This window comes from Erythrolamprus reginae, chromosome 11 (assembly GCF_031021105.1).
Source record: "Erythrolamprus reginae isolate rEryReg1 chromosome 11, rEryReg1.hap1, whole genome shotgun sequence".
Classification (NCBI taxonomy): domain Eukaryota; kingdom Metazoa; phylum Chordata; class Lepidosauria; order Squamata; family Dipsadidae; genus Erythrolamprus; species Erythrolamprus reginae.
This window is the reverse complement of record NC_091960.1, coordinates 1,321,902-1,580,075: the sequence shown is the minus strand read 5'-3', so window position 1 is coordinate 1,580,075 and position 258,174 is coordinate 1,321,902. Positions and strand designations below refer to the sequence as shown.

Here is a 258,174-nt window from a genome sequence, read left to right as displayed (position 1 = left end):
GGGCGTCAGGTGAATCGGGGTCGGGGGGTGGGTGTGTGTGTCTCCCGTTGCTGGACCGAGGGGCCGTTGGGAGAAAGCCCCCAACCCAGCAGGGAGAGGCAACTGGAGATGGTTGCGGCGAGGGAGGCAGGGAAGAAGGAAAGGAAGAGAAGGGGGGAAGGAATGAAAAGAGGGAGGGAAGAAGGAAAGGAAGGGAGGGAGAGAAGGAAGAGCAAGAGAAGAAGGAAAGGAAGGAAGGAAAGAAGGGAGGGAGGGGAGAATGAAGGAAAGGAAGGAAGGAAGATAGGAAGGAAGGAAGGAAGGAAGGAAGGAAGGAAGGAAGGAAGGAAGGAAGGAAGGAAGGAAGGAAGGAAGGGAGCTCCACCGGCTGAATGTCTGCCTGTCCCAAAGAGTGGAAAGCACAGTGCCAGGATGCCCCACCCCCCCACCAGGGATCTAGCGCAACTCAGCCGGCATCCTTGCGCCCCCTGCTGTTTATTTTATCACTTATTTATTTGTTAGATTTGTGTGCCGTCCCTTTCCGAGGACTCCGAGCGGCTCACAACAACAATAAACACAATAAAATACAAATCCAATATAAACTACTTCTTATAAAAACGAACAAATCTGGAAACAATCCTACCAATCTCATATGAGGAGTCAGAAAGGTCCGGGGAGAAATCAACCCCCCCATGCTTGGTGGTATAGATGGGTCTTGAGCAATTTGCGAAAGGCGAGGAGGGTGGGAGCAATTCAAATCTCCAGAGGGAGTTGATTCAAGAGGGCCGGGGCCACCACAGAGAAGGCTCTTCCCCTGGGTCCCGCAAGATGACACTGTTTAGCCGACGGGACCCGGAGAAGGCCGACTCTGTGGGACCTAATCAGCCGCTGGGATTCGTTCTTGCAGGACCAGCGCGAGGTTTTACCTGCGGCTCCGTGCGCGATTTTGTTTCCTTCACAGGTGAAGCAGCAAAATCACACTGGTCGCGCAAGACCTTACGAGCTGTAGCGGCAAGCACAATCTACACTTCCGGCTCGTAGCCCCCCGCTGAAGTAGGGATAATTTTCAGGTGTTCTTCTGGTTGGCGGAGGCTGCTTTCTTTGCCCAGAAACGATGCTGGGCAGTGCGAGGGGAATCGGTGGTTGCAATTCCCAAACCGGTGGTTTTTAGTGCTGTCGTAACTGGGAGCAGTTGCTAAGCGAACGGTCGTACGTCGAGGACAACCTGCAATGACAGCTTTTATGATTTTTATTTCCTAAAGGTGCAAAGATCGTTTGGAGGGTGGGATTCTGCCGGGGGTGGGGTCCCGTGGGCCAGCTAGGAGCGCATCAAATCCCGACCACAGCCGGTTGCTGCCTCGCCATCTTTCCCCCCTCTGGCTGGTTTGCAAATTGGATTTGGCTCATTAAAAAAAATAAAAATCCATAATACATTTTCGGCAATTTTCACATTTCCAGATCATCTCGAGTTGCGGTAATTATTTTAACGATAATAGAAGGTTATTTAGCCATGCCACCACAGCAAGAAAAGTGGAGGAAGCCGGTTATTATTATTATTATTATTATTATTATTATTATTATTATTATTATTATTATTATTATTTTGCAGATGCTTGATGTATTACTGACAAATTTTGTTTGGATGAAAAAACAAGAGCAAAGAGGTGGAAAGAAAGGATAAAACATTTATTAGAATAAACCCAAGACAAGAAAATTCATGTGGTTTTAATCTTCCAGGCAGCTGGATCTCGATGACGATGAGGTCTAGAAGCTTGCTTTGTTTCAGTTAAAACCAGGCTGTTCCACTTTTTTACACGATGCACCTTATTCAATATATGTGTTGGAGGGAAATAAAAAAAATCAGCGAACGTTAGAGAGAGGCAGATTAGAAAGGAATAAGACGTAACTCAGAAATTCAATGTTTCAATGTTTAAATATAAGTATATATAGAAACACAGAAGACTGAGGGCAGAAAAAGACCTCATGGTCCATCTAGTCTGCCCTTATACTATTTTCTTTATTTTATCTTAGGATGGATATATGTTTATCCCAGGCATGTTTAAATTCAGTCACTGTGGATTTACCAACCACGTCTGCTGGAAGTTTGTTCCAAGAATCTACTACTCTTTCAGTCAAATAATATTTTCTCATGTTGCTTCTGATCTTTCCCCCAACTGACCTCAGATTGTGCCCCCTTTTTGTAGGTGAGGTCTCCAGAACTGAACACTTAAACTGCATAAGACTTTTGTAAATAGAAAAACCTTTATTAGTTAATCCAGTGGGGAGCATCTGAGTTTTGCGGGACTCGGCTCTGAGATGGTACAGTCCCGTTTTTCAAGGTTGTCGTAACCTCAAATGGCTATTCAATGAGTGGTTGTAAGCCAAGGATTACAAGGGCAATGCCACCCTTTCTTATTAAACTACACACACACACACACACACACACACACACACAGACAGACATCCCGTGTGGAAGTATTTCGGGGAGGGGGCTTCTTACCCAGGGCCTCCCTGGCTCACAGGACAATGCAGAAGAGCCGTTTCTCTCGGAAGGGGTTCTCGGCCGAGGAGACGGGTGTGACCAGGGGGTCTTCCTTGGCGTGGGCTTCGCAGTAGGCCATGAGGTCAGCTGCTGCCTTGGACACCTGGCCCGGAGGAGGAGGACAACGGAGAAAGCACGGAAGACAGACTTTAGATAGACTACTGCATCACATTACTTGTGGTGCAGCCCTGGGCATCTGCTCAGTGAGCATTCGATATTTGGGCCCTCCTCCCTTGACTCCCAAAACTTGACCTTGACTGCATTATTTAAGGTGCAGCCCTGGGTATCTGTTCAGTGAGCATTTGATATTTGGGGCCCCCTCCCTTTGCTCCCGAAGCCTTGAGCTAGACTACTGCATCACATTACTTCAGGAGCAGCCCTGGGCATCTGTTCCATGAGGACCTGGTGTTTGGGCCCCACTTCCTGGTCTCCAAAGGACCACGCCCCCCCCCCAATCTTACCTTCATGCGATCAATGTTGACCTCGAGTTTCAGCTGTTCTACCGTCTTGCGCGCCTCCGCAATCTTGGCCATGTTGTTGGACATGCCGCTCTACACACACGCGTGGGGGAGGGGGTGCACACCTTCGCCCAGTAGGGTGGCACACACAGTTGTGTGTTCACAGCAAACGGGGAAGCACAGCGTTCCTTTCTCAAATGAGAATATATTCATACAAAACAGGGGTGGATGGATGGATGGAGGGATAGAGGGATAGATAGGTGGATGGATGGAAGGAAGGAAGGAAGAATGGGGAGATGGAGGATAGATCGATGGAAGGAAGGAAGGAAGGAAGGAAGGAGGAATGGGGAGATGGAGGGAGAAATCGATTGATTGATTGATTGATTGATGGAGGGAGGGAGAGAAGGATAGATAGATGGATGGATGAATGAATGGATGGAAGGAAGGAAGGAAGGAAGGAGGAATGGGGAGATGGAGGGAGAGATTGATTGATTGATGGAGGGAGGGAGGGAGGGAGGGAGAGAAGGATAGATAGATGGATGGATGGAAGGAAGGAGGAATGGAGAGATAGATGGATAGATCGATTGATCATTCGATGGATGGATGGATGGATGGATGGATGGATGGAAGGAGAGAGGGAGGGAGGGATAGATAGATAAAATAAAATAATAAAATAAAATAATAAAATAAAACAAAGTCACCCAAGCAACTAGACCTACCCACTTTCTGCAACTGTTCCTCATAGATTTTCCTTTCTAATCCACTCTTTACCTTGGTTGCTCTTCCCTGCTCGCTTCCTGGAGAGCAATTAACCAACGCTGGTTTTTCCTGGGTCCAGCCCCCTTTCTTGCCAGAATTAAAGAGAAAATGAGACTGGGGCTGGGGGGGGGGGGCAGCAAAAGAGATGAAGGGGCCGAGCGACAGTGGGAGACTCCACGTCTGCCCTCCTTTCCAAAGGAAAAGGGCACCAGACCCCCAGCCGGGCAGAGCAACCATTTGCAGGGGTGCAAAATGCCATTAATTATCTCCCTCCTTACGACCCCCCCACCGGCCCCCACCTCCTGCTCCTGGGTCTGCTTATCCAGGTTCAAAGCCATCATCTAATTGCACAGCCCTCCTGCGCGGGAGATGGGAGGAGGCTGCTGGGAAGGAAAGCTTAGGACACAGCAAGAGGTTTTGGGGCCGGGGAGGGTTGGGGGGAATCTGCCAGGGAAGCAGAGGGGGGGTGTCTTCAAATGCAGCCCCTCCCTTCCCAAGGCTCCCATTCCCATAAGAAGTGAGGCCTTAATGCAGCTTTCTAAAGCCTTTGTAAGTAGGACCAGGCTTGGACTATTGCATCCAATTTTGGCCGCCATAATTGAGACTCTGGAAAGGGGGCAGAGAAGAGCAAGGGAGATGATTAGGGGAGGGGGAGTTTAAAACCAGAGTCTGGAAGGAGTTGGGCAGCTTAGACGTGTGAATGACAAAGGAACAAACAAAAAGAACAGTTGCTGGAATGGAATCAGTTTAGTTTCATGAAAAGAAGGACTAAGGGGGACATGATTTAGGATATTATTGTTTTAGAAACATAGAAACATAGAAGACTGTTGGCAGAAAAAGACCTTGTGGTCCATCTCGTCTGCCCTTCTACTATTTCCTGCGTTTTATCTTAGGATGGATCTGTGTTTATCCCAGGCAGGTTTACATTCAGTTCCTATGGATTCTTCCTTCCTTTCCCTTCCCCTTCCTTCCTTCCTTCCTTCCTTCCTTCCTTCCTTCCTTCCTTCCTTCCTTCCTCATTCATAGAAACCTAGAAGATTGATGGCAGAAAAAGACCACCTGGTCCATCTAGTCTGCCCTTATACTGTACTATTTCCTGTATTTGATTCTAGGATGAATCTATGTTGATCCCAAGTATGTTTAAATTCCGTTCCTGTGGATTGAACAACCACGTCTGCTGGGAATTTGTTCCAAGCATCTACTCCTCTTTCCGTAAAATAATATTTTCTCACTTTGCTTCTGATCTTTCCCCCAACTAACTTCAGATTGTGCCCCCTTGTTCTTGGGTTCACTTTCCTATTAAAAACACTTCCCCCCTGAACCTTATTTAACCCTTTTAACATATTTAAATGTTTCGATCGTGTCCCCCCTTTCCCTTCTGTCCTCCAGACTAGACAGATGGAGTTCATGAAGTCTTTCCTGGTTGGTTTTATGCTTAGGACCTTTTTGTAGCCCGTCTTTGGACCTGTTCAATCAATAACCCCAAGTTTGGAATGCAGAATACTCCTGGCAGTTTGCTCTGCTGTTTTACTCGGGATTCTGGGAAGAAATACAACTGGGCAGGGCTTCCTTGAAGGGTGGCAAAACCGGCTTGCCATGCTAGGTGTCCAATGCCAATTGCCAAGAAAACTCTGAGCATACGCAGAGGGCTTCTTACTGCATCTTCTGCTTTCCTGCTGCCCTGCCAGCTGGGACCCAATCCAGCTCATCTTGACACCTGATGCCAGGGGAGAAAACAGCTCCCTTATCTCTGCTTTGCACAGATAAATATCGGGAAGAGAGCAAGTGATCCCTGGAGATTCCCTCCGTGTTTGAATCGCACAAAGAAAAGGATCTCAAGAGCGGAGCAAAGTGGCCTTATAGATCACACACCCTACAACTTAGCTTACAACGGTTGGCACAAGCAAGAGACATTTAATTAGGGCTCGAGATGACTAAAATATTTAAAAGTGAGCTGTTTTAAAATAAAGCAGCTAAATGTTTAATCCTAGTATTCATTATTGCAATGTTTTAAGCTTTTATTCTTTCATTTTTTTCTAAGCAGTCTAGAGTAGTTTTTAAGTGAGAAGGGGCAGCATATACTTTTCATAATAAATAAAATTACGATGCAAAAGGACAAACGAAATGCAGTGATCCAAAATGGGTGCATTTATCTTACTTCTTTCCCCCCTTCTTGGGTATGTGTAGAAGCAAAAATATAAGGGAAACCCAAATCGGTTTTTCAACAGGGACCTAGTTAAATGTTCAAATATGTTTTCCCCAAAAGACTATAATTGTATTCATATCGTATTCAGAGACTACCCAGCAGCCCTGGACGGTGATAAACAAAAGTCAACAAAGCCTGCTGGTTTTAGAAGTTTTAAATTAAATTAATTTTTAATTACAGGGGAAAAGCATCTGGTACTTTACAGTTATTATGTCCACATTTCCTGTGGGATGCTAAAGGACTGCCAATATAATATTTCATGCAGCACCATGAAATTTTAGTGCCTCCTAAACTGCTAATATTCTGAATATTCCATCTTAGCTTTAGCTTAGATAACTTTCTCCTTTAAAATAAGGAGGGAAAAAGGGACTTTCTGATCTTCGAAACCTTTGTGAGGATACAACTCAAGTGAAACACTAAAAAGTTTGCAATGAAGCAAGAAAACCAATTTGCTCTGCAGCAGCCCGAAATCAAAAACCAGGTAGCATTTTTTTAAAAATTAATTAATAATCTTTCATTCAAAGCCATCTTTGGACTTAAAGAATTTTGAAAATCCGATCGGACTTGACTAAAGACATATCGCACCTTATGTAATATAAGGCTGTTTACTTTTGATCTCGTACTGTGTTTTAGATGAAATTAAGTGAAGAACCTTTCGTGAAAACTGGTTTTCAGCAGCTGTTATTTCTTCAAACTTAGAAAGACCTGGATGAATAGCTAATACCTCTATCCCAAAAGAAAACTAGAGGTCCACTTTTCTTTGATGTATTTTTGCTCAGTTTCTCATTTTATCATTCTCCTAATTGGTATTTTAAGGTGGGATGTCAAAAACTGAATAAAGAAACTCTTGGAACAAACTTCCAGCAGACGTGGTAGATAAATCCACAGTAACTGAATTGAAACCTGCCTGGGATAAACATATCTCCATCCTAAGATAAAATACAGGAAATAGTATAAGGGCAGACTAGATGGACCATGAGGTCTTTTTCTGCCGTCAATCTTCTGTGTTTCTATATTTCTTTAAGAAAAAGCATCAGTTTTTATGCCTCTGGATCAAATCTGGTAGCCAGAAAAGATGCTGACAGATCGTTCTGGATTTTTGATCCTAACACCTGTCTATCAAAACACAGGTCCTAGAAGCAATTCAGATCTTGGCTTTGCTCAAAAGAAGTGTGAGTCCCCAAATCCCATCCCTCCCACCCCAAATCCTTGGTGGTGCAGTGGTTAGAGTGCAGTGCTGCAGGCTACTTCTGCTGCCAGCAGTTTGGCAGATCGAATCTCAGTAGGCTCCAGGTGGACTCAGCCTTCCGTCCTTCCAAGGTGGGACAAATGAGGACCCAGATTGTAGGGGGCAAGAGGCTGATTCTCTGTAAACCTCTTAGAGAGGGCTGGAAAGCACAGTGAAGTTTAAATGCTAATGCTAAATCTTGCGTGTGTGTTTGTGCATGTGTGTTTGGTTAATTCCCCATGTCTCCAGAATCTTGGGGTACCAAAAGCCCACTCCCCTCCACGCCCACACTGCCCAAGTGGGAGACTCTCTTCTTTCTCCATTTCCCCCCTCTGGGCTCAAAGAATAAGAAAGAGATCCGTGCAGCGTTCCTACCTGTTGCAGCTTCAGGGAGTGACTGGCTTGGTCTCTGGGTGGTGGGAGCAGCTGGTGGAAGGTCCCCGCTGGGCTTTTGCAGACAAAGAAGAGAAGAAAGGGACCTGCTGCTGCCCCCCCCCCCACCAGGGAGAAGCTGTTTCATATGCAAAGGGGAGGATGGGCCGGAGGATCTAAGGTTGGAGGCTTGGTGGATGGAGGCATTTGGAGATTTGTTTCTCAAGCTTAGCAACTTGAAGACGGGTGGACTTCAACTCCCAGAATTCCCCAGCCATCACGTTAAGGAGCTGGGTGGACTATTATGAAAAAGCTGGTTTTTTGGAACAATTAGTTGGGTGGACTTCAACTCCCAGAATTCTCCAGCCATCATGTTAATGAGCATATAAGTATATAATGAGCCGCCCCGAGTCTATGGAGAGGGGCGACATACATATCCAATAAATAAATAAATAAATAGGATAGGTGGACTTCAACTCCCAGAATTCCCCAGCCATCATGTTAAGGAGCTTATAAGATGGGTGGACTATTATAAGAAAGCTGGTTTTTTGGAACAATTATTTCAATAGATTTGTAAGACCAAAATAAGATGTGAATTTGATGACCAGCGATTAATGCATAGGTTATTGTAATGTTTTAATATTGGATGGGGAAATGGTATATTTTAAGAGGTTTTTCAATACATAAGACATTATATGTTTCTATAGTCCTCTTGTGAAAAAAAAGAGATATAAGAGCCTCCACTGAATGATTACAAAGAAAAAAGAAAAAAAAGTATAATAAAAAATTATATAATTGTATAATTTAAAAAATGTATGATAAGCAAGATTTTGTGTCGGGAACTATGTATTATTTTATATTTTATGTTGGAGAATTTTTTTAAAAAAAATATGTTAAAAAAAACCAACCAAAAGGCAGAGGATAAAAATCAGCTTGACAAGTTGAAATATCACAGATTGACAAGATTGTTTAGAATAAAATTCTGGAGAATTTTGTAAAGTTCTGCCAGCAGCAATGTTCGATCTTAGCATCATTTATGGGGGGAAAGCAACCTTGGTGCAGTGCTGATGTCGGCCACACGAGGGCAGAGCAGGCAAGAAAATCCACCCCGTGGAAGGTCTTTACTTAATTGTATTAACAAATATTCCTGGAAAATTCTTTCCAGCCGCTGAAATTCGATTCCGCTACCAAATTTGGAGATCAGGCAACTTGCTAGACCTGAGTGAGCAAAAGGGAATGTCTGAGCTCATGTAATAAGTGGCTTGCCTGCTTCTTATCACCTGGTAATGCAGGAGTTCTCAACTTTGGTGACTTAAAACAGTGTTTCCCAACCTTGGCAACTTGAAGATATCTGGACTTCAACTCCCAGAATTCCACAGCCAGCAAATGCTGGCTGTGGAATTCTGGGAGTTGAAGTCCAGATATCTTCAAGTTGCCAAGGTTGGGAAACACTGACTTAAAAGATCTGTGGACTACAACTCCCAGAATTCCCCAGGCAGTTCTGTCCATGTTCAGTAGTGTGCTGGCTGGGGAATTCTGGGAGTTGTAGTCCACACATTTTAAAGTTGCTAAAATTAACAAACACGGTGGCAATGCAAGAGTTGGGCTTCCATTGGACATTGAATAATATTTCTGCATTTAAGTCAGGGTTTTTTTGGGTTAGATCCTGGGACGCTGCAACCGCCATGCAGCCAAGTCAGTTTCCGAGGGTCTCCATGTTGACCACGTGACCCCAGGAAGACCCCTGATTGAAGCCAGACGAGGCTCGGTGGTTCCTTTGACCTGATGTCATGCGCCTGCCTGTGTAGCCCCCCTCCCCTCCCTCTCCTTCTGCCAGTTGCGATAAGGGGGCTGCAGGGGGGCTAAAATTAACCTGGGGGGGAGGAGGAAATTCTTGAGGCAGCATCTGGAAGAGATCAGAGTGTTGCCAGACGGCCGGAGGTGGAAGGAGGCCGACGAATTCAGGCAGGCACGAAGGGGAGGCCCAGACCCAGCCAGGGAGAGAACTGAGGTTCGGGGCAGTCTACCTGCAGAACGGGGCCAGAGAGGGAGCTCGAATCCTTCCCGGCTATGGAGCCTGGGGTCTCAGAGGGGCCAGCGGGCAAATCTTCACCTCCTTGTCCATCCATTCTGCTGAGAGGGGCTTGGAGTGTTCCCAGAGCTGGTCCTTTTGGGTGCATTCGTTCTGGATGTATATTTACTTGTATGTTTATGTTAGATATGAGTCTCTATGAAGAAAAAACACCAGATAGATGAGGCAAGGAGGGAGGGGAGACAGACAGAGAGAGAGAGAGAGAGAGAAAGAAAGAAAGAAAGAAAGAAAGAGAGGGGGAGAGAGGGAAAGGGAGAAAGAGGAAGGAAGAAAGAAGAAAGAAAGGATGGAAGGAAGGAAGAAAAAGAGAAAGAAAAAGATAGAGAAAGAAAGGGGAAGAGAGAGAGAAAGAAAGTAAGTAAGTAAGTAAGTAAGTGGTGGGGTACAAATGTTTGTCTGGTGGTGGGCACAATCACTGAGCACTTGTTATATGTTGTGTGTGTTTTTTTATATTATAAAAATCAATAAAAATATTAAGAAAGAAAGAAAGAAAGAAAGGGTGACGGAGAGAGAGAGGAAAGAAGGAAGGAAGGAAAAAGAACGAAAAGAAAGGAGAGAGAGGGGATAGAACAGTGTTTCTCAACCTTGGTCACTTTCCAATGCTTGGACTTCAATTCCCAGGGTTCCCCAGAGAGTGGGCTGAGGAATTCTGGGAGTTGAAGTCCACCCATCTTCAAGTTCATTGGCATGTTGGCTGCCCCATCTCAAAAAAAACCTGCGTCGCACAGAGATTTTAAAAAAAATTGATTCTGCCCTTAGAACCACAGGGGGGGGGGGGGAACCCCTTTGGCTTTACCCAGGAGAGAGGCACTCTGCGCATGCTCCAGGTATCCAGCCCATTCCTTCCCAGGTTGGATCATTCAAAAGCACCCACAGCCTCTTCTTTGCCAACCCTTTTACATCATCGGCTGGGTGGCCGTGCCCAGAAGCCCCCTCCGACTGCAGAAGCCCCCTTTTGCTGGAGAATGGGTCCCATGACCCCTTTGGCCCACAGAGTGAATCATGTGGACTAGAACCTTAGCCTTTCTTGCTTTAAGCAGGTTGAATCCAAGTGGCGGGGTGGGGGGGGAAATTAACCTCCCCCCCCTTTTCCCTTCTCCCCATCTTCTCCTCCCCATCTCCACTCATCCTCAGCTGACTTCAGCATCTCCAGACGATGAGGTGGGTTGGTGCCGTCGCCATGGCAACCCTGCCACAAGCATCCGCATCCTTCTGTCTGGTGGGTGAGGAAGACAAGCAGGCAGGCAGGGGAGGCTTGGGGGGGGGTTAGGATCCGTCCTTTCTGGCTGCCCCCCCCCTCCCTGCCCAAAGCTCGGCTCCTCCAATGCCTTTACTCAGGGCGGAGTGACCCCCGAGGTGGCGTTTTGCACGATGTGGGCAATTTGGCTGGCATATTTTATTTATTTATTTTGTCCAATACACAATAATGTACAATGAAGGTTATAGAAGATATAGTAGGGAAGATATATGGGATATAGGAGAGACTATAGGACAGGGGTCGGAAGGCACTCTAGTGCACTTATGCACGCCCCTTACTGACCTCTTAGGAATCTGGAGAGGTCAACCGTAGATAATCTAAGGGTAAAGTGTTGGGGGTTTGGGGATGACACTATGGAGTCCGGTAATGAGTTCCACACTTCAACAACTCGATTACTAAAGTCGTATTTTTTACAGTCAAGTTTGGAGCGGTTAATATTAAGCTTGAATCTGTTGTGCGCTCTTGTGTTGTTGTGGTTGAAGCTGAAGTAGTCTTTGACAGGCAGGACATTGCCGCATATGATCTATGCGGTGACACCCCATCACACACACCCTCACACAACCCCCTTTCCTGGTGCATTCAAGAGGGGTCCAAACAATCCTGTTCTGTCTGGCAAAAACACCCACCCACACGCCCACTTTGTTAAACTTTTGGGGGTTTTTTGCAAAGGAAAAAGAGGGTTTTATGGCTTTGGCTGCAGGCGGAGTGGCTAATATTAAGCAACTGCCAGTTTGGGAGAAGCCCCCTTTGGCCCTGGAGTAAGACAGGAGAAGAGGAGGAGGAGGAGAAGGGGGTGGTTTGCCTCCCATCTGGAAAAGATTACGAGAGGCCTGTCTGTCCCCATGCCAGGTTCAACTCCGCTAGCAGCGGAGAGCCAAATAAGAACGGCCGAGAAAATTTCCTGCCCCTTTCCTTGGGAATGAGATGGTTGGAATACTGTGTCCAGTTCTGGAGACCTCACCTACAAAAAGATATTGACAAAATTGAACGGGTCCAAAGACGGGCTACAAGAATGGTGGAAGGTCTTAAGCATAAAACGTATCAGGAAAGACTTCATGGACTCAATCTGTAGAGTCTGGAGGACAGAAGGAAAAGGGGGAACATGATCGAAACATTTAAATATATTAAAGGGTTAAATAAGGTCCAGGAGGGAAGTGTTTTTAATAGGAAAGTGAACACAAGAACAAGGAGGCACAATCTGAAGTTAGTTGGGGGAAAGATCAAAGGCAACATGAGAAAGTATTATTTTACTGAAAGAGTAGTAGATCCTTGGAACAAACTTCCAGCAGACGTGGTTGGTAAATCCACAGTAACTGAATTTAAACATGCCTGGGATAAACATATATCCATTGTAAGATAAAATACAGGAAATAGTATAAGGGCAGACTAGATGGACCATGTGGTCTTTTTCTACCGTCAGTCTTCTATGTTTCTATGTTTATAATAATATCTTATAAGGTTTTGATGATTAAGTATGGGTAATTAATATTTAAGATGAAATAACATTTCTATTTTAAGAGCATTTAATATACAATGAGGATAAAGAAAAATTTAAGAGGTAAATAATGATGTAGGGCATTTGAAAATGACCCCTTTGGCCTAAATGGAATAAAATTTAATAGATAAGGAGAAAGCAAATAGATGAGATGTAAATAGCAAATAGTGTTGTAAGTTTGCATAATGATATTGAAAAGTCTATAATGAAAGTTTTCCAGGTGATAAAAGTAAAGGAGGCAGCATATTGTTGGATGATAAATACCAAATATAAATGTAAATTCACTGTATTGTATTGAAGATTGAAGGTATATGATATTGCACTGTTTAAAAGTGGAGAAAAAATAGAAAACGTTTACCACCACCACCCTAAAAAAAAGAACTGCCGATAAAATTTCCTGCCCCTCGAGCTCCAATTTCGGTCGGGCTGGGTTTCCCCCCGAAGGGCTTGGCTGGATGCGGGTTCGTGAAAGAAGCCCTGCCCCCCCCACCTCAGTTGGTACCAGTTCTGACCCATCGGGAACCCCAAAATCCCCCCAGAAGAGGTTCTTTGCGGTCCCTCTTGTCGGAGTTGCTGATGGGACTTTTGGGGGGTCTTCTTCTCCTTGGTTTACGGGGGGAAGGATGGAGGAGGGGATAAAAGAAAAGAGCATCAAAGGGAGGAGGAAGAGGAGGAGGAGAAACAGAATAGCAGAATTGGAACCCTGGAGGTCATCTAGTCCAACCCCTGGTCCTAAGAGCTTTGGTGGTGCAGTGGTTAGAGTGCAGTCCTGCCAGCTACTTCTGCCGATCAGTTTGGAAGATCAAATCTCATTAGGCTCCAAGTGGACTCAGCCATCCATCCGTCCAAGGTCTAAATGCTATGGCTACTGTCCTTCCTTCCTTCCTTCCTTCCTTCCTTCCTTCCTTCCTTCCTTCCTTCCTTCCTTCCTTCCCAGGTGGGTCAAATGAGGATTCAAATTGTTGGGCAACAGTCTGATTCTGTAAACTGATTAGAGAGGGCTGGAGAAGAACTAGGAAGCAGTATATAAGTCTAAGGGCTATTGCTATTATCCTTCCTTCCTTCCTTCCTTCCTTCCTTCCCTTGTCTCCTTCTCTCTCTCTCTCTTTATAGCAATAGCACTTAGACTTATATGCCGCTTCCTAGTGCTTTCACCGCCCTCTCTAAGCGGTTGACAGAATCAGCCTCTTGCCCCCAACAATCTGGGTCCCCATTTGACCCCCTTGGAAGGACGGAAGGCTGAGTCCACCTGGAGCCTGGTGAGATTCGATCTGCCAAACGGCTGGCAGCCAGTGATCCCCAGAAGTCACTTGCAGTGCACTGCACTCTAACCACTGCACCACCGAGGCCCTGAGATAAGACATCCCATCCAAGCCCACCCTTAAAATAACTGCAGCAGAACGGGGACCACTCCCAGGGAAGAGGGTGGGGGGAAGAGAGGCGGCCCAGCCAGCCAGGTCCCCCTCCCACCAAATTGGGGAGGGGGGAGCTGAGGGGAGGGGGAAGTGCCCCTCATTCCTGGGGAAAACATTTGGAAAGCCTGGCTGGCTGGCTGGCTTTTCAGACAGGAGGGCAACATCTGGTTCTCATAAGGGCCTCTAAGCCGGCCAGGCTGCTGGAGCTGGAGCAGTGTGTGTGTGTTTGTGTGTGTAGGGGGAGAGGGGAAGGGCTACAAAGGGGGGTGGGGGGGTGGAGAGATGGACCCCAGATAACAGGATGGAAAGTGGATCTGAGCCACGGTGCACAGCTGGGAGCTGAGCAGTGGTGAGTGTGAGTTTGTGTGTGTGTGTATTTGCAACAAGGAGACCCAAAGAAATCGGGGTTGGTTTTGCTTCCAGAGAGGGTCCACCCAGTAATGGGCTGCTGCCTTCATTGGGGGGGACGACACACACGCAGTGGGGATAGTAAGCTTCTACACTATTTATTGACCACTTAATAGATTTTTTTAAAATTGTCCTTCCTTCTCTAGGACTTTAGTATGATTCTTAATCCTTTTCAAAATAGGAAATAATTAAATAGTATGGGGTTTTTTACCCATAAGTGCTTCAATCGTTTTAATCGTTATCTAGAACTGAACTTTGATAGCAAGGAAAGAAAATTGAGCTACTTGCCTAATCTGTTATCATACTATTGTGGCTTCAGTACAAAGCCTGGACCCAGCTCTGTGTCACATCCCTGCTGGCTGAAACCAACCAAGAGGAACACGGGTCCAACAAACAGGTGGCGGAACTCACATCTCCAATGGCCTTGTCCACTGCATCGGGTATAATTGATTGCCCATCAGTGTTGCTTCCTAAGTGGACAGTTGGATTTCACAGTTTGATTTACTTACAAGGCAGAGGCTCCGGGTTCAAATCCCAAAAAGGGTGTGACTACCTGTTGAAGGCAAATAAGCCTGAAATAGATCTATAGTAGTCTCCCTCCCTTTTCAATATCAGCAAAAATACGTTATACTGTATATATATGTATGTATGTGTGTGTGATATATATATATATATATATATATATATATATATATATATATATATATATATCACATGTTTTTGCTGAATTTTTATTAATTAATTAATTTTTTAAATTAAGGGAGAATAGGATAGCACTATTTTGGCCTTGTTCTGGCCTCATCAGCTAGCCATACCCTTACTGGGATTTGATCCTTGCGCTTCTGCCTTGTAAGGCAGAGAATTTACCTCTAGGCCACCAGATCTGATCCCTTCAGCTATATATTTATATAATTATAGAATAATATATTATTATATATTATTAAATAATACATAATTTTTTGCAATTTTTGCAAAATTGTTTTGGCTGAAGATGCAGCTGGGCTTGGCTGGACCGTCGTATCCCTGCAGATTTCCCTGGACAGATAAAAGATGGAGGTGGAATTTCCAACTTTGGTTCTCTTTGTTCTTTGCCTGTAAACCTCAGCCGGGATTTGCTCAAGGGGCCCCGTGAAGATTTTGGCCTGCTGCAAGTTTATGGGCTAAGACAGGAAGTTCAAGTCTTTCTAGCTTGAAGTGGAGATCAATCACCGGAGACCTTGGGGGGGTCCGAGGTGCCCCCTTTTAGCCCAAACATTTGGCAGGTCAGCCTGGAGGTGAAAGATACTTCCGGGGAGGGCTGGACGGCAAGACAGGCCTTCTGCAAGCAGGGATTGGGGTTTGTTTTTTCATGTCGCTTTTAAAGAGTTGCTTTCTGAAATGTTCCTTTTGGGACCCAGGTTCCTGAGCCAAAAGTTTATTCAAAGTAGCTTTTCAACAAAAACACACCCAAACAAAACCATAGATTTTTATTTACACAATGAGAAGGAAGATTCTGTATACAAGATCGGCAAGGGGGGTGACTCAATTTTCAGGGTTTTAAAACAAAAACCGTGGGCTGGTAGAAGAAAGAAGAAAGGAAGAGGAAGAAAGGAGGAGGAGGAGGCAGGTGGGAGGGAGGGAAGGAAGGAAGGAAGGAGAAAGCAAGAAAAAGAAAGGAGGAGGTAGGGGAAGAGGCAGGCAGGAAGGAAAAGAATGAAGGCATGAAGGCTTGAAGGAAGAAAGGAAGGAGGAGGAGAGAGAATGGGAAAGAAAGAAAGAGAGAGAGGAAGGAAGGAAGGAAGGAGAAAGCAAGAAAAAGAAAGAATGGAGGACGTGGTAGTGGAAGAGAGAGGAACGAAAAGAATGAAGGCATGAAGGTGTAAAGGAAGGAGGAGGAGAGAGAATGGGAAAGAAAGGAAGGAAGAAAGAGAGAAAGAGAAAGGAAGGAAGGGAAGAGGCAGGCATGATGGCCTAAAGGAAGGAAAAAGGAGGAGAGAGAATGGGAAGGAAAGGAAGAGAAAGAAACAAAGGGAAGGAAGGGAGGAAGGAAGGAAGGAAAGGAGGAAAAAGAAAGCTATAATAAATACCTCTCCTTTTAGAATGGATGGAGTTAGCAAGAAGGGCAGACAGGAAGCGCCAGTCTCAGCAGTTTCCGCGTGGACGGCGGAGAGAAAAACGGACCGATCTCTCTCTCTCTCTCTCTCCCAGCCTCGTCGCCATTTTTTCCAGTGTTTTTCCTTCCAGCCCAGATGTAAAGCAGAGCCGCCTCTGGTGTGGCCCCTGGCCGGAGGCTCTCAGTTGAAAGGGAAGATGGGACACACTCCAGGGGAACCTTCTGCCCCTCGCAGAAGCCTGGCAGGACGTGGCCGGAAGCCCCCTCACACAGTCGTCATGACTTTGAGCGAACCGGATCGGAACCGCATAATCTTCTTCTTCAGCGCGTGGGAGGCCTTGATCTTGACGAAGACTTTGGGCTGCCCGCTGGCTGCCTTCCCCGGGCCGGAGGCCGACACCAGCTGTGGGGAGAGCTGCTGCGGCCACACCAGACCCCCGCTCTCGTCCGTATCGCTGGAGGCGCCACTGCTGTACGGCGGGGGTGAGTCCCTGTCGCTCAGGCTGGACTCGCTGTCTCCGCCGATCAGGCCTTCTTCCAGGCGGCACACGGGCGCTCTCCTGGCTGGCTCGCCGGAGCACTCGGAATCGCTGCCCGGATAGGTGTACCCTGCAGGGCCTGGCCCCTGTTGGCCCTGGGGCGGCTCCATGGTGCTGCCGGGAGACAACTCCTCTTGCGAGATCTCGGCCGTTGAGCTCCACTTGCGGTAGCCACTGCCCACGTTCCCCTGCAACTGACGCTGTCGGGATGCTTTCTGCGCCAACTCCTCCCGGTCGACGGTCCCGTACTTCAGCCGGGACCTGTTCAGGAGGCTGTTCTCCGACTGGGACCTGGCCGCCTTCTTGGATTTGGGGGAACTTTTCCTCCCACCACCCTTTCTCCCGGCCCCCTCGCTACCCTCATCTGTGAAGCGGCACTTTTTGGCGGGAGCCGTCATGCGTGGCCGTTCCCTCACCAGCAGAGGGACGCGCTCGGGCGACAGTTCCACCGAGCGGCCTTTGGTCAGCGGTGGGGGCTTCTTCCTGCCTGCCCGGTGAGCCTGCTGGGCCCAGGGGGGCTGCTGACCGGGGATGTACTGGGCTTTGACCATCAGGCAGCCTCCTTCCTCCGACTCATAGGAGGCCGGCTCCTGGCCACTTCCTCGCGAGGACCCGTCCTCCCTATCCAACTGAGGGGATGAGGGGTAGACAGTGTCGTAGTGGTCTACGGAGGGGCTCCTCCCTTGGGCCAAGGCCTGCAGCTTGGGGGGCTTCCGGAAACCGGACGGAGGCGGGTGAAAGTCCTCCGCCACTATCTTGGCAGCCAAAGTCCTCTCGGCTGCCGCGTCCCACGAAGACCAGACACGGGTGCTAGCGACGGCAGTGCTCCCCTCATGGCTGCTGGGCGAAGGAGTGCTGCTGCCCCTCTCCACCGCCGGAGGGTGCCTGCGCTCCGCCAGCAGCTCGGAGGGCCGCTTGCAGAGGCTGCTCTGGCGCGCCACGCCGCTCTTGGCCAGCGGTTCTGAGCTGAGGCTCGTCCGGGGCTTGCTGCCTCTGACCAGTTGGCTGCGGCGGCAGAGGAGGCGCGAGATGTAGCTCTCCACCCGCTGGCCCTGCGAAGCCGCCTCGGTGTAGAGCTGGAAGTCGCTCCCGTAGGCCTCCAAGTTGCCGTCGGCATCCTCCGGGTAGGACAAGGCCCGGGAAGCTGCCGAGGAGAAGGCGGGGTCCTCGTACAGGGGGCTCTGGAAGAAGGGGTTCTGCAGGGCCACTGCATGCAGGGGGCTGGGGTACAGGAAAGGGTCCGGGCTGAAGCAGGTGGGCAGCGCCTCGGACGGCTGCTCTGGAGATGAGGCATAGGGGGCTGAGAGGGAGCGGGGCATGGAGCTCCGTTGGGCCCTCTCCTTGCTGTTGTTGGCGACGTCCCCTGCGGAAGGCAAGAGAGAGGGATGAGAGAGAACGCTGAGTATATTTCCTTCTCCTCCTCCATCATGAAACATCTGCAAGGACCTCCCCCCAGCTCAGAGACCCCCAGGGACCCCACAGTCCTTCTCTTCCTCTTCCTCCCCACTTCAATCCCACTGCACTGATGACGTATCCACTTCAGGTAATGAAACGTCGGCAAGAAAACGACCCAGCTCCGAGATCTCCAAGGACCCCCTTGATCCAACCCTGATGTACAAATACAGTGGTACCTCTACCTAAGAACATCTCTACTTAAGAACTTTTCTAGATAAGAACCGGGTCTTCAAGATTTTTTTTATAAGAGTTATATGAAAGTATTGTATGATAGTTTATTTAGAGAAGCAGTTTGCTAAGAAGAAAAGTAAAATATATTTTTACAAGAAGGCCTGCTGCTGGGTTTCATTGAAGACTTCAATTAAGTATAGTAGTTAACTGTGGCTACTTGGTGGCTCAACTTCCGTGGGCGCAAAACTCTACTCTGCCCAACAACGTCCGGTGGTTCTACCTTCTCCCACCCAGGATTAGTTGGGTACCGATCAACACACGCCGTCTTCCGCTTACCTACCTACAGATTTGGGGCGCTCGTTGGAATAACCGAGGCGGGATTCTGGATGGCCAATCCTGGAATAAGACCCGGATGCCGATGGGATGCTGGACGTGGAATCTTCAAACCCGGAAGCTGGAGAATCGGAGGCTACCGCCGACTGCTGACCCTCGTGGAAACCTGGTGAAGAAGCGACATTATATGCTGTGAGCCGCCCCAAGGCTTCGGAGAGGGGTGGCATACAAATCTAATAATAAAATAATAATAATAATAATAATAATAATAATAATAATAATAATAATAATAATAATTATTATCATCATCATCATCATCAATAATAATGTCGTCTGTCGGGACCCAGGGGAAGAGCCTTCTCTGTGGCGGCCCCGACCCTCTGGAACTAGCTCCCCACGGAGATCAGAATTGCCCCCACCCTCCTTGCCTTTCGTAAGCTCCTTAAAATCCACCTTTGCCGTCAGGCTTGGGGGAACTGAACTACCCTTTTCCCTATAGGCCTATACAATTAATGCATGGTATGTTTGTGTGTATGTTTGGTTTTAAATAAGGGTTTCTAATTATTTTAAACATTAGATGTGTTATATGCTGTTTACTACTGTTGTTAGCCGCCCCGAGTCTACGGAGAGGGGTGGCATACAAATGTCATAAATAAATAGATAGATAGATAGATAGATAGATAGATAGATAGATAGATAGATAGATAGATAGATGATAGATAGATAGATAGATAGATAGATAGATAGATAGATAGATAGATAGATAAATCCCACTGCTGACACCAGCCATACCCTGTTTCCCCGAAACTAAGACGTAGGAGAGGTTTCGTTTCCCAGCATTCCCGAACGGCACATATATAACATATATTTGAAGAAAGAATCATTGTTGTACATGGAAATAATGGTACGGTAGTGGTAAGAAATTCTTGATAGGATTCACGGTTTGTCTGGTTATGCTGGTTTGGGACGACAACTACTGTACAGTATATAATAAATGTTCTTTTTTTGTTGTTTATCGATAAATTTTAAATTTTATTATTAGATTTGTAATGCATTGTGTTATTGTTGTGTTGTGAGCCTTCAGAGAGGGGCGGCATACAAATCTAATAAATAAATGACCGCAAATAAATAAATAAAATGTGAATTCTTCTTCATTGAGGAAAAAAAAAAAGACGTCCCCTGAAAATAAGACGTAGCACATCTTTGGGTGCAAAGATTAATATAAGACGCTGTCTTATTTTCGGGGAAACAGGGTAGGGGGGAAGCAGCAAGGGGGAAGGACCCAGACAGCAACCCGAGTCCGGCCACATGAAATGAGGGACCAGAGATTGGGAGGGGGCCAGGCTTTCTTTCTTCTCCCCGTACCTGAACTGGGCCAGCTGTCGGTCTCCACCGTCTCCCCGCACGTCTTCTCGTTGCCGTAAAGTCGCAATAATCCCAGCTGTTGTTCCATTTCCCACAACAGCTCAGGAAGGGCATCCTTGAAAAAAAGGGGACAGGGGAAAATCATCAGTTGGTCTCTTAGGAAAAGCGGATATCACTGCCTCTCGGTTTGCAGTAGAGAGAGAAGTTTCTAAATACAGTAGTACCCCTAGATACGAGTTTAATTCGTTCCAGAACGGAGCTCGTATGTCGAACAACTCGTATCTGGAACAAATGGCTTTGTTTTTCCCCTCCGAGATAACCAGAAGCAAGGATTCCTGCGCCACCTAGTGGACGCTCGGCTCGTATCCCGAATTTGAGCTCGGGTCTGGAACAGAAATTTCTCTCCCCTCGTGGCTCGTAACTTGGAATACTCGCATGTGGAGCAGCTCGTATCTAGAGGTACCTGTAGTAGTGTCATAGTAGGTAGTACTGGGTATATATTGAGTAGGTATCATGCCCTGGCTCAAGCAGGAGATCCTATACCATTTCAGCCAAGTGGCTGTCCAGTCATAGCTAATAATTATTAATTTAATAATAATAATAATAATAATAATAATAATAATAATAATAATAATAATAATAATAATAATAATAGCATTAGTATATGCTCAATGTTACTATTACCGGAATAGATACAGTATATACTCAATGATTGAGTGTATACAATATATGATAAAGTAGTAATACTCAGTGTAGGATTAGTACAGGGAGTAGGTATCACCTCGCTGTGCTCCCTACTCGGCGTACTAATCACTAATCACAAATCAGGGAAATCAACACAACCAACTAGCCCAGAAGTCTGGAAGACGGGTGGACCCACAATCACTTCCTTCCCCATCGCTCTCTACTCCAGGACACACAACTCCTCTCAGTAGGCTCAGCACGAGACCTCTAGCAGCAGCAACTCCTAGGCCCTTTGGGAGATGCCAAAAAGTTTATGAGGCCAAAAAGTCAAGTGTTTCCATTTTTTATCCTCCCCCTGTATTTATTTATTTATTCATTCATTCATTCATTCATTCATTCATTCATTCATTCATTTATTTACTTATTTATTTATTTATTTATTTTGTCCAATACACAATGAGGGTTTCAGTGGGTATACATCTATATACACATAGTAAAATACATGATGAAGGTTATAGAGGAGATACAGTACTCATAGTAAAATATATCTATGAAAGAACAGAAAAGAAGATAAAGTAATAGAACATATCAATGAAAGAATAGAAGAAGAGATATAGGAATAGAAGAAAGGTATAGGAGATATAGGAGAGCAATAGGACAGGGGACGGAAGGCACTCTAGTGCACTTGTACTCGCCCCTTACTGACCTCTTAGGAATGTATGTTTCTTTTACAGTCAAATATTCATTTAAATAAATTCCGTTCTTACTTAACTTTAAATTTGTATTATCGAGTTCAGGCTTCATAAGAGAGACCAGCATCGGCTTTAGAAAAAACGTGGACGTTTGCTGGTGGCCTCATTATGGTGCGAAGGAGGGAGATGGGTTTTTCAACCTCGGACCCTTTAAGAGGGGTGGGCTTCAGTTCCCCAAAGCTGGCTGGGGAATTATGGGACTTGGAGTCCTCCCACCTTCAGGGGACAAGGTTGGCTGGGGAATTATGGGACTTGGAATCCTCCTACCTTCAGGGGACAAGGTTGGCTGGGGAATTCCGGGACTCGGAGTCCTCCCACCTTCAGGGGACAAGGTTGGCTGGGGAATTCTGGGCCTTGGAGTCCTCCCACCTTCAGGGGACAAGGTTGGCTGGGGAATTATGGGACTTGGAGTCCTCCTACCTTCAGGGGACAAGGTTGGCTGGGGAATTCTGGGACTCGGAGTCCTCCCATCTTTCAAGGGGAGAAATACCGACGCAAGGCAAATCAAGGAGGAAGCAGAGCAGAGAAGAATGTGCAGCATCCCAGTCTGTGGTCTTGGGTTCAGCAGATTCTTTTAAGGTCTGCTGGCGAATTCCCGTCTGTTCCTCCCTATCAGCTGCTATGCCCAGCAGGAGTTTTGCTTCCAAATTGTCTGGATGAGGTCATGGAAGAAAACTTCTCCCAGCTCAGCTTTTATCCCTCGCTGCTTGTTTTGTCTCAACCCAACCGATGGATTTCCACGCATGGAAAATGTATTTTTCTCTGATTGTTGTGAGCCCTGGCCACAGAATTCTCTTGACGCACCACAACATCTTTAACTAAGCTATGCCGGCATAGACAGTTGAAGTCTACAAGTCTTAAAAAGTCTTGAAGAATGTAATAAATAAAATCTAGACTTTACCATTTGGGGGTTGGTGGGCAATATAGCCTGCGTGATAAATCATTGAAATATGTATGGAATTAATTTGTTAATGGAAAAAAGCATGTACTAAATTATATACCTGAGACAAATTATAATCTGGTGTAACATAGAAATATACAAACATAGAAGATTGACGGCAGAAAAAGACCTCCTGGTCCATCTAGTCTGCCCTTATACTACTTCCCGTATTTTATCTTAGGATGGATCTGTGTTTATCCCAGGCAGGTTTACATTCAGTGACTGTGGCTTGACCCACCACGTCTGCTGGAAGTTTGTTCCAAGGATCTACTATTATTTCCATCAAATAATATTTTCTCCCGTTGCTTCTGATCTTTCCCCCAACTCACCTCAGATTGTGTCCCCTTGTTCTTGTGTTCACTTTCCTATTAAAAACACTTCCCTCCTGAACCTTATTTAACCCTTTAACGTGTTTAAATGTTTCGATCATAATATAAATATAGTGACTTTAATGCTAATATAACGCTAATATCTGTATATACTACTATTAATTTCTTTGATTTTCCTCTCTACTTGCTATTGTGTTTTCCTTTGTCAAAAGTGGAAAATTAATAAAAAATATTTAAAAAGAAAGAAAAAGTGAAATATCCAAGGTTGGACACCCTTATTCTATACCATCCCGGACAAAAGGCTGTCTAATTTCTTTTCAAAACCCTCCAGCGTTGGAAGCCCTCACAACTTCTGGTGGCAAGCTGTTCCACTGACTAATTGTTCTCACTGTCAGAAAACTCTTCCTTAGTTCTAGGTGGCTTCTCTCCTCGATTAATTTCCATCCATTGCTTCTTGTTCTACTTTTAGGGGCTTTGGATAATATACTGCTAAAAAAAAATAAAGGGAACACTCAAATAACATATCCTAGATCTGAATGATTGAAATATTCCATTTGCACAACAACTTGTGAAATTGATTGTCAATCAGTGCTGCTTCCTAAGTGGACAGTTTGATTTCACAGAAGTTTGATTTACTTGGAGTTATATTCTGTTCTCTTTATTTTTTTTTGAGCAGTATAGCTTGACTCCCTCTTCTCTGGGGCAGCCCTCAAATATTAGAACACTACCATCATATCACCGGCTGGTCCTTCTTTCCATTAAAATTAGATGTTCCCAATTTCTGCAACCGTTCTTCGTATATTTTGGTCTCATCATCTTTGTTGCTCTGCCAAAATTCCAGATTTTGCATTTCCAGTTTGATTGCACCACGTGACTAAGGAGGAAGAGACTCTCCAATCATCACCCCCACCTGTCAAAATTTACATCTAACCTACTTTTTTACCTGGTGCAATTGAGCTGTTTGCAATGACCGAATCTGGAAGAAATCCCTTATAAGGAAAGAGAAAGGGGATCTTCCAAGCTTTTAAAAAAACCATCTGCCCTGGGGTGGGGGTGGTCTTGATTCCAGACTCCAAAGAAGAGATATCTCCCTCTTATCTCCCTTTCCTCCCCCTGGGTGTCTCGGTGTGTGTCCAAGAAAGCTACTACCATCATGGATGGATTGCATTCAGTTGACTCATGAGATTCTCCATGTCTTATAGAATAGAATAGAATAGAATAGAATAGAATTTTATTGGCCAAGTGTGATTGGGCACACAAGGAATATGCTCTCAGTGTCCATAAAAGAAAAAGAGACATTTGTCAAAAATCATGAGGTACAACACTTAATGATTATAGGGGTCAAATAAGCAATGAAGAAACAATCAATATTAATAAAAATCTTAGGATACAAGCAACAAGTGACAGTCATACAGTCCTAAGTGGGAGGAAAAACATAGAAACCTAGAAGACTGACGGCAGAAAAAGACCTCATGATCCATCTAGTCTGCCCTTATACTATTTTCTGTATTTTATCTTAGGATGGATCTATGTTTATCCCATTCAGTTACTGTGGATTTACCAACCAGGTCTGCTGGAAGTTTGTTGCAAGCATCGACTACTCTTTCAGTCAAATAATATTTTATCACGTTGCTTTTGATCTTTCCCCCAACTAACTTCAGATTGTGTCCCTTTGTTCTTGTGTTCACTTTCCTATTAAAAACACTTCCCTCCTGAAACTTATTTAACCCTTTAATATATTTAAATGTTTCGATCATGTCCCCCCTTTTCCTTCTGTCCTCCAGACTCTACAGATGGAGTCCATGAAGTCTTTCCTGATACGTTTTATGCTTAAGACTTTCCACCGTTCTTGTAGTCCGTCTTTGGACCCGTTCAATTTTGTCAATATCTTTTTGTAGGTGAGGTCTCCAGAACTGGACACAGTATTATTCCAAATGTGGTCTCACCAGAACTCTATTTAGTGGGATCATAATCTCCCTCTTCCTGCTTGTTATACCTCTAGCTAGGATGATAGGAATGATGAGAAAAACTAGTAGAAATAGAAGTGCAGATTTAGTAAAAAGTCTGACAGTGGCTTCTTTGCTCTAGACATTTTATTTTCAAGGAAAAACACCCCTTTCCTGCCCAGCCTATTGTTGGTGTGTTTTCACCACAGGGTAGTCAATTTCATCATCCCAGCTCGTCAATTTCATCATTTTTTGAGAGGCTTTTCCAGAGAGCTTTGATTCTCCTTCCCATCTTTTTCCCTAAGCGTTTCCCACAACTTAACGGTGATGAAACTCAAATTATAAAACCCAACGTACTTGGAATTGCAGCATAAAACCCATAAAGTCAGAGTAACCAGATTGTTTCTCTTCTAAGTGGGGGAGAAGGAGCAGAAGCAACATCAGGAAGCTATTAGGAGAGATAAGGTTTCCTTGGAAGGAAAGAGCGGAGTCAAGGCGGAGGTAGAAGTAGAATTATACAGTATTTGCAACGTTCATTTCGAGCTGCTGCAATTGCATTTATTTTTAAAGGGGAATTGAAAATTCCAAGGAATTCCATCCCAGATGGGGAATTCTGGGAGTTGACATCCACAAGTCTTAAAAGTTGCCAAAGCTGGACACCCCACGTGATCCAATGCATCATTTCTGGGGGTTTCGGCCTTTAAACAAACCCCCTTTTTTCCTCACTTGCTTATCTTGAGAGTTTTTATCAAAGTTTAAATCACCTTTTTTTTTAAATCAAAAGCTGGCACAGTGACTTGTGGTCTGCAGGAAGCTATATTGGCATGGGAGGATACAAAGGGAGTGAGCTCCATGTATCAACTACTACTCGGTGATTAAAGTCATATTTCCTGCAGTCGAGTTTAGAGCGGTTCACTTTGAGTTTGAATCTGTTGGGTGCTCGTGTGTTGTTGTGGTGGAAGCTGAAGTAGTCATTGACAGGAAGGATGTTGTCGCACATGATTTTATGGGCTATGCTGAGGTCATGTCAAAGGGAATGTAGTTCTTGTTCTGTCGGGCTCTCTGGTAGACTCCTCCCAAAAATTCACAGGTACAAATTTCAGACACACACACACGTTTGAAAATTCAAAACAATGTTCTTTATAATGAAAATTCCCTTAAACCAAGCCCTCTTTTGGTATAGCCAAGAGCACTGGTCTCCAAACAAACTGGTAATTGGTACAAGTCCCTTATCAGTTCTGAGATACTTAGCTTGCAGCTGTGAGGCAATTCACAGTCCTTCTTCTTTCACAAAGTGAAACACACTTTGCTCTGGTTTAGTTTCAAAGCGGGGAAAAATTAGCACACAAAAGGTCCAAGTAAAGCAGTCACGAAACACAATGATCAGATAATCCTCCACAATGGCCAAACCCACAGGCTGCTCTTTATAGCAGCCTCACTAATGACCACAGCCCCACCCAACCACAGGTGGCCTCATTTTCTTTGATAATAATCTCTCAGTTGTTGCTGCCGATGCATCGCTCTCCGCATGCGTGGCTGTATCATTAACTCTTGTTCTGAATCCAAGGAGGAGCTAGATAATTGATCTCCTTCTGAGCTCTCTGCCCCACTCTCCTCCTCCCTGTCACTCATGTCTTCTTGGTCAGAGGAGCCTTCATCAGCAGATTCCACTGGGGGCAAAACAGGCCTGCAGCATGTGGATGTCTCCCCCACATCCACAGTCCTTGGGGCAGGAGCTGGGCCAGAGCTAACCACAACAAGTTCTAAGCCCAGGATTTCAAGTCTGATTGCGTAAGGTGATTCTGTTGTGACTAGGGGAGTGGACGGCTCTTCTCGTAAAGTATCTCTGGACGCTTTCTAATGTATTTATGTCCAAAATGCCATGTGGGTTCCAGACAGATGAGCTGCATTCAAGGATTGGTCTGGCAAAAGTTTTGTATGCTCTGGTTAGTAGTGTGATATTACCGGAGTAGAAGCTACATAGGGTTACGTTAACAACTCTTGCAGCCTTTTTGGCGATGTTGTTGCAGTGAGTAACTTTGGTACTTTTGGATTTTGCGTTTTGGATTTTGCTAATTAACCAAAGAGGCATTTGGCCCACCCTGATTGCAAGGAAGACCCTTCCTCTGCTCCCTTTGCAAAGGTTTTTGGGGTGGGGGTGTGGAGCCCACAAAACCTTCTCCAGCTATTTCCTAGAGGGGGTGGAGGGAGAATGAAGCTCAAACAGTTCCGGCTGCCTAAGCTGAAATCCATCCACGTTATTTTATTTTTTTAAATAAAAGCTCAAAGCTTTTGCAAATATTTCTTTCATCGGAACGCATTCCTTGGATGATCCCCTGGATTGCAAAACCAGAGCCTGGAAAAACATAGCTGAGATGATTGCAGGAAGAAAATATGAAAGCTGTTCCCCCCCCCTCCCCCCCCCCCCCGATGAAAAAGCACGCACAGTTTGCTATGCTATCTGGACCGGGAGTCACTGCTCACAGTCACTCCTGTCCTCATCACCTCGAGGCTCGACTACTGTAGCGCTCTCTACATGGGGCGACCTTTGAAAAGTGTTCGGAAACTTCAGATCGTGCAGAATGCAGCTGCGAGAGCAATCATGGGCTTTCCCAAATATACCCATGTTACTCCAACACTCCGCAGTCTGCATTGGCTGCCGATCAGTTTCCGGTCACAATTCAAAGTGTTGGTTATGACCTATAAAGCCCTTCATGGCACCGGACCAGAATATCTCAGGGACCGCCTTCTGCCGCACGAATCCCAGCGACCGGTTAGGTCCCACAGAGTCGGCCTTCTCCGGGTCCCGTCGACTAAACAATGTTGTCTGGCGGGACCCAGGGGAAGAGCCTTCTCTGTGGTGGCCCCGACCCTCTGGAACCAGCTCCCCCCTGAGATTAGGATTGCCCCCACCCTCCTTGCCTTTCGTAAACTCCTCAAAACCCACCTCTGCCGTCAGGCCTGGGGGAACTAAAACATCTCCCCCTTGCCCATGTTGTTTTGCCGTTTGATTGATTGTGTGCTTGTTTTTTATATATATTGGGGTTGTTTTATGAATTTCTTAACTTAAAATTGTAATTGGATTGGTGGGCATTGGATTTGTCACTATGTACTGTTTTTTGCTATTGTTGTGAGCCGCCCCGAGTCTGCGGAGAGGGGCGGCATATAAATCCAATAAATCTAATCTAACTCCACTCCTGCCTCCGAACTGCGCTTGACTACAAAGCCCATGGTTGCCAGCCGGCACAGACCCACTGTAATCCAGCACACCTGCAGGGCCTCAAGTGAGGAAGGGGGCTTCGGTTTGGCAAGAGCTGCTCAGATTTCAAAGCCACTTTGGTGTACCTGCGGTTTGGTTTTATTACAGGGTAGGGTTAATAAATGCTAATTAAATAGCCTCTTGCAAGCAGCAACATAAAATGCTCCCCGTGCGTTCAGGGTTGGTTCCCTTCATTTTCACAACAGGGATATGGGGGGGAGGGGCAAATAAGCATGGCTGCCGGGGGAATTCTGGGAGTTGAAGTCCACCACTCTTAAAAGTTGCCAAGATCGTTGGCACGGATGTCAGGACAGAGGGGTGTCCATGCATATGTTTTGGGAGTGCTTGGGAGTGCAGAAATTCTGAAAAGGGGCGCGAGACATAGAGCCTTCTCTGTGGCGGCCCCGATCCTGTGGAACCAACTCCCCCTGCAGATTAGGCTTGGCCCCAGCCTCCTTGCCTTTCGAAAACTTCTTAAAACCCACCTCTGCTGTCAGGCATGGGGAAATTGATTCCCCTGGGCCGTTTCGACTTTATGTATGGTCTGTATGAGATGTATGACTGTTTTTATATTAAGGGTTTTAAATTGTTTTAACTATTAGATTTATACTGTTGTTGTGAGCTGCTCTGAGTCTCCGGAGAGGGGCGGCATACAAATCTAATTAATAATAATAATAATAATAATAATAATAATAATAATAATAATAATCCTGTCTGCTGAAGGAGGTGAGCAGTAGCAACATAACAAAGGAGAAATAGGTTAGAAGGGACTTTACAGGTCTTCTAGTCGAGTGTTTCCCAACCTTGGCAAATTGAATAACGTGAATAACAACAACAAAAACATAGAAGATTGACGGCAGAAAAAGACCTCCTGGTCCATCTAGTCTGCCCTTATATTATTTCCTGTATTTTATCTTAGGATGGATATCCAGAGAAGGGCGGCATAGAAATCCAATTAATAATAAATAAATATGTTTATCCCAGACATGTTTCAATTCAGTTCCTGTGGATTGACCAACCAGGTCTGCTGGAAGTTTGTTCCAAGCATCTACTCCTCTTTCAGTCATATAATATTTTCTCACGTTGCTTCCAACTAACGGGTATATTCCAAGTGTGGCCTTCCCAAGGCATCATAAAGTGGTATTAACCCTTCGCGTGATGTTGATTCCATCCCTCTGTCAATGCAGCCTAGAACTGTGTTGGCTTTTTTGGCAGCTGCTGCACACGGCTGGCTCCTATTTAAGTGGTTGTCCATTTAACTGAAGCCCATCGCAGGGGTCCCAGGTTGGGGGAGGCAAGCTTTGTCCAATCTCATTTTACAGAGTCGTAAATTCCCTTGGAAGACCCATCAAAGCTTCCCCATTGTTCTTCTGGGTCAACCTTATCTTATCTTCTGTGCCCTGAGTATATTTAGAAAACCTTTCCCAGCCCTCGGCTTAAAGCTGCTCCCACCACCTCCTCCTTTGCATCTTGTGCTTAATTATGGGGGGGTTTTTGCATTTTCCTTCTTTTGTTCCTCCTCATCTTGTTCCCCCGCTGGAAGCTACCACTGATTAGATTTAGGGAAGATTAAGTTAAATTAAGTTAGGGAATAAGGTGGGTTTCCTTCCCCCCAAATGGTATCACCCAAGAACAGGCTTCTCTGCTGAAGGAGGTGAGCAGTAGCAACAGAACGAAGGAGAAATAGGTCAGAAGGGACTTCAGAGGTCTTTCCCAACCTTGGAAACTGGAAGATATTTGGACTTCAACTCCCAGAATTCCCCAGGGTTGTTCTAGTCCAACCCTCTGCTCAAGCAGGAGGCTCTAGAAACATAGAAACATAGATTGACGGCAGAAAAAGACCTCCTGGTCCATCTAGTCTGACCTGATACTATTTCCTGTATTTTATCTTAGGATGGATGGATGTTTACCCCAGGCAGGTTTAATATTCAGTTACTGTGGATTTACCAACCACGTCTGCTGGAAGTTTGTTCCAAGCATCTACTATTCTTTCGGTCAAATAATATTTTCTCACGTTGCTTCTGATCTTTCCCCCAACTCACCTCAGATTGTGGCTCCTTGTTCTTGGGTTCACTTTCCTATTAAAAACACTTCCCTCCTGGACCTTATTTAACCCTTTAACATATTTAAATGTTTCGATCCTGCCCCCCTTTTCCTTCTGTCCTCCAGACTCTACAGATTGAGTCCATGAAGTCTTTCCTGATAGGTTTTATGCTTAAGACCTTCCACCATTTTTGTAGCCCGTCTTTGGACCCGTTCAATTTTATCAATAATATAAAATATACTCTCTATGTGCCAAGGGTGTCCAACCTTGCCCACTTTAAGACTTGTGGACTTCAACTCCCAGAATTCCCCAGCCAGCTGCAAGAACCCCCCCCCCCCAATATCCTGGTTTTAATCCTGAGCTGCAAATATTCTCTTTTATCGACCCTTTTCCCGTTTCAACTGAGAGGCTGGTCTTGGAAGCTATAATGCAGGAAACTGAAATAATCTTCCCCCTCGTTCCAATCTGGCACCGGGTCTCTCTTTTTTTTTTCCTTGCTAATTTTCCTGGAAATGATAATCAATCCACAAGGAATTTTTCAGAATAGAAGTTGGGGATGGGAGATATTTTTTTGGCTGGGTTCCCCATGCGCAAAGTCTAAATTCAAAACAATTTATAAGCACACATGTTCAAGGTTGGACTTAAAAACATTTCAACCTCCTGAAATTTATGGAGAGAGAGAGAGAGAAAAAAGACACAGAGAGATGATAGAGAGAAAGATACAGAGAGAGAGAGAGACGAAAGAAAAGGGAAAGGAGAGGAGAAGCGACAAAAAAGAAGAGAAAAGATAAGAAAAAAGGAGAGGAGAAGACAATAGGAGAGAGAAAAGGGAGAAGAGAGGAGAGGACTTGGAAGGATAGAAAAATAGATGGGTAGATAGATAGATAGATAGATAGATAGATAGAGATAGATAGATAGATAGATAGATAGATAGATAGATGACAGATAGATAGATAGATAGATAGATAGATAGATAGATAGATAGATAGATAGATAGATAGAAAGATAGATAGATAGATAGATAGATAATGATAGATGGAGAAAGCTATAGAGCTAGATGAGAGCCAGATGATAGCTAGCTAGAGCAGTGTTTCCCAACCTTGGCAACTTGGAGATATTTGGACTTCAACTCCCAGAATCCCCCAGCCAGCGAATGCTGGCTGGGGAATTCTGGGAGTTGAAGTCCAAATATCTCCAAGTTGCCAAGGTTGGGAAACACTGAGCTAGAGGATAGATAAATAGAGAGAGCGAGGAAAAGAGAGTTCAGGTGGGGTTGTGGAGATAACTGACCATTTCTCCATGAGGAAGGCATTTGGCAACCCTGGACCAGCCCTCTTCCTCCCCAACCATCGTAAATTCCAAGATAAGCATTCAGACAGGAGCGGGATGGGAGGGGGCCGGAGATAGAGGGGTGGGGTGTGTGTGGAGACCAACTTTCCCTCTGCAAACCCTCCAGGCTGAAAGAGCCTACAGGGGGGATTTGGGAAAAGAGCCTGGGAAGAGCTGGTTTCTCTCCCCCCCACACCCACCATCTGTTCCTGGGAATTCTTACCCCCCCCCCTCCAATGTGCTCTTCCACGAAAGTCCTCGACTTGCAACCACAAGGGGGGGGGTGTTCCCAGAATGGTGCAACTCGCTTAACGACCGCCCTGCTTTAGCAACGGAAATTCTGATCCCCGGTTGAGGTGGTGGGTCAAGGACTGCCTGCCATCGTGGTCACCCCGTTGGAAGTTTCTGAAGCCCCCTCCCCTCAGCCGCCATCTCCTCTTGGTCTCCTTCCAGCTGCAGTTTTCCAGTGGGGGGGGGAGCATAGCCAGCTTTATTGCTCCTCATCTGACCTTCGCTCTCATTACCTGCCCTGCCCTAAATTGTCCACGGCCCTTCCTCCCCCCAGGCCTGTTTGTCTGTCCTGGGTCCCCTCCCCACCCAGGGCCCTTTAGCCCCCCACCACCACATACCTGCCATTTTTCCAGGGTTCTCCAAAGCCCTCCCCTCCTCCCTCCACTCTAGCACAAGGTTTTAGGGTTGTTGACGATATTCCTGGTGCCTGGTTGACCTAACACACACACAAACACAAAGCCGAGGTGGGGGCCATTCCACAGGCCCTCTAAACCCAGCATGTTGAAAGGAACGGAGGACAATCTTCCAGAGAAGGCTTCAGTTGACCCAGCAAACGTCAACTCTTGGTTCAGGATTCTTCCCCTGGGAAGACAAAGGACTTTAAAAGGTGGCATCTTTTAAGAACCGCCACTGGGGAAGATGGGAGTTGTAGTCCAAGGGTTGGCTACTGCAGAGGACTCCCTGACCCATCTCTCTGAAGCAACAGTGCAAAAATGACCACGTGGCAAATGAAGATCAGCCAGGCTTTAGAAAAACTGGCCACGGCCATTGAGTCATTGGGAGAGGGAGATGAGAGAGGGAAGGAGGCAGGAACAAAGGAAAGAAGGAAGAGATGGGAAAGGAAAGAAGGAAGGAAAGAAGGAATGGAGGGAGGAAAGGAGAAAGGAACAAAGGAAGGAAGGAAGAGATGGGAAGGAAAGAAGGACAAAGAAGGAAGGAACGTAGGAACATAGGAAGGGAGGAAGGAAGGAGATGAAGGAAGGAAGGAAGGAAGGAGATGAAGGAAGGGAGGAAGGAAGGAAGGGAGGGAGGGAGGAGAAAAGTCAGTACAAAAGAGATTATTTTCTTCTGAAATTGGGGAAGGAGAAGAATACAGGGGAGTGGGAGAGGGGTGTCGGTACCACTATCAACTCCCCAAATTCTCATCCCCAGCACTGGAGGTGGCAAAGGGCTGGTCCCAAGCAGTGTTCATCAACCGTGGCCACTTAAGGACGGGTGGACTTCAATCCCCAGAATTCCCCAATCTGAGAATTCAAAGTCCAGTCCGTCCATCTTCAAGTGGCTGGGACAGGCACACTGCTCCTGGGACTGGCCAATGGATCCCAACTCCGAGCGCCATTTGGCTCAGAGGCCTCCAACCTTGGCCACTTTAAGACTTAGGGACTTCAACTCCCATAATTCCTCAGTCAGCCATGCTGCAGGTTGGGGAATTCTGGGAGTTGAAGTCCCTAAGTCTTAAAGTGGCCAAGGTTGGGGGCCTCTGGTTAGGTGACTCTACTTAACCTTTTTCTTTGTAAGGAACTCAAAGCGAAGTCTTTAGGTGACCGGTTCCCTGGAGGAGCCCTGTTTAGACTACAAATCCCATCACCTTCAGAGAGAGAGGATGACAAAGATGGTAACACCACACATTGCAATTGATTCTGTATGCATGTGTGCTTGTTTGGATAGTTCCTTGGGTTTATTTATCACATGCACAACAGCAGGTGGAATTGATTGTCAATCAGTTTTTCTTCCCAAGTGGACAGTTGGATTTCACAAAAGTTTGATTGACTTGGAGTTATATTGTGTTGTTTAAGGGTTCCCTTTATTTTTTTTTATTGAGCGGTGTATATAGGCTATATGTGTACATACATATTACACACAGGCACACAAAAATATACATTACCTACTCTATATACTATATGTGTATGTACACAAACACGCACGCACAGCTCTTCTAAAATTATACACATTCAACCTCATTTACTGCGACAGGAAGAACAAACCCAGAGCTCAGAAGGGAAAAAAAGAAAAAAAAATTAAAATTTTTCTACGGTTCTGTGTACCTGACCCTACCTGTAGTAGCCCATCACTGGGTCTCTCCATCCTGCCATATGGATGTTTACCCACTTGAAAGTATTAAAATGTACTAAGATGTAAATATTTAAAAACAATATATATATATATATTTTAAAAAATGGAAAAACATACCCAGAGCCCAGAAGGGAAAAAAAAATAAATAAAATTCTACCGCTTCTGTGTAGCTGACCGTACGCGTAGGAGCCCATCAATGAGTCCAAACCAGGAGATGGCAAATTCAAAGTGGCAGGAATTTAGGCCTCTCTCAAAGACGGAATTATATGCCAGGAAGTAACTGCCAGTCCTGGCGCGTAACACCATTCAGTAGGCTGAGAATACAAGCTTTCATTGTACCCAGACGTAGAATTGCGAGCTCAATACTGCAAGATCTGTTCACAAACCACCATCTGGAACGTTACAGGCTGATTCACCTGTTAACCCAGCAGTGGCCAAGTACCCCTCCGGCAGCAACGGTCACTGCATGCCAATCACACGAAGTGTGCCCGGATGGCCCCTCCACTTCGACCAGCCGGCCACTCAAGAGAATCGTAGAGTTGGAATGAAGGGAACCAAGAGGTCATGTAGTCCAGCCCACTTCAAATGGCAGAATTCGGGATATCATCCCCTGTGTTTGAAAATCTCCAGGGAAGAAGCAAACTCCCCTCCCTGGGTGCCCTCCCCTAATGTTTAATCTCATTTTCCCAAACCTTGGGTTTCGTGTCATGAGTTCTAATCCTGCCTTCTGGAGCGAGCAGGAAGAAATTTGAAGGTTCTACAAGGCAAAACCGCCCTTCAAGGATTTGATGGTAGCTCTCTTGTCTTCTTTACCAGCTAAATATTTCTGAGTCTCCCCCGCCCCCATTTTTTAAGACAGGGGTCTCCAACTTTGGCAGTGTTAAGCTTGGTGGACTTCAATTCCCAGAATTCCCCAGCCAGGAAAGCTTAAAGGCCTAAAGTTTTGTTGGCTGGGGAATTCTGGGAACTGGAGTCCACCAGGTTTAAAATTCTGCTGGCTGAAGAATTCTGGGAGTTGAAGTCCGCCAGGCTTAAAGTTGCCAAGGTCGGAGACTCCCGCTCTACGATGGCGTTTCTCAATCTTAACCCCTGAAAGACGCGTAGACTTCAACTCCCAGAATCCCCCGGGCAGCGTAAGCCATGAGAAGCTCCCCTCCCCGATAAAAACTTTCCAGTTCCAACCGGTAGGAACCCCTGAACCAGACCAGAAGAGGGAGGCACCGACTCCGAGAGGGTTCAGCAAAAGGATCTACTGGATCCTTCTCTGGATGAACTTCAAGGACGTCCCCACTCCCAATGCCATATAGAGTCCAGCCTCGTTTTAATCCGGAGTCGGCTCGATCCGGGAATCGCTTCCTTCTTGAACGAGCCGCATTCCCGGCGAAGGCAAACGGGATCCGGCGGACGGTGATTCTAGGCAGCCCGAGGGGATTTCACCTTCCCTGTCCCGCGGGGACGCAGCTCGGAGTACTAAGCCCGCCTGGGAAGCATGGGAGGTGGAGTCCTGAAAATCCTCGGGGTCCCTTCCCCTTGGCTAAGCCGGCATGGGGAACATGGGAGGTGTAATCCTGAAAATCCGGGAGGACCCTGCCTGGAGGATGAGGAGGGGGCTTGGGGTGCAGCAGCAGCGGCCCGCCGGCCCAGAAACGCCCCCCTCCCAAATAAACGGTCCCAGCTTTAGCCGCCGCAGCGGCGGATGGATCGGCAAACCGGGGGGGGGCTTGCGAGCGAGCGGAGGGGGCTTCTACTGAGCCCAGCCAAGCGTGGCAGGCGGGCGGCGCAGCTGGCCACTTCCACGAAGCCCCCCCTCCCCTTAGGGCCGGGGAAGGGGGGGAGGCAAGAGGGGGGCCACCAGCACCGCTCTTGCATCCTCCCCCTCCCCTCGGGCGGCCGCGCATGCTCCGGCTCCATCCCGGCCGCCCCCAGACCCATGAATCCCACTGCAGAGAAAGGAGCCCGGGTTCGCCCGCCTTCACCCGCTCCACCGCCGGGCAGGCAGCAGTCTCCCCCACCCGCCCCAAAGGGGGGTTTCCCAGGCCCCTTCCCCCCGGGCCAGGCGGAGGACCCCTCCCCTGCCAGGCAAGCCCCAGACGCCCCCCCCAAGGCAGAAAAGGGGGGCTGCGACGGCGCCCTCCCCTGGCCCTTCCTGCCCCCCACGCCCCCTGACCACGGCCCCAATCCGGGGCGCCCCCTCCCCTCCCACGGGACCCCGTCCCCTGCGAAGCAAGCCCCAGATGCCCCCCACAAGGCGCCTCCCCGTGGCCTTTCCTGCCGCCCCCTCCTCCCTCCCTCCTCCCGGGCCGAGAGTCCCAATCCGGGGCGCCCCTCCCCTCCGACGGGACAGTCAAGGGACCCCCTCCCCTGCGAAGCAAGCCCCAGATCCCCCCCCCAAGACGGCCCCCTCCCCTGGCCCCTCCTGCCCTCCCCTCCCCCTGACCGGGGTCCCAATCCGGGGCGCCCCCTCCCCTCCCACGGGACCCCCTCCCCTGCCAGCCCCAGACCCTCCCCCCCAAAGCCCCTCCCCCCCGCCCCCCCGCCCCGCTCACCAGCTGCTGCTCCTGCGCGGAAGGCTCGGCGGCGGCTGCGGGCTCGGCGGTGCCGGCGGCGGGCTGGGCGGCGAGGCGGAGCGCGTGCCGGACTCGCCTCTCCTGGCGCTCCCGCAGCAAGTGCAGCTCGCACAGTCCGGCCACGGTGCCCTCGAGCCAGGCGCGCAGCCGGCCCCGCTCCGGACTGGCCGGGAAGGAGAAGGCGCGGATCATGGTGCCGCCGGCCAGGCAGCTGCAGCCCCCGGGCGGCGCCTGCTGCGACTCGGGCGCTTCGCTGGCTGCGGCGGCGGCTTCTCCTCTTGCAGCTCCGGGAGCTGTCACCGCCTCATTTGCATGCCTCCGCTCATTGGCTCCGGCTCGGGGAGGCTCGGGCTCTCATTGGCCCTCCCCGGGCTCGGCGCCGCGCCTCCCATTCAAACAATTGGGCCCTCGCTCAATCCCGCCACGCCATTGGCTCCCCTCCGCTCGGCTTTATTTACAAAAGCATCCCCCCACTCGCCCCCCGCCCCATTGGCTCAACTGGGAAGCCTCAATTCGCACGGCGCCCAACCATTGGAACTCAGCCCTTTGGGACCCGCCCTCGCAGGGAGCTAATTGGGCGACGGGGGAAATAGATCTGCATACTAGGGACACACCCGCCTGGGCCCGACATCTGCATAACTCGCCCCTCCCCGATTTGCATAATCGAGCTCTTCGATTCAAACTATTGGTTCCCTCCCCTCCCTGCCTTCTGCAAGCCACGCCCCGCGATTCCTCTATTGGTCCACTCGGCTCAATTGATTTGTAATGACCACGCCCATTTATGGGAGCCACCGAGGCCCCGGACGTGAAATCATTTTAAACCATGAATTAAAATGATCAAATCATATACCGATAGTCATCGATCCCCTGCTCGCTCTCTGATCTCCGGTTCCCGACACGCTTTGAATCTCCTGCGAGATCATTTGCCAGCTCCGCCCTCTGCTGGCCCAACCCCTCCAGCTTCTCATTGATAAAAATCTGGCCCCGCCCATCGAAGGGAAACAGTGTCTGACGCCCATCTAAGAAGGCCGACTCCTTTTTTTCTGAATGGATGAATGAAGCTTCGGGGATCCCCCGCCCCGCCCCCTGCCTCCCCTACAGGTCCCCGGAGTTTCTTTTGTCCCAAAGTGCGCCGGTAGTGACTTTTCTCAAGCGGGCAGCGCCTCCTCCGCTTGCCCCCAGAGGCCCGGGGGGGCTGGAGGGTTTGGGGGCCTGGGGACCCCGAAAGCTTTGGGGGGGGGGCGCCATCCCCGGTAACTGGTGCTGCCTCCTCCTCGTTACCGCCTTGCTGGAAAGGGATCCTAAAGGAATGGGTCGCAGGAGGGGGGCTTGATCTCCAAGGGGGGTGGAAGAGGGGCTCCTGGTGGGCTTCAGCAAGCCTGGGAAATATCCCTCTGCAGTTCAACAGACTTTCCTTCCTTCCTTCCTTCCTTCCATTCCTCCCTCCCTTTCCTTTCTTCCATTCCTCCCTCCCTCCTTTTCCTTCCTTCCTCCCATTCCTCCCTCCCTCCCTTCCTTTCCATTCCTTCTCCCTCCCTCCCTCACTTTTTTCCTTCCTTCCATTCCTCCCTCCCTCCCTCCCTTTTTTTCTTTTGAATGGAGAAAGGACCGGAGGGGGCCAGGTTGGGGGAGGTAGGTTGGCTGACTTGGGGATACAAACATCCCCCATGCAGGACTCTGGAATACCTGCTCCAAAAAACCGGGGCCAAGACCAAACCTTTGAGATTCACCGGACAAGACGATGCTCCCCATTCTGTAGCTTCCTTTTGGTGAAAAAATGAAGTTTAGGGAAGGAGGGAGGGAGGGAGGGAGGGAGAAATAGAAAAAGGAAGAAGAGAAAGAAAGGAAGGTGGAAGGAGGGAAGGAAGGACAGGAAGAAGAGAGGGAAAGGGAAGGAAGGAAGGGAAATAAATGTCCTTCCCCCAACCAACACACACACACACACTGCTGCTCGTACGTTACCCTGGCTGAAGATTTGAAACTGGGAGCTTTCCATAAAATTTGGAGCAACATTTTTGATAGGAGCCCTTTTAAAGATTCCTGAGCATCCTTTTTTCTTTTGGTGTGTGTGTGTGGGGGGGGGGGAATGCTTCTAACTGCCCAGACTCCTCCGACTCCTCCCGAAGCCCTTCTGGGGTTTGGGACTACACCTCCCATCAGCCTACCTAGCTTGGGCACTGGTTTGGGGGTGAAAGATGAGGCCCAGGAACACCTTGGAAACCCCGTTCTTGGTGGTGGAAGGGATTTGCTTTTAAGAGATCCTCCTCCACAAAGTGATCCACCCGGCTTGATTTCTGACCCAGGATCCCCCGTTGCAAAAGGGGACAACTCCCCCTTGGATGCTCCTGGCAGGGAAGGAAGCCAGAGCGGCGGCTGTTCTCTCAGCTCCCAGGGACCCGCCATGCGCTGCACGATGCTCCAGCGGCCAGGAGGAAGGGGCTGGCAGAAGTGACAGTGACGAGGACGGGTAGCAACAGTGGTTTATAAATGGTGGGGATAATAATAGTGTGAGGAGGTAGCCATGGTGATGGAGAAGCGGGTAGCCATGGCAATGGCAGAGGGGGGGGAGGGGAGGATCCTTTTGCTAAGGACAGGGAGACATTGCAATGTTGGCCTTGGGGTTGGGGGGGGGGGGGTTGGAGGAAGGAAATAGGAAGAAGGAGCCTCTTTGAAGCTGCTGGCAAGCCGTGGGGGGAAGCTCTCCTCTCGCCGTCCCGCTGGGCTGCCCACGTGCCAAGGAGCATCGGGCGGCGGGGTAGGGGCATGTGGGGGGCCATTTGGAGATGGTCCCCCTGCAAAGCTGGTCCCCAAAGGCTTGGTCACTCAAGGCACAGGCACTTCCACAGCAGGAAACTCAAAATAAATCCCCACAGTGCCTTTCCTGCCCCTCCAGAGGGGCAGTAGTAGAGGGGTAGTAGTAGTAGCAGTAGAGGAGTAGGGGTAGTCCTCGCTTGGCATGCGTGTCAATTCCCTATCTAGAACCCATGACAATTCTAATCTGAAGCCCATGTCAATTCCACACCAGGAACTCGTCAATTCCTCCCCTGGCATGCAGGTCAATTCCCCATCTACCACCTGGAACTGTTGTCAAGTCCACATCTGGAACACTTGTCAGTTGCTCATCTACAACCCTTGTCAATTCCACACCTGGAATGTGTGTCAATTCCACACCAGGAAGACATTTAAGTTCCCCATCTACAACTCTTGTCAATTCCACACCTGGATTGTGTGTCAATTTTATATCCGGAATACATGTCAGTTCCTCATCTACAGCCCTTGTCAATTCCACACCTGGAATATGTGTCAATTCCACACCCAGAATACATGTCAGTTCCCACCTACAACCCTTGTCAATGCCACATCTGGAAAGATGCCCAACCTGGAGCCTGATAGCAGCTGGCTTGTTAGCAGAGCCGAGTGTCCCTCTCTGAGAAGGAATGCGCTGCCTTGCTAAAACCCGCCACCGCCGCATCTGTTGCAGGCCTGCAGATTGTCTAAGCGTGTGCAGAGCGAGAGGGGGCTGTGCGCCAAGGCATGTGAGGCAAAGTCGTGTTCTGGAAAAAGTGATTGGAAGGAGGGGGGGGACTGTTTATTGTCTGCGTTCCATTGTTGCTATAGCTGCAGCCCGCATGGAAAGTCCTCCTGCGCAGCTCCACTTCAAAGCAACCTCCTCGCCAGGCATGGAACGAATTCCAGGCGGCCTGTGCAGAGCGCGACCGACCGCGGGAAATCTCGCCAGGGATCATCAGATCCTCTAAGGCCCTGCGGCTCAACTTTAAGAGGGAGGGGTGGACTTCCACTCCCAGAATTCCCCAGCCAAGTTAATGCTCCGTCCTTTGCACAGCTGGAGAATCTAGGAACCCTCTCAATTTCTATCAGTCTTTGAAAACAATATTATTACAGTAGCCCCTCGATTTTCACGGGTTCGAACTTTGCGAAATGGCTATACCACGGTTTTTCAAAAATATTAATGAAAAAATACTTCGCTCTTTTTTCCCTATACCACGGGTTTTCCCGCCCGATGACGTCATACGTCATTGCCAAACTTTCGTCCGCCTTTAATAAATATTTTTTAAAATAAACTTTAATAAATAAACATGGTGAGTAATAATCTGAATGGTTGCTAAGGGAATGGGAAATTGCAGTTTAGGGGTTGAAAGTGTGAAGGGAAGGCTTGGGATACTGTCCATAGCCAAAAATAGTGTATTTACTTCCGCATCTCTACTTCGCGGAAAGTCGACTTTCGCGGGCGGTCTCGGAACGCATCCCCCGCGGAAATCGAGGGAACACTGTATTACTTTTGGGGAGAGTGTATGTGTAAGTCTACAGTTGTGGTGTTATCTTAAATCTAGTGCTCGTGTGATTTTATAAGGCTGAGACATTCGCATAGCTGGGGAATTCTGGGAGTTGAAGTCCACCCTCTTACAGTTCATTTGCATACTCGCTCAGGAATTCTGGGAGTTGAGGTCCACCCATAATTGTCTCCCTGTGGTTTCCCCAGTCGCACGCATGATTTGCTTTTACATTGATTCCTATGGGAAAAATTGCTTCTTCTTATAAACTTTTCTACTTAAGAACCTGGTCATGGAATGAATTAAGTTCTTAAGTAGAGGCACCACTGTATAATAATAGAAAGATAAATCAATAAGCAGGAATCCGATGGGCGTTTCTCCCAGTGCAACAGATAAAAACAGAAATTCTCCTGACTTCTGCAGTCAAATCTCCACGCAATTCAAAGACACCTTTTCAAAGCTAGGATTTAAATGTAATTTTTATATACAGCGCAACGTTCAGGTTATTTAAAAAAACAAAACAAAACATTTCAGGATATAAACAATTGTCCAGGGGAAGCTGCCTCTTCCATGCAAGCCCAATTCTCGCAAAGTGGCCACATCAGAGCCTGTCCTGCGATAAAAATGGACTGTTTCCCCTTGACCGATGAATGGTGGTTTATTCCACAAGCTCTAATGAGCGAAACAGAGATTTGCTGTGGTGTGTGAACCCAGTTAAGTGCCCGGGGGAATCAGTGAGCTACAGAAAGTTAAGGGCTAAATTTAATAGCAGGGAGTAGAGATGGACCGTTAACCTAACAAATGCCAATAATGAGGAGCTGAAATCTTCAAAAATCTCACCTGGGTTTGCGTTCTGCAAACCACCTCCGACCCACAAGTTTCTCCTCCCCACCTCAGATCCAGAGCCTTGAAAACGTCTTCCGTACTTCCAACTACTTGAGACTGACCCTTCCCACCAGCCTGGCTGGGGGACAGCAATATTTCTATAGCTGACCACCACGGAAAGCATTAAATTAGATAGAGAATTCCTGTTCGGTCCAAAAATTACTGAATCCTTCAACAACGGATGTGCAGAATAAAGCTCTGAATTTTTCAAAGAGAAATACTACTTATTTTTTTAAGGGAGGGGGAACCATGTAGCAATTTCCCCCCCTCCCTCTCTGGGGTTTCCTCTTCTCCCCTTCTGGCGCATGGATTTTGGCCAGCCCGCATGGTTTGGCGGCAACTACTCTGTCCTGGAAGAGAAAGTGGCTTTGTCCGAGCTCACAAGGAGCCAGTCTTTGGCGGTGATGGCTGTTTCAAACGGCCGACTTCGGACAGCCCCTTGGGAGGCGGAAAGGAAAGAGCCAAGATTTGGAAGGATGAGAGGGGCGAGGCGGTTTTTGTTGCCCAAAAGTTGCGTCCTACTTGAAGGAGTTTTTGGGTCGCTTGACAGCAACGTCACCTCTCCGCTAACTCATGAAAAGCAGCGTTTTTCCACGCTTCCACACTTGAAGCGGGAAGGACGGACTTCTGCCGGCTGGGGGATTCTGGGAGTTGAAGTCTTCTTCACTCAGGGCTGGTATTCATTTATGTTCCATACCGGTTTGCAATTGTGAGCATGTGTGCACACTTGCGTGCTCACTTGATCGATTTAATGTGATTTAATTTGATTTATTTTTATTTGATTTGATTTCATCTAATTTGATTTAATTTAATTTCATCTAATTTGATTTAATTTGATTTCATCTAATTTGTTTTGATTTGATTTGATTTCATCTAATTTGATTTAATTTGATTTGATTTCATCTAATTTGATTTAATTTGATTTATTTTTATTTGATTTCATCTAATTTGATTTAATTTAATTTCATCTAATTTAATTTAATTTCATCTAATTTGATTTAATTTCATCTGATTAGATTTAATTTAATTTGATTTCATCTAATTTGATTTAATTTGATTTATATGCCACCCAACTCCTGAGGGACACTTCGCTTGCACACTCCCATGTATGCGCCGCCCAGTGCTCCACGTATGTGCCTTCTCTCATGCGCTGCTTGAAAACATGCCTAAATAACATGCCACAGTGCCGGGGCAGCAAGTAGCTATAACCGGTTCGCCCAAATCGCCAGAATCCCCCGTCCGAGCCCACTTCAAGGGAGCAACCTTGAGAAATCACCGATTCAGAGATCGAAGAGACGAACTGTCACTCAGATTTATTAAAGCCCCAGCACAACAGGCAAACCGGAAGTTCAGAAAATACACTTCCTGTTTGCCCATTGTGCTATTTTTTGCACTCAGGAAACTTCCCTGAACCCTCCAGAGTGCAAACAAACCGCACAACGGCAAACAGGAAGTGCGTTTTTCCGAACTTCCGGTTTGTTCGTTAGGGGATGTTTTTTGCCTCTGGAGCTTCAGGGAAACTTCCCTGATGCGTCCAGAGGACAAAAACGGCCTTTCCTAAGGCCAAAAAAACAGCTGGCCAGTGTGTGCATGCGCGCTGGAGCTGAAACATGGCAAAATCTCGTGCACCCTCTGATATGGCTCAGTGTGCCACCTGTGGCCATAGGTTCATGGCTCTAGAGCAGGGTTTCCCAACCTTGGCCACTTGAGGATATCTGGACTTCAACTCCCAGAATTCCCCAGCCAGCAAATGCTGGCTGGGGAATTCTGGGAATTGAAGTCCAAATATCTTCAAGTGGCCAAGGTTGGGAAACACTCCTCTAGAGCCTGGGGAGGGTGGAAAACGGGTCTACTGGGCCCAGCAGAAGTTGGGAACTGGGCCATTTCCAGCCTCCAGAGAGAGGGGGGGTCGTTTTCACCCTCCCCAGAGACTGAAGCCTCACTGAACCAATGCAACCTCACAAAGAAAGTCACAAACACATACCTGTCGAAAAAAGGGAACAACAAATGCAGGGCTCTCTCTCTCCCAGCCTTCATGGTAACTCTACCCACTCTACATGACTACCTTGAGCATGTGGCCGTTGTTCTGGGTCTTAGTAGTTGTGGCCTCGGAGCAGCCAAAGATCTCCCGATAGCCTCCGTTTCTTTTGTTGTCGTTGTTGTTTTCCAACTTCCGCAAATGAGATGATTGAGGAGGTGCCGAGTGCGAATTCAAGAGAAGGGGCCGGGGGCTGCCCCAGTCAAGGTCCTCTCCAGTTTGGAGGTCCTTCTCCGTCCTGCCTTCAGAGGATGCTGACCCGGTCGGCCAGGCCTTGCATCTCCATCTCCTGCTCCTTGGCCTCCTCTTCCTCCTCCTCCTCTTCCTCCTGCAGCCGACGGACGCGCAGGTGCTCGGGGTACTGCAGGCTGTGCTCGGACGCAAAGTGCTCCCAGCGGGCATCGTCGCTCTCGTGCGTTATGTAGCGCTCGCCCATCCGGCTCTCCAGCTCGCGGAGGTCCAGCCAGGTCTGGTAATCCTGAACAGGAGGTGGGGGGAGGAGGGGGGACCACAAGGCAGGTTTGCGGTGTTTGCAGGCGGAGTAGGGACCAGCTGGTGACCACCCCAAAGAACCAAGAATGACCCAGCTAGCTAGCTGTCATTTATCATCCGTCTATTCATCTAATCTGCCTTTCTCTACATCTATCTCTCTCTCTATCTCTCTCTTTCTCTCTCTCTCTCTCTATCTATCTATCCATCCATTCATCCATCCATCCATCTCTTATATTATGTCTGTCTATCTATTCATCCATCTGTCTGTCCATCCATCCATCTTATAACATTACCTATCTATCTATCTATCTATCTATCTATCTATCTATCTATCTATCTATCTATCTAATATATCTCTAAGTATTATCTCTATCTTTATATCTATTATCTATCACTCCATCCATCTATCTCATAACATTATCTATTTATGCATCCATCCATCCATCTCTTATATTATGTCTGTCTATCTATCTATTCATCCGTCTGGCTGGCTGTCCATCCATCCATCTTATAACATTATCTATCTATCTATCTATCTATCTATCTATCTATCTATCTATCTATCTATCTATCTATCTATCTATCTATCATCTATCTAATACTGTATATCTCTAAGTATCATCTCTATCTTTATATCTATTATCTATCACTCCATCCCTCCATCCTTCCTTCTATCTATCTATCCACACTGACCATATTCCTGTCCACACTGAGAGGGAAAGCCACAAAGATTGTGAAAGCAAAGTCTCACTCCTTCCCGGCACTGATGGTGTTCCCTAGTTGGGTCATGAAACGTCAACAAGGAAACCGCCAAGCCCGGAGACCTCCGAGGTCCCCTTGGTTCAAGGCTCTTACAGCCCAAATGTACAGAGGCTTCTGGAGTGGGGCAGACTGACCCAGAGTGAACCACTTGTTCGGGAGCGATTCAACACAGCCCCTCCCTCTTCCACCTACCTGTAGCCAAGTGTGGCTGAGGGACTTATCCACACTGTAACGTTTCCTCATCTTCACCTGCAGCAGGTTGTTGATCAGGTCGATGGCTAAGGGCGGTGGGGCAAGAGGAGAAGCAAGCCTTAAAACCAGGACTCACACATTCCGCTGTCCAACTCAATCCGAGTGATGCTAGGTGGGGATGGACGCATGGATAGATAGGAGGAAGAGAAAGGGAGGGAGGGAGGGAGGGAAGAAAGAGGGAGAGAGAAGGGAGGGAGGGAGGAATGGAAAGGAAGGAAGGAAAGAAAGAAAGGAGAGAGAGGGAAGGAAGGAAAGAAAGAAAGAAGGAAGAGAGAGAGAAGGAAGGAAGGAATAGAGAAAAGGAAGGAATAGTAGGGAGGATGGAAGAGAGAAGGAACAGAGAAAATGTAGAAAATTATAGAGAGAAGGAAGGAAGAAAAGAAAGAGGAAGGAAAGAAAGGGAGGGAGGGAGGGAGGGAGAGAAGGAAGGAAGGAAGGACTGAAAGAGGCTAAATGGAGGGAGGGAGGAATAGGGAAAAGGAAGGAATAGAGAGAAGGTAGAAATAAAAGGAAGGATGGAAAGATGCCCAAGGAAGGGAGGCAGGGAGGAAGGAAGATGCGATGCCGGCTGGGGAATCCTGGGAGTTGAAGCCCCCCCCCCCCTTCCCTGCAGGGGGACCGGATCTACCTCCGATGGAGATCTGCCGCCAGGGCTGGTGCGGGTACATGAAGTCGGCGTTCTGGATCTGGTCGTGGATGTCCTCGTCCTCGTTGAAGGGGAAGGTCCCGCTCAGGCTGACGTAGAGGATGACCCCCACCGACCACATGTCCAGCGAGCGGTTGTAGCCCTGGTTGAGCAGCACCTCGGGGGCCAGGTAGGCGGGCGTGCCCACCACCGAGCGCCGGAAGGACTTCTCCCCGATGATGCGGGCGAAGCCGAAGTCGCACAGCTTCACCTGTGGAGGCCAGATGGGGGGGGTGTTTGAGCCCACGGTCCCACCTCGACTTCCGACTGTCCGTTTAATGAGCGTCCAAACTTACGACGGCATTAAAATAGGGTTCTTTTTCACATCTACGACCTCTGCCCACCCCCCGGTGATCCAAATTCAGATGGCTTGGCCCCTGACTCGTATTTATGATGGGTCGCAGAGTCCCAGGTTCAAGTCCATGGGGGAAACCAACATAGAAACATAGAAGTCTGATGGCAGAAAAAGACCTCCTGGTCCATCTAGTCTGCCCTTATACTATTTCCTGTATTTTATCTTAGGATAGATATATGTTTATCCCAGGCATGTTTACATTCAGTCACTGTGGATTTACCAACCACGTCTGCTGGGAGTTTGTTCCAAGGATCTACTATTCTTTCAGTCAAATAATATTTTCTCACATGGCTCCCCCAACAAACCTCAGATTGTGCCCCCTGGTTCTTGTGTTCACTTTCCTATTAAAAACACTTCCCTCCTGAACCTTATTCAACCCTTTAACATATTTAAATGTTTCAATCATGTCCCCCCTTTCCCTTCTGTCCTCCAGACTCTACAGATTGAGTCAATGAAGTCTTTCCTGATACGTTTTATGCTTAAGACCTTCCACCATTTTTGTAGCCCGTCTTTGGACCTGTTCAATTTTATCCATATCTTTTTGTAGGTGAGGTCTCCAGAACTGGACACAGTATTATTCAAAATGTGGTCTCACCAGCGCTCTATACAATGGGATCACAATCTTGTGATACCTCTAGCTATGCAGCCAAGCATTCTACTTGCTTTCCCTACCGCCTGACCGCACTGTTCCCCCATTTGGAGACTGTCGGAAATCACGACCCCTCAATCCTTCTCTTCTGAAGGGCTACCTGTAACTCAAGATGAACTTTCACTCCTGGGCCTCGTCTTTCACACCAAACATGAAACGCACGGTGTGGCCCTGAGATTTTGGGGTACTAATTTCCACCGACCGCATCCCCTCCCCTTCCTTTCCGCTCCCAAGAGCCAAAACCCACCTGGTTCTCCTCTGCCAACGGCAAGCACAAGAACAGGTGTGAAAGGAAAAACATGGTTATTTTTCTTTTCTTTTTAAACCAAGAGCCAGGCATTCATACTACATGCATTCACTTACACGTAAGTAGGTTCTGCTGTGCGAATGGGAATGAGTGGTTTTAAATGTTATTAGGGTTTTTAAAGACATTCTAGCTATATTAATTGGATTTTTAGATATGTATAGTGTACTGTATATTGTTTTGATCTGTTGTGAGCTGCCTTGAGTCCCTGGAGAGGGGCAGCATATCAATCCAATTTGTTATTATTATTATTATTATTATTATTATTATTATTATTATTATTATTGTCATTGTCATTATCATTATCATTATTACCATTATTATCATTATTATTATTATCATTATTACATACTGGATGCAGTGCCAAAGGATCTCAGTGGACATTTGAGAACCATCGGAATTGACAAAAGCTCCACCTGTCAATTGCAAAAGGCCGCTTTACTGGGATCGGCACACATAATTCGCCGCTAGATCATGCAGTCCTAGGTGCTTGGGAAGCGTCCGACTGGGGATGTAATACGAAATCCAGCATAGTATCATGGCATCAGACCAGAATATCTCCGAGACCGCCTTCTGCCACACGAATCCCAGTGACTGATTAGGTCCCACAGAGTTGGCCTTCTCTGGATCCCATCAACTAAACAATGTCGGTTGGCGGGCCCCGGGGAAGAGCCTTCTCTGTGGCGGCCCCGACTCTCTGGAACCAGCTCCCCCCAGAGATTAGAACTGCCCCTACCCTCCTTGCCTTTCGCAAACTCCTTAAAACCCACCTTTGTCGTCAGCCATGGGGGAACTGAGATATCTCCCCCGGGCCTATACAATTTATGTATGGTATGTTTGTGTGTATGTCTGTTTAATAATGGTTTTTTTTTAATATTTTAAATTGTAAATTATTAGATTTGTTATGAACTGTTTTTATTGTGTTGTGAGCCGCCCCGAGTCTACGGAAAGGGGCGGCATACAAATCTAATAACTAACTAACTAACTAACTAACTAACTAACTAACTAACTAACTAACTAACTAACCAACCAACCAACCAACCAACCAACCAACCAACCAACCAAATAAATAGTGATCTCCTTTGCTGGGTTGTGTTGACAACAACAACAACAATAATAACAACAGCAACAACAAGAACAACAATAATAATAATAATAATAATAATTATTATTATTATTATTATTATTATTATTATTATTATTATTATTATTATTATTATTATTCAGTCTTTCAACCAGGCTGCGTTCATGGCAGCCCTTGCATGGATTCTCAGGGGGGAAGAATTCACAGTTCACTTGGGGTCTTGGGAGAATGGTGGTTAACTGCCCCACAAACCCACTTCGGATTTTGGGGTGTGAAACGGAAGCTGGCCTGCTTCGTCCGGGGAGCCCAGGAGGAGCCCGGGTGCAAGAGAGGCTTTACCTGCGGAAAGGGCTCGGCCGATGCCAGGAGAACGTTCTCAGGCTTCAGGTCGCAGTGGACGATGTTCTTGAAATGAAGATGTCGGAGGGCAACCAGGACCTGAACAGACACGAAACATCCAAAGGAAACAACTTGACCATCAAGGGACTTTTAGTGTCAACAGGAGAGAATCTTGGTGACCCAGGATTGAAGTGTGGCATCCTTGGGGCACTTTTCATGCAACGTTTCATGACCAAACTAGGTTACATCATCAATTCTGGAAGGGAATGGTGTTTGTGGAGTGGAGAAAAGGGTGGAGGAGGAGGAGGAGGAAGAGGAGGAGGAGGAAGAGGAGGAGGAAGAGGAGGAGGAAGAGGAGGAGGAAGAGGAGGGTCCTTGCTGCTCTCTAAACTTGATGGATTTCTTCAGACGTCTCATTGCCCAACTAGGCAACGTCTTCAGTGTTAGAGGTCCCTCTCCTTCACTCTGCAGACCCCATCCCCTCCTAGCACTGACGATGTTACTTAGGGGAATGGGATTAAAGGATCGGAAGCGAAGAACAGAAGTTACATTTGACGTGTGGACAACTTAGGAAAAGGGGACCAAGAAAGCCCTGTCTGTCTTCCGAGAGGGCTGGAGTCCTTCCGAGGATGCTAGAAGAGACAACCTGAGAGCCCCCAGGGGGATTTCTCCTCTTGGCTTTAAGGAACCTATAAATCCCCTGGGAACAAATCTCTAATCAGAGCACTAGTTTGCAGATCAAGGCAGAAGCATTATTTTTAGTTAGGACTCTGGCGCCACCTAGTGACAGGTCCCTGTGTTACATTCTTCAAAGTATATTTATTAAGAAAATTTCTAAGTTAAGTACAGTACCAGTAAGTACAGGGAGGGAGGAAAGGAAGGAAAAGGGAAAGAAATAAGGAAAAATAATGAAAGAAAGGAGGAAGAAAAGAGGAAGGAATGAAGGAAGGGAGAGAAGGAAGGGAGGGAGGGAGGGAAGGAGGGAAGGAAGGAAGGGAGGAGAAAGAGAGGAAGAAAGGAAGGAAAAGGGAGGGAGGAAAGAAGGAAGGAGAAAGAGAGGAAGGAAGAGAAAGAGGAAAGGAGGGTGGGAGGGAGGGAGGGATGGATGGAGGAAGGAAGGGAGGAAGGAAGGAGAAAGAGAGAGGAAGAAAGGAGAAAGGAAGGAAAAGGGAGGGAGGAAAGAAGGAAGGAGAAAGAGAGGAAGGAAGAGAAAGAGGAAAGGAGGGCGGGAGGGAGGGACGCAGGAAGGAAGGAAGGAAGGAAAGAGAAAGAGATTTGGGAAAGCATTTCTACCTGGGTGATCAGGAACTTGGTCAGCCTCTCTGGCAGCCGGCCTTTCTCCGAGGACAGGATCATCTCCAACATATCTCCATGCAATTTCTCCATCACCACAAAGACTTTCTCAGGGGTCTCAAACATGCATTCCAGATTCACAATCCCAGGGTGCCTCAAACTCTACGAGAGGGTCAAAGTGAAAAAAACAGGAGGCTTAAACCTAAATGAAAAGCAAGGGACCACCGACAGGGGCCTTGCAAGGTTGGGTGAACGCGCTCACCTGTAGGATGGCCACCTCGTTCCGCAACTGGCTCTCCTGCTTTGTGGGGAAACGAAGCTTGTCAATGACCTTCACAGCCACGTCCCTACCTGTTTTCCGGTGCTTCCCTGGCAGGAGAAGAAGGGGAGAGTTCTTAGCCAGCAGTTATGAAGTCAGTAGGTCCACACCCACCTCCAGACCACCTCCGAGTCTCCCCAGAGATGTGTGAATCCTTGGCGGGGAAGAGTTGGTTTACCTCCGTAGACCACGCCAAACTGACCGGAGCCCAGGACCTCATCCGGGAATATCTGGTAGACGGTGGCGATGTCCTGCAATTGGGCAAAGAAGTCAGCTCTGGAGGTCACCTGCCACAGGTGATCAGATCCAGAGGGCAGGAGAATGGTGGCTTGTCGGCCGCTTACCACGTTCTCCTGGATTTGGCTGTTGGACACCGAGATCCTCAGAGATGCTTGTCCTAGAGGAGACAGGAGGGAAACCTCTTTAACTGGTGCCCAGGGCCGCCTGGTGCACCAGTTGTGGCCCTATTTGGACAGGGAGTCTTTGCTCACGGTCACTCATGCCCTTATCACCTTGAGGTTCGACTACTGTAACGCTCTCTACATGGGGCTACCTTTGAAGAGCGTTCGGAAACTGCAAATCGTGTAGAACGCAGCCGTAAGAGCGGTCATGGGCCTCCCTAAACATGCCCATGGTTCTCCAACCCTCCGCGGACTGCATTGGCTGCCAATTGGTTTCCGGACACAATTCAAAAGTGTTGGTGATGACCTATAAAGCCATACATGGCATCGGACCAGATTACTTATGGGACTGCCTTCTGCTGCACGAATCCCAGCGGCCGATTAGGTCCCACAGAGTTGGCCTTCTCCAGGGGAAGAGCCTTCTCTGTGGCGGCCCCCGGACCTCTGGAATCAACTCCCTCCAGAGATTCGCACTGCCCCCACCCTCCTCGCCCTTAAGACCATGCCCCCTTCTTCTCTGACCATTAAATGTTATGTACGGATGTGATTGAGTAGACTGACTGTTTTTTTAGCATAATGGGATTTTAATTTACTGTTTTAACTATTAGATTTGTTTTCATATTGTTTTGTATTGTATGTTGCGAGCCGCTCCGGGTCCTTGGAGAGGGGCGCCATATGTCTAAATAATAATAATAATAATAATAATAATAATAATAATAATAATAATAATAATAATAATAATAATTCGGGGCGGCTCACAACAATCACAAACAATCTATAAATCCAACGTTTAAAACACAATTTAAAAACCCGTGTAATAAAATAATCACGCAACCCAATCAAACCATAAACCAAGTAGTCAGGGGAGGTGTCAATTCCACCCTATGATCCGGGCTCCTGCGGTACTTACGGTGGGGGGGCTCTCCCTGGGCCGCCAGCACCCCCTGCAGGACGACGGGCATGAGGGCTTGGCGGAGGGCCGTCTCCCAGGCCTTGGCGTGCTCCAGGCCGTCCCCGCCATGCTGGGAGTTGCCGGGGGCGCCGTTCTCGCCCACGTAGTAAGTGGCGTTGGCGGTAATGATTTCGAAACAGTGAGGGTGGGCGCCGGACGGCACGAGGGAGAAATCCTGAGCCGCCTCCACGGTCAAAATCTCGGACAACGGGATCTCCTGGAAGGAGTGGGGGGGAAACGACAATAAATCCGCTCTTCTCCCCAGATAGGTCCTTGTTTTACGACCGTTGGCTTAGCAACTGTTACAGCAGACCCCCTCCCCAAAAGTCCCTGGTGGTCAAGGGGTCCATATTTAGCCCATTTGTTTGCCTGGAGACCCCCCCACCCCCCCGAGGAGGCAGGCTCACCTTGTAGTAGCGGTTGCTGTTGTTGTTCTGGAACAGGGTGAGGCACTTGCTGTCCAGCCGCCAGTAATGACGTTTCCGCTGCAGAAAAGGGGGATAAACAGAAAATTGTTTGGGGATTGGAGGGAAAGCAGAGGAAGGGGCTTCTCTCACAATGAACCCCCCCTTCTTTGCTCAGCCTGCTAATGCACTTGGAGATGGGTGGACTTCAGCTCCCAGAATTCCCCATCTATTTCAATTGAGCAAGGGGCGGGGTCTTTCCCAAGGTGGCCCCTTTAAGACTTGATGGGTTCCCAGAATCCCCAGCAGCCCCAGGAGAAGGGGTCGGCCCCTCCCTCCCGCTCACCAAGGTGTCCTTGTTGCTGAAGTGCACCATCCATCCTTCCTTCAGGGCCGTGCTCGACTTCCGTGTCGTCTGGCGGACTGACTGTACCACCCGCATCAAGGGGATGTACCCCATGGAGCTGGGGGGGGGGAGAGAAGGCAGAGAGAGGGGGCACAGGTCAGCGTGGTTGGGGGGTGGGGTCATGCACAGTCAAATCAGTCATTAACTCTCAATACACTAACAATACTACAAGCTTACAAATACATAAACTATTATTGAGCACACAGTTCTTACTACAGCAGTCACAGTGAATCAGCAACACCAAACAGAGAAATATCAGAAGTAACAGAGAGAGAATCACTCTTCTAGCTCCCTCTTGTGGCAATTCTGCAACACTACCTCTTAAAGCCATAGTGCGTCAATCCATACAAGCATTCATTGTTAGTTTGTTTATATTATTATTATTATTATTTATTAGATTTGTATGCCGCCATGGGGAGTGGGTTCACTGGAAGACCTGGAAAAAAATCAGAACTATCTACGTCGGGTACGAAACTGAGAGAAGAGGAGGATTTGTAATACAGGGACCAGTCCTCGACTTACGACCAGAATTTGAGAACCGAGAGGATGGCGCGCCTGGGGTCTCCTGCCTCACCTTTGGGACTTCTGGAGGCTCTCCACATCTTCGTCCATGCGCAGCTCGTTCTCCGAATGGGATCCTGGGATGATCCCGGAATCGTCGGACTCGTCCATGAGCGAGTTCTTATCCGCCTCGCTGAGATCACTCGATTCTTCCATCGGCACATCTGGGGGTGGGGGAGAGGAGGAGGAGGAGAGGAATCCAGTGAGGCGACTCCAGAGCTGATCCCAGGCGCAGTCAGGTTTCTAGTCCTCAAGGCTCAGGAATAACCGGTGATTGCCAGAGATTGGATCACCCTGATGCGTTGCGATCCGTGAGTATCTTGAAAACGGTCAAACGAGGGACCAAAAAAAGGCAGTCCTCACCTTAACGACCGCGATGGGACCAGGATTTCCAGCAAAGTGGTTAAGAACATCATGCACAACTTTATGATGTTCTTGCCACCGTTGTTAAGCGAATCGCTCAGTTAGAAACAGTACTGGGAGGTCAGCTTTGCAACATCCCTCCTGCCCCCCACAGAATAAAATTCCACCCATCCAACCCCATCTTGTCCCACCTGCAACCCAGGATGTCTTTGGAACTTACCGCCACCGTTAAAGGATGCCTCTCCCAGGCAGTCGTTGGGCACCCGGGTCGCACAACGCTTGTGGCAGTTGAATTTGCAATCTGGAGGAGAGTTTGAGGAGAGGGAGGAGAGAAAGAGAGAGAGGGGAAGCCATTTTCCTCCCCCCAAAATGTCACTTTCTCCCCCTTTGTCCCTGAAAATGGGCTGGCTCAAGGGATGCAATGTCATCGGCTGCCAGCAGGGAGAGACCAGGAACAAAACGGGCCCTAGCTGCAGAAAGCCAGCCTCGCCCCCGTCAGGCTGCAAATCTCTGGTAGCAGGGAGTTCCCCAGGCCTGCCCCCTTCCTCACCTTTGCACTGAAGGCCCTGGCGGAAGAGGCCCTTGAGGAGTTTCTTGCAGAACTGGCAGACGGTGGGGCGGGTGTAGGAGTGGATGAGGAAGGTGTGGGGCACCTTCACCTTGGAGAGGAAGAGCTTGTCCAGCTCTATGGGGCGGCCGATGTAGGTGCAGGAGGTCAGCCGGCGGGGGAAGATCTCCGTGGAGCTCCGGCTCTGGACGGGAGACCAAGCGGAAGGAGAGAGGGAGGGTCAGTGGAGGGGGAGGAGACCGATGGAAAGGAGGGAGGGAAGGAAGAAGGAAAAAAGGAGGGAAGAAGAGAGGGAGGGAAGAAGAGAGGGAGGGAGGGAGGGAGGAAGGAAAAGACAGATGGACAAAAGGAAGGAAGGAAGGAGGGAGGGAGGGAAGAAGGAAAAAAGGAATGGAAGAAAGAAAGGAAGGAAAGGAGAGAGGGAGGAAGGAAGGAAGGAAAAGAGGGTGGAAGGAGGGAAGATAGTGAGGGAGGGAGGAAAAGACAGATAGATGGAAGGAAGGAAGGAAAGAAGGGAGGGAATGAAAAAGGAAAAAGGGGAGGAAAGAAGAGAGGGAAGGAGAGATGGAGAGATGGAGGGAGGGAGGAAAAGAGGGATGGAAGGAAGGAAGGAAGGAAGGAGAGTTGCTCTGGAGTGCCTTAGAAATCACTGAATCATATAAGCGACACCCTAATGAAGGAGAATTCATGCTCCGCCTCAGGCACATCATGTTTCTAGTCCTCAAGGCAGAGCTGAAGCAAAGCTGCCTCAGGTCCTGGCATGGGTTGGGTGGGGGACTTAAGGGGGGGTGGAGGCAGGGCTGACTCACCAGTTCGTCCGAGGCGCAGGGCAAGGACTCCGTGATGGACAGCCGCAAGGACTGGGAGCTGACCAGCGAGGTGGACGAGAGGCGGCGTTTCCGGGCGCTGCTGCAATTGTTGGGGATGTTGAAGGCGCAACGTTTGTGGTAGTTCAGGCCACAGCCTGCGGGGGGCGGAAGAGGCCAATGGGCCCGGAAAGTAATTAAAATCTTTCCCTAAATAATCACTTTAAATACTTTGGCAGTAAAGTTATACAGTGTTTATATAAAAATATTGGAATAGAAAACCTTCAACATGCACAACATCCACCATCCCGCTCACCCTCAATTTCTACGGCCTATCAATGACATATTTTAAATATCCTATGTGAATATATAACAATCTTTTATATTTGCATGCTTGTTAACTTGTTTACTTTTGTTTGAGTATTATATTTTGCTAGCTTCAAATAACCTTGACTTCCATTCATTCATTTCCTATTGTGCATCAATTTAACAACGGTTCATTTATTCCTTTCACACTGTGAGCTGAAAGTCTTGTAAAGGTTACGTGTATCCACCCTTTTTCTTCCGGGACTGCGTGGGAAAGTTTACACAAGTTTAATTAGTAGGCCAGCTAGGGAATCCTGGGACTTGGAGTCCACACCCAGCTTAAAAACATGATGCCGTTTGATGTCTCTCTCTCAGCCTCAGATGGTCCAAACTCTGGTCCTCTCCAGATGTTTCTGGACATTTTTCCCCCCACATGTAAAATGAAAATAAAGACTTTTACGAGGAAGAGATTGCGCGTTCTTGCTGCTAGACTTTATTTCCTCCAAGGCAAATAAGAGATCTAGGCTACGGAGAGGGGCGGCGGCATACAATTATTATTATTATTATTATTATTATTATTATTATTATTATTATTATTAATAATAATAATAATAATAATGCAGTGGCCATCATAAAAAGGGGAGGGGTGAAATCTCTAACAATCCCTTTTTTAAATTATTATTATTTTTAATTTATTTATTTATTTTAAATATAAATTTTATATACAGTGTTCCCTCGATTTCCACGGGGGACGCGTTCCGAGACTCCCCACGAAAGTCGAATTTCCGCGAAGTAGAAATGCGGAAGTAAATACACCATTTTTGGCTATGGACAGTATCAAAAGCCTTCCCTTAACACTTTAAACCCCTAAATTACCATTTCCCATTCCCTTAACAACCATTTACTCACCATTATTACTAGTACTCACCATTGAACAAGACACTTAGTGATCCTGATATTTATAAACATAATTATTTATTAACAATAATTATTTTTTTTGTTATTTATTTGCAAAAATTATTAGTTTGGCGATGACGTATGACGTCATTGGGTGGGGAAAACCGTGGTGCAGAAAAAAACCCCACGAAGTATTTTTTAATTAATATTTTTTGAAAAACCGTGGTATAGGCTATTCGTGAAGTTCGAACCCGCAAAAATCGAGGGAACACTGTATGTACAATAGTACATAAATCAATACCACTACACTTAAAAGAAAAGGAAAAACAAAACAAACATAGAACAAAGAAAAAACAAAGAGTGTTTGGAGGTATTTGCAGCATCTCCTAGAGAAAAACCAGTTCCCTATTGTAGCTTTCCCGTCACCCTTTCCCCAAATAAACCCCGTTCTACCAGCCGGTCCCAAGTGCGAATCTAGCATTCTTGGAGGGAGGGAGAGTTTTCTTACCGTCGCATTTCAGGCCTTGGCGGACCAAACCGAACAGCATCTCTCCGCAGTGGTCGCAGAATGCCGGGGCCCGGTAGGAGTGGACGTTGAGAGCGTGCGGACGGATCTGGAAGTCTTCAAATGTAGCTGAGGCTGCAGAAAGAAAGAGAGAAAGAAAGGGAGCGAGTGAGAAACTGAGGGGAGGAAGGAATAGCCATAGAATTGTCCTTTCCTTCACTTCATCATTTTCTCCTTCCTCTTTCCTTTTCCTTTCTTTTTTTCCTTTTCCTTTCTTCCCTTCCCTTTCCTTCACTCTCCATCCTTTCCTCTTTCCTTTTTCCTTCCTTTCTTTTTTTCCTTTTCCTTTCTTTTCCTTTTCCCTTTCCTTTCTTCCCTTCCCTTTCCTTCACTCTCCATCCTCTCCTCTTTCCTTTTTCCTTTTCCTTTCTTTTTTTCCTTTTCCTTTCTTTTCCTTTTTCCTTTTCCTTTCTTTTTTCCTTTCCTTCCCTTCCCTTTCCTTCCCTCTCCATCCTTTCCTCTTTCCTTTCCTTTCCTTTCTTTTTTCCCTTTCCCTTTCTTCCCTTCCCTTTCCTTCACTCTCCATCCTTTCCTCTTTCCTTTTTCCTTCCTTTTCTTTTTGCCTTTCCTTTCTCTCCCCTCCCCTTCTTTCCCTTCTTCCTCCTCCTCCTTTTGGTGAGCTCAGCGAACCTCTTCATTTCCTGATCTCCAAATTTCAAACCAAACTTTTAAAGAGGGTTTTTACCTAGCAGAAGACAAGGTAAGTAAGTAACTGCCTTATTTTATCGCTAAAACAGATTATTTTTTTTTAAATGTACTCCAAATTAAAATTCATCAAGTTTAGCTGCTGATGTATTTACCTGATTGCTAAACTTACTTTTATATTAGAGAACCTGAGAAAGTTGAGGAGGAGGAGAAAGGAGAAGATAAGGACCACAATCCCCTGACCTTGGAGAATTTTATTTGGAGACGTCTCATGACCCAACTAAGTACCATCATCAGGGCTGGAAGGAAATGGACTTTGTGAGAGGGGGAGGAAGAGCAGGACGGTGGGGTCCTTGGTGCTCCCTGAGCTTGGGGATTTTATTGGGAGACGTTTCATGACCCAACTAGGGAACCCCATCCGTCCACTGCCTGCCCTAAGCGAGGCCCATTACCTGAGAGGACCACCTCCACCAGATCCCCCTCCTGAATGTCGGAGGCTGCTCGGACCAGCTGCAGAATGTTGGCTGTTGAAGGGTCATGTTTGAACAGCAGGATTTTGTCGTAGAGGCCATAAAATCCACACTCGGGAAACTGCAAGACAGAAAGAGCAGCACGGGTCAGAGACACAACGCTGGGTTAGCAAAAACCTCAGAAGGGAAGGATGGAGGAGTCGTGATTTCTGACCGTCTCCAAATGGGGGAACCGTGCGGTCGAAGGCTTGGCTGCATAGCTAGAGGGAGAGTGTGATCCCGCTGTATAGAGCGTTGGTGAGACCCCATTTGGAATAATACTGTGTCCAGTTCTGGGGACCTCACCTACACAAAGAGATGGATCAAACTGAACGGGTCCAAAAACGGGCTGCAGAAATGGCAGAAGGTCTTAAGCATAAAACTTCTCAGGAAAGACTTAGAAACATAGAAACCTAGAAGACTGACGGCAGAAAAAGACCTCCTGGTCCATCTAGTCTGCCCTGATACTATTTCCTGTATTTTATCTCAGGATGGATCTGTGTTTATCCCAGGCATCTTTACATTCAGTGACTGTGGATTTACTAACCACGTCTGCTGGAAGTTTGCTCCAAGCATCTACTCCTCTTTTGGTCAAATAATATTTTCTCATGCTGCTTTTGATCTTTCCCCCAACTAACCTCAGATTGTGTCCCCTTGTTCTTCATGAACTCCTTCTCTCTTTCTCTCTCCTCTCTCTTGTTCTCTCGCCTTCTCTCTTTCCTCTCTCCTTCTCTCTCTCTCTCTCTCTCCCCCCTTCCTTCTCTATTTCTTTCTCTCTCTCCTTCTCTCTCTCTCTCTCTCACTCGGGGCACCCAACCTCTGCAGAAACCGAAAGGCAGGGGGCCCATTGTGGCGCTGCCAAATTGGCACCCGTTTTACGAGATGGGGGCAAGGCAGGCAGGGGAGGCCGAGAGGTGAATTTGAACGTGAGGCAGGCAGGCAGCAGGCAGGTGGAGGCCCAGGGCTGCACAGGAAGCAGGCGTGTTCCAGGCAGGTAGGCAGGCGGGCGGGGCAGCCAAGCGAGGCTCCTGGCACCAAGGGCGGTTATGCAAATCTCCTCTGCTGTGATTTCTGCAGGGCTGGTCCGGTTCATTTCCCCCATTCCTCTGCAGCACAGATTGGCTTGGCTTTGGCTTCTCCTTCCTCCCTTCCTTCCTTCTTTTCTTTCTTTCTTTCTTCTTTTTCCTTCCTTCCTTTTCTTTTTTCTTCCTTTCTTTCATTCTTTCTTGCTTCTTTTTCCTTCCTTCCTCTTTTATTTCTTCTTTCTTTCTTTCATTCTTTCTTGCTTCCTTTTCCTTCCTTTCCTTCCTTCCTTTTCCTTCCTTCCTCTTTTCTTTCTTTCTTTCTTTCATTCTTTCTTCTTTTTCCTTCCTTCCTTTTCTTTTTTCTTCCTTTCTTTCATTCTTTCTTGCTTCTTTTTCCTTCCTTCCTTTCCTTTTTTTCTTTCTTTCTTTCATTCTTTTTTGCTTCTTTTTCCTTCCTTCCTTTCTTTTTTTCTTCCTTTCTTTCATTCTTTCTTGCTTCTTTTTCCTTCCTTCCTTTTCCTTCCTTCCTCTTTTATTTCTTCTTTCTTTCTTTCATTCTTTCTTGCTTCCTTTTCCTTCCTTTCTTTTCCTTCCTTCCTCTTTTCTTTTTTCCTTCTTTCTTTCTTGCTTGCTTACTTCTTTTTCCTTCCTTTTTTCTGTTCTTTATCTTCCTTCCTCTTTTCTTCCTTTTTTTCTTGCTTTCATTCTTGCTTCTTTTTCTTTCTTTTCTTTTCCTTCCTCTTTTCTTTTTCCTTTGTTTCATTCTTACTTGCTTCTTTTTCCTTCCTTCCCTTTCTTTCCCTTCCTTTTCTCTTCTCTTTCTTTTCCTTCCTTCCCCTTTTCTTTCTTTTTTTCTTTCTTTCATTCTTGCTTCTTTTTCCTTCCTTTCCTTCCTTAGATGTTTCTACCTTTCTTTTTTCTATTTCCATCTGTTCTTTTTCTTTCTATAATTTGTTTGTCTGACTTAAAACATTGCCCAATACAATATTAATGTAAACGTGCATGAAACAGAGGTTAAAAGATTATGTACTGTCTTTTTTAACGTTTATATAATTAATAAATTTATTCTTAAAGAATTTTTTTTTTAATTGTAAATATTATTGATTACATATGTTTAGGTGTCGGTATAAGTCGTGTTTTGTGTTTGTTTTTCTTTTCATGTTTTTTGTTTCTACTGTAAATACTTAATAAGGATTATTAAAAAATAAATAAATAAACAAATAAATAAATAAATAAACAAAATCATTCGCTGTAATGTCCTTCCGGTCAACGACTACTTCAGCTTCAACCGCAATAACACAAGAGCATGCAACAGCTTCAAACTCAATGTTAATCGCTCCAAACTTGACTGTAAAAAATATGACTTTAACAATCGAGTCGTCGAAGCGTGGAACTCATTACCGGACTCAATAGTGTCAACCCCCAACCCCCAACATTTCTCCCTCAGACTCTCCACGATTGACCTCTCCAGGTTCCTAAGAGGCCAGTAAGGGGCGTACATAAGTGCACTGATGTGCCTTTCGTCCCCTGTCCAATTGTCTTTCCTTTCCATTTTATCATATATATTCTTCCCTTCCCACCTACTTCTCTTCCTCTTCACTTCCTATCTTTTATATACCACTTAATGTCTATTCCCTTTCATATGTATTGTATATTGGACAAAGAATAAATAAATAAATAAATAAATAATAATTAAAAAAAGAAAAACAACTTATAAAAGCCGAGAATAAATTTAAGGGCTGATAAAAGCAGGCTGAGTTTAAGAAAAGGTGGGGGGCAATGCCAGTGACTCACCCAGATGGCATTGCAAGGAGGGAGCAGACTGGAAAAACACCCTTGGCACAAATGCCAGTCTTTTTTTAGGTGGGGGGGGGCGAACTATTCCACCCGACTGTGGATTGCATCAGGGACTGCCTCCCCCCCCCCTCTTCCTACAGGACTTTCCTATCCGGTTCAGGGTTTCCAAAGGCCAACAGCTGGAAACCAGATGTGCAGCCAGGAAAACACACCAAGAGCCCAGCCGTGGGTTGGTTCTCTGCCTTTAGGATCGGGCATTTCCAAGGTAGGCTGCCTCTGAAGGTGGAGGATCGACGGCATGAAACAAGGACTTTTGCAAAGCAGCTGGGCAGAGCTTGGGTTTTTCTTTCAGGACCTTTTTCTCACATTTGGTCATTTTCTTTAAGGTTTTTAGGCTCACGCTTCAGCAGTTTACCCTTCTTTTTTTCTAGATCAATTAAGTGTATTTACTATAATTTGTTCTTATTTAATTACCCAGTTATCACTTACGCCTAGACTAAATTTTATGCCTGATAAAGAAAGAAAAGAAAGGGAAAAAAAGAAAAAGGGAAAAGAGCAAGGAAAGAAAGGAAAAGAAAGAAGGACGATCGGTCAAATATTTTCGTTGGCTCGTGTATTTAAGCGAACTGTTTCTCAGTGTATTTATGCGATTAGTGAATTCTTATCTATCTATCTATCTATCTATCTAACATCTACCTACCTACCTACCTACGTATCTATCATCCATCTATCTATCTATCTATCTATCTATCTATCTATCTATCATCTATCTATCTATCTATCTACCTACCTACCTACCTACCTACCTACCTATCATCCATCTATCTATCTATCTATCTATCTATCTATCTATCTATCTATCTATCTATCTATCTATCTATCTATCTAACATCTATCTATCTATCTATCTATCTATCTATCTAACATCTATCTATCTATCTATCTATCTATCTAACATCTATCTATCTATCTATCTATCTATCTATCTATCTACCTACCTACCTACCTACCTATCATCCATCTATCTATCTATCTATCTATCTATCTATCTATCTATCTATCTATCTAACATCTATCTATCTATCTATCTATCTATCTAACATCTATCTATCTATCTATCTATCTATCTAACATCTATTTATCTATCTATCTATCTATCTATCTATCTATCTAACATCTATCTATCTATCTATCTATCTATCTAACATCTATCTATCTATCTATCTATCTATCTATCTATCTATCTATCTATCTATCTATCTATCTATCTATCTTTATTGTTGTAGTTGAAAAGGACCATGCAGGTCATCAAGTCCAACCCCCTACCTAATTTGCTAGTAGTGTACATAGTTATTGTGCAAGAAAATACATTATTTGTCATGTGATTTTACAACATATTTCAATGTTTCGGTCATGTCCCCGTCCCCCCACCGGGAGTCCAAAAAGGCCCTGTCCCTCCTCCAGCCTTCCTCCTGACCACATCGGATAGAGAGAGGGCGGTTTCCATCCGGGAGTCGCCCCCAAAGATTATCGCTCTCCAAAGCGGGACGACCGTTTCCCTTTCCTGCCGCCGAGCGAGCAGGGCCCAGCTGCCGTTTCCGCTGCTTTCAAAAGCCGCGCTCAGCCCCATCGCCCAAGCCCCACATCACTTATGCTGTGACTGGAGATGTGACACACCAGTGTCTTTCTAACCGTGCCTCTCTCTCTCGCCTGCCCCACCCGGGCTCTGAGTTCAAGTTCAGCACCCACCAGGGAGGCCCTCTGCGCTGGCTTCTTCTACCTTGTGAGCCGCCCTGAGTCTTCGGAGAGGGGCGGCATACAAATCTAATAAATTATTATTATTATTATTATTATTATTATTATTATTATTATTACTATTATTATTATTATTACTATTATTACTATTACTATTACTATTACTATTATTATTATTATTATTATTATTATTATTGTTATTATTATTACCTGCCTTAACAATACAGAAACCTCTGACAAGAGCGGAGCGGTAGGCGCTCCTACTGATTTAAAACAAAATAAAATAAAAAATATTTTTAAAACCCCATACGGACCGTCCTCTCCCCCCCCCCAGGTTCCAAAGAAGACCCCCCCCAATTGAATGCAAAGGGCCCCCTGCAAAATGCAAACTTCAGAGCCCAGCAAGCGCAATTCTGCATGCAGTCGCCGCAACGTGGCAGCGCGAAAGTTTCTTTTTTAAAGTCGGCGTCACACCTCTCCGTTCTCTAACCCCCACCTCCCCCTGTTTCTATTTTGGGGGATTTCCCGGCCCCCGGTTCGATACTCCCCTGTGGCTTCCTGAAGTCTACGCTCTCTCCTGCTTGTCATTCAAGAAGCGCTGCCATATTTGTATTTAAGATTATTGCTAGCCACCCTGAGTCCTTTTTTGCAGTGAGCAGCATATAAATACAAATCATAAATAAATTTGTATATGTCCTGTTGATACCATAGAAACACAGAAGATTGACAGCAGAAAAAGACCTCCTGGTCCATCTAGTCTGCCCTTATATTATTTCCGGTATTTTATCTTGGGAGGGATATATGTTTATCCCAGGCATGTTTAAATTTAAATACTGCGGATTTATCAGACATGTCTGCTGGAAGTTTGTTCCAAGCATCTACTCCTCTTTCATTAAAATAACATTTTCTCACGTTGCTTCTGATCTTTCCCCAACTAACCTCAGATGGTGCCCCCATCCTTCCTATTAAAAACACTTCCCTCCTGAACCTTATTTCACCCTTATTGAACACCCTAAAAACTAATGTTTTTTTCAAACTTGGCAACTGGAGTTGAAGGCCGACGCTTTTCCAGTTTGCAAAACCAGAGGTTAAAAACTATTGTTTCCAAATGAACTGGGGTACATACACCCCTCTGTTTAAAAACTGGAGGTTTCTAAGGAGAGACTGGGCAGTTATGGGTCTGCAATGGTCAGGGGTCCCCAAATTTGGCTGGCTGGAGAACCCTGGGAGTTGAAGTCCACAAACTCTTAAAAGTTGCCAAATTTGAAAAGCCCTAATCTAGGGTCTCCTGCTTGAGCAGGGGCTGGGCTAGAAGACCTCGAAGGTCCCTTCCAACTTTTTTTTAATTATTCTGCATGTGAAATCCAACCACAACTGTGGGGGTGGAGGAACAATTTATCCAGCATGACAAACTTTAAGCCCCCTCCTCTTCTTTTTTTTTTTTTTTTTTTGGCAAAAAAGAAGCGTTTCCACATTTTTTTTGGAGGATATTTGATATCGAGAGTCGATAGTTAAGACACCAGGCTAAGGAAGAGGAAGGTTACGAGTTCTAGTCCTGCCTTAGGTGTGAACGTCAGCTGGGGGGGGCTTCGGGCCAATTCCCCAGGAGAAAAGTGAGTTCAAGTCTCATTTCAACCCTGACAAAGCTGGCAAAGTTTGCAAAACCAGAGGTTAAAAACTATTGGGCCAGTCTCTTTCTCTCTTAGCCCAACCCACCTCGCAGGGTGGTTGTTGGGGAAAACAGGAAGAGGAAGCTGCAAAGGATATGTCCCCCCTCTCAAATTATTTGCAATAAGAAGGATAAAGCTTTCCCTCCCTCTTTTATATATATATAAGTGTGTACTTCGACTTATAACTCATATACTCAAATCTATATGTCAGTGTTTCCCAACCTTGGCAACTTGAAGATATCTGGACTTCAACTCCCAGAATTCCCCAGCCAGCATTTGCTGGCTGGGGAATTCTGGGAGTTGAAGTCCAGATATCTTCAAGTTACCAAGGTTGGGAAACACTGACATATGTATATACTCAAATTCATATACATTTGTATCAATATTTGCACAGTCCTTTTGCTTTATGTATCCCCTATTTATCTTCAGTAAAGATTATACAGTATTTTCTTTCTAAAAAATTAAAAAATAAATATATTTCTGCAGAGGGTTGGGAAAGTCCAGAAGCAAGAACGGATCTACCAGGGTTCTTTGTTCCACTCTGACGCTTCCTAATTTCGGATGTATTTTGTATTTCCCTCCAAGCAAGCGGCTGACCCAGAGACCTTTGGCATTCCTGGCCCTTTGATCTTTGCCCCACACCTGCCCGAAGAGCTGAGCTGGGCTCGCAAGGACCCAGAACCGGTTTTCCAGCTTAAGGGCTCCCTTCTTCCGCTGACCAAGAAGCCCCTCGGTCAAAAGTCTTGCCTGGGCAACTCCAGGAGGGCAGGTTGCGTGGGAGGTTGTAACACACCTGTCCCAAAGGTGCTTCCACTGCAACAACCCCCCCCCCCCATCAAGAAGGCAACTCGGACTTTCCTTGGCTTTGGAAAAGTTCCCGGCGAACTGAAACGTTTTCTAAGGGGGGGGGGGGGGGAACAGCCAAACCCACCAAGAAAGTCCAATGGGAGAAGCACAAACATCACCTGTGAAGGCTCCTCGGACTCACCTGTGCAACCATAACACCTGGCCGGCCAAAGGGCAGTGGTGGCCCTCCCCACCACCGCCCCGGACAGCTCATCAGCCTCTTGCAAGTGCTCTTAAGCCAAGCAGGAAGGACTAAAGAAGGGGGAAAGAAGTCACGGAGCCACCCTGCACGAGACCCTGCGGGAGGGCGGGGCTTCCCAACTCCTAGTGGTTGCGGCCTCGAACCCCTTCCCGCAGGCCCGGGTTTCTCCAGATAGCAGCGGCTCCTTCAGCCCTCTAGTGACCGCGGAGTCAAAGCGAGGGTGGCTTCTGCCTTGCTCTCCTGGTGGTCCCTTTTCCCCTTTGCCCGGGCTGGGGAGGCTGCTCTTTCTCCCCCCTTCCTCGCCTCCCCTTACCCTTAAGGACGGCCCCTGGAATTAATTAATTAATCAATCAGTCTGAATGAAGGCGAGTGCAGCCCCTGTGGTCCGGCTCACCTTCTGGTCGACGATGGAGCAGGCCAGCTGCTTGACGTGGGCGAGGTCGCAGGCGGCGGGGAGCAGGACGTACTCGCGGGTCAGCCCGATCTGCAGCTGGAAGGAGACCCCGGGCGGGGCGGCGGCAACGGAGGAGGAGCAGGCAGGCAGGGCCGGCTGGATGGGCTCGGGGGCGCCCGCGGGCGGGAGTGGGGCGGCGGGGAAGGAGGCCATGCGCTCTCCGGTTCTCTTCCTGCCCCTCGGGCGTCTCGGCTGCCCCCGCGGGACCCAGCAGCAGCGCCCGCCCCGCCGGACAAACTTTCCTCGCTCCTCCGCCTGCCCCCCCTTCTCTTCTCCCCCGAGGAGGAAGTGAGCGGAGTGACAGGCGGGGCGGCCAATGGGCGGCCCCGGGGAGGAAGTCACGGAGCCCGCCCCCTTCGCTCCGGAGTGGAGCCGGAACGAGCCCGGGGCCCGACGGGTGCGTGCGTGTGTGCGGAGCGGGTTGGCATCGCACCGGCCGGGCTGCAAGGAGAGGCTGTTCCCGCCCCTCGGCCAAAAGACTCCTTGGGTTATGTTGAGTTGCGTTGTGTTGAGTAGAGTTGTGTTGAGTAGAGTTGTGTTGCATTGCATCGAGTGTTTCCAGGTGTGAAGAACCTGCTTGCAAGACAGGTTCGCAACGGGGCGATGCTCCGCTCAGGGGCGCTTCAAGCAGGTTTATGGCTGGGGACCAAAAGACGGCTTGTGTTGTGTTGAGTTGTGTTGTGTTGCATGTTTCCAAAACAAGCTCCATCCGGCTCATAGAAACTCGCAATGCCTCGACGGCGCCTCCCACGTACCAGCAGGATGGGCTCGGGCGCTCTGCACATGCTCACCGGCACCGCCTTGGGTGCTCTGCACATGCCGGCACCAGCTCCACATCCTGGACATGGAGCCGATGCCGGGGAGCATGTGCAGAGTGCCGGAGCCCATCCTGCTTGGTGCGCGGCAGGCATTGCAAGTTGCGCATTCTACGAGCGGGATGGAGCTCGTTTTGGAACTACACAACACAACACAAGCCGTCTTTGGGTCCCCAGCCATAAGCCCCCCTTGATGCGCCCTCGAGCGGAACATCGCCCCATTGTGAGCCTGTCTCGCAAGCAGCTTCTTCACCCCTTCTTCGGCTTTTGGGAAAGGTTGGCATAGGGGGGGGGCACAATAGCCTCGGGTGCCCCCCCACCGTGACTGTGCCCCCTCCCCAGTTCATGGCTCCTTTTTAAAAGAGGGAGGGGGCATTTGGTCCCGGCCAGACCCGGGAAGTCCCCAAGTCCACCTCCTGCCAGTTGGCCAAGAGAGCTCATTCGGCAGGGAAGAAATTGGGGAGGGGGCACGTTTGAAGGCCAAGAGTCCCCCTCCCCCATCTCACCTGGATGCATTGGACCCCATCTCCCATAACCCTGTTAGCCAAGGGCCATGGGATCTGTAGTACCAATCCATCTGTGTATTAATAGGGGAAGGGAAATCACTCAAAGACGAATCAAGGGGCTGTTTAAATTGAATGGGTTGGTTGGTTGGTTGATTGATTGATGGGTCCCTGGAGCTTGCTGAGATGCTTGTAGAAGAAATCCCGGGATTCCTTGGAGCCTTATTTAAAGATTCAATAAATCCCTTTCAGAGGCAGGCAAGTCCTCCCACCCAGAGTCCCTAAGAGGGTGTGAGAAGAAACCTCTCTTCCTGGAATGGGAGCCTTGAGTCATCCGGGCAGGTGTAGGAATCCAGGTGTGGCCTTTGAAGTGGCAGGGAGACCCAGCTTCCCCTTCTCACAAAATCCCTCGGGAGACTTGGGAGACCCACAGGAGGTGGAAGATGAGAATCGAAGGGCTGGGCTGTGGAGGGGATTCTGGGAGTTAGAGTCCATCCCACTTTCTTTTCAGTTTGTGACAATTTCTGTTAAAAATAATAATTTGGTCCTAAACTTGACTCAGTTTGGCTTAGTTAGGGCACAGGTAAGAAACCAGGTGCGGGTGAGTTGTAGTTCTGCATTAGGCGTGAAAGTTGGCTGGGGGACCAGGCAAAATCACCAGGAGACGGGGAGTTCTAGTCCCACCTTCGCGATGAAAGCTGGCTGAATGACTTTGGGCCAATCACCAGGCGTTGATGAGTTCTAGTCCCACCTTCATGAAAAATGTCTGGATGACTTTCGGCCAATCACCAGGCGTTGATGAGTTCTAGTCCCACCTTCATGAAAAATGTCTGAATGACTTTCGGCCAATCACCAGGCGTTGATGAGTTCTAGTCCCACCTTCATGAAAGATGGCTGGATGATTTTGGGCCAATCACCAGGAGGCTGGGAATTCTAGTCCCATCCTAGGCATGAAAGCTGGCTAGGTGACTTTCGGCCAATCACCAGGCACTGATGAGTTCTAGTCCCACTTTAGGCATAAAAGATGGCTGGATAACTGGTCCATCCACCAGGCGGTTGGGAACTCTAGTCCTGCCTAGGCACAAAAACTAGTTGGATGACCTTGGGCCCAACTCCCCCCCAGGGTTGTGAGGAAAACAGGAGGAGGAAAATGTATGGGAGATGTTCGCTGCCTGGAGTTATTTGTAAAAAAAAAAAAGTGTCAAAGCGAGCCTGCAGGGCCCCCTCCGGGGCTGCCCCCCTCTCCCTTCCCCAGGCTGCAGCCGCCAGATATCCGAGTGTTGTTCCTGGAAGCGAAGGCGGGGCGGCTTGGCTCCGTCTTCCTGTCTGCCTTTGCAGAAACATCCTGCTTGGAAAGGCAGCGTGGTTCCCACAGCCTGGAATGCCGGCCTGCGTGCCAGCCCTGGGTGTGAAGCAGCAGAGCCTTCCCCGGAGCCCCCACCTTTTTTTCAAGCCACGGAAAAAAGCATTCGATCCATAAAACCAGATTCCCTAACTCAGGGCTAGGCAAAGTTGGCTCTTCTAGGACTTGTGGACTCCAGCTCCCAGAATTCCCGAGCCAATCATGCTAGACCCTTAGATCACGTTTAAGGCGTCGTAGTTCTAAGCATCCTAGACCCAGGATTGTAAGTCCAGTTTCGTAGGGTATTCAGTATTGTTTACTGGTTTTTGATTGTTGGTCCAGTTTTAATAGAAACATAGAAGACTGACGGCAGAAAAAGACCTCCTGGTCCATCTAGTCTGCCCTTATACTATTTCCTGTATTTTATCTTACAATGGATATATGTTTATCCCAGGCATGTTTAAATTCAGTTCCTGTAGATTTACCGACCACGTCTGCTGGAAGTTTGTTCCAAGGATCTACGACTCTTTCAGTCAAATAATATTTTCTCATGTTGCCCTTGATCTTTCCCCCAACTAACCTCAGATTGTGTCCCCTTGTTCTTGTGTTCACTTTCCTATTAAAAACACTTCCCTCCTGAACCTTATTTAACCCTTTGACATATTTAAATGTTTCGATCATGTCCCCCCTTTTCCTTCTGTCCTCCAGACTATACAGATTGAGTTCATTGAGTCTTTCCTGATACGTTTGATGCTTAAGACCTTCCACCATTCTTGTAGCCCGTCTTTGGACCCCTTCAATTTTGTCAATATCTTTTTGTAGGTGAGGTCTCCAGAACTGAACACAGTACTCCAAATGGGGTCTCACCAGCGCTCTATATAAGGGGATCACAAACTCCCTCTTCCTGCTTGTTATACCTCTAGCTATGCAGCCAACATCCTACTTGCCTTTCCTACCGCCCGACCACACTGCTCCCCCATTTTGAGACTGTCAGAAATCACTGCTTCTCCGGGTGTCACTGATTGGTGACACAAGGAGCGGTCTGAGGTTGTGTCTTTCCTTTTTAAGCTTTCCTCGTCGTCTTTACCTAGTTGGTTAATGAAATAAATGCTAGAAGACCACCTATCTTGGAGAACACACCACAGTGGTTGTCCTCCCTCCTCCTCTTTCGCAAACACCGCTGCCCGGGTGCGCCCCTGCGTGTCCGCGCGCAATTTCGCTCCCTGCCCAGGTGCAGCCACCCGGCCTGGCTCAATAAGGCGACGGAGCAAGCTGGACCCCTTTTACCTCGAGCTGCTCTCGCGGTGCCACCCTGCGGGCAATGCTCCCTGCGTGACCCAGCCGGGAAAACCTTTCTGAACCAGGCGCAGTTGCCGGGGAGGCCGGGCACGCATCGTTTGCTAAAGTCAAAGCTGACAGGCGCTCCGGAAAAAATCCGTGCCCAGGGCAGGCGGGGCAGTTGGCAGTTGTCAGGGCATGCCCGAGTCACGCCAGCAAGCCAAGTTGGCTCAGGGGACGCCCCCTCCTGCTTCCCAGGGCCTGGGTTTCAGCAAAGGGCGAGGTCTGGACGGGAAATCCCACATATATATACACTGCTCATATATATATATACACACACACACACACACACACACTGCTCAAAAAATAAATAAAGGGAACACTTAAAACATCAGAATATAACTCCAGGTAAATCAAACCTCTGTGGAATCAAACTGTCCACTTAGGAAGCGACACTGATTGACAATCATTAAGTGTTGTACCACATGATTCTTGGCAAATGTCTCTTTTTCTTTTATGTACGCTGAGAGCATCTGCACCAAGACAAATTCCTTGTGTGTCCAATCAGACTTGGCCAATAAAATTCTATTCTATTCTATTTCACATGTTGTCAGCACATTTAACTTTATACAGAACAAAGTATTCAATGGGAATATTTCATTCATTCAGATCTAGGATGGGTTCTTGGAGGGCCCCCTTTGCAACCCTGGCCCCTTTACAAGCCATGGACTTCAACTCCCAGAATTCCTCAGCCAGCCAAGCCAGAAATCCATAGCTCTGCGACCCCACGGGTCCATTTTTCTACTTTTGGGAGCTCTGGATTAGTTAAAAGGTGTGTTCTTGTTCATGAGGACCAGTGGCTTAATTCGGAGCAGGGTTTCTCCAACTGGATTGCTTGAACAGGTGCGTGAATTCCCCAGTTCGCTAGAAACGAGGAGATGGCGAGTTCTAGTCCCACCCTGGTCATGAAAACCATCTGGGTGACTTTGGGCCTATCGCTCTTTCGGCCCTGTCCACCATGCAGGGTTGTCGTGAGGTAAAGAGGAGGAAGGTGTGTTGGGTATGTTCACTGCCTTGAGTTCATTTATGTAAAGGTGGGATCAAAAATAAATGAAATATTGATTTTATCATGCCACCTGGGACTCCCCTTCGTAGCATTTATCCTGAATGCCACCTCCTCTTCCATCGGATCATTTTTAAAGGAAGAAAAATAGCACAGGGGTTGTGGGGAGGGGGTGCCTACTCTGCCCCCCTCCCCAGGAAGGAAAAAGCAGCAAAGGAGCCCCCTTTGTAGTCAAATGTGGGGGGAGACAGAGAAATCCAACCCTTGAAAAGACAACCAGAAAGGGCGTTGCAAATGTCCACTCTCATTGCAAAACAATCATCCGTGGTTCTTTTTTTTATTTATTACTTTTATTATTAATATTATTATTACCGAGGGAGGTTTTCCTCTCTTTTTTTTGTCCCACATACAGTTGAGTTTTTAGGATTAAAACAAGGCCCCAAATTATAAAGACAAAACAGTTCAAATAAATATAGGAGAAAGCTAAATTGGCGGGTGTGTGTGTGTGTGTTGTTTTTTATAAAAGCAGGCGTGCTGGGTCCGATGAGCCCCACGGAGAAGAGGCGGAGGGAGGAAAAGGGGGAGTGGCCAGTAGTGAGTCTTGGGGAGGGGGGATTTGGGGGGGCGCATGACACACGGCTGCTTCTCCCCTATGAAACCGGCCTTCCTCTGCCCCCCCACCCCCCTAAACGGCTCGAGTTCAAATTCGACGCTTTCTCTTTTTTTAAAAAAAACCCGACCGTGGTGGTGCGTAGAAACTATCACACAGTGATAACGAGATTGTGGTTATTTCCGGGTTCAGCATCAGCCCTTCAGAGTGCCCGGGGTGGGTGTGTTTGTGTGTATTTGTGTGTCCCTTCCCCCCCCACCCCAAACCTTGTTTGCTTCGACTGTACAGAATATACAAAAACGAACCAGGAAGACCCAAAGACCCACCCCGAAGAAGAGAAAAGTTGGAAAAAAGTAAAACCCAAACCGTTTCCCTCCCGCGCGCACACAAAAAAAATTACTCCCACCTGCAGGGAAAGGGGGGGCTTGCAAACAGTTTGGGGGGGCATTTGAAGGGAGGGGGGAGTTTATGAGGTTAAGACGCAGGCGAGTTGGGAAATCAAAGCCCACAGGTGTGCATTCGTTTTTTTAAAAGGGGGTCTGATCTCCTGGTGGTGCTCGCTCCTTTGGCTTTGACCCCTGGCTGCGCTTCTGCCCTCACCCTGCGCGGCAGCTTTGCAGAACCACTTGCGTCTCCTACCACAGGAGGCCCAGGCCAGGTTGGGTTGGCCAAACCAGAGCAACGGAGAAGCCCAGATGTGACGAAGATGGAGGGGATGGGGTGAACCATTTGCAACAGCTGCACCCCCCCAGGACAACGGATGGCCTGACCTGCAGTGCAGAGCCCCCAAAAGGTGGGGAAGTGGCTCCAAGCTGGACTCAGGCCTGGCTCTCCAATCAGTGGGGTTTCCCCCCCAATCTTAGCAACTGGAAAAGCTACGGACTTCAATTCCCAGAATTCCCTGGCTTTTGCAACTTCCAGAACTCCCCAACTGGTTATGTTTGGACTCCCAGCTTGCGAATTCTGGGAGTTGGAGTCCACACTTCTTAAAAGTTGCCCAAATTGACAAATGCTGTGGGTTGATTGCTTCCAGCTGTCGACAGGTAACATCTGGTGGCTCCCCCACCTTCTGCAAGCACGCAGCCCACCCACTCACTCCCCCCCCCACCACCAGGAACCCCTTCCTCTTAGATCCAGCTGTTTTTACAATCCCCTCCCCTTTCCACTCAGGCGAGTAACCCCACAACATTCTTCCCCCAAACTTTTCACCATCCTCATCACCCTATTCATCACATTCGCGGGCCCCTTTCTCCTGCCCCCAAAGTCCCCTCTGCCAGCAAGGAGGGAACAAACCAGCATGATAAGTCTCCAGCAGGGTGGACCAGCATGATTGGCCAGCTTTGTTCCTTCAACCCCCCCCCCCCCCATCCCCTTCTCTTATCTGTCCCCCTATGTGGCTGTTTTAAGACCTCTGGACTCCAACTCCTAGAATCCTTTAGGAAATGCTGGGAGTTGAAGTCACCCAAATCTTAAAAGTGACCATGTCTGCAGATAACGGCAAAATTAGAGGAGACCCTCACCCAGAATCTCCTGCCTCTTCCAGGATACCTGCCTGAGAAAATTGGGTGGGGAGGCAGGGGGTTTGACGAGAACGAGAGCCCGTATTCTCCTCCAAATATCGGTGCTGCTGAGTGAGGCACGCTGGGCTTGCAATTCGAAGAGGCTGAAGAGGTGAAAGAGAGACAGAGCGAGGTGGGGGGGGAGGGTGTTATCTCGTGGCTCAGAAGGAGCAAAGGTTGGTTGGCACTTGGTTTCCTCCGGATCTGGAGCCCCGTAGCCCACGCTATGGGGCAGGAGGGCGAGTCAACATTCCTGATGTTGGAGTTGGGCACCCAGTGCGTTTTTGCCCATCTTCGGGAAAGAGTGTGCGCGGCGTCAAAGCGTCCAAAACATTTGGAAAAACCCCAACAAAATGTCCTCAGGCCACCGAGCCGAGAAGAGGGGGTAGGTGGGAGAGATTTCAACGCCTCTTCCCCAAGGAGGCCGAGGTTTTGGGGGTCCAGGCACCTCTCCCCAAGCTACTCCAGCAGCTGAGTCCGGGGGATCCCTTCCTCTTCCAATGGCCGTTGCAGGTGGGGGGTAGGGGTAATTTGGGGTGTTTTGTCCTTTTTAAAAACCACTCCCTGAGCTGGGAAATAAAAAACACAAGGGCGGCCTTGAAATGAGCGGAGAAACGTTTTCAGTGCTGGTGAAGACGGGTGAGCGGTGAGGGTGAGGAAGAAGGGATCGTGGCCGGCCCCTCGGGCTGTCCAGCAGGCATCGGTCCCGAGCTCAGGTGAGGGGCGTGCTGGGTTAGCACCACTGCCGGGCCAGAGGAAGGAGGAAGAGGAAGAAGAGGCGGGAATTCCTGGGAAGAGGAGAAAGAGGCTGGTGAAGACGATGGGAGGCAGAGGAGGAGGAGGAAGAGGCCCTAACAGCATAAGGTGAATACAGTGATCCCCCGATCATTGCGAGGGTTCTGTTCCAGGACCCCCCGCAATGAGAGGGTTTTCGCGAAGTAGCGCTGCGGAAGTAAAAACACCATCTGCGCATGTGCAGATGGTGTTTTTACTTCCACCGCAGCAGCGAGGAGCCGAAGATTGGGGTATCCCCGCCGCCCACGCAAACTCCTCGCTGCTGCCGCGCCCGCCGCTCGCCCGCCCTGAAAGGGAAAGCCCCCCCAGGCCGGCTCCGATCCCCCCAGGCCGGCTCCGATCGTTTTAAAACAGGCGCGCCGCTTCTCCGCTGACTCCTGGCGAACTTCCCCGCTTTAGGAGTCAGCGGAGAAGCGGCGCGCCTGTTTTAAAACGATCGGAGCCGGCCTGGGGGGGCTTTCCAGCAACCCCCGAGCCCGGGTTGGGGGCTCGGGGGTTGCTGGAAAGCCCCCCCAGGCCGGCTCCGATCGTTTTAAAACAGGCGCGCCGCTTCTCCGCTGACTCCTGGCGAACTTCCCGGGCGAAGGGCGGGCGAGCGGCGAACGAACGGCGGGTGGCCGGGCGAAGGGCGGGCGAGCGGGTGCTGGGGGGGCTTCGCCCTCCCGCCAGCAAGAGGGGGAAGACCCAGGGAAGCCGCCCAGCAGCTGATCTGCCCGGCGCCATCTACGCATGCGTGCCCATAGAAAAAAGTGCACGCATGCGCAGATGGTGTTTTGACTTCCAGGTTGAAAAATCGCAAATTAGCCTGTTCGCAATGGTCGGGAACGCAATAACCGGGGGATCACTGTACAGGCAGTCCTCGACTTATGGCAGCTTCTTGAGTTTCAACACCGTACGAATGCCAGCGACTGGTCAGGTCCCACAGAGTCGGCCTTCTCCAGGTCCCGTCAGCCAGACAATGTCGCTTGGAGGGGCCCAGGGGAAGAGCCTTCTCTGGGGGGGGCCCCGCCCTCTGGAATCAGCTCCCCCCAGAGATTCGCACTGCCCCCACCCTCCTCACCTTCTGTAAGAGTATTAAGACTCACTTATGTCGCCAGGTTTGGGGCAATTAGGTCTCAGATATATGTTGTATGATTGAACCAGTAGGATTGTTTTAAAACATTGGATTTTTTAGATTGTAATTTTAAACTTAATTAGATTTGCCATCATACTGTGTTGTTATATTATATGCTGTGAGCCGCCCCGAGTCCTCGGAGAAGAGCGGCATACAAATCTAAGAAATGAATAAATACACGGGGAAAAGGGACCTGGGACTGGTTTTCAAAACTTTTAAGACTGTGGCAACATCTCCGTGGCCAAGCGATCAAAACTAGCCACGTAGTTCGCATTTGTGACGGTGGCAGCATCCCAGGATTGTGGGATTCCCCCCGTGGCGACTTTCCCACAAGCAAATTCAAAGGGGGAGGCCGGATTCACTTAATGTTACCGACAGCGATGGCGGGGATTCACGTAGCCCCAAGTGGCAAGGGAAGTCGTAAAACGGAGCAAAAACCCACTGAAACCACGGCCTCTCTTAGCGACAGAAATTTGGGGATCGATTGTCCTCATAATTGAGTCGGGAAGGGACCCTGGAGGTCTTCTAGTCCAGGGGTAGGCAAAGTCAGCTCTTCTATGACTTGTGGACTCCAACTCCCAGAATTCCTGAGCCAATCATACCAGCTCAGGAATCCTGGGAGTTGAAGTCCACAGGCCATAGAAGAGCCGACTTTGCCTCCCCTTGTTCTAGTTCAACCACGCATGCTGACCGGGCGTTACCTGCCTCTCTCCGGAGCTGGGCTTACCTGCGGACCTGCCTCCCCTTCAGATGAAGACCTTGGCCAGGGCGTCGGCTCCCGCGCTAGCGATCAGGGCCTTGCTGGGGTGGAAGGCCACGTCGTGGATGGCTTCCTCGTGCTTCTTGCGGTGAGCCGTGATCTCCTGCGTGCAGGTCTTGTTATCCAGGTTCCACAGCCGCAGCGAGCAGTCGTGGCCTGCGGGAAGGAGAGGCGGCTGGGAGGCTTCCGCGATCACACCCGCAGGGCAGGCACGCACACCCCCACACAAGGCAAGTGTCTCCCCCCTCCCAGGGGCCAGGCTGGGCCTTTGAAGGCCACGCAGCATCTGCTCAAGGGAGAACTCAGCCGGGGGCTGTCAGCACTTGAACCCCAGACTCGGCACTATGTCCAGTGCGGGGACGGGCAATTAATTTGCCCACTGTAGAAACTGGGATTGCGGAGAAGGGCCGAACCCCCAAAACTGTGAAGATGCGCAGGCATGTACATATGCATGCATGTGGAGGTAGTCCTCAACTTACAACCGTCTGCTTAGTGGTCATTCAGAGTTTCAAGGGCACTTGAGAAAAGGCACTTAGGACCATTTCCCACACTCGGGGCCTTTGCAGCTAAACTGTAGTTGAGCAGGAGACGAAGGGACGGGAGGTACCTACTTCCCGACATCAGGAAGACTCCCTTGGGATCCACAGCTAGGCAGGTAACCGCGTCCAGGTGGGCCACCATAGAGTGCACGGCTTTCCCTGGGCAAGAGAGGGAGAGGAAAGAGGGTCAGGGCAGAGCGGATCCTGCCAGCTTTCTTTGCCAGCCCTGAAAAGGGGGTCGCTGCCTGTTTTTATGAAGGGGAATATATCTGTAGCTTGACATTCAGTCCATTCCTTATTAGCACTGATGATGTTGCCTAGTTGGTTAATGAAATGTCTATGAGAAAACAACCAGGTTCAGAGAGCACAAAGCAATTCTTCTTCTTCTTCTTCTTCCTCTTCTTCCTCCTCCTCCTCCTCCTCCTCCCCCAAAACCTCTCCTCCCTTCTAGCACTGATGCTGTTCCCTACCTGGGCCATTAAACGTCTGCAAGAGAGCCCCCCAGCTCAGAGAGTCCCAAGGGCCCCTTAAAGGAATCGAAGGCCACTCACCTGTCCGATTGTCTAGGAAACGGATCCCTCGGTCATCGTGGGCCGTGATGGTGACAGGCTGGGTGGGGTGACTCACCACTTGGTTGATCTGACTGGCGCCTGTCCAAAGGCAAGAGAAGGGCACGCGCTCTAGTTCAAGGGGGCTTGTCGGACCCGGGTTGTTGGGGCTAAAAAATGCTGATTCTGTAAACCACTGAAGAGCGGCCACCGTGAAGGGATATTGCTGTTGCAGAACTAAGGACACTTTCTATCATTTCAAACTTAACCCGCCCACCTAAAATTCACACCAAAACCCACACCGCCCTCCCTTCCCGAAAGCCCCTCCCTTGAGAAACAGGTCTCTCCCTCTTCATCCATCCCCCCCCCCAAAACTCACCGCTGACCGGTCTGCCCTCGAAGGTCAGGATGGGGCAGGCAGCCTCCGCGTCGTAGAGCACAGCCCTGCCCGTCTGGAAGGCTGCCACCACCCGCGTGGCATCGGTGCTGGAGAAGGCGACGGAGGTGGGGGTGCCGTTTTCTGCAGAAGGGAACCCGCGGGGCCACGGGGGAAGGTCAGCGCTCCGATCCAATGAATTTTTTTAAAAAACCCTCCATTCTGTGTTATTCTGATTATCCCCAGCCTGACTCACCTGTGTCCGCGTTGTAGGTGCAAAGACAGGAGCCGCTGCAGGGGTCCCATATCCTGACGGTGCCGTCTGCTGAGCAGGAGGCCAAGCGGTTCCTGGCGAGACTGAAGGCCAGGCTCCAGACCGCATCCGTGTGGCCCTCCAGGACAGTATGGAGCACGCTCGGGTCTAGGCCGCAAAGAGATCACAAACATCGGATTTGCATTGAATCGACTTCTATGCCGCCCAATCCTGAAACGTCTCGGAAATGAAGCTGCTTTCGGTCAAACTGCGTGTGGGGATATGGGCGACATTCCTCATCTCTGAGAAGTACGCTTTGGATATAGTATGATAAACAGTCCGTTATTGTATATTGTATATCCTTTGCCTTTTTTCTTTTTTCTCTCTTATATGTTTGTATTGTCACTTGTCACTTGAAGCTCTGAGCACACGGCCAGGGCACCAGCTTAATTCTGAACCCACAGGTGGCGCATCGTTTCTCCCGCCCAACCGGCGTTTGTGGAGGAAATGAGACCGCAACGCCTCTCTCGTCTCCGGTTCTAAACACGGAGGAAGCCCCACGGTTCCTGTCTCTGAACAATAAAACCCGACTCTCCATCCATCCCAGCACTTCCTTTTGGGACTCCACTTGGCAAGCAAGGAGAGGGGAGGAGGAGGAGGAGGCAGCTGCTGAGCCAGGGGAGGCTCCCTACCCACCGTAGCCGTCGTAAGGGTCCATGCCGAGATCAGGGATCTTCCAACAGCGGATCCTGGCGTCTGACCCACCGCTGTAGCAGGATTCGCTGTTGCAACCCATGGCCACCGAGAGCACCGGGCCCCTAAGGAGGAAACCCGAGAGAAGGGCTGAGAAGGATTTAGAAGAGGCAAGGAGGAGGAACCGTACGCTCCATCGACCATTATGAGGAAACTCCAGGTATCTCAGGAAGAGGTTATGACCTATAAAGCCCTTCATGGCATCGGACCAGAATACCTCCGGGACCGCCTTCTGCCGCACGGATCCCAGCGACCGGTTAGGTCCCACAGAGTCGGCCTTCTCCGGGTCCCGTCGACTAAACAATGTTGTTCGGCGGGACCCAGGAGAAGAGCCTTCTCTGTGGCGGCCCTGACCCTCTGGAACCAGCTCCCCCTGGAGATCAGAACTGCCCCCACCCTCCTTGCCTTTCGTAAAATTCTTAAGACCCATCTCTGCCGTCAGGCATGGGGGAACTGAGACATCTCCCCCGGGCCTATACAGTTTATACATGGAATGTTTGTGTGTGTGTTTGCTTTTAATAATGGGGGTTTTAGTGTTTTTTAAATTATTAGATTTGTTTTTTTACATTGTCTTTGTTATTGTTGTGAGCCGCCCCGAGTCTACGGAGAGGGGCGGCATACAAATCAATCAATCAATCAAATAAATAAATATGGTTTTGGTAGTCCTTCTGCAAGCCAAGTGCAGGATTGCCTACTAAGGTTCTCGGGGCTGCCCCCTCCTTTGTGAGGCAGGGCAAATCGTCCGAGTGGGGCAGCTCCTGGGGGTCAGAAAATATTTTTATTTATTTATTAGATTTATAGTCCACCCTTCTCCTCACGGACTCAGGGCCACTTATAAGGGTAAAAATAGAGTAACAATAAATACAAATAAAACATCAGGAATATATAAAACCCACTGTAAAAAAACATCAATCATCCCTCTTTCATACTCAGGGATGGATCAAAACTGTCACTCATGGTCCCTAGGCCTGCCGACACAGATGGGTCTTTAACACCTTTTGAAAGGCCAGGAGGGTGGGGGCAACGCGGATCTCCGAGGGGAGCTGGTTCCACAGAACAGGGGCCGCAACAGAGAAGGCTCTCCCCCGTGGACAACCTTTCTTGCCACAATTGTTAAACAAATCACTGCAGTTCTTAACTGAGTTACACAGCTGTTAAGTGAATCTGGCTCCCTTCCCCATTTGTTTGGCTTCTCAGGTCGTAAAAGGGGGGGCTCCCATGAAACCGGGACAATGCTACCGTCATAAACACGAGTCACGCAACCACAAGGAGGCGGCCACAGTGTGGAAAACGGTCCAAAGCCACTTTTCCCAGAGTCCTTGTAACTCTGAGTGGACACTGCTGTAAGTCGAGGATGCCTGGGCTTTCGCGCAAGGGGAGGGGTGAGGAGCCAAGGGCATGGACTGCCTGGTGTCCCAAAAAGCCCCCCCCCCGGTTCACTGCGCGCTCGTCCACCCACCTGTGTCCTCGGAAGGCGTAGACAGGTTCCACGTCCAGCGCGGCGTTCCTGTAGCCGGAAGAGAAGGGACAGGAGCAAAAAACATCAGAGGGGTCACCTCGTTCTTGCCTCTTTTTATTTTTTCATCCTTGTGGGGTTCCTGAAGCTCCAAGGGGCATCTGAACCCCACGGTCATCTAGCCCACAGCAGGCGAGGGAGGCCCCCCTCCTCAAATTCATGGTCTTCCAGGAGTCTGGCCTTTGGAACTGGCCAGGGAGGGGACGGGACTAAAAGGGCCCTGCAACCCTGGGGGTGGATTGGTGGGCTGAAGGTCTTTTCTCTGTCTTTGAACTCTGCAATTTTTTAAAACTTTGTTTAAATCTGGTTTTTTAATTAAATTTTGATTTTGACTATAGCTTTGACATGATGTGACGGATTTATTTGTAAAATTCCCTGAGGCGGTGTGGTGGGTAGTACAGAAATTAGATAGATTAGATTAGATTAGATTAATAGATAGATAGATAGATAGATAGATAGATAGATAGATAGATAGATAGATAGATAGATAGATGTGCTCCCAATAAGGGGACTCAGGCAGACTCAGATAGACAGAAAGACAGGATAGAGATGGACAGATAGATCTATAGATAGAGGAAGGAAGGAAGGAAGGAAGGAAGGAAGGAAGGAAGGAAGGAAGGAAGGAAGGAAGGAAGGAAGGAAGGAAGGAAGGGGCTTTCCTTGGGGCTCACTTTTTGGCAGCCACCGTCTTCTGAAGGTTCCACAGCTTGAGAGTGCCGTCCTCCGAGGCGGTGACCAAAGCAGACTCCCGGTGGTGGAAGACCAGGGCTCGAATGCCATCGTAGTGACTCCGCAGGGTGAATTTGGGGTTCCACGTCTTCTTAAAGGCGTCTTTGCTGTCGGAGAGCTGAGGAAAGCAGGAGAGAGAAGACTCAGCGCCCGGGGGCCGCTCCCTCCTGCCCTGCAGAGCCCTCTCTCTTGGCCCACCCAGGAGCCCAGTAGGAGCAAGAGGACAAGAGACCAGCGGCTGGCAAGGACCATGTGCTGCGTCTCCAAGGCTACTCACATCGCAGCTCAGCTCGTTGTCGTTGGTGACAGTCAGGTCTGCGAGGTCCCCCAAACTGACCTCCCCCCCTCCGATGGTGTCCATGATGAAGACATCCGAGGAGAAGCCCAGCGACCCTGAATTGGGGAGGGGAAAGGAAACAGCTGGAGTGTGGCAGAGCGGAGGGAGGGAGGGAGGGAGGGGTGCTGTGGACAGGGCGACAGAAAAGGTAAACTGGACACCGGAAAAGTGGGGAGCCTTTACCTTCGTGGGACCGGGGCTGAGGGGTCATGGCTGGTGGTATGGAAGGCTTAGAAGAGAGTCCGTCAACGTCACGGAGGTCAGCCAGCATTCCCTGAAGCTTCACCCTGCGGGGGCCTGGGAAGCATGGGGGGAGGGAGGGAGGGGAAACTGAGTCAGCCTCAATGGTTGCTAATCAGGAGCACTTTTGGAATTCAGGGAGCATGAAGGTGTCACCAAAGACCAGTGATGGTGAACCTTTTTTTCCTCGGGTGCCAAAAGAACGCATGCGTGTGCTATCGCGCATGAGCAAGTGCCCACACTCATAATTCAATGCCTGGGGAGGGCGAAAACAGTTTCCCCCACCCCCTGGAAGCCCTCTGGAAGCTGGAAAAGTCCTGTTTCCCAACTTCTGACATGGTAACAGTCACTGAATGTAAACATGCCTGGGATAAACATATATCCATCCTAAGATAAAACACAGGAAATAGTATAAGGGCAGACTAGATGGACCATGAGGTCTTCTTCTGCCGTCAGTCTTCTATGTTTCTCACTTTCTCTCTCTCTCTCTCTCTCTTTCTTTATTTCTCTCTTTCTTTCTCTCTTGCAATAGCATTATTTATATAACACTTCATGGTGTTTTCACAGCCTCCTCTAAGCGGTTTACAGAATCAGACTCGGCCCCAACAATCTGGGTCCTCATTTGACCCACTTCGGAAGGACAGAAAGCTGAGTCAACCTGGAGCTGGTGGTGAGATTTGAACCGAACTACAACTAGCAGTCAACTGAAGGAGCCTGCAGGGCTGCACTCTGACCACTGGGCCACCCTGGATCTACTTCCTGAGACCGCCTGTCAACTCCACCAAGAACTCACCCATCTCGTTGCCGTCTCCCGCACGCCGCGTGTCCCCGGATCCTTCCCCGTTTTCACCAGAGCCCAAGTAGTCAAACTCGCTCAGGGCGTCCTCCGAATCTTCATCGTCATCTTCGTCCTCCACTTCTGGCATCAGGGGCTTGTTGGCCAGCTGCCGAGAAAAACACGGCCGGCAGAATTTTGGTTAGCCTGGTTCCCTAATCCGCCTATAGAGGATTCCGCCCTTTCAGCTGTAGAAAAGCCGTTTTCTCGTTTGTGGTCTGGCGCACGATAAAACCAAAAAAGGCCGTAAAATATTCCTTGCACCCCCTAATCAAACTGAAGGGAAAATTACCCCCCCAATAAGACCCTGGCAATTTTCAGGATAGCCCTGTTGTGAAGCTACAAAATGCTTCTTGAGTGAGTGAGGGCACCAGGCTGATATTTGACTTTTTCAACTTGAAAAACAAAAGGGAATAAATTAAAACATCGCACACGCAAAGCAAAAGACCAGGCCAATTGTACCCACGTGGCGATTGCTGTCCCATGCTTTAAAGCAGGCAGGGGAAGGCCCCAGGCTTGGCACCTTTATGACTGGTGGACTTCGATTCCCAGAATTCCCCAGCCGGTCATAAAGTCGCCAAGCTCGGACACTTCCTGATTTAAGGGGAAAACCCCGATTAATAAACCAAACTAGGAATGGGCAAAACTTTCACGTCACAAAACACCTGTTGCGAGTTCCACATTTCCTGCTCGGGATGCTTTGGAAATTTTACTGCAAGAATAGGTGGAACCCAGTTTCCATCTCTTTAAAAGTGACAAGGTTCCAGTCCTCAGCAGAAACTGGGTCCCGGCTCGGTCTGCTGCCTGCCGCCCGGTGCCCGCTGCGCCCCAAGCCCTTCAGCCAGGAGCGAAGGAGACACCTTTACGCGCTGCTTCTTGTGCTGCCGCTGCGTCTCCAGCGACAGGCCCTCCATGTCCTCCTCTTCGTCGCTGTCGTCATCCTCGCAGCCCCTCAAAAAGGGGATTTTCTCCAGGACGGGGTTGACGATCCGCTCCTTCACTTCCTTGCCTGCGTTCCTGCCGGAAGACAAGAGAAGCTTTTGTAGCTCAGGGCTGGGCGGAGGGGGCCCGGGGGCTGCTGAGGTTGGGGGCTCTCTGGCAGAGGCTTCAGGACCCCACTGGGCCACATCGTCAGTCCTAGAAGGGAGGGAGGTTTGGAGGTGGGGGGGCCGCGGAGGAGGATGACAACAACAACTGTGGAATCCTGGGTGCTTTCTGAGCTTGGTGGGTTTTCTTGCGGGCATCGCACTACCCAATGAGGGGGACGCCATCAGTGCTAGAAAGGAAGGAGGTTTGTGGGGAAGAGGAGGAGGAGGAAGCAAAGGAGGAGGAGAAAGGAAGAAACTAAGAAAGGAGGAGGAGAAAGAAGGGAAGAGAAGGGGAAAAATGGAGAAAGGAGGAGGAGGAAGGAGAAGAAAAGGAGAAAGAAAAGGAGAGGCAAAGGGGAAGGAAAAGGAAGAAATGGAGAAAGGAGGAAGAAGAAGAGAAGGAAGAAATGGAGAAAGGAGGAAGAAGAAGAGAAGGAAGAAATGGAGAAAGGAGGAAGAAGAAGAGAAGGAAGAAATGGAAAAAGGAGGAAGAAGAAGAGAAGGAAGAAATGGAGAAAGGAGGAAGAAGAAGAGAAGGAAGAAATGGAGAAAGGAGGTCCTTGCTGTTCTCTGAGCCTGATGGTTTTCTTGCAGACATCTCATGACCCAACTAGCTAACCCCATCAATGCTACTGCTAGCACCTCAACATCAACATCAAACAGGAGCTAGGAAGAAAAAAATGCCAGGGCCTGGTTTCACGGTTCCAGGAAACCTAACAAGGGCCGAGGTGGTGGACACCCACAAACCAAGACTCCCAGCGAGGTCACTCTCTCCAGGTCGGACATCCCCTCCCCCAAAGTCCATCCTGACCGCCACTCACCTTTTGATCTGCTCCTCAATCTGCTTGACGAGAAGCGATTCTCCTCCGTTGAGGCTGGTGGCCGCCAGGGCTGGTCCGGTGCTCAGGCCGCTGGCTTCGGCCGCCCCGTTCAGCTCCATGGAGCAGCGGCCCAGCAGAGAGCGGACTCGCTTGGAGCGCATGTCCAGGATGGTGTCCGTGTAGCCCACCTCCTCCAAATACCTGCGAGAGAGACCCCGGGGGTCCAAGGGAGAGAAGGCCTTTAGTCCAGTGGCGGCCTCGAGGCGAAAAATCACCCAGGCAGTCTTGGCCTTGTGACCAACAGCCCCACCCCAGTCCCTCAGAAAACCATACAAATAATAATAATAATAATAATAATAATAATAATAATAATAATAATAATAATAATAATAATACTCACTGACGGAGGAGCTGGCGTCCTTCTTTCCAGATGAAGGGGCTATTCTCCAGGGAAAGGGTCTCAGCTGGCCCATTGGACACTAAGGGTAAAAGAGAGCCCCATCAGCAAGTCCCTCCGCTCTGCCCCCCCCCCCCAACAGCAGCCCGGAGCCAGGCCCCGCTACCTGGTTCAGAGGCCTCCGGTTTCTTTTCTCCCTGGTTGAGTTCAGTGCCGAATTTCAACTTGTGGTATTTTGACCTGGAATTAACAAGGAGAGCGGAGGAAAGGGAGTGGGGTTTCAGCAGTGACTTCTCACTGGGTCCCTCAAAGTAGGGAATGCCTTGAACCCAAAGGGATGACATCAGAGAGAGGCGGTTTGACAGGGAAGGTGCTGGCACAGAAACCGGGAGTTCTAGTCCTGCCTTAGGAAGGAAAGCCAGCTGCGTAGCTTTTGGCCCATCACCAGGAGATGGTGAGTTCTAGTCCCAATTTAGGCTTGAAAACTGAATGGGTGACCTTGGGCCAGTCAGTCCCTCTCTCTCAGCCCACCCCATCCCACAGGCTTGTTGTTGTGAAGTGGATATGGTCACCGCCTTAAGTTACTTATCAAATAATAAATATTAATATTGCTTCTTCATTGCTTATTTGACCCCTATGACAATCATTAAGTGTTGTACCACATGATTCTTGACAAATGTATATTTTATTTTATGTACACTGAGAGCATCTGCACCAAGACAAATTCCTCGTGTGTCCAATCACACTTGGCCAATAAAAATTCTATTCTATTCTATAAAGGCAGCATAAGCTTTTAATAAATAAACACATACACACACACATACACATACATAGGTACTGTGAGGACATTCAAAGAGACAACCCCTCACAGTATCTTCCCCCACTCCCCAAATTCAGCCGTTGACTTCCAGCTTAGTAAATTAAGGCAGGGGTCTCCAAACACTTCTGGACTTCAACTCCCAGAATTCCCCTGTGCTGGCTGGGGAATTCTGGGAGTGGAAGTCCACAAATCTTAAAGTCGCCAAATTTGGAGATGGCTGAACGGATGTGTATCCACCCCCTGCCTCTGACTCTCCAGGTGGGACCCTCAGGAGGGCAGGTGACACCTGCAGGGTGTCTCACCTTTCTTGCTTCAAAGCATACTCCAGCATCTTGATTCTCCGCACCAGGTCCGCCTTCAGGTTCTCCTGGCCCTTCCGCTCGCCCTGCAGGAAAGCCACCTGGGCCTAAAAGAGGCAGAAACCCCACGTTAAGGGCAGGCCACTCGGACCAGCTGTGCACACATCCCACATCATGCAAAAAGAGTGTACGAGGAGGAGCATAAACCCCCAGCAGCGCATCCAGTTCTGGTCACAACCACATAAAGTTGCTGAGACTCTAGGACAGTGTTTCCCAACCTTGGCAACTTGGAGATATTTGGACTTCAACTCCCAGAATTCCCCAGAGAGCAAATGCTGGCTGGGGAATTCTGGGAGTTGAAGTCCAGATATCTTCAAGTTGCCAAGGTTGGGAAACACTGCTGTAGAAAATGTGCAGAGGAGAGCAACCAAGAGGATAGAAGTTCTGGGGGCTAGAATAAGGGGGACACGATGGCTGTCTTCTAATGCTAGAGAGGCTGTCCCAGAGAAGAGGGGATTGTCCTGTTCTCCAACGGAGAACAGTGGGTGAAAGCTTGAGATCCAACGATGGAGACATTTTCTGACAGTGAGTAAAATTAATCCACAGAATAGCTTGCCTCCTGGTGCTCCATTGCTGGTTTTCAAACATAGACCGGACAACCATTTGACTGAGATGGAATAAGGTCCCCTGCCTTGACCAGGGGGGTTGGACTAGACGTCCTCTTAGGTCCCTTCCAGCCCTGGGATTCTACGTTTAGTGTAGTGCAAGAGAAACACTTCTGATCTTGGCATTCGCCTGCTTTTCCTGCTCAGGTCGTCCTTCTTATTAGCGTAACCATCCAGGTGTTACAAGAACATTAACATCTGGCTTGAAATCAAAAAGAATTGTGACCCGAAGCAGGAGGAAAATTTGTGCATCAGGTCTTGAGGGTTTCAGGGATGCTGGAAAGTTAAGACCCATAAGTAGAAAATGGCCAAGAAAAAGTGGCATTTTTAGAAAGAAAAACTGAAATTGCAGCTAGTAAGCGGCAGTAAAAATAAATAATAAAAATTCAGACTTTCCTCTCTTGAGTAACCTCTGCAATTACTTTGCATATTTTACCTTTTTATACAGTTTTTCATTTCTACTTTGACGTTCTGTATCTTTCTAATGAAGGTTTTTATACAGACAGTTCTCAGACCTCACCTACAAAAAGATATTGACAAAATTGAACGGGTCCAAAGAGGGGCTACAAGAATGGTGGAAGGTCTTAAGCATAAAACCTATCAGGAAAGACTCAATGAACTCAATCTGTAGAGTCTGGAGGACAGAAGGAAAAGGGGGGACATGGTCGAAACATTTAAATATGTTAAAGGGTTAAATAAGGTCCAGGGGGGAAGCGAACGCAAGAACAAGGGGACACAATCTGAGGTGAGTTGGGGGAAAGATCAGAAGCCACGTGAGAAAATATTATTTGACTGAAAGAGTAGTAGATGCTTGGAACAAACTTCCAGCAGACGTGGTTGGTAAATCCACAGGAACTGAATTGAAACATGCCTGGGATAAACATATATCCATTGTAAGATAAAATACAGGAAATAGTATAAGGGCAGACTAGATGGACCAGGAGGTCTTTTTCTGCCGTCAGTCTTCTATGTTTCTATGTTTCTCGACTTACGACTAAAACTGAGCACCAAATTTACGTTACTGAGTGACACATTTGTTAAGTGAATCCCTGCAGTTGTTAAGTCAGTAGCACAGTTGTTAAGTGATTCGTTGACTTTGCCTGTCGGAAGGTCGTAAAAGGGGACGATGTGACCCCAGGACGCTGCAGCTGTCATAAATATGGACCAGCTGACAAGCACCTGAATTTTGAGTGACAGTTGGGATAGAACCTCAATGACTGAGAATCTCCATCGATATCAGTACCCCAAGGACCTCCATCTGGAGCTTTCTACTTTGGGCTGACCAAGGGATGTCTCAAAAGTTTCGTGACTGGAGATTGTGAGGATCTGGACGGGGAGGAATGGACTCTAACAGGACCGAGAGATTTTAACCGATTCAGTTCTACAGAGGAATCACCTGCACCTCTATAACTGTCTGGTTTGGTTCTGCAACCCAACAGGACCGACACAGACTTCAGAGGAGAATCAGAACTGCAGAAGAAACAATGGCTGCCAACCTGCCTTCCGTTGAGGACCTGTAGACGGCACGAGTCAAAAAGAGGGGGTGAAAATACTTATTGACCCCTTGCATCCCTGGACACAAACTGTTTCAACTCCTACCCTCAAAACATCGCTACAGAGCACTGCACACCAAGACAACTAGACACAAAGACAGTTTTTCCCCGAATGCCATCACTCTGCTAAACAAATAATCCCCTCAACACTGTCAAACTATTCACTAAGGATGCATTACTAGTTTTTTCTCATCACTCCTGTCCCCCATCTTCTCCCACTTATTATTATTATTTTATTATTATTTATTAGATTTGTATGCTGCCCCTCTCCGTAGACTCGGGGCGGCTCACAACAATAACAAAGACAATGTAAGAACAAATCTAATAATTTAAAAAACACTAAAAACCCCATTATTAAAAGCAAACACACAAACATACCATACTTATGGCTGTATGACTGCAACTTGTTGCTTGAATCCTTACTATTTATATTAATATTGTTTCCTCATTGCTTATTTGACCCCCTATGACAATCATTAAGTGTTGTACCTCATGATTCTTGACAAATGTGTATTTTCTTTTATGCACAATGAGAGCATCTGCACCAAAGGCAAATTCCTTGTGTGTCCAATCACACTTGGCCAATAAAAAATCCTATTCTATTCTATTTAAGTCTCCCAAATCTGGAGATCTTTCCTCATCGGTTCTGGATGGAGTGGCAATACTTCAGACGGAAAAGGACAAACCACTGGCGGGGTCTTTTGTGAGTTGTATTTATAATAAACAACCAAATGAAGGCCTTGTGCGACCCATGAGAAGCATTAGGCCAAAGGTTTGTTTCCAATGGTGACCCTGGCATCTGGAGCCAAACCCCTCACTGAACGAGGCCATCGGAACGCCCCCTCAGTGCCAGTGCAAACAGGCTTTGTGGGTTAATGATTACAGGCTACACTGAACATGTAATTGAAAGTTTAATCAGCCTCCCCAGAACTGCTGCAGCGAATGAACTTTGGGGCAGGACCCAAAGCATCAGAAAGGGGGACAGGCGGTGTGCTATTTGCCAGAGTCAGGGTGGCTTGAAGAGGGGACTGTGGTGGGTTTGTTTCAGGGCCGACATGGACAGACGCCTCCGCCTCCTTACAGCTCTGACAGAGTTTGTGTGAGGTGGGCGTTTTTAAAAAATGGTTTCACACAGACCAGTCAAACTTGCTGGACGAGGAACGGCGCCAGAGATCCCAGCTTCCTAAACCCCGATGGTTGAGTTCACACCACCAACCAAGACATACAGGTAGCCCTCAACCGATCCCAGAATTTCTGCTCCGAAGCAAAACAGTTGTTCCGTGAGTTTCGCTCCATTTTATGCCCTTTCCTGCCGCAGTGCTAAGTGGATCACCACAGTTGTTAAGTTAGGGTCAGTTAGTCACACGATTGTTAAGTGAGCCCGGCTTCTTTCCCATCGACTTTGCTTGTCAGAAGTTCACAAAGGGGATCACGTGACCTCAGGGCATCGCAACTGTCATAAGTACGAGTCAGTTGGCAAGCATCTCAGTTTTGACCACAAGAGATGCTGCAGTGGCCGTACATGTGAAAAATGGTCCCAAGTTACTTTTTTAATTTTAACTTTAAACCATCAACAGACCAAGAGTTGTAAATCAAGGACTCCACCTGTAGTCAAAAGCCTTTGAAAGGCCCTAGAATGACTGCCAGTGATTTTGCACTTCAATCAGGATAGAGTCTGGAAGGGACCTTGGAGGTCTTCTAGTCTGACCCTCGGCTCAAGCAGGAGACACTGTACCATTTAAGAACATAAGAAGAGCCCTGCTGAATTAGGCCAAAGCCCATCGAGTCCAGCATTCTGTGTCCCACAGTGGTCCACCAATTGTCTATGGGGATCCTGGGCAGAAAGAGAAGGCAAGACCCTCCCTTTCCCTTGACCCCCAACAAATGGGACCCAGGGGAACCCTGCCTGCCTCAACCAACATAGAGGCGGCACTTGGACATCCGTTTCAATAACCTATCTATCTATCATCTATCCATCCATACACACATACATACATACATACATACACCATCTATCCATCTCTATCTGTCGTCTGTCTTTCTGTTGGTCTGTCTGTCTGTCTCTCCATCTATATCTGTCTGTCTATCTATCATAAGAACATAAGAAGAGCCCTGCTGAATCAGGCCAAAGCCCCTCGAGTCCAGCATTCTGTGTCCCACAGTGGCCCACAATTGTCCATGGGAATCTTGAGCAGAAAGAGCAGGCCAAACACTCCCTTTCCCTCGACCTCCAACAAGTGGTATTTCAGACAAGTGGCTGTCCAGTTACTTGTTCAAACCCCCCAGGGATGAAGCGCGCATGATTTCTGGTGGCAAGCAGTTCCACTGGTTCACTGTCCTCCCTGTTAGGAAGTGTCTCCTTAATTCCAGGCTGCTTCTTTCCTTGATTAGTTTCCAACTGTCGCTTCTCATCCGATTGTGAAGGTTTTCTCTAAGCGAGACCAATCCTTCCTTCCTTGCTCTCAAGTGTGCATGTGCCAAACTTATCTCCAGTCAATCACATCCACTCCTATATTTGTACACGCTCCGAGATATGGAAGCATCACACGCCTTCTATATTCTCCACCGTCACTATGGCAGCCGGGGGACTGTTGCTTCCCAACCAGTTTGGGGTGACAAAGAGGAGCTTTCCTCCCTACCTCGCACAGATGCTCCTTTCTTTTAATACCCCCCTGATCTGCTACTGAGTAGGTGGCTGCAACGTTTGCCTATGCACCCCACTCCATCACCAGCTGGGGGGGCTAAATATGGGGGATTTCACTGCCATTCCAGCACCAGATTCCAAGGCACCGATGATATTTTCTTATTCTTTTACAGACCCGATATAGAAAATAATGAGACGGTGCAAGTAGCAGTCGCAGAGCATCCCACGCCTGGGCTCCACACAGCTTCAAATAGTTTTATCCTTCACAGATATTAGCAATCCTTCCTCCTCCCTCTCTTTATGGCCTAAATATCAGGCAACCAGAGATTGAACTGTGACCACAATGGAGGCTTAAAACAGCATGTCCTCTTTTTTGGCCACAGCGCAGAAGTTGTGTGCAAAGTGCCTTTTTGTGGGATGTTGTTTGACTCCTAATCTTGCCTTTCCTGTATGGCAACCTTCACAGGATCCCAGGGCTGGAAGGGGCCTCAGAGGTCTTCCAGTCCAACCCCCTTGTCCCAGGACAGCCATTGTTCTTTATTCCATCCTGGGCAAATGGTGAGCCAATCTTTTATGGAAACAGCAATAGCCACCCCACAGCGCTTGAGAGCACACTCTGGGTAGTTTTCAAGATGATCATTATTTGCATATTGCCCCCAACCATCCGGGTCCTCAGTTTACCGACCAGGGAAGAAGGACGAAAAAACCCCTATTCCCCAGACGCAATCCAACCTAGATCAAGGAAGCTGAACTGGATGCTGTTCTTACTTGCAATCAATATTACTTTTCTGGCCCTAGCGAAACTTAATTGCAATCCAAGCCTTCCTTAACCCCTTTCCGAGGGCGGCTTTTTTTTTTAATAATGAACAAACAAAACAAAACATACAGACAAACTTTTTGATATATATATATATATATATATAAAACACAACCTGAATTAGCTTAATACTTTACAATTCTGCTTCCATTAATTCATTCTTTTTCTTAAACGTTAGTTCAATTCTTTTTTCTTTTCCATCCAGCTATATAATTTCCCCCAAACTGTATAGAAGTTGGAGAGCAGATCAAGCGTCTCACTTCTGCCCACCTCTTGCCCCTCTGCATCCCGAACTCACAGCACCAACCCCCCTGCCCAATTTGAGGGGTTCCTATCCCCCCAATTTTCTTCTCCTCCCAATTTTCAACCCCGCTTTCTACAGAGGGAGATTCAGGAATGGATGCCCCCCCCCACAGCTGCAAAGACACTTGGAGGGGGTTCAGAGGTGCTGAGCTTGAGGGTCCCGGAGCCCCCAGCAGCCACCTGGAGGGTGAAGTTTCTCCAGTTCCAAAGGGGGGGCGGGCTCCAAAGAGGGCCCAATTGGGGGTGGGGACTACAATTCCCAGCAGCCCCCAAGAAGGCCATGGGCCAAAGGGCGCCTCTGGGAGACACTCCCCCCCTTTGCAGGCTTAGGGTGGGGGGAGGGGCTGAAAGGCCTTATTATGGGATGGAGCGCCCCCCTCCCCCCCAGCAAGGAAGATGGCGGCGGGCAGGGTCATCTCCCCCCCACATGCCCCCCCCACCTGGAGCTCGGCCCGCTCGGCCTCCCAGCGGCTCTTCTCGGCCTCGAAGCGCGCCCACTCGTGCTGGATGAAGTGCAGGATGCCCGGCAGGCTCAGCTCGCCGCTGCCAGGGGTGGAAGCTGAGGCGGCAACGGCGGCGGCCCCGGTCGGCGGCGGCAGCAGCGGCGGCGGCGCCTGGTCTCCTCCCGCGGCCTGAAGCGCCTGAGGCGGCGGCGGGGCCCGCTCGGCCTCCATGGGCGACGCCAGCAGCGGCGGGGGCGGCGGCGGCGGGGGGGGCTGCTGCCACATCGCGGGCCCGGCCGGCGCGGCTAGCAAGACGACGAGGACGGAGCCGACGGGGACGGACGGGAGCGCGCGCGCGGCTGAGGGACGGGGGCGCGCGCGCGCCGGCAGGGCCGCACTTCCGGCCCGAAAAGGGAGCCGCGCCGGAAGTGAGCCTGAGGCGCGCGGCGGGGGAGAGTCACGGAAAAGGAGGGGCGGGACCCGCGGCTACTATGGCGACCGGAGCCGAGCGCCGTCTCCGGGGCAACGCCGTCCGTCCGCCCGCGGCTAGGTGGCGCTGCTGCGAGTGAAGGCTCCGGGCCGCGCAAAGCATCACGGGAGAGGCCCAGGCTGACGGTTGGGAGCGGGGGGGGGGGCGAAAATAGAAGCCCGTCCTCACGGTGCCTGGACACGCGTGTCCTCCACAAGCGGGTTTTCTGAATCGGGAGGCGTTATGGTGGTGTCGGGGGATGCGTAAGTGCCACGCGTGGAGGCAGCCGGGGGACCCCCCCTCCTCCGTGTGGGGAGGGGCGTGGCGTGGGCAGCGCATGCGTAGTCCCGGCAACGGAGGGCCGAGCGCTGAGGGGAAAGGGGCCTCTGAGCATACACAGAGCGCGCTCACCTGGGATTTCTCCGCCTTCTTTGGCCCCCTGGAGGGTTTCAGAGTCAGGAAGAGGTGAATAAAGGGGCTCAAGGCAGTCAACGCCTCTTATTTAGATTATTATGTATTAAAATACATCTTATATTTTTTAATTACAGTATTCTATATTAAAATAGTTTTTTTTTTAATCTCCACATAGGTAGAGGGGGTCAGATATACCTAATACAGGGCTATAGGTAGCCCTTACAACCGTCTGTTTAGCAACGGTAGCCAAGCAACCATGACCCTGACTTGTGACCGTTTTTTATTAATATTATTATTTATTAGATTTGTATGCCGCCCCTCTCTGTAGACTCAATTTTGATCCAATTTTGGCCCCTTTGGACAATTGGCCCGAATTTAGGACGTTTGCCCTGACCCTGCATCCCGTGCCCTGGGTTTGCGACCTTCCCGAAGGGACAGGTTTCACTTAATGACTGTGCCACAAAAAAAGGTCATAAACTGCTGCCTTGCTTAGCAGCAGAAATGCTGGCCTCGCTTGTGGCCGTAGGGCAAGGACTGCCTCTACCCCTTCCTCCCCCTCCCCCTGTTTCCCATGCAACAACAACCCTGTGAGGTGGGCTGGGCGGAGGGAGAGAGAGAGGAGGGATCGACCCAAAGTCTCCCGCCTTTCATGGCTAAGGCAGAACTAGAACTCAAAATCCCCTGGTGATTGGCCCATCTATTATTATTATTATTATTATTATTATTATTTATTAAATCTAGTCTGCCCTTACACTATTTCCTTGGCTCGGGTTGCTCCGAGTCTTCGGAGAGGGACGCCATACAAATCTAAATAATAATAATAATAATAATAGTCCCCCAGCCTAAGGCAGAACTAGAACTCCTTGTCTCTTGAAAATGGAGTTGTCTTTTTTCTTCTGGGTATAAAACTTGGGGCAAGCATATAAAAACCTCCAGGCGGACTACAATCTAAATCCCTTTTTTATGAAATCTAACATTTATCTTTCTGTTTCTTCCCTCCGCCTACTAGTGGAAGTAACATTGGATGGACGAGTGTGGAGTTGCAGGACCCTTTGCGGGCCACAGGCTGGGACCCCTCGACCCCCGACCCCCTGACCTTCCAAGATGCGGGTCACCTTCTGCCAGGGCATCTTGGCTGCCGCCATCGCCATTAACCTTCTGATCCTCTACTACATCTCCCGGCTCCAGCAGCATGTCCTACAGCGGCACCGGGGCCACGCCCAGCCCAGCTACCCTCAGCACCTGGGGCCCCTCCGCCCCGGCGTCACCCTCCTCCTCCGGGACTTTGAGGACTTCGAGAACTACGTCTCCAGCGTGGTGCAGTCTTTCCTGAAGCAGGACCCGGAGCTGCCCATCCTGGTGGTAGCCGACGCCTTGCCCTACCCTCCCTTGATTCTTCCCAAGGTGCCCAACGTCCAGATGGTCCTCCTCAAGCCTTCCCTGGCTCAGCCGGCCTTCGTATCCAGGCCGGAGACTTACGTTAGGACTGAGTACGTGGCCTTGGTCCCCGATGGGGTGAGAGTCGAGTCCGCCTCCCAGCTGGAGGAGATGGTGGAGGAGCTCAGGAGGAGCCGTGGGAAAGCCGAGATGGTGGCCGCTGCGGTGCACTCCCCACTGCCCGTCCGGTGCCTCAACCTGAAGGTCAACCTCAAGGAATGGACTGCGGAGTACAGCAAGACGCCGCCTACCTCCAAGCTCTGCACCGCCTTGAAGGGGAAAGCGGTGGTGCTCCTTCGGACCAGGAGCCTCTTCAACCTCTCCATGCCGCTGGCCAAACCTTTGCTGACCTCCCTCTTCATCCAGACCGCTCTGCGAGGGTGGGCCATCCACCTCCTGGACCGGCCCTTCTCTCTCTTCCACTTGCCGCTGCTCACCTCCTCCCACAACCAGTGGAAAGCCGATAACCTGGCCAAGTCCAGTCAGGTTAGATGGGCTACAAAAAGGGTGGAAGGTCTCAAGCATAAAACGTATCAGGAAAAACTTCATGGACTCCATCTGTCTAGTCTGGAGGACAGGAGGGAAAGGGGGGACATGATCGAAACATTTAAATATGTTCAAGGGTTAAATAAAGTTTGGGAGGGAAGTGTTTTTATTAGGAAAGTGAACACAAGGACAAGGGGGCACAATCTGAGGTCAGTTGGGGGAAAGATCAGAAGCAACATGAGAAAATATTATTTTAATGAAAGAGTTGTAGATGCTTGGAACAAACTTCCAGCAGAGGTGGTTGGTCAATCCACAGGAACTGAATTGAAACATGCCTGGGATCAATATAGATCCATCCTAAGGTAAAATACAGGAAATAGTACAAGAGCAGACTAGATGGACCAGGAGGTCTTTTTCTGCCGTCCATCTTCTATGTCTATGTTTCTATGAATGGGAAAGGAAAGAGAAGGAAAGAAGGAAGGAATGAGGAAGGAAGGAAGGAAGGGAAAGAAAGAAGGAAGGAAGAATCCACAGTCGCTGAATTTAAACATGCCTGGGATAAACATAGATCCATCCTAAGATCAAATACAGGAAATAGTGTAAGGGCAGATGAGATGGACCAGGGGGTCTTTTTCTGCCGTCCATCTTCTGTGTTTCTGTGTTTCTAGGTGCAGCTCTTCCGGGATTTCGGCATCAAGCAGGTGATCCTGGAAGACGGCAAGCAGCAGTGGTTTGGGTGCGGCAAGGAGACGCCTCGGTGTTTCGGCACCATCCACGACGACACGCCGGAATACCTCTACCTGGACCGCTGGACTCCGCCCTGCTGCCTGAAGGCCCTGAGGGAAACCGCCAAATACGTCATCAGCGTCTTGGAGGCCTCTGGGGTCCGGTACTGGCTGGAGGGGGGCACTCTCCTCGGGGCGGCCCGCCACCAGGACCTCATCCCTTGGGATTACGACGTGGACCTTGGGATCTACCTGGAAGATGCCCCCAACTGCGAACTGCTCAGGAGCGCCGAGTCGGGCTCCATCGTGGACGAGAAGGGCTTCGTCTGGGAGAAGGCCATCGAGGGAGACTTCTACCGGGTGCAGTTCAGCGAGCACAACCACTTGCACGTGGACCTCTGGCCCTTCTACCCCAAGAACGGCGTGATGACCAAGGACACCTGGATGGACCATCGGCAGGACGTGGAGTTTCCCGAGCAGTTCTTAAAGCCCTTGGTGCCCATCGAGTTTGCCGGCTTCATGGCTCTGGTGCCCAACAACCACCGCCAATTCCTGGAGCTCAAGTTTGGGGAAGGGGTGATTGAAAACCCAGAGTACCCAAACCCAGAGGTCAAGAGCATGAAGTCAAGGAGATAAGGGGGTGCCCAAGACGGGCCGGGCTGCAAAGGGAGAGACCGTGGGCGTCTCCCCAAACTGGAAATCTTTCCTTTGATATGAATTGGGGATCTGAGTCATTGCCACATATAAAGGTTGGGGGGGGGATGAGGGGGCTGGTTCATCTACGTTGGGTTTCTCGGCACCTCTTCGGAGGTCAGGGCAGTGGCTGGAGGACCCTTGGTCCAGCATTTTCCCTCCCCAAACCCGTCACTTGAGGTTTACACACCAGGTGTTCCTAGTCTGGGATAGTCATAGTTTGGTCTTCTTATCTTCAGCAGCTGGTGTCCAGGGGGGAAACTGCCTCTGCACTTGAAGAAAAGAGAGGACAGCTGTCTTTTAAAATAGGAGTGGTGGGCTGAGGCAGAGCAGAGGAGGGGAGGCCGTTCAATTTTGGCATCGGGAACAACAGGCGTAGGCGACCACTGTCACAAAAGGGCCTCAAAGAGCAAAGGTGATAGTTGGACTGAAAAAAACCTTAATAGACAGAGACACTAACACGCACCCACTCACACCCGTTTCCAGAACAGGGAGAAACTCCCCGAGATGAAGTCATCACGGCCCACTCGCCACGGGACAATGTCACGTTCAATGATTTAAATGAATAAACGTTTTAATTTTTGTCCTTCACGTTTCCTTCTCATCTGTTTTTCGTAGCTGCCTTCTACCCACATACCAGGCAGAAGAACCATCCGGCCATCGTTTCATCTTATCTGGCTGTTGTGACTTTCTGGTGGTTTGGGTTTTTCCAAGGGGGGGGGGGGAGAGAAGGCTTCCTCTCCATCCACGATCTTAGAGGCAGAGATTTATCCCAGCACCTAAATAAAAATTAAAATCAAACTCCTGGACTTCCCAAAAAAATAATCTTAAGAATCTGGAAGCATCTTATTTTCATTTTCCCGAAAGATGTGAGCTTTTGAGTTTCCCCAGCTCTTTATCTTCAATTGTGGTGCTGGAGCCCCCTTGAATTTGGCAGCTCGAGTACTGACGCATTTTATTGTTAAGGTTTTGTGCCCAGCTCCTTATCTGGGCCGCCAGGGTAGCCTGAAACTTTGCAACCAGGGTAGAGGTCTGGTACAGTTCTGGCCACTGCACCTCAAGAAGGATGTAATGGAACTGGAAAAGGTGCAAAAAAGGGGCAACAGGAATGACCAAGGGAATGGAGCCCCTCCCTTATGAAACCAGGTTGCAAGGCCTTGATCTCTGCAGCCTTGAAAGACGGCGTTTAAAGGGTGACTTGATCGAAGGGAATAAAATCATGCATGGGATAGAAAAGGTGGATGGAGAAAAAATATTTTCTCTAGCCCTCAATACTAGGACGAGGGGGCCCTGCCTAAAGCTCACAGGTGAGAAAGTGAGGACAAACAAAGGGAAATATTTCTTTGAGTCCTTGGTTGGTGGAATTTCCTTCCAGAAGAGGTCCTGACAGCTTCAAGGCAGGATTAGACAGATTCAGGGATGCCGAGTGTATCATAGGTGGTTATTGTAACGGATGTCCAAGTGCCGCCTCTATGTTGGTTGAGACAGGCAGGATCCCCTTGGGTCCCATTTGTTGGGGGTCAAGGGAAAGGGAGGGTCTTGCTTTCTCTTTCTGCCCAGGATCCACCATGGACTGTGGGACACAGAATGCTGGACTTAGTGGGCTTTGGCCCGATTCAGCAGGGCTCTTCTTAGGCTCTTATGTAGGGGTCTTAACTGAAAATGAGCCCCAGGGAAATCAAACGAGGCGCTGGTGGAAATGCAGTTTACTTCCTGACTCCCTCTTTTAAGTTTACTCAACACACTGGGCAGGAAAAAATACGGTTGCTGTCCCTACACAACCTCTCCCGTCGCCTGTCCTGCCCGCTGTGATGCCACGTTCCTGCCAGCAGAGGTCAGCAGCTGCCGCTGAAAAAGAGCCAATGTGGAGTCCGAAACTAGCCATGGCGTTTGTCCAGGTTTAATTCCAATTTATAGCCCCGAAGGATCATTTTTGAATTCTTGCAAGGAAATCCTACCCTGGAAGGAGTCACGCAATGCCAGGAATGTCACGGACCTCTGTTTTGATCCTGCCCCGTTAAGTCTCTGGCAGGAAAAGGCCCATTTTTTGCTTAATTTTGGAAACGGGGAAGAGGCAGGATATGAATTTAGCTGCTTTATTAATAGCTGGCAAAAAGAAAGATGCCCGATTGGGCAGGAAGGAGTAAATTGATGTTGTGGAATGCAGCTGCTTTTTTCAAAACTCTCTTTTATGAATTTTATCATTTTAATATTTATTATTTTTTGTATTTATCATTTTTATATAAGACCTGGCTCTTCCAGCAGGCCTGCGGTCATTGATCAGATGGCACGCTATCGGGGTCTGACCAGGAAAGATACGCCTGGTTTCCAACAGTTTTAATTGATAAGCGCTATTTAAAATAGTTCTCTATTGTTTTTTTATGGGGTTTATCTTGTATTTTATATGTGTTTGGTTGTAAGACTCCCAGAGTCCTTTGGTATTTATAGATAGATGATAGATGATAGATAGAGATGATAGATAGAGATGATAGATAGATGATAGATAGATATAGATGATAGATAGATAAATGATAGATAGATAGATAGATGATAAATAGAAAAAAGGAAAAATGTTTTTATATTCTTTTTTTTAAAAGAAAAATATCTTTATTGAAGACAAATGGGGGGATACATAAAAGGTTTGTGTTTTTATGGCCTTAGAGTTTTTAGAGTATTGATTATTTATTTATTTGTTTGTTTGTTTATTTGATTTTTATGCCGTCCTTCTTAGACTCAGGGCGGCTTACAACATGTTAGCAATAGCACTTTTAATTGGATTCAGGATGTTATAACAATATATATTAATAATCAATTTTATATGTTGCCAGCTGCCCCGAGTCCTTGGAGGGGGACGGCATAAAAGTCCAATAAATAAATAGATACGATATAGACAGGCAGATAGACAGACAGATGGCTTGGAGACATGACAACGGTGCCCAGGGGCCTTTGCCAAATGAAGGCACTCCTCCTCCTCCTCCTCCTCGCCCCGATCGATTTCCTGAGAAAAATAAACACTGGCACAGGGCTGCACCCACATCCCCTACCTGCTGTCAGGACTCCAGGTTCCTACCTTGCCACCTTGGTGCCCCTCCCCTACAAGCGTCAGGAGGGGCAAGCTAAGACAAGGATTGTTTTCCCTGTACCTCAAAGCTTTTGCATTTTGTTGTCACGAAACAGGCAGGCAACCTGCCAGTTTCTCCGCCTTCCTGCCCTTCGGCTGAAACCTCAGCTGCTGGGGAAGGAAGGTAGGCAGGTAAGGAGCTGCAGCAGAGCCCCCAGCAATATGGGGAAATGGCTTGGTTTTGCACCAGAAAGATCTCTAAGAGTTGCCTGTCTTGAATCCCAAATGCCAGACATGAAAAACATACGTACGCACATGAAAAACACACAGCCCAAGCAGGTAGTCATGATGAAGGAGCAATGGAGGGATTTGGCTCTTGGGAATTCCACTCTGGACAAGTGGACAGGGCTTCAGATGGCTCCAAAGTTGCTCCTCCCAAGCAGACCACAATAAAAGTCTTTGATGGCTTATAAGCTAATTTACTCAAGTTTGGTTTGAGACCGTTGCATACTTCATATCGTCTTTTGGAAATTGCTTAACCGTTTTTCAGATACTTGGAACTTTCACAAGGCAAGTTTAATTGTTGGGATTAGGGGTCTCCAACCATGGCAACTTTAAGCCAGGACTTCAATTCCCAGAATCCCCCAGCCAGGCTTAAAGTTGGCTAGGGAATTCTGGGAGTTGAACTCCGCCAGGCTTAATGTTGCCAAGGTTGGAGACTCCTGGTCCAGATGGTTTTTTTCAATCCCTAACAAAAGGAATTTTTAGGACAAACATTAAGGACTTAAGAATATAACGTTGGCTTATCTGGACAAGTTTAAAATAGATATATTATCTCCAGCAACGTTTTCTGGACTTTTCCTGGCATCAAGATGGGCTTTTATGGATTTGCTTATAGATAAAAGGAGAGATTTGTGAAGAAGAGATCGTTTGTTTATTTTAAGAGGTGATATTAAGTTTCTAAAAGTGTTTATACTCATTGTAATGAAGGGAAAAGTCATTCCTTTATGTGTTTTTCCTCTATATTTTTTATTTTGTTTTGTCCACTATTTTTTTCTGTTCCTTCTTTTCAATTGGCATGAGTTCTTATGTTTTCAACCAAAATGTTCAATAATGTTCAAAATAAAAAGAGGAAAACTCAACAACTCTCCAGAATTTGGGACAGAACTGGTAGGAACCACAGACAACCAGTTTGAAAAGAGAGATTCTACAGAAACCTCCGAAAAGCGCTGGCGAGGGTGATTCTGCAGGCAACACACAATAGCTACTGTCTTGTTAAAATATCTGAGCATGAATGGGCAGAGTCCTGTGATAGCAAACCCCCTGCTCACACCCTCAGCCTGGCCTCCCTCTTTTGCAAAAAATAAAAAAATAAAGAGAAAAAGACACAACGCTTGCAAAAATCCCAAATACAACTTTTATTGTGCGGTGTGAGGCTGGCAACCCTCTTCAAAGCAATTGTTTCGGTCAAGCCCAGCCGAGTGCCGTGTGCAAATGCATTATTCGTTGGCCAGAAAAAAACCAGTTTGACCAGTCCCTGCTCCGTTGCACATGGAGTGTCCATCCACCTGGGGTGGGTGCAAAAAAAAACCTACATTGCCCCAGGTTGTCTAGGTACAAAACAAGGACTTTTGTTTTACACACTAACACTGAATTAAGTCATAGATCGCGGGCTCACAAAACAGGACGCAAATCCTCCTGTTTTTCTCCAAAATTCTCCCCACTGAAGGTCCGACATAGCAGGGCCTCTTCTGCGCATCCCCAAACTAGACTCATCGCCCCAAAGTTTCAGAGAACTTGTCATGCCCAATGCCCCTTGCCAAGGCCTGGCCGAGTGTCCATTTGCTTTTGGGGTACCCTTCCAAATTGCACCACCCAGAGACTGCTGTCATACATACAGGGGGTGGACAAAAAAATGGAAACACATTCAATAGACACGCACAGAACCCCGTTTCCACAAAAACTGTTCGAAGGGAGCTTCAGAAATCTGGATTCCATGGAAGAGCTGCAAGATGTTTCCATTTTTTTGTCCATGCAAAAGATCGACTCCAATTATTTATTTACATGGATTTCTACATTGCCTAGCTCTTGAGGTTCTAGGCCAGGGGGTCCCCAAACTTGGCAACTTTTAAGACTTGTGGACTTCAACTCCCAGAATTCTCCAGCCAGAGACCTCCGCTCTAGGCCTTTTATACTCTGTGGGTGCCAGGCAATGCCCGTTTTCCTCTGCAATTACACTACAAATAATCCTCAACTTACAGCTTTTCATTGAATGACTGTACTGGGGGTTGGCAATCTGCGGCTCTGGAGCTACATGCAGCTCTTTGGGCCCTCTGCTGGCTTCACTGACACGAACGGGATGGGGGTGGGGCCCGGGAGGACAGAAAGGGCTTTAAAACATGCACAACTGTGTGATTGGGTGTGTGTGTGTTGACCCCCTGGCCACTGTGGCGGAACCGGGAAGTTACCAGCAGGGAGACCCTGCTCAAGTGAGTGAAGAGGGGCAGAGAAACGAGAGAGGAGCTGGAGGGACAGAATGAAAGAGACGGGAACAAAGGAGAGAAGGAAGAGAGAGAGGAAAAAGAAAGAGGGAGAGGAAAAGGGGGGAAATGAGAGGAAAAGGGATAAAGAGATATGGGGAAAATGATGGAAGGAGAGAACGAGAGGAAAAAGAGAAACGGAGGGGAAGATGGAGAGAAACGAGAGAGCTGGAGGGAGAAAATGAGAGGAAAATAAATGAAAGGAAAGAAAGAAAGAAAGAAAGAAAGGGAAAAAGAGAGAAACAGATACAAGAGAGAAAGATCCATTTCCAAAAGAAAAAGAAAGGGAACTGCAAAACCTGGGTAGGTGTGGCTGGGAGAGTGTCATGTGACTTGATGGGAGTGATGTCAAGTTAGCCACGCCCACCCAGGTTTTGTGACTCCCTGTTTTCTTTTATGCAATGGGTCCAAATGGCTGTTTAAGAGTATTTAAGGCTGCAGACCCCTGGACTATTTATTTATTTGTTGCATTTATATTCAAAGGTTACCATGGCACGGAAAAAGCCCCCGACATAAGCATTTTTCACACTTATGACCGTTGCAGCATGATCAAAGCCCAAGACGTTTGACAACCGGTTGCGGTGTCCTGGGGTTGCGTAATCTTTTGCGACTTTCTGACAAGCGCAGTCATTGGGAAAGACAGATTCGCTTACCAACCGGGTTGACTGACATATTTATTTGTGGCAGGAAAGGGCGTAAAACATGGGGGTTGGGGGGACTCATTTCATCGCTGTCTCACTTAGTGACGGAAATCTGGGGCTCCATTGTGCTAAGTCAAGAGCTTCCTGTGTAAGGGATACACTGCCCCACAAACACAACTACTGGAGAAAGAGTGAACTCCCATTCTATGGAATTTTAAATTTTTCCTGTTATTTCATCCCTTTTCCTATCTTGCTACGTCTACATATGTAAAAGTTGGCCACAAAACCTAAGCAGACCGGAGTGTGAGGCTGCCAGCCAACCCCCTAACAGCAAAGCTTAAAGTCTTTCAACCTGTTTTGGCACAAAAAGCGAAACAAAACCCTGGAATATAAATTTACGAAGAACCACAGGAATCTTTGGGTGCTCAGAACCTCTTTCCTTTCCCGTGTTCTTGCTGTGAAACCAAACACGATCAGTCCCTTCTTTCGGAAATAAATTACGTGGCAAATCAGCCCTTCCCATCCTAAAACAAAAGGACAATCATTTAACAGAAATAAAAAGGCCGAGGGGAAGACGGTTAAAGCAGAATTGGCCACGTCGAAAGGCAGTGGAAAGTCCATCCGTAGGTCCCAGTGTCAGCATATGGAGTGTGAACAAGGCGGAAATAAGAGATAGCCATTTAAAAATATCTTCCCCTACAGTTTCTGCATTTACTCCTTGCAAACAATATTCAAGTTTTTTGGATTTGGAAAAAAAATAAAAAAACATCAACGGAGTTAAAGATTTAGTTCATTTCTCGTCCTTCTGGCCAGAGAACATCGTGTAAAGAATGGAAGGAAAACAGAGGGGGGGGGGGGGGGGGGATGGATATATGATAAGACTGAAGACTCTTTTCTGCCGGCTTGGTCCAAAATATAAAAATCAATGCAGAGAAAATTGCACATGAAAAACGACAAAAGGAGGATCGAGCGATCTGGATAGGTGGATTCGTTCCCTGAATTTTTCCCCCTTTTCTTTTTTAACTGAGTGTCATCCAAAAGAAACTTCTGGATCGGCCCAGTGGACGTTCTCTTGCTGCTGAATTTCAAAAACCGTCACCAGAACTACGGAGAAAAAAAATGGGGATAAATGGAGGGATGATCCCAGTGTTTGTTGGCAGTGAAATTTCCAAACGTACAAACTGCGTGAAGTTTGCAGAAGGAGCAACGGTGGGAAGAAAGGGGGGGGGGGGGAGGGCTGTGTTTCTAACAAATTCCCGGTAGAAAAACTCTCCATCATTCAATCTCCTGTCACTTTGGAAATTCTGATCTTGAAGACGGAGCAAAATTATGTCTTTTTAAAAGTTCTTTTTTGGAAAAAAAAAATGTTCCAAGTTCCTTTTTTTGGATAAAAGTTTTAAAGGTCTTTTTCTTTTTGGATTAAAAAAAAAAAGGAGTTATCTCCTCCTAAATTGTCTTGGACTCTGACGAGTCCATCGATCACATGACGGATTCTTTTTCGCAAGGTTTGTCACCGTCCAAATGGGCCGGGCCGTTCTGCTTAATGAGCGGGGACCCCTCCTCTATCAACTCTGCCTTGCTGGCCTCCACGGCCACGGTCTTCACCTCCAACAGGTCATCGGCGATCCCCACCTGGTCTATTTTCTTCTCCGAGTAGACCTGGAGGAGCCCGGCACCGAAGGCATCGCCCTCCACGTTCAGGACAGTGCAGGTTCGGTCTCTGCGAAAGGAGGAGGAGGAAAAAGGGTGTGAGAATGCAGGCAAAATACAGGGAGCCCCCCCGGGGGGGGGGAGCATTTTGAAATTCCCTGACATTTCCCTGTAACTTTATTATTATTATTATTATTATTATTATTATTATTATTATTATTATTATTTATTGGATTTGTATGCCGCCCCTCTCTGCAGACTCGGGCGGCTAACAACAGTGGTAAAACAACACGAACAATCCAATTAATAAAAACAACTAAAAAACGCTTATTCTAAAAAACCAAACATACACACAAACATACCATGCATAACTTGTAGTAGCCTAAGGGGAAAGGATAACTTAACTCCCCCATGCCTGGCGACAAAGGTGGGTCTTAAGTAATTTGCGAAAGACAAGGAGGGTGGCGGCCGTTCTAATCTCTGGGGGGAGTTGGTTCCAGAGGGCCGGGGCCGCCACAGAGAAGGCTCTTCCCCTGGGGCCCGCCAAGCGACATTGTTTGGTCGACGGGACCCGGAGAAGGCCAACTCTGTGGGACCTTATCGGCCGCTGGGATTCGTGCGGCAGGAGGCGGTTCCGGATGTATTCTGGCCCAATGCCATCTAGGGCTTTAAAGGTCATTACCAACACTTTGAATTGTGACCGGAAACCGATTTACTAAGTCTGCACTTCTATTTCTACTATATTTTTCTCATCATTCCTATCACCCTTTTCCTCCCACTTAGGACTGTATGACTGTCACTTGTTGCTTGTATCCTAAGATTTTTATTAATATTGATTGTTTCTTCATTGCTTATTTGACCCCTATGACAACCATTAAGTGTTGTACCTCCTGATTCTTGACAAATGTCTCTTTTTCTTTTATGTCCACTGAGAGCATCTGCACCACAGACATATCTCTTGTGTGTCCAATCACACTTGGCCAATAAAGAATTCTATTCTATTCTTAAAAAAAAACACTTGTGATCTAGTTAAGGCACGGTCATAGACGACATTATACCAAATGGCTAATACCGTGAAATATCGGTAGCAGAGGAAGCAAGTGGTGGCCACAGTTATGCTCATTTTTGCTCGACTCTGCCAGGCAGCGCGGTCCAGTTTTTTAAAAAAAATAATTTTTCCCTGACTTTTAAACATTTTAATGCAGTTTGCTTTTCCCCAGAGTTGTTCCGTTTTTTTCACGAATTCCCTGATATTTCCTGAACCGCCGATTTCCCTGATTTCCAGGTTTGCTGGAGCCCCTGTACTTACACCAGCCAATCCACCGCCAGGATGAGTGAGATGTCTTTGGTGGGCAGGCTGATGGCCTCCAGGATGATGGCGAGGGTGAGGACCCCTCCCGCAGGGATCCCAGCTGCTCCCACGCTGGATGCGGTCGCCGTGATGCTGTGATCGAAACCAAGAAGGGGAAGAGAAGCTGGTTTAGAGCAGTGTTTCCCAACCTTGGCAACTTAGAAACATAGAAACCTAGAAGACGAGCTCAGAAAGCGCCAAGGACCCCTCCGTCCAACACATAGAAACCTAGAAGATTGATGGCAGAAAAAGACCTCATGGTCCATCTAGTCTGCCCTTCTACTATTTCCTGTATTTTATCTTAGGATGGATCTATGTTTATCCCAGGCATGTTTAAATGCAGTTCCTGTGGATTTACCAACCACGTCTGCTGGAAGTTTGTTCCAAGCATCTACGACTCTTTCAGTGAAATAATATTTTCTCACGTTGCTTTTGATCTTTTGAACTTGAAGATATCTGGACTTCAACTCCCAGAATTATTTGTAATAAGAAGAATAAAGGTCCCCCCCCCTCTTTCATATATATAAGTGTGTACTTTGACTTATAAATCATATACTCAAATATATATGTCAGTGTTTCCCAACCTTGGCAACTGGAAGATATCTGGACTTCAACTTGCTGGCTGGGGAATTCTGGGAGTTGAAGTCCAAATATCTTCCAGTTGCCAAGGTTGGGAAACACTGGGTTAGAGACCCTGGCTGTACCAAAGCCTTTGGCTGGTGTTTACCACCCCTACCGACCCCCTAACCTCACACCTTCTTCTTCCAAGAGAAGAAGATACACTGCTCAAAAAAATAAAGGGAACACTTAAACAACACAATATAACTCCAAGTAAATCAAACTTCTGTGAAATCAAACTGTCCACTTTGGAAGCAAGACTGATGGACAATCAATTTCACCTGCTCTTGTGCACAGTCAACTTTGTGCAGAAAAAGGTATTTAAGGAGAATATTTCATTCATTCAGATCTAGGATGGGTTCTTTGACTGTTCCCTTTATTTATTTTTTTGAGCAGTATAATATAAACTTTTAGCTGTACAATTTGGGATGGACACCCTTGGAATAGTGTGGGAGCGGGGACTTTTTGCCGGCATTCCTAATAAAGGAAAGGCCCAGGTTCGCCTGGTGCACCAGCTACAGCCCTATCTGGACCGGGAGTCACTGCTCACAGTCACTCATGCCCTCATCACCTCGAGGCTCGACTACTGTAACGCTCTCTACATGGGGCTACCTTTGAAAAGTGTTCGGAAACTCCAGATCGTGCAGAATGCAGCTGTGAGAGCAATCATGGGCTTTCCCAAATATGCCCACGTTACACCAACACTCCGCAGTCTGCATTGGTTGCCGATCAGTTTCCGGTCACAATTCAAAGTGTTGGTTATGACCTATAAAGCCCTTCATGGCATCGGACCAGAGTATCTCCGGGACCGCCTTCTGCTGCACGAATCCCAGCGACCGGTCAGGTCCCACAGAGTTGGCCTTCTCCGGGTCCCGTCGACTGAACAATGTCATTTGGCGGGACCCAGGGGAAGAGCCTTCTCTGTGGCGGCCCCGGCCCTCTGGAACCAACTCCCCCCAGAGATCAGAATTGCCCCCACCCTCCTTGCCTTTCGTAAACTTCTCAAAACCCACCTCTGCCGTCAGGCATGGGGGAATTGAAATATCTTCCCCAGGCCTATATAATTTATGTTTGGTGTGTTGTGTGCATGTTTTTTTTTAAATTATGGGTTTTTAACTTCGTATTATTAGATTTGTATTGTACATTGTTTCTATCACTGCTGTGAGCCACCCCGAGTCTGCGGAGAGGGGCGGCATACAAATTTAATAAATAAATAAATAATCTTTTTGAGTTCAGGTCCGAGAGTTTGCCATTTGGGGAGGTGGGCTTAGCACCAGGTGTGGAAGACATTGGCAGCAGCCTTTGCAAGAGGCTGGAAGAGCCCGTTCTGCAGGAGCAGAAAAATAAATAATGTTTAATTTTAACTGGGCGGCCACCTTTTGTCTAGTTGGGACATTTTTCCCCCCACCAAGTTTTAGCCTTTGAGGCTCCAACCTTGAATGTCTCCAGATCTGGCCTGTTTTCAGTATCTCTCATTAAAGACTTTTGTTCCAAGAACTTATTTTATCTTGGGGGGGGGGGGGGGGGGGGCAGGCGAAACGTGTCTTCCTCCCCATCCCCACGTGTCCTGAAGTGACCTCTACGCATGAATTTCTCCTTTGTTTCTGGGGCATCCTCATGACTCCGTTCCCGCAGGCAAAATTACAGCCTGTGAAAAATTTTAATATCAGACTCATCTCGTGGAACCTCGCCCGGGTTCTGTGGAAGGGCGGCTCCAACCTCCCCAATCATTTATAGAGTGGTTTTATTATATTTTATTACATTTATATCATTTATATTTATATTTAAACTAAACAATGCTGCTTGGCGGGACCCAGGGGAAGAGCCTTTTCTGTGGCGGCCCCGGCCCTCTGGAACCAACTCCCCCCCAGAGATTAGAATTGCCCCCATCCTCCTTGCCTTTCGTAAGCTACTTAAAATCCACCTCTGCCGCCAGGCATGGGGGAACTGAGATCCTCTTTCCCCCTAGGCCTTTACAATTTTATGCATGGTATGTATGTATGTATGTTTGGTTTTTATATTAATGGGTTTTTAATCGTTTTTAGTATTGGATGATTATTGTACGCTGTCTTATTATTGCTGTTAGCCACCCCGGTGGCATACAAATCAAATCAAATCAAATCAAATCAAATCAAATCAAATCAAATAAATAAATAAATTTTATTAAATTTATAGATGGCCCATTTGATTGTCTACGGTTCTACAGTCTCTTCTTGTTAAATTTTCAAGAATATTGTAAGGTTGGGAGATGTCACAAGACATGGACAATTTTAAACAGGAGCAGAGGGACACCAGGGCTTGTTTCTTGCTAGTAATCTGTTAGTAAGACAGTTGGGTTTGCAATATATAAACCAGCTAACATTGAATGTTTGTATGTATTGAAGTACTATAGCTTTAAGGGGCAGTGTTGCAAATGGCCATCAGAGGGAGCCAGAAAGCATGATTCGGTCTCTCTTCTTTCTGCTGATTCACTGTGGCTGATGTAGTAAGTTCTGTGTATTCGATGATAGTTTGATGTATTTGTAAGCTGTAATCTATGCCTGATATGTAGGACAAAGTCAGGCTTGTAATAGCCACCCTGAGTCTAAGGAGAAGGGCGGCATAAAAATCGAATAAATAAATAAATAAATAAATATTATTACTGTATTGAAAGATACTGACTGACTTGAATGTGTATGACTGGACTGTTTAACTTGACTGTGGTATTTCTAAAGTGAACACTAATTGAACTTTAATGTATCTGTTTTGCAAGATTACTCATGTCTCCTGGATAAACCCACATTTTCCTCTGCGCATGTCCTTGAAACCTCAAGGGTTCTGTGTACTCCTTAACATTTCTGCAAGCTTATAACCATGGTTTGTTTCTAACCATGTTGATTGAATCATCCCTGATTGGGTTCGAGTCATGAATAAAGATTTTTTGTGACGGGTTAAAGCAGTGATTCTTATTCTGGGCAGCTTTAAGATGGCTGGGGAATTCTGGGAGTTGAAGTCCACATATCTTAAATCTGCCGTGGTCAAGAAACACTGTTCTGGACCAATTTTGACATCTCATCTTGGATGAACATGGTCAAGAAGGCAGCAAGATCTTACAAAAACAAACTCTCGAAACATTTAAATATGTTAAAGGGTTAAATAAGGTCCAGGAGGGAAGAGTTTTTAATAGGAAAGTGAACCCAAGAACAAGGGGACACAATCTGAAGTTAGTTGGGGGAAAGATCAAAGGCAATGTGAGAAAATATTATTTGACAGAAAGAGTAGCAGATCCTTGGAACAAACTTCCAGCAGATGTGGTTGATAAATTCAGAGTGACTGAATTGAAACCTGCCTGGGATAAACACAGATCCACCCTAAGATAAAATACAGGAAATAGTATAAGGGCAGACTAGATGGACCATGAGGTCTTTTTCTGCCGTCAGACTTCTATGTTTCTATGTAGTTTTAACATTAATTGGAATTAAAATGGGGGGGGGGGGGCACTGATACGTCCGTCGTACCATTCACGCTCTTCCTCTTTTTTGATCGTTTTGAACCGAAAGCAGCTGAGGGCGTCTCCCTCCCAGGCTTCAAGCCAGGCAGATCTAGCCAGGAGCCTCGATACTCACAGGATGGTGATGACCTGGATGAAGTTGAGCGGGACGTTGTTGAGCTGGGCGATGAAGACGGCAGCCACGCACTGGAAGAGGGCGGCCCCGTCCATGTTGACGGTGGCCCCGATGGGCAGGATGAAGCGGCTGATGTGCTTGGAGACGCCGTTGTTCTCCTCGACGCACTTCATCATCAGGGGCAACGTGGCCGAGCTGTGGGGGGGAGAGGATGCCACAGAGATGGGATGGGCCACCAAAGGCCTCCGGAGACGTTCCGTGGGGGGTCTGAAGGGGCCCCTCCCCGTAATCTGCTCACTGAGCCACCCAACCCACCCCTGGGATTCCCTGCATCCATCCAGGAGAGCGGATCCTGTGCTCTTCTCCTACTTTAACCTGGGCACCACCTGGGTCCTTCTTTCCTTTCCTCTTCCTTCTTTCCTTTTTTCCTTTCCCCTTCTTTCCTCTCCTCTCCTTTTCCTTTCCTTTCTTCCTTTCGTCTTCTTTCCTCTCCCTTTCCTCTTTTCCTTCCTCTCCTTAACTTTCTTTTCTTTCCTCATCTTTCCTTTTCTTTTCCTCTTCTTTCCTCTCCTTCTTTCCTTTCCTCCCCTTTTCATTTCCTCTCCTTTTCTTATCTTTCCTTTCCTCTCCTTTCCTTCTTTCCTTTCCTCTCCTCCCCTTTTCATTTCCTCTCCTTCTTTCCTTTCCTTTTCTCTCCTTTTCTTTCCTCTCCTTCTTTCCTTTTCCTTTCCTCTTCTTTCCTCTCCTTCTTTCCTTTCCTCTCCTCCCCTTTTCATTTCCTCTCCTTCTTTCCTTTCCTTTTCTCTCCTTTTCTTTCCTCTCCTTTCCTTTTCCTTTCCTCTCCTCCCCTTTTCATTTCCTCTCCTTCTTTCCTTTTCCTTTCCTTCTTTCCTTATCTTTCCTTTCCTCTTCTTTCCTCTCCTCTCCTTTCTTCTTCCTGGACTGGATTAATTGCTCTCGGCCGTATCTGGCCCAGGGGCCAAGATTTCTCCATGGACCACCCACATTTTCTTGTGGACCACCCGCATCCATCTCCTCCATCCCTCCCACCCACCTCCTGCCCTTCCGCATACCTGGAGGAGGTCCCGAAGGCGGTGGCCAAGGGGGTGAAGATGCCCCACAGGAAGCGGTAGGGGTTCCGGCGGGTGCAGAGGAAGTAGATGCCCGGCAGAACCAGCAGCCCGTGGATGGCGTGGCCCACCAGGCAGCAGCAGATGTATTTGCCCAGGCTGGTGAAGAGAAGCACCACGTCGTCCATCTCCACAATCTTGCCGGCCACCAGAAACATGATACCCAAGGGGGCATACCTGGCAAGGAGAAGAGCCGGTCAGCCCAGCTAGAGACAGGGGGTCCAGGGGGAAAGCAGTTTGAAATTCCAGGACATTTCCCTGTAACTTGCGATCTAGTTAAGGCCGTGGTCATAGATGACGTCATACCAAACGGCCAAGCCCTGGAGAAATATCGGTGGCTGAGGAAGCAAGTTCTTGCCACAGTTGTGCTCATTTTTGCTTGACTCCGCCAGGCAGCACAATCCGTTCTTTTTTTAACATAATTTTCCCCTGACTTTTAAACATTTTAAGTTTGTTTTTCCCCCTGGTTTACTCCGTTTTTTCACAAATTCCTTGATAATTTCCTGATATTTCCCAAACCGCTGATTTCCCTGATAATTCCCCGATTTTCCTGTTTTCTGGGTTTGCTGGACACCCTGAGTCAACCAGCACTGGAATTACAGTGGTCCCTCGATTTTCACGGGTTCGAACTTGGCGAAACGGCTATACCACAGTTTTTCAAAAATATTAATTAAAAAATACTTTGCGGGTTTTTTCCCTATACCACGGTTTTTCCCACCCAATGACGTCATAGGTCATCGCCAAACTTTCGTCTGCCTTTAATAAATATTTTTTTTAATAAACTTTAATAAATAAACATGGTGAGTAATAATCTAAATGGTTGCTAAGGGAATGGGAAATTGCAATTTAGGGGTTGAAAGTGTTAAGGGAAGGCTTGTGATACTGTCTATAACCAAAAATAGTATATTTACTTCCGCATCTGTACTTTGCGGAAATTCGACTTTCGTGGGTGGTCTCGGAACGCATCCCCTGCAAAAAGCAAGGGAACACTGTACCTGGATTCGAACAGGAAAAGATCCCAAACCAAGAATCCAGGGCCTCGAAAGGAGGCTTTGACGGACACTTTCTGTGGCCTTGGAAGAAGGACCGTACGAGCAGCATCCTTACCACATAATCCAAGAGACCAGGATCATGGTGGCTTCATTGAAGGAGTTGAAGAACTTGATCAGGTTCTCCCCTTCGGGCCCGAGCTTCCTCAGGGCGATCCCGAAGACGATGGCGAAGACCACCAGGCCGAGGATGTTCATGCCTTCCACCTCCTCGCCCACCGGCGTCTGGTTGCGGGAGAGAGAGAGAGAAAACCATCAGCACAGCTCGAAGATCAGACGGGGTGGGGAACAATGACCTATGACCCTAGGCCAATTATTGCGTTGTACATCATGATTCTTGACAAATGTCTCTTTTCTTTATTATTATTTGGAGCACTCTGTACAGTTCTAGTCCTCAAGAAGGATATAATGGAATTGGAAAAGGTGCAAAAAAGGGCAAAAGGAATGATCATGGAAATGGAGCCCCTCCCTTGTGAAACCAGGTTGCAAGGCCTCGGTCTCTGCAGCCTTGAAAGAGGGCGTTGAAGGGGGGACTTGATTGAAGGGTATAAAAATCATGCATGGGATAGAAAAGGTGGATAGAGAGAAATTATTTTCTCTATCGCACAATACTAGGACGAGGTGTTTCTCACAGGTGAGAAAGTGAGGACAAACAAAGGGAAATATTTCTTCACCCCCCAGAAGTGGGTCCTTGGTTGGTGGAATTCCCTTCCAGAAGAGGTCGTGACAGCTGTCAGCCTGGAGAGCTTCAAGACAGGATTAGACAGATTCATGGATGCCGAGTGTATCAATGGTTATTGAAACGGATGTCCATGTGCCGCCTCTATGTTGGTTGAGGCAGGCAGGGGTTTTTGGGTCCTATTTGTTGGGGGTCCAGGGAAAGGGAGGGTCTTGCCTTCTCTTTCTGCTCAAGATCCCCATGGACAATTGGTGGGCCACTGTGGGACACAGAATGCTGGACTCGATGGGCTTTGGCCTGATTCAGCATGGCTCTGCTTAGCTTCTTATGTTCTTTTATGTACACTGAGAGTTTATGCACCAAAGACAATTTCCTTGTGTGTCCAGTCACTTGGCCAAGTCTATTCTATTACTCTAGTCTATTACTCTAATCTACTACTCTATTAATCTACTCTACTATTCTACTCTACTCTATTCTGATTCTTGACAAATATCTCTGAACCTGCTCGTGCAACCCAATTCAAAATCGTGAGAAAATATTATTTGACTGAAAGAGGAGTAGATGCTTGGAACAAACCCCCCAGCAGACGTGGTTGGTCAATCCACAGTCACTGAATTTAAACACGCCTGGGATAAACATAGATCCATCCTAAAATAAAATATAGGAAATAGTAGAAAGGCAGACGAGATGGACCAGGAGGTCTTTTTCTGCCGTCCATCTTCGATGTTTCTAGGTTTCTATGTCATGGAAGAGCCCACTTTGCCTACCCCCGCCTTAAGCGACATATGATTCTTATTTATTTCATGTTTTACCTTCAAGACTGTCTCGTTCATGGATTGGGTTTCATTCACCATTGCTTCCGTGTCGTTCTTCTTTTCTATGTAACCGGTTGAGTACTAAGAAGGAAAAATACAATATATTTTTTCTTGGTTTTGCTGTTTTCTCCAGGAAACAGGATTTGAGAGACACAGCCCAGTAACTATATTATGAACGGGGAGATTTTTCCTGGGGAACCACATGCCCTCACAAGACCCAATATGCCCCAGGGCTGGAGGCCCAAATCACACAATATCTGGATTAAAAAAATAAAAATAAAGAAGCCACTCCTTTGAGCAAAGTTGTGTTTGTTGATTCAGGCGTGGAGTTTACAGGAACAAAAGCTTTCCCCCAACTAATCTCATTTTGCCACTCTACATGGGCTTCCAGGATGGAAGGAGGAAGAAAAAGAGATAGATCATTTGCGTTTTCTGCCTTTCACAAAAAAGCAAAATTAGATTTCTCGCTCAAAAAACCACGTGTTTGCGTCACCAATAAATGAGAAGTTAACGCCAGGACAAAACAGTTAATAAACTCAGCAAAAAGTCCATCCGGGGTCCAAAAATTGGCCTTTTAATTTAACAGAGCTATTAAAAATTAAGCTAAACTTGATTCTCTGACCTGTGTACCAAAAAAACAAAGGATTAAGTTGCCAGATGTTTGAAACGGTTAGGCAAGACGAGAGGTCTTGAGCAAGAGTTTTTGAGAGGGTGGGGGGAATGAAATAGCTCACCCACCCACCCACCCTCCGTCAAAGAAGAAACTCTGCGCTTTTTCCTGTCTTGAATTCTAGACAGGATGAGCGACAGATAAATCAGGTAGGTAGGTAGGTAGATAGATATGATAGATAGATAGATATGATTGATAGATAGAAGATGAGACAGACAGACAGACAGACGAAGGAAGGATGATAAAAAGATAGGAAGGAAGGAAAGTAAAGGATCGATGCATGAATAAATGAGAGAATGAGTGAATGAATGGGTGGAGGGATGATAGATAGATAGGAGAGACACAGATGGGCGATTCTCCCTCCAAACAGCAGGGCTGGGAAATCCTCATCTCTGGATGCATTTTGAATTTAAATTTAATTTTTAACTCTTATTTTTCATTGTGACTTTTTAAAAAACTGTATAGCTGTTGTTATGACTATTCGTCTACCGCCAAGCTGCTCCATCAGGGAAATGAGTGACCTCTAAATATGGAAAGCAAATTCTTGATGGCTGAAATCAGTTTGTTCCTCACCCTCCCACTCTTTCTGCAGAAGAGGGTTTGGGGAACCTCTGGCTCATACTACCAGACAACCCTCTTCTTCAGAAAAGGCCGAGGGTTCAGGAAGTCACCCAGGGTCACAGAGGCAGCCTGCGATGCTGCTGTAAGATGTGGTGACACAGCCCCCAATTTTAATCCCTTTCCAAAGAACGTCTGAACGGGATCGGCTCAAATAACAGGATATTTCTTGTTGTCCATCCCAGCCCCAGAATATCAAGGCAGCTGCTGCCCGAGATCTTCCGCCCCAGAGCCCTCTTCTCTTCTCTCCTCTTTCACACGACCCTGGGCTGCCAGGTAATTTTATTATTTTTAATTTATTCAGTTACAGGTTACGTGTCTCCAATCTCACCCAAGGGACTTTGCTGGGCAGTTTACAACATCACCATATAAAACCATAGCAATATCTAAATAAAACTCCAAATTCAGTTCCTCCAAGTTGCAGGGAGGGAGGGAGGAAAGAAGGGGGGGAGGAAAGGAAGAAAAGAGGGAGAGAGAAAGAGAGAGAAAGAAAAATAATGATAGAAAGATAGGAAGGAAGGAAGGAAGGAGACAGACAGAGAGAGGAGAGAAAGAAAAAGAAAGAAAGAAAAATAATGATAGATAGGAAGGAAGAAAAGAGGGAGAGAGAAAGAGAGAGAAAGAAAAATAATGATAGAAAGATAGGAAGGAAGGAAAGGAGAGAGAAAGAGAGAGAGAAAGAAAAAGAAAGGGGGAGAAATAATGATAGATAGGAATGAAGGAAAAGAGAGAGAAAGAGAGAGGAGAGAGAAAGAAAAAGAAAGAAAGAAAGAAAGAAAGAAAGGGGGAGAAATAATGATAGAAAGATATGAATGAAGGAAAGAAGGAAGGAAGAAAGAAAGGAAGAGAGAGAAATAATGGATAGAAAGAAAGAGGAAGGAAGGAAGGAAGGAAGGAAGGAAGGAAGGAAGGAAGGAAGGAAGGAAGGAAGGAAGGAAGGAAGGAAAGACTCACCGATCGGAATGCAGCAGTGACCAAGTTGGAAGGGAAGATGTTCCTGGATAAGAGAAGAGATAAGCAGACATCTGTGAGAATGTGCCATTCTTAATTTACATGCTGCTCAGTTTGTGATATGGACAGGATATATACATTCAATACACACAAACACATAGACCTGCCCTTATGGCTGGGGAATTCTGGGAGTTGAAGTCCACACTGCTTAAAAGCTGCCAATGTTAAGAAACCCCATTGCATAAGAGACGTTGAGATTCTCCCCAGTTGGATCAGAGCCACAAAGAACTCAAATCCAACCCAAGAAATTCAGAACTATCGTGTAACCTGGTTAACAAATGAAACCTAAGCCAAGTGCCCAGTCAGAGGACCAAGGACCCCATGACTCAACCCTGAGCTGCAAAGACTCCCTCCTATTGAGGGTCCAGAGAGTGGGGTGCCCATGCCACCCCCTCCCTCTGGCTCCTGATGTCCCAGAGGTCAACAACCACCCCCACCCCCACCGCTTTTAGCCCCCATAGCTCGCAGCTGCTCCCCCTCCACGGTTGGCCTTGTGCAACCGTAGTTTTTCCTGCCTCCCCACCTGTCGTCCCCTTGTCCATTTCGGGTGAGCGCGTCAACCCAGGAGCCGACATGCTAGCTGGCCGTCCAGTCCCAGGAGCATAGCTTCACCAAGAATAGACCGCTGGGCTGGGATCAGGTGTCACAGAGTTAAACGCTGCGGGTCAAGATTGGATTGCTGCCCAATCGCATCATGTCATGCTCACGTCCCTTTTGCCTCCTCTCCTTCGTCCAGTTCTGGACGTGACGCCACCGGGGAGAGACAACCTAAGATCAAACCCTCATTGCCCCAAAGCTGAAAATAACCAGCTGGCTGCTCTCTTTCCAAAAGGAACACGGTGTACCACCAAAGGAGGTTCTGGAGAACATTGGATTAGAACACGGCTCTCCCAACTTGGCGTCTTTAAGACGTGTAGATTCCCAAACTCCCAGAATCCCGTGGCCGGCTGGGGAATTTTGGGAGTTGCAGTCCATGAGTCTTAAAGGCGCAAAGTTTGGAGACACCGTCACAGGACATAGAATCATAGGGTTGGAAACGTTGTTGAAGGCCCTCTAGTCCAAACGTCTGTTGGAGGAGGGCTACACCTGTGATGGAGAACCTATGGCACGGGTGCTACAGATGGCACATGGAGCTATATCCAGGGTGTCCGAGGGGGGGGGGAATATTTTGAAATTCCCTGATATTTCCCTGACCTTTCCCTGTAACTTGCAATCGCGGTCGTAGATACCAAACGGCTAAGCCGTGGAGAAATATCGGTAGGGGGACACGATTGAAACATTTAAATATGTGAAAGGGTTAAATAAGGTTCAGGAGGGAAGTGTTTTCAATAGGAAAGTGAACACCAAAACAAGGGGGCACAATCTGAAGTTAGTTGGAGGAAAGAACAAAAGCAACATGAGAAAATATTATTTTACGGAAAGAGTAGTAGACGATTGGAACAAACTTCCAGCAGACATGGTTGGTAAATCCAGTCACTGAATTTAAACATGCCTGGGATAAACATATATCCATCCTAAGATAAAATACAGGAAATAGTAGAAGGGCAGACTAATTGGACCATGAGGTCTTTTTCTGCTGTCAATCTTCTATATTTCTATGTTTCTGTTTAGGAAGAGAGAGAAAGAGAGACTCAGAGGAAGGCTGCAAAGAAGGAAGGAAGGAAGGAAGGAAGGAAGAGGAAAGAAAAGAGAGGGAGGAGAGAGAAACAAGGAAGGAAATAGTAGAAGGGCAGATTAGATGGACCAGGAGGCCTTTTTCTGCCGTCAATCTTCTAGGTTTCTATGTGTTGGACGGAGGGGTCCTTGGCGCTTTCTGAGCTCGACTTCTTTCTTGCAGACATTTTATCACCCAACTAGATAATATCATCAGTGCTATACGGTAGTGAGGTTTGCACTTCTAGCATCGGGGATATTTAGTTGGTTCATGAAACCTCTGCAACAAACCAACCAGGTGCCGAGAGCACCAAGGGCCCCGTAGTTATCGTCATCCTCTTCCTCCATTCTGCAAACCTCCTTCTCCTTCTAGTGCTGATGATGTTACCCAGTTGGGCCATGAAACGTCTTGGGAGCAAGCCCCCACCCCCGACTGGGCTAATGAAGACCCCTCATCCGTACACGGGCTGCCCACCTACACACCGGCTTCGACAAGAGGGTTGACTATGGAGTGCATAGCTTGGATCTGGGGGTCGTGCTGACCTCCAGCCATGGGGCGCTTGCCTCCTCCCCAAACCTGTAAAATTCCCGGACTATGTAAAGCCATCACGAAGGCCAGTCCTTTGCCGGAATTGCTGGCCATTCACTTTTATGTTTAGCTCTTCCGGATGTGCCTGTGTGTGTGTAAACAACACTTTAGCTTATATCCTGGTCTGCAAGGATTTAAAGTCTATTTACCGTCTTACCAAGAGGGCAAGTTGGATGCTGGTAACTTGTAAACCAAGAATCATCTCAGTCCCCCCTCTCCCTTCTGTCCTCCAGACTCCACAGATGGAGTCCAGGAAGCCTTTCCTGATAAGTTTGATGCTTAAGACCTCCCACCATTTTTATAGCCCCTCTTTGGACCCGTTCAATTTGACCCGTCTCTTTTTGTAGGTGGGGTCTCCAGAGGCGAATGGTGGCTGGGGAATTCTGGGAGTTGAAGTCCAGATATCTTCAAGTTGCCAAAGTTGGGAAACACTGGTTTCCACTAAAAACCATTTGTCCACAGCACTAGAGGAATCTACATAGAGGGGACATAGGACCAACATGCACGACTGAAACTATGCTCCTGATGCACCCACATGTGACATTGCCGTGGCAATACAGAAAGGTAGAGCGTGTGTTGTTGTGATGGTGCAACGTATATTTCATCAATTTAGCCTGAAACTTTTACATTTTTAATTTTAATTTGAAGGTCTCTGTAAACTTCCTTTCGCCGGAAAAAGCATCACAACTCACATTCATTCTGCAAACAACAAAAACACTGCCAAGTGCTTTGGAGAGAGCCAATTCCATAAAAAGGTCTTTGGTTTTCGTTATGCTTAAAACCAGCACTGCAAAAAAATAATCATTAAAAATTGGGGTAGAACCAATATCTCCAGGACCGCCTTCTGCCGCATGAATCCCAGTGACCAGTTAGGTCCCACAGAGTGGGTCTTCTCCGGGTCCCGTCGACTAAACAATGTCAGTTGGCGGGACCCAGGGGAAGAGCCTTCTCTGTGGCGGCCCCAACCCTTTGGAACCAACTCCCCCTCAGATATCAGAGTTGCCCCCACCCTCCTAGCCTTTTGTAAGCTCCTTAAAATCCACCTCTGTCGTCAGGCATGGGGGAATTGAGACTTTCCCTCCCCCTAGGCTTATAAAATGTATGCATGGTATGCTAGTATGTATGATTGGTTTCTAAATTGGGGTTTTTTAAATTAACTTAAATATTAGATTATGTTGTATTATTATTGCTGTTAGCCGCCCCGAGTCTGCGGAGAGGGGCGGCATACAAATCTGATTAATAAATAAATAATAAATAAATAAAACCCAATAAAAAAAGGAACGACTCCCTTAAACAAACCCAAAGTTCTTCTCTCAAAAACTGCAAAAATCTTTTTTTTTTTAAAAACAAACAATTCAAGCGTGAACATCTTTCTTCCCTTCCTTAAGTTTTTGTCCCCTCCCCATCAATAAACACTATCTGCCTTTCTCCCAAAGCTCCCCAGCTGACTCAATGCAATCCATGGCCCTTTACTGAAAAAAATGTGTGGAAATCTGAAACTATTTGCTTTTCAGCCGTGAAATAACCCTCATCATAAACGAGATCTTTTTTTAAGGCAGGTTTTCGGGAAGAAGCGGTAAAGGTCTTTTCCCCACCGGCAAAAGAAACTCAACAACAGGGAAATGTTGCATCAGATTTGGCTGGTGACACAACCCCTTGCAACGCCCACCGGCAAAAAAAACCCGGTCACAAACAGGAAAAAAAGAATCTATTGCATGTGAAAGATTCCATTGAAGGAATCAATCGTCCCTTTAGCTAAATCTTCTCGTCGCTCACTATTTTTAAAAAGCTGTTTCCTCTCTCTGCAGCAAAGTCATCACGGGAGATTTATAAATCACATTTTCCATCATGCTAAACTTGGAAATTCTGCGTTCTGTCTGGGTCTCGTGGTCTTGCGTTGTCTAAAGCAGTGTTTTTCAACAAGACATGGTCAGGTGTGCCGCGAAGCTCAGAGAGAGAAAGAAAGGAAGAGAGAGAGAGAGAGAAAGCAAGAGAAAGAGAACAAGAAAAAGACAGCAAGAGAGAGAGAGAAAGAGGGAGGGAAGGAGAGAGAGAGAAAGACATAGAGGGAGGGAGGGAGGGAGGGAGGGAGAGAGAGAGAGAGAAGGACAGAAAAAAAGAGAGAAAGGAAGAGAAAGAAAGAGGGATGGAAAGAGAAAAAGAAAGAGGAAGGGAGAGAAAGAGGGAGAGAGAAATAGAGCGAAAGGGAGGAAGAGAGAGATAATTTTTTTGTCCAAACTTTTTTTAGCCGCTGCTCCCCTCACTCAATGTGCCCCAGGGTTTTCGTAAATGTAAAAAATGTGCCGCAGCTCAAAAAAGGTTGAAAATCACTGGTCTAAAGGGAAGGGGACCGAGTAGGTGGGAGTATGTAGAATTCCTTCTCCTGGACTTAAAAAGAAAAAAGAAAATATTTGCAATGACCAGAGTTGAGTCAGTTAAAAAAGAAGAAGAGATAATTCTTAAGGACGGAAGGCTGGTCAGTTCAAGCCATATTATATCACTGCCATTATATCACAGTACAAAAGCATTATTATTGAAGGTATTATTTAAACAGGGGGGGAGGGGAACCTGAATTGCAAAAGCTAGACGTGTGCAAATAATTTCCACTTCGAACTCTGGATTATTAAGGCAGAGAAGCGAAATCTCAACGCCCTGAACTCTAAAAAGGATGACGTTTTCCCCCCACCAAGGTTTAGCCTCGCTGGCATTTTGCAAACTAAGGTGTGTGGACTTCAACAGCTGCCTTCACTTTTATTCGTCAGAAGCTCTGGAGAAAATTGGAAAAAGGGTCTTCTAAATCATTCTCCCAGAATCCTCAGGTGGCTAGGGAATTCTGGGAATTCGTATCTTTCCATCCCAAGGGCAAAGCTGTTCCAGACACACCTGGTGGATGATCCAAGCGAGAGGCGATTTGCAAACCGTGTGGTTTTGGGGAAAATTGCTGATTGTTAAATGGGTTTTTACAGCAATTTTCCAAGACGCTTGAAGGGAAGATTGGAGTCCGGGAAAAGCTGCAAGTCCTGGTATCTCTCACAACAAACACCAGGGTTTAAAATTTTGCTGGGAGATGTGTAAGTCCTCACCCACACCTGGTAGGTGTATTTTTTTTTCTGCCTGGAGGGATTGCCAAGCGTCTCGTTGGCACCGGCTGCTTGGCTACCTTTGTTGACAACACGGAATCCAGAAAAATGTTTCTTGAAATTCTCCGCTTGAAGATGGGTGGACTTCTACCAGTTTTTTTCTCATCATTCCTATCACCCATCTCCTCCCACTTATGGCTGTAACTTGTTGCTTGTATCCTCAAAATATTTATTAATATTATTTCCTGATTGCTCACTTGACCCCCACGACAATCATTAATTGGTGGACCTCATGATTCTTGACAAATCTATATTTTCTTTAATGTACTTTGAGAGCATATGCACCAAAGACAAATTCCTTGTATATCCAATCACACTTGGCCAGTAAAGAATTCTGTCCTGTTCTATTCTTTCTTTTATTATTCATTTATTATTCTATTCCATTTTATTCTAGTCCCAGAATTCCTCACCCATCTTCAAAGAGCAACTTCAAGAAACTCTGGCTTAAAAAAACTCAAATGCAAAAAAGCAAACTCCATTATGCGGAATCTTCCCGTACCATTAAGATGGCCCTGGGGAAAAATATATGAAATGTTCAAACATCTGTCTAGTCTCATTTTATTGTTTTATAATTCTTAACCATCCCTCTCGGTCAGGCAGGCAATAAAAAATCAGCTTGAAGATCAGCCTCATTTAAGATTGAGAAGCATACAAACTATTAAAAAATAACCACAATTCAAAAGGCAAAACATTTATGGAAAGGTCTGGTCGTCCCTTTCTTGGAAACCCACCAGGACTGAGCCGGAGAAATACACAACCAGTGGGATAACTTTGAAATAAACCAAGATTCAAGGTCAGTCTATCTGCTCTCAGGGTTTTTGTAACCAGTGAGATATGCAAGCAGCTGTTACAACAGAGCTTCCCAAACTTGGGGAGAATTACTGGAAATTTGGTAAAAAGTGGGTTTTTTCTTCTTCTTCTTCTTTAAGCAATAATTGCTCTATTGCAACAGGAATGCTGGAAATTTAACAGAAAATGGATTTAACCCTCCAGGGCAGGAGGAAACCAGGACAAGCTGGCTTAGAGCCACAGTTGGTCAGAAGACGCCCCCCGGCTCTGTGCCTGCCCACCCCTCCCTCAAAAGGATCTTTCAAGGCAACAGATGGAGGGGGGGGGAGGACAGGGCAGGCTCGAGGCTGCAAGACGGGATCCCACAAGCGATCCACTGGCTTCCCTCTTACGTCTCTCTCCCACCCCAAATATCTCGTCAGAAGCCACGTCGATTACGAAAAAGCCTGTTGGGGCGGGGCCTTCGGGGAACATTCTGTACCATGCCTGGATGTGAGTAAGGGGGGGGGGGCAACAGACTACGATCAGTGACCTTTTAAGGAGAACCCAGGATGCCCCGGGAAACCAAGTTCTCCAGGAAACCAGGATCTCAGGGTCTCTTTCTAATTTTGCATCCTGGAAAATGTCAACATTTCAATGACAGGAGCGGGTGGAGCTGATGGGGAGGGGGGAGAAAAGGGAGGGAGGGGTGGGACCAAGCACCAGCCCTCTGGGGATAGCCCCCCTCCCTGCTAGCCAAAGGGCTCTGCCCTTTGTGGTTAGTTAGTGGACCGGGACTCCATCTCCGACTAACAGAATCCAGCCTGATGATGCAACTCTCTCCTGGGTCCAGATGGGGAGGGCTGGGTGCCTGATGTTTTTCTTCTGCAGAAAAGGGACTGAGAACGAGCCACGGAGCCCGGATACAGATACAACAGGGGAAGTCCCACAGCTCCGTTACGTGGCTCACTTCAAACGTGGCCTCTCGATTCGGACTTTTTGGCCATACGTTGCAGGAGGGATCACTAGCTGAGCTCCCAAGGCAAAGTGCCCTCTGCACTGGACCTGGGTTTTATTTTCACACAAAGGCTCATTCACACATGCACACCATCATCTGCACCAGTGAAGTCCAGATATCTTCAACTTGCCAAGGTTGGGAAACACTGATCGACACAACCACTTTGGGGGTCAGAGGGAGAATCGGCTACCGGAGAACTTGGCCACAACACAGAAGGACGCGAGGAGGACTCCCTTAACATTGGGGGAGCCATCTTTCCTCTCTCCCCCAACCCAGATGTTTGCAACTCCTCAATATCTGGGAAGCCTCAACGATGTCCGTCCATGCAGGCTGTCAATCATCCAGGTCGTGGTCCTAAGGTTCTTCTCCAAAAGGCAACTGGACTTTCTTTCATGGGTTTTTTTTTAAAAACATGTCGTTTCTTTTCACGAACTAAAGATGCTTCTTGGATGAGAAGCAAAATGTTCACCATCGTGCACTTACCTTTTGGAAAACCACCCCTGAAGGTGATGATGGTGTCTAGGGGGGGATCTAAAACAGCGGGTCTCCAGCCATGGCAACTTTAAGAGCCTTGGTACTGATGGCTGACCACGCGCTGCCAGCAGTTTGGCAGATTGAAACTCCATATACTCAAGGTTGACTCAGCCTTCTGTCCTTCTGAGGTGGGTCAAATGAGGACCCAGATGGTTGGGGGCAAAAGGCTGGCTCTCTAAACCAGGGTTTCCCAACCTGAAGATATTTGGACTTCAACTCCAAGACTTCTGGGAGTTGAAGTCCAGATATCTTCAAGTTGCCAAGGTTGGGAAACACTGCTCTAAACCGCTTAGAGGGGGCTGGAAAGCACTGGGAAGCGGTGTACAAGTCTAAATGCTATTTAAGCCTAGTGGACTTCAATTCCCAGAATCCCTCAGCTCGGTGGGTTTCAATTGCCAAAATCCCCTAAGCCAGTAAAGCCTGGTGGGCTCCAACTCCCAGCATCCCCCAACCAGCAAAGTGGACTTCAACTCCCAGAGTTCCCCAGCTGGCAAAAGACTTTGATTCCCAGAATGCCCTAGCGGATTTCAACTCCCAGCATTCTCGAGGCAGCAGAACTTGAAGCCTGGTGGACTTCAATTCCCAGGGTTCCCCAGCCCGCTTTGAAGTCCGCCAGGCTCCATGTTTTGCAGGGTGGGGAATGCTGGGAGTTGAAGTCCGGCAGGCTTCGAATGACCCCCCTGTGCGGCGCGCTCACCTGACCAGGTCGAGGAAGGAGTCGACCACCTGCTTCGCCTGCAGCCCCTGGGCGGCGCCGTACTTGTCCAGGCTGGGGTTGGCGGCGCCGGCGCCGGGCTGGATGGCGAAGGCGAGGGCGACGCCGAGGGCCGAGGCCAGCAGCGTGGTCAGCAGGAAGAAGAGCATGGCCCACCCGCCCAGGCGGCCCAGCACGGCCGGGTCGAGGCTGGCCGCGCCGCCCACCAGGCTGCAGACCACCAGCGGCAGGATGATCATCTTCAGCAGCCGCAGCAGCAGCTCCCCCGGGAAGGAGAAGAGCTGCACCTCGGCCGCGGTCAGCCCCCTCGGACGCCGCACCGCCAGCCCCAGCGCCACCCCGGCCACCACGCCGGCCACCGTCAGGAGCACCAGCAGGTTGGCCCGCAGGCAGCCCCGCGCCCGCACGCAGCGCCCGCCCGGCTTCCTCGCCGCCCCCGGGATGTCCCCGTTGGAAGCGCTCTTGGTGGCCGTCATCGCTCCGGCAAAAGAAGACGCACAGAAGCTCGGCTGGGGCGCACGTGGGCTCGCGCGGCTGGCGAGTAGCTCCGTCCCGTCTAAGCGGCGCGGCGTTCTGCTAGTCCCGCACGCCCCTGCGCCCCCTTTTATAACCTCCGCAGCCGGCGGGGAAGGGGGAGGAGTGCGTCGGAGGTCTGGGATTGGCTGAGCCCGCAGTCAAACGGGGGGTGGGAGGAAGGCGGGACCCCGGGGAGGGAAAAGAAGCGGGAAGGGGAGGGGGCGTGGTCAGGAGGGGGGGCGGTTGCGTCAGCCTGGAGCACGTTGCGGCTGCGGGCTGAGGTAAATTTTGTACATAGGGGGAGGAGGGGTGTAGGTGTGAGGCAACAGCTGGGGCCTCCAGGTGTGCTGGGCAACAGGTCCCATCAGCCCCATCCGGAGGGAACCCACCCAGCCCTAAGCAGGGGTGGGAACAGCTGCGGCCGCCCACATCTGGAGTCTCCCACAGGGTGTGGACTACAACCTCCATCCCCTGCCAGGACACTCCAGTCTTCCAGTGAGGGAGACTACAACATCCCTCATTCCGTGCCGGGGCATCCACAGGTGATGCAATATCACTCCGGTCCTCCAGAGGTGTGGACTACAACATCCCTTATCCCCTGCCAGGACATTTATAGGACAGGGCACCAACTGGGGACTCCAGTGTTCCAGTGAGGGGGACTACAACCTCCCTTATCCCGTGCCAGGACACTTAACGCATGGAGGATACCACCTGCAGATTCCAGAGGTATAGACTACAACCTCCCTCGTCCCCTGCCAGGACGTTTGGAGGGCACCAACTGATGACTCCAGTCTTCCAGTTTGGGAGACTACAACATCCCTCATCCCCTGCCAGAGTTCCCCATTCCCTACTTTCTTCCTAGACCAAATACATTGAAAGGAGCCAGCCCAGTGCAAAGGCATTTTTTGCCAGAGGTGTGGACTACAACATCCCTTATCCACTGCCAGGACACTTAACACCTAGAGGATACCACCTGCACACTCCAGGGGGAAGTATAGACTACAACACCCCTCGTTCCCTGCCAGGGCACCAACATCTGGAGACGCTGCTCCTCCACAGCTGTGGACTCTGGCATTCCAGCCAGATGTTATATTTCAAGGTCTGCAGAAGTCCAACAGGTAGAGTCCCTTCTTCCTGGTGGACTTCTGCTTTATTTTCCTCAATGTCTGCAGAGATAGGATGGCAAAGACCCTTAGCCTGGCACCATCCACACCTCTTAATATTGCCAAGATTGGGAAATCCTGTTTTGCATTTTGTTTTCGTCACCTGCGGATTCTCAGGTTCAGCATCGCTAGTCCCAAAGCCTCCAAAAACCTCATAGATTTCAGAGATCTGTTGCAATAAATGGGCATTAAACTGTCAGAATCCCGAGGGAATCGGGGATTTAAAATGAAAACACGGTTGGATGAGTCGTACCCACCTGTCCTTAACCAGGCATTATCTGTAGACTGTATTCTAAAGTAGACAATGGGCAGATTAGAAGAAACCGTTTTTATACGCTGCAGGGATATAAAAGATTACTCAGCGTGAGCAACTTCGGAAAAATGGAAAGAGTCATCACCCACTATTTGCACAGCCATGTGTGTCAAAGATAAACTGTCAGCAGTCTACATGTAGGACAATAAAATAACATAATAAAATTTGGACCAATCGTGATCGAGTTGTAGATCTGTTATCATATTAAACCCTATAACATTTTAACAGAAATCCGCCACCAATAAAAGCTCCCTGGATCGGTTGCCTCTGCTGTAACTCAGAGGTTACAATAACTCTGTGGGAGGGGAGAATTAAACCACACAACATCTCAGACATCAACACTCTCGAAAAGGTCCAAAGATATTTCACCAGAAGAGCCCTTCACTCCTCCACTCGAAACAGAATATCCTACGAAAATAGACTATCTATCCTGGGTCTTGAAAGCTTAGAACTGCGGCGCCTAAAACAAGATTTAAGTATTGCCCACAAGATCATATGCTGCAACGTCCTTCCAGTCAACGACTACTTCAGCTTCAACCGCAACAACACAAGAGCACACAACAGATTCAAACTTAATATTAACCACTCCAAACTTGACTGTAAAAAATATGATTTCAACAATCGAGTTGTCGAAGCGTGGAACTCATTACCAGACTCAATAGTGTCAACTCCCAACCCCCAACACTTCTCCCTTAGACTCTCCACGATTGACCTCTCCAGGTTCCTAAGAGGCCAGTAAGGGGCGTACATAAGTGCACTGATGTGCCTATCGTCCCCTGTCCAATTGTCTTTCCTTATCTCATATGTCATATGTATTCTCTCCTTATCTATATCTATATATCTATATCTATATATATTCTCTCCTTATCTCTTATATCATATATATTCTCTCCCTCCCATCTACTTCTTTTTACTTTCTATCGTTATATATATTACTTAATGTCTATTCTCTTCCATATGTATTGTATATTGGACAAAGAATAAATAAATAAATAAAAACAAATGAGGAAGTATTTGCATACAGGTAGTCCAGGTGAGGCCAAAATCTCCGATGCTAAACAAGACCACCACTGTGAATTTTACAAGCATTTTTGCCACAGTTGTTAAGTGAATCATTTCTGGAGTTAGTCTCACCGTTGTTAAGTGAACCTGGCTTCTTTCAAATGGTCAGTAAGCGAACTGTGGTACGTCGAAGGCTTAGCTGCGCTCCGTAAGATCTGCTAAGATTTCCTAACTTATTTTTCTTTCTTCTTTGTTCTCATGAAACCAAACCAAATAATGAAGCCACAACGGACACTTTTCTCGTCTGTTTACAAGTATTTTGTCTGTATGAAAACCATGTGCTGGGTTACATAAGGGACTCCTTTATGTAACCAGTAATTTTAGACCCCCGGATCCTTGAGTTATGTCCCTTTGCGTAAGTGGAGGGGAAAATATTGCACGGCTGTTAACATTCTGCTCTCCCCCCCCCCCCGGTTTTCTGGATTTGCTTTCTTCTCACGGATTTCATCCTGGTCCAGAAGAGCCATTGACGTCCTCAAAAAACCGCTCATTTGCCTCTGCTAGAAGCAAACAGATGTGGTAGAAACCAGGGATCTCCAACTTTGCTGACTTTAAGGCTTGTGCACCTCTGTTTCCAGAATTCCAGAAATCTGAACTCTGGGAATCGAAGTCCACAGACCTTAAAAGTCGCCAAGGTCAGAGACCCCTGTGCTAGACTTTAACTCTGATCCTGCAGGACCACGACTGCCGTGGCAATGTCCCTGCCGATGGGGAACGATGGGTTTTGTCATCCAAGCCATCTGTGTTTCACTGATCTTGCAACTAAGGCTTGGGAACCTCTGTTTTACCAGAGTTGCAACGAGTCTTCAGAGAGGGGCGGCATACAAATCTAATAAATAAATAAAATAAATCCCAAAATCACCCGTCTGCAACTTTGCAAACTTCCCAGCTGGCCTGCAACAAATAAAGTCGACAGGGGAAGTTGGATTCGCTTCACGACCCTGCGATTCAGTTAACAATGGCAGTGATTCACTTAGCAACCGTGGCAAAAAAAAGGGGTAATAAAAATCAGACGCGACTCGCTTAGCGAACACCACGGAACCCCCCCCCCCTTGTGGTCATAAGTCAACGACCGCCTGCTTTCACCCGTCCGGGTTGTTTACTTTAAAAGAAGTTCCTGGGATCTGGCCAAGCTGGCAGACTCCCGGCGCTCACCCAACACTTTGACCGGCTGACCCCTGAGTGTTCCTCTGGGGGGGTCGGGTCAGGAAGGCTGTGAACCTGGTGGCTCCTCACCAGGGAGGATGAGTCGGCAACCATGTGCCTCGCAAAGCCAGCGATGCACAAATAAAAGAATTCTTCTCTTCTTCTTCCCCGCCTGGGTCCCATGATTCTCTCTTTTTTTCCCTTAAAGGTTTGGTCTCCAGCTGGATCCCGTCCATCCAGAGGAGTTCATGGAGGCCGGCAGCTGGGCAGTCAGTCAGAGGCCATTGGATCGAACTTTGGGATTTGCTGGCCCAGATTCAGAGGTGGGTCTCAGCAGGTTCTGACCACTTCTGGAGAACTGAAATTTTGAGTGGTTCAGGGAACCGGTAAATACCCTCTCTGACCGCCCCCATCTATTCTCTGCCTCCCGAGTCAGCTGATCAGATGCAGCCACAAAGCATTGTTTTGAGAGGTTCGATGTTGTAATCATAGGTTTATAGGCACTGAAATTTGGAATGGAATATTGCTGAAGAGTGATATTTTAGCCTAATTGAGTGCTGAATAAAACCTTAATTCTTCCTCTATGAAGGGGCAGCAAAGTCCAGGCTGAGTAAGCAAGCTGCAGAATCCATGACCATGTTGGGAAATAATTAACTTGATATACAGCATGAAGAAAACCTATAGCTAACTTCCATATAAGGAAATATATGCCTTACTCTCATTCCTTTGCTAATCACCAGTAAACACACAATCCAGGAAAAGGCAAAGAATGCAGCTTCCATTAATTATCTATAGGGAAGTCATGAGAAGATTGCCTTATACAGCGCATGAGTGAATGGTAGTTGGGGGATGGCTTAATGTATGTGGCGTTCGCGAATTGGTTATTCTGTACCACATGTCAGGAAAAGTGAAACACAATAAAAGGAACGATCCTGATTTAACAGAGATCGTCTCATCGAGAAAACTTTCTCTCTGTCGCCTCATTCTGATGTGGCAATTATGGCATGCTGTGCCTCCCTAGAGGTCGACCCACTGAAGGAGGGCTGCATGCCTTCAGTTCAAGGTCATCCTATGCCCACCCACCTGGGCGGAAGGAAGGAAGGAGAGGAAAGGAGGGATGGGGAAGGAAGGAAGGAAAAAAGAGGAAGGAAGGGAGGAAAAGAGGAAGGAAGGGAGGAAAAGAGGAAGGAAGGAAGGAGAGAGGAAAGGAGGGATGGAGAAGGAAGGAAGGAAAAAAGAGGAAGGAAGGGAGGAAAAGAGGAAGGAAGGGAGGAGAGAGGAAAGAAGGGAGGGAGGAAGGGAGGAAAGATAGCAGACTAACAGGAGAACAGTGTTGGGAGGGACCTATGTAAGCTGGAGACCCTATAACCATTCCAGACAAGTGACTGTCCAGTCTCTTCTTGAACATCTCCAGTGATGGAGCATCTACAACTTCTGGTGGCAAGCTGTTCCACTGGTTCATTGTCTTCTCTGTTAGGAAATTCCTCCTTCGTTCCAGGCTGCATTTCTCCTTGATGAGTTTCCACCCGTTGCTTCCCGTCCTGCCCTTCAGGGGCTTTGGAGACGAGGTGGAACCCCTTCCTCTTTGGGGCAGCCCCTCTGATATCACGCCCCCCCCATCCCCAGGCCTTCTTTTCGTTAAACTAGACCCCCCCCAATTCCTCTGCGATCTGTCTTCGCACCCTAAGTCTATTTCTGCCCCCCCCCCCCTGTTACAGTTGTAAGTTGAGTTCCACCTGGTGAAGCCGTTTCCCAGGTCGGGTGGGAAAACGGCAGAGGCCAAAGGAGGAGAGGAAACGGGGTAATCTCTCTGGGAGATCTCCTAGATCCTGCCCAGGTGGGGGAAAGGCCCAGGATTCTCCAGAGGGCCCCCCCACCGCAGTCTCCCAGTTACGCAAGGGCCGGTAATTGCTGGCTTTGCCTTCGCTTGGGGGACAATTTTTTTTCTCCCTCCACAAGCCGGGGCAGGAATTCCTTTGTAATTTTTTCATCACTGCAGGAATGTGGCCGGCCTTACCAATGCCCCCACCCCCCTGTGGCCCTCCGGCTACTCTTGAGCGCTTTTGTTTTATGGGGGGGGGCAAAGAGGAGGCGGAAATTTTGATCCCAGGCAGATCGGGACCCGTTCTTTCCCTGGCATCCGCCCGTCCGTGCCCCCCCCAGACGGGCCATTTGCAAGGGCGGCAGAGGCGTGCCCACCCCCTGGGGAAGATCAGGGCAGGGAGGGGTTCGGGCCTGCCTGGACTCAGGCCTTCAAAGAGCCCAGGCTGCCCATGTGCTGGAACCTCCTGGGCTGCTGACAGCAAGGAGCAAACCTGAGATTTTTTTTAAAAAAAGCACCAAACACCAATAATTTGTTTATTTTTATTTATTTATTTATTTTGTCCAATACACAATGAAGGTTATAGAGGATATAGTAGGGAAGAAATACGAGATATAGGAGAGACTATAGGACAGGGGACAGAAGGCACTGTGGAAGGAATGGTGAGTTCTGCAGCATATAGAAGTGTAACCCCTGAGCATGTGCAAAATGAGCCTGTATTAGTGGTGGCAGTAGCTAATAGTAGTAGTAGCTGCTACTACTGGTAAGGTAAGACCTTTGAGGGTACGGTAAGAATCTCCATAAATTTTGTGATTGCAAAAATAGATAGGCAGATGGACATGGAAAGAATATTCATCCCCCCCTCTCTCTTTCACCCACTACTTCGATTATCTGTCTGCCTCTCTGTCTTGTTCTCAATTTCTTCTTCTTCTTCTTCTTCTTCTTCTTCTTCTTCTTCTTCTTCTTCTTCTTCTTCTTCTCCTCCTCCTCCTCCTCCTCCTCCTCCTCCTCCTCCTCCTTCCCTTCTTCCTGTCCTCCTTCCCCTCCTCTCAACCAACCGCAATGTTCTTTCCATCTTTTACAACCATACAACCAAAAGCAATAAATAGAAACATAGAAACATAGAAGACTGACGGCAGAAAAGACCTCCTGGTCCATCTAGTCTGCCCTTATACTATTTCCTGTATTTTATCTTAGGATAGATCTATGTTTATCTCAGGCATGTTTACATTCAGTTACTGTGGATTTATCTACCACGTCTGCTGGAAGTTTGTTCCAAGGATCTACTACTCTGTCAGTAAAATAAATAAACTCAGGAGAGCAATACTGCTGGGGACATTCTTCTTTTAAAAAACATGTCTATGGTGGATGGAGCACCACTCGGAAATGCCCTTCTCTGCCCTTTTGCAGCAGCCCCAGAAGAGAAAAGGCACCGGGAGAAGCTGCCTTTGCTCTTCTCACCCTCCCAAAACCAACCAAGAGGACCAAGAACCTTCAGTTCCCTCCTAAGGTCAAAACTCACCTGGGCGCCTTTCTCACCCGAGGAGGGCATCGCTAAAGGTCAGCTCTTGGCAGAGAACAGGCTGTGCCACATCATCCTTTCATCATCCCACCGGCTCCTTCGCTTGCAGAAAAGGTCTTTGCTACCTGAGCTTGCCCTCCAGCTGCCCTCCCCCCCCTCCGCTGGGAACAGGTTGATTGTTCCAGAGAGCATCAGGTTTGCAGGGTCCGTCCGGCTGGTTGGTCAAGCGGTGTACCAGCCTCCAGGTGCTCCGGACAGCTTGTCCCGCGGTGATCGCTTGGTGACCCACCAGTTCGTGCCAGCATGAATTGTTTGGAGTTACAACTGTGTCAGTTCAGTTCGGATAAGTCGTTCTTGCTGATTGGTGGGAAGTTTTGGGAGATGCCGAATTTCACCATCTTGTTCTTTTGTCATTTCGTTACCCAATTTGTTAGGTTTTTTTTAAAAAAAATTAAATTCACTAAAAGCAAAGAAAAAAGGCACACATTTCCAAAGGAAGGAGAGGAAAACTGAAAAAAAACAGAGGAAGGGAAACACTATTCCAAAGGAATGTTTTACAGATGAAAAGAAGAGAATTTTGGTGGCTCCGAGCTTGGTGGTTTTCTTCCAGACGTTTCAAGACCCAACTAGGGAACATCATCAGTGCTGGAAGGAAATGAAGGCTGCTTTTTAGGTCAAACTCTTGTATATAAAATAGAATAGAATAGAATTTTTATTGGCCAAATGTGATTGGACACACAAGGAATTTGTCTTGGTGCATATGCTGTCAGCGTACGTAAAATAAAATATACATTTGTCAAGAATCATGTGGTACGACACTTAATGATTGTCATAGGGGTCAAATAAGCAATGAAGAAGCAATATTAATAAAAATCTTAGGATATAAGCAACAAGTTACAGTCATACAGTCAACATGGGAGGAAATGGGTGATAGGAATGATGAGAAAAACTAGTAGAATAGAAGTGCAGATTTAGTAGAAAGTCTGACAGCGTTGAGGGAATTATTTGTTTAGTAGAGTGATGGCGTTCGGAAAAAAACTGTTCTTGTGTCTAGTTGTCTTGGTGTGCAGTGCTCTGTAGCAACGTTTTGAAGGTAGGAGTTGAAACAATTTGTGTCCAGGATGTGAGGGGTCAGTAAATATTTTTCCTGCCCTCTTTTGGACTCGTGCAGTGTACAGGTCCTCAATGGAGGGCAGATTGGCAGCTATTGTTTTTTCTGCAGTTCTGATTCTCCTCTGAAGTCTGTGTTGGTCCTGTTGGGTTGCAGAACCAAACCAGACAATGATGGAGGTGCAGATGACAGACTCAATGATTCCTCTGTAGAACTGAATCAGCAGCTCCTTGGGCAGTTTGAGCTTCCTGAGCTGGCGCAGAAAGAACATTCTTTGTTGTGCTTTTTTGATGATGTTTTTGATGTTAGGTGACCATTCTAGGTCTTGAGATATGATAGAACCTAGAAACAGATAGTAAACTCCACACTCACTAGTACTGATGATATTCCCTAGTTGGGTCATGAAACGTCTGCAAGGAAACCACCAATATTTTTCAGAGTATAAGACACGCCTTTTTCCTCCCTAAAAGGGGCTGATAAATTGGGTGGGTCTATAGCTCCCCCCCCCAGCCCTAACTCCTAACGATCTTCCCAGCTCTTATCTTGCAGGCTCTTTCATTGTTTCTCTCTGCCAAGAATGTTTTCCAAGCCCTAATTCTGTGCAGGGTTTTTTCATTGCTCTGACTTGCTCCAAATGTTTCTTTCCAGGTGCTCACGATGTTCCCAGTTCTTACCAGCTCTTTCATTGTGACTCTCTCCGAATAAGGTTTCTTTAAAGTCCTAACTAGGGGATAAAATAATGTGCTGAAGCTGACCAGACTAAGGACGCTGGCCAGACGAATTCCTGGCAAGCAGATTCTTTTCCCTATTTTCCTCCCCCCAAAACTAAGGTGCGTCTTATACTCTGAAAAATATGGCACATACAGACATAAATCCTTACACTGAAGCCCTGGCTCATTGCAATCATATGTGCTTTTTAATTTTTATTAATATCGAATTACTTTATTTTTTAATTGGCATTAACCAATTCTGCAAACTATTGGATAAATAAAGAATAAAGAATTCTATTCTATTCTATAAACGGAGAGGGCTTGGTTCTGTTCTCATGTTTTTGTCATTTTGTGTTTTGTGCCGTATTGTGAGCTGTTTGGGGTCAGTTCCCACTTCGCCCGCCCTCCTTTCTCAGGCTTGCAAACCTCCCTTTCTAACGCCCAGCCCTGAAGCTGCTATAGGTGGTGTTGTTTTAACCAGACACACCCTGCAAAGCTCAACTTTTGCTCCGGCTTGCAATATGTTTACGATGATAAACATCCCAATAAAAGTGTATTGCACACATTCCATTTCATGGTTGTTTTCCTACATGCGACATGCCCAACCATGGCATACCCAGAATTCTGGAAGTTGAAGTCCACAGGCCTTACAAAGTGGCCAAGATTCAACACCATCGCTAAAGGACAGGGGTGTCAAACCAGATTGCCGCATTGAGTGCCACATCACGGTTGTGTTTGACCTCGGAGAGGGGGGGGCAGAGTGGACCTGGCCGGCTCGATGCTTCTCATGCTGGCCCGAGCGCACTAGCAGAGGCACTGCGGTCCACTATTTCCAGCGTGGCCACATGGGCCAAATTTAAGCACCCCACTGGCCCAATCTTGTTGTGAGTTTGACACCTGCTAAAACTATAGAATCACATTGCACGAAACAGAGGCAACTCGCACAACTCTTCCCCCCCCCCACGCCACCCAGGAGGGGCAAAGGAGATGGGCACATTTTATTTATTTATTTATTTATCATTCATTTATTCATGCATTACTTCATTTAATCTATCATCTATCTATCCATCCATCATCTATCTATCCATCCATCCATCCATCCATCTATCTATCTATCTATCTATCTATCTATCCATCTATCCGCCTTCTGCCGCACAAATCCCAGCGACTGATAAGGTCCCACACAGTTGGCCTTCTCCGGGGGGTCCTGTTGACTAAACAGTGTCGTTTGATGGGTCCCAGGGGAAGAGCCTTCTCTGTGGCGGCCCCGACCCTCTGGAACCAGCTCCCCCCTGAGATTAGAACTGCCCCCACCCTCCTTGCCTTTCATAAACTCCTTAAAACCCACCTCTGTCGTCAGGCATGGGGGAACTGAGATAACTTCCCCAGGCCTATATTGTTTATGTATGGTATGCTGTGTGCATGTTTTTTTTTAAAAAAATTATGGGTTTTTAGTTTTAATTATTAGATTTGTATTTTACATTGTTTTTTCTATTACTGTTGTGAGCCGCCCCGAGTCTGCGTAGAGAGGCGGTATACAAATTTAATAAATAAATAAATCTATCTATCTATCTATCTAGCTATCTATCTATCTATCTATCTATCTATCTATCTATCTATCTATCTATCTTAACTTTAATTAATTGAATTTCGATATACTGTACATTGTCTTTTTATATGTGGTAAGCTGCCCCGAGTCCTCATATATATAAATCCAATAAAACTAAACTCCCAAGCAAAAGGAAAAGTCTTGCCACCACTGCCCTTAGGGACTCAGGGTGCAGGAGACTTTAGCTTCCATGCACAGATCAGCTGCCAATCTTCCCTTTCAAGGAGCGAAAGCTTTATTCAATTCCAACCCTGGCTCTTAGCCTTAGCAAGCCGGTTGTGACTGATGGTTAGGGGAGTCCCAGAAATTCCTCTTTCCCTTTTTGTCAGGATTGCCCAGGTGCAGCTGTGGGCTTCCCTTCTCGCCTCCTCTGAGGCTGCTGCTGTTATTTTCTTCTGTGGTTGCATCAGCCAGCGCAGGAAGTGAGAGAGGAGCTGCTCACTCGGAACCACAACACGCTCCTCCTCGCTTGCATCAGCATCCTGCAGGAATCGTGGCTCCACAGCAGGAGGCAGAATTGCAGGGCTGGAAGGGGGCTCCCAGAGGTCTTCTAGTCCAGCCCCCTGCTCAAAGCAGGCCACCCTCTTACAGCATTCCAGTCCCTTATTGGAAACCTCCAGGGATGGAGAACCCGCATTATCCTTAATTCTAAAATAACAGAGTTGGAAACAGGGGTGGGTTTGTTCCAGTATAAAATTGGTTCGCGACCCACTGTTGACGTCACGATGTCATCACGGAACTGGATCGGTCAGTGCCAGTCCTTGGCAGTGCCAGCTTTAATAATAATAATAATAATAATAATAATAATAATAATAATAATAATAAATTCCTTCTGAGCATGTGCAAAAGCCATGTTCCGGCACTGGGCATGTGGTCACCATCTTTTTTATGGCTGTTTTTCCCTCCCTGGATTTTTTGTTACCGTGTGTGTACGCACACTCACGAGGGAGGCAGCGAACTGGTTACAAAGTAGGTTGGAAACCCACCCCTGGTGGGAAGGGACCTCAGAGATCTACTAGTCCAACCCCCTGCTCAAGCAGGAAGCCCTTTGCCCAAGGTGGTGAACCTATGGCACGTGGCGTCATATCTGAAGGCACATGAGGCATGGCCTAAGTCAGCTTAGCACATTTTTGGCCTTCTGGAGGGCAGGGATAGGCCGTTTTCGCCCTCCCCAGGCTTCAAGAAAGCCATCGGAGCCTGGGGATGGCAAAAACGGGCCCAATGGGCCAACCAGAAGTTTGCTGCAGTAGGCCCGTTGGGCTTGTTTTGGGCTATCTGCAGCCTCTGGAGGCTTTCTTGAAGCCCGCGAAGGGTGAAAAACCTCCCAAAGGGCCAACGGTTTCAGTGAGGCCTGCATGCATTCGCGAGGGACAGTGCAGGGGAGTTTGTGCACGCATGCATGGGGTGAAGGCATTGCATTATGGGTGTGGGCACGCGCACGCCTGCTATTGCACACACGCATGCCCCTTTGGCACCGGAGCTAAAAACGGTTCGCCATCCTTTCCCTGTGCCAGGTCAGACAAATGGTTGTCCAATCTCTTTTGGGAAAACCTCCAGGCTCCACCCATCGCCTTCGGGTGCCCCGGGTACCATCAGGGGGTTTGCAGAGCCTGGTGGCCGACCACACCGATCGGTTCCCTGCAACTGTGCAGGCGTACACAAAACCAGAGCTTCGTGATCCAGAGCCCAGGGCGTCTGGCCGTTTGTTTTCCTGCTGGGCGAGTTGTGTAAAACAGGTGCAGGCAAATATGCAACCCCAGGCAGTTGTGGGTTGACAAAAGCCACAGTTTTGCAGGCTGGGTGATTTCAAATAGCGTTTCCATTCCTAGCACCGGGCAGTTAGGAAAGGCTTGTCCCGTGTCTTGGCGGATGCAGCCGAGATCCTGGCCTGTTGTCCAACTCCCACGTCATCGACACGGTTGCTTTGCTAAAACAAAAAAAGGCTGTGTCTGTTTTCAGGTAGAACCGGCTGATCAACAAACATTGCCACCTGGAAGCGGACCTTGGCAAGAATCCAGGATTAAAGGGGGCAGCAGAGGTCCCTTCCTTGTTAGGGGCATCCTTGGGGGACCTTCCCTAGACATAGAAACATAGAAGTCTGACGGCAGAAAAAGACCTCCTGGTCCGTCTAGTCTGCCCTTATACTATTTTCTGTATTTTATCTTAGGGTGGATCTATGTTTATTCCAGGCACGTTTCAATTCAGTTACTGTGGATTTATCTACCACATCTGCTGGAAGTTTGTTCCAAGGATCTACTACTCTTTCAGTAAAATAATATTTTCTCATGTTGCCTTTGATCTTTCCCCTTGTGTCCCCTTGTTCTTGTGTTCACTTTCCTATTAAAAACACTTCCCTCCTGGACCTTATTTAACCCTTTAACATATTTAAATATTTCGATCATGTCCCCCCTTTACATGCTGGATTTCGTATCACAATATCATACGTTGAGCACTTCCCAAGCATCCAGGACTGAGTGATATATTTTTGTATGATGCACAGTGGCCTTTTGCAACTGACATCATGATTTTGCCAATGTTTATTGTTTTCAAATGCCGGCTGAGGTCTTTTGGCACAGCACCCAGTGTGCCGATGACCACTGGGACCACCTGTACTGGTTTATGCCAGAGTTGTAGTTCAATTTTAAGATCCTGATATTGGCTAAGTTTTTCTTGTTGTTTGTCATCAATTTGGCTGTCACTTCGCATGGCGACATTATTATTATTATTATCTCTGTATGGCTCCAACTGGCAGTGCCACAGGGAAGGGCCTTCTCGGTGGTAGCTCCAGCTCTCAGGAACCAGCTGCTCCTGGAGATCTGTACCCTCCCCACTCTACTGGCTTTCCGCAAAGCTGTAAAGACCTGGCTCATCCGTTGACCAAATGAGATACCATCTAGAAGATCCGGCCATGAGAGATATCTATGGTCTTTACTAGGGTTTTGTAATTAGTTTTCAAACTGTTCTTTTAAATATTGTTTTTATTTGTTGTAACCTGCACAAAGCCCTTGAAGAGTTGAGCAGCATATAAATTAGATTAATAAATGAATAAATATGATCCTTTTGTCTGTATCTGATCTATCCCCTACCGTTTCCCCCAAAATAAGACCTGCCTTGATAATTAGTCAAATCGGGCTTTTGAGTGCTGATCATTTTATCTTTACCGTTCTGCGTTAGCTATCATCTATCTCCGTCACCAGCTTTCCCTCTGCTTCTGCCTATCATCATCTATTTATCAATGATTGATCTTTTTGCGTCATCCATCTGTATTCTCTCCCCCTCTCTTTTTAGATTTTAAAATTGCCCATCTCCTTCAGAGAGAATAAAAATGCTGCATATGTTTATCAAGCTATGCAGGACAGCCCTGAGTGGTTCTTTAAGCTGCACATTTCCTCCTGCTGACCAGTGAAAGACGGCCTAAGGCTTTCGTCCAGCTACCTCTTCCTAAGAAGGGAGTTTCCTGGGACTTCCCCTTCTCTCAAGATCATTTCCCCAATTGGTGGCCCTGCAGAATGTTTGGCCAGCTGCCTTGAGAAGGGCATGGCTCAATCTCAGTGAGTTTTAAGATGCATGGACTTCAGTTCCCAGAATTCCCCAGGCAGGAGACGCTGAGTTCTAGTCCAGTGGTTCTCAACCTGGGGGTCGGACCCCTTTGGGGGACGAACGACCATTTCACAGGGGTTGCCTAAGACCCCTGGGGGAAGATAAATTTCCTTCTTATTCTGGCGCCTTGGAACATATTTTTATAATCCAACCAATCAGGCGTTTACAGTGGGGGTGTCCCTCTGACCTTCCTGCCAATCAGCTTCAAGCTCTGTTGGGAGAATTGGCGCTAGACTTGTGGTTGGGGGTCACCACAACACAAGGGACTGTATTAAGGGGATGCGGCATTAGAAAGGTTGAGAACCATTGTTCTAGTCCAGTGATGGCAACCTATGGCACCGGTACCACAGGTGGCACGCGAAGCCATGTCTGCTGGCACATGAGCCGTTGCCCTAGCTCAATTCCAACATCTATGTATGCGCCAGCCAGCTGATTTTTGTCTTGCTCTGGGAGGGTGTTTCTGGCTTCCAGAGAGCCTTGTGGGGGGGTATTTTTACCCTCCCCCATCTCCAAGGAAGCCATTGGAGCCTGGAAAGGGTGAGCCCACCAGAAGTTGGAAAACAGGCCATTTCCGGCCTCCATATGGCCTCTGGGGGGCAGAGGAAGCTGATTTTGACCCCTCTAGGCATTGGATTATGGGTGTGGGCACTTGTGCACGCATGCTCTTTCCGCACCCGAGGAAGAAAAGGTTCGCCATCACAGTTCTAGTCCCACCTTAGCCACTGAAATCCAGGTGGGTGACTCTGGGCCAACCCCCCCCCCCTCTCAGTGTAACCCACCTTGCAAAGTTGTTGTAAGGCAAACAGGAGGAGGAAAGAACGTTATGCAAATCTTGCTGCCTTGTGTTAAACTCAAAACAAACAAACAAAATTACTTACCAAGTAATAATGTCAGGATAAAAATCAAATTAAAAAAATATAATAGAACGCACCAAACCAAGGGAAAGTGCAGCTCTGCTCGGCCCTGTCGTTTATATATTGAAAAAAAAATTTGGAATGGTTATTGTTTCTAAAGTAAATGCTTAACATGAGTTAAATGGAAAATTATAGGCTGTTTTGACACTAGGTGAGCAGCTAAAAGCCAAACGTCAGGGTAGAGGAAATACGAAGATAAAAATAGAGCCTCGGCTAGCAAAAGAAATAGGTTATGGTTGAACTGGCGAGGTGACACAGGTGCGGGAAGCAGGTACCATATAAGGCAGAGGTCTTTGATAGGATGCTGTGTCAAAGCGGGGAGCAAACTTGTGTAAAGGGATAAAACGCTTTGCAAACCCGTGAATCAATTCTTTCCTCCTTCCATGTTATTGTCTCGAGGAGTTCCGTCTGCAAACTTGTACTCTTTCCTAAAAGCCCTGAACCTAGCCTAGACCATCTTGGCTTGCTCCAATCGTGGGGATTGGATAGGAAGGCATAAACCAGGTTAAAGTCTGCGGAGAGGGGCGGCATACAAATCCAATTAATAATAATAATAATAATAATAATAATAATAATAATAATATACCTCCAGCTGTGAGAAATCCCACCTGTAGGCTAGGCAAAGGATCAAAAGGCGCCCCCTGGTGGCTGACAATCCACCTGCGCAAACTTTGGTGGCCGGTCGCCAGGTACAAGCACAAAGCTGGCCAATAGCCAGAGGTCACCTTAGGTTTGGCCCCCTTCCTTACTGCCGCAGAGGTATCATCATGGAAGGCAATTGTCTTCCCGGAGACGCATTTTACAGCCCGATGAAATCTCCTGATGGAAAAGGAGGCCAAAGGCAGGTCGTTCCGATCTCAGGACAGTTTTACAATTGCTGGGTTTGTATGCAGAGACGGGACACACCTGTCTGGTTTGTGGCACACATTACATGAGGTTACGATGAACAATGCAAGAGGCGCAGGTCCCTCCTGATGTGGCACACAGAGGCTCCTGCTACTGAGGGAGGTTAATTTTTTTTAGGAATTTCAAACGAATTTTATTTATTGGCTCTAGGAAAAGAGCAGGGTCTTGCCAGGAGAAAGTCAAATTGCTTGGAAGATGTCTGCAGGATACACCTAACCCTGGTTAACTGATCAGGATTTGGCCCATCTAATTTCCTTTGGTTTTTTTAAATATATATGTTTTATTTTCACCTTTCATAATATTTTCTGAGATTGTAGGGTCGCATGAGAGGAAGGTGGGTGGCAAATAAATTTAATCTTTTTATTGAACTCTTAAGCCAGAGGCCCCCAAAGTTGGCAGCTTTTAAGACTTGTGGACTTCAACTCCCAGAATTCTCCAGCCACCAGTGTAGATGGCTGGAGAATTCTGGGAGTTGACGTCCACAAGTTTTAAAAGCTGCCAATTTTAGGGACCTCTGGCTTAAGCTAAGAAACCAGCTGGGTCCGTGTAAGAGACTTCTAGTATTTGAAATAATGAGTCTCTCTAGAGTGGGTAGCATACAAATATAATAAATCTAATTAATAAATAAAGACTTGCAGCGCAGGTATTAGATTTTGGCAGTGTTTTTCTCTCCATGCTTCTTTCAACTTAGTTTCTGACCATTTCATTACCAGACTAGGTAACACCATCAGATACCAGACTTATAGTACCTTAAAGCAGGGATGAATCACCTCGTCATCTTTTATGTCTTGCGTCCCAAAGGGGTTTGTTCTTTTTTTGATAGGCAAGTAGACTTTAGTTTCCCTTGAAGATGTTTCCCTTCTGATCCAAGAAGCTTCTTCAGAACCTGCCAACCAGCCTACCTGATGCTGATTGGGCAATTCTGAGAGCTGAAGTCCACATAGAATTCTTCATTGGCCAAGTGTGTCAAGAATCAGGAGGCAGGACACTTAATGATTGTCATAGGGGGCGTGACAATCCTCAAGCATACTATTGGGAGAATTCTGGGAGCTGAAGTCCATGGAGCTTAAATGAACATTTTGTTCATTTATTTCCAAATGTAAAATAATGCACTTGGGGAAGAGGAATCATCAATCTGAGTATTGTATTGGCAGTTCTGTGTTAGCAAAAACTTCAGAAGAGAAGGATTTAGGGGTAGTGATTTCTGACAGTCTCCAAATGGGTGAACAGTGTGGTTGGGCAGTAGGAAAAGCAAGTCTTCGGAGAGGGGCGGCATACAAATCTAAGTAATAAATAAATAAATAAATAAAGTAGGATGCTTGGCTGCACAGCTAGAGGTATAACAAGCAGGAAGAGGGAGATTGTGATCCCCTTATATAGAGCGCTGGTGAGACCACATTTGGAATACAACTGTGTTCAGTTCTGGAGACCTCACCTACAAAAAGATATTGACAAAACTGAACGGGTCCAAAGACGGGCGACAAGAATGGTGGAAGATCTTAAGCATAAAACGTATCAGGAAAGACTTCATGGACTCAATCTGTAGAGTCTGGAGGACAGAAGGAAAAGGGGGGACATGATCGAAACATTTAAATATGTTAAAGGGTTAAATAAGGTTCACGAGGGAAGTGTTTTTAATAGGAAAGTGAACACAAGAACAAGGGGACACAATCTGAGGCTAGTTGGGGGAAAGATCAAAAACAACATGATAAAATATTATTTTACTGAAAGAGTAGTAGATCCTTGGAACAAACTTCCAGCAGACATGGTTGGTAAATCCACAGTCACTGAATATAAACCTGCCTGGGATAAACATATACCCATCCTAAGATAAAATACAGGAAATAGTATAAGGGCAGACTAGATGGACCATGAGGTCTTTTTCTGCCGTCAGACTTCTATGTTTCTATGTTTCTATGGCGAGGAAATCTGGTTTATTTTTCTCCTTTTGTGGTTTGCACGGAGTGGCAGACTGCCAAATTTTACAGAAAGGGTTCATAAATTTTAGGAAGGGGTCAACTCGCTGCTCCCTTTTGTCTAGCAGCTCTTGTTCTGGCACCTACAAAACTACCAAAAAAAACCCCATAATTAATTGGATCTGTTTGATTAATGGAGGTGGGGGCTGCATTGTTCTTCCTGAAACGGGGCAGGGTTTAAATGAGCGACGTCTCTCTTTTCAGTGTTGAGATGGATGGTTTATTTCAAGACATCACGTTACTGGCAGTTGAACCTCTCAAATCCACTTATTACAGGTGCCTGTATTCCACACACACACTCACATACACACAGACATGGTCCCTCTTTTGCAGATGCAGCACAACACGTTGACATGGATGGCCAGATGGGGAGGGGGCAGTAGACCAGCAACGGGGAGAGTGGCGAGCAGGGGAGATCAACAGGCGGGGACTGGGTAGGTGGGCACGGCAGGAGGGTAGGAGTTCTCTCCAAATTCCCCCCCAACCACCCACTCTGAGCCAGCCCTAAGTTGCCAGCTCTCCCTCTTCCCCATGCACCCCACTTTCCCGGCAGAAGAGACGCCCCAAGGGAGCCCCTCCACCCAAACGCTTCTTCCCTGCCAGCCCTGCAGCCCTGGGCTACGGGGCGAGCAAGTCTGTGATTCGGGGTGCTGGAAAGACAGAGAGGAGGGGCTGGCAGGAAGCGGCAGGTTCAGAAGAAGAAGAAGAGGACCCCATTGAGGTGGTGGATGGTCACACACACACGCCCGAATCATTCCAACGACTGCAGCATCAGGAGCTGCTTCAACACCTTGGTCTGGCTGGTTTCCCGGATCTCCCCAGCGAGGAACATCTCGTCCACCACCGTGTAGACCTGCAAAGGAGCAGAGGAGGGGATGCTGAAATGGGGAGGGGGCAAGAGCCCACCGAGGATGGCGGCCAGCTACAGAGAGGCCTACCCACTCGCTCCAGTAGAGCAGCCCTGGGTGGCAAGATAATAATAATAATAATAATAATAATAATAATAATAATAATAATAATAATAATAATTTATTAGATTTGTATGCCGCCCCTCTCCGAAAATGAGCGGCAGATAAACACATTTGATGAATAACAGGTCTATTTCTGTTGGTACTCTGTACATAACTAGTTGGGTTTGGCAATATACAAAATAAACCAACAATGTATGCTTGCATGTATTGGATCACTATTGCTTTAAGAGCTAGTGTTACGGATGGCCACAAGAGGGAGCCAGAGGCATAGTTCTCTCTGTTATTTCTGTATTGTCTCAGTGGCTGCTGTAATAAGAACTGTGTATTCAAATTATGGTTTATGTATTTTGCAAGCTGAACAAGTAAGGCTTTTAGACTTGTATATCTATTGATTGCTTTATCTGTGTATGACTAGGGCTGTTCTTGACTAAGGTATTCGCCAAAGTAAATAACACTGTATACACTTAATGTATCTGAATTGTATTACAGGTACTGAAACATTACTCATATCTCTGGGCTATCGGCTGCGTATCTGCTAGGCCTCCACATTTCCTCTGTGTATGTGTATCTTTGATTACTCGGAGATCACTCTGCACACTCTTTAACAAATCCACATCCTGTTTACTGAAAAACTTTCAGCTACTGGGGAGTCCAGAAGAGTCTTTTCTGTTGTGGCCCTCCAGAATCCCACGCTAAGCAAGACAGTAGTTAGGATTTTACCCCGTTTGCTTCCCACCATTGTTAAGTGAATCACTGCAGGGGTTAGGCCAGTAACTAGGTTGTTAAGTGATTCCAGGCTTTCCTGTTGACTTTGCTTGATAAAAGGTCACAAAGGGGGGTCACGTGACCCCAGGACACACCACCGTCATAAACACAGGTCACTTTTCATCATTCTCTGTTCAGTCTGTAGCTATGAATAAACGATGCATTAATGTTTATACTGGGCTTTTAAACTGGATTTTTATTATTGTATTTCTTATTGTTATGTGCCACCCTGAGTCTGTTTGGAGAAGGGCAGCCTATAAATCCAATCCAAATAAACAAAGAACAGGGGGTCCAGGTGGAAAGCTTTTTGAAATTCCCTGACATTTCTCTGTGACTTGCGATCTAGTTAAGGCAGAGGTCGTAGAGGACGTCATACCAAACGGTTAAGCCGTGGAGAAATAGCGGTGGGTGAGGAAGCAAGTTGTTGCCACAGTTATGCTCATTTTTGCTTGACTCTGCCAGGCAGCGTGACCTGTTTTGCTTTTTTAAACATGATTTTCCCCTGACTTTTAAACATTTTAATACAGTTTCCCCCCCTGATTTATTCTGTTTTTTTCACGAATTCCCTGATAATGCCCTGATATTTCCCGAAACGCCGATTTCCTGGGCAATTCCCTGATTTCCCTGAAACAAACAAAGCTCCCACCTTGTAGAAGTTGAAGACCAGGTCGAGCTCGCAGACGTTGTGAAAATACTCGTTCAAAACCTAAGGAGAGAGAAGAGGGTGGGGGTTGAATGGGGGGGGTCTCAGCTCTGCACAAAAGACGGGGAGGAAGCGGTATGAAACCCCGGTGGCCAAGAACACCGTGCTGTGCACATTCTTGGCAGGGGGAGAGGCGTCAGGTACCTATCCAGCCCCTTTTATTAACTTACCTTAGGGACTGCCTTCTGCCCCACGAATCCCAGCGGCCAGTTAGGTCCCACAGAGTGGGTCTTCTCCGGGTCCCGTCAACTAAACAATGCCACTTGGCAGGACCCAGGGGAAGAGCCTTCTCTGTGGCGGCCCCGGCCCTCTGGAACCAACTCCCCCCAGAGATTAGAATTGCCCCCACCCTCCTTGCCTTTCGCAAGCTACTTAAAACCCACCTCTGCCGCCAGGCATGGGGGAATTAAGACTTCTTCTCCCCCTAGGCCGTTACAATTGTATGCATGGTATGTTTGTATGTATGTTTGGTTTTGTATATTAAGGGGTTTTAATTCGCTTTTAGTATTGGATTATTATTGTATATTGTTTATGATTGTTGTTAGCCGCCCCGAGTTTTCGGAGAGGGGCGGCATATAAATCCAATAAAACTTGAAACTTGGAACTTAGCCTTTTGTGCCGTGATCAATGGGAAAGTCAATGCTCAGGGAGATAAATCTATCTCGGCATCTATTGTTGGCCTACTAGCGCAGCACCACTGGGAGCGTCCTGACATTCGGCATTCTCGCATGGAATGGGAGCAGCTCCGTAGGGGATAAAAAAGCTCTACAGAGAATCACCAGGCTCCAGCTACCTGCGCTGGACGATATCTTTGCATCTCGCTGTTTTAGGAAGGGGCACAACATTTCCAGAGACTTTTCTCACCCTGCTTACAACCTTTTCGGACTGATGTCTTCTGGCAAAAGATACATGACAATTAAGAACATAAGAAGAGCCGGGCTGAATCAGGCCAAAGCCCATCGAGTCCAGCATTCTGTGTCCCACAGTGCCCCCCCCCCCCCCAATTTTGTCCATGGGGATCTTGAGCAGAAGAAAAGTTTGTAAGAAGAAGCAATTTTTCCCATAGGAATCAATGTAAAAGCAAATAAGGCGTGCGATTGGGGAAACCACAGGGAGGGTGGAGGCCCTGTTTCCTCCCAGGAGATTCCTAGAGAGGCCCCACGCAGGCTTCTCCCTGCCTTTTCCGGCCTGTTTCCTCCCAGGAGATTCCTAGAGAGGCCCCACACAGGCTTCTTCCTGCCTTTTCCGGCCTGTTTCCTCCCAGGAGATTCCTAGAGAGGCCCCACACAGGCTTCTTCCTGCCTTTTCCAGTTACAGTTTCAGAGGTTCGGGTTTGTAAGTGGAAAATGGTTCTTGAGAAGAGGCAAAAAAAATGTTGAATGCCCGGTTCTTATCTAGAAACATTTGTGAGTAGAGGCCTTCTTATGTAGAGGTACCACTGCATTTATTTATTATTTAGAAAGAGAAGATGGGGAGGAGAAAAAGGTTTGGGTCACAAGTACTGGAATAACCTCTGCAGAGCCTCAGCACTTCTATGCTGCTTCACTGGGCTTTCCAGCCCTCTCTAAGCTGGTTGCAAAGTCATCACATTGCCCCCAACACTCTGGGTCCTCATTTTACCGACCTCAGGAGGAGGGGAGGCTGAGTCAACCATGAGAAGGTCAGAATCGAACTGCTGGCAGTCGGCAGAATTCACCTGCAACCCTTCATGCTGACCCATGGGCCACCCTGGCTGCCACATTATTACTAGGCTCGACGTGAGGGGGAGGGACGGCCCTGCTTTGCAACTGGACAGGCCCACACTCACCTCCACAAAGTTGTGAATGGCCTCCAGGTAAGCTAAATTGTTGTCGTTCACATCCACGCAAATGCAGAAGTACAACCCCGCGTAACGTCGGTAGATGATCTTGAAGTTTCGGAACTGGAGAAAGAAACCAAACCGTCCATCAGGGGAGAGAGAAAAAAGACTGTTAAAAGCAGGACAATGCTGGTCAAGGATGGCGGAAGGCTGGCCTTATCTATTCTCACATCTTTATGCTTTGGTCAAACGGTTCACATGCAAGCATGGGTTTCACCAGCCTTAAGGGACGCCTATCCTTCTGCCCGATGGCTCTTATTGACCGTATATTTCATATTTCAGTGAAAAAAGAAGCACAGGGGCAAATTTCAACGTATAGAATATAAAACTCTTAACAGGAAGATTAAAAATTTGTGTCTAGGTTGTAAATATATCTATTTTTTACTTCATTTATCGCAGCCGTTAGTTCCACTCTGGCCACTAGTATGAATGAAGGATGACTGATGGTTTTATATTGGGTTTTATTTATTTTTCTCAATGTTTTAATTGTATTTCTACTATTTTTCTTATTGTCTACATTTTATTCTGTAAGCTGCCCTGAGTCCATGAGGAGAAAGGCAGCCTATAAATAAAAATAAATAAATAAATAGATAGATAGATAGATAGATAGATAGATAGATAGATAGATAGATAAGCAAAATAAATGTCCATTGTAGTCATGGTTTTTGACAGTTTGTCACTAATTTTTATTTATTGACTTACTTATTTTGTTAGATTTATATAGCTCCCTTTCCCTTGCAGACAATATGTGTTGGGGACTTGGATTGTTGACCCCCACACTTATAAAAATTTGGGGATGGTATTTTCTCACAATGGAGGTCATAGTGTCTGCAAGTGTCAGCTGGCTTCAGAAGGGTTGACGAGGGTCTTCTAAAGCAGGGGCCTCCAACCTTGGCAACTCTAAAGACTTATGGACTTCAACTCCCAGAATCCCTCAGCCGGCTATGCCAGCTGGGCGACTGTGGGAGATGGTGAGTTCTAGTTCCATCCTAAGCATTTATTTATTTTGTTTATTTAATTAGATTTGTATGCCCAATCCTGAAGGACTCGGCATGAAAGCTAGCTGGGTGACCTTGGGCTAATCATTCTTTCTCAGCCCAGCCCACCTCACAGGATCGTTGTGGTGGGGAAAACAGAAGGAGGAAGGAAGGAAGGGTGATGATGTCTATATTCATTGCAAGGCAGGAGGAAACCCTCAAATCAATCGGGCCAGGAAGGTGCTACCTCCACAAAATTGGTGTGCTTGGCGTCCCGTACGGTAACCACCGCGTGCACTTCCTCAATCAGCTTTTGCTTCTCGTCATCGTCAAACTGCATGTACCACTTGGCCAGACGGGTTTTGCCGGCCCGGTTCTGAATCAGGATAAAGCGGATCTGTAAAACAGGACCAATAAAGTCCAGAATCCAAACATCATTCAGCTGCAATCAGGGAGGCACGCAGAAATTTATGAGAAATGGATCGACTCACAATAGAGTTACGGGACCAAAAAGGTTCGGACTATTATGAGACCTGGGGAAAATAGAAGCATAGAAGATTGACAGCAGAAAAAGACCATCTCGTCTGCCCTTCTACTATTTCCTGTATTTTACCTTAGGATGGATCTATGTTTATCCCAGGTATGTTTCAATTCAGTTCCTGTGGATTGACCAACCACGTCTGCTGGAAGTTCGTTCCAAGCATCTACTACTCTTTCAGTCAAATAATATTTTCTCATGTTCCTTCTGATCTTTCCCCCAACTAACCTCAGATTGTGCCCCCTTGTTCTTGTGTTCACTTTCCTATTAAATGGGATCAATGGGTGTCCAGGAGGAAAGCAGTTTGAAATTCCCTGACATTTCCCTGTAACTCACAATCTAGTAAAAGCGTGGTCGTAGATGACCTCATACCAAACGGCTAAGCCATGGAGAAATATCGGTAGCTAAGGAAGCAAGTCGTTGCCACAGTTATGCTCATTTTTGCTTGACTCTGCCAGGCAGCACAATCTGTATTTTTTTTTAAAAAAACATTTTAATACAATTTGATTTATTCTGGGTTTTTTTCCACTAATTCTCTGATATTTCCCGAACCACCGATTTCCCTGATAATTCCCTGATAATTCCCTGTTTTCCAGGTTTGCTGGACACCCTGAGTCCACAAGTTGCTGATCTAAAGGGTATGGCTAGCTGGTGAGAGTTAAATGGCTTGAAATAGATCTATGCTAATCTCCCTTTATTTCTTTGTGCGTAAAAAGATAAATTTAACACTAACATCAAGAACCTGCTACAAAGCAGCTTGTTTCCTCTTTGGTCTCCATTTAGCAGATCAAATTCCTGCCTGCTTCCTTTTGCTGTTCTGGAAAACTTGGTATTTCCCACCACCCCCAGCCGCCCCCACCCCCTAAAGGATTGCAAAACCCTTGCTAGCCTGACCCCATTTTTTTGCTTAGCTCAATTTTTGAACCGTGGAGCTAATAGAGGGAAGTGTGCCACCCACCCTAAACAAGAAAGCCAGCCCAGCACAAATAGCAAAAAGGCTGATGGTTTGCGATTTGTTACAAAGAATTTTTTTTTTAAATTCCAGGAATAATACAAGAAGTTTTTTAATGTCCCGGTTATCAGGAAACGGACACATTGCAAGACAGTAGAACATTTGCCAAATTAGCTTGTTTGCCAAATTAAAAAAAAAAGTAATATTTATTTTGTAAAGTCAAGGGAATTTTCCCAATCCTTGACTTACGACTATTATTTACTGACTGTTCAAAGTTACAGCAGCCCTGAACAAAATGGGACATGAACCATTTTCATACTTACAACTGTTTCAGCATCGGGACAGTCACGTGATTGGCAACTGACCTGTACTTGTGACTGTATTTGTAACCTTCTTCTGACAAGCAAAACTCAACAGGGATGCTCATCTGCCAGATTCACTTAACAGCTGGGTCACTTAGCCTTCCAAAAGGCTGTGAAGACCTGGCTTTGCCCGCAGGCCTGGGAGCCATGAATACTACTATCTTGTCACAGCTGAAATTTGATTGATTTGGTATGTATGTTCATTCTGAATGGACAGGTTTTTGGGGTTTTATAATGGGGGTTTCACTGTTTTTTTAGTATTTAATATTTGACTTTTTTACCATTGTATTGTGTTTTATATTGTTGTAAGCTGCCCTGAGTCCCATGGGATTGGGTGGCGTAGAAGTCAAATGAATTACATTAAAATTACTAACTTAACTGCAGCAATTCACTTAACAACCGTGGCAAGAAAAGTCATAAAATTGTTTCAACTCCCACCCTCAAAACGTCACTACAGAGCACCGTATACCAAGACAACTAGACACAAGAACAGTTTTTTCCCGAACGCCATCACTCTGCTAAACAATTCCTTCAACACTGTCAGACTTTTTACTAAATCTGCACTACTATTTCTACTAGTTTTTTCTCATCATTCCTCTCACCCATCTCCTCCCACTTAGGACTGTAGGACTGTAACTTGTTGCTTGCATCCTAAGATTTTGATTAATATTGATTGTTTCCTCATTGCTTATTTGACCCCTATGACAACCATTAACTGTTGGACCTCATGATTCTCAACAAATGTCTCTTTTCTTTTATGTAGACTGGGAGCATCTGCACCAAAGACAAATTCCTTGTGTGCCCAATCACACTTGGCCAATAAAGAATTCTATTCTATTCTAAAATGGGACAAGACTCACTGAGTCCCACAGGAAATTAATAAAATAATAATAAAATAATAATATATTAATAATAATAATGTATTAGATTTGTATGCTGCCCCTCTCTGAGGGGCCCCTATTCTGGTTGTACGTCCAAGACTTCCTATAGGGTTTTATTTCAATGCTCCTTTTCTTTTTTTATTACCTTGGCTGGGGATGAGAGGATCTGGAGGGGGAGACAATATCCCTAGTAAAATACCATTAGCCTACCTTACAGGGCTGTTGTACAAATCCAGGACAGGAGTGCGGGTTATTGCTCAAACCGGCTTCTGAATTTCATTTACCCCAGGGATAAACACACACCCCGGGGGGTCTCTGCTGATGGACAGATTTTGGGATAAATGGGAATAAAGTCTAATATTTGGGCTGCTGGGAAGTGGAGGGGGGGGAAGAAAGGGGGGGATTGGGGCAGCTACGTTTGGGTGGCCCCCAGAGGAGTAAGGCCTGGCCTGAGGGGGCTTATAGCCTCGCTGAGACCCCCTACTCGCCCCCCCCCAAATTAATAGCATTATTAAGGTTTATTATGACCCCAAGCAAGATAACAACCCCCCCCCCCAGGATTCCCCCCCCGCCTGGCAGCCCCACTGCTCCAGTGAAACCCCCCCCCCGCCTCCTTTAAAGAGACCCCCGCCCCTCCTTACCATGATGGCTCCTGAGTGTCCCCCTCCTCCTGTTCCTCCTGCTGCTGCTGCCCGCAGAGCGCCCGGGAAGCGGCTTCAGCCCCCCGACTCTAATTCTGCCTTCCTACCGGATATCCGACAGGGCTGCTGCCAAGCGCTCAGCCCATCGGGAGTTGCAGTCCAAAGAAGGGAAGGAACCGGAAGAGCGCCTAACGAATGGAGCAAATCCCGTCAGGCTTTGCGCCAGCAAGGGAACCTATAGGGTCGTTTTCCCGGCCGGGATGGCCTACGCGACGACCGCGCTGCATGCCGGGAGCTGTAATTTATTTGTTTTTTGAAAGAGGAGTAAAAGTGTGCCGGTGGCGTCCAGTAGGGGGAGCTCGAGTTCCGCGGTCTTCGCGCGAAGCCGGGGACTCGTGTGGCGGAAGGCAACTGAGCTAGTAATGCCCCCGGCGCTGCCCCGGCTGGACTTTAGCCTCAGGCTCAGGCGGGCCTTCGTAGGCCCAAGGTTTCTGAGCCCTAACGCAAGAGGGTGCTGCTGGGGTCTATTTTAGAGGAAACAGGAGACATGTCACTCTGATGGACTTGTAGCTTGACAACTTGATTAACGTGTTTATTTGTAGTTCTTGTACGTGGTGCAATTCCCGAAGAACTCTGGGCGGCTTCCAATGAATTTAAAAAACAATACATAAGAAACAGTATAAAAACATTGATAAAACCCCGCAGCATACATGCTCTCACTCATATTCCTAGCAAAATCTAGGATACCATTCACTCAAGGGTTCCTGACCTGCCGGATTTAATAATCTCAAATAATGGAGGAGGCCGTTGTTGCGCATCTCCTGCCCCAATGGGTGTTTCTTTATCGGCCTCCAGAAAGAAAATTTGGCTCACCAGGGCTTCAACTTGTTCAAATTCGCTAATTGTTACTTCCATTTGAATGTACATTCCTGATACTGTGTACTACAGGTGGTCCTCGACTTAAAACTGCTTGTTTAGTGATTGTTCCGTTACAAGGGCACTGAAACAATTCCTTTTCACACTCAATGATTGTTGTAGCATCCTCACAATCACATAAAAATGTGGACACTTGGCAATTGACATAGATTTATGACAGTTACAGTGCCCTGAAATCATTCTGACAAGCAAAGTCAATGGGGAAGACAGATTCTGTATCCGGCAGGGATTCACTTAACATCTGTAGCAAATAAAGTTGTAAAATGAGGCAAAACACATTTGACTGTCTTGCTTAGCAATGAAAATTTTGGGCTCAATTGTGGCCATAAATCGAGAATTATCTGTAGCCACTTCCGGGCACCATCCAACTATTTCCTCCTTCCCTTCATTAAGAGTGCACGTTTGCAAAATATCAGGAAGGAACTATCTATATATCTACATTGCTTTGCCTTGTAATTAATATTTTAATTACAAGTAGTCCTCAGTGTATGTCTATAATGGAATCTACCTGCCCATCACGGTTGTAACTCATCACATTTGTCATATCTGTATGACTGATGCAATTTTATATTTTTTTTGTAGCAGTTGCATTAAACAAATCAGCCAATTTTGCTGTAAACTGGAAATGTGCCATTGTAGAACGCTGTCATGTGAACCCAGGACACTGTAAATGGCTGTAAACGTGGTCCAGTTGCTGACACTTAAGCAAACAGTTGCAAGTCGAGGACTGCCTGATTTAATGATTAGGAAAAACATGGCAGTGCAGCTTCCTGAAACTTTGTGGTGACAGCCTTAAATTAGTAAGATAGGTGGATGGGAGTGGGCATCATAATTTCAAAAGCCACTTTGGCAGGATTGTCATTCTGGGAGATTTCCGTCCCTGTCCTGAAATGAATTTGGAAGAGATCACACTTCATGGCAGAACACAAGGTCCTCATTATCTGCCGTTAAAAGACCAAGGGAGGACCTACAATGGTCTTCTCCAATGTGCCCCTGTCCAGATGTGTTAAATCCCATCCAGAGCTGAATTCCATCTTTTTTGGAGGGCAGCAGGAAGAATGAGCCGGGAGAGGCAGAGAGCCTCGTGTGCCTACCACAACTTTGTGCCATCTGGAATAATAATAATAATAATAATAATAATAATAATAATAATAATAATAATTTATTAGATTTGTATGCCGCCCCTCTCCGAGGACTCGGAGCGGCTCACAACAAATAATACATGAAATACAAATCCAATATTAAAAACAATTTTAAAACCCTCACTTGCCCTCCCTAAAATGCCCACAGGGACAACCATGTTTTGTTTGTTTATTTTAAAGATTTCTGGGCAAAGCTCAGGTTTGTGACAAGGCAGGTTTCTAATCCAGCTGTCTGGGAGTTGGAGTAAGAAATATTGATTTAAATCCTGAAAGGTCACCCCCAAAACCATGGACTTTGGCTGAAAAGTCATCAATCTTTTTGGTTGTTTTTCTTCTGCTGTGGAAAACATCTCTGTAGGTCTTCCTCTCACTCCCCAACATTTTTCCCCCAAATACAAGTAGTTATTAATCTCACAGCTTTGCCCAAACTGCAAGATCCAATCTGGGTTAGTCATTGGGACAATTTTATTTCTCTAAGTTTTCAGACATGGTGCTGGAGCCCATCTTCCAGAAATCTCTCTCCACTGGAATGTGGGTGAATGAATTCTGAGTTTATTAACATATTCCAGTGGAGAGAAGTTCCCGGAAGATGGGCTCCAGCACGAGTCTCAAAGCTCAGGAAAGTAAACCTCTAGTCCTGGTGTCTGACCCAAATCGGATCTTGCAACATTATCCTGGGATATGTATACATTTGCTTGTATTCCGGACATGGTAGCAATATTCCAGTATTTGAGGGGCTTTCCCAAAGAAGAGGGGGTCAATCGATTTTCCAAAGCTCCAGAAGGCAGGCAAGAAAAAATGGGTGAAAACTATTCAAGGAGGGAAGCAACCTGGAATTAAGTAGAAACTTCCTAATAGTGAGGGCGTCTCCATCACTGGAGGTTTTTAAGTAGACTCTGGAAAGCCACCTGTCTGAAATGGTACAGGATCCCCTGCTTGAGCAAATAGTTGGACTAGAAGACCTCCAATTTTCTTCCAGCTTTATTCTGATTGACTGGACATAGATAATAAATAAGTGAAATTGGTTGTAGTTTGACACGCTGGATGAACTCTGCCATTATTGTTGATTTAATCAATTCTGATTTAAGCAAACCAGTTTAGCATAAAGTATAAACCAGGTGTCTGGTTTTGGTGACACTCCCCAAATATTGCACACAGGTTTCCAGCCTAAGACAAATCATGCAGCCTTCCTATTTGTGTATGACGGGCTCCCTATTCTATCCGACTTTGTTTTGCAAAGGTTTTTAATTAAGCTGAAATATGAAATGAGAAACTGGTTCACTGCAGAACAAAGCACTTCCCACTATCTTAATTCATTAAAAATGCATCGGGGCCTCATGGAAACTTAGACATTTATAGAAAATAAAAATGGTGTCAGTGAGGGTGCAGGTCAGTTTTTTATCTAGGAGGGTGGCCATTTGCCTAGAAATGGTGTCAAGTTGGCACTTTTGACGCTCTCTGAGATTGGCAATTTTCTTGCAAACATTTCACGACCCAGAGAACATCATCAGTGCTAAAACAGAGGGGGGTGGGTTGCTGTTTAATTACCAAGAACTCCCCACACACATACACTTATAAGGCAAGCTATATATAAGCAATGCGGGATGGCGGGACCTAGAGGAAGAGCCTTCTCTGTGGTGGCTGCCACTCTATGGAATCACCTGCCCCCAGAGATTTGCATTCTCTCTTCCGGAAAGCCGTTAAGACCTGGATTTTCTGTCAGGCCTGGAATTAGATTGACTGTTGTATGTGTGTCGTTCTTTTTAAGATATTATTTTATTCATAGAATATTGACGGAAGAAAAATCCACAGGAACTGAATATTAAACATGCCTGGGATAAACATCCATCCATCCTAAGATAAAATACAGGAAATAGTAGAAGGGCAGACTAGAGAGACCAGGTCTTTTTCTGCCGTCAACCTGCTGGAAGTTTGTTCTACCACACTTTCAGTAAAATACACTGCTCAAAAAAAATAAAGGGAACACTTAAAAAACAGAATATGACTTCAAGTAAGTCAAACTCCTGTCAAATCAAACTGTCCACTTAGGAAGCAACACTGATTGACAGTCAATTTCACAGGCTGTTGTGCACATTCAACTTAGCACGGAACAAAGTATTCAATGAGAATATTTCATTCCTTCAGATCTAGAATGTTCTTGGAGTGTTCCCTTTATTTTTTTGAGCAGTATATATTCTTATTACATTACTGATTTTACGATGCAATTTTGATTGTATTTTGGTGCTATTGTATTTATTCCACTTGTTTGCCGTTCTGAGTCTGCTTTGGATTGAGCAGCATATAGAATAGAATAGAATAGAATAGAATAGAATAGAATTCTTTTTTGGCCAAGTGTGATTGGACACACGAGGAATTTGTCTTTGGTGCAGATGTTCTCAGTGTACATAAAAGGAAATCTATAGATTAATCTATAATATAAAATATAGAAACAAGTGGTATAACACTTAATGATTGTCATAGATTGTCATATAAATACAATAAACAAATACAATAAATAAATAAACAAATAAATGCGCAACCCGCCCTCCCTTCAGCACTGATTATGTTCCCTAGTGGGGTCATGAAACGTCTGCCAAAGCTCAGGGACCCCCGGTCCTCGCCCTTGCCCAGTATGGGAGCCTGCTCAGGGGTTTCAAGGCCGAGGCCCAAGGCAGCCGCCGGGAGGGAAGCAGCCGGGAACAAAAGCCCAGCGGCGGCCAGGCGGGTTTGGGGGGCGGCGGCCAGGCAGGCCCTCTTTTTTTCTCTCCAGGAAGAACCCACCAAACCCTGCATGGGGGGGGGGTTATCCCACCTCTCGCGGACCCCCCCCCCCCCCCCACGCCCTTCCCTAGGATAGAAGGACCCGCCGCGCTCCCGACGCTGGCTTCGCCCCTCCGGTCACGGACAGGCGGCGCGCGCATCCTTCTTTTCTCCACCTCCCCCCCCTCATGCCTGCACCGCGCGCCCGCGCGCCCGCGCGCGCACTCTCCTCCTCCTCCCCGCATATCAGCCCCGCCCCCCCGCGGCGCGGACCGAGAGAGGCGGCGCAGGCGCGTTTCTCTCCCTCGGCGGCGCTCCGTTTCGGGAGCGCGCCCGCGTCCCCTTCTTCTTCTCCTCCTTGCCTGCCCGCCTGCCTGCTGCTGGGCCCGTAGTGAGTCGGCCACGCCCCCTTGCTCGCTCGCTCCTCAGCTTCTGCCGGCGGCTCCTGCGCAAAGGCTCGAGCGCGCGTGCGCGTTAGCGTCTCAGGGAGCGGGGGCGCGCGCGCGGGTCTGCTGCCCCCTCCTCCTCCTCCCTCCCCCCCGCCGCTGGAGACGCACGCGGGCCCGCGCCCTGTCGCTTCTTTTCCCTCAGTCGATGGTTTCGCCGCCCTCGCCGCCTCCTCTCAGCGTGAGGCGAGGGCGCCTCCTCGGCCTCTCCGCTGCCACCCTCGCGGCGCCCGGGTGAAGGAAGGCAGGAAGAGCGGGCGAGCGAGCGGGCGAGGAGGGAGGGAGGGAGGAACATGGCGCCGCCTCCTCCGCCCTCGCCGCCGCCGCTTCGGGTCCTCGTCCGCCCCGCCCCAAGAGCCCGGCCTGGCCCGGCCCCGCCGCCCCCGACCCGGTGAGTCGCCTCGCCTGCCGCCGCCAGCGCCGCCTCGGCCGGGCCCCGCCGAGGAACAATGAGGGGGGGCGGGAGGAGGAGGCGGGGGTCCTCGGGGGGCAGACCCCTCCCACGGCGCCCCCCCTCCCGGAGCGCTGCCAGCGGGCGGGGGGAAAGGGAGGCGCCCCTGTGCGGGAGGGGGCGCGGTGCGGGAGAGGGAGGGGGAGGGGGGGAGGAAGACCCTCCCCCCCTCAGGGTGGGCCAGGTGGGTCCTCTCCCCACACCCCACTTGGGGGAATCCAGCATCGGGGGAGGCCTGGGGCTCTGAAGGGGGCGTCCCTGGCTGGGGAGGTCTGTCTGTCTGTCTGTCTGCCTGCCCCCTTGGGGAGGGGGGTGAGAAGAGCCCCCCCCCCGTCTGCCTGCCTTACACCGCCCTCCCTGCAAAGGCAGCGCCGATGCCTGGATTCCGAGGCCGGCTTGGATGTGCTGGGCGGACCCAGACAATGCGGGGCCTGGAGTTCCCAGGGTGCTGTGATTGGAGGGGGGGGCATAATGGGTGGGGGGGCTGGAGTTGAGGCAAAAGGGGGAGAAGAGCCAGAGAAAGTGTGAGGGACAAAAGGCACGTAGTTGGGGGGGGGGGCTGTCCTGGGAAGGAGGGACCATTTGCTGGAAGACGTGAGGGGGGGGAAAGGCTGGACTAACCTCTGTCAACCATCAGAGAGCAGCATGAGACCCCGTTGGAGTAGCCGAGAGAGGCCCAGAAGGCTCCTGCTTTGTGTCTGTCATGCCGGAGAGGAACCGGGAACCCCCAATTAGGGGTCTCTGGGTCCCCTGGATGGACAGCTGGAATTCCAAGTGCTCCCCCTTTACCATTCTTAAGAGGTGGGAATTCCTCTCTCCCAAAGTTGAAGAAGTTGGAACGCAGGTAGCCTTTACACTTAGGACCGTTGGTATCATGATGGTTCGAAGTTAGGACGGCGCTGAAAAAAGTTGGAGTCAACGACCGTTTTTCACACTTAACAACCGTTGCAGGATCCCCACGTGGTCAAAGTTCAGACGCTTGGCAACTGGCATGTAGGGGGTACGAGAGCTGCCCATTCCGGGGTCACATGATCGCTATCCACAATCTTTCCCAGCTGGTTTTTCATAAGCAAACTTGTCAAACACCATATTTGCTTTAACGACCCCACAATTCACTTAAGCACTGTAGTGATTCACTTAACAGCCATGGCTAAAAGGTTGTAAAATAGGACAGGGCTCACTTAACAAATTCCTTGCTTAGCATTGGAAATGCTGGGCTGGATTGAGGTCGCAAGTGGAGGAGTTCCCTGTACGTTGAGATCCGGGGCTGCTGCAGAACTGAGATGAATGTTGGGTTTCCAGCGAAATCCATGGGGACGATGTCCATTGCCCCAGTTTCATAGCTGAGGGTGCATTTGGGGGGACAGTGTCCACACCTTTCCATTGTGGGTGTTGTGTCCCTCCCACCTTCATTTCCTGCTGCCTAAACTGCCCAGACCAAAATTTCTTTTAACACTTTTCTGTACAGATTTATTACAATGTATTTCTTTATTTATTGGATTTATATGCCGCCCCTCTCTGATGACTCAGGGTGGCTTACAACATATAATAAAACACAATAAAATCCAATGGCAAATCCAATTAATTAAACTAGGTAACTAACCTAAAATCCCCAATCTTTCAAAAATCAATCCTACACATTCAGACCTCGGCCATACATAACATTCATCAGCCAGGGGGGTCGAGATCTAATTGCCCCAACAGCCTGGCGACATAAGTGAGTCTTAAGGCTCTTGCGGAAGGCAAGGAGGGTGGGGGCAGGGCAAATCTCTGGGGGGAGCTGATTCCAAAGGGCTGGGGCCCCCACAGAGAAGGCTCTTTCCCAGCAACGTTGTCTGGTTGACGGGACTTGGAGAAGGCCAACTCTGTGGACCTAACCTAGGGCCTACCTCTGGGTAAGCGGCAAAACTGGGCCAAATGAGGTGCTGTTTCCTGCCTGTCTCATTTTTTGCTTCCATCTGGCTCTGGTGGGAACAACAGCATCTTCAAACCCTCTGCAGAACAGCAACCTTTTAGCTATTTGTAGTAGTCATCTCTGCAAGTGGGTAATGCTTAGGAAGCGAAAAGAGGCTCCCCTCCACTTGTAGCTGCAAAGGCAGAGGGGATATTGTGTTTGATGCCGTAGAATTTATCAGGCTGATGTTGCTTTAACTAAACACTTGGGGGAATGCCATTGGTACAACTTCTGGTGACTTTGTAGATGTATCCATCTAATTCTCTTGGCCACACTGCAGAAGCAGTTCTCCTTCTCCAAGACGGTTTTTTTCCCAACTCCCCAACCCTGGAAGCCTCTGCAATGCTGTGCTCTACCACCCCAGTCCAACTGGACAGCCCCCTGCGTCCAAGCCTAGACCAAATGGCCTGTTATTGTAAAAGCCCCCCAAAGCACAGGAAAAAAGAAGGCGGCAGTATAGCATTAAGGAATATGCTCTTTACGTTTTTCTCCTAAATTCTCTTCCTCTTTCTACATCGTGTCCTCTTGAGACGTGTGAAGGCTCCGCTTGCCTCCTTAGGCTTCTTCTTCCAGGTCACATGTGCTCTCGCCATTACATCTTCCCCCAGGATGGGTCCAGAGCAGTCACCTTTTTCTGTAGAATCTCTTGGTTGTTCTGTTTCAATAATATAATTGGAGGAATGTAGCCTTTGTAGTGGAGGGCCCTTCTTTTGGAAAATCAGAATCACTTTGACTTTAGAGAGGCTTTGAACTGACTATTATCCTAAAAGACAGGAACAGAATTTTCCAAAGATGTATATCTGAGATTATAAGAGCATTTCAGCAATTTTCCTTTGTTTTCCCCTTGTTGTCTTTGTCAGGAAATCATCAAAACACCATCCTTACATAGCTTTACATAGCTAATGAATTAGAACATGCACATGACAAATAATGGGCATTCTGTTTGCAGGTACAAAGACTCTGTCACATTTTCACATATAAATGTGTTTTGAGAAGTTAGTAATCATCAGGTGTCTTAAATGGCATTTATAGGATGGGAAATATATATATATTATTATTATTACTTATTACTGAGCCATTGGTTTTGGGGGTTTACTAATCTAATACAAAGCAATATATTTTATCAGACTTTATGTGCAACCACAATCTAAACAATGAGTCTTTTGCAGAACTAATTCTGCCAGTGATCATCATTTCTGTCACAGAAGTAGTCATGGATTTTTAATTCTAAATGGTGTTGGAGAAATCTTAGCTTTACTGTTTGCAGATCTTGATACTTGGGGATGAGGAATTTTTTTTTTTGTAAAACTGATTATATGAGAAACAATTTTGATCCCAAAAGGCCATTTTAAATTTATTTGCATCTGAGCATTTAGTTGCAAAGTAGAATTCAATCAAGTTTGTTTTCCTCCCCCTCTCCCCTTCTCTCTCTCTCTTTTTCTCTCTCCCCTTCTCTCTCTCTCTCTCTCTTTCTCTCCTCTCTCTCTCTCTCTCTGTCTCTCTCTCTGGTAAGGTCTGAAAACACTGCCAACAGCAGATTTTCAGGATGTGGCAGTAAATAGTTTTGTTTTTTTCCATTCCTTCACACAGGATGGACTGAAGCCTTAGACCTGGCTTTTAACCACCATTCACATTCTTGCAGGGAAATGTTGGTGTGTTCTTTTGTAAGAACATTTTATATGCATTAAGTAGGTAGCTTCACCCAGGGCTTATTTTCCCCCTGGTTCCCACGTGGTTGTAGGAACTCCCTTTCCATCCTGAAAGATGAGAGAGGGAGACAATGCGAGATAAGTGGCATTTTCTATCTGTTTTCAGGTTTCTATCTTCTGTAAGATCCTTAGTGGCAAGATTTTCAAAAGTTGTTATGTATTCTTATTTCTAAGGTTCTTTGTGTATTCTGCAGAGGCAAAGATGTTGTTCTCCCCCCCCCCCTTTATTTGTTTCTGGAGGAAAAAAATGGGGTGCTGAAGAGAGAAGGATCTAAGACAATATAACCCACTAATTTTCACTTAAATGTAGCTTAGGGTTTGAACTGAAACCTGAGCAGGTTTGATCCATTCCATGTTTGTCTTGTAAAATGAACTGTTGGTATTCTGATGAAATTCCACTGCATTTTGTTCAGTCTAGTTTGGATAGTGGGAATAAGTTTGTACTTTTTTAAAATTATAGCTCAGTCAGTCTGTGCCTAACTGTAGTTTTGCAATTGGTGCCTCATTTTTAAAAGTTTTAAAATGATATAATTACTTAAGTGAATTTGTCAAAAATATTAGCAGTATTTTAGAACTGGTCTGAAAAGGCATCAGACAGTGCCAGCATTTCTTATAGAGTCATCTTGACCTTATCCTCAAATAGCAATTGAATGAATAGTTTGAATTGTGTTTCAGGAACAAACTAACACTTTGGTGTAAGTGTTTCTACCTATTTTTAACTATAGAACTGGCTACTTGCAGACTCTTCATAGCAGATAAATTTTCTTCATGTGCAGCCTAATCCCAATATTAATTTCCTACTTTTGATGGAGCTGGAATGCAGAACTGGGCCATTTTAATGTGATTGAAGAATCTTGTGGGAGAAGCAGCAAATTTCAAAACAAACTAGAAAAGTCCAGTTGCCATGACTCAGATTCCAGTTATCCTAGGGCCTAGGCAACCTCTTTACCTTTCCTTTTGGTCCAATTGGATTCCTTCCTCATAAGCTTATCAAGAAACCACTTGTCTTTTAGCTGGCCCCTTTTTTCTGAAATAACTCAGTCATTGCCTGCTGACAGATAACTTAAAAAGTTTTTGTTTGGTCTTATGCATTTCAAAGCAAACCGGCTCTCTCAGTTCCTGCTTCAAGTTGGGGCAATTTGCTGCTAAATATAAACACGAAGTTTAAATTGTATAATTTATATGTTATGCAAAGGTGCTATAATTACTAAAACCTACCTTGTCCTTGGAGAACACACACATTTTAGTGTAAATGGAACGATTCTAGCAAATTGCATATCGCGTTGCATAACAGAGATGGAACAAATAGGGGTACTGCTGTAATGAATAAGTGTTTTGTAGCATATTGCTTCACCAGTCAAACCAAAAACATTGGCACTGCGGCTTTCATCCATAAGGTTTGCAGCGTAATCCACAAATTCAAAGCATCCCGATAAAGTTTAAGTTGCTGACTAAATATTTCAAAGAAGTGAGGCCACTTTGGTCTGGTATGATGTGAAAAAGCTCCTTGGCAGTGTACAATGTGGGTTCATGCCATAGTTCCCTCTAAGCTGAGCAGTGAGCAATCGCTCACTTAAAAATCATCCTCAACTCAGAGTTTTCCAAACCTGCCCAGAAGCCGAGAGGGAAAGAGTGAGAGGGAAGGAGAGAGAGAGGAAGAGAGAGAAACAGATAGAAAAAAGAGAGGAAGGAAAAGAGAAAGAAAAAGAATGGGAGTAAGGAAGAGAGAAAGAAAATCAAAATCTAGTTTGAAACTAGCTCAACTATTTAAGTGGCATTTTGATACTGATAGAGTTGCCCTATTATGAGCTCACTGTTATAGACACACAGGACAGGATTTTATTTTGAAATTCTCTGAGGCAAAACAGGGTGGGTTTTTTATTTGTTTGTTTGTTTGTTTATTTATTATTTCTGTGCCGCCCAGTCCCGAAGGGACTGCCACTCAGACACTATACCTTTTCGCCCACCCCCCAAAAAATTAGAGGGAACACTGGTTCATGCTAGTTATTATTAAATTTATTTGTCGCCTATCTTGTGGTTTTAGGTGGCTCTTAAGTGGTTTTACACCTAGCCATAATGTGATTTGTAGGGATATGCTCCAATATTTTATAGTATAGATTGATATGTGAATCTAGCTACTTTGTTGAAGAAACAGGTATTTATAAATTGTATTTTTAAAATATCATTTCTGATTTAGTAAGAAATCTAATGTGCTCTGCCTTTCAGAGAATTATATTGCACCTTGCTGTAAAACCTACAAAGTTTATATAATAGTTCTCTGGAATTTCTTGCCCGTTCATAGCCTTAAAATGCAATAAAATCCCCTAAAGATCTAATAATAGCCACTGGGATGATTTTTTTGTTGTTCTGGACAAGAATAGAAATGTATAAGACATATGTTTGAGAAAATTGCAGACTTCTAAGAATCCAATTTTTCTATTTTCAAAATATGCTTCTGCCATGCTGAGATTTTTTTTCAGGACAAAGTGATTTAAATCAAGCATTCACTTTCCAAGTCAATTATTTTCTGAACAAATACTGTACACTTGCCAATTAATTGCTATATTAGTTTCTGTTGCTGATAATTGGAGCCTTTACATTTCCCAGGCATAATGGCAGGAGCTCTCTCCATCCATCCCACAGGCCTTCTGAACAACATACATTTATATGGTTCCCAGAACCCAGAAGCAGCTAATACAGCTATTTCTCCTGTTCAGCCTACGTTCTACCGCTAATCATAATTCAAAGAATCTTATTTTTTTTCAACAGAAAAAGCAATTTTGTGGCAATTTTTAAAAATTAATTTACACCTGATAGGAAAATCCACATTTTTGTCTCATTTTATTCTTGTTAAAACTAACAAAAGTGAGTATGGAAATTTAGTGGGTTTGCTTGAGATTTAGTTAGATGTCTATAGAGATTCTCAATCTTCGAGGTCAAGGTTGTCCCAAAGGTGCTTTTTCAAGAGGCAACTGGCCTTTCTGGTTTGTCTTTGAAGGCATTTTGCGTGGCATACAAAAAGTTCCAGCTTTATTTTACTTTATTTATTTATTTTATTTATTCGTTTGTCCAATACACAAATACATAGGAAGAAAATAGACATGTGATAATATAAAAGAGGGTGAAAGTGAGCTTAGAGGAGAGGATATATGAAAGGAAGAGAATATATAAGACAGGTGAAAGAAAGGGAAGACAATTGGACAGGGGACGAAAGGCACACCAGTGCACTTATGAACGCCCCTTACTGGCCTCTTAGGAACCTGGAGAGGTCAATCGTGGAGAGTCTAAGGGAGAAGTGTTGGGGTTAGGGGTTGATACAATTGAGTCCGGCAATGAGTTCCACGCTTCGATAACTCGATTGTTGAAATCATATTTTTTACAGTCAAGTTTGGTGCGGTTTGTATTGAGTTTGAATTTGTTGCGTGCTCTTGTGTTTTGCATTTTGGCTTCAGTGAGATGTACATGGATCGACTGATTGTGTACCATCAAGTTGGCCTTAATCTCACTGACCAGATATTTTTCCATAGGGTACTATCTCTAACCTAATCCTTTAGGTCAGTATTTCCCAACCTTGGCAACTTGAAGAGGTGTGGACTTTAACTCCCAGAATTCTCCTGGGAATTGAAGTCCACCCATCTTCCAATTGCCTAGGTTGAAAAAGACTCTTTTGGGTCTTCCACCTCTGTATCAGTCGTCACTGTAATTGAGTCCCTTCAGCCGCTGCTAGTCATCCATTTCTTTTCTTCTTTTTTTGACATCTTTGCCAGCATTATAAATCTTCAAGGGAGCTAGGTCTTCTGTGTTAGATGTCCAAAGTATCATCTCAACCTGGTCATTTGTGCCTCAGGTGAGAACTCCAGATTGATTGATCCATTTGTTTCCTTGGCTGTTCTTGTTATTCTCCAGAGACTTCAAAACCAAAGTTCAAAAGCCTTCGTATTCTTTTATTCCTGCTTCTTCCGAATTGAACTTTAATTTTCATTTCATGTCGCAGGGGAAAACATGGTCTGGAATGATTCTGATCTTTGTAAGTGTAGGCACAACACGGAATCTCAATATCTTTCCCAAGGCTTTTTAGGGTTTTTCTACCAAATGTTAAGTCTGTGGCATATTTCTCAACTGCTGGTTCCTTAATTACTAACAATGGATTTCCACACTGCACAGAATACAGAATGTCAAGTTAGAATTCAGTTCTATCTGCAGCTGCCTTGTGACCCTGGGAAAAGATGCAGCTGCTTTAAAGAGTTGCCAAAAATGTTTGACATTTGGGCTACCGTATATTCCAATCCACATTTTTTTTCCGCAATTTCGTTTGAAGGTTTGCATGGTGTTTCAGTACTGTAGCTTAAAATTTTAATACATTTCTGTTGCATCTCTACAAAAGTGTATCGGGCAGTAGGAAAAGCAAGTAGGATGCTTGGCTGCATAGCTAGAGGTATAACAAGCAGGAAGAGGGAGATTGTGATCCCCTTATATAGAGCGCTGGTGAGACCACATTTGGAATAATACTGTGTTCAGTTCTGGAGACCTCACCTACAAAAAGATATTGACAAAATTGAACGGGTCCAAAGACGGGCTACAAGAATGGTGGAAGGTCTTAAGCATAAAACGTATCAGGAAAGACTTCATGAACTCCATCTGTAGAGTCTGGAGGACAGAAGGGAAAGGGGGGACATGATCAAAACATTTAAATATGTTAAAGGGTTGAATAAGGTTCAGGAGGGAAGTGTTTTTAATAGGAAAGTGAACACAAGAACAAGGGGGCACAATCTGAAGTTAGTTTGGGAAAAGATCAAAAGCAACATGAGAAAATATTATTTCACTGAAAGAGTAGTAGATCCTTGGAACAAACTTCCAGCAGACGTGGTTGGTAAATCCACAGTAACAGAATTTAAACATGCCTGGGATAAACACATATCCATTGTAAGATAAAATACAGGAAATAGTATAAGGGCAGACTAGATGGACCAGGAGGTCTTTTTCTGCCGTCAGACTTCTATGTTTCTATGTTTCTATCTAAATTATTTTAAGGGGAATTCTGAAATAATCAACAACTAATATTTAAGCTTATACAATTTTAAAAGAAACACAAATCAGTGCATCAATTTGTATCCCTCTTGCTTTCTCTTAAGGGTATAAAAAGAATTTTGGCAGGTTGGTGATGAAAGTGATAACGGTTGAGAATCAAGGCACAGTAAAAGAAAATATTGCTTGTGGACTTCAACTCCTGGCCGGCTGGGGCATTCTGGGAGTTGAAGTCCACGTTATTGAAAAGTTGCCAAGGTTGGACACCCCTGGCTAAAATAATTGGGTTGTAGATGCTGAACAGCATGTCCAGATGCCGAAGCTTTTATTTCTCAACAGTGATTTTTTTTTTTTACACCAGCTCAGAGCACATTGGTGTTAATTGTCTTTCTAAACTGATGAGATAAGACTGATGCAATCAAAGATTAATTCTGGGTGTCGGTATTACAGTTACTTGATGTCTTAAATTGTATTGATTATCTTTTAAATTGAAGATGCCATTGGACTGATACAAGCGGTGTTAGCAAAAGAATATGCAGAGAGAGTTGGTCATATTTCATAAAAGAGAGCACTCGCCACATCAAACCAGGCAAACACATTAAGGAGAAAGAACAGGGACCATTGTTCACCTGACACGTATGTTGCAGAGGGGGGCCGTTTAGCAATAGGTCTGCTCGTCTGCATATTCGGTATATATTCTTTTTCCCCCCCAAGAATGAACAGCTGGTTGCCTGTGAATAGCTCTCAAGTAGGGCGTGAAGGTATGTTATGGCACGAATCGGCACTTGCAATTCAGTGCGGTCTTTGTGCGCTAAGATTTCTTTTAAGTATCATTGTGAGCAGAAGTAGATTCAGATTCTCTCTCTTGTGGACTGTCCGCTTCTTCTCTTAAATTTGTAAGAGCTGGTTTTCACCTCCTGGAAAAAGAACCCGTGTAGTTGGATTAAAAGATTATTGGTTTATTAAATGCATTGTTCATCCTATGCCCGGGGAAGTGGACAGTCTGATCTTAACTGAGTTTTGCAAGTTACGGGCGTTTTAGAATAGTACTATATGGTCATTGAGCAGGTGCTTAGCTGTAGACCTTGTCAGTCCTTATGGTCGTAGGTTGAGTCAGTTGCCAAGCAGCTGAATTTTGATCCCATGACCAAGGGGATGCTGCATTGATCGTATGTGTGAAAAAGAGCCCTAAGTCACTTTTTTCAGTGCCCTTATAAATTCAGAAGGTCACTCAACGAATGGATAGAATAAGTCAAGGACTACCTATAGCCGTGATGGTGAATCTTTGGCACACCTGCCACAGGTGGCACATGGAGCCATATCTGAGGGCACATGAAGGGTTCGTTGCCCTATGTCAACTCCAGTGTGCTGGCCAGCTGATTATCGGCCTTCCAAATGACCGCGGGGGGGGGGGGAGGTTGTTTTCACCTTCCCCAGGCTTCATGAAGCTCCCAGAGCCTATGGATGCTGAAAAAATGGACATAGACTTCTTCTATGTTTCTATCAAAATTCAGACGCTTGGCAACTGGCTCACCTTTACGACAGTTGCAGTATCTCCACAGTCACACAACCCCCTTTTTGCGGCCTTCTGACAAGCAAAGCCAATGGGGAAGTCGGTTTCCCTGAACGACATCGCTGGCTTAATCTCTGCCGTGATTCACTTAACGGTGGCAAGAACAGTTGTAGAACGGGACACATTTCGCTTTACAAATGTTTCCCTCAACAGCATAAATTTTTTGGGTTCAGTTGGATCCGTAAATCAAGGACTCCCTGTATTTGGGGTCTCCCAAAGGGTCTTCCCTTGAGAAAAGAGCCCCCCTCCAAGGACTAAAGGCAGAAGGCGACCCAGGCTGACCACTGGGGTGGCTTCCTTTATCTCGGGAGCTCGAATTCCTCACCTCCCATCTCTACTTAGTTAGCTTTAATGACCCAGCTGGGAAGGCGTCCAGCCACTTGGCCAGTCTCCAGTTCCTCCACCATCCAAGCGGCTTGGTGCTTCAAAGTGTTGTGATACCACAGGGATAACAGGGCTTAGCTACTGTAAGCTAATAGTGCCCGGCCTTTGCAAGGATTCTCCGGACACTTTCGACTGCTCTGAGAATCTTCAGAATTAGGAAGCAGGTGAAAGGGGGGGGGGGGGGCAGAACAGGGTCTTTACAGATTGACTTTCTCTTTTGGATTATTGAGGACTATATTGGGGGTTTTCATTGGGGCTACGTTTGATTCATAACCTCTTTTTTAGTTTGTCCATTTAACAGAAAAGGGAGCGGGTTCTCGGGTTATTATTTTTAGGGTATCCAGCAAACCTTTATCTCAGAGTCCATGGAGAGGGGCGGCATACAAATCCAATAAATAAATAAATAAACATGGAAAACAGGGAAATCAGGGAATTATCAGGGAAATCGGCGGTTTGGGAAATATCAGGGAATTCATGGGAAAAAACCCAGAATAAATCAGGGGGAAAAAACTCAAACTATAATAAAATGTTTAAAAATCATGTAAAAAAAAATGGGATCACAGTGCCTGGCAGAGTCAAGCAAAAATGAGCATAACTGTGGCAACCACTTGCTTCCGCAGCTACCACTATTTCTCCAGGGCTTAGCCGTTTGGTCTGACATCATCCACAACTGCGCCTTAACTAGAACCCAAGTTACAGGGAAATGTCAGGGCATTTCAAAATGCTTTCCCCCTGGACATCCTATATTTTCTAAAGTCATTGGCTGGTCAAACCAAGAAGAGAAGGAGATGACAAAAATTACTCTGTCATTGGGAGGTAACTTTAAGTTTTGTGGATTCAGCTCCCAGAATCTGTTACAGAAATGCGATGTGCTTTACCCAGGGCTGCTTTGGAGGACAGCTTCCCAAGCTGCAATTGGGACACAACACAGGTGCCCCCACCTGCTGCCAGGTGAGAGGCCCTTCGGCCTTGTAACTGCCTCTCCTGGGCTGCAGGACTACATGGGCTTTTAACAGGCTTCTGGGTACAGTTGAGACTGTTGGCTTTCAACACTGAAAGGCTTCCTGGCTGGATTCCCATGGATCTAGACGCAAGTGAGCTCAATGCTCCCGGTATTATTATTTTTTTAAAGGCTAGAAGCCCAAGGGCTCCAGAACAGGGGTCTCCAAGCTTGGCAACTTTAAGCCTGGCAGACTTCAACTTCCAGCTTTACCGGCTGGTGAATTCTGAGAGTCTATCTATCTATCTATCTATCTATCTATCTATCTATCTATCTATCTATCTATCTATCTATCTATCTATCTATCTATCTATCCTATCTATCCTATCTAATCTATCTATCTAATCTATCTATCTATCTATCTATCTATCTATCTAATCTATCTATCTATCTATCTAATCTATCTATCTATCTATCTATCTATCTATCTATCTATCTATCTATCTAATCTATCTAATCTATCTATCTATCTATCTAATCTATCTATCTATCTATCTATCTAATCTATCTAATCTATCTATCTATCTATCTAATCTATCTAATCTATCTATCTATCTATCTATCTATCTATCTATCTATCTAATCTATCTATCTATCTATCTATCTATCTATCTATCTATCTAATCTATCTAATCTATCTATCTATCTATCTATCTATCTATCTATCTATCTATCTATCTATCCTATCTATCCTATCTAATCTATCTATCTAATCTATCTATCTATCTATCTATCTATCTAATCTATCTATCTATCTATCTAATCTATCTATCTATCTATCTATCTATCTATCTATCTATCTATCTAATCTATCTAATCTATCTATCTATCTATCTAATCTATCTATCTATCTATCTATCTAATCTATCTAATCTATCTATCTATCTATCTAATCTATCTAATCTATCTATCTATCTATCTATCTATCTATCTATCTAATCTATCTATCTATCTATCTAATCTATCTAATCTATCTATCTATCTATCTATCTAATCTATCTAATCTATCTATCTATCTATCTAATCTATCTATCTATCTATCTATCTAATCTATCTAATCTATCTATCTATCTATCTTATCTATCTATCTATCTATCTATCTATCTAATCTATCTAATCTATCTATCTATCTATCTAATCTATCTATCTATCTAATCTATCTATCTATCTATCTATCTATCTATCTAATCTATCTATCTATCTATCTATCTATCTAATCTATCTATCTATCTATCTATCTATCTAATCTATCTAATCTATCTATCTATCTATCTATCTAATCTATCTAATCTATCTAATCTATCTATCTATCTATCTATCTAATCTATCTAATCTATCTATCTATCTATCTAATCTATCTATCTATCTAATCTATCTAATCTATCTATCTATCTATCTATCTATCTAATCTATCTAATCTATCTATCTATCTAATCTATCTATCTATCTATCTATCTATCTAATCTATCTAATCTATCTATCTATCTATCTATCTATCTATCTAATCTATCTATCTATCTATCTATCTATCTATCTATCTATCTAATCTATCTAATCTATCTATCTATCTATCTATCTATCTAATCTATCTAATCTATCTATCTATCTAATCTATCTATCTATCTATCTATCTATCTATCTATCTAATCTATCTATCTATCTATCTATCTATCTAATCTATCTAATCTATCTATCTATCTATCTATCTATCTATCTATCTATCTAATCTATCTAATCTATCTAATCTATCTATCTATCTATTGGATTTATATGCCGCCCCTCTCCGGAGACTTGGGGCGGCTAACAGTGACAATAAAACAGTGTACAATAGTAACCTGATATTAGAAATGATTAAAAATCCATTAATATAAAAACCAAACATACATACATACATACCATGCATAGAATTGTAAAGGCCTAAGGGGAAGAGGATCTCAATTCCCCCATGCCTGGCGGCAGAGGTGGGTTTTAAGTTGCTTACAAAAGGCAAGGACAGTGGGGGCAGTTCTAATCTCTGGGGGGAGTTGGTTCCAGAGGGCCAGGGCCGCCACAGAGAAGGCTCTTCCCCTGGGTCCCACCAGGCGACATTGCTTAGTTGACGGGACCTGGAGAAGATCCACTCTGTGGGACCTAACTGGTCGCTGGGATTCGTGCAGCAGAAGGCGATGCCCTTCAGAGTTGAAGCCCACCAGGCCTAAAGTTGCCCAGATTGGAGACCCCTGCTCCAGAAGATGCTTTTCTGAAATAACCTTCCTCTGGTATCTGACCTGAGATCCCTCTGCAAGGGACTTTTGAACTGTCACGTCATCTTGATAGGAGTGACTTGTTTGGTGTGCAGATTGGAGCCAACAGTCCGTTTCTCTGTTGTTCTATGCTGTACTCTGCTGTGCAGTGTCAATTGTGTAGCTGTTTGTGTTGTAACCTGCCACAGGCTGCATCTTTCAGATTACATGCAATAGAAGATTAATATGTATACATGTTTTGTTTATTACATTTATAGACGGCTGCATTGTTTTTCATAACAATTCTGGAATGTTTTAGAGTAGCTTTTCTTGCGACCACATCTACAAATTTCCCCTGCTAAGCGAGACAGTTTTAGGGAATTTTGCCCCAATCTTATGACTTTTACTTCCGCAGTTGTTAAATGAACCAGTCCAGTTGTTAAATTAATACCCCGATTGTTAAGGGAATCTGGCTTCCCCATTGACTTTGCTCATCAGGAGGGCCCAAAAGAGGATCATATGACCCGAGGACACTGCGACCCTCATAAATCGATGTTGAATCTGAATTTTGATGGTGTGACCATGGGGATGCTGCAATGGTCGTAAGTGTGAAACTGTTGTAACTTTGGTCATTGAGTGCGTGATTGTCAGTTGAGGACTTACCTGCAGTTACATGTTCAATCAGAACCCCTGTTTGGAACTCGAAATACTTCAGAAGGCTTAATAATTGCCTGCCTTTTCCTATAAAGGGTAATGACATACAAAGCCCTACATGGCATCGGGCCAGATTACCTCCAGGACCGCCTTCGGCCATATGAATCTCAGTGACCGGTCAGGTCCCACAGAGTCTGCCTTCTCCAGGTCCCGTCAACCAGACAATGCCGTTTGGTGGGATCAAGGGGAAGAGCCTTCTCTGTGGGGGGCCCGGCCCTCTGGAATCACACTGCCCCCACCCTTCTCGCCTTCTGTAAGAGTCCAAAGACTCATTTATGTCGCCAAGCTTTTAGAGGGTAATTAGATCTTAGGCCCCCTGGACGATGAATGCTATGTGCGGCTGAAGTTTGAGTGTGTACGATTGATTTTTTAAAATATTAGGGATTTTAGGTTAGATTTTTAGCTAATTAATTGCATTTGTCATTGTATTTTATTTATTTTTTATTATATGTTGCAAGCCGCCCCGAGTCTTCGGAGAGGGGCGGCATAGAAATCCAATTAATAAAATAAACAAATAAATTCGGTCTACTTTCCCTAATTCACGAGTGAAGATCCCAATACTTGGTGTTTCCAGCCCGCCCTTCCGATAGTGAATGTTCAGAGAGGGGCTTACTTTGGCCTTGGTAGGGGGCCTGGTTGGAAAGCTCCTATATGCCCTGCCTCTAAGAATAGCCCATCTGTTGCCTGAGATTAAACATTGCAGATCCAGATGGTTAAAAGCTTAAATCAGCCTTTCCAAAGATACAAATGACCCATTTCAGAGATTCTCTCCACTTCAGCCGCCATAGTGCAGCGAGAGAATTGATGGTGTCTGCGAGGGTCTCCTTTGGCCATTGTCAGGCAGCCTCTCCCCTCCTCGGGTGCTGGTGGGGCTTTCAGGCCCATTCGCCATTGGCTTTAGGAAAAGTGATTTTTAACAGCATGTCATTTTGAGCACTCGAACCACGCCAAGCCAAAAGCCAGCCTTAAGTACAAATATCACAGATACTGTTTGCCAAACAAGGGCCCTCAAATTGAGTTAATTTGTGGTGAGTCTCGAAATGTGCTCCGTTGGGATGGGTTTCCTTTTGGTTAAGAGCCTCCAGCAAGCAAGGAAACTAATTTAGATGTAAGCTGCACGTCTTAGGGAAGTGTCACTTGTTCCTTAATGATGAAACATGATAAAATAATACAGAGTCCTACTTTTCTAAATCAGCATAGGATTAACTACGGTTGGCAGCTGCCTGTGCTACTGCCCAGCTAGCTAACTACTATAATCTTCTGGGCTGAGGAATTTTCCCTCGTTTCCTGCAAACAAATAACTGTTCCACAGATATAATAAAACGCATGCATTTGTGACTGGTGCTAAGACCATGGTCTGCTTTGGATTTAACATAAAGGGGGAGGCAGCCAGAGGTCTGGAAACTAGCAACACATATCCCTGTTTGCGGTAGAAGGATATGGAACTGTTATGAGTTCTCCAACCTTGGCAACTTTAAGACTTGTGGACTTCAACTCCCAGAATTCTCAGCGTCCACAAATCTTAAAGTTGCCAAGTTTGGAGACCCCTGGTTTGAGCTATAAATTAGGCATAGCATAATTAATAAAACAAAGTCCCACAAACCTCCTGCGACATTCATTTTTTATTTATTTATTTATTTATTATATTTATTCATTTGATTAGATTTGATTTGTATGCCGCCCCTCTCCGCAGACTCTGGGCGGCTAACAACAATGATAAAAACAGCATGTAGAAATCCAATTAATAAAACAACTAAAAACCCTCATAATAAAATCAAACATACACACAAACATGCCATGCATAACTTGTAATGGCCTAGGGGGAAGGAATATTCATGATACAGAGTCACCCATTGGGCCCTCAGCTTGTCCATCACACCTGATGATGTGTGTGCATCAAAAGCTTGCCGGTCGCTAGCTTAGCCTGAACCATTATGATTTGCAAAGGATATGCTGGCTAGGGAATTCTGGGAGTTGAAGTCCAAGCATGGGTGGACTTGAAGAACGGTTGCAGGAACTGGGCATGGCTAGGTTAATGGGGGGGGGAGAACTAGGGGAGACATGATAGCAGCCTTCCAATATCTCAGGGGTTGCCACAAAGAAGAGGGTCAGTCAAACTATTCTCCAAAGGACCTGAGGGTAGAACCAGAAGCAATGGGGGGAAACTAATCAAGGAGAGAAGCAACTTAGTTCTAAGGAGAAATTTCCTGACAGTTAGAATAATTAATCAGCGCAACAGCTTGCTCCAAAAAGTTGTGAATGTTCCAACACTGGAAGTTTTTAAGCAGATGTTGTATAGCCATTTGTCTGAAGTGGGGTAGCATTTCTTGCCTAAGCGGGGTTGGACTAGAAGACCTCCAAGGTCCCTTCCAACTCTGTTCTTCTATTCTAGGATGGGATGAAGCAGATTTTGGCTGGTTTCATGGGCATTAGAGGGTGGAACACTTATATGAAATTGTTCCACATTCTACATGCTAAGTTTGAGACCTAAAAATGCTGCAACATTTCATTAATCTCCTATAAATGTTTTATCAGGGAACTGCTTACTTTTTCAAAAGTTTCCAGATTGCAGAACTTATTTGTCCCCTTTAGTTAAACAACACCCTGCTATTCTTACCCATTTCATTTGACAGAATGCCCCCCCCCATCTTTTCTAACCCCTTTCTGCCTTTTCCCTTGTGGAGGGGGGGTATCATTTGTAATGTAGAAACATCTAGCACTTTATAGCTCTTAAAAATTCTGTAAATGGGAAGTAAATGGTTGTACAGAGTGTAGCAAAATCATAGCATGATAATACCTTTTTGGTACTGAAAATTTTGTGTGTCTGATGTGAAAAACCCGGCCTTCTAGATTCCTCAGTGGGGAATGGAGCTGGTCTAAATCATAGCTCTACTTTTGAGGTGTAATTGTACTTGGGACAAACTCTTGGTCGGATTCAGAGCAGGGTTGAATTTCTGCTCTGTGCCTGTTCCTCCTTCCCAGATTTTTCTTAAAGAGTTTGGAATGTTTTATCTGGTGACTCAGCAGATTTTTAAATTGCCGCTTAGAAAAATGGAATGTTCCTGGGATCAAATGTTCCAGGTTTCTTTTTCTAACTCAAGCATCCAATAGCATTAAAACTTACAGTCTTTTGTAATCCATTTCCAAGTGAAGAACTAGTTAAGCAGCATTATTTAACAATCAGAGCAAAAGGTATTATATACTGACCGCAGATTCAAGATCTACCATCCACTGGTCATAACTCTAGACCAAAGGCCGCCCTTGTTATCCAGGTGCCAATCCCCACTTTTAAAACATAAGTGACAGATTAAATCTGTTTTAGAGTACACCCCCGCAGAATTAACACGCCTAATATGTTTCAGAATGGCTAGAGCCGAGACAAATTGCTTAGTGCTTTTTAATTAACCTTTGTATTACTACCTACGCTCCGGTTAACATAGCACAATAGAATAATCCACTTTGTTCCCTTTACACACGGAGGACAAAGTGCCATTCCTGAACCTTAAAAAACAAAAACATCCACCATTTAAGTAATTAAGGGAGGGAGAAACATGATAGCCGTGTTCTCCAACGTGGTGCCCTCCAGATGTGTTAAGCTCACTCAGAAGATAAGGGCATTTATAAGCCTGTCCTCATGGAAGGGGCCGAGTTGGGGGGATTCCTCAGGTACAGGTGGACTTACAATCATTTGTTTAATAATAAGAATAAGAATAATTAATAAGAATAAGAATAACCTCTGGGACCGCCTTCTGCCGCACGAATCCCAGCGACCGGTTAGGTCCCACAGAGTTGGCCTTCTCCGGGTCCCGTTGACTAAACAATGTCGTTTGGCGGGACCCAGGAGAAGAGCCTTCTCTGTGGCAGCCCCGACCCTCTGGAACCAGCTCCCCCCGGAGATTAGAACTGCCCCCACCCTCCTTGCCTTTCGTAAAATTCTTAAGACCCATCTCTGCCGTCAGGCATGGGGGAATTGACAAATCTCCCCCGGGCCTATACAGTTTATACATGGAATGTTTGTGTGTGTGTTTGCTTTTAATAATGCGGTTTTTAGTGCTTTTTAAATTATTAGATTTGTGTTTTTTACATTGTTCTTGTTATTGTTGTGAGCCGCCCCAAGTCTACGGAGAGGGGCGGCATACAAATCAAATAAATAAATAAATAAATAAAAATTAATAATATATTAAGATTTGTATGCCACCCCTCTCCAAAGACTCGGAGAGTTTAGTGACCTTTCAGAGTTAAAATGGCACTGAAAATTTTTATGACCTGTGCTTACACTTACGTCCACTGCACATTAAATTAAATTTCAACCATCCTGAACCATTTCTTGTTTCTCTTTTTCTTTCAGGGAAAAATGCTGATCGTCCAGTTGTGAGGATCGGTGACGACTGAGCTGCTGGTGGCACGCCAAGATTGGGGACGGTTGTCTTTGCTGTGCTGACCGCCCTTACTCTGAACTTGCTGTTTTGGGGGTTCCTGGGAGAACCCCGCTAGCCTAGGAAGCAGCCCCACGCACAACAGGATGTTTGGACGATGATGATGGCAAGGAAGCAAGATGTCCGCGTCCCCACCTACAACATCAGCGTGGTGGGCTTGTCCGGCACCGAGAAGGAGAAGGGCCAGTGCGGCATCGGGAAGTCCTGCCTCTGCAATCGGTTTGTGCGGCCGAGAGCGGACGACTTCCACTTGGACCACACCTCTGTTCTCAGCACCAGTGACTTTGGAGGGCGGGTGGTTAACAATGACCACTTCCTGTACTGGGGGGAAGTGGTGCGCTCTCTGGAGGATTGCGTGGAATGTAAGATGCACGTGGTGGAGCAGACCGAGTTCATCGACGACCAGACCTTCCAGCCGCACCGCAGCACCGCCCTGCAGCCCTACATCAAGAGGGCTGCGGCCACCAAACTGGCCTCGGCCGAAAAGCTCATGTACTTTTGCACCGACCAGCTGGGCCTGGAGCAGGACTTTGAGCAGAAGCAGATGCCCGACGGGAAACTGCTGGTGGACGGCTTCCTCCTCTGCATCGACGTCAGCCGGGGCATGAACAGGAACTTTGACGAGCAGCTCAAGTTCGTTTCCAACCTCTACAACCAGCTGACCAAGACGAAGAAGCCCACCGTGGTGGTGCTGACCAAGTGCGACGAAGGCGTGGAGCGCTACATCCGAGACGCGCACACGTTCGTCTTCAGCAAGAAGAACCTCCAGGTGGTGGAGACCTCGGCCAGGTCCAACGTGAACGTCGACTTGGCCTTCAGCACCCTGGTGCAGCTGATCGACAAGAGCCGGGGGAAGACTAAGATCATCCCCTACTTCGAGGCCTTGAAGCAACAGAGCCAACAGATTGCAGCCGCCAAGGATAAGTATGAGTGGCTGGTGAGCCGCATCGTTAAAAACCACAACGAAACCTGGTCCAACGTCTCGCGAAAGATGCAGTCCTCCCCGGAATATCAGGATTACGTCTACTTGGAAGGGACTCAGAAAGCGAAGAAACTCTTCTTGCAACACATCTTCCGCCTCAAGCAGGAGCACATCGAGCGCAGGAAGAAGATGTACCTGGCCATGCTGCCTCTCGCCTTCGACGCCCTGATTCCAAACCTGGATGAAATCAACCACTTGAACTGCATCAAAGTGGAGAAGCTGCTGGAGACCAAGCCGGACTTCTTAAAGTGGTTCGTGGTGCTTGAGGAGACGCCCTGGGACGCCACCAGCCACATCGACAACATGGAGAACGACCGCATCCCCTTCGACGTGATGGACACCTTGCCCGCCCAGCAGCTCTACGAGACCCACCTGGAGAAGCTGAGGAACGAGAGGAAGAGGGCGGAAATGAGAAGGGCTTTCAAGGAGAACTTGGAGACGTCCCCTTTCATCACCCCGGGGAAACCCTGGGAGGAGGCCCGGAGTTTCATCATGAACGAGGAGTTTTACCTGTGGCTGGAAGAATCGGTGTACATGGACATTTACGGCCGGCATCAGAAGCAGATCATCGAGAAGGCCAAGGAGGACTTCCAGGAGCTGCTGCTGGAGTACTCGGAGCTCTTTTACGAGTTGGAGCTCGATGCCAAGCCCAGCAAGGAGAAAATGGGGGTCATCCAGGACGTCTTGGGCGAAGAGCAGAGGTTCAAAGCGTTGCAGAAGGTGCAGGCCGAGCGAGACGCCCTGATCTTGAAGCACATCCACTTCGTCTACCACCCCACCAAGGACACGTGTCCCAGCTGCCCGGCGTGCGTGGATGCTAAGATAGAGCACTTAATAAGTTCCAGGTTCATCCGGCCCTCGGACCGCAATCAGAAAAACCTGCTGTCCGACTCCAACATCGACCGCATCAACTTAGTCATCCTGGGGAAAGACGGGCTCGCCCGGGAGCTGGCCAACGAGATCCGAGCCCTTTGCACGAACGACGACAAGTACGTGATCGACGGGAAAATGTACGAGCTGTCCTTGAGACCCATCGAGGGCAACGTCCGGCTGCCGGTCAACTCTTTCCAGACGCCCACATTTCAGCCCCACGGCTGCCTCTGCCTCTACAACTCCAAGGAGTCCTTGTCGTACGTGGTGGAGAGCATTGAGAAGAGCAGAGAGTCCACCCTCAGCCGAAGGGACAACCACCTGGCCCACCTGCCCCTCACCCTCATCCTGGTGAACAAGAGAGGGGACACCAGTGGGGAAACACTACACAGCTTGATTCAGCAAGGCCAGCAGATTGCCAGTAAACTGCAGTGCGTCTTCCTCGACCCGGCTTCCACCGGCATAGGATACGGGCGGAACATTAACGAAAAGCAGATCAGCCAAGTCCTGAAGGGCCTGCTGGATTCGAAGCGCAACTTAAACCTGATGAGCTCCACCGCGAGCCTTAAAGACCTGGCGGACATCGACCTTCGGATCGTCATGTGCTTGTTGTGCGGGGACCCGTTTAACGCCGACGATATCCTCCTGCCCGTTCTCCAGTCCCAAACCTGCCGGCCCTCCCCTTCCGGAAGCAGCAACTCCGTCTTACTTGAATACCCCATCGGGCCCCACAAGAGGCGCATCGAGCTCTCCCTGCTCTCCTTCCACTCGGCCTTCAGCATCCGCAAAAGCTGGTTGGTCCACGGCTACGTTTTGTTCTACTCCGCCAAGCGCAAGGCATCCCTGGCCATGCTGCGTGCCTTTCTTTGCGAAGTGCAGGACATCATCCCTGTCCAGATTGTGGCGCTCACCGAGGGCTCCCTCGACGTCCTGGACAACGACCTGAGCCGGGAGCAGCTGACCGAGGGGGAGGAGATTGCCCAGGACATCGAAGGGAAGTTCACCAGCATCCCCTGCAGCCAGCCCCAGCACAAGCTGGAGGCCTTCCACTTGTTCTTCAAAGACGTGGTGGAGAGGAAGAACATCATCGAGGCCACCCACATGTATGACAATGCCGCGGAGGCCTGCAGCACCACGGAAGAAGTCTTCAACTCTCCCCGGGCCGGCTCCCCTCTCTGCAACTCCAACCTGCAGGATTCCGAGGAGGACGTGGAGCCCCCCAGCTACAGCCCCTTCCGAGACGACGGCTCCATGCCCACCTTGTCCAAGGACCTGTCCAAGCTCTCCATGGAGCTGGAGGGCAACGATGGGCTCTCGGTCTTCTCCATGATGAGCACTTTCGAAAGCAAACTCAACAACAAAGTACCTCCGCCGGTGAAACCAAAGCCCGCAGTCCATTTCGATATTACCAAGGGGGATCTCTCCTACCTGGAGCAAGGACACCGAGAGGGGCAACGGAAGCCCGTCTCCTCCAGTAGCTGGCCCCCGACCGACGGCTTCGACCCTTCGGATTACGCCGAGCCGATGGACGCTGTGGTCAAGCCCAGGAACGAGGAGGAGAACATCTACTCTGTGCCTCACGACAGCACCCAGGGCAAAATCATCACCATCCGGAACATCAACAAGACCCAGTCCAACGGTAGCGGCAACGGGTCAGACAGCGAGATGGACACCGGCTCCTTGGAGCGGGGGCGCAAGGTGTCACTGACGAGCAAGCCGGTGCTGTATCGGACCCGATGCACGAGACTTGGGCGCTTTGCCAGCTTCAGGACCAGTTTCAGTATAGGGAGCGATGATGAGCTCGGGCCTATCAGGAAGAAGGAGGAGGACCAGACCTCCCAGGGCTACAAGGGAGATAATGCTGTCATCCCCTACGAGACCACTGATGAGGACCCCAGGAAAAGGAATATCCTGCGGAGCTTGAGAAGGACCACCAAGGTAACGTGGGTGGGTGTCTACGTCACTCCCGACTGTCTGGTTTGGCAGCCATTAGAGCCATTAGCCGGGGAAGCATGGCCCTTGTGGTCTTCGACTCCCAGAATTCCTGAACCCGCCATCCTGGCTCTGGGATTCTGGGAGTGGAAGTCCACAAGTCATAAAGGGCCATCCTTCCCCACCCCTGCGCTAGAGAGTCATCCAATTGTTTGGTAATCCAATGGAAAAATAATTAGGAGAGGGGTACCTGTGTTTTTGGAACAGAGGGCTGCATTTCTGTGTAAGACCTGGACAATTTATTTGCCCTTCAGAAGCATCTGCCGTATTTTTCGGACTATAAGACACACCTAAATTTTGAACACAACAAAATGTTTTCGCTGTCTGTGCACCCATTTTCAAGGCTTTTTTAAGCCCGTTTTTGGGGCTTTTTTTGAGGGCTTTTCAGCTTGTGTTTGAAACTTTTTCGGGGGCATTTTTTTTGGGAAAAAAGGCCTGAAAATGGGGCATGTGGAGACCCAAAAAAATGGGTGACGGATGGGTGGGGCCTCAGCAATATTCTGTCTCTAAGATGCACAGACGTTTTCACCCCCTTTTGGGAGACAAAAGATTGTGTCTCGTAGTCTGAAAAGTATGGTGTATTTGAGAAACATTGGGAACAAATTTAAAGGATGCAACAAATAATTTTGGTATTGATTTAAAGACAACATTTTGGTTTCAGAAATTAAGGTGCTGGATTAAAACTCAGAAGACACCAGGTGACCTTAGACCAGTGTTTCCCAACCTTGGCAACCTGAAGATATCTGGACTTCAACTCCCACAATTCCCCAGCCAGCATTCATTGATTGGCTGGGGAATTCTGGGAGTTGAAGTCCAGATATCTTCAAGTTGCCAAGGTTGGGAAACACTGCCTTAGACCAGTCGCTTCCTCTCAGCCCAAGTCAGGGTTGTTTGGTGGGGACACATAAGGAAGGAGTACTGTTTACACATCCTTGAGTTGCACAGAATTATGGGACGCTAATGTGAAGCGCAAATTCTCCCATGGGTCTGTCCCTGTGCATTCCGAGAAGGCAGCTCCAATAATCTCTGACCAGAGTGACCATTTAGGGGTCTGTTCAATAATGACAAGAAAAGTATTTTAATCAGCTGTTAATACAATGTCTTTCCCCCCTCGTGTATGATTCCATATCTGCCTTTTAAATCCAGCTGCAGAAAGCAATTTCCAAATAAGCAGCTGGCCCTTTTGAAAATAATAATGAATTTTGAAGAACTAGCTGTCAAGTATACAATATGGACTCTGTGTTTCAACTTATTTTCTGGGAACCTCATTACTTTTTCTGGTTTGTAATAAGACATCAAAAACAACACCTAAAAAGACAGATTGTAATGTGAGTCGGAAGTGGCAGATAATGTCTTATAAGTTTTCATTCCCCATGTGATTCTCCCTCCACCCCTTAAATCTGTAGTTTTGTAGAGCAGTTTGAAGTGACATCAGAAAGGATTCCTTTCTTTCACGCAAGGACCCGGGTGTCTCTTTAAACAAGGCTGCGGCTGCTTTACAAAACGGTGGTGATTTCATTCTTGCTGCAGTTGTCCGACTGCCAGGAGGGTGGATTTCTCCGCATTGGCTGGACAGCTCTGTTACTGGAAGAGGAGTGGGGAGCGGAATATAAAAGCAAGCCAGAGAGGTGGGTTTTTTAATGCCCTCTGTTTGAAAGAGCTTCGATAATGACTCGGAGCTCGCTACTTTAAAAAAAACAATTACTACTATATTTTATTTTAAAATTACGCGACGGCTGTGTGCTTTGCAAGCTGGAAAAAGCAGGAAAAAACCCTAACCCTTTCCCCTCCCAGTCTACAAAAGGATCTTACAATTCCTAATTGGAAAACCAACCCTTGATTAGAAAGGGGATGGATATTATTAAATCTTCCATTCCTTTATCGGGCAGGAAGAAAAGGACACACATACTCCCGGCTCCTTTTTTGAACCGGGCTATCTGTTGGAACTGTTAATGTAAAGAAGAGAGTTAAAATGGGGGAATTGACATTTTCCCTCCCCCTAGGCTTATAAAATTTATGCATGGTATGCTAGTATGTATGATTGGTTTCTAAATTGGTTTTTTTTAAAAAATTAACTTAAATATTAGATTTGTTTATATTGTAATATTATTGCTGTGAGCCGCCCCGAGTCTGCGGAGAGGGGCGGCATACAAATCTGATTAATAAATAAATAAATAAATAAATAAAAATGAGGCGTTGGGAGAGATTAAATGGCCAGGAGATCTGTCCCAGCAGCTTGCGGGAATTCGAACTTGCCATCCAGACAGGAACAAAAACCGCTCAGGCTGGAGAGACGGAATCATTGCTTAATCAGCAGAGGGGGCTCAGTGGGTAGGATTTCAAAGCCTGGCGCAAGGGGAAGTTTAAATAATTGGAAAAGGTTTTTCTACGTATTGCTCTTCCGGAAGCAGAGGTGGGCTGCTAAGGTGGGCCGGTGACCTGTGCTCGGCCCCGTGGCTCTGAGTGCTAGCAGAGTCCAGCGCAATTCTGCCACTGCACCTGGGCAGGTAGTGAAATCGTGCACAGAGACGCAGGTGCGCCCGTGTTTCACAGGTGCAGGTAGGCAAGAAACACAGTCGCACCTGTGTCTCCGTGCGCGATTCTGCTACCTGCCCAGGTGCAGTGGCAGAATTGCGCTGGACTCCGCTAGCACACGTCACCCTCCACACCTTAGCAGCCCACTTCTGGCCGGAAGTACAGATACAGGCAGTCCTTGACTTACGACCACACTTGAGCCCAACACTTCTGTTACTAAGCAAGGCGGTTGTTAAATGAGTTTTGTCCCATTTTACAACCTTTTCCGCCACATTTGTTAAGCGAACTACTGCAGTTTAAGCGAATCTGTCATTCCTCGCTGACTTTGCTTGTCAGACTGTGGTTGGGAAGGCCACAAATGGTGATCACATGACCGCCGGATAGTGCAACAGTCCAAAATACCCGTATTTTGATCATGTGACCCTGGGAATGCTGCAACAACAGTCGTTGTGAAAACAGGCACAAGTCGCCTTTTTTTCAGGGCTGTTGTAACTCTGAATGGTCACTAAACCAATTATTGTAAGTCAAGGACTCCCTAATGAACATGTCTGTTATTAGGCAGCTACCACAGTTGTAAAGCAGCCATTGTGATTGTCAAGGAAAGCCATGATTCCCTGGGTGTGCCTTGGCCAAACACTGGGAGAAATCGTTGGCATTTTGGCCAAAGCATCGTAATAGGCAATGGTGTGACTGCAGATGGCCGTTCGTGCAGTTCTTTTGCCAAGGGCCTGGAGTTCGGCCACGTGGTCACAGAAGGGACATGGTCATCGGAACTTTAAGCCAGGTTGTAGGTAGCCCCAAGTTAGGTCTATCAGAAGCTCTGACCCCTGCTAAGCAATCGGTCATAAGTCGAGGACCAACTGTATGCAAGTAGATTTCAGAGCAGAAGGCATTCATTGCCATGCTGTGTCTCTCATAACAAGATCTTCTTTAAAACTCATGGCTGGTCTTCATTTATTCTTCAGCCGTTATATACCTTGCAAGGGATGTAAAGAAAGCCTCTTCGTAGCTCAATTATACTTTGGGCTTATTTCCCTGACCGATAGAAATGTGTTATAAAAGTAGGGGCAGTGGTGGTTTGCAATTTATTCATAGGTAAAAGAGGCCTTTTGTGTCCATCTTTTTTCTTTATGTGCCTACAGGCAGCTGGGCAAGGTAATGGCTATCGGCCCTATTGCAAAATTAATATATGGCCACGGCATTTAAATCTGGGCTGCTTTTGCTGCCTCGTTTGGCCCTCTTCTCAACTGACTGTGTCATCGTGGGTTTCTAGCTGCTTCTGTCAGATTGATTTTTTCCATGATAAATCAACTTTGCTTTTTATTCTGCATCCCTGCGTTGTTGAGTGCAAGAGCTGACTCAGCATACGGTGGAGGTCACTTCTGTATGAAAACAATGAGGCTGAATCCACTTCCCCCATTTAAATATAGCAGGAGAATCCTAACAAGCGTTGGGTTCCCAAAAAAGAGAAGATCCGGTCAGTTCCATCTGTAGAAAAGAATTAAGAAAGTTTACACACTTCATCATCCCCAAATATTATTGGGGCTGGGACTCACAGCTCCCCAGTTAACCACTAGGCAAAGCTGCCTTAATGGTTATTCACTAACTGCCTGAAAGCAAAAATCTGTGGGCTGAAAGGTATTAGGACAGTTATTATTATTATTATTATTTATTATTATTATTATTATTATTTATTGAATTTGTATGCCGCCCCTCTCCGTAGACTCGGCACGGCTGACAACAGTAATAAAAAACATCATGTAAATCCAATACTAAAACAACTAAAAACCCTTATTGTAAAAACCGAACATCCCTACAAACAAACATACCATGCATAAATTGTGAAGGCCCAGGGGGAAAGAATATCTCAGTTCTCCCATGCCTGACGGCAGAGGTGGGTTTTAAGGAGCTTACGAAAGGCAAGGAGGGTGGGGGCAATTCTAATCTCCGGGGGAAGTTGGTTCCAGAGGGCCAGGGCCGCCACAGAGAAGGCTCTTCCCCTGGGACCCAACTGGTCGCTGGGATTCATGCGACAGAAGGCGGTCTCGTAGATACCCTGGTCCGGTGCCATGAAGTTAGCGGGAATGGACACATCTTGCAGTTTTTCAGAGTGTGTTCCTTTAAATGTGTTTCCATTATTCTCTTTCAGGCCTTGAATGTCTGTTTTCATGCAGCTCTTCAGGGTTATGAATGAAGCCATGAAAAAACCCACCCTGGAGCATGTTGCACTATCTCCCTGACATGTTCTAGCGTTTAGGTTGCCTCAGAGCCCTCCCACCAGCAAAGCATTCAGTGTCAATTCTTGAAATAATATCCACAAATAGGATCATTAGAGCATCAAAGATTTAAATCCCATATTCCTTTTCCTGTACCAGCTTTTCAACCGATTGAGACCCAAGAATACTTTGCTCTTTTAGTTTGTGTAGCTGAAGTGCTGGTTGTAAATCACCAGGGCTTTTTAAAAAAGCTGTCTCCTTTTATTCTCACTTACAGTCATGATGCAATATATATATGGCTGCTTCTGTTACCTTTCGGATTTATTCCTCTATAAATCTCTGTAGGGCAAGCAGTGCAGGATAGCAGGAGTACAAGCACCTTCCTAAGAGGCAAATTGGTGCACCTCGTTTTATCTCGAAATATAATCTCTGCTAGGATGAACAGAGAAGGGAAAAAGACGCACTCCGCCCCATACACATTTTATCAACAGACTTGGGCCTATGATTGTGTTCTCTGAAGCCAGCCACCACTGCAAATATCCCTCGCATCGCTTTGCCTGAATGTAAGTTTAAGTGAGTCAAGAAATTTCACCAAGGTATAATTTGGCTGCTGAATGGTTTGCAAGTAGCCCTTATGACACTTAATGATGGTCATAGGGGTCAAATAAGCAATGAAGAAGCAATATTAATAAAAATCTTAGGATATAAGCAACAAGTTACAGTCATACAGTCCTAAGTGGGAGGAAATGGGTGAAAGGAATGATGAGAAAAAACTAGTAGAATAGTAGTGCAGATTTAGTAGAAAGTCTGACAGTGTTGAGGGAATTATTTGTTTAGCAGAGTGATGGCGTTCGGGAAAAAACTGTTCTTGTGTCTAGTTGTCTTGGTGTGCAGATAAGTTAATAGCACGGTGGTTAAGTGAAGCTGGCCTCCCCATAGACTTTATTATCAGAAGGTCGCAAAAGGGGATGAATAATCCACCCAGGACACTGCCACTGTCATCAGTGCAAATCAGTTGCCTAAATTTGGATCACATCTAAGCGTGATAAATTTGGATCACATGACCATGGGACTGTTGCAACGGTCACAAATGTGAAAAACAACCCTGTTTTCAGTGACGTTGTGACTTTGAATGGTCACTAAATGAATGGTTGTAAGTCGAGGACTACCTGTATTTATCAATAGGTAGAATTTAAGCTCTTATTAAGCCAGGGTTAACTGATTTAATTCCTCGTTAAAGTATCTGATTATCTTTCTATCTTGTGGCCTGAAACTAAAGGGTTAACACTCAGACACACACACACACACACACCCCTTCTTGTTCCAAGCTAGTATTGTTCAAAATATCCTTCTGTCACCAGCACCTTAGAAGAGGAAGTTGTATGGAAGTGGACTAAACAGGAAGTAGACAATGGAGAGGGTGAGAACTTTCCTGGGGCCACATGGCTGGGGAGATGTCCTCAAGGGTGGGTGTTTCATCAAGGCTGCTCATTCCTTTCTCTCTCTCTTTGGTTTTTTTGAGCTCAAAATAACACAACATCTGTCCTTGTATGTTGGGGCCCTCATTGTAACTGAGTCACACCCCACCTGTTGTTATTTTTCAATTTTTGCAGTATGTCCATCTTCTCAGGTTTCCTGCCAACTTCCTCATCTTGGGGAGAAAAAGTAAATTACTATTTTTATGATGAAAAGTAATCACACGTTTATTTCTTTTTTGGTTGGTTGGTTCTGTATGTTCTGAGTCCATTTTGCACATAAATACAATAAATAAATGCGTGTATATGGAGGAGAGAGAAGAGGGGTACAAAACTATATATGATGCCAACTGGCTCCTGTCACTCAGTGATTTGAGATTTGCAAAAGTGGTTACATGGGGCAGATTTTAGCGTTAAAGAGCTGTTTGTGAGGAGCCTCTTCTGCTTGTGACCTATTGGCTCATTATTTCAGTGATATTTCCTTATCTAAACAGAGAGAGAAAATGACCTCAGGTAGGCAAAAAAAGAAGTGAGGGCCATTTCCGACTTCCTGCCGGCTTCCCCATTGATTTTCCCTGTGTAAAGCTAGTGGGGGAAATGACTGTTTGGGAGCATGAAAGCACATCAACTTTGGCAAATTTCCATCAAACAGGAGTCATGGGCCCTGAATTTGGGGCACAGTCTGTAAGCTCATTTGGGGTACATCGATTAAAAAAAAAATGTTGCTGTGTGATGCGTTTCACCCAATTGAAGGTTACAAATAATCAAACAGACACGAAAGATTTAGTAGTATATATACGGTGCCTGTTAATTCTGCTTCCTCATCTTTTTACATCCAAATACTGTGGATCAAATCTGTGTTTGATTTGAAAGATCCAGGACTGTCTCAGCTCTTTCTTTCTTCCTTCCTTTCTTCCTTCCTTCCTTCCTTCCCTCCTTCCTTCCCTTCCTTCCTTCCTTCCTCTTTTCCTCCCTCCCTCCCTTCCTTCCTTCCTTCTTTCCTTCCTTTCCTCCCTCCCTCCCTTCCTTCCCTCCTTCCCTTCCTTCCTTCCTTCCTCCTTTCCTTCCTTTCTTCCTTCCTTCTTTCCTCCCTTTCCTCCCTCCCTCCCTTCCCTCTTTCCCTTCTTTCCTTCTTTCCTTCCTTCCTTCCTCCTTCCTTCCTTCCTTTCCTCCCTCCCCCTTCCTTCCTTCCCTCCTTCCTTTCTTTCTTCCTTCCTTCCTTCCTCCTTTCCTTCCTTTCTTTCTTCCTTCCTTCTTTCCTTCCTTCCTTCCCTGTTCACTGCATGAACTGTTGTAACTAGTTTGTGGGTTCAGTGTTGGTGACAAGAACCTACCAGATCTTGTCCTTGTTGTTCTAAGCTTGCCTTGGCGTGTTGTTTTAGCCTCAGCCCACCGTATTTAAGCCACAAAATACCTTTCTCAGCATTGTTTTCGAAACAAAATCGTGTGTGATCTGCATTGTGTTACCTTAATCTGGAGGAAGCAGAACACAAACGTCCTCGTTTGCTTTTGCCATCTTTGACGCCTGCTGCTATTTTGAATTCTCTCCGTGTATAAATACGCTCATCGTTATTTTGGTTGCACCGAGCCTGTTTTTCTCATGGCTTCTGTTGTGACACATCCCTGGAATGGCTTTCTGCTTTTATATATAACATTTCCCAACTGGTGTGTTCTTTATTGGTGGGGTTCCTGCCTTCAGGTGCTCATGGTGGCATCGTCATCGCTCCTTTCCCCTTCCCCATTTTCCCACCATCACAAACCTACTGGGGCCGGATGGGCCGAGAATGCCTGACCCAAAGATAACAGAGAGACTCCGCGGGTAAGGAGGGTTGGAATCTCGGTGGCCCTGTGCCAAATTTGGCACCTTACCCACTGCTATACTGGCTCTCGCGTCACATTTATTTATTAGATTTTTATGCCACTTTTATTACTTTATAAGTAACTCAAGGTGAAGAATATACCTAATACTCCTTTCACTTCCTGTTTTCCCCCTGAACAACAATCTTGTACAGTAGGTTGGGCTGAGAGAGAGAATCACTGGCCCAAAGTTACCCAGCTGCTCTTGTGCATAATGTGCAGTTTAGAATTCAGAGGTTCCTGGTGACCGGCACAAAGTCACCCAGCTGGCTTTCATGGTTAAGGTGGGACTAGAACTCGCCGCCTCCTGGTGACTGGCCTAAAGACATCCAGTCGAATTCATGCCTAAATTGGGTCTAGAACTCGCCACCTCCTGGTTTCTAGTCCAGCTCCTTAACCATTAGTCTGAACTGAATATTACAGACATAACTTAAACAAATACGACTGACCAGCAACTTTTGCTTCCAGACATATAGACCCCATTTGTCTAATCAGATACAACGATTTAAGTCGGAGGTCTTCAAACTTGGCAGCTTTAAGACTTGTGGACGCCAGTTCCCATAATTCTCCCAAAATTCTGGGAGTTGAAGTCCACAAGTCTTAAAGTTGCCAAGCTTGAAGGCCTCTGATTTAAGTGAAATGTGCGGCATTATTATCTTTAGGCAATAAAACAGACCCTCCCTCCCTCCCTCCCTCCCTCCCTGGTATCCCTGGCCATATTAACTCTGGTTCATTGTTTTCTTACAGAAACCAAAGCCTAAGCCTCGACCATCGATCACAAAGACTACATGGGAGAGCAACTATTTTGGGGTGCCTTTGACCACTGTAGTGACTCCAGAGAAGCCCATTCCCATTTTTATCGAGAGATGCATCGAATACATTGAAGCAACAGGTAAGCAGGAAGGCCGTGTTTTAATGGCTGAAGTTGGGGGCTTAAGGGAAAAGGCAGGGTTACTGTTGCTCAGCTGGACACAGCTGGGTCTCTCAACCTGTGTGCCCCCCCACCCTTTTAAGCGTGTGATGTACTTATTACAATGACAGGTTGTTTCCTTGGTAACAACATCAGTCCAACTAGTTTGGGTAGTGAAACGTCTGAAAGAAACCAAGCAAGCTCAGAGAGCATCGAGATGCCACATTTCAATACTTAACAAAAATATTCTCCGTTATTGGTACCCGTTTTAAGACATGGATTTCAGTTTTTGTCTATTTCTTTCATTATAATGAAAGGAAACAACTATTATTTTTTTAAATCAGAAACAGGGATGCTCTGAGGGGTACAAAATGGGGGATTGGGCCCACGTGTGGCTCTGGAACCACTCTGGGTTGTCCACTCCTGGTTAGAGATACCTGGCCCTGTTTCGGAGATGGTTGGTTTAGGATTACAATGTTCCCTCGATTTCCACGGGGGATGCGTTCCGAGACTCCCCGCGAAAGTCGAATTTCCGCTACATAGAGATGCGGAAGTAAATACATTTTTGGCTATGGACAGTATCACAATCCCTCCCTTAACACTTTAAACCCCTAAATTACCATTTCCCATTCCCTTAACAACCATTTACTCACCATTATTACTGGTACTCACCATTGAATAAGACACTTAGTGACCCTGATTTTTATAAACATAATTATGTATTAGCAATAATTATTTTTTTTGTTATTTATTTGCAAAAATTATTAGTTTGGCGATGACATATGACGTCATTGGATGGGGAAAAACCGTGGTATAGGAAAAAAACAGCGAAGTATTTTTTAATTAATATTTTTTGAAAAACCGTGGTATAGGCTATTCGCAAAGTTTGAACCCGCGAAAATCGAGGGAACACTGTACAGTCCTCCTTCTCCTTCAGTTGCTCATGCTTTCAGTGTGACTTTGTAATTTTCGGTTGCTGGAAATTGTGGAGTGTGCTCCCCCCTTTGCTAAATTGTGATAATGCTCGCACAGTTAAGGACCAAGTCAGGAGCTCCTAATTGGCAATGGGGTTTTTCTCTGCTTCTGCCTCACTTCAGGTTCTCACAGCCTGCAGTGACGGAGCAAAATAAAGAGGTTTTTATCGTGCTTTGTCTTGTGACCAAATAACACATTATTAAACAAAAACCACTGGGACATCCACCGCCTGCCTAAGCAGAAGAAATAAAAAATATGAATTCGAGACGGGGACAAATCCAAAAGTCTCAGCATGCTGGTTAGGAAACCGAAATAATTTGACCACATAACTATTTATTTATTTTTATTTATTTATAAATTGGATTTGCGTGCCGCCCCTCTCTGAGGACTGAATGCAGTTTAACCTGAAACTGCTTGGAAAAGAGAGGCGGCCGTTCAGCTGTGTCTATTACACTAAATAAGTAGACTTGTACTAAATAAACAATTATTATAGTTAAATCATTTGCACTTGGCTCTCGAACCCCATGTACACAAATGGACACGCTGCTTTTCTGTGAAGGCTTAAACCAGGTTTTAAGGTCCTCTCCCCTCTAAGTGGTAAGTCTTCCAAAGTTTTTTTCCTTATCAGCTCTCCTCTTTACTGCATCAATAATTGACAGTGGTGTCTAACGGTGGAGGTTCAAAGAGAATATGAATCTTTTTATCCCTTGAAGCTACAGTAGGTGAAATTGGATAACATCTGCCAGCCGCTTAATTATTTAACTATTAGCCAGGTTGATCTGGAAGCCTTAGAAGATACCCTTCCATTTCATATGCATATCCCCCGTAGGATAACTCCTCGGCAACCCTCGGGGTAAAATCGCAAAGCTGCTGGATATTTGCTCTTATTACTAGCGAAAAATAAGGATTTCAGGTTAGTTATTTGGATTGAAACGTTTGCCTTTGAGCCCAGTTTTGACTCGCTCTTGATGGGGAGAGATTTTGGCTGCCTTCGTTTGGGGGCATGAGTGGTATTTGCTTGTGGCTTGGAGGGACTGTGGGTTGGAATCGCTCCTTTGATGCTGGATGTTTGCTAATCCATCAGCTTAAAAGCAAGGGGGTGAATACGCGAATAACGCTGATGTTCTTGGGGAAACTTCTTGAGAGCTATTTTCAAAGGGAATGTCCTGCATGGAGCAACCCTCTCTGCAATTGATCCTGTACTTCAGGGGTCCCCAACCTTGGCAACTTTAAGGCTTGTGGACTTCAACTCCCACAGCTTTGCTGGCTGAGGAACTCTGGGAGTTGAAGTCCACAAGTCTTAAAGTTGCCAAGGTTGGGGACCCCTGCTGTACTTGACATGCTTCCTGTTAAATCTCTTCTCCACGTTCACTGTTGCTCCACTATCTACCTTTGTACCTGCCTGGTCATCCCAAGAGGCACATCTGTTTCTCCTGTGCTCAAAAGCATGTCAGCAATAAGCCTCTTAGCGGATATAATTGGGGAAAAGCAGAAAATAATAAGTTTTGTATTGAACGCTGCATCGAGAGGGAGGGATTCCTATGAGGACTTTGGCACAGAACCGCTGCACATTGTGGCTGTGTTAGCAGTGCCAGATGCTGAGGATGCTGCAGAATAATAAGAATTTTGATTACTTTTATTTATTTATGCTCTCTCTCTCTCATACACACACAAACACACATGCATCTCGTCAGCTGTTAGAAGTGTTTGAAGATGGCCACTTTTATATAAACTCCTCCCTTGTATGAAACTAACGCTACCCGATTTATATATTAAGTTCACACATAATGGATTAACAACCAATAAAATGGTGATCCACGATGTTATTTCCTTAATGCTAATAAACCCCCAGATTACAGTACAATATAATTTAACACAGAAAATATTTTTTCACTTAGAACAACAACAACAACAACAACCCACATCTCTAGTTCACTCAATTTTTTTTTTTACACCATTTCTACATAAAGCATCAGTTGAACTGAGTCTGGATTACAAGATATTGAAAAACTGCCTTTAAAGTTAGACGGAATGGGAAATAGGAAATGGAAAAAAAATGTAGCATTCGTGGAATTAATTTGCTGGGGTCTTCCCCCCACCCCCCTGAAATAAAAGAAAGAATTTGACTAGAGTGGTTGGCTCCATGAAGCATTACTTAGTATGATGGCCGTGACTCAACATGGTGAGTTTGGGCTTAGTGAAACAAAGGAAACATTGAGGTATTTTTCAAAGCAATCTTCCAGAGTTCACATGGTTACCATCTGCAAATGTCTTGGAGAACTTGGCAAGGCAACTGGCATTCAGTCTTCTGCAGGGCCACAGAAAGATTGGGCTGCAATAAAGGGCAGCACGGAGAAAGATTCAAACCCTGGTTTATAAACATGTGTGGGATCACAAACATAGAAACATAGAAGTCTGACGGCAGAAAAAGACCTCATGGTCCATCTAGTCTGCCCTTATACTATTTCCTGTGTTTTATCTTAGGATGGATCTATGTTTATCCCAGGCAGGTTTATATTCAGTTACTGTGGATTGACCAACCACGTCTGCTGGAAGTTTGTTCCAAGCATCTACTACTCTTTCAGTCAAATAATATTTTCTCATGTTGCTTTTGATCTTTCCCCCAACTAACTTCAGATTGTGCCCCCTTGTTCTTGTGCTCATTTTCCTATTAAAAACACTTCCCTCCTGAACCTTATTTAACCCTTTAGCATATTTAAATGTTTCGATCATGTCCCCCCTTTTCCTTCTGTCCTCCAGACTCTACAGATTGAGTTCATGAAGTCTTTCCTGATACGTTTTATGCTTAAGACCTTCCACCATTCTTGTAGCCCGTCTTTGGACCCGTTCAATTTTGTCAATATCTTTTTGTAGGTGAGGTCTCCAGAACTGGACACAGTATTATTCCAAATGTGGTCTCACCAGCGCTCTATATAAGGGGATCACAATCTCCCTCTTCCTGCTTGTTATACCTCTAGCTATGCAGCCAAGCATCCTACTTGCTTTCCCTACTGCCCGACCACACTGCTCACCCATTTTGAGGCTGTCAGAAATCTGTTTTGCTCTCTCCCTAAACTTGCCTGTAGTTTGACTTACCCATAGTTTGGCATTTTGTGAACTTTGGCACAAGGATCGTTGGAGGACAAGCTTGTGGATCAAACCTCTCTGGCCTAGTTCTTTGGCCCCACTATAGTCTTTGGTATCTACAAGAGGGCATGAATAGGGCACCAACTTTCCAATCAGCTCTGAGTAGTAACAACAATAGAACAGGGGTCCTCAAACATTTTGAACAGGGGGCCACTTCACGGTCTCTCAGACTGTTGGGCGGACTAGACTGGCTAGGTGGGCATAGCTTGGTGGCCAGGTGACTGCGTGGACGTGGCCAATTTAGCAGTCCATTTTGCTGATTCAGCAGTCTATTAAATCAGTGTTTCCCAATGTTGGCAACTTGAAGATATTTGGACTTCAACTCCCAGAATTCGCTGGCTGGGGAATTCTGGGAGTTGAAGTCCAAATATCTTCAAGTTGCCAAGGTTGGGAAACACTGCATTAAATAATACACACAAATTTTAATTTGTTTTCCTCCTGGGTGTGTTTAGTTTGCTTTTGTTTGACTGTTTTTTAAAACTAAATCATATTTTTAAGTTGTTTACTACGAGTCTGGTGGTCCACTTCAGAGAATTCAGTTTTGCAACATTTCTTCTCAATTCTTGTAACCCAAGGAGGCTCTGATCAACATCTCTCATATCTCCCTCCCTCCCTCTTTTACAATAGCAAATGGGGTGAGGAAGAGAAACCAGGACACTCATGCCCTCATCACCTCGAGGTTCGATTACTGCAGCGCTCTCTACATGGGGCTACCTTTGAAAAGTGTTCGGAAACTTCAGATCGTGCAGAATGCGGCCGCGAGAGCCATCGTGGGGCTTCCAAGATTCGCACACGTTTCTACAACACTCCGTGGCCTGCATTGGCTGCCGATCAGTTTCCGGTCACAATTCAAAGTGTTGGTCATGACCTTTAAAGCCCTGCATGGCTTTGGACAAGACTACCTCCGGAACCGCCTGCTACCGCACAAATCCCAGCGACTAATAAGGTCCCACAGAGTTGCCGTTCTCCGGGTCCCGTCAACTAAACAATGTCATTTGGCGGGCCCCAGGGGAAGAGCCTTCTCTGTGGTGGCCCCGGCCCTCTGGAAACAACTCCCCCCAGAGATTAGAATTGCCCCCACCCTCCCTGTCTTTCGTAAACTACTCAAGACTCATTTATACCGCCAGGCATGGGGGAGTTGAGATATTCCTTCCCCCTAGGCCATTACAAGTTATGCATGGTATGTCTGTGTGTATGTTTGGTTTTATAATAAGGGTTTTTAGTTGTTTTATTATTGGATTGTCACATGCTGTTTTTATCATTGTTGTTAGCCGCCCTGAGTCTACGGAGATGGGCAGCATACAAATCCAATAAGTTGTTGTTGTTGTTGTTGTTGTTGTTGTTGTTATTATTATTATTATTATTATTATTATTATTATATTGATGGATACAGAGATCCAAGTAGCTGCTGGGGCACCTTCTGCAGAATCCCCTTCAATCCTGGCAGGGCCCGAGGACACCTGGTTGAATCCCATTCCCATTTCCATCCCTTCCTATTTCAAATGCATTCTCCCATTTTTACACCCCATTGCATTTCATTCCATCCTATTCCCACTTCCAACCCATCCTATTCCATCCCACCCCATCCCGCCTCGTCCAGTCACACGCGCAGAATCTAAGGCCCTGTCATTAATCCTAATGCCAAAACAATGAAACTCGCAACTGAAGGTCCACCCTTTCGTTTGTGGCAGGCACACCTGTAAAGGCCCGACAGCAGGTAGAACCCTTTGGGGACTGGTTTCAACTGAGAAACAGTGCAGATTTTAAAGCAGCACAATCTCTTCCCTCTGTCTTGGAGCTGATCCGATTCTTAACTTGGCGAGAAAACAATTAGACTGTCATCTATTGTGTTTGACAACCACTCTGCCCTTCTGATGCCACCGACACATTGCGAAACAGATGCGTGGGCAGCTTTTCCCGAACTTAAACCGCGAGCCTGGAGGAATTTTTTGCTATCTGAGAGCAAAACAAAGCCCAGAGAGATCATGATGAGTTTCTTTTTCCCCCGTCGCTGAAATAATTGTCACACTTTTATGTGGCTTTCTTGGGACGGTTAGGATGCAAATCAAAGAACAGAAACTCCTTAAGGTAGTAGAACCATTGTGCCAAAAAGCGCACCCCAAAATTGGCAAGAGTTGTTGACCTCCGAAAAGGAGCTGGCATTTTTTATGAAGGCCCCGTCAGCATTTGAGCCCGCTGATGTCATTGACTCGGAATGTGGAATGGCAAGAATAGATACCAGGGCACAGATTTTAAATTTTAAAAAAATCAGGAGATTTGCAGTGTTTTAATAATTGCTCCAACGTGGTTGTTAAGAAATTGCAGGCTTGGAAGGAAAGCTAAATCCAGGTTGTTTCTGTGGAAGGATGGCTTTAGAGTTTAACTCCCTCTTTCTTTGAGAATGGCATCGACTATCAAATTTATTTATTTATTTATTTATTTATTGATTGATTGATTGATTGATTGATTGATTGATTGATTGATTGATTGATTGATTGATTGGATTTGTATGCCGCCCCTCTCCGCAGACTCGGGGCGGCTAACAACAATGGTAAAAGACAATATGTAACAATCCAATTTAATAAAATGACTAAAAACCCTTATTATAAAAACCAAACATACACACAAACATACCATGCATAACTTGTAATGGCCTAGGGGAAGAAATATCTTAACTCCTCCATGCCTGGCGACAAAGGTGGGTCTTGAGTAGTTTGCGAAAGACAAGGAGAGTGGGGGCCGATCTAATCTCTGGGGGGAGTTGATTCCAGAGGGCTGGGGCCGCCACAGGGAAGGCTCTTCCCCTGGGCCTCACCAAACAACATTGTTTGCTTGACGGGACCCGGAGAAGGCCAACTCTGTGGGACCTTATCGGCCACTGGGATTCGTGCAGTAATAATGGGTTTTTTAGTGTTTCTCTTAAATTATTAGATTTGTTATACAGTATATTGTTTATTATTGCTGTGAGCTGCCCCGAGTCTACGGAGAGGGGTGGCATACAAATCTAATGAATGAATGAATGAATGAATGAATAAATAAATAAAGTTGAAGTCCACAAGTCTTGAAAGTGGTCAGTTCAGAAACGCTCTTCTGGGCGACAATGCAGGCCAAGGGTTTTAACCAGGATTAAATTCCAGGAAATCTATGAACTTCAGTGAGAAAGAAAAATAGCTTCATTTTCACTGACCTCTAACTGAACAATTAGCTTGTCTTGTTATTGATTTATTGGATTGGGGGGGGGGGAGCCACCTTTATAGCATAATCTATGACATTTAATGCATTTAAGTAATCCCCCTCCCCGAGATAATACGATTTGATGTCAGCTAAATGCATTTCTGCTAAATTCTCTGAAACTAAAGCTTTCATATGAACCATATTTTTCACACATATTTGAGGAAAAGTAAATTATGTTTGTGCTGACAGATCTTTAATAGCAAGTGGCACCTTAAAATGTTTTTAATTTGGTTACAGGCTTGGATCAATTAGACATTTTGATTTCTTTTTGCAGGAATATTTTTAATATTTTCTAACATTGCAAGAATGACACTAAATATAGGATGGACATCAAACAGGGTGTTGAAAGAGCGATTATCTGTTTTCAAAAATGAAATGTTTACAGAAAAACACAGATTTATGGTGCAGTTTATTGCCATATTTAGGCTAAAGTTCCTTGAAAGACATGATGTGAGGGGAAAGGGGGCTATAAATATATATTTTGAAAATAAGCTAGCTTGCATCCTTCAGTTTTTCCTAGCTTTGCATGTTGAGATGAAGTCCCCCTACTTATTATTCCCATTGTATGAAATGGTAAACAAAGAGCTGAGCACCGAGATAAGATTTGGACAGAAACATGCAGTTTTGTTAAGATTTTTTAAAAATGATGATTACTATGTGTTTGCTTTTGAATATAAGGTTAAATAAGGTTCAGGAGGGAAGTGTTTTTAATAGTAAAGTGAACACAAGAACAAGGAGACACAATCTGAAGTTAGTTGGGGGAAAGATCAGAAGCAACATGAGATAATATGATTTAATGGAAAGAGTCGTAGATGCTTGGAACAAACTTCCAGCAGACGTGGTTGGTCAATCCACAGGAACTGAATTTAAACATGCCTGGGATAAACATAGATCCGTCCTAAGATAAAATACAGGAAAATAGTATAAGGGCAGACTAGATGGACCATGAGGTCTTTTTCTGCCGTCAATCTTCTAGGTTTCTATGTTTCTATATTTTCTGCTGTTTACATTATAATAGAATAACAGAGTTAGAAGGTACCTTGGAGATCTTCTAGTCCAACCCCCTGCTCATGCCCATTGCAGACAAACGGATGTCTGATATCTTCTTAAAAGCCTCCAGTGATGGAGAATCCACAACTTCTGGTGGCAAGTTGTTCCACTGGCTCATGGTTCTCACAATGTCCGCCTTAGCTCTAGGTGGGTTTTGATAAGTTTCATCTATTGCTTCTTGCTCTGCCTTCAGAGGTTGAGAATCTCCTGTTCCTACCACTTTTAAACTTTTTATCTCCCTCCGTCGATCACGAACCAGGGCAAATAAGCCCAGCTCTTAATTTGCACTGTAAAACGATTGTCCTCCCATCACCCAGCGGCATCTATATTTGGAGGCCGTTTGGTGCCTGCAGGAAAGACGGGCCTCTCACAATTGTCCCATTCTGGAAGCGTCCGCCTTCGATGGAGTAACTCGGTGGACACTGTGGGCTCCTCTGTTGAATCAAAGGGCAGCAGGAAAAAAGGGAGGCCTCTATTTGTCTCTCTTCCACCGGCGGAAGCCCAGGAGCTGCCCTGGGACAGCTTTGCTCTGGGCTTGACTCTGATGAATGGAGCGTGTGGGCTGGTTATCCAGGAAGCCGTGTGAGAGGGCCTGCCTCCCCTCAGCCCTCTGGGCTCCTAGAATCCCATTCCGTTCGCCTGGCAGAAAGCCCACCAGTTGCAGGAACTGGGCATGGCTTAGTCTAGTGAAGAGAAGGACCAGGGGAGACAGGATAGCAGCCTTCCAATATCTGAGCGGCTGCCTCAGAGAGGAGGAAGGGGGGTCAAGTGGTTTTCCAAGATACCTGAAGGCCAGACAAGGAATGACAGATGAAACTGAACAAGGAGAGATTCAAGGATGTTGAGACTCTAGAAAGAGTGCAGAGAAGAGCAACCAAGAGGATGAGGGGACTGGACGCTCAAACAGAGGAAGGACGGTTGCAGGAACTGGGCATGGCTTAGTCTAGTGAAGAGAAGGACATGGGGAGACAGCCTTCCAATATTTGAGGGGCTTCTCCAGAGAGGAGGAAGGGGGTCAAGCGGTTTTCAAGATACCTGAAGGCCAGACAAGGAATGACGGATGGAAACTGAACAAGGAGAGATTCAACCTGGAAATAAGAACATTTTTGACCGTGAGAACAATCAACAACATAACAGAAGTTGCTTTCGGAGCTTCCTTGATCACTGGAGGCTTTCAAGAAGAGATTGGACTGAGCATCTGTCAGAAATGGTGTATGGTCTTCTGCTTGAGGTGGACTAGATGACCTGCAAGGTCCCTTCAACCAAGAGGATGAGGGGACTGGAGGCGCAAACAGAGGAAGAACGGTTGCAGGAACTGGGCATGGCTGTTCTAGTGAAAAGAAGGACCGGGGAGACAAGATAGCAGCCTTCCAATATTAGAAGGGCTTCGCCACAGAGAGGAAGGGGGTCAAGCTGTTTTCCAAGACAACTGAAGGCCAGAGAAGGAACGATGGATGGAAGCTGATCATGGAGAGAGATTCAACCTAGAAATAAGGAGAATTTTCCGGACAGTGAGAGCAATCAACCCATGGAACAGAAGTTGCCTTTGGAAGTTGTGGGAGCTTCATTCATCACTGGAGGCTTTCAAGAGATTGGATTGACACCTGTCAGAAATGGTGCAGGGACTCCTGCCTGTAGTGTGAAGGGACAATTTACAGTAGGTAATTTTAAGCCCAAATTAAACCCTGGGAAGTTGCGTTCACGTTTTCTTGTATAATAAGTACTTTGGATGGCCCTTGGATTGGTCAGTGGCTTATATTTTGCCTGCTTGTGAATTAGATGCCTATCTATCAACAAAGAGGCTCGATTTTGGCACAGAAACGGTTCTATTGTAATCGCTCACCTGCTGTTCTCAGTACACAACGCCTGCCTAGTTTTCTGTGTGACAAGGACTGGGTGTAAAACAGGATTTCATAACATAAACATGGAAGTGGATTGCAGGAAATATTACTAAACATTGCTTTTTCGCCCCAGCAAAGTTGAGAGTCGCTTTTGCCATCCATGGTATGATTGGGGAGCTGCTGCTGGATCGGATCGGCTGCCCATTTTTGTTCCTCTTGGGTCTCCCTATAAGGGTCCTTATAAGACCCCTGTGGGCTCCACGTATTGCTTGCTGGCTACATACTGTTCCAAAACCGGCTTGTTTTGCTGTGTACAGCTACACTTAATCTGGTCTTTCCCCCAAAACCCCGTCTCATTACAATTTATTTCATTTTTTAAAAAAGAAAATATCATCTTTATTGAAGATAAATAGGGGAGGGGATACATAAAGCAAAAGGACTATGCAAATATTGGTACAAATGTATATGGATTTGAGTACACAGTTATAAGTCAAAGTACACACTTATATATATATAAAAGGAAAAGAACTAAAGGGAAAGGAAGAGAAGGAGAGAAAAAGGAAGAGGAAAGAGAAAGAAGGGGAAAAAATAAAAGAGAAGTGAAAGAAGAAGGAAGGAAAGAAGAGGTGAATTCATAAATTTATCAGATGTCGTAACAATGTCATCAGTTGACCCGATTACTCTACAGCATTTAAGCTCTTTACTATCAGTATAAATGAAAATTTTGAGTTTCCAAACTTGAGTTAGAGTTTAAATTTTTACCATGTTGAATTTGTTCATCCTTTTATCAATGATTTGTAGTATTATTTTATGGGTTCATGGGATAGTTGTTTGGGTGAAGGTTAAGAGGATCATGATGGAGTTGACCTCTGTCCTTACACGGGTAGCCCCATATAGAGTGCATTGCAATAGTCAAGACGAGAGGTGATGAGGGTGGGAGTGACACTGCAGAGCGCCTCCTGGTGGAGGGAGGGTTGCAACTGGTAAACAAGACGAACTTGCGCAAAGGCAGTTGTTTGAGAATCAGCCTGGATTCCTCCATGATTGATCTTGTGGTCAGAAGCCGGCTGGAAAGGTTACAAATTATGATCACATGACCCCGGGACACAGTGACCGCCATGAATATGAGTCAGATACCAAACACCTGAATTTTGATCAAGTGACCACAGGTACGCTGCAGTGGTCATAAATGTGAAGAATGGTCATAAGTCTCTTTTTTCAGTGCCGTTGTAACTTGGGACAGTCACTAAACAAACTGTTGTAAGTGGAGGACTACCTGTAATCACCGAGGCACTGTCAAAGGAGTTGGTGGACGTATATTTTTAGCATTTCTGCTGTGGAGGATCCCCAGTTTTGGATACGTGCCCTGATCAGGTAGTTGATTTATATGCCACCCTCTCCCCCCCCCCCCCCCCCACTGCCAAAGAACTGCCTTCGCCGTTCATCGCAGGTCCTTTATAGCTCTTTGTAATTAGGAAATATAATTTCAATACATTTCTGCAGGGGCGTGAGGTTAGTGCAGGGTTCCAGTAATTATACTTTTAGCTATCATTATCTCCCCGCAATTAAAATCCACCACGAAGGTATAATATAGACGGTTACAGCCACACGGATGTATATATATATATGTGTGTGTATGTGTGATAGAGAAAGCAGAAGGTTATTCATCACCATTTCTACCTCCGTTTGTTTTTCCAGTTCACTGCTGGTTTATTTGTGCCGGAGCTCTTCCTGCCTTTTTAGCCATTTAAAAGAGCTTTAGTAGTTGGAAAGAACTCAGGGGCGCTAATGGCCACTCATTTCCCTTGGCACTTTGAAAGTGGAACGCAGTGGGCATTTAATACAAAAATCACATTTTCCTTCTGGGGTCCTTGGTGCTCTCTGAGCTGCAGATGTTTCATTACCCAACTAGGTAGCGTTATCAATGCTAGAAAGGAGGAGGAGGATGGTGGGGTCCTTGGTCAGCTTGGTTGTTTTTTTGCAGATGTTTTATGACCCATCTATGTAACATCATCAGTTCTAATAGGAGGGAGAGGAAGACAAAATGACTGGGTGTGTGTGTGTTCAGCACTCTCTGAGCTTGGTTGCTTCCTTGCAGATGTTTCATTACCAAACTAGGTAACCACATCAGTGCTAGAAGGAGTGAAATCGTGACTTGCATCTCTGTGCCTCCATTTTTCTGGGCAGAAGGCTTCTATATCAATCTGTCTAGTCTGGAGGACAGAAGCGAAAGGGGGGGGGGCACGGTCGAAACATTTAAATATGTTAAAAGGTTAAATAAGGGTTCAGGAGGGAAGTGTTTTTAATAGGAAAGTGAACACAAGAACAAGGGGCCACAATCTGAGGTTAGTTGGGGGAAAGATCAGAGAAAATATTATTTGACTGAAAGAGGGGTAGATGCTTGGAACAAGCTTCCACCAGATGTGGTAGGTCAATCCACGGGAAATGAATGTAAACCTGCCTGGGATAAACACAGATCCATCCTAAGATAAAATACAGGAAATAGTAGAAGGGCGGACGAGATGGACAGCGAGGTCTTTTTCTGCCGTCCGTCTTCTATGTCTCTTCCATAAAATGTTTCTTTCCTGGGAATGTCAGACCTTCCGGTTTGCCCTTTGGCTCTGCTCTAAAAACTCTTCTCTCCCCCCTCCCCTTTCCCCTCCCCACCAGGGTTGAGCACCGAAGGGATCTACCGGGTGAGTGGCAACAAGTCGGAGATGGAAAGTTTGCAGCGGCAATTTGACCAAGGTAGGAAGGACCCAGAGCCTCGGGGCCTTTGATTGAGACGGGGGGGGGGCAGTTTAGGAATGGGGGGAGGCAGATTATCGGGGTGGGGTCTCTTGCTTTTAGCCTTTCCTGGAAGGCCAGTTGGAGACAGATGCACCTGCAACGGGAGGGCCTTCCAGAGGACAGGCAAACTTTTTAGCTGGGGCTGCCCCCTCGCCTCCTCGGGGGGGGGGGGGGGGGGGGGGCTTCTCTTGGTCTTTTCTTTGCAGCTCTTTGATAGGCCAGCCTGACCCTTGAGTCCTCTTCTCCACACAGATCATAACCTGGACTTTGCCGAGAAGGATTTCACTGTGAACGCCGTAGCTGGAGCCATGAAGAGCTTCTTCTCAGAGCTGCCGGACCCCCTGGTGCCCTACAACATGCAGATCGAGCTGGTGGAGGCCCACAGTGAGTATAATAGCCGCCAGCCCTCACGGCCAGCCTCTCAGGACACAAAAGGTGGAACCTGCAGTTGTGTCACCAAAACCCACCAAGAGCACTAGCGGCACCGGCTTCTGAGCTGTTGAACACCCAACTTGTGTGTCAGGCAGTGTGGTTGCTGTAGAGCAGTGTTTCTGAAATAGTGGGGTGCAGAGCGATGCCATAGGGGGCACGCGACCCCAGAGAACGTGGGGCTTTTTTGCTGCAGGGAGCGAGGGTTTTTTGCATCGACCAATAGCACACAGAAATGAAGTGCAGATGGCAAACCCTTAAGAGACACTGGCTGGCTGGGGAATTCTGGGAGTTGGAGTCCCACCCACCTTAAAGAAGCCAAGATTGAGAGTTTTGGGCCTGGGGGTCATTCTAGGAATCCTTTGTTCTGCTTTCCAGCTTCTCCTGATGGTGCCAAAGTCCAAACAGACACACACACACTCCTTCTTTTTTCCCTTTTTTTGAGCCGGCAATGCTGCTGTTGACCATCCTGAATTTCACTGCAGATGCACTTAAACTTGTGGGCGCTGAGAGCTCTTTAAATATTGAACTGTGTGGTCTCTCTAAGTGGAGTCTGGCGTCTCTGGCTCCTGATAAACGATGCCTTCGCTTTTCTTTCTCTAAAACAGTGTTTCCCAACCTTGGCCACTTGGAGATATTTGGACTTCAACTCCCAGAATTCCCCAGCCAGCGAATGCTGGCTGGGGAATTCTGGGAGTTGAAGTCCAGATACCTTCAAGTGGCCAAGGTTGGGAAACACTGCTCTAAAAGACACTTTTTTGAAATAAAAAACGAAGCTCAGGACGCTCTCCTCTCTGCTGACGGACTCACCCCGCGTTTATTTTTTAACAACTGCAGAATAGAAGCAGAGGCTGCTGTTGATTTTAGGACTTGGCTTGTTGGTCAAGCAGCCCCTGGTAATATTTATTGTGGCTGCTTCCACAGACACCCTTAATGCAACAAAAATGGGAGAAGTGTGGTTTAACTTTTATTATTACCCTCAGCATCTTGGGCTATTATCGTAAGGTATTAGCAAGTGCAAACTAAAAAGCACAGATGTGAAAAATGGAAGAAATCACCATCGTGCAGATAATAAAATACCAAGGACCCTAACTATTAAAACTAATTAACAGGGTCATAAAGACTTGGTAAATAAAAATGCAAATTCTTAGGTACTAATATTTGGCTGCCAAGCAAGGCTGTGTCTCTGTGTGTCTTTTGTCTCTTCTGTTCAATTGTGTCTTAGAAGACGGACGGCAGAAAAAGACCCCCTGCTCCATCTAGTCTGTCCTTATACTATTTCCTGTATTTTATCTTAGGATGGATCTGTGTTTATCCCAGGCAGGTTTACATTCAGTTCCTGTGGATTGACCAACCACGTCTGCTGGAAGTTTGTTCCAAGCATCTACTACTCTTTCAGTAAAATAATATTTTCTCATGTTGCTTTTGATCTTTCCCCCAACTAACCTCAGATTGTGGCCCCTTGTTCTTGGGTTCACTTTCCTATTGAAAACACTTCCCTCCTGGACCTTATTTAACCCTCACCTACAGAAAGATATGAATAAAATTGAATGGGCTACAAAAATGGTGGAAGGTCTTGAGCATCAAACGTATCAGGAAAGACTGAATGAACTCAACCTGTAGAGTCTGGAGGACAGAAGGAAAAAGGGGGACATGATCGAAACATTTAAATACGTTAAAGGGCTAAATAAGGTTCAGGAAGGAAGTGTTTTTAATAGGAAAGTGAACACAAGAACAAGGGGACACAATCTGAAGTTAGTTGGGGGAAAGATCAGAGGCAACATGAGAAAATATTATTTGACTGAAAGCGTAGTAGATGCTTGGAACAAACTTCCAGCAGACGTGGTTGGTCAATCCACAGTCACTGCATTGAAACATGCCTGGGATCAACATAGACCCATCCTAGGATAAAATACAGGAAATAGTATATAGATGGACCAGGAGGTCTTTTTCTACCGTCAATCTTCTAGGTTTCTAACTGCCTTCTTAGCTCGTACCCCCCCTAGGAGAACGTTGTAGCGGCAGCCTCGGCTGATGTTGGGGGACGGGGCAGGATAAATAGGTTTATTCCTTAGTCGGGTGTGGTGGTTCCACTGGAGGACCTCGGAGGGCGTATGTGGGCCCCTCCTGGAAAAGGCCCTGCAATCTCTCGCCTCTTTTCTCCCCCTCCGCAGAGATCAACGACCGGGAGCAGAAGCTGCAGGCGCTGAAGGAGGTGCTGAAGAAGTTCCCCAGGGAGAATTACGAGCTCTTCAAATACGTCATCTCTCATTTGAACAAGTAGGTGGCCCCCCCGGCCCCTGCCGGCCCTCGCCCACTCCGTGGCGCCCCAGGTTGGGCCTTGGGGGAAACCCCCCTGGGACGGCGGGATTCCTCCCCGGCACTTCTCCCCAGCCGCTTCTTTCTTTATTCTATTTTATTTATTTATTCAAATTCTTCTTTTTTTTTAAAGGTTTATTTGGTTTTTCAAATACAATAAAAAGGAAAGAAATCTCATTCTATTTCACTTTAGATTCATCATTAAAAAGATGAATAGAAAATTAGATAACTACTATCTTACTAAACGTAAATGCCTGACCACCCACCCACCCCCCGTTTCCCCCCCCTCGCAGGGTGAGCCACAACAACCGGACCAACCTGATGACCAGCGAGAACCTCTCCATCTGCTTCTGGCCCACCCTGATGCGCCCGGACTTCAGCACCATGGACGCCCTGACCGCCACCCGCATCTACCAGACAATCATCGAACTCTTCATCCACCAGTGCTGCTTCTTCTTCTACAGCCGGCCCATTGCCGAGCCCCCCGGCGCCGCCCCCAACTCCCCCTCGGCCCTGCCCGTCAGCAGCGCCCCCTTCCTCTCCTCCACGCCCGTCCTGGCCCAGCCCTCCCCGCCCCAGACGCCGCCCCCCTCGCCCCAGTCCCCCCTCCAGCCCCTGCTCCCGCCCCAGCTCCCGGCCGAGCAGCACACACTGTGAGCCCCAGGCCCGGTCGGGACGAAAGGCCCCCCTCCTCCACGGCAGCGCAAGGGGACGAGGCGGTCCGCCCTGGCGCCTCTCGGCCGGCCCTCGCCTCCGCCGGGCGGGCCCAGACTTCTGCGGGGCTGAGCCACGGCGGACTGGACCCCCTTGGGAGCCTGCTTCGGCCTTGGGTGGGGCTGGCACGGGGAGGCCCCGCTGGGCTTACAAGCAGGAGGACGCGGTTGCAGAGTTCCATTGGGATCTACTCGGTTCAGCCAGGTTTAGCCCGGCCAGGGCGTTGGACCCCCTCCCTCCCTCGGCCTCAATCTGCGTGTGGACAGAGGACTGTGAAGCAAGGGGGGGGGGGTCTTCCTTCCTTCCCTCCCTCCCCAGGCACATTCCAGGAACGACAGAGGCCTCTCCTGCAGTGCTGGACATCTCACCTCGGTCCCTTTCTTTTGGCTCCATCCCCAGTCGTGGCTCCGAAGAGCTGGACCCACCCACCTCAAGCGAAGGCCGGACGGTCACCTCCTCTTGACCGGCGGCATGTCCGAGCAGAAGAGTCCGGAGCGTTGGTGGCTGGCAGAGTTTCTCTCTCGGGCCAGGCCCGGCCGTCTCCGTGGCCATGCTGCCTCCCTTAGGACAGATTGTGGCCTCTCTCACACCACCCTCTTCCTCTCCCTCCCCCCTCCCCCCATTCCCCGGAAGGACATTGGTGTTAGCACTTAGCAGAAGGAGAGAGAGAGGAGGGGGCCGAGGGGGCACATGTCCATTTGCAAAGGCGGTTTGGAGTCACAAGAAAGGCTGGTGTCGGTTGTGTTGCGTGTGTGTGTTGCGTGTCTGGTTGGAAGCGAGAGGGGAGAAGCATTGTTAGCATTGAAGAGAGAGTGGGTCAAGCCCACAGAGGGGGGTCTCTTTCCTACACCCACCCCACCCCCTGGGCAAAATTGGGGGGCAACACAAGGTGAGTGATAAGCATGGTGTGTTTGGGAAGGCTGTTGCAATGGAGTCTCTGGGAGGAGCCGAATAAACGGGGGGGGGGGGGGGGGCAGAAGGAAAGATGGGGGGGAATCAGGGGTCCCGCATGAGGATGTGGGGGACCCCTCAACCAACTCCTGGGGGGAGTCCAGGGGTTGCTGACCGGCCACAGAGGGGGCAGCTCTGGCAGGGGGAAGAGATGCGGATGGGAAAGGCAAACGTCCTGTGGACAACCACGAACCCCGGGCGTTGTGGCTCATTCGGGGCCACCACCTTCCTTGGCACCTTCCCCCGTGTGTCGGGCCCCTGGAGGAAGAGGCTGGGGGGGCCTTCACCCTGTGGGGGGGGGCATCCCCTCCTTCCCAGCCGACGCTTGGCTCGGTTGCCTGTGTGAAGGGGGTTGTGTCTCAGCAGTGCCTGGCAAACTGCCCTGTTTGTGTCCCTGCGTGTCTGTGCGTGTGAGGGGCCTAGTAGTTCTCACCCACAGGGCAGTTGTAACTGGAGTTTCCACGGTACCACTGGGGGGGCCAGAGGGGAGCGATCCTCGGGGGGCCATCCTCACTATCTTTTCGCACTTTAAAATGAAACCTGTGGTTTATTGCTGTTTTTAGGGATACTTGTGTTACATTCATTGGGTGGGAGTGAAATTCCGGTCCTTCTCCCACCCCCCCAAAAACCCTCTCTTCCATTCTGCTTCCTGGTAATCCAGAGACCCTTCCTCCTCTTCCTCCTCCTCCTCTTCTCTCTCTCTTATAAATAAGCTGAATTATGTGCCCCTTATTTTAGAACCACATTTAAAAGTTGTATCTGTGTCGGAATCGTGTGCTTTGAACGGCCCCTCTTTGCAAGCCTTCCTTTCTATAAAACTCTCACCGCCTTCTTCTCTTGTGTAAATAATGGGAATGGTTTGTTTTCAACCCTCGACAAGGAACAGAGCATCATTGACCCCCCCCTCCATTATGCATGCAACATGTGCAACAAAGACACAAACACACAAATAGGGAGGAGGCTGGGAAGGCCCAAAAGGTTTCCTTCAGGTGGGAAAAACACACCTGGGGATCCCACCTGAGCTGCAGCCTTGGGGGCCGTTGACCCAAATGGAAGGCTGACCGGGGGGGGGGGGGGGGGCAGGGGCCTTCCCTTGAGCGCCCTTGTGTCCAGTGCCACTGTGCCTTCTTCGTGAGTGTGCTAAAAAGAATCCCCCTCGACAATTGCTGGCAGCTCTTGAAATTCAGGGAAGGCGGCCACCCTTCGGTCTGCTGCCAGGCCACTCGGCCCCCTGACCTCAACCCCCCCCCAGCCCAAAGCTGGAAATGGGCAGGAGAGAGGAGGGACCGGAGGCTGCTCTGCCCACACACAGAGGTCAGCCTGTGGCCTTAAGATCTCCGGGGGGTGGGTGGGTTAGAGGGGGCTGCTAAGGTGGCAGGGTGATGTGTGCTCGCACCGGTGGCTCTGAGTGCTGGTGGAGTCCAGCACAATCCTCCTACTGCACCTGGGCAGGTGGAGAAATCACGCACCCTTACCCTACCTGCCCAGGTGCAGTGGCATAATTGTGCTGGACTCTGCTAGCACTCAGAGCCACAGCGGGGAGCACACGTCACCCTGCCACCTTAGCAGCCCACCTCTTGGGGGGGGGGCAGTTTTCCTGGTGTCTGAACCGAGATTGGAACCAAGACCCCTGCAGAGTGGCAGCTGGTCTCCTCGCCCGTCGTCATTCCCTCGTTCGGGACCACTTGGCATTGGCCGGCCCTTAAACTAGCCTGGGTACCTCTAAACAACCTGCCTACTTTTTCATTTTTATTTTTTTTGGGGGGGGCAGCACCTCTCCCGTCTAGCTAGAGGCGATGCCCATTCGTCGCCCTGTGGGTATTCTTCAATCCAGACAACGGGTCGCCCACAAATTGGGGCCCGGGTCTGCCTCTTCTTGGTCTGAAACCCGCTTTTCTCGGCCCCTCTTCCGCTGGGGGGGGGGCTGCAGGAGGCAGTTTTTCCATCGCCATCCCGTCACCAAGATGGCGGCGGCCTCTGTGCATTCAGCCGCGTGCGCTGGGCAATTCCTCGTGCGCTTTTACGGACACGCCTCGTCCCGCCACTGTGGCCTTGCTCCCTTGGAGCGCACCGCTGGGCTCTCTTCTTTGGCAGCGAAGTGCCCGGCAGGATCGGTGGTTCTGTTCTCCCATTTCTTACTAAGGCCCGTCTGGTTCTCCCTTGCCCAGTAAAAACCAGTAGCCTTTTGGGGCTCTCTAGTTCTGGTTCCCAGGCTCCCCCACATGGGCCCTCTTTTGGAAAGCCTTGTCTTGAAAAAGCTCCGAATTGCTCCTCTGAATCCTTTTGTCCTTCGGTGGCTTAGCAGTGCTGGCTCAGCCCTTTTTTTAAAATTTCCCCCGAAGTGGACCCCTTCTGCCTTCGGTTTCTGGCCCTCTTTCTTATCGCTTCTCTAACCAGCCGGTGGCTTCCCCTAACGCAGACGGTCAGTTTGCCTCCAACTCATCTGGTCAGTATTCTTCAGCCGCCCCTCTTGATCGGCCCTAGTCTAACCATTAGATCAAGTCCCCTCCGTCCCCTTTCAGTAAAATGGAAGTACAATAGAGAGATTGTATTCCAAAATGTAGTTTGAAGCAGGGCATAAGTTATTGTTTTAAAATAATCTCTTTTTTTTTTCCTGTGTATATTAAAAAAATTTTTTTAAAGCCACATCCATTTCTCAAATTGTATGGGAATAAAACCTCTGAAAAGTTGGATTTAGTTCTGCACTCAGCTTTTGGGTTGTTTTTTTTCCTGGTACTTGCATTTCCACATTGTAAAATTATCTGTTGGATTAACATTTTAATGGAAGAAGACAATGATGGACGGTGGTAAAACGTGGTAGTAGTTCCAGCTAAACCTGTGCCCAAAACAAGCTCCCCAGAAAAAGCAAGCAAAAATTACCGAAAAGACCTGTATGTAAAAAAGAAAAAGGAAAAAAAAAGGTTATTTCTCTGTATTTTTAGGAGCCTAACGACATCCTTTAGTTCAGTGTTTCCCAACCTTGGCAACTTGAAGATATTTGGACTTCAACTCTGGCTGGGGAATTCTGGGAGTTGAAGTCCAAATACCTTCAAGTTGCCAAGGTTGGGAAACACTGCTTTAGTTATTGGTGATAGACTATATTTCCTTTTTATGCTTCTATTAAGGACGTTTTTAACTCTTTGTGGTTCTTTCTCTTCCCCCTCCTCTCTCAGCCCATCCAATTAGTGCATGAAATTGTTGAAATCTCTGGGCAAACAAACGAAAGGAAAAAAAAGCTCTCCCTTTTTTGCTGAATTTAAACAGGAAAAAAAATCATGTTATTTGCTACAGAGTATTGTATGTGTCTCAATGGGAATGGTGTAAAAACTTAAAGGCCTTATGTGATATGTATCATAGTTAATAAATCAATCTTGTTAAAAAAAAAAGGTGGGTTTTTTTTCTTTGCCCTCTACTCGTCTTTTGCATGTTTTTGGGGGGCTTCTGTTCAGTATTTCTCCACCTGGGCTATGGATGATGGGTGTCAACGCAGGCTGGGGGATTCTGGGAGTTGGAGTCCACCCATCTTCACGTTCATCTCCGAGTGGCCAATCTTGAGATTCCCCGCTCTAAAGCATCTGACGGTGAGGGGTGCTCGCCCCCGGGGCTCTTGAGTGCTAGCGGAGTCCAGCGCAATTCTGTCACTGCACCTGGGCAGGTAGAGAAATCACACACAGGCGCCCGTGGCCTTCCCTTAAATAACAATATACATTGCTCATAAAAATAGCACTCAAAGAACCCATCCTGGATCTGAAGGAATGAAATATTCTCATGGAATATTTCATTTGCACAAGTATTCCATTTGCACCACAGCAGGTTGAATTGATTGTCCATCAGTGTTGCTTCCTAAGTGGACAGTTTGATTACACAGAAGTTTGATTTACTTGGAGTTATATTCTGTTGTTTAAGTGTTCCCTTTATTTTTTTTGAGCAGTGTATATATTTATTGTGCATTATCTATCGCAGTGTTTCCCAACCTTGGCAACTTGAAGATATTTGGACTTCAACTCCCAGAATTCCCCAGCCAGATACCAGGAATTTTGGGACTTGAAATCCAAATATCTTCAGGTTTCCAAGGTTGTGAAAGGTTCAGTGAGTTTTTTAAAAAGAAAAACAACCTTTTAAGCCTTCTGCAATGTAGCTGCTGCCCTCTAGTGTCGAGCCCTTGCAATTTTAGCTTAAAGCCATCTTGGTGTCACCTTTAACCTCTCTGGCTGGGTCTTTTATTTCTTATTGTTTTATTTTCATTAAGAATTCTTATGGCTGCCCAGTTGAGACACTGCAGCTCTGGTCAGCATGGAACACATTAAAATAACCCCACCAAACATGCAATCAAAATCCAAAATATTACAGCCCTCTCCCGTTGTGAGTTCAAAGCTCAAAGGAAAAAAGCACATTTTTACTGCCTTTCCAAAGGTCAACAGGGAGGACGGAAGGCTGAGTCAACCTTGAACCTACTGAGATTCGATCTGCAAAACTGCTGGCAGCCAGTGATCAGCGGAGGTAGCCTGCAGCACTGCCCTCTAACCATTGCACCACTGAGTTGAGGACTGTATAAACACCTGGCAGACTTTGGTTTGAAACCCTTTGATGCTTTTCCACCCCTCTCAGCGCACAGTTATCCATCCCTCCTTCTTCTGCTAAAAGAGGAGGGAGAATGCCCTTAAATTGCAGGCCTTGCAGCCCGAGCGCAAGCAGGCTGCATTGCTACTACCTGGTGCAAAGAAAAAGCAAACAACACAGCAAGAGTTGGGTAATTTTAGACTTTGCTTTTCTCCTTGTTTGGTGGGATTTTCATATTTGTTAGTGAGAATCAAAAGCAAACCAGTTATCCTGGAAGGTAAATGGGACGTCTTCTTGGGTGGGAAAAGGCCATTTTAAGCCCCTGCTTAATGCAAGATTTTGTCAGTTAAAACATGAAGCAAGACCCACTCTCCTTGTTGAGTTGGGAGTTGGGCTTTGAGTTTGAACTTGGAACAAAACTTCCAGCAGACATGGATGGTCAGTCCACAGTAACTGAATTTAAACATGACTAAAGAAATAGTATAAGGGCAGACTAGATGGACCATGAGGTCTTTTTCTGCCCTCAATCTTCTATGTTTCTATGAATGAGGCAGGAAGGAAAGAAAGAAGGAAGGAAGAGAAAGAAGGAAGCAACGAAGGAAGGAAGAATCCACAGGAACTGAATTGAAACATGCCTGGGATAAACACAGATCCATCCTAAAATAAAATACAGGAAATAGTATAAGGGCAGACTAGATGGACCAGGAGGTCTTTTTCTGCCCTCAATCTTCTATGTTTCTATGAATGAGGAAGGAAGGAAAGAAGGAAGGAAGGAAAGAAAGAAAGAGAAGGAAGGAAGAATCCACAGGAACTGAATTGAAACATGCCTGGGATAAACATAGATCCATCCTAAGATAAAATACAGGAAATAGTATAAGGGCAGACTAGGTGGACCACGAGGTCTTTTTCTGCCGTCAAATCTTCTACATTTCTATGTTTCTATGAGTTTTTTAATTTCAGGAAGAAAATGGGCGTTTCCTGCAAATTACCAGTATGCAAAAGGTGAATATCCAAATGGATGTTTATATTCTGCCACTAATTCAGTGAAATGAGGTAACAATAGCCTTAATTCCCTTGAGCTAATTTGCTTTTAAATTACTTGGACCCAGAAGTGTGCTCTGTAGTTGCTTCCGTGGCCAGCAGATGGTGCTATTGTTCAATTTTGCTACCTGTTGTGTACAGGTGACCCCATCAGTCTCTTTATTCCCAAATTGCAACAGGAGAGTACAGGTAGTGAAACAGCGCAGGTAGTCCTCGGTTTATGATTACAGCTCAGCCCAAATTTTACATTGCTAAGTGAGGCATTTTTAAAGTGAGTTTTGGCCCACTTTACGATCTTTCTCGCCACGGTTGTTAAGCGAGTCGCTGCAGGGAGTCGCTGCAGGTGTTAAGTTAGGGACACGGTCATTAAGCAAAGCTGGCTTCCCCAGTGACTCGGCTTGTCCCAAAAGGGGGTCCCCTGATTGCAGGACACTCTGACCATCACAGGTACGAGTCAGTTTACCAGTCGTCTGAATTTGAAGCCATAACTTATGCGGATGCTACAAAGGCCACGAGAGAGAAAAATGGTCTTAAGTCATTTTTTTCCAGTGCCGTTTGTAAACTTGGTTGGTCACTATATGAAACAAAGAAACATAGAAGATTGACGGCAGAAAAAGACCATGTAGTCTGCCCTTCTACTATTTCCTGTATTTTATCTTAGGATGGATCTATGTTTATCCCAGGCATGTTTACATTCAGTTCCTTTGGATTCTTCCTTCCTTCTTTCTTTCTTTCTCTTCCCTCCTTCCTTCCTTCCTTCCTTCCTCCCTTCCTTCTTTCTCTTCCTTCCTTCCTCATTCATAGAAACCTGGAAGATTGACGGCAAAAACAGGCCTCCTGGTCCATCTAGTCTGCCCTTCTACTATTTCCCGTATTTTATCTTAGGATGGATCTATGTTTATCCCAGGCATCTTTGAATTCAGTGACTGTGGATTCTTCCTTCCTTCCTTCCTTCCTTCCTTCCTTCCTTCTTTCTTTCTTTCTCTTCCTTCCTACCTTCCTTCTTTCTCTTCCTTCTTTCCTCATTCATAGAAACCTAGAAGACTGACGGCATAAAAAGACCTCCTGCTCCATCTAGTCTGCCCTTCTACTATTTCCTGTATTTTATCTTAGGATGGATCTATGTTTATCCCAGGCATCTTTGAATTCAGTGACTGTGGATTTACTAACCACGTCTGCTGGAAGTTTGTTCCAAGCATCTACTCCTCTTTCAGTCAAACAATTTTTTCTCACGTTGCTTCTGATCTTTCCCCCAACTAACTGCTCTGACTCTCCGGAGAGGGGCGGCATACAAATCTAAATAGTAATAGTAATAATAGTAGTAGTAGTAATAGTAGTAGTAATAGTAGTAATAGTAATAATAATAATATTGTGCCCCCTTGTTCTTGTGTTCACTTTCCTATTAAAACCACTTCCCTCCTGAACCTTATTTAACCCTTGAATATATTTAAATGTTTCAATTAACAGATTAGTTTTAAAATATCCAAAAGGAAGACAGGGAGGAGGACCCTTTTTGTGGAAGGGCAGAGCCTAAGAAGGACTGTCCTCCCTAAAGGAGGGCCACTGGTCATCTTACCATCCTAGACTATCCCAGGCTACAGAAGCCCGGCTGAGGTGAGAGGAGGGTGCACCGGGCAGCTTTGCAAAGGCAGGTCAGTTGGCACAGCCAATTCCTGCCACTGCCGGCTCTGGCCCCCCTCTCCTGCTCGCCAGCCCAGCCCACATCCGGCAGTGCAAGAGTTAACAGGGGTCAAGCGCATGTCAGCAGCTGGCAGCGTCTGGAAACCAGGAGCCCCCCAAGAGATCCCGGCTGACACGGACGGGAAGCGGCTGACTGACAGCTAAGGCTCAGCCGGTGTCAAAGGCCTCCCCAGCTGGGCCACGGGTCAGATTTGGGCCGGGTCCCTTCGGGCGGGAGGGGAAGGGGGCCTCCTGACACCCAGCCTGCCCCCCCTCACCCGTGCACCACCGGACGCCCCCCCCTCTGGTTGGACATGTAGGCCACCACTTGGAGGAGAGCTCTGCCGAGGGGGTGGTGGTGTAGAAGGATACTCCCACTTGCACGAATGCACTCAATAAAGTTGCATTGGGGGGGGGAAGGGGACCCCCTCCCCTCCTCTACAGCAGCCGAAAGGTAGATGCAAAAACTGGAGGTTGATACGGGGGGGGCAGTGCAGCCCACCTTGCCTGTTGCTCAATGGGGCTGGGGGAGGGGGAGGGGGAGTAAGAAAGAAAAAGAAGGAAGGAAAGAAAGAAGGAAGAAAGGAAAGAAGGAAGAAAGAAAGGAAAGAAGGAAGAAAGAAAGGAAAGAAGGAAGGAAGAAAGAAAGAAAGAAGAAAGGAAAGAAGGAAGGAAGAAAGGAAAGAAGGAAGAAAGAAAGAAAGAAAGAAAGAAAGGAAAGAAGGAAGGAAGGAAGAAAGAAAGGAAAGAAGGAAGGAAGGAAAGAAAGGAAAGAAGGAAGAAAGAAAAGAAAGAAAGAAAGAAGAAAGGAAAGAAGGAAGGAAGAAAGGAAAGAAGAAAGAAAGAAAGAAAGGAAAGAAGGAAGAAAGGAAAGAAGGAAGAAAGAAAGAAAGGAAAGGAAGAAAGAAAGAAAGAAAAGAAAGGAAGGAAGGAAGGACTCATTTCCATAATCTGACCAAAGGCAGCTTTGCCAATTCAATTTTATTTCCGACTTCCGCATGGAACCAACGTCTCCCTTTTGTGCTGCACATCAAGAAAAAACAATTATTATTTTTTTAAAACCACAATAACACCTCAGGATTGACAGCTGCCATGCCTGACAAGTTGATTTGTCAAACCGGGAGTGGAGTGGGATGGAAGAAATCCAGGAATCGCCCAGCTGGCTGTGGCTGAAGGTATTTGTGGCCCAGCCCTGGGCATCAAACGGGGGGGGGGGGGCATCCAACCTGCCCCCCTCGCTCTGCACATCTCCGTGGTCTGCCCAGCACCATGGGGCTGCTGGTGATCTCTGCCCTCCCGAAGCCTTGGCCCGTCAATCAAGTGCAGGGTGACATGATGGACCTTCCTGGGCTATTACGTCTGAAAGATGTCCATTATCTGCTCATCTCCAGCATTCCTATGACATGGGCTGCCAATCAGCCCTCCTGGAGAAGGAATGGACTTACTTTGGATGCACCCAGGCCCATTATTTGGGTGGGTGGGGGGTAAATGGAGGGCACCCCTTTCTTCGCTTTCCCTCCCTCCCTTTCTTGTTTCCTCTTCCTTCCTCCTTTCCTTCTTTCTTCCCTTCCCCTTCCTTCGTTCCTTCCTCCTTTCCTTCCTTCCTCCCTTCCCCTTCCTTCCTCCTTTCCTTCTTTCCTCCCTTCCCCTTCCTTCCTCCTTTCCTTCCTTCCTTCCCCTTCCTTCCTTCTTTCCTCCTTTCCTTCCTTTTCTTCCTCCCTCCATCCCTCTCTTCCTTCTTCCTTCCTTCCCCTTCCTTCTTTCCTTCCTTTTCTTCCTCCCTCCATCCCTCTCTTCCTTCTTCCTTCCTTCTTTCCTTCCTTTCCTTCCTCCCTTCCTGTGTTTATTTGTATCCTGCCTTTATTGTTTTTACAAATAACACAGGGCAACTGACATATCCAACACATCTTCCTCCTCCCAGGTCCCTCCTCCCAACAACAACCTTGCAAGGTGGGTTGAGTTGCAAGAGAAGGACTGGCCCAAAGTCACCCGGTCAGTTTTTATGGCTAAGGCAGGACTTGAACTCACTCCCACTTTCTACCCTGGTGCCTTAAATCACTAGACCAAACTGGCTCCTCTCTCTCTGCTTGTAAATGTCAATTTGTTTTTAACTTTGGTTCTCTGCTGTTTTGATTCCTGCATTGATAGGGCTGCCTTGTTAATTAAATTGAATTAATAAAATTAAATTTATTTGCTGCCCATCTCTCCTTGGGGCTAATCCAGGCACTTTACGCAGTAATTGGGCTGTTAGAAACAGCATATTATGGTGCAATTACGAGGCACCTACAGTTACGCAGGCGAGAGGGAGGGCGTAGAAATTAACAAACAAATACATTTATTTTCCAAAGCTCCCGGGGGGGGGGGGGGGGTGAAGCTATGAAGGAAAAAGGGGATTTGAGTTTGAAATAAGGAGGAGTATTTTTCCCCCCTGACCTTAGTTGCTTAGCTTCCTGGAGTCAAAGGGGCTCCATTCCTGGAGGGTTTTGAGCAAAGGTGGGCCAGCCATTCACCTGCGCAGCCGGGGGTGGGCTAGATGACCCCAATCATCTCTTGCAAACCCAGGCTCCTACGCTACTTCTGATTGTTCGTGCAAATTTGGACGGGCTGATCTTGTCTTGCCAGGGCCTCTATTTATTGGCGCTAGCTCCCAATGGCTTTACTTGACCCTGCTGTTCAGCCATGCTGGCATCCTCTCGGTTGCCTCAGCGTCCAGCCATCCTAGTCCAGTTTCCATTTAAAAAAAAAAAAATCCCTCCCTCCCAGGAAGAGGCAATCAGACTTTTTTGAAAACTCCAACTCGGAGGGGTTAAAGCCACTGCCTTACAAGGCAGACTTTGCAGGTTCAAATCCTGGTAAGGGCATGGCTAGCTGAGGGTTAGGATTAGGGTTTCAAGGAAATAGATCAATAGAATGGAATGGAATGGAGTGGAGTGGAGTGGATTAGAGTAGAACAGAACAGAACAGAATATAATTCTTTATTGGCCAAATGGTTGGACATACAAGGAATTTGTCTTTGGTGTATATGCATATATATATACATATAGAATGGAATGGAATAGAATAGAATAGAAACATAGAAACATAGAAGACTGACGACAGAAAAAGACCTCATGGTCCATCTAGTCTCCCTCCTGAACCTTATTTAACCCTTTGACATATTTAAATGTTTCGATCATGTCCCCTCTTTCCCTTCTGTCCTCCAGACTCTACAGATGGAGTCCATGAAGTCTTTCCTGATACGTTTTATGCTTAAGACCTTCCACCATTCTTGTAGCCCGTCTTTGGACCCCTTCAATTTTGTCAATATCTTTTTGTAGGTGAGGTCTCCAGAACTGAATACAGTATTCCAAATGTGGTCTCACCAGCATTCTATATAGCAGGATCATAATCTCCCTCTTCCTGCTTGTTATACCTCTAGCTATGCAGCCAAGCATCCTACTTGCTTTCCCTACTGCCCGACCACACTGCTCACCCATTTTGAGACTGTCAGAAATCACTACCCCTAAATCCTTCTCTTCTGAAGTTTTTGCTAACACAGAATAGAACAGAACAGAACAGAACAGAATAGAATTTTATTGGCCAAGTTTGATTGGACACACAAGGAATTTGTCTTTGGTGCATATGCTCTGAGTGGACATAAAAGAAAAGAGACATTTGTCAAGAATCATGAGGTGCAACACTTAATGATTGTCATAGGGGTCAAATAAGTAATCAGGAGAAAGCAACTAGTTACAGCCATACAGTCCTAAGTGGGAGGAAATGGGTGACAGAAATGATGAGAAAAAAATAGTAGTAACAGTAGTGCAGACTTAGTAAATAGTTTGACAGTGTGGAGGGAATTATTTGTTTAGCAGAGTGATGGCATTTGGGGGGAAAACTGTCCTTGTGTCTAGATGTCTTGGTGTGCAGGGCTCTGTAGGAGTTAAAATTTCAATTTTAAATTTATTTAAATCTTTATTTTAAATTGCTACACCTATGCTACAAATATATATGTATTCCGCGTGACCTGTTCCCAGCGAGCCTCCGCAGATGACCTCTCGGCCAAGCTCAGAGAAGAGGGAGGGAATTTAAGGGAGGACCCTGCAAAGACAAATCAAGAAAAACCACAAAGGTTTCATCTTTCCTTTGACGGACGGCTGACATCAGTGATTCTGAAGAACGGCACATGAAACCAAAAATGACATTCTTTGTCCTGCTGACCAAAGAAGACTCTGTCTCTTCTCAGATCCAGATGGACGTTTGTCTGAGAATCCTTGGGGGGGGGGATGGCTTTTTAACTTTTTGGCCAGATGATAAGGACTGGAAAAATGCAAAGGTCATGCCAGCCTTTTTTAATATACACTTTTAATATACACTGCTCAAAAAAAATGAAGTAAAGGGAGCCCTCCAAGAACCCATCCTACATCTGAAGGAATGAAATATTCTCATGGAATCCTTTGTTCTGTACAAAGTTGAATGTGCACAACAGCCGGTGGAATTGATTGTCAATCAGCGTTGCTTCCTAAGTGGACAGTTGGATTTCACAGGAGTTTGATTGACTTGGAGTTATATTGTGTTGTTCAAGGGTTCCCTTTAATTTTTTTTGAGTAGTATAGATATAGATATCTAGGAATGACTGAGTGTGTGGATGGTTTCTTGGGTTTTTGTGTATTTAATATTCATTGCTGTTTCCTCTTCTATTTCTATTGTTTTATTTTAGTAATTGCGATTATTGTTAGCCGCCCAGAGTCCTGTTGGAATGGGGCAGCATATAAATTTAAATAACAAACGAATAAATAAATGTTTTTTTAAAAAGATTCAGATCCAGACCAGCCTTCTGTAGGGAAAGTGGTGGCCCCGAGGCTCAAAACAGAAGGTCCGACCTGTATTGTTGTATTGTTTGTACTTGGCATTGTTTTTATAAGTTGTAAATGTTTTTAATGTATGTTGTAAGCACATGTTCTCGGAGGGGGGGGGCAAATAAATCCAATCAGTCAATCCATCCATCAATCAATCAATCCTGGATCCCTCTCCATCACCTCCCCCACCTCTTGCAGAGTTTTATCTTTGCAATTTGGGGCTGGTGCCCCCCATCCCGAGATCAGGAAGCTCCAACTGCCCCAGGAGCTGCTGATCCAGTTCTACAGAGGAATCATTGAGTCCGTCATCTGCACCTCCATCATTGTCTGGTTCGGTTCTGCAACCCAACAGGACCGACACAGACTTCGGAGGAGAATCAGGACTGCAGAAAAAACAATGGCTGCCAACCTGCCTTCCATTGAGGACCTGTAGACTGCATGGGTCAAAAAGAGGGCGGGGAAAATATCTACTGACCCCTCACATCCTGGACATAAACTGTTTCACCTCCTACCCTCAAAATGTCGCTACAGAGCACTGCACACCAAGACAATTAGACACAAGGACAGTTTTTCCCCAAACACCATCACTCTGCTAAACAAATAATTCCCTCCACACTGTCATACTTTCTACTAAGTCTTCACTTCTATTTCTACTAGTTTTTTCTCATCATTCCTATCATCCTTTTCCTCCCACTTAGGACTGTATGACTGTCACTTGTTACTTGTATCCTAGGATTTATATTAATATTGATTGTTTCTTCATTGCTTAGTTGACCCCTATGACAACCAGTAAGTGTTGCACCTCAGGATTCTTGACAAACGTCTCTTTTCTTTTATGTACACTGAGAGCATCTGCACGAAAGACAAATTTCTTGTGTGTCCAATCACACTTGGCCCATAAAATTCTATTCTATTCTATCCTATTCTATTGAAGAAGGGGGGGCGATGGCTGGGTGGAGGCAGAAGCCCCCCAACTTCCCAGACTCGGCTCGGTTCAGAAGCTGCCGCCGGGCCAACTCGGGTGGGTTCCCACGTGCGTCGCTCTCTCGCATGCAGGATTCATGGGGGGGGGGGGGGTTTGCCTCCAGCCTCCCCGCCTCCCCCCCTTGCAAACTGCCCACCGGCGGCTGGAGTTGCAACGTGGCGCCCGGGAAGCGCCGGGCGGGCGGGCGAGGGTCTCCCGCCGAAAAGGACGGAGGAGCATCCCGGGCGGGGGTCGCGCCGGCTGGCGGTGAGTCTCGCCCGGAGCCGCCCCCGAGCACGTGGCGGGGAGGGCGGTGTATGGGAGGGAGGGGGGGTCCGGGGGTCGCGAGCAGAGCTGGTGGTGGGGGTCTAGTGGGGGGAGCAGGAGGGGAGGGGTCGCCCGGCAGCCTTCGGGGGGGGGGGGCGGAGGGGCCCGGGCAGGCGGGGGAAGTTTGCCGGGGGGGGCGGGGGGGGTCGCGGCGGTTGGGGGCCCCAGGAGGCTTTTGCTGCTCCGGTGCGGGTCCCACTGCGGCGCCGGCGAGGGATGATTTGGGTCGGGGGGCTTCGGGTCGGGCGCTCCGGCCCCCGCCCGTGGGGTCAGTCCGGGTGAGGAAGGGGGAGCCTGGCCCGCGGGAAGGAAGGAAAGAGGAAGGAAGGAAGGAAGGAAGGAGGGAAAGAAGGAAGGGAAGGAGAAAGGAAGGAAGGGAAGAAGGAAGGAAGAGAAGGAGGGAGGGAGAAGAAGAGAAAGAAAGAAAGAAAGAGAAGGGGAAAGGAGGGAAAGAAGGAAGGAAGGGAAGGAGTGAGAGAGGGAGGAAGAGAGAAAGAAAGAAGGAAGGGGGAAAGGAAGAAAAGAAGGAAGGAGGGAAAGAAGGAAGAGAAGGAAGGAAGGAAGAGAAGGAAGGAGGGGAGGGAGGAAGAAAGAAAGAAAGAGAAGGAAGGAAGGAAACAGCAAGAGAGGGAAGGAGGAAAGAAAGGAGAACAGTGAAGAAGGAAGGAAGGAAAAAAGAGGGAAGGGAGGAGGGGAAAAAAGAAGGCAGGGAGGGAGGGAGGAAGGAAGGAGGGAGAGAAAGAGAGAGAAAGCAACCAAAGGGCCTCTGTGATGCATCCAGCGGTGCCTTCGGGAAGTGTGTGGCACAGCTGGCAGGCGCCCGGTTGGGGAAGCGCGTTCGACTCTCCCCGGGGGTTCTCTGCAGGAGGCAGGTGAGTTGAACCGAGGGGGGGGGGCTTGGCGTTCTTTGCGTCTCTCTTTGTGTGTTGCGTGTGTGTATACGCTTGTGTGTTTGTGGGCGCCAGGTAATAAACTTGCAGGATCTTCCCTGCGCTCTCCCCCCCCCTGCCACCTGCATTGTCTACCTGACCCCCATGCTGATGACACCTGGCGAAGGGGAGGGGGCCGCCCAGCCTCCTAATCCTAACTCCCCCCCCCCCCAGTGCCAGGCTGTCAGTCGGCCGATGGAGGCAGCAGCCGGGTGTGTCGGCATCCAACACAATCTGGCCGGACTACAAATCTACATTTAACTGGGTGAAGAATGCTACAACTCCCTTGTGCCCAGGGGTCTTCCGGTGCCCTCCGTCGTGCCAAGTGGTCAATTGCAAGAAGTTGTTGGCTCTGCGGTCAAATTTGGGAGCTCCCAGCCTTGACTTGGGGGAGTTAGATTAGAAAGGCACTCTGCACGCCCCCAGAGGCTCTCTTTACCTGGCGGGAAGTCTGCCCGTCCAAGCCTGGGCCACAGGCAACAGGTGCCAGCTTGCTCCCGGCTTGCACCGTCTTTCCCTCCACCGCTGAATGCCAAGGGGAAACTGAGGCAGCGGTGGCCCTGGCATGACAAGCAGCTTTTCCACAATCCCTGCCCGGGAGTCGGCAAGGCAGGAAGGAAGGAAGGAGCCAAAATCTGGGGGTCTGCAGCCCCTCCTTGGTCCCAGAATATTTCTTCTGGCAGGGACCCCGATCGGCCTTGAGACCCGGAGATTTTTAAGGTTTGTTTGTTTGTTTGTTTTTATTTTAAAAGACAATTTGCAGAGTCAAGTTTTTTGAGCTCCTCCCTGGTTGGCAAAAAATGGTTATGTGATTTTTTGGGGGTGGCAGTTCGGTGACATAGAAACCTAGAAGATTGATGGCAGAAAAAGACCTCCTGGTCCATCTCGTCTGCCCTTGTACTATTTCCTTCCTTCTTTCTCTCTCCTCCCTCTCTCCTTTCTTTCTCCTTCCTTTCTTCCCATTTTTCTTCCTTCTTCCCTAGTCTCTCTTTCTCTCTCTCCCTAAATTTGTTCCTTACTTCCTTCTTTCCTTCCTTCTCTCCTTCCTTCCTTCCTTCCTTCCTTGTCTCCCTTTCTCTCCCCCTAAATTCCTTCCTTCCTTCCTTCTTCCCTTCCTTCCTCTGAGTCTCTCTTTTTCTCCCTCTCCCTAAATTCCTTCCTTCCCTGCCTTCCTCTGAGTCTCTTTCTCTCTCTCCCTCAATAGAAACATAGATGATTGATGGCAGAAAAAGACCTCCTGGTCCATCCAGTCTGCCCTTATACTATTTCCTGTATTTTATCTTAGGATGGATCTATGTTTATCCCAGGCATGTTTAATATTCAGTGACTGTGGATTTACCAACCACGTCTGCTGGGAGTTTGTTCCAAGCATCTATTCCTCTTTCAGTCAAATCGTGTTTTCTCACATTGTTTCTAAACTTTCCCCCAACTAACCTCAGATTGTGTCCCCTTGTTCTTGTGTTCACTTTTCTATTAAAAACTGGACAACTGGATGGGTCTCGAAAGAGGGAAACCTTGTGATAGCCGAACAGGTGGGCTCTTTCCTTGAGCCCCCCCCTCAGCCATTCACCCAAGGATTGGTGGAAAGGGTCAAGGGTGGATGACCAAAGCAGATCCTCCCTTCCTCTCGCTTTTCGTGGGGTACAAATACACTTATTTTGCTTTGGGGGAGAGGACCCCCCCATGGTTCACTCCCCCCCCCCAAAGAGCTTTGACATTCCGTGTTGTGTGTATGTGCAAATAACTTGTGTTTTGGCTGTCGAATTTGGAGAGAAGGCCGGATTTTCAGGTGGTCGCGTTGAAAAAGGGGCCCTTGGGAAGCCCCCCCCCCCGCAGGGGTAGGACTGGTGAAATGGGGGTTGGAGGCTTGTTGGCCCCCACGAGGCTAAAAATAGGATGGAGGTTCTGTTTGGTGCTTTGTATTTGATTTTGAGAGAGGGGGGGTATCTCCATCCGTGGTCCGCTAAGAGCCACGGAAAATGGGTTTGGGGTCTTGCTTGGATGTGCGGGCACCTTCTGCATCAGTTTCAGAAAGCCCCCTCCCCTCCCAAAAAAGCCAACAACGAGAAAGGATTGATTGGCAGGAGCAAGTCTGTCCAAAGTGAAACATTTTCCTTTGGTTCTCCAGACCCCCCCCCAAACTGACCCCCAGCCTCATTTCCAAGGAGGGAAGAGCCAGAAGGCAGCCTGCTTGCTTCCCACCCTCTATGGGGGTCAAGTGGCTTGGGCCACGGACCTAGAAGAGACCCCCCCCCCTTCTGCCCCATGGCTTCAGCATCTGGGTCCCAATATTTGTGGGGTGGAGCTGATGAGTAAGGAATTCGGCGCAGGAAGTCCTGGAGTGAGATGGACAGGAGAGAAATGGGAGCCCAGGAGGCCTGAGAGAGGTCAGATCTGAGCCATGCTGACCAACCGGGTGGCCACTGGGCATCAGGAATTCCGCAGAGGTGAGACGGTGTGGACAAATTCTCCATCCTTTTTTTGCTCCTTCCAATCTGTTGGTGGGTGGACGGTGGTGGTGGTGGGGGGGGTAGAGAACAGCTCCCGGAAGGAGGCATCCTTCCAAAGGGTTTGGCTTGTTGGCTGGCTGGCTGGGGGTCGCAGCAGGAATAATTCAGAGCCCCCCCCCCAACTCACACGGCGACCCGCTTCCGAGTAAGTTGGAGTTGCTACTTGGTCTTTTGCACAGCCATTTTGGATGTGTTTATGTGTGTGTTGGGGGGGGGTCATTTCAAAGGCCTGGTGTGTGTTCGAATCCCACTCCTTGCCAGGGGAGGGTGTGGGGGGGTGCAGCGATGTTTTTCTGGAAGCAGGAGTGGCTGTGTGGTTTCGACCCCTTTGGGCAGTTAGAGTGGGGGGATGTGTCTTGACGTCTTGGCTTCACAGAGTTGTAGACATTCGGGTCAGCTCTGCCTGCAGTTGCTCGGTGCGTGTTTGAGGGCCCCCCTTGCTTTCTCCCCCCAACCCCCATGTGAAAACCTGGAGACCACAAGGTGATCCAGGAGATCAGTTCGCTGGGAGAAAGCTCGGACCCGTGGAAACGTGGATCGGTGCTGTTTGAAAGGTAAATCTGGGTTCTTCAGAAGAGGTTCGACCCAACCCCGTCTCTTTGCTCCGAGGGTCAGAAAAAACTGGACTTTTTTTCAGACTGGCCGCTTTAATTAAAGAGGCAGAAGCTTTGGGGGCGAAAGGCTCCGTCTTTGAGTAGAGTTTGGAAAATTGAAATTTGGGGTCTCCTGAACTACGTATCTGCTCTTCTACAATCCCACCAACTGCACTTAAGTTTAAGTCGCTTCCTTTGGCTGCACTATGAAAAGCAACTCTGCATGGACCCCCCCTTCTCCCCCTTCCGAATTGGGGGGGCTGAGACGCTCTTTACAACCCCTAATTTCGCCCCTGCCCTCCTGCCCCTGCCTGTCCCCCCCCTCCAAAGTGTCCCTTTGCAAAGTTTCAGGACTACGCAAACCCCAGGTGTGTGTGGGGGGCTTCGCCCCCTGCCCCCTCCTGCCCTCCCCAAGCTTGCAAAGGTGGCCAGCCGAGCTCCAGGGGCTGCCCATTGGTATGCGCCAGGCGGTCTGTCTATTGATGATCTCCATTTTATATGCGCAAGAGGCGTGGGTTTTGTATTGGTATGGGAGACGGGGTGCGAGTGCAGTTGTGCGTGCCTCCGGATCGGTATGCGTGGGCGCTCGTGCGCGTTGGAGGCGTGGGGAGGCGGGCGAGGGGGGCACGGAGGGAGGAGGGCAGGGGCCCCCCCCTTGGCTGCCCAAAGGCTCCGCTCCCGGCTTGTACGGGCGCTCTGGGCTTTTACACAGGTGCGTGTGCTCCTCAGCGGTGTCACCAGCCTTTCCATCCTTCCCTGCTTCGTTGTTGGGATGTTGAACAGTTTTCCTACAGCCTCGCTCGCTCGTCCTGGGAATGTCCTTCTCTCTCTCTCTCTCCTGGAGTTGAGAAGTAAGTGACAGGCGCTTCCTGCCTCGATTTATTGGCAGTGGAAGTGATGAAGAAGGAGGAAGGGGCGATAGTGCCAGCGCTGGGTCGGTCCGTCACAATTCTGCAGCTAACTCCGGCCCTAAATTCTGGGTCGACCACCTTTCCGGTCCTCAACAGGGGGCGAAGACCCCCTGAGCCAGGAAGGCCGCCCCTCCGCTTTTACTACTCGCTGGAGAAGGAGGTAAGCATCTGGTAACTCAACCCTCACTGTAAATAGGCGAAAGGACCAGTGACATCTGCGTCCCATCCTTCTTTTTCGGAAAGCAAAGCAGCTACTCCGATGGGAGCTGCAACATTGGCTGTCTTAAACCAGTGTTTCCCAACCTTGGCAACTTGAAGCTATCTGGACTTCAACTCCCAGAATTCCCCAGCCAGCATTTGTCTACGGAGAGGGGCGGCATACAAATCTAATAAATAATAATAATAATAATAATAATCTTCAAGTTGCCAAGGTTGGGAAACACTGTCTTAAACAACGTTGGTTCTGGATCTTTTTGGGGCAAATTTATTTATTTATTTTTATTTATTTATTGGATTTGCATGCCGCCCCTCTCCGAAGACTCAGAGATCTTAAGCATCAATTAAGAGCTTCAGCAACTTGGTTGGGTTAGGATTAGGGTTAGAATTGGTTGCTTCTGTTGGGGGGGGGTGTCTCTGTTTTCACAGGGAGAACAATTAGCCTCCAAAAGTTATGACTGCTCCAACACTTTAGAGGGGAGATTGGACAAGCGTCTGTCTTGGAATTTTAGCAAAAACTTCAGAAGAGAAGGATTGAGGGGTCGTGATTTCCGACCATCTCCAAATGGGGGAACAGTGCGGTCGGGCGGTAGGGAAAGCAAGTAGGATGCTTGGCTCCATAGCTAGAGGTATAACAAGCAGGAAGAGGGAGATTGTGATCCCGCTGTATAGAGCGCTGGTGAGACCCCCTTTGGAATAATACTGTGTCCAGTTCTGGAGACCTCACCTACAAAAAGAGATGGATAAAACTGAACGGGTCCAAAGACGGGGTTCAAGAATGGTGGAAGGTCTTAAGCATAAAACGTATCAGGAAAGACTTCATGAACTCCATCTGTAGAGTCTGGAGGACAGAAGGAAAAGGGGGGACATGATCGAAACATTTAAATATGTTCAAGGGTTAAATAAGGTTCAAGAGGGAAGTGTTTTCAATAGGAAAGTGAACCCAAGTACAAGGGGGCACAATCTGAGGTTAGTTGGAAGAAAGATCAGAAGCAACATGAGAAAATATTATTTGACTGAAAGAGTAGTAGATGCTTGGAATAAACTTCCAGCAGACATGATCCATCCTAAGATAAAATGCAGGAAATAGTATAAGGGCAGACGAGATGGACCAGGAGGTCTTTTCCTGTGAATGCTATGGGGTCTTCAGCTTCAGCAGGGGGTTGGACTAGAAGATCAGGAATTCCTGTGTCCTTGCTAGGGAATTCTGGGAGTTGAAGTCCACAAATTTTCCCAGTTCAATCGCGTTTAGTGACCATTTAGAGTCCGTAAGGAGTTGGGCGGCTTATAAATGTAATAAACCTATAACATATGTCAACGCACGATAAACTATGTCTTTTTAAATAGTTATATATTCAATAAAAACTATTATTATTTAAATATAAATGTAATCAATAAATGAAAGTCAAAGCTACAGCAGCACTGAAGAAAAGGGGGGTTATTTACTATTATTATTATTATTATTATTTTTAAATAATCTTTATTTTTTATTAAGAATAGGACAAAAAGACAAAGGAGAATCAATAGTACATAGTGATATTCATTATTTTATTTTATTTCATTGGATTTATCTGCCGTCCAACTCCAATAGGATTCTGAGCGGCTGACAACCATGAGAATAAATATGACGGTTTTTTCAAAGTTACAACTGTCACAACAGCCCCACAGTTGCACGATCAAAATTCAGACGGGCAACCGACTCACATTTATGACGATTGTAACTTCCTGAGGTTATGTGATTGACAAGCGTCTGTCAAGCCAAGGGTGGTGGTTGGGGGAGCTGGATTCACTTAACAACCAGGCTACTAACTTATCGAAGGCAGTGCTTCACTTGAGAACGGTGGTGGGGAAAGTTGCAAATACTCATCAAATGTCTCGCTTAGCGACGGAAATGTTGGCCTCGATTGTCATAAGTCAAGGGCTACTCGTATTCAGATCAAGAGAGGTGACAGGGACATACACCCCCTCCCCGTGTCTTTCAGAGTGCTGCGTTGGTGACCGGAGGACCTACTGAGTGACCAGAAGACCTTCTGAGTGACCAGAAGACCTTCTAAGTGACTGGAAGACCTTCTGAGTGACCGGAGGATCTTCTGAGTGACCGGAAGACCTTCTGAGTGACTGGAGGACATTCTGAGTGACTGGAGCACCTTGTGAGTGACTGGAGGACCTTCTGAGTGACCGGAAGAACTTCTGAGTGACCGGAAGAACTTCTGAGTGACCGGAAGACCTTCTGTGTGACTGGAGCACCTTCTGAGTGACTAGAGGACGTTCTGAGTGACCAGAGGACCTTCTGAGTGACCGGAAGACCTTCTGAGTGACTGGAGCACCTTGTGAGTGACTGGAGGACGTTCTGAGTGACCAGAGGACCTTCTGAGTGACCCGAAGACCTTCTGAGTGACCGGAGGACCTACTGTGTGACTGGAAGAACTTCTGAGTGACCGGAAGACCTTCTGAGTGACTGGAGGACCTTCTGAGCAACCGGAGGACCTTCTGAGTGACCAGAGGACCTTCTGAGTGACCGGAGGACCTCGTGCGTCCAGCCATCGCAGTCGGATGGTCCCTGCTGGGCGCGATGGCCTCCCTGTACGGAAGTGAGCTCAAGTGTGTCAGCGTGGAGTGGGATTTCCTGCAGGGGCTACTGGTCAAGAACCAGCCGGTGCCCTGGTAAGTTGGCATCGGTGGGCATTATTTATTTATTGATTGATTGATGGATGGATGGATTGATTTTGTCCATTACACAATGAGGGTTGTAGTGGATATACACATAGTAAAATACATAAAGAAGATTATAGAGGAGATACACATAGGAAAATATATCTGAGAAAGAATAGAAGAAGAGATCTAGGAAAAGAAGAGCAGCCTTATATATACATAGCCTTAGCATTTTAGACTTACCTACCGCTTCACAGCCCTCTCTGTCAATCAGCCCCTTGCCCCCAACTATCTGGGTCCTCATTTGACCCCCCTCGGAAGGAAGGAAGGAAGGAATAGTAAGAGCATTTAGACTTATTTACGGCTTCATAGTGCCCTCTCTGAGTGGTTTACAGAACCAGCATATTGTCCCCCAACTATCTGGGTCCTCATTTTACCCCCCTCGGAGGGAAGGAAGGAAAGAAGGAAGGAAGGAAGGAAGGAAGGAAGGATAATAGCACTAGCAATAGCGTTTAGACTTATATACCGCTTCACAGTGCCTTCCTTCCTTCCTTCTCTTCCTCCTTTCTCTATCCTCTCTATTTCTCCTTCCTTCCTTCCTTCCCTCCCTCCCTCCCTCCCTCTCCCCTCCCAGCCTGCAGGCTCTGCGCAAGGAAAAATCCCGTAACGCTGCTCGTTCCCGCCGAGGCAAGGAAAACTTTGAGTTTTACGAACTGGCCAAGCTCTTGCCGCTGCCCGGCGCCATCACCAGCCAGCTGGACAAGGCCTCCATCGTCCGCCTGACCATCACCTACCTGAAGATGCGCACCTTCGCCCTCCAGGGTGACCCCCCCTGGATCCTGCGGCCAGAAGCCCCCGCCCCAGCAGGCAACGGTGGGTGCAGGGAGGGGGGGCAGGGGACAGTTGTGGGGGACTGACTACACTGGGGGGAAAGGGCTTGGATGGGGGGGGACAACCTGGGCTGTAGGGCAGATGGGGGGGCACGAGTGAAATCCCGAATTTTATTGCAAGTAAAACAAAACAAAAATAAAAAACAGGGCCTTTTCCAACCCTGTTTCCTCCCGGGAGATTCCTAGAGAGGCTCCACAGAGGCTTCTACCCACCTTTTCTGGCCCTGTTTCCTCCCGGGAGATTCCTAGAGAGGCCCCATGGAGGCTTCTCCCTGCCTTTTCTGGCCCTGTTTCCTCCCAGGAGATTCCTAGAGAGGCCCCACGGAGGCTTCTCCCTGCCTTTTCTGGCCCTGTCTCCTCCCAGGAGATTCCTAGAGAGGCCCCACGGAGGCTTCTCCCCACCTTTTCTGGCCCTGTTTCCTCCCGGGAGATTCCTAGAGAGGCCCCACGGAGGTTTCTCCCTGCCTTTTCCAGCCCAGTTTCCTCCCAGGAAATTCCTAGAGAGGCCCCACGGAGGCTTCTTCCTGCCTGTTCTGGCCCTGTTTCCTCCTGGGAGATTCCTAGAGAGGCCCCACGGAGGCTTCTCCCTCAGGTTTGTAAGTGGAAAATGGTTCTTGAGAGGCAAAAAAATCTTGAACACCTGGTTCTTATCTAGAAAAGTTTGTAAGTCGAGGCCTTCGTAGGTAGAGGTACCACTGTATATACAGATATTAGTGTTATATTAGCATTAAAGTCACTATATTTATATTATATTAATTATACACCAGGCTATCTGAATTCTGATCGTGTGACCAAGGCATGTTTCAACGGTCATAAATCTGAAACATGGTCCCAGGTCCCTTTTTCCCCCAGCGCCGTCGTAACTTCAAACAGTCACTAAACAAACGGTTTGTACGTCGAGGGCTCCGGGGCCAGTTTCTCTCTTCCCAATGGGGAGATTTTGCAGGGGCCCCTGGAGGTCATCTAGTCCAGCCCCCTTGGCCAAGGCCCGATGGAAGGCTCCATTCCAGCACACCCTCCGCCCGGCCCACCGCCCCCTCCCCCAGGCAAAACGGCATTGATTAGCCAGGCAATAAATCGCCATTTAAATAACGGGCCGCTTCCAAGTCTGTAATTAAATAAATTTAACTGCCTGGGAGGAGTGCAGGGATTGCCGGATTGTCTGATTACTATCATTAGACGTGTGGGGTAATTAGCAGCCCCAGAAGAGGGGGGCGAGCATTGGGGAGAACATCTGCCTATTGTTTTGGGGGGGTGGGGGGCACCCTTCACACCCCCTCCCCTCCGCCAACCACGGATTCCAACACTAAGGAACTGGGACTGGGGGAGACCATGGGGGGCATTTTGCTCCTCTTTTACTCTCTCCTGCCTCCCTAGCTCATGGGGGGGGGGAGACATGGGGGACTTTTCCTGTTCTTCCTCCTCCTCTTCCTCTTCCTCTCCTTCCTCCTCCTCCTCCACAACCCCCCTCCCTCCTAGCACTGATGGTGTTCCCTAGTTGGGTCATGAAACGTCTGCAAGGAACCAGCCCGGCTCTGAGAGTACCAGGATCCTAAAGAAACTATTTGCATCACTATAGATACCTCCTGGAGGCCATTGACACCCCCCCTCTTCCTCCCTAGCCCTCCTTCCAAGCTCCTTCCAGGAAGCAGCCCCTCCCTCCTAGGAATCCAGTCTCCATTCCACCACAGTCCCCTTCAAGAGCCCTGCAAGGATGGCGAATGCAACGTTATCCGAGGACTCGGAGAGGGATGGCATATAAATTTAATTTAATAATAATGATAATGATAATACTAACAACAACAACAACAGCAACAGCAGCAACAACAACAACAATAATAAAATTAGTAACAACAACAACAACAACAACAATAATAATAACAATAATAAAATTAAGAGCAACAACGAGGAACTCCTGAGTAAGACAGTAGGAGTAGCCTGTTGTTTCCGGACCCATAGCTACGATCCCTGGGACAGTTGACATTATCAGTCCCTTTTCCCGTCTCCTCCTTGAGTAGCAGGTTGGACTAGAAGACCTCGAGGGTCCCTTCCCGCTCTGCCCCAAGGGAGATGGGCAAACCCTTTGGCCTCTCAGCTGCAGCTGATTCCACCGCAGCCCGGCCAGAAAGAATGGTCTGCAGCTGCCGGACCCATCATCCCCGGTATTGCTGGCAGTTTTATTCTCCCACGTAATTACGCCTTTTGGGGGGAAAGAATTGGGGGATGAGGCCGAGGGGCCTGCAGCACCCACAACCTCAGCAGATTGTGACGTTCAATCACAACTCTTAAAGGGGCCGGGTTTGTAGACCCCCTCCCCACCATTTCAATTAAAGCCCACCCGCTCTCCGGAGCCTCTCCGCTGGCCGTTGTGGGTCTCCTTACAAAAGGGTTGAGAAGTGGTTGCAGTCTATTGACGGACGGGTTTCTTGGCTTTGCACACCAATCATAACCGGAGGGGGGGGAGGACAACCCATAATAATAATAATAATAATAATAATAATAATAATAATAATAATAACAACAACAACAACAATAATAATAATAATAACAATAACAACAACAACAACAATAATAATAATAATAATTTATTAGATTTGTATGCTGCTGCTACTGCTGCAGCTGCTGCTATTATTTATTTATTATTATTATTATTATTATTATTATTATTATCATCATCATCATCATCATCATCATCATCATCATCCTGCTCTCTTTTAGATTTCTTTGACGAAAAATGAGAAAAAAATAATAGGGAAGAAAAACCCCCCCTCATCTTTTCCAAGTTAATTTCTCTCCCTTCTTTCTTGCTTTCCTTCCTTTTTTCCTTCCTTCCTGCCTTCCCTCCCTCCCTTCATTCTTTTTCTTCTTTCCTTTCTTCCGTTTTCTTGCTTTCTTTTCATTCCTTCTTTCTTCCCATCTCTTTTCCTTTCCTCCCATCCCTTCCTTCCGTCTTTTTCTATTTTCCTTCTTTCCTCTCTTCACTTTCCTTCTGCTCTCCTACTTCTTTCCTTCCTTCCACTCTTCTTTCCTGCCCTCTCTCCCTTTCATCTTTCTTTTTCTTCTTTTCTCTCTTCCATTTTCCTTCCTTCCTTCTATTTTTTCCTCTCCTTCCTTCCTTCCTTCATCCCTCCCTCTCTCTCTCCCTCTTTTTCTTTCTTTCTTTCGGGGCAACAAATGCTGTTTTAGGGCTTGGAAAAGTTGGCAAGTTCCAAACCTGAAAAGAGGCTGGGGGGGGGGCTAACAATAACCCCCCCTCCCAGCTTCTGTCCCCTTCCCTTCCCCACAATGTGAGCAGCTTCCTAATTCTTGCATTAAATGCTTTTAATTATAGGAGCATTCTGTCTGACCTGTGGGGTTATTTCGAGAGAGGAGAAATGAAGGAATTAAAGAAAATGACAGAGGAAATTGCAGCAATTAGTGGAGCTCCCATTGTTCCCCATTGTCTGTCAAGTCGGTCTCTCTGTTTGTTAGTTACAAGTAAATCCCTACAGATAACCGAGGCAGCAGCCGCTCCGAACCCCTGACGCTGCCACAGAGATTTAAAAAGACAGAGAGAGAAGAAGAAGAAGAAGGCACAAAATATGGTTTTTATTTTTTATTGCTTTTCTCCTGGGAGAAACCAGCCCCCCCCCCAAATTGGCCCCCCTTCTACCCCATTTCAGATTAATTTTACTGCCGAAAGCAAAGAAGCCATCTCCTGCTTTTTGGGGTACAGAGTTGGGCTACAGGTAATAATTTAATAATAATTTATTAGATTTGTATGCCACCCCTCTCTGAAGACTCGGAGCATAGAAATCTAATAAATTATAGTTCCAAATGTACGAACCCCACCCCAATTGCACCCCAAAATTTCCGCTGCTAAGCGAGACAGTCAGGAAGCGAGTTTGGGGAAACTTTTGGGGGAAAGTGAGCCCCATGTTTACTCCCTTTCGGGCCACCGTTGTTAAGGGAATTGCTGAAGTTTGTCCAGAGCACCTCACAATTTCTAGTGGCAAGGTGTCCCACTGGTTAATTGTCCTCATTAGTTCCAGGTTGCCACTCTGCTTGATTAGTTTCCATCCGTTGCTTCTTGTCCTGCTTTTGGGGGCTTTGGAGAAGAGGGGGACCCCCACCCTTTTTTTCTGGGACAGTCCATCAAATATTGCAAGATGCTATTACGTCCCCCCAGTTCTCATCCTTATTGTATGGGACGTTCCCAGTTCCCTCAATATTTTACTGTATAGTTTAGCTTTCAGTCCCTTTAATCACAAGAGGGTCCAAACCTAGCAACTTTTTAAAAGGTTTTTTATTTATAAAACATTTAAAAAACCATATACATCACAATAAAAATATAATTTCTTGTAATTTAATACAAGAAAAGGTACAGGAGGGTTTATTCAATGTTTACGTTGATTGTTTCCTTTTCCCACTTCTATTAATTTTCCAATATCTTTTTAAAAATTTTATTAACGTATAATTTCTCCTTCATAATTTCTAATATTTAATCTTGGTTCTCCTCTCTGTCCAAATATATAATTTACTCTAGGTTTTGAAACAATCCAATTTATCCTTTAACTCAAATGTCAGTCTGTCCATCTAGGCACACGTTAAAATTTTAAAGTAAGATTACTTCGCAATTGAGCAACTTGAAGGCTTGTGCAGTAGTAGCTCGCTGGGGAATTCTGGGAGTTGAAGTCCACAAGTCTTAAAAGTTGCCAAGATTGGACCCCTCTGCTTTTTTTAAATCACTCTTCTCTGCCCCCTTTCCAGAGTTTTTAACATCTTTTTGGTAGCCTGGCGACCAGAAGAGGACGAAGGATTCCAAGGGTGGACACATAAAAGCAAATTATTAACCATCGAACAAAGAGATAAATAAGATAAATAAGGAGCGAAACAGCCCGCAAACTCTTGGAACAGGTGGTTGGGCTGTGGAAAAATGAGAAAGGGCTCATCCTTCCCCCCCACGTGGGGGTCCCAAGTCGCAGCCCCCCTTCCTTCCCCTTCTCGGACCCCCATCCAGATGGAAGGAGGGGGGCGGTGGAGCGGGAGGAAAGGTTAACCTAGGGGCCGGCCAGCCTTTCAGCTTGGCCCGGGTTCTGGTGAATGCCGCGGCTGATAAGTATTCTCCTCTCGTCTGGCAGGAATGTGCAGGACACAATGGCGCCTCCTGTCCTCCCCCTCCCTTTCTCCCCCCTCCGGCTCTCCCCTGGGCTTCCCCCAAATTCAGCCCCTTCCTTCCCTCTGCTGCCCCCCACCGGCCCCCTGCTAGGTGAGGCTCCTGGCCAGAGAAATCCTCCTGGGCAGAACTCCAGCCAAGTTCCTGGATCACATTAACCCACATCCATCCATCCATCCATCCATCATTTATCTAGCTATCATCTATTTCTCTCTCTCTCTGTATTCACTCTCTCTGTATTTATGCATGTATGTATTTATGTATGTATCCATCTGTCCGTCCATCCATCCATCCATCCATCCATCCATCCATCTATCTTTTATCTAGCTATCATCTATCTGTCTCTCTCTATTCACTCTATCTGTATCTATCTATCTATCTATCTATCTATCTATCTATCTATCTATCTATCAATATATCTATCTATCAATATATCTATATCTACCTACCTACCTACCTATCTACATATTTGGTCTAGATCTAGATCGGAGATCTCAGATGGGTGGGGAGTCTGAAGGAATCTGTGATCCCTTCTTTAAGATCCCCTCAATTCTGAGCTGAGGTTTGGAATCTCAGGACTGCATTGGGGAAGAAAAGGAAAGCAGGATTATAAATCGAAGGAATGAACGAACGAACGAACGAACGAACGAACGAGAGAGCTGGTGTCACAGGAGCTTCGATTCCCCTTAGCCAGATCCTGCCCGTTGCGAGGAATCTCTCAGGCTTTGTGACCTCAAGGAGCCCATTGGGGAGAGGGTTGCTGCCCTGGACCCCCCAGCTGACCTTTCGATCTTGGTTTCTTTCTAGCGTCCGGTCGGAGTATGAATGCGCTGCTGAAGGAGATCTTTGAAAAGCACTTAGGGGGCCACATCCTGCAGGTAAGTTCATGTTGCCTCCTCCACCTGGGGTTCACCAAGGTGCTTCCCACCACTCCTTCCTTCCTTCCTTCCTTCCTTCCTTCCTTCCTTCCTTCCTTCCTTCCTTCCTTCCTTCCTTCTCTCTTTCTCCTTCCCTCCTTCCTTCCTTTCTTCCTTCCTATCTTTCTTTCCTCCCTCCCTCCCTCCTCCTTCCTTCCTTCCTCTTCTCTTTCTCCTTCCTTCCTTCCTTCCTCCCTCCCTTCCTCCCATCCTGTCTGATTCCTCCCTCCTGTCCACTTTCCTTCCCGCCCGCCCTCTGTCAAAAGTCTGAACCATCTTTAAGCAACCGGTCATTAATTGAGGATTGTGCAAATTGAATACAGACATATATCCCGTTAACTGTAGGCAGGGATGCGAATCTCCATCCACCTGCCTCTGTGCATGTCAAGGGTGCAAATTGTGAAGGCACCGCAAGTGGATTGGAGACTTTATTTCCCTTGTTTTCGGCCCCATTTTGTCCCCCCCCCCCTTCCTGAAGACCCAGAAATTCTGCATTCAAGACCTGGTTTGGGCTCGGCTGGTTCAGCCAGGGTGGGTTTTGTGGGGGGGGCTCTCTAACCTAATTACCCAGCCCTGGATGCAGGTGGGAGAGCGCGAGGAGGGGGCCCAATTGAGTTAGGGGCTTTGCTGCAGCCTGGGCACAGAGGGAAACCGAGGCCTTAACCTGGTTTGGCTGCCCAGCCAGGTGGGGGACCCTCACGAAACAGATTTCTTCCCCGGCTCCGCCAGCCCCTTTTCGGGGAACTAATGCAGATTTATGGGGAAGCAATTTGATTTCTCCCTCCGTGGGTCAACGGTGCGTGCGGGAACTTTGGGGGAACAGATGGTGGGCAGGAAACCTTGGCCTTCTCCTCCCGCCAAAGACCCCTCCCCAATTATTACAAAGGTGGAACTGGGACCCTTTCGTAGTTTCAGCCGTTTTTTCTGGTGGATCCTAGGGGGGGAAGGGGGTGTTTTGCCAGCCCTGTAATTTGAACCTGCCGCCTGGCACCTGAATGTTAAATCACGTGACTATGGGAAACCCCAGAGCAGTCATAACTGCGAAAAACAGTCATAAGTCACTGTTTTCAGCCCCCTGGTAACTTGGAACGGTTCAAACCAAACAAATGGTTGTGAGTTGGAGGACAGAATTAGTTTGGGGTGATGAGATATTTTTCTTGGGGGAGGCCCTCTGCCAACTCTTGCGTCCCAGAATTTTGACTGAAAAAGGAAATGGGAGGTTTCCTGGGTACTTTTATCTGCCAGGGTTTGAAAGTAGGCATATTATTATTATTATTATTATTATCAATACAACACAGCAAATGAGATCACAATGCTAGATTTCGTATTTCATCCCGTCAGACGCTTCCAAAGCACATTATTATTATTATTATTATTATTATTATTACTATTATTATTATTATTATTATTATTACTACTACTACTGTTGTTGTTGTTATTATTACTATTATTATTATTATTATTATTATTATTATTATTATCAATACAACACAGCAAATGAGATCACAATGCTGGATTTCGTATTTCATCCCCAGTCAGACACTTCCAAAGCACATTATTATTATTATTATTATTATTATTACTATTATTATTATTATTATTATTATTATCAATACAACACAGCAAATGAGATCACAATGCTGGATTTCGTATTTCATCCCCAGTCAGACGCTTCCCAAGCACTTATTATTATTATTATTATTATTATTATTATTATTATTATTATTATTATTGTTATTAACAATACAACACAGCAAATGAGATCACAATGCTGGATTTCGTATTTATCTCATGCTACCTCCCTCTCTAATTTTGTCACCCAGAGAAACCAATTATCTTCTGTTTGGATTTTGTGCAAGTATTACCTCCCCGTGTTTAATCAAATGTTTTTTGCTTCTTTAATCTAAGCCGTAATATCTCCTTCTCATCCTTATTTGCTTTCGTAGTAACTAAAAACCCTCCTCCCAATGTAGATCCACATATTTAATATTCAGCTATATTTAATATCCAGTTTGTACTTTCCTTAATGATCACTTCAATTTAGTGCCTTTTCTGATCAGGGAACAAATGCCAAAATCCATCTCCCACTTTTATTTGGAATTCTGGGAGTTGAGGTTCTTCAGGCTTAAAAGTGGCCAAGGTTGGAGACCCCCGTTTCAGGGAACCATGGGGGTTTTCCCCAATGCCCGGGCAACAGGTGACATTGAGGAAATGCTTTGGCACAACCCCAGTGGAGCTGTGGAGGAGGAACGGTGCGGAATATAATGTTCAGACGTGTTAATTACCAATGACAGATAAAATGGCTTCTCCCCCATCAAGTCTGCTTGGGGGTCACGGCTGCAGCAATTAAATGATTGGCACCAGAGGACATCGGGCATCTCTTGGGGTGGGGGGGTGTTGAGGAGAACATATAGAGGGTGGGGGGATCTTCAGGCTTCCCCCCCTCTTCTATTTTAGGTTTAGGTTGGTCTAGTGGTTAAGGCATCAGGCTAGAATGTGGGAGACGGTGAGTTCTAGTCCCTTCATAGCCGTGAAAGCTGGTTGGGAGACTTTGGGCCAATCCACCTCACAGGGTTGTTGTTTGTGGGTAAAATAGAAGGAGGCAGGGGCGGCATACAAATCTAATAAATAATAATAAAAATAATGTTGGATATGTTCGCTTCCTTGACTTACTTGGGAAGACAATAAAGGCGACAAATGATCAGATAGATAAATAGATGGATGGATGGATGGATGGATAGATAGATAGATAGATAGATAGATAAATTTAGAGAGAGACATAGGATGGATGGACGGATGGAAGGACAGACAGACAGATTTAGAGAGAGAGAGATCGATAAGATGGATGGATGGACAGATAGAGAATAGGATAGATATTATTGTTGTTGTTGTTGTTGTTATTGTTGTTGTTGTTGTTGTTATTATTATTATTATTATTATTATTATTATTATTATTATTACTGGATTGCTATGCCGCCCCTCTCTGGAGACTAAATAGATGGATAGATAGATGTCATTTATTTATTTATTAGATTTATAGACCGCCATTCTCCTGGTGGACTGCTTCTATTTCTGTGAAGATTTGAACTCGGATCCTAGAGAAATGAATCAGCAGCAACAAATCTGCTTCTGTGCCCAGCTGAGTCTTTATTCACGGACTCTGCTTGTGCCAGGAGGTGCCCTTATAGGTGACCCTTCCACACCAGGACACCCCCCCCCCCCGCCATGGGTTTTGTCTTCAAACTTGGAAAACGTCAGGCTCCGAGTTCAGGATGTCCGTCTTTCCTGCTCCAGGGCTGATTTTGTAACTTCCCCAACATACCTTGAAAAGAGGGGGGGGGGTTTGGGGGGGCTTTGCCTTTGGAGGGTCAGGGCTGGGCTTTGGAGAGTTGATGGAGAAGGGAAATTTCCTGGCGTGGGGGATGAGTTGCCATGGTTAGGTTTCATTCAGAGGGGCCATTCCAGGCTTCCTCCTTTGGGCGCCCAAGAGAGCCATTATTTCCTGCTTTCCGGAACAATTGTGGAAAGGTGTGTGAGTGTGTGTTGGATTATTCCTTCCCCCCCCCTTCCATCTTCCCCCTTTCCAACTTCTATGGAGCTCCCACTTTCTGGAGGATCCCCAAGAAATTCACTACCTTTTATTTTAAACTGCTCCAAAAAAATAAAGGGAACCCCTAAACAACACAATATAACTCAAAGTGAATCAAACTTCTGTGAAATCAAACTGCCCACTTAGGGATTGATTGACAACCAATTTCACCTGCTGTTGTGCACATACAACTTGGCACAGAACAAAGGATTCAGTGAGAATATTTCATTCATTCAGCTCTAGGATGTGTCAATTGAGTATTCCCTTTATTATTATTTTATTTTGCAAAGTGTATTTTAATCTAGTTTTATTGAATTTCTCAAATGGTTCAAATAGAGTCGTGGGAAAAGTTAGGGAGAAAATTAGAAGTGTAACGATGCTGTGACGGCCATAAATGAAGATATAGATGTCGCAAGAGAAAAATTGCAGGATCCAATTGGGACCAGAATTTTTGAGTTTCCGAGCTTTCACAGTCTTGCTGGGGCCCATTTTCAAGGAACGTCTCTCTGTGCTTTGGGCTGTTCTGTGTGCGGTGTTTTGCCAGCCAACAACACCCCAGTCAACATCCAAAAAGCCACACACAACTAGGCACGAATATTAAAACCACACGCACCGAACAACCCAAAGCGCTTTAAAGAAGTTGGGCTCCATCACCAGTTTGATGGAAAAGGAGGGAATTGTGTTGTCGGGGAAGATTGTTTGTGTTCGCACACGCACACAAACACACACACAATTGCAGTTATAATAATAAATAGACCTTTATTACAGTCAAAGACCATCAGTATAATAATAATAATAATAATAATAATAATAATAATAATAATAATAATAATAATAATAATATGGTTTTTTTAAAATATTTAAATATTTTTAAATTTGTCTGTTTACTTATGATTTGTTTCTACATGTTGTGAGCCGCCCCGAGTCTTCGGAGAGGGGCGGCATACAAATCTAAGTAATAAATAAATAAATAAATAATAATAATAATAATAATAATAATAATTTTAAAAAAACCAGAAAACAACATCCAAGAACCGTTTCAGATTCTTAGAATCTAGACATTTTAGTATCTCTTTGATTCTAGTAGCAGATTCTTGGGTGATAAATATATTATTATTATTATTATTATTATTATTATTATTATTATTATTATTGTTATTATTTATTGGATTTGTATGCTGCCCCTCTCCGCAGACTCGGAGCGGCTAACAACAGCAACAAAAGCAGCATGTAAATCCAATCCTAAAAATATCTTTAAAAAACCCCTTATTTGTAAAACCAAACATACATACAAACAAGTGTACCATGCATAAATTGTAAAGGCTTAGGGGGAGAGAATATCTCAGTTCCTCCGTGCCTGACGGCAGAGATGGGTTTTTAGGAGCTTACGAAAGGCGAGGAGGGTGGGGGCAATTCTAATCTCCAGGGGGAGTTGGTTCCAGAGGGTCGGGGCCGCCACAGAGAAGGCTCTTCCCCTGGGCCCCGCCAAATGACATTGTTTTGTTGACGGGACCCGGAGAAGGCCCACTCTGTGGGACCTAACCGGTCGCTGGGATTCGTGCGGCAGAAGGTGGTCTCGTAGATATAGTCCTTGACTTACCATCCAAAGTTGGTCGTTACCCAAATCAACAAAGACATGTTAGGTGTTGAGGCTCTTGGACCTCTGGAGACAAATGACTTACAAAATTCATGACTTTTGGCTGACCAAAACCACAGTTGAGTTGTGTTCCTTTTCCCCACAGTCCCTGGATGGCTTCGTCTTTGCACTCAACCAAGAGGGGAAATTCCTTTACATCTCCGAGACCGTGTCGATTTACCTGGGCCTTTCACAGGTAGGTGTTGCGCACGAATGCAGGTTCTGAATCAGGGGTTCCCCACTTTTTCTATACCCTGTTGTGGTTGGATCACAGCCAGCTCCTCTGATAACGGATTTTGAACCAGAGGAGACCTGTGTGGCTATCGGAGGATTCAGACAGTGAGGGGGGAGGAGAGATGGAAGCTGAAGGTGTTGGAGAGGTACAGGCGGAGGCCCCTGCAGCCCCCAGCTAGGGTCTTTTCTGGGTCGGATGAGGAGGGGGCAATTAATGACCCCATCCTGAACGTGTGTGTGCAGAGGATTAGGGGGAGACAGGAACAGTTGCACAGACGCAGGAGGAGATCTTGATCACAGCTGAGAGTAACAAGGAATTCTGCAGCGTGCATAAAAAGGGAGGGTTGTGGGAGTGTCCTTTGCAGGAGTGATCGTTCGTGGTTTAACAGAGAAAGAGAAACGGACCCAGAGTTTCCTCTAAACCAACATCCCTGCTTTCTTGGAGAAACCCAGCCTTTGGACAATTGCTTTATGAAAGACTGCAGCTATTGCAAAAAGAATGTGTACCCTTGCTTCAGCCCAATTAGGAGACATTATTTACAAACCTTCGGGGGGTTTTGGACATTTGTTATTGGCCTTGGCGATAACTTAAGACTCTTTGGCAGTAAACAGACATTATTTTGCCGTAATTGCGGTTCTCAGCCAACTTGTTAAGGAAATATAGTTTTGTGTTTCTGAAACTCCAATACTGAAGTGTATTCCTGGGATCTAACCAGGAAAGATACGCAGGGTTTTTTAGTTGTTGTGAGTGTTCTTTGTGGGTTTTGAATAGTTTTGTGTCGATTTTAAGGGGTTCCATATTGTACTGTTTTAGGGAAGTCTATTATTTTATATTGATGGGGTATTTATATCTTTCTATTTGGTTGTAGGTCGCCTAGAGTCCAAATAATAAATAGGTAGGTAGGTAGATAGATAGATAGATTGGTGGGTGGGTGGGCGGGCGGGCGGGCGGGCGGGCGGGCGGGCGGACGAACGAACGGACAGACAGACAGACAGACAAATCGATCGATCGATCGATCGATAGATAGATAGATAATAAATAAATAAATAAATAAATTTTGAAAGCCATGTTTTTACACCCCCTGGAGCAGTGATTTTCAACCTTTCTTGAGCCACGGCACATTTTTTACATTTACGAAACCCTGGGGCACATTGAGCAGGGGGGAGGGCTGCTAAAAAAAGTTTTCTCTTTCTCTCTCTTCCTCCCTTTTGCTCTATTTCTCTCTCCCTCTTTCTCCATCTTTCTTTCTCTCTCTCTCCATCCCTCTTTCTTTCTCTTCCTTCCTTCCTCTCTTTTTTGCTCTCTTTCTCCCTCCCTACCTCCCTATATGTCTTTCTCTCTCTCTCCTTCCCTCCCTCTCTTTCTTTCTCTGTCTTTCTTTCTTTTTCTTGTTCTCTCTCTCTCTCTCTTGTTCTTTCTCTTTCTCTCGCTCATTCTTTCTCTCTCTTGCTTTCTTTCTCTCCTTCTTTCTTTCTCTCTTTCTTTCTCTCTTTCTTTCTCTCTCTCTCCCTTTCTTTCTCTCTCTGAGCTTTGCGGCACACCTGACCATGTCTCGCGGCACACTAGTGTGCCCCGGCACACTGGTTGAAAAACACTGCCCTGGAGTATTGACTCATACCCGGATTGCGAACCCCCTGCCCTAAATCATTTCCTCCAAGGCCATTGTGAGTTTGATCCATCGTACCAACGAACGAGGCCGTACTACTTGTAGCAACCTTTGAGTAGGCTGCTGTGAACTTGGTGGTTGGGGGAAGCTTTCCCGGCAAACGCTTCCCGCCTGCCCAGCCGCTCTTTCGACTCCCTCCTCTCCCGTGTCCTCGCCGGCCTCACCTGCTGAGCGCCCAGAACATCCGCCCGCCGTCTGGGTTTTGCGGCCCGCCAGTCGCTCCGCCACATACATAATGAGCCACTGCAATTATCTCCCCTGGAAATGACGCCAGGCAGGCAGCTCTCGTCTGATAATTGATGATCAATGATCAGCCGGCTCTTTCCGAGCAGGAATTGATTGATCGTCATGGAGGGAGAGAGAGAGAGAGGGAGACATTTGCTAAGGATTCCCCCCCCCCATCCCTTTCTTGCTGGAGAAATCGAGGCAGAAAGACTGGGGGGGGGGGGGTAGAGAAAATTGCAGGAGTGGCCAACGCTCAGGAGAAACACCCCCTCCTCAAATAAGAAATCTGCCTTGCAAATCAGCAGTCGAAAAGGGTCAGGGGCCTGCAACCGTTTGCGAGCCAGGGACCCTCGCCCGTCAATAACCCACTCTGGGTGGACTTTCAGGTTTTTAATTCCAGATTACGTCCTAATTCTGGGCAGGGGGAAGTGTTTGCCCCACATCCCAAATTTTCCTGGCAGATTGACAGCAGAAAAAGACCTCCTGGTCCATCTAGTCTCTGCCCTTCTACTATTTCCTGTATTTTATCTTAGGGTGGATCTATGTTTATCCCAGGCATGTTGAAATTAAGTTCCTGTGGATTGACCAACCACGTCTGCTGGAAGTTTGTTCCAAGCATCTACTACTCTTTCAGTCAAATAATATTTTCTCATGTTGCTTTTGATCTTTCCTCCAACTAACCTCAGATTGTGCCCCCTTGTTCTTGGGTTCTCTTTTCTATTAAAAACACTTCCCTCCTGGACCTTATTGAACCCTTTGACATATTTAAATGTTTCGATCATGTCCCCCCTTTTCCTTCCGTCCTCCAGACTAGACAGATTGAGTTCATCAAGTCTTTCCTGATAGGTTTTATGCTTAAGACCTTCCACCATTCTTGTAGCCCGTCTTTGGACCCGTTCAATTTGATCCATATCTCTTTGTAGGTGAGGTCTCCAGAACTGAACATAGTATTATTCCAAATGTGGTCTCACCAGCGCTCTATACAGCGGGATCACCATCTCCCCCTTGGAAGGGACCTTAGAGGTCTTCTAGTCCAACCCCCTGTTCAGGTTAGGAAACCCTGCACAGTTCCACAGTGTTGACCCCCTAGGAGGAAAGCAGGGATAAAAAACCCAGGAATTTTGTATTGACCACTTTTACTTGAAGCTGAACTTTATGCGAGCTGAAATTTCCGCCATTGGAAGAAACCTTGCGGGTCTCCAAAGATCCTACCGGAAGCCCCCTCCTCGCCTTTTCTGGAACCAGTCACTTAGCCACACTTCCACGAGTTTCTTTTTCTTCCCAGCTCCTCTTTCTCTCCCACATTCTTTCCTTTTCACCTTGAGAACAAGGCAAGAACGGGAGACGGGGCTGGGATCTGAATCTCGGCAGAAGAGGGGCCCACGTCCTCGACGGCGGCTCCAACCAATCGCCAAAGATGCCAGTGTCTCTGTCTGCGGGGAGACCCTAGAGGGGGGGTCTTTCAACTCACCCACTTGCCTTAAGCAATTAGAGGGGGATGAAAAGAAGGACGGGGAGGGGGAGGAAGGAAAGGACGTGGTTTCTTTTTCCAGAAGCCCAGCTGCACACAAACACACACACACACACACTCCGGCCCAGATAGGCCGCCTGACGTGTGTGAGTGACAGCTGTCTCCTTCCACCGAGCGCCTGGCAGAATATGCAGGGCACGGTTCACCCTTGGCTGAGGAGGTGGCCGGAATGGCGGGTGAGTCACCCGAAGGATGTCTGGAGGACACGCCATCTCCTGTCGAGGTCGTCCGAATTCGTGCGACGTCCTTCCAAGGATGGATGGATGGATGGTGCCTCTGGGGTGGCTGTTTCCAGCCCTTCCCTCTGGACAACCACGCCACGATCCGGAGCCCCGGTTTACGCCACCACGAGCGGCCCACGTGGCTTTTCCTCTGGTACCACCCAGCCACGAGAGGAAACATTTTCCACATTTTCGTCGTACACCCCCCGATGCGTCGTGCCGAGAACAAGAGGGACAGTGTCAAAATTGTTTATTATAAATAATTGTTTATTATGAAAGAGGAGTAGATGCTTGGAACAAACTTCCAGCAGACATGGCTGGTCAATCCATAGTCACTAAATGTAAACATGCCCGGGATAATCATATATCCACCCTAAGATAAAATACAGGAAATAGTAGGAGGGCAGACTGGATGGGCCAGGAGGTCTTTTTCTGCAGTCAATCTTCTATTTTTCTATTATAAATAAAGAGGCAGTTTGGTCTAGTGGTTAAGGCACCAGGCTAGAGTTCAAGCGCCACTTTAGCCATAAAAGTCAGCTGGGTGACTTTGGGCCAATTCCCAGGAGGTGGTGAGTTCTAATCCCACCCTAACTATTAAAACTGGCTAGAAATTTACCTGCCGGCCAGGTAATTTACCTGCAATTGGGGGCGGGGAGGAAACCAGGGAATCTGTGCTTGGTTGGGCTCAGCCTGTCAGGCACGTCTCTCTCTCTCTCGCCGTAGCCCCGAGGCGTGTGCCCACGCTGCCCTTTTCAACTGCTTGCCTGCCAAGTCTCGCACGCCCGGAGCGAACCTCGGGCAAGGAGATGGCGGCCTTTGATGGGAAGGGGAGGGGCCTTGTCTGGGAGGAGGGCAGAGCACCTGGGTTGGGTGGCAAGGGGGGTGAGGGGGCTGCAGAGGAGCCAGGCACAGCTGAATGCCAGGGAGATAAATGGCAATGCTGCAATCCAGGTCTTCCTGGCTGCCGGGCAACCTCACAATGGCAGGCTGGAGTCCGGCCACCTGGCTGACCGGCGCTTCCGATGTTTCCCCGCACCCACCTTGCCAGGCGCCCCGGAGATGTCCTTCCCCTCATGGCCCCTTTCTTCGGGCTTCCTGCCTGTTGGCATCCTCCCCCCCTCCTCCCCCCCTTCCCAAAACTTCACTTGGAATTAAGACTTTCCAATGGGTTTTTTTTTTAAATACTGTTCTGATGCCTGAAGGTTTTTCTTATGTTGAACATAGAATTCTTTATTGGCCAAGTGTGAATGCAGACACAAGGAATTTGTCTTATCTTGTGTGTGGTACCTATGTATGTGTATATGCAATATATATGTGTTTGTGTGTGTGTATACTGTATAGCCTTCTCTGTGGCGGCCCCGGCCCTCTGGAACCAACTCCCCCCAAAGATTAGAATTGCCCCCACCCTCCTTGCCTTTCGTAACCTGCTTAAAACCCATCTCTGCCGTCAGGCAAGGGGGAATTGAGACCCTCTTCCCCCTAGGCCTTTACAATTCTATGCATGGTATGTATGTATGTATGTTTGGTTTTTTTATATTAATGGGTTTTTAATTGTTTCTAACATCAGACTACTATTGTACACTGCTTTATTGTTGCTGTTAGCCGCCCCGAGTCTCCGGAGAGAGGCGGCATACAAATCCAATAAATGAATGAATGAATGAATGAATGAATGAATGAATGAATAAATAAATAAATAAATAAATAAATATACTATATATAAGTATGGGTATGTATATACGGGAGTGGACAAATAAATGGAAACACCTTGCAGCTCTTCCGTGGAATCCAGATTTGTGAAGCTCCCTCCGAACAGTTTTTGTGGACACTGGGTTCTGTCCGTGTCTATTTTGCTCTGCAGTGATTTTAGGAGCTGCGGTCTTGCGATCCGCTCTAACCATTCGCTTTAGAGTCCAACCGGTCTCTCTCAGACCACTTCGACTTTCGACCAGACCTGTGCTTGGCTGAGGACGTTTTCCCTTCTCTTTCAAAAGCAGCCGTGACTTTTGAGACATGACCTCTGGAAACGTCCAACATCTGGGCACTTTCTGTGACACCAGCGCCTCCCATTCGAGCACCAACAATTGGGCCTCTTTGAAAGTCTGAGAGGTCATTTCTAGGAGGTTATAACCCATTTCCTTAAATTTCTGTTTAAAAAAAAGTTAGTTTAAAAAAACCATATCAACAGAATTAAAAACAAACAAACATTAAAATATGTCACGTTTTTGATTGATTTGAACATGTTCAAACATTATGATGCTAAAAAGTCAAGTGTTTCCATTGTTTTGTCCACCCCCTATATTTGTGTGTGTGTGGGAGAGAGAGAGATCTCCTGGCTGAAGAGTAGCTGGCGGCATCTTTAATGAGGACTAGCTCCTTTGAATGCATGCCACCCTCGCTAGGGAAAGCCAATACTTCTGCATTATTATTTATCGATTTCTTTTGCCTTCATTGCAATGCAGGGGAGGTGGACTTGAATCGTCTTGGTACCCAGCCCAGGGGTCTGCAGGGCAGGGTCTCAAAGCATCACCCCCCCCAAAACTAACTTGGAATGTGATTTTAAGGGGGGGGGCTCTGGGGGGTTGCAGCCGAGGGCCTGGGAGCAGTAGAGAGAGAAACGGGGGCTAAGGGGGCATTTCTGCAGAGACACCCGTGCCCCCCCAGGCCAAAGAGAAGCATCCTATCCCGTTTACTTTACTTTCCCTTTCTTTCCTCCCTCCTTCCTTCCTTCCTTCCTTCCTTCCTTCTTCTGCTTCTCCATCCTATCCAATCTCCCCTTCCCTTCCCTCCCTCCCTGCTTTAGTTATGGGTCTAAGCTTGGGAGGGGCCCCGGGGTGGGCTCCAAAGCATTTGAGGATGTCTGGTGACCGTCCTCCTATGACCTTTGAACTTCTCTTTGGTCTTCCAGGTGGAGCTGACCGGCAGCAGCATCTTCGACTATGTCCACCCTGGAGACCACCTGGAAGTGGCTGACCAGCTGGGGCTGAAGGCTCCCCTGGGCCCTGGTCACCCCCACCGCCCCAAAGCCCCCCTCCTGGGCTCCTCCGCCTCCTCCGAGGGTCCTCAGTCAGGTACAGCTGCTCTTGGACCCCCCCCCCAAGCGCCCGATTGCTCAAGCAGGCTTGGAAGCTGCCCGTTAAGTCAGGAAGCACTTAGCACATGCTCAGAGGCGCTCTGGTCTGGTCTGGAGTTTACAGGACAGAATGCCAACCAGCCATGGATTGTCCTCTGACTGGCAGAACCATAACTGGGTTTGTTGCGTGGCCTGAAGGCAGCCGGCGGTGTCTTTGTTTAAAACGCAGCTTGAATAAATCATGGTTTTCTGACCCGGCTGCTTTCTTCAGATGGGTTCTGTGCCCTCTGACTCCAGAGTAAGCCTCTTTGCCAGGGTCTGGTGAGTTGGGGGGCTCCCTCCTGGGGTGCAGGTGCTGAGCCGGGCCTTAATTGTACCTGGGCTTGGGAGGGGGGAAGAAGGGGAAGTGAAGCCAAAAGAAGGAAGGAAGGAAGGAAGGAAGGAAGAGGGAGGGAGAGAGGGACAGAGAAGGAAGGAAGGAAAAGAGAAGGAAGGAAGGAAGGAAGGAAAGAAAGAAAGAAAGAAAGAAAGAAAGAAAGAAAGAAAGAAAGAAAGGGTCTCTCGGGCCACCTTCTTTCCTCCCCTGGATTGTTGTCAGCTGAGCTTTTATTTGGGAAGGTAGTTAAACATTTATACCAAGACGGCAACTGAAAGAGAATAGTAGATCAGCCGGCTGTCAAGGCTGAATCCTCAGGAGAAGATGGGGGCCTCCAGGGTTTGGGTGAGGGTCCATCACATCTTGGCCCCTTGGCCTGAATTGGCCCACTTTGCCCCTTTGTTGCTTCTCCTCCTCCTCCTTCCGAATTATGATCATGGGGCAAAAACTCACTGAACCCAAGTTTCACAATAAAAATTCAGGGCTTGTAGTCGTAAGTTGAGGACTTACCTGTATTCATATATAGTTTTTTCTATAAATACCAATACCTTACAATGCAATACCTTGAGATAAATGCTTTTAAAGCCCATAGATAAATAAATTTAAATATTATTTTTTTGGGGTGTGGGTGAACTAAATCCTCAGGGGGTTGTAAGAATTCAAGATCTACCGTGGCCCCTTTGAGACTGGTGGACTTCAACTCCCAGAATTCCCCAGCCAGCAAAGCTGGGAGTGGAAGCCCACAAGTCTCAAAGGGGCCACGGCTGGAGCCCCTGTAAACAAATGAGAACTTTTACTAGGGTTTGTCTTTTCCTTGAAGGCTGAAGAAGAGGAGGATTTGTAATTATTTTTATTTTATTTTATTTGACTTCTATGCCGCCCAATGCCCAAAGACTCAGGACAGCACGAAACAATATAAAATTATTATAACAATGACAATAATAAAAAGAAGTCAGGGAGGAAAACAAGCAATTAATTCGATTCAATTCAATTTATTAGATTTGTATGCCGCCCCTCTCTGAAGACTCGGGGCGGCTCACAACAGTAATAAAAACAATATTCCAGCGAAAAGAAATCTAATATTAAAAAGCACATAAAACCCTATCATATTTAAAAAAGCAAACAACATATACATACCCAAACATAAATATAAAAATTTAAAAAACAATTCAAATGATGGTTTGGAGATGGCGAGGGAGGTTTTGGGTGAACAAATTCGTTCTCTCTTTCCCCCGGTCGCCCTTGTGGCACACATAGAAACACAGTGTGTATTTGTGTGATGCTCACACCACACCCACACAAACACACACCCTTGTGTTTTAGATCTTTCTAGTTCCCGCACCACGGAAGGAGACGAAGGCCTGGAACGCTCCTTCTTCGTCCGCTTGAAGTCCACTTTGACCAAGAGAGGACTTCACATCAAGACTTCGGGCTACAAGGTAAAAAGGCTTCGGGTTAAACATGAACGTCGTTAAATGAAGGGGTCGTAAGTCAAGGGCGACTCAGAGCTCCCTTTTGGCCACAGCGTCTCTCCGTGGGGCCTGACCCTCCCTGCGTCCCTCCCTCTTTTGCCCTCCAGGTGATTCACGTCACGGGCCGCCTCCGTTCCCGGCGCCCGTCCTACCCCCACGCCCACTCGGTGCTGGGCCGGGTTCTGGGACTCGTAGCGCTGGCTCACACGCTGCCCCCTTCCACGCTCAGCGAGGTGCGCATCGAGTGTCACATGTTCGTCTTCCGGGTCAACATGGACCTTCAGATCGTGTACTGCGAGAGCAGGTGGGTGAAAGGGGACGGCGGGACGGTCGCCATCCCCTGGCAGGAGAATGCCGGACACTTGATTGATTTGACTTGATTTGATTTATTGGATTTGTATGCCGCCCCTCTCCGGAGACTCGGGGCAGCTAACAGCAATAATAGAACAGTATACACAATAATCCAATAGTAAAAACAATTAAAAACCCATTAAAGTAAAAACCAAACATACATTCAGACATACCATGCATAAAATTGTAAAGGCCTAGGGGGAAAGAGGGTCTCAGTTCCCCCATGCCTGACGGCAGAGGTGGGTTATAAGTAGTTTACGAAAGGCAAGGAGGGTGGGGGCAATTCTAATCTCAGGGGGGAGTTGGTTCCAGAGGGTCGGGGCCGCCACAGAGAAGGCTCTTCCCCTGGGTCCCGCCACTTGCAGGGAACGGCTTTAAAAAAAGCGGATGCAAAAGTGAAGCCCAGAAGAGCCCCTGGTGGGTCTAGAACCTGTCACATTTGGGGATGGAGGCTAGCTATGTAACCCTTGAGTTACCAAGGATGCCCAGGGGCAATGTGGGGGTGGCAGATATCCAACTGATAGCCCTGAGATACAAGCAGTAATTCAGATAACCCAATACATTAAGTGTTTAAATATTATTTAATTTGGCAAATAGCTTAGTCAAGAACAATCCTAGTCCTACACAATTACATCAGTCAATACTCACAATACATATACAATATTATAAGCCTCTCTCAACACATTAAGCAATACTATAAGCCTTACTTACAAAATACATCAAACCATCATTTGAACACACAGTTCTACAGTATAGTTACACAGACAAACCAGAAATAGGGAGTAATTAGAGAGGGAGCAATCAGAGGGAGAGAGACAGAGAGAGAAAGATGCTTATTGCAACCATATGGCAAACCTATCCAGAGCATGATACCATGGTCTTGCGAGACTGAAGGATGCCGATGGCAAACCTATCTTGTCAATAAAGCACCTTATTCTTCTATCTTATTTAAATCTAAAAGTTATTGGTGTCTAGGGAAAATGTGGGTTAACTATCCATGTCTACAAGAATGTGGAATGCCCTCTGTGGATATGATAGGATCAAACCTATGTGCCTGGTTAAGGCAACCCACTCCTTTGATTAGCTTAAGGAAATAACTATACATTTAAGCTTCCGTTTGCCTAAGGCAGGGGTAGTCAAAGTTGGTTCTTCTGTGACATGGGATTTCAACTCCCAGAATTCCTGAGTTAGCATGATTGGCTCAGGAATTCTGGGAGTTGAAGTCCACACGTCATTGAAGAGCCAACTTTGCCTACCCCTGGCCTAAGGTAATTAAAACCCTTCCCTTTTTCTAAGGTAAAAACGAATTCAATACTCTTCTATTTGTTTAGGAATCATACCCTGATAGGGTTTTGTCTGTATGCTGTGTGTCACATACTAACCCTTCCCATTGTAACTAGGTTAAGTGAAGAATTAGTACTTTATATACATTGCTCAAAAAAATAAAGGGGACACTTAAACAACACAATATAACTCCAAGTCAATCAAACTTTTGTGAAATCCAACTGTCCACTTAGGAAGAAACACTGATGGACAATCAATTTCACCTGGTTATAAATAATAAACTGGCAAGTCCAGAGGTTCAAATCACGAAGTTGCTCACTCAGAAAGATTTCCTAGCCCGGACAAGCTTTGCTTCACGAAATCATCTCTCTGTGTCCTGTAATTTCTACACCAAAGGCCATTTCTGGCCAACTGCCATATCTTCCTCCTCCTCCTCTTCTCTAGGATCACCGACTACATGGACTTATGTCCCTCGGAACTGGTGGGGAAGAGCTGCTATCGGTTCATTCACGGAGAGGACGTGGAGGGCATCCACCAAAGCCACCTGGACTGTAAGTGGCCCCATGAAGGGTGCAACGGTGTGTCCGGATTTATGGGTCCGGGGCTCCTTGCTAGAGGTTGCAGCCCCCGAGGCTTCCTTCTTCACCAGGCATAGTAGTGGCACAGGTAGTCCTTGAGTTATGACCAAAATCGAGCCCCGAATTTTGATCGCTAAGTGAGACAATTGTTAAACGATGGTTGGCTCTGTTTTACGACCTGGCTGTTAGTAACAGGGCTGTTACCCTGTTTCCCCCTAAAATAAGACAGCGTCTTATATTAATTTTTGCTCCCAAAGATGTGCTACGTCTTATTTTCAGGGGATGTCTTTTTTATTTTCAATGAAGAAGAAAGAATTCACATTTATTGCTGAACAAAAAAAGAACATTTATTATATACTGTGCAGTAGTTGTCGTCACAAACCAGCATAACCAGACAAACTTTGAATCCTATCAAAAATTTCTTACTACTACTGTACCATTATTTCCATGTACAACAATTATAATTCTTCACATATATGTTATATATGTTCTGTTCGGGAATGCTGCGAGATGAAACGTCTCCTATGTCTTACTTTCGGGGGTGACTTATTTTTTGGGGAACAGGATAAGTGAATCTGGTTTGTCAGAAGGTCATAAGAAGGGGGATCATGTGACCCTATCATAAATATGAGTGATCCATGCATCCATATTTTGATCATGTGACCACAGAGATATTACAACGGTCATAAGTCTGAAAAACGAGTCATAAGTCACTTTGGTCAGCGTCGTCGTAACTTTGAACAGTCACTAAACAAACTGTTGCAAGTCGAGGACTACCTGTATTCAGTTCAACATCCCCCCCAAAAAAGAATCTGGGCAGCTCATAACCACCCAAAACAAAGAAATTCCAACACAATTACAAAAAGATAAAACACAAACTTCTTATTTCCATGCAGTACTTGGAACATCTGTTTATCAGGGAGACTTCTCCTGTCTCGGGGAGTTTTCTAAGCTTTTCCAAGCATCCCAATTGTTTTTATGAAGCTGTCTGGAAAAAATACTTTTAAATGATTTATCCGGGTTCCCTTTTGGAAAAGGAAGTGCAGCTGTCTTCAAGGAATGTCACATTTGCTGTATCAGATGAATGTGGTGAAATGTTGTAAATATATTTGCTTGGGGAGTTGGTGGTGCTGTCATTAGATTTGGATTTAGTTTTAGATTTAGATTAATTACTAGAGTTGGAAAGGGACCTTGTAGGTCATCTAGTCCAACCCCCCTTCTCCCCGCTCAAGCAGGAGTCTTGAGCTTGGATGTTTGATTGCAGACATTTCATTGCCCAACTATGGAACATCATCAGTGCTGACAAGGGTGGGAGGATACATCATCTCCAGCAGGCAACATCTAGATAAGCAGGGATTAACCCCAGACAAACAAGGAAGCAGAAAGCAATACCCGAATGGAGACACCACCAAGGGGCAAAATCACAATGACATTGACAAGACAATGTCATTGTGTATATAAACAGGGCACATATTCCACCTTCCCTCGCACCAGTGGCATTCCCTAGTTGGGTCGTGAAACGTCCCCAAGCAAACCACCTGGCAGTTAAAGCACCTGCCAAGGTTTTGAACGGAGCAGGTGGCTGTTCTGACGGACTCTTGTTCTTTCTGCGCCCGTCTTTAGTGTTGAACAAGGGGCAGGTGGTCACCCGTTATTACCGCTGGCTGCAGAAGAACGGGGGCTTCGTCTGGGTCCAGTCCTGCGCCACCATCTCGGTCAACGTCAAGAACCCCTCCGAAAGGAACATGGTGTGGGTGAACTACATCCTCAGGTGAGCGTAAGAATTCAGATATACCTCGGCCCCATTAAGACTTCTGGACTTCAGCTCCCAGAATTCCCCACCCAGTGCAGGCTGGCTGGGGAATTCTGGGAGTTGAAGTCCACGTGTCTTAAAGGGGCCGAGGCTCCAATACAAGCTCAGAGAAAAACTCAAGCGTTGGGTTGGGGAAGGGTCCCTTAACGGCCGTCTCGCTCAGTAACAGAAAGATGAGGCTAGACATGATGGTCGTAAGCCGAGGATTTCCTGTATGCCGTTGTTCTCGACAGAGGCAGACCAGCAAAATTTGTTCCTCAACCTTTATTTCCCCAAACAGCCTGATGTGCTTTTCCACCTAAAATTCCCTTAAAGCAGAAATGTAGCTCTGCATGTCTTTCTCTGTGGTGGGCTCGATTTCTCCATTTGGGGGGATTTTGTCATTGGTTTATGGAATTCCCTTCTAGAAGAGGTCGTGACAGCTGTCAGTCTGGAGAGCTTCAAGGCAGGATTGGACAGATTCAGGGATGCTGAGTGAATCATAGGTGGTGATTGAAAGGGATGTCCAAGGGCCACCTCTCTGTTGGTTGAGGCAGGCAGGGTTCCCTTGGGTCCCATTGGTTGGGGGTCCAGGGAAAGGGAGGGTCTTTTCCCTCTCTTTCTGCTCAAGATCCCCGTGGACAATTGGGAGGCCACTGTGGGACACAGAATGCTGGACTTCATGGGCTTTGGCCCCATTCAGCATGGCTCTTATGTTCTTATGATAGATAGACAGACAGCTATGGATGGAGAGACAGACAGACAGAGACAGGTGACAGATAGAAATGGATGGATGGTATATGAATGGATGGATAGATGATAGATAGATAGATGATAGATAGGTAGGTAGGTAGGTAGGTTATTGAAACGGATCCAAGTGTCGCCTCTCTGTTGGTTGAGGCAGGCAGGGTTGCCTTGGGTCCCATGTGTTGGGGGTCAAGGGAAAGGGAGGGTTTTGCCTTCTCTTTCTGCTCAGGATCCCCATGGACAATTGGGGGGGGGGCATTGCTGGACTCGATGGGCTTTGGCCCCATTCAGCAGGGCTCTTCTTAAGTTCTTATATTTTTTTTAAAAACCAAAGGAATCCAGACCCTCCCAGTTCTGGACTCTGGATCCCCTCCATCCACCTTTGGGGCTCTGGGTCCTGCTCTCTCTCCCCCCCAACAGCCTGGGCCCCTCCCCACCCAGCTGGACCCTTTAAACTGCCTCCACTGAGCCTCTTTTTTTGCATTGATAAAAGCAATGTGTGAATGGCCGGCCCAGATGGTTATTCATGGCTGCATTCTCTCTTTCTTCCCCTCCTCTCCATCCAGGCAAAGGGAGCATTCTTATGCTAATCCAACACGCAATTGCCGATACTAATGCATGATTTGTCAGGGTGATTAGTATTTTAGTTAATTAGAGCTGTAATTAGAGCCTAATTAACTTTCTTGCAGCAGCCTCCCTGCCTGCGAGCTCCTTGTGCCTCCCGCTCTTCCCCACAGCTGCCCCTAAAACTTTGCATGGGGGTGGGTGGGACTGGGGGTCCCGCAGCACTTAAAGGCTGGGAGGGGGGCTGCCAGAAGAGAGGGGCTTTCTTTGAGGAGGGCCCACGATTTGGGGGTGAAATAATAGCAAAGGGAGCAGAGTGACAATCCAAGGTGGGAGTTTGTTGCCCCCTTTGCAAGCATGTCGGGAGGGGGGAATTATGCAGTTTTTTGGGGAGGGGGTAGATAGAGAAAAATGCAGCTGTGCTGCTCCTAAAGTTGCTGACCAACTTTTTTTGGGGGGGGGGCAATCAAGGCCTGAAAGAGAGGTGGGCTTCTGGCCTCCACGGAATCTCCTCTGCAGCCTCCAGATTTTATTTTAATTTATTTCTCTGTTTTGCCAAGTCCGTATTGGTGGTCTACAAAGATATAATATTTATACACATGATAGTAGTAAAAGAGAGACATTAGGACAGGGGAGGGAAGGCTGGTGCACTTATGCACACCCCTTACTGACCTCTTAGGAATTGGGAGAGGTCAACAGTGTTTCCCAACCTTGGCCACTTGAAGATATCTGGACTTCAACTCCCAGAATCCCCCAGCCAGCATTTGCATTGAAGTTGAAGTCCAGATGTCTTCAAGTTGCCAAGGTTGGGAAACACTGACTTAGGGATTGAGAGGTGGGTGGTAAATAAATAGGTGAATAATGCAGTTCTGTGTTTTTGTGGGTGTGGGTGTGTTGCAAAGGGGCAGCAGGAGTTTCCGCTTGGGGTGGAGGTTGAAAGTTGAGCACCCAAAATCTTCTGCCTATACTTCCATAACAGCAAGGATCTCCCAACTCAGCCACTTTAAGGCTTGTGGACTCCAACTCCCAGAATTCCCCTCCCTCTTTCTTTCTTTCTTTCTTTCTTTCTTTCTTTCTTTCTTTCTTTCTGTCTGTCTGTCTGTCTGTCTGTCTGTCTGTCTGTCTTCCTTTCTGTCTTTTTGTCTGTCTTTCTGGCTATTTGTTTTTCTTTTTTCCTTCCTTCCTGTCTTTCTTTGTTTCTTCCTTCCTTCCTTCCTTCCTTCCTTCCTTCCTTCCTTCCTTCCTTCCTTCCTTCCTGTCTGTCTTCCTTCCTGTCCGTCTTTCTTCCTTCCTTCCCTCCCTCCTTTCTCTTTGTTTTTCTTTCTTTCCAAGGAGTTTGCGATTTTAATCTGTCTCCGTTTGTTCTCGGACAATGGAGCAACTGTTGCCGTCCACCGCCCTCCGTCCCTCCGTCTTCTGCTTCCGGCTGCAGGGGGCTGGCTGTCTCAGTCCCATTCAAACTGGGCTTTCCGCTGATCTGTTCTGATTCGTAGGCGGCTGGAATGAGCCGCACTTATTTTAATCCTTTGCCTCTTACTTTTTTTGCAAATCAGTGGGCAATTTGCATGTCTTCTAGCAAGGGGGGGGGGCAGGGGGTTGAAGCGGCTTGGCTGCCTCCAGTGGTGGACCCACCTGGGCAACACAAGCAAGATCCATCAATCAATCTGCATTTATTATTATTTTATTTTTATTTACTTATTCGACTTCTATGCCGGCCAAGGTGTCTTACAAAACAATAACGCAATATAAAAAAGGAGCAAAAGAAGTCGAATATAAATATAATTTTAAAAGGACATTGATAAACTAGAGCAAGTTCAAAGGAGAATTAAAAGGACGGCGTGTGGTCTGGAAACCACGTCCTTTGAGGAACGGTTAAAGGACCGACTGGAAGACTGAGAGGAGACTTGACAGCTGTCTACCAATATCGGAAGGGCTGTCACAGAGCAGAGGGGTCAGCATTGTTCTCATGAGCACATGGAAGGACTAGAAACCATGGAATGAAACTGCCAGGGAGGAGATTTAGATGAGAGACCAGAAAAAACTTTCTAACGGTAAGAGTGATAAACCAGTGGAACAGTTTGCCACAGGAGGTGGTGGGCTCGCCTTCACTGGACGTCTTCAAACAGAGACTGGACAGTCATCTTTCTGGGATGGTTTAATGAACCCTGCATTGAGCAGAGGGTTGGACCCGATGACCCTGGAGGTCCCTTCCAACTCTGTGATTCTATGATAATCTAAAACTATAGAACCCCGTATTAAAAGAATTAATTATAAAGCAGCCATAATCCCCTACATACAGGCCATTCATACAATGTGGCCCTGTCAGTTGTTAGTTCATGTCATGCCCCCCCCAGGCCTGCCAGCAGAGCCAGGTCTTTGTGGCCTGTAGGGTGGGAGCACTACGGACATCAGAGGGTAGTTGCTTCCATGGAGCTGGGGCAGCCACAGAGAAGGCCCTTCCCCACGGCCCTGCAAACCTGCATTGCTTAGTGGACGGGACTTGGAGGAGGCCAACTCATACCTCTGGGAAGTATGCGGTAGAAGGCGGTCTTGAAGATACTCTACAGAGAGGGGCGGCATACAAATCCAATAAACTATTATTATTATTATTATTATTATTATTATTATTATTATTATTATTAAGCCATATAGGGCTTTATAGGTAATAAACAACACCTTGAATTGTGCCCAGAGACTAATAGGACGTCAGGGCAGTCCAGCAAAATTGAAAAGAAGAAAAACAGTTTACTGCAAATAAATGCAATATTAACCCCCCTGCTGTTTATAATTTTTAAAATATTTTCTAGCAAGCCAGAATGCAAGAACATCGCTCTGGATGTTTTCCAGGTTCCTGGCATCCCCGACAGACAGAAGGAAACTCCTGCCGCAGGAACGGATTTCAAAGGTGAACGCCCTGGACGGGCATGGAAGGGGCTGCCACCTTTTGACGAGGCCCTGCCGGTGGTAGAAGACTTTGGGGTGGGGTGGAAAAAGTCTAGATATACCCAATTCCTGCAACCGTTTTGTCGTATGGTTTAGCCTCCAGACCCTTTCACAGAAGGGGTGTCCAACCTTGGCAACTTGAAGATTTGTGGACTTCAACTCCCAGAATCCCCCAGCCAGCACAGCTGGCTGGGGAATTCTGGGAGTTGAAGTCCAAATATCTTCAAGTTGCCAAGGTTGGGAAACACTGATGTAGATGAATAAATATGGCAGACAACAATGTTCCCACTGTTCCCACTCCACTGCCTTTTCGAAAGTCTCTTAAGACTCGGCGTTGTCAAGAGGCCTGGGGGCCCTGAACTCTAACACCGGACGTGTCCGAATAAAGTTTTGCTGGTGTGTGCGTTTCTTAGATTGATTTTGGGTTTTTTTATAATGGGTTCGTTAGGGTTATAATAGGGTTTTAATCTACTGTCGGTATTCGATTTCTTTTTATTATTGCACTATTGTATTATTTTCTATTGTTGTAAGCCGCCCTGAGTCCTACGGGAATTGGCCGGCATAGAAGTCGAATAAATTAGATTAAACGGAAACGTTTAGCCGGGGTTATTGGCACTCCTAATAAATCTTTGAGTTAACTTCAGAAGGTTTGTCGTGTTTGCGGAGCTGGGTCAGAATACACTGCCTGTCCAGTTGACCTTTCCCTCTTTCCCCCTTTTCAGAGACTGACCGGGGGAAGCCGTGTCCAGCCAGCAAACCCCCAGGGACCCTGGCCCAGGCCTTACCCAGGAGAGTGGCCGAAATGGGGCGGCGCTGCCCCCTGGTGGAGAGCAAGCCCAGCGGCCCTGAAACGAAATACCCAGAAGAGGCGGCGTCGGACGAGGGGGCCGGCAGCGATATAGAGACTCCACCGAGGAAGAGGATCAAACTGGAGTTCCCCCCAGAGAGCCCCCCATCCAAGGGGAAGGAGGAGACCTCGCTGACCACCTCCGAGGACTCCGACAGCAGCAGCGACTCGGAGATGGAGATGGTCCCCCACCAGATGGGGCCCCTGGACAGGAAGGCAAACGGCTGCAAGTCCAGCGGGCGGAAGACCGTGGTGCCCAGCCGCCCCTGCACGTCAGAGTTCACCTCCGTCATCCAGACCCAAAAGGGCACCTCCCTCCGAGCCAGTCCGGCCCTCAGCATCAAATCAGAGCAGGGGCTCCAGGCCAAAGCGGGACACTGGACCTGTCCGGGCGCGAAGGGCGGCTCTTTCCCCATGAACAAAGCCCTCCGGCTGGAGAAGCCCATAGTCCGACAGGCATCCTCCCATTTGTACGTCTCCATCCCCGACTCGGTGCTCACCCCGCCCGAGATGGATAACGGTCTGGCCAAGGGGCCCTTCAGCGCCTCTCCCCGGGCTGCTCCGTCCTCCTCGGGAGACACGCTCTCCCCTCCTCTCTCGGGATCCCCCTGTGAGGAGCGGGGCACCGCCACGCCATTCACCCCGCTGATCTACCCGACGGAGATGGAAGTCCTGCAGAGGTTCCACACGAACAACGTGGTCCTCCCTTTGATGCATCAGCTCGGCAATCCGCACGCCAGCCCCCCGGCCGGCTCCCCGGGACTCTACGCCACGAGTACCATTCGCTACGCCCCCGCGGACATGACCCTGGCCATGCCGGGCAACATGCTTCCGCCTTCGCACCACCCGCTCAGTCTCATGGACATCGGCAGTGCCGAGGCCAAGACCTCTCGTGAGATCATGTACCACCACCTGCAGCGGCTCAACATGGTGGCCCCGTTTGGGAACTCGGCCAGCTTGGCCCAGATTTCCGGGGGAGCCTTTGCGGCCGCTGACTCTTTATTTTCCACCCTGCCCTTCTCCGTGGCCAGTGGGGGGATCCACAGTGGGTCAGCTCTGGAACGCAAGGAAGATTAGCGCCCACCGAAGGTCCCACGGTCTTTGCGCAGAGAACCATAGTTGAATACTGCCTGGAAGGGAGCGATCAGATCTTGAGATAGCTCGGATCGGTGCTGGGGTGCTCAGCAGCCTTCTCGAAGCCCCAGGAAAGAAATATTTAGTCCTGGAAGAAGCTACCGCCTACTACGTACCTGCTCATCATATCCCGTTCCTAGTCCTCGGCGTGAAGGGGAGTGGATGGCCCATCACCATCGTCTAAAGATCGCAGGTTGATCGAAGTGGGGTGTTTGGTGGAGGATTCGGTTTGGAGAAATGTGGAGAGTCTGTCCAGGAAAAGAGACCCACGGACATATTGCGGGGCTCCTCTCACACACTCCCATAGCTGTGTCTCCTGCTGCTAGAACTTGACTGATTTTAAAAACCTGGGGAACGAGCCCGGCATAACAGGGAAAGGGGTTTGTCGGTGGTCAGATATAACCTGCGTTTATGTGCCAATGAAAAGTTGCCCGCCATGCCTCTCCTCAATGTGTCACACCAGCACTTCACTTGTTTGGCTCCTGTTGAATTAAATCCTTGAAATATGCAATAGGGG

General features: G+C 47.1%; 9 protein-coding genes and 1 long non-coding RNA gene across 12 annotated transcripts; 4 read left to right on the top strand and 6 right to left on the bottom strand.

The window, feature by feature from the left end:
- Positions 1 to 2,495: 2,495 nt before the first annotated feature.
- On the bottom strand, positions 2,496 to 3,088 carry GNG8 (G protein subunit gamma 8). Its single transcript, XM_070763668.1, has 2 exons — positions 2,983 to 3,088; positions 2,496 to 2,624 (listed from the first exon to the last, which is right to left on the bottom strand). The coding sequence occupies exons 1-2, from the start codon at positions 3,064 to 3,066 to the stop codon at positions 2,496 to 2,498; spliced, it is 213 nt and encodes a 70-aa protein (XP_070619769.1). The 5' UTR covers positions 3,067 to 3,088.
- Positions 3,089 to 15,661: 12,573 nt separating this feature from the next.
- Positions 15,662 to 36,627, bottom strand: DACT3 (dishevelled binding antagonist of beta catenin 3). The gene is made up of 4 exons (XM_070764741.1): positions 36,361 to 36,627; positions 20,168 to 20,282; positions 18,810 to 18,968; positions 15,662 to 18,206 (listed from the first exon to the last, which is right to left on the bottom strand). The coding sequence occupies exons 1-4, from the start codon at positions 36,571 to 36,573 to the stop codon at positions 16,570 to 16,572; spliced, it is 2,124 nt and encodes a 707-aa protein (XP_070620842.1). The 5' UTR covers positions 36,574 to 36,627; the 3' UTR covers positions 15,662 to 16,569.
- On the top strand, positions 31,278 to 208,599 carry LOC139174405 (uncharacterized). The gene is made up of 2 exons (XR_011560351.1): positions 31,278 to 31,319; positions 208,276 to 208,599. It is a non-coding gene; the product is annotated as an uncharacterized lncRNA (long non-coding RNA).
- PRKD2 (protein kinase D2) lies at positions 41,135 to 65,545 on the bottom strand. 2 transcript variants are annotated; one of them, XR_011560363.1, is made up of 19 exons: positions 65,203 to 65,527; positions 57,457 to 57,595; positions 56,303 to 56,434; positions 54,595 to 54,749; positions 53,768 to 53,969; positions 53,438 to 53,518; positions 52,868 to 53,018; positions 52,234 to 52,351; positions 51,891 to 51,968; positions 51,442 to 51,700; positions 50,475 to 50,527; positions 50,309 to 50,381; positions 50,074 to 50,180; positions 49,812 to 49,973; positions 48,519 to 48,617; positions 45,731 to 45,998; positions 45,043 to 45,128; positions 43,386 to 44,074; positions 41,135 to 43,254 (listed from the first exon to the last, which is right to left on the bottom strand). XR_011560363.1 is itself a non-coding variant. In XM_070764945.1 (18 exons), exons 1-18 carry the CDS (start codon positions 65,413 to 65,415, stop codon positions 43,841 to 43,843), a joined length of 2,610 nt encoding a protein of 869 aa, XP_070621046.1. In that variant the 5' UTR covers positions 65,416 to 65,545; the 3' UTR covers positions 41,135 to 43,840. The 2 variants fall into 2 exon arrangements, 1 of the variants encoding a protein (XP_070621046.1); XM_070764945.1 differs by having other exon boundaries at positions 41,135 to 44,074; positions 65,203 to 65,545.
- STRN4 (striatin 4) lies at positions 70,595 to 91,426 on the bottom strand. Its single transcript, XM_070764635.1, has 18 exons — positions 91,075 to 91,426; positions 84,656 to 84,759; positions 83,700 to 83,773; positions 83,537 to 83,615; positions 83,137 to 83,337; positions 82,088 to 82,244; positions 81,186 to 81,336; positions 80,336 to 80,449; positions 80,093 to 80,208; positions 79,758 to 79,933; positions 79,030 to 79,077; positions 77,514 to 77,635; positions 76,821 to 76,985; positions 76,568 to 76,708; positions 76,192 to 76,290; positions 75,713 to 75,799; positions 75,069 to 75,257; positions 70,595 to 73,220 (listed from the first exon to the last, which is right to left on the bottom strand). The coding sequence occupies exons 1-17, from the start codon at positions 91,360 to 91,362 to the stop codon at positions 75,088 to 75,090; spliced, it is 2,292 nt and encodes a 763-aa protein (XP_070620736.1). The 5' UTR covers positions 91,363 to 91,426; the 3' UTR covers positions 70,595 to 73,220; positions 75,069 to 75,087.
- Positions 91,516 to 95,892, top strand: FKRP (fukutin related protein). 2 transcript variants are annotated; one of them, XM_070764637.1, is made up of 3 exons: positions 91,516 to 91,809; positions 92,970 to 93,883; positions 94,552 to 95,892. In XM_070764637.1, the coding sequence occupies exons 2-3, from the start codon at positions 93,065 to 93,067 to the stop codon at positions 95,242 to 95,244; spliced, it is 1,512 nt and encodes a 503-aa protein (XP_070620738.1). In that variant the 5' UTR covers positions 91,516 to 91,809; positions 92,970 to 93,064; the 3' UTR covers positions 95,245 to 95,892. The 2 variants fall into 2 exon arrangements, with proteins under 2 accessions (XP_070620738.1, XP_070620737.1); XM_070764636.1 differs by having other exon boundaries at positions 91,527 to 92,011.
- SLC1A5 (solute carrier family 1 member 5) lies at positions 99,757 to 123,729 on the bottom strand. Its single transcript, XM_070764486.1, has 8 exons — positions 123,139 to 123,729; positions 114,683 to 114,725; positions 112,438 to 112,521; positions 111,005 to 111,171; positions 109,841 to 110,074; positions 108,768 to 108,962; positions 104,503 to 104,637; positions 99,757 to 103,263 (listed from the first exon to the last, which is right to left on the bottom strand). The coding sequence occupies exons 1-8, from the start codon at positions 123,630 to 123,632 to the stop codon at positions 103,023 to 103,025; spliced, it is 1,593 nt and encodes a 530-aa protein (XP_070620587.1). The 5' UTR covers positions 123,633 to 123,729; the 3' UTR covers positions 99,757 to 103,022.
- AP2S1 (adaptor related protein complex 2 subunit sigma 1) lies at positions 141,724 to 150,341 on the bottom strand. Its single transcript, XM_070763932.1, has 5 exons — positions 150,175 to 150,341; positions 147,048 to 147,197; positions 145,773 to 145,886; positions 143,909 to 143,968; positions 141,724 to 142,379 (listed from the first exon to the last, which is right to left on the bottom strand). The coding sequence occupies exons 1-5, from the start codon at positions 150,175 to 150,177 to the stop codon at positions 142,278 to 142,280; spliced, it is 429 nt and encodes a 142-aa protein (XP_070620033.1). The 5' UTR covers positions 150,178 to 150,341; the 3' UTR covers positions 141,724 to 142,277.
- On the top strand, positions 155,625 to 207,916 carry ARHGAP35 (Rho GTPase activating protein 35). Its single transcript, XM_070764740.1, has 7 exons — positions 155,625 to 155,849; positions 174,839 to 178,716; positions 187,601 to 187,745; positions 200,681 to 200,758; positions 201,053 to 201,184; positions 203,404 to 203,509; positions 203,842 to 207,916. The coding sequence occupies exons 2-7, from the start codon at positions 175,024 to 175,026 to the stop codon at positions 204,203 to 204,205; spliced, it is 4,518 nt and encodes a 1,505-aa protein (XP_070620841.1). The 5' UTR covers positions 155,625 to 155,849; positions 174,839 to 175,023; the 3' UTR covers positions 204,206 to 207,916.
- A 17,755-nt stretch (positions 208,600 to 226,354) lies between the features above and the next one.
- NPAS1 (neuronal PAS domain protein 1) lies at positions 226,355 to 257,600 on the top strand. Its single transcript, XM_070764938.1, has 12 exons — positions 226,355 to 226,446; positions 227,069 to 227,307; positions 233,287 to 233,357; positions 238,728 to 238,817; positions 245,405 to 245,567; positions 247,269 to 247,384; positions 247,525 to 247,721; positions 249,497 to 249,603; positions 251,254 to 251,401; positions 255,541 to 255,638; positions 256,003 to 256,020; positions 256,399 to 257,600. The coding sequence occupies exons 1-12, from the start codon at positions 226,355 to 226,357 to the stop codon at positions 257,598 to 257,600; spliced, it is 2,541 nt and encodes an 846-aa protein (XP_070621039.1).
- Positions 257,601 to 258,174: the final 574 nt, after the last annotated feature.

Excerpts from the sequence above, each read along its gene's own strand:
- PRKD2 (XM_070764945.1), bottom strand. The coding sequence starts at position 65,415 with ATGGCCTCCTTCCCCGCCGCCCCACTCCCGCCCGCGGGCGCCCCCGAG. Across the intron at positions 51,969-52,233 it reads TCAGCAACAAGGACACCTTG|CGGAAACGTCATTACTGGCG; the intron begins GTGAGCGGGAGG and ends CCTTTTCTGCAG. Across the intron at positions 49,974-50,073 it reads ACGAGGTGGCCATCCTACAG|AGTTTGAGGCACCCTGGGAT; the intron begins GTGAGCGCGTTC and ends ACCCTCTCGTAG.
- FKRP (XM_070764637.1), top strand. The coding sequence starts at position 93,065 with ATGCGGGTCACCTTCTGCCAGGGCATCTTGGCTGCCGCCATCGCCATT. Across the intron at positions 93,884-94,551 it reads ACCTGGCCAAGTCCAGTCAG|GTGCAGCTCTTCCGGGATTT; the intron begins GTTAGATGGGCT and ends CTGTGTTTCTAG.
- STRN4 (XM_070764635.1), bottom strand. The coding sequence starts at position 91,362 with ATGTGGCAGCAGCCCCCCCCGCCGCCGCCGCCCCCGCCGCTGCTGGCG. Across the intron at positions 83,616-83,699 it reads ACCGGAGGCCTCTGAACCAG|TGTCCAATGGGCCAGCTGAG; the intron begins GTAGCGGGGCCT and ends TTTTACCCTTAG. Across the intron at positions 76,709-76,820 it reads CACCTACAACGCGGACACAG|AAAACGGCACCCCCACCTCC; the intron begins GTGAGTCAGGCT and ends TCCCTTCTGCAG.
- AP2S1 (XM_070763932.1), bottom strand. Across the intron at positions 145,887-147,047 it reads AGCACACCAATTTTGTGGAG|TTCCGAAACTTCAAGATCAT; the intron begins GTAGCACCTTCC and ends TTCTTTCTCCAG. Across the intron at positions 143,969-145,772 it reads CCATTCACAACTTTGTGGAG|GTTTTGAACGAGTATTTTCA; the intron begins GTGAGTGTGGGC and ends CTCTCTCCTTAG.
- GNG8 (XM_070763668.1), bottom strand. The coding sequence starts at position 3,066 with ATGTCCAACAACATGGCCAAGATTGCGGAGGCGCGCAAGACGGTAGAA. Across the intron at positions 2,625-2,982 it reads TCAACATTGATCGCATGAAG|GTGTCCAAGGCAGCAGCTGA; the intron begins GTAAGATTGGGG and ends CCTCCGGGCCAG.
- DACT3 (XM_070764741.1), bottom strand. The coding sequence starts at position 36,573 with ATGATCCGCGCCTTCTCCTTCCCGGCCAGTCCGGAGCGGGGCCGGCTG. Across the intron at positions 20,283-36,360 it reads CCGCGCAGGAGCAGCAGCTG|GATGCCCTTCCTGAGCTGTT; the intron begins GTGAGCGGGGCG and ends CTTTTTTTCAAG. Across the intron at positions 18,969-20,167 it reads CGACAGCTGGCCCAGTTCAG|GTTTCCACGAGGGTCAGCAG; the intron begins GTACGGGGAGAA and ends CTTCTTCACCAG.
- ARHGAP35 (XM_070764740.1), top strand. The coding sequence starts at position 175,024 with ATGATGATGGCAAGGAAGCAAGATGTCCGCGTCCCCACCTACAACATC. Across the intron at positions 201,185-203,403 it reads CGAGCTGGTGGAGGCCCACA|AGATCAACGACCGGGAGCAG; the intron begins GTGAGTATAATA and ends CCCCCTCCGCAG. Across the intron at positions 203,510-203,841 it reads GTCATCTCTCATTTGAACAA|GGTGAGCCACAACAACCGGA; the intron begins GTAGGTGGCCCC and ends CCCCCCTCGCAG.
- NPAS1 (XM_070764938.1), top strand. The coding sequence starts at position 226,355 with ATGGCCTCCCTGTACGGAAGTGAGCTCAAGTGTGTCAGCGTGGAGTGG. Across the intron at positions 238,818-245,404 it reads TTTACCTGGGCCTTTCACAG|GTGGAGCTGACCGGCAGCAG; the intron begins GTAGGTGTTGCG and ends TTGGTCTTCCAG. Across the intron at positions 249,604-251,253 it reads CCACCAAAGCCACCTGGACT|TGTTGAACAAGGGGCAGGTG; the intron begins GTAAGTGGCCCC and ends GCCCGTCTTTAG.
- SLC1A5 (XM_070764486.1), bottom strand. The coding sequence starts at position 123,632 with ATGACGGCCACCAAGAGCGCTTCCAACGGGGACATCCCGGGGGCGGCG. Across the intron at positions 114,726-123,138 it reads TCCTTCCTCGACCTGGTCAG|GAACATCTTCCCTTCCAACT; the intron begins GTGAGCGCGCCG and ends TCTCTTATCCAG. Across the intron at positions 111,172-112,437 it reads TGAACGAGACAGTCTTGAAG|ACGCCGGTGGGCGAGGAGGT; the intron begins GTAAAACATGAA and ends TCCCGCAACCAG.